Raw genomic sequence first — 287504 nt, forward strand, 5'->3', positions numbered from 1 at the left:
ACATGGTAAGTGTGAAGCATGGGTCTACAGTTTCTAAGTTTCTATTGCTCAGGTGAGGAAGTGAAGTTTCTAGGCAGGGCCTTTCCTTTTGTGCCTGATTCTAGCTACAGGAAGGCTGAATGACAGTCAAAGGCAAGATCTCAAACTTAATTGTGCCTATGTTGTGTGTGCTACAGATTAGAGACAGCCCTGGTGCTACCTTCCCAAACAAGCGTCTTCTTTACACAAATCCACTAAAACACAGTTGGTTCTCCTTCATCCCATCCTGGTCATCCAAGCAAAAGGGGAGGTGCATTTCTAGCACATACATTTAAAGTACCTATTTTGTGTTTTTTCTTGCATTGGATTTTATGGGAAAATGAAATTGTATTTATTTTAATACTATTTACCCATGGGTGGTATGAGTGCACAGTGGTGTTCTCTTGGCTCACAATGATATTGCAACATGTACAAATAATGTTATTTCTTTATACAGGCTTGCATGCTGTCTTGGAAACTCTCCACAATATTCCTAAAAACCCAGCATGAAGACTGACTTTGACTTAAAACTTCAAAATCTTGGCTCTCCTTTTTCTTTCAAATGACTTATTTCCTTCTTATCTGCATACCTCCACTCCTGAATACAGCCTACTAATCTCATGTATGTTTGCCTTAGTCCTCACTATTGTATCTCTGCAAATTGCCCACACCTTATTTCAAAGAACACAACCTTTCATTTAAAAGTCATACCCTGCAACATAGCAGTAACTAAGCTGTTCCCCATGGCGCAAATTATTTTAGGTCATTTCTGCCCCCCTATTTCTATTAGGCCCATCTGCCCCCAACGGGAGCAGAAACCACTTAGGCACCAGGGATTGTGTGTGTGTGTGTGTCTGTGTGTGTTGTTTGGGGGGGCAGTCCCTTGGGCAAGGGTCGCTCCCCATGGGGGCACGTTACTGTTGGCCATTTCTGTCCCCCTTGGGGGCAGATTGGCCTATTTTTGTAAGGCCAATCTTCCCCCAAGGAGGGCAGAAAGCCCAGTAGACACCAGGTAAGTATTTGTATTTATTTTTTAAAGAGGGTAGGGGTATGGCCATACCCCTACCCCAAATAAATGGGGACAAAGTTGCTCTGCCCACTAGTGGACATATGGGGCAATTACCCGCGATCCACTCACCAGGGTGTGAGGGGGTGGGAGAAAGCCTACTAGATGCCAGGGAATAAAAAAATAGTGGGGTGGTGGTTATGCCCAGTGGCGGCCGGTAATTTTAGGAGAAAGGGGGGCGGGCGGGATAGCACATTCACACTCACACTTATTCATTCACACATGCACGTACATCTATTCACAACACTCATTGACATTCTAACATACACGTACGCACCAAACATTAATTTAAAAAACACACACCCACACTTACCTTCAGCTTGGAGGTCCCAGGAGGGTTGGGACTGCTGCCATCCCTCACTGGCTGACCTTAGGTCAGCCAATGAGGGAAGGCAGCAGTCCCAACTTCGTCACAGAGTGGGATGGGGTCAGTGAGACTTCTGACCCCACCCCACTCTGTGACAGGTGTCACTGAGTGACTCTCGCCCTGGGCGCTTCAGGGCTTAAACCTGAAGCGCCCAGTCGAAGTCAATGAGTGATGCTTCCCCTCGTCACCGAGGGGAGGGGCCTCGAGGCACCTCTGCTGAGCTGAGGAGGTCACGCCCATCGGAGCTGTGACCTCTTCAGCCCAGCAAAGCTCAGCTCAGGCACCCAGGAGTTTGCGCAAATCGCGCATGCCTCCCTCCTGGTTGCCTGAGCTGAACATGAAGAGTGTCTGTCAAGCTGACCTCTGCTCAGCCTGACAGACACTTTTCATGAGGGGCAAAAGGTTGGGTGTGTGGCCCCTCTGCCCTAAAGGATGGGCCGCGGCTGGTTATGCCCACACCCCAACTGAAGGGAGTAACACTCTTTCAGCTCCCCCCGCACACTAAGATAAGATCTTATCTCAATGGCAAGCAAGAGGACATTTGATTATTTTGGGTTTTGATTTTACATTTGGGCCATGAGAGCTTGACTAACTCTCAAAATCGTCCCATTTGGAAGGGTGAGGGCTGCACTTTTTGGACTTTGGAATGCTGCATGTAGAAAAATCTGAGGCCTAGACACATCTGAAAATTGGACATCTGGCTGAGTCCAGGGTGGTGTGCTTCACATGCACCCGCACCATTTTGTTACTCACAATGACCTGCAAACCTCCAACTTTGCTTAAAATCACACATTTTCCCCACATTTTTGTGATGGAACCTTCCGGAATCAGCAGTAATCCACAAAATCCCTACCACCCAGCATTGTCGCAGCCATACCGATAACAATTCTGCCCCACTTGTCTGTTTAAAAATGTTTTTTTTTTTTTAAACTGCTCTTTTGGACCCGCGTTAGATCCGCTTTGGTTCCCCCTCAATTTCAACATGTTTTTGACAGTCACAGGCACTTGGCCCACCTACACAAGTGAGGTATAATTTTTATCGGGCGACTGAGGCGGACTTGAGTGGTAGGACATTTGTGCTGGTGCGGTGATCCCACATAAATGTGGGGGAAACGTGATTTTTATTTTATTTTTTAGCTAAATTTGAGGTTTGCTGAGGATTCTGGGTAAGAAAACACTGGGGGAGCTACGCAAGTCACACCTCCCTGGACTCCCTTGTGTGTCTAGTTTGCAGAAATATCAGGGTTTGGTAGGTTTCCGTAGACGGCTACTGCGCCCAGGACCAAAAACGCAGGTGCCGCCAGACGCCCCCCTCCGCCCCCCGCCCCACGGCAAAAACAGGTAGTTTTGCAATTGAAAATTTTGATGTGTCCACATAGTGTTTTGGGGTATTTCCTGTTGTGGGCAGTAGGCCTACCCACACAAGTGAGGTACTATTTTTATCGGGAGATGTGGGGGAATGCTAGGTAGAAGGAAGTTTGTGGCTCCCCTTAGAGTCCAGAACTTTGCAGCACTGAAATGTGAGGAAAAAGTGTTTTTTATGCCATATTTTGAGGTGTAAAAAGGATTCGGGGTAATAGAATCTGATGAGAGCACCACAAGTTACCCCATCCTGAGTTCCTCTAGGTGTCTAGTTTTCAGAAATGTCCAGGTTTACTAGGTTTTCCTATGTGCTGGAGGAGCTAGAGGCCAAAATCCACAGCTGGGTAATTTGCAAAAAACAGGTCAGTTTTCCTTAGAAAAATGTTATGTGTCCATGTTGTGTTTTGGGGAATTTCCTGTTGCGGGTACTAGGCCTACCCACACAAGTGAGGTTCCATTTTTATTGGGAGACTTGGGGGAATGCTGGGCGGAAGGAAATTTGTGGCTCCTCTCAGATTCCAGAACTTTCTATCACCGAAATGTGAGGAAAAAGTGTTTTTTGACACATTTTGAGGTTTGCAAAGGATTCTGGGTGAGAACCTGGGGAGAGCGCCACAAGTTACCCTGTCCTGGGTTCCCCTAGATGTCTAGTTTTAAAAAATGTACAGGTTTGGTAGGTTTTCTTAGGTGCTGGCTGAGCTAGAGACCAAAATCCACAGCTAGGCACTTTCCAAATAACATGTCAGATTTCAATGAAAAAATGTGATGTGTCCATGTTGCGTTTCCTGTAGGACGCATTAGGCCTATCCACACAAGTAAGGTACCATTTTTATCGTGAGACATGGGGAAATACAGAATAGAAGAACAAGTGTTATGGCCCTTTGCCTTTCTCTACATTTCTTCCTTCCAAATGTAAGACAGTGTGTAAAAAAGAAGTTGATTTGAGAAATGCCCTGTAATTCACATGCTAGCATAGGGACCCCCTGAATTCAGAGATGTGCAAATAACCACTGCTTCTCAACACCTTATCTTGTGCCCATTTTGGAAATATGAAGGTTTCCTTGGTACCTATTTTCAATCTTTATATTTCACCAAATGAATTGCTGTACACCCGGTATACAATGAAAACTTATTGCAGCTCATTTATTGGCTCTGAGTTACCCAAGTTTCTCGATGAACCTGCAAGCCCTATATATCCCCACTACCAGAAGAGTCCAGCAGTTGTAATGGTATATTGCTTTCAAGAATCTGCCATAGTTGGGAAAAGTTATAGAGGAAAATGTGGACAGAAATGGCTCTTTTTTTTCACCACAATTTCAATATTTTTTATTTTAGCTGTTACTTTCTGTAGGAAAAACCTACACAAATGACCCCTTGCTGAATTCGCAATTTTGTCTACTTTTCAGAAATGCTTAGCTGTACGGGATCCAGCATTTGTTTCACACCCATTTCTGTCACTAACTGGAAGGAGGCTGAACGCACGAAAAATAGTAAAAATGTGGTATGTCCCAGTAAAATGCCAAAAGTGTGTTGAAAAATGTGTTTTTCTGATTCAAGTCTCCCTGTTCCTGAAGGCTGGGAAAATGGTGATTTTAGCACCGCAAAGCCTTTGTTGATGCCATTTTCAGAAGAAAAAAAACATCCTTTCTTCTGCAGCACTTTTGTCCTATTTATTTATTTTTTTAACTACATTTTAGCTATATTTTGGCTAATTTCATGGTCTCCTCCATCAGAACCTCTAAACTCTGGGTACCTCTAGAATCCCTAGGATGTTGGGAAAAAAGGACACAAATTTGGCGTGGGTAGCTTATGTAGACCAAAAGGTATGAGGGTCTAAGCGCAAACTACCCCAAATAACCAAAAAACACGCTCGGCACCTGAGGGGGAAAATGCTTGGCAGCGATGGGGTTAATAATGACCTTTTACTGCTTGATACTCCATAAACAAGACTGATAAGGGTCTTATCCATCACCAAATACTATAACAGTGGACCACAATAAGCCACCCACAACCTACTGAACAGTCACAAAATAACTTGAGATCTGTCACATAACGCTAGCCAACAGAGGATTTTGGTTCAGTCTAGCCCTGCAAGTCCCGACTAGCAACATGCTACGGCTAGTTCTTGGCATCTCACAATGACAATCAGTTAAGTGGCTATGAACATACGAAATACTAGAAAGGAATCTTCAGATCTGCTCAACGCTGAAAGCTTGCTGTAACTGCGTGCCTGTTCCTCACACTTCTTCATCCATCACACTGCTAAGCTCTAGAACCCATAACACGAAAACCTCCAAGTCTGGCTATGCCACCAGCCTATAACTAGGCACACCAGCAGTCATACTCAAAATACAGCTCATCAAAAATGCCCCCTTTAGCTAAGAGAATGTGTGATCCCAGTCCTGTAATCACTACACTGGCTACCTATAGGTAGAAGGGCAATGTTCAAAGCATGCTGCTTTGACCACAGAACCACCCAAAGAAAATGAACACCATGCTTGCAAGTTAAATCCAAGCAATACAAACCAACCACAACACTGTCCTCCACGCTTGTACCACTTATCATACCACCTTACCATAAGAAATCCATAAGAGCTACTGCTTTCTCAGTATAATCTGTCAAGTTCTGGATCTCACTACCAGAAGTTATTGGAATCACCCATATACACTTATACACCCATGTACACTTCTGAAGACAGTTGAAAGCATTGCTATTTCCTAGGTAACTGCACCCCCACACCCAGTAATGGAGCCCAGAAACAGTCATACCCTCAAGCACAATCCTCCGCATACAACTGATGAATTGGAAACAACTCAACCAGCAAACTGATTTGATATGAAGGGCAGCTAAGAAGGTTGGCTTATGATTTGCATTGATTATATAGTTATGTACTTGCATAAATGGCAGTTATGGCCAACAATAATATTCAGGCTAAAATACACAGTGGTCGGAAGCAAATTGTAACTTATAAATTCATGTGACATAAATGCTATGAGGTTGTCCATCACCAGCACAGTAAAGTAAGTACAGTTAAAATAAAATAAAAAAAACACGAGATCATTGACATTGACAATTCGGAGTACTGTACTGCTCCACTGCAGCTTCCAAATATCTATACAATCCGATTGTTTCATTATATCGCACAAACTTACTTCGCTATCGGATGATAATAAAGTAGCCCATCACAACAGATCGCCCCTCTCACTCGCCAAACATGTCAGCTGAGGGCCACAACTATGCACAAAGACTGTGATTGGACAAACTAGTGCAGTAACCAGCTAAGCTTATTATGGGCCTGATATAGAGTTCGGCAATCTGGTTACTGCATCACAAGCATTACGGATATCTTGTCCACCATATTACAAGTGCAATATATCCAATGCACTTGTAATACGCAGATGGGATATCTGTTAAGTTTGTGATGGTGTGACCTGTTTGCTGAACTCTAAATCAGGCCCTATAACCATAAGAAATACTATAAAGGAACCTGCAGAGCTGTTCAAAGTTACCAGCATACTGAAAACCATAAACCTTCCTGCCTGTTTCTCACACTTCATCACCCACCACTCTGCTATGTGCTGCATCCTATAATATGATGCCCACAACTCTGTGGTCATCACGCACAAGATGGAAACAGGAACCACATAGGATAAAACCAAAGACATCCTTCCAACCCCACAGCCTAGATGGTGTAGCATGCTACCCATGCAGGCAAGCACTTCAGCGTCACATATAGGAGTAGTAAGCGCTACACAAAAAGCTGAAATACAATGGAGTACAATACCCTGAGCTCAAGTGCAAAGGACCTATACTTGAGGCTCAGTTTGTGACCAATTGGATGGTGATCTCAGAACACCGTAGGTAAAAGAATCCAATGGTAACCATTGGAGTCCAGGAGCCCCCGATTGCCCTGAGACAACCTGAACAGCTCCCACGTGAACTACAATAGGTAGCACTATTATTGTCTCCCACTCTAGATAAACCAGCCCTGCTATTGTCTATACCACCCAGCAGCCTGGGCAGTTGCATTTAGGCTCCAACAGGTGCAGTTCCAGTCACATATGTGCCAGGCAGCATGATGTGCTTTGGGTTCCTTACTCCTAAGATGGTCCCTGCACCCAAACCTAATGACATAACATCGTATTGAGTAGGCCGTTGAGTGGGGCGTGTTTCAGTAAACAAATGGCCAAGTCATGGTGGCGTGCTTGCTGCCTCTGTCCTGCGGAGATTGCTTTATGTATGTTTTTGGCCGCTGCCAGCCTTCTTCCAGATTTGCCACCTTTCCATCCCAGAAGACGGTGACATCAGTGGGTGGAACCTACACTGCACAACTTTGATTTATCCAGTGTACGAATATGTAGCCCATCAGTGCATCACGAGTTTGCGTTCTTCCGCACATGTGCAATAAAATGATCATGCCTGCTGATGAACCAGCTGCTCCCACGAAGCTCACTGTACCAAACACATGTCCTGCAAGTGAAAAGCACTTTCCTGTGCATCCGTACGATGGGTGTGCGCGTGCGCAAGGAAGCCAGAGTAGCTTTGAGGTTGATGCAGCAGTACCAGTTTCATTTAGAAAGAACATCTACGAGAACTCCGTGGAGCTGGTAAAGTGATTCCGGAGGTAGAATACTGGAGCAGAGGGTGAGTGCCTGTGATCACCAAGGTTTCTGCGGATGGGGGCTGACATTCTGTTCACTACTGTAACCTCTATATGGTGGCACCAGTAAGCATAGCCGGTTGTGCGCCTGATGTGGGGGTCAGAGATTCAGGGGTGGGGTGGTAGGTACAGATTGGCCTCTTAGGGGTAAATGGTCACGGTTTCATGAAAGTAAATAAGTGGATGGGCTGGATCATTAATGCACACGCTCAGTCTTTGAGCAGCCTCATTAGGAAAGCAGACATCAAGGCTTACAAGCGGAGGAAGGGGACTCCAATTAGGAATGATTGTTGTACCACTGTTTCGGTAAACAAATACCCGGCCTTTCTTTAGCCATGGCCTAAACGAAAATGCAAGGAGAACTATTAAAACCTTTATGTTTGAAAACAAAGCACACCAAATACCAGCAACAGTCTTGCACCCTCACGGGTAGTAGTCACCGAATACTGGAAGCACTTTTACAGCACTCAAGGTATGCAGGCATACACTACTGAAAGGATTCCTTTTGTTAAAAAAAAAAAATCTTATTAATTTTTGTTTCCACAGATACAAACCCAAAAATAAAAAAACATAGTAGTTGCTCATTGGCATCACTGATACACACTAGGATTGCACCACATATGGTAGGGGTTACTTCCAGACATTGGGGGGTCATTACTACTTCGGCGGACAGAAAAGCCCATCCGCTGAAGTCCCGATGGGTAGGCTGCCGCCAGTACAGCCGCCTCCGCGCCGGCCCCATTATGAGTTTCACGCTGGGTCAGCGGCAGAAACAGAGTTTCCGCCTGCTGGCCCAGTGGGAACTGGCCTACAACATTGTCTCCGGCTCGTAATAGAGCCGATGGCAATGCTATAGTGCGTAGGGTGCACCAGCACCTGTCGCAATGTTCACTGTCTGCAAACACGGGAAGCAGGGCTGGGCGGGGGGGGGGGTCCTGCACTTGCATAGGCAGTGCAGGGGCCCCCTGTCTCTTCCAGCTGTTTCATGGCGGTGCTACCGCCATGAAACTGCTGGTGGAGAAAGGAGTCATAATCCTGGCGGATTAGGACTACCAGACTGACATTAAATCATAATGTGGTGTTGCTGGTGGTCCGCCACACAAAAGGATGATGGACGGAGTGCTGACAATGCAAACACTCACCCCCCCAGTCACAGATCTGGGTTTAATCCATCGTTCTTTTGCTTTCCATGCCACTCCAGTTTGGACCCAGCCATATGCAAATCAGTCTTGACCCTGTTCCTCATGAGAACAGTCCAGCCCGAACTGCCAAGCCAGGTTCTCCCTGGACCGGAAACAAGCCTCCTAGGACCGGTTTCAGGGTATCACCCTTCATCAGCCAGGCTAGCTTGAATCCAGTGGCACAGTGAGCACGGGACCCATGTCTGGGCATACCCTTCCCACTTAGGGCAACTTTAGCAGCACAAAAGGATGATGGAAGGAGAGCTGACAATGCAAACACTCACCCCCAGTCACAGATCTGGGTTTAATCCATCGTTCTTTTGCTCACCATGCCACCCCAGTTTGGACCCAGCCATATGCGAAGCAGTCTTGACCCTGTTCCTCATGAGAACAGTCCAGCCCGAACTGCCAAGCCAGGTCCTCCCTGGACTGGAAACAAGCATCCTAGGACCGGTTTCAGGGTATCACACTTCATCAGCCAGACTAGCTTGAATCGAGTGGCACAGTGACGGTCCGACCACAGCATTACCGCCGAGGTTGTAATGTGGTGGTCGGACTGCTGCATTGGTGGTGGTCCGATCGCGACCTGGGGGTCATTGAACCGCCACGGTCGTAATAAGGCTGATAGTCCTTATTCTTGATTCAGGCCAGTCTAAGGTCCTTTGCCACCTGAGTAGGCACTTTACCGCCATTAGCTGGGTCCTCCCAGGCCTAGCCATCCCTTGTGTCAGTCCTTCATGCCCTTACCTCCTTATCTTTCTCCCACCATGGTCACATTGAATCTCCAAGATCCTTCCGTGGACCCCAGATCTTTTTGAACTTCAGCGGGCAGTCTCATGCCTAATAGAGTCATCTGCTTGTGTACACCAATCCATATTCTGGGCCCAGTGTGTCAGCGTTGATGTCTTGTTGCTTCCCCATAACCTTATGATAACGCTCCTGGATGCCTTCAAAGCAATATTACATATCAGAAGTGTGTATCTGGGCAATATTTGGTAATCCCAGATTCCCAAGCACACCTCCTGCTTAGTCGAGTCCCATTTAATTTTGTGGCTCTCCATCTGGAAGTAAAATCCTAACCAGAAATTGTTTAATTTTGGACATTCCCATAATGTGTATACTAACTTTCCCTGTTGATTGTAACCCTGCAGACAAATATAATTACTCGCCCAACTTACACAGTCTCGTTCTGGTGTAGTATTCTCAATGCAGTATTTTAAGCTGGATCACCTGAAACCAGCACAACTTGGAGCCTCACTAGGGTATACAGACACCATCTGTGGGCCCCTTATTCTGTTCCCTTCTGTCCTTAAGTCTATTCAAGGGTTGCTGGCACTTGGTTGATAATGTTTTATGGATCTGAGTGTTTATTTGGTAGGTTCGCTAAAACCCGATATTCGAGAGGTAATTCCTCATCTATACCCTGCATCCCAGGGGCATGTTTAGTTAACCCATGGCGGACCTGTAGACATTTATAATATTGGAAGTCTTCCCGATCAAATTACAATTGGACTTCACTAAACGGCCACACAACGTCCTATATGTGACCAATTTTAGAGATACCCAACGGGTTCCATTTCGGAAATCCCTCTAATCTTATCACGTCCGCTAAATTGGGTCAGTCCCCTAAGGCCATACGAGTTGCATTTCTCCATATTTTTACAAGTATATTCATTGAGGTTTGCTCAAGTTTGGGAGTTCCCTCTTCCATGCAGCTATCTCCTGTTCCCATATGGGGACAAGGCCTTCTGGTCGACCCTCAAATATGGTTCATTCGGCATAGCAAACACCCAGTTATTAATTACTAATAATTGAGCCACCAGTAATAGAGTTCCAAATCTGGCAACGCAATTCTTCCGTCACAGGAGCTATGCATCAACATATTTAAAGCTATCCTGTGGGGCCCACCATCTCATAATAGGAATTGCACTACATAATTAACCATATCCAAGAAACTGTCTGACACCTCATGGGCATTGTTCAGTAGCATATGCAAGAATTTTGGGAGAGCAGTCATCTTTTATAGTGCCACCCTACTCATGAAGGACTAAGCAAGCTTCCTCCATTTGGCCACATCTGTATTTTATTCTGAAAGTATTTGGCCCAGCTTATGTTGCATGAATTCTTTAGGATCTTTAGTAATAAATATCACCAAATATTTGAAGCCTCCTTCCAAACACTGCATCGGGCAACCCCAAACCTTTGGCGGTTTCTATTTTGTAAGTGGAAACACAACTGATTTATGCCACTTTATCTGTATACCTCTGAGTCTTACAAAAATAGTAAGTAGTTCAAGAACCCTGGTGGAGTTAGTACAGCAGATTTGCTATATATACCAACCTGTCATCCACATACAAAGAAATTATATCTGCCCAATCCGGAGTCTAACTAAGGCCCTGAATATGTGTGTCTCTCCTTATCCACTCTGCCAGTGGCTCAATCGCTAATGCAAGTAGTAGTGGGAAAAGTGGGTATCCCTGTTGTGTCCCTCTATTCAATTGAAACTACCTCAATAGCATTCTGTTGACCTTGAACTGAGCCACTGGATTGGTATACTGCAGCTGAACGCAAGCCCTAAATTTCAGGCCAAAGCCAATCTTAATCAGAGCCACAATCAAATATGGCCATTTGAGCAAATCAAATGCCTTTCAGGCATCCAGTGGTAACAGGATTACTGGCTCCTGTGGTCTCTTACCTCTATCCAGGGCTCTGTAGAGATGTCCCAAGTTACGACAAGTGGCCCTCAGTGGCATAAATTCTGCTTGCTCTTCCACAATCAACTTTTCTATTACACTGTATAGGCGGTTAGACAATACCTTTGCCAGCATTTTAGCTACAGTACAGAGCAGAGAAATGGGCCTCTTCATGTGTTTTTCCAATTTTATAGATGAGAACTATATTAGCTATCCTGATATCTCTTGGAAGGCTCCCCTCTTTAGTAGCCTCCTGATATATGTAAAGCAGAGGTTTGCACAGTTTTGATCACAGACCCCAGGGTTTTCCTGCACTTTGTTTATCCAGTCGCCTCAGCAATTTCCGTCTCTTCCAATTCCCTAACTGTTCTGGCTCTTCCTGGGCAGACTAGGAGCCAGGATATCCACTACAAATCTTGTAATCTCCTTGGTACAGTTATTTTTGGCCTGATACAGAAGCTCTAAGAATGAGGCAAACATCTGTGCACTTTCCGGTGCGGACATCACCATGTGTCCCTCTTTGGTTTGTAACCACCTGAACCCATCTTTGGCCTTGCGCTCTATGCACCAGCCATTTGCCTGCCTTGTTGCCTACCTTATATATTTTGTTGTTTTGCCCTCAATAGCAACCTTGCTGTTTCGTGCAGGATCAGCCTGTATTATTCTCTGAGTAGCTCAATCCGATATGCTAAATTAATATCTGGATCTTAGGCAAATCCTTTTCTTAATGGGTCAGTATGGTATCTAATTCATTGACAGTTGTGCTCTTCTCTTTTTGTTTCCAAGCTGTCTTGGAGATAAGATGTGCCTGTAGGAGTGATTTATATGCTTACCACACTGTCATCATGAATGGTACCGATTTACTAATTTCTACAAAATAATTTTTGTGGCCTGTATCAAGTCATTTGTTGTCTCCTACTCCCTTATGTCCCCTGGGTCCAGCTTCCACATTGCCCCACGCATCATAGTCTTGGTTGTTATTTTCCTACACAAAGGGGAGTGGCCAGAAGTACCCCTATGTGAGAAGCGTGTTGCCTCGTATCTAAACCCCTGCTTGCAGGGCACAAGGAAGTCACCCAGGCTCAATTAGGTCCACATATCGCCCAATACATAAGAATATTGTTTGCCTGTGGGATGTGACTCACATCATAGGTCTATCCAGCCAATGGCATGCACAAAATCCCTTAATCTAGTATAACCTCCCTGTGTGTACAGATGTCGTGATTCTCTCGATGTCTGCTTGCATTTTTAGGTTGAGGTCTCCCCCACGATCAGTAACACATCTGGCTCCTGCACCGTCTGCCTCCCCATCTTGAGTAGTGTCAGTGTTTGAAGGCCAGGAGGGACAAACCTGGACACAACTGTGATCTGTTCCCCTTCCCACAACCCTTGTATAGCCACCTAGTACCCCTGTGGTCTCCATGTTTGTGTAATCATCAGTAGGAATGACCTACAGGCTAAGATCCCTTATCCTCGCAAATCAGATTGAACAATGGGTGAACCAGCATTTTATATTTACTTTTTCACAAAATTCACAGTTGTTACCCGCTAAATGTGCTTATTGTAATGGGACCAAATTTGGATCTGGTCTATAAAGGAATTTCTAAACAATTGCCCTTTTGAGCTTGTTCCCCTACCTGTTATGATCTCACATTACCTAGTCAAGGCTCAACCCCTTGGCTTGATGAATGCCATGATAATGTAAATATCCCTTTGGTACCTTCAGTACCTTCAGTGCAGAAAGTCCCCTTTCACTGCCAGTACTCTCTGATGTATTCCATGATGTCAATCCAACACCAAACTTCCCCCTAAAATCCTCCCTCCTTGATGCCTCATGCTGTGGGTTTTGAACTACCCAACACTCCAATGCATGGGATGCATGTCCCCGGACCCCATATCAGCAAAACCAACATATAGGCCCTAATTATAACATTGGCGGTAGATGCCGCCTTCCGCCGCAGTGATGGCCGCCAACATACCTCCACGGTGGCTACCATCCGTCTGCCATATTATGAGCACTGCCAGACTTCCACCACAATAAGGGCGGAAATCCAGTAGTGTTCATAGTGGCGGAAGGTGGTAATATGGCGCTGCTAATACCAGCACCGACACGCCAGTAGAATGCCACCAGCCATATTATGACTAGTAATACGGCCTGGTGGTGTACTGCTGGCAGGGCATTGCTGGCGGTAGCAGTGCCCCTTCCCTGCCAGAAGACCTCCTCGCCCAAGGTAAGTCGGGCTTCAGACAGGGGTTGGGGGTAGGAAGGTGGGGGTGGTATTGTGCGTGTGTGTGTCTTAGTGTGTGCATGAATGTGTGTGTGTAAATGCGTCTGAGTCTTGTGTTTATGTGGTTGTATGCGTGTAACAATAGTGAAGTGAGTGTGTGTCTGCATGTCAGTAGTGTGATTGTGTGTAAGGATGTGTTCGAGTATGTCTGGAAGTATGTGTGAATGAATGCTAGTGTGTCAGTGTGTGAATGAATGCGTGTATGTCAGAGTAAGAGAATGGGTATATGCGTGGTGCATGTGGGTGTCTGTGTGTATGTGCGGGGGTGTGGGGAGCTGTGACTGTAGTGGGGGTGATGTGTGCGTGTATAGGGGGTGAGTGAGTGGATCAGGGGGGTTGGAGGTGTGTTTGGATGGATGGGGGCGTCAGGTGAGTGTTGGGGGAATTTCCTGTCACCGGTAGGGCCTACCACCATTTTTTTCAGGGCGTTGCTAACGCAATGAAAACCATGGTGGTATGCCTGCTCATAATGCCATGGGCGGTACTATGACGTCCGCCGGGCTGGAGATAGACATCTCTGACCCAGTGGCTCATACCGCCATGTTGGTATGAGTGGAGAAGTGGCGGGTTGGCTGCAGCCAACCCGCCAATCTCAAAATGTGGCGGTATGTACTGCCAGATTGTTGGCGGTCATACCACCACACATAATGAGAGCCATAATGTAAATCAACAGCATGCAACATTTCTCACTTTCACTTGTGGGAACAAAGGGCTTGAGGCCTAGTGCACATTATTGTAGAACCATGGTTGCAGCCTTGCTTATCATTGATCAGCCAGAATACACCGTAATTTCCCCCTCTACAGATTTTGTAGGGGTTGGCGTATGGTTGGGGGGGAGCAGGGCATGGTTTGGACGACGAGAAGAGGGGGAAACAAGAGGGAACTCCCTGAATCCCATATTCTGAAATCATACTACGCTGTACACATCAACCCATCCTCTGGCCAACCATGTCACAAGTGGGTCTATAGCAGACAGGTCCATTTCTCCATCTACTGCCTACCCATACAAATGAGCAGAGGTCTCCATTTCTCCAGGGGAGACACCACTATCCCCGACAATCTGATCTGACTGTGTCTCTAGATTCCAACCACCATCTGTCTTGTTGTCCACTCAGCATTCGCAAATTCCAACCTCCTCTTCCTTTAGAGGTCCATTTGTCCTGGCAAGAGTGGGGTTTTCCAAAGTTTCGGAGACCGGTCTTACCTCATCTCTCAAGCCAAGACCACTCAATGAATACACACAGAAATTACTCTTGCCCTTCTTAGTTACTTTCAGGCACGTTGGAAACTGGAAATATATATTAACGATCCACAGATTTATGTTTGTGCTTCACCTCCGCAAACATTTTCCTGTGAGTTTTAACCTTTCTTGTATAATCCTGGTCAACAGTAATATGATGGTTCTCAAATGTGAATTGCTCAGCCTCTCAGGCCAAACTCAGAATGCTGTCTATGTCCTTGTAATTAAACATCTGGACTATCAGGGCTTTAATTCTCATCAGATCCCCTTTTCCAAATATTTGTGTGTCAGCTCTTCTGCATGCTCTGGAAATCTAAGGAAATGCATTTTGTTATACCAAGAGCGGTCTTCTCTGTCTTCTGCCCTGCTTTCAAGGATTGTCATTGCCATTATCATTTTTGCCATCTGGTCTTTTAATATGTTGACCTACGACACCAGGTCTTCAACAGCACCCTCCATCTCATGCACCCTGTCAACCACCTTCTGCAGGTCAGCATGTATAAGGTTCACCTTTATTGACACTATTTTAATTTTCCCCATAAAAAAGGCAGTACGGGATCCATGAATGGCTGCCAGGCGTTTAGCTCTAGATGGTTCCTCCACGAGTAACTCTTGGCCCAGTGACTTATGTGCTTCATCTGATCTCATCACCCTTTGGAGGAGAGGCTCTGGTGTCATATACTGAGTTCTCGTATAGCCCCACTGGACCTTTGTAGACGCTGCTGTCTTTCCGTGGCACGCTGGGTGCACTGATGTTGCTTATATCATGCACCACTCAGAGGCCCCCACAGGCCGATCACCCATAACTCCAAAATATCTAGCTTCCCTACGAAACTATGAGCACATTTTCAGTGTCTCAGCCCTAGCTCAACACAATCTCCTGCAGGAACTAGTCTGACAGGCGTCTCAAATGCATGTATCAGGTAATCACCACAGGCACGTTACAGTCAGCAGCAGAGCAATAGTGAAGTCTACCCATTCAATGGGAACTTGCTGTATGCAGGGGCAGGAAGTCCCTGGGTCAACAGGGGGGAGGCGCTAGAGTTCGAAAGCCCCACACTGGGCTTTGCAGTCCCTCCGAAAGGCTGCTGCATCTTCAAGTGGGATTTCACCTGCATCAGCTTCTGGGAAGAAGTGTTTGGCGGCCCACCTCACCATCCCCCACTGGCAGCCGTAATTCTGAGCAGTAATCTGCAGGATAAAATATGGGGCTGACGGAGCTCACTCTCTCTTCCTCCTCTCAGCCATGTGTTCAAGCAGCGCTCCACTGGAATCATTCTCACATCCTTCACAAACTAGCAGCAAAGCCAAACAGCCTGGCTGAATATATTAAAGTGCTGCTTCACTGATTGGTAAGTTTTTCTGACGTGCTGGATGACCAAATTTGCAAGAACTAGTGAATAGGCAGATAAATATTTATAAGAATGCATGGTTGCAAGACTGAGTGCAGGGACGATGAGTGATTGTGTGCATACAATTTTTTTTTGCATGAATGGAAGTGGACAGATATTTTCAGGTACAGGCCAGAACTAATTTTTTTCCTAATGCTTGTGTTTTAAAGTTTTTTTGCAGGCACTACCAGAGTTAGGCTTCTTTCTGAGCACCCCAAGTGTTTATAGATAAAGAACTAAAGGATAACGTAGATTGTGAGGCCATTGTCTTAGTCCTGTCGCACTGGGTAGTTATTAGAGAGTATCTGTAGCAGATACTATTATTTATCATTAGTACCCTATAATATTTTTTTATTTCTATTCTGGGTATTCCCCTGCTTCACTTATATGTGCAAGTCAGTCAATCAAAAGGGAATACCTTATCCAAGCTTACTTTAATGTATTCTCAGTGTATTTAATGTAAATGCTGATTGCTATATTTACAGTGTTTTGTTACAGATTTCTAAGAGGTTCTGGTAGGTTGTGTCTTGCTTATTGTTGTTTTATTCTAAAGAACAAGTTCTGTTAATTGTTAATGCTAATAAGGTTATAAATCTGAACAATTAAATAAGGTTATAAATCTGATCACAAAGAGAAAGGCCATAGAGGAATCTTCACACTAGGCAACACTTAGACAGGCTGTACAGCATCCTATTTCCAGTTAAAATTGAAGGCTACCTGCACGAGAGGCACTTAGCTTTTGCTCGCTGACTTATCAGTTCAGATGGCCTCATGTGACAAGAATAGCATATTTTGCTATTGCAAGCTCTTTTCAAACAGGTATGGAGTAGGTTCCATCCGTGAAACTTAAACTAGGTTTTATTTTCTGGTGTGCTAGAATTAGATTATGGCTTAGCAAAATGAGGCTAATATTGTTATTAATTTATGACCACATTCATGCTTATTCACACTTTAGTAAATGTTGCTGCTGATGTTTTGTTTGTCTTCATTGTGGATACAATTTATATTGTGTGCACTAGAACAGGATTTTGATTTTAAAATAAAACTTTAAAATGTATCCCTTGTGTTCTAGTGTTGTTGAGTGTGTAATTCTTTAATGAAAATGTGTTTCAGGTTTTACAAACTAATTTTTGTATTCGAGTTGGCACATTGACTGAGTCCCTACTGCCGAGAGGTCTAAAAACTGACCCCTGAGTTTCTAGAAGAATTAAAAAAATGTATTGGTCTCATATCCTAGGATATTATTTAATTCGAGTTGAATATCCAAATTATCCCCTTTGCACACTTGGCCCTTCAAGGTTAGCAATAGCAAGGCATCAAGGTCCACTTACCTTTACATTTAAAGTATTTTGTTGCTAATGGCTCAGCATAATGGTGCTTTATTTGAGGATCTTTCTCCCTGCTGATTTTTGGTTCATCTTTGTGGAGTAGGACCCTATGAATTTGTTACATACAGGATTGTCTTTCACATGCGTTGGGTCACACCTTTAGTTACATAGGCCACACGTCATAGAGTATCCTTAGTTATACTTAGTATGTTCTGCCTCTTTTTTTTTAATGACCATCTCCCCTCAGTGTTTAGGGTCGAGGACATTACAGAAAATCTGGATATTTTAGAGATCACTGTAACTCCCTCTTTTTCATTCTTATGGGCAGGTGAGCTTCTGGATTCTTTAATCAAGTGACTGTATTTCATTGTTTCTCCGGCACCAATTCTGGTTTCTTGCAGCAGGATTACATCATATTTAGGTTTGTTGCTGGAATCTACAATTATTTTGCTCTTAACCAGATGGTTGAGACCTTTGGTGTTAAGGGGAGAATCTTAATGTTAAACTTTGTAGGAATAAAAATGTTGTACACTTGTGCTCTTTCAGGTATTTCACCCATCCACGAGACCCCTCTCCTTATCTGAGCTTCATGAGCTTCGATTTCTATGGCTAGGTGTCTGTGAGGTACCACATCAACCTGTTAGTTTAAATATTACAACCATAATGTAAGGTTGTAAAATGGAAGTGGGGAGGAACAAAGTAAGGTCTCAAACAGTACCAGAGACAGTAATCCTCCCCATGCACCCACCCACACACCCCCTGCATAGTATCGCAAGGCATTGGTGGCCTTGAGTTGAATCCTGTGGTGCAGTAGATTTGTAAACAAATAGTGAGCAAGCGTTAAAGAATGAATAGTCGTATAACAACGCTTTCATTTATAAAACCTTAACATTTTCATGTATTATTCACAGGATGTACCTGGAGCCCAGCCTTTCCGTAATATCTAACATAATCTATTTTCACCAAGGTGCGTATCCAAGTGTATTATTAATAGGTAACTTCTCAATGACGGTGACTCAACGAAACAAGGCTTACCCAATATTGGATATATAGCAGCCGCTGGTTAGTGTGGACACTAGCATAATCTTACTATGAGCTACGACTCATCTGCTTCATAGTATGCCCCTTTAGGAGACACTGAGGGCCATATTTATACTCCGTTTGCGCCGAAATTGCGTCGTTTTTTTTGACGCAATTTCGACGCAAAACTAACGCCAACTAACGCCATATTTATACTATGGCGTTAGAGGCGAATAGCGCCAAAGTTCCCGGAATGTGCGTCATTTTTTAGCGTGAACCCCTTCCTTGCGTTAATGATATGCAAGGGAGGCGTTCCCGTCTAAAAAATGACTCCCAGGCCTTTACGTGGTATTTATACTCCCGGGCAAAAGCGACGCCCGGGAGTGGGCGTGGCTAAAAACGGCGCATTTGCGCCGCTTTTTAACGCCTGGGTCAGGCATGGCGTTAAGGGACAAGTGGGCTCAAAATGAGCCCAGAGTGCCCTCCCCTGCCCCCAGGGACCCCCCCTGCCACCCTTGCCCACCCCAGGAGGACACCCAAGGCTGGAGGGACCCACCCCAGGGACATTCAGGTAAGTTCAGGTAAGTTTTTTTTTTTTTTTTTTTTAATAATATTTTGTGGCATAGGGGGGCCTGATTTGTGCCCCCCTACATGCCACTATGCCCAATGACCATGCCCAGGGGACAGAAGTCCCCTGGGCATGGCCATTGGGCAAGGGGGCATGACTCCTATCTTTACAATGATAGGAGTCATGTTGATGGGGGATGGGCGTCGTTAAAAAATGGCGCAAGTCGGGTTAAGACGATTTTTTCGACGTAACCTGACTTGCCCCATTTTAAGACGCCCATGCGCCATTTTCCCCCTACGCCGGCGCTGTCTGGTCTACGTGGTTTTTTCCCACGCAAACCAGGCAGCGCCGGTCTGATTGCGCCGTCTAACGCCATTCCATAAATACGGCGCCCGCATGGCGCTTCAGAATGGCGTTAGACGGCGCAAAACTTTTTGACGCTAAACTGCGTTAGCGCAGTTTAGCGTCAAAAAGTATAAATATGGGCCTGAGGCCCATATGTATACTTTTTTTGCACCACATGTGCATCACTTTTTGACACAAAAGCGGCGCAAACTTAGAAAATACAATTATATTTTGTAAGTTTGTGCCGCTTTTGCGTAAAAAAATGACGCAAATGCGGGGGGAAAAAATATAAATATGGGCCTGAGTTTGGGACTATACTGGTTCAATGTGATTACATCAAAAGCAATGAAATGTCCTCATCTAGTTTGGGCAGCTGTATCAAGTGATCAGAATCTGATGTTCACTTTCATAGTTCTGAAGGTTCTTGGAAGATACACAGTTTTCTTTTGGGCATGATTATGAGTCTGGATAGTCCTACGAACTAGAACAGGAAGTTTAGCTCTCTTAGCCTTTTGATCCTCGTTAAGAATTCCCTGTTGCAGGATATACTGTGTTGTTGGCATGGTATTAGGCAACGCCGAATTTTTGCCACCTAGGCCATATTCTAGCATCTTCATTTGAGGCAGAACTTGCTCCGTATATTGGTACCACTGGGATTTGAAGAGCATGGGTCTCAGAAATTTAGAGAGAGAGGCTCTGTATGCCCAAAGATGCTGGCCTCCAGACTCTGTGACCTCACTCCACTTCACTGGAAGTCTTTCTTATCTAGCTGCAAACCTGATGATTTAAATTCCGATCTGGAGGGGGAGGTTATCGGAACAGCCTGGTGGTCTAAAAATCCCAGAACAAAATGTACCCAAGTCTCTTCTGCTTGTGATAGCTGGGTCTGCTTTACAAACCGTCCCTGCGAACCCCCGGGTCAAGATGACAGTATTGGGTTAAAAAGTAACAGTCCATGATCCAGGTCTCTCACACAAAATGCACTGGACAATACCTCAATATGCCTTATGCTTTGAGGTATTAATAGTGTATCGTGAGGTGAAGGGGGGAGACATGAGAAAGCTACAGTACCCCTGAGACTCAATGCCATTAGCTTCACTGTGCACCACACACACCACAAGAGCCCTCACAAATGGCAGTGAAACCTGATTTGATTTGGCACTATTGAATATGCCAATAAACAAGAGACAAACAAATATTTATAAACAAGAAAACAGGCAAGTAAGCAAATTTTCCTTAATAACAGAAAAAAATCATATAGGTGTAATCTGCCAATCTTGCCCAAATGAAGCCTTGTTGGCCATCAACCTCAGGGAAAAACTGTAATCTGCTGCATATTGATGTCATCTGTGGTAATCGATTGTAATCTGTGTTAATACACTGAAATCCAGCATAATGTATTACAATTTAATAGACTATAATGTGGATGAAATTCTATGCAACATTACCAGATTCCACTTTACGCAAATCCAAGTATAGGCAAGAAAACCCACTAGCGCTCACATATGCTAATGCTTTGACTATTGTCCAAATGTGCTTATGCTGATTCTGCAATTTATGTGGTAACGGAGCAGTAACTGACTGAGTAACTAACTAACTGAGGTAACTAACTCTATGATTAACACAAATGAGTATAAGACTAGTGTGGAGAGATTACAATACTGGTGAACTATGTGTCATTGTGACCCCTCACCTGCGAAAGCCACCAACACAACAGGAGCCCACTCAGCGTTCTAATACAATAAGAAGCTACTGTTACAAGTAAGACAACTACAATACATCAAAACTATTACAAGTCATCAAGAAGACTACAAAAGTACTACAAGTCATCAGATAGGCAGGTTTCAATAGTGACACGCAAGCAAACCCCCTGAACATGGCCGACATCAAAGACAAAAGCTAAAAGGACAATAAAAGAATTAAATCAGGCCAGAAATGCAACAAATCTGACTCCATTATTCCTGATGCACTAATAAAAGACAAAACTGAATGCTACTTAGTTTATCCTACTAAGACTCGCAATTCACCAATACCTGGCTCAAAGCACAACAATTAACACTGCTCTCAAGTAATCCGATGACCTCTCCATCCAAAAAGACTTTTGTGAACAAACTAACAGAAACATGGACTCTCAAGTGAGATTTGGATGAAGACGAGAAAAACATCTTACAAAAGCAGGCAGGCCCATTACTGACCTTGACGATCACAATCACGAGTGGACCTTGAGGATATGTGACCTACCCCAAGGGTTCTGAAAATAGAGCAAAGTCTAATGTTGGATTGCTGAAAATCTGGATTCCACTGCTCTTAGAATAACGTGTGGAAGAGACTTTGAAATAAGCCAGGGCTCCTTTAGACTCCCACATCCAATATGTTGGAAATGGCCCTTTTTGCAGGATTATCAGGAAACTTTTTGCCTTTCTCCCCCTATTTTTCTGACCCTCTTTTTGTTGGTTTTAGGACACTGGGCACTTTACCACTGATAATCAGTGCATGTGCTCTCTCCCCTAAAGCTTGGTATAATTGGTTTACACCTGTTTGGCTGATTTAATTGTAAAGTGGAATACCATATACCCAGGGCCTGTAATGTAAATGCTACTAGTTGGCCTGCAGTGCAGTGCCTGTGTGTGCAGTTTCCTGCCAAATTGAAGTTGCCTGTCAAACTACTTGCCAGGGCCTAAACTACCTTTTTACTACACCTATGTCACCTGTAAGGTAGGGTAGGCCCTAGATAGCCCTATGGGCTGGTGCTGTGTATGTAAGAGGTATGAGATATATGTTTTTATGTGTTACATATCCTAGTAGTGACAAACATCCTATTTCATTTTTCACTACTGTTTGTGCTGTTCCTCTCATAGGTTTGCATTGGGAATTCCCTTATACATGTCTAAGTGGTCATTTCTGATTTGTGAGGAATACTGTTGGCATATTTGGAATTGTAGTGAAAAATCCAGTGGATTTTTCACCACTATTTAAGAAATGTCACTTTTACAAAGTAGGCATTTCTCTTTGCTTAGAACTCTAGTGCTTTGCAGCCTGACTCCAATCCATGTTTGGGGCAGATTGACAGCTCCCCCTGGTGCATACTTTCTAGACAGCCACAACACAGGAAGGGTTGGGTGTGACAGAAGAGGCATCTGCATAGTGATAGTCATCCTGGGCTGGGAGAGAGGGTGGTGGGGCGCACTTACATCTGTATAGGCTGTGTCCTCACACAAAGGGCTCATTTACTCCTTACTGATGTCTGTAGCCAGGGCTCGGGTTGAAAGGGGTTCTTTTGAAGTGCCCCCTAGATCAGAGACATTTTGAGTACAGGTACAGGGGCTGTAGCTCCATGTTTTTAAACACTGCTTGGACTTGTAACCAGATACTTCTGGCTCTGCACACTTGCAGAAGGAGCTGCTGTACTGCGAGGAGGAAGCAACGTTAGGACTGACCTGTGGTCTGCTGGGTCACAAGAATGACTGCCTCTTCACCCCAAGGTTCCTGATTGGCTAGCTTGCTGCTGGTACCTTGTTTTTGTGCATCCTCTGGGCTCTCCCAGGGGCCCGTGAAGGGTTTCTGCAGGCTCTGATTTCCAAGAGATCAATCAGACGCTGCCCATGAGCTGTGAGCCGGAGAGCGGAGGATTGCACATCGCTGCACTTAAACCACCACAGGCTTCCGGTGTGTCCAAGATGAAAGATAAGCGGTGTGGCGGGACAGTCAGGGAGCACGGTGTGGTGCGAGGGAAGGTACAGGGTTGAGCGACAGGGTTGTAGCCAGGGCTGTTGTGTGGGTCAGCAGACAAGAGGATTAGTGGGCTGAAGGGCTGTGGGGCTTGAGAGACTGTGGCTGGGTTGTGGAGGACCAGGCGACAGGTGATCGGGTTGGGCACAGGGCTGGGTGCGACTGTTCAGCTGCTCTTTGCTGATAGGCCCCCCTTGCCCTCTCGCTTCTTTCTCACCTTCTTGCCAGCTCTCACGCACTCTCCCCTGCTCTCCTTCCTGTTGCTATTTGCTCCCCTGATTTCTCCCTCTCTTCCTCCCTGTCCCCCTGCCTCTTCTGCCTATCTCTCTTCCTCTCCCTGCTTGTTTGTTTGTATGCTTGCTTGCCCACCCCGTTTCGTTCACTGCCTTACTGCCCTGCCCAGCTGCCGGCTTGGCCTCAGTTGGAGTCTGGATGGGGGAGGTGGGCAGGTGGGTAGACTGGTGGACGGGCAGGTGGGTAAGCGAGCGGGTAGGCAGGTGGTACCCAGAGCTTGGAGCAGTAGCAAGCCTTCTGAAGAATCTTGAAGAAATCTGCCTGCATCCAGTGTAGAAAAGGAGGTAGAGAAGAATGTTTCACGAGCGCGGCAGCCTTAGTAGGCTGCTGCTGAGAGTGTGCCATGGGATTCTCATGGAAGTGGCCCAGCTAGGTCTGGGTGCGGCTTGGGGGACCCCAGTGAGACCCACTCGTAGCCCATTCACACTAACCTCCTCCCCAACAGCCTGTCTGCACCACTCCAAGTCCTCCTCTGGATACTTCCCCAAAGACTGCTGATAACCGAGTTACCACATCACCTGCTTCTTGTTACTCATCACCAGTTGCCATTGTGCTACCCTGTGAACAGCGAACAGCATGGCCAGGGAGCAACAAGGCTATAATGTGCTCTGGTAGAACTAGGGCCCCCCCCACCTCTTGTTAGAGGAAGAAGCCAAGTCAGGGAAAGGGGACTGAAACATCTAAAGACCTAGTTAATGTCATCAACACTACCCATCCAGCAGGGTCCTTGCAGGTCAGCAGCTCAACTCCGACCGCCCAGGAGAGGTCCCACAACAGGATTAATCCAATGGGCCCCAGGTCTGTGCAAGACTTTCTCACAGGTACAAAGTGGCAGTCCAAAATTGACGCCAAATTTATTTTTCTTAAGGATTCAGTCTCAGCTATCTACGCAGCAAACTCAAGTATTGCAGGTCTGCTATCTTCCCTGGAAAGAGTAGCCTCTTTCGGTTTAGCTGCAAATACATCAGGCAGCCTTAAGCCTGTCAGACGTTTGCCAATCCCACTAACGCCCGCACCAGCGGAGCTATCTGCTCTTCAAATGACAACTAAAATCTTCACAGTGGCACAGGTGCACTCGCATGGCCTTGGAACAGAGCTTCTGTCCACAGGCCAAGCTGATAACTGTGACGGCTGCACAGACAAATCCAACATAGAAGAATCCACTCACTTCCTTTCCTCCTCTCCGGTATTGTCAGAACAAAGGCAGCCAACCCAGCTCACTAGCACAGACCAATCTCCCTCACCATGCCTAAATCCGAACTACCCATCGAGAATCTGTCCTAGTGATTCCACTCTCGGCACAGGCCAAGCAGATCCAGTGCCCGGTCATTACTCATCAAAGGATTCAACAGACAGGTCTTGTCTCAGCGTCCTCCCTTCTGACAGCTTTGCACCCCAGGAAAAACTAGTAAGCTGTACATAGCAGAATCCTTCTTCCCTCACCTCCCTGGAATAGGAGGCAATGATGGCAATATACAGAGGTGGGGCCTCGGGGCAGAACCAGACTTTCTCCACACCACGCTCACCTGTAGCATCCTGCCTCCACACCAGGCAAGGACCCATCACCACCACACCCCTTGATATTCCTGTAGATCCAGATATACCAACAGTTTTGAACATTATACAGAGTACCTTTCAGCTCACCACTGAAGCCTTAAACTCCCAATCTGCTAAAATGGACACTCAAATCAAATTGTTAAAGACGCTGGCAGTTTTCACTTCAGAGATTGACTCAAAAATTGCAGACCTAAATAATATGATAGTTAGAGCCCAGAATTCTGTTGACTCTTGGCTACCTATCTGTTCTTGCACCTGTTCTCCAATCTTGGATAAGTTAAGATCCCTACCAGAAACCCTAAGCAGCATCTTCGAGGATATGAAAAAAGCTCTGACCCAAAAAGGGATAGCCAGCTCCAACCCTGCTAACAACACTAGGAGTGACAACCCGCCGCAGCTCCAAACAACATGCTTACAGGGTGTGTCTCAAGAGTCCTCTAAGTTATACGACCAACAAGAACCTACATGAGGGCATTGAACTTTGGCAAACAAACAAACAAACAGTAGAGTCCCCAAAAATAGCCTTGCAAGACCCTGACCCATTGATTTGCCCCTCTGGGAGACAGAATCCAGGGCCACTCATCAGTTCTGAGGTCCCCTCACCTACCACAAGTGGCATTTTAGCCAAAAACTGTTCGCAACCTCGGCCCCGTAAGAAGTGCTGACGTAAAGAATGGAAGCACTGGGAAAAATGCCATGAGAAGATGATGATTGCCTCTTCCTTCAGCAACCAGGTAGGGAGATCCAAAACTCTGTCTAGCTCCACGCCAGGACCACAGACTCAAACACGCACTCCTCATGTAGGAATTAAGGACAAGTCAATTATAAAGTCCCATCAGGAAACACTGCCCAGTCCCACTAAACTGGCCACTCAGCCTAGCTCTACCTCTCTACCAAACCAACCTTGAGTAGGCATCTCTGATGGAGAGCTCAGGAACAATATCACTGCCAATTCTCTCAAGCTGGGGAGCAAGTCAGGCTTTTCCTGGATTCCCCCCGCCGATGCCGAAAATTGTGTTTCATCAAATGCACCCCTCATTGTCACAACAAACTTCGACAAAAGATCCCACCTGGTCAAACTGTTCCTGAACTTGTCAAATCAGGAAAAGCCCAAGTGATAGGGGCAGGGAAGCATTTACACATTGACAGCACCAGCAACTCATGAGCCCACTAAACCTAAAAAAAGGACTTGCAGCATGATGCCCGACTCAGGCTGCCTCTGTGGCCCCGGCATCGACCCCCCCACCAATAACTGTGGCCCAAGCTCTACGGCAACTCTGATGTACCCAGAAAACAAATCGAGGGACACATTTGACCTGTTGAATCAGGGGAACATCCTATGGCTGCTGAGACAGCTTCCTGAGACGGCAAGTCTCACCTCAGCAGTCAGTGGAATTTATTCCGCCTTTGGCACCCGAGAGGAATGAAGCAACCAAAGTGACCTGGACCCCTTCTAAGGTAGCAGAGCAAGTACTTGGAGTTGAAGGTTCTTTCAGGTATTGGGGCATCCACGTTACCCCCTGTAATAGACATTGCCTATCCACATCTTCTACTGATGCGACAGGGTGTTAGGGCAACTCAATCACTGCCCGCGCCCTAAACGACCTCTCAAAGAACTATCAAGGCAAGCTGCTCTCGCCCCTAAAGCATGGGCAAACATAGTGCCCCAAACCGGTTCAAAGGCCCCTTCCTTCCCTAATGACTGGAGCTGGCTACCCAGCACCTTGTGCACAGGTCCGAGACAACCATGAATGAGCAGGCCAACACCCAGCGACCAGGAAGATAAAACTAACCTTGAAATGTGGTCCTGGAATATCAAACAGCTGCTGGATAAACTGGAGGATAGAAGCCTACTGAAATATCTAACGTCATTTCAAATAATAATGCTGCAGGACACCTGGACGGAGTAGCCACTAGCAATCCCAGGATTCATGAGCTATCACGTCCCGGTAACGAGGAGGGCACGTTTTGAGCGCTTGAGTGGCGACCTCATTATATATCTCAGTTCAGCAATGAAGGGGCGCCATTACATGCTCCCAGCCACGTGCAAAAATCTGCTGACAGTTTTTCTTTCTATGACACAAGGGTCCTCCCCCTAGCCCTAATAAACATCTATGTCCCCCCGGAGAAAGCTTGCAAACTGGAGGCTAAAATAGAAGATCGAAGAGCTACTAATCAATGCTCCTTATTCTGAGCTGATCCTAAGTGGAGACTTGAACATGAATCTATTGGGAACTGAGCTGTCAGAAGAAGCTATTTCGGCGCAAAACAGCTTTTGGCAGATCCCGGATCAAATCCATCAGGAACTTACAAAGGAGACAAGTTAGGGAAATTGCTAATAAAAGACCTCGAAGCAATGGGCCTTCGATCCACTAATGGCCGTTACAGCATGTATCAGCCTTCTTAATTTACGTTCTTTAATGAAAAAGCAAGAACGCTAATAGACTTTACGATCCAATCATCGTCCTTGTTCTGTCGAATTTCGAAATTCCAGCTTGCAAGCAAAGGTGAGAGTGACTACTTACCACAAGAGCTGCATTCTACACATCCAATCGCCTATCATGATCCTGTAGATGTGCTACAGCGTAAGAGGTATACAAATAACTGGAGGCGAATCAAATGGACAACAGAGACCACCCCAGACCTGGTAGAAAAAGCAAAGTGAATGTGGTCCCTTAAACTGGACCTCATAGACCCTGAGCAAACCGCACATGCAGCACAGGTGGCTTGGGATGACTTTGTAGGGGAATTTCTGGCATCCTGTCAACAACAGTCTCAAGGCGTAAGACTTTACAGTCCTCAAGGACTTCCACTTGGATGGTGAACAAAGATACTCAGACACAACTGAAACATCGCCCTTCGCCTTCTTCAAAGAAAGCCTAGGAATGAGGCCTTGAAAGCAATGGTGTCCACTTCCAGATCTGCCTACAGCGACGATTTGTGGGTATACCAAAGAGACAAGGCAGCCGTGTTAGCGGGAAAGCTCTTGCATGCATTAAAGTTAAACAGGCATGTACTGTTCTGGAGACATATAAACAGCCTAAGTTCTGCAACATACACCCGCTCCACAATTAACATCTCTGAGTCTACCTGGTATCAATATCTCTCCTGCCATTTTGTTCCCCCAACTCCGGGGCCCGTAGGTGAGGGTCCCCGTGTCGATGGAAAAACACAAGTTCAAGCACAAAGTGTCACCTGCATTTCTTCTCAATCATGCAGCTGCCTTTGAATCTCCTCAGAAACAACGAGAAAGGGAATCATTAAGTGTGTGAGTGAGGGAGCCCCGGGATCCAATTTCATCCCTGCTGCCTTGTACAAAGAGGACTTAGACTTTTGGGCAAAACATCTTTCGGCACTCTGCAACTGCATACTCGCCACCAACATCATTTCGCAATCATGGAGAGGTTAATTCATCTCCCCAGTTTTCAAAGGAGGCTCGACCAACGACCCAGCAAACTATCGAGTAATTTCACTTCTAGGCGTCAAGTCCAAAACCTTTGCAGGGATCCTCTTGAGAGAACGTGAAACCTGGGCTGCTGACAACAACTTAATCCCATTTAACTAAACCAGGTTCTCTAAAGGGGTAGGCACAACTGTTAATCTTATGGCTGTATCACCACTATTCGCCCAATGTCCGCGCGCCCAAAAGATCTCTCTTCCTCTCCTTCATAGACTGTAAAGCAGCGTTTGATCGAATGGACAGAGGGAAATTATGGTCTAAACTTGCAAAATGGGGCATACCGGCCCACCTGTTAAAAGCAATAGCCCTTCGCCACACCAATACTTGGGTGAGGGTCAAACTAGGAAATGGAAGTCACCTTTCTAGGAAAATTTCAGCCTCCCAGGGTCTGCGGCAGGGATGTGTGCTCGCTCCTCTTCTTTTTAACTTTTTTTTGGCAGGCCTACTGGTGAGACTGAACAAGGCCAACTCACCTTCACCAAGACTGGGGAAAACTGGCATGGCATGCCTGATGTATGCTGATGATCTCATTCTATTCAGACACACGAGAATAGGACTCCAGAGGCTACTCAACACAACAGCTGAATTTTCAGAAGAAAATGCTCTTACTATTAACCTGGGAAAATACAAATCATGTCCCTCAGGGCGACCGTATGGCCGCAACACCAATGGTACTTGGGCAACAGCAAAATTGAATCAGTTGTGATTATAAATACCTAGCCGTTCTCCTTGACTGCAATGGCTCTTTCAAGTCCCACCTGGAAAGCCTCAGCCAGAAATCCATCTCCTATGCGCTTGCATTTAAGCATGTGAAAAACACCACTGGTTCTACAACTTACCTCCTGCTACTAAAGGTCAATCCAAGCCAAACTAATTCCAACAATTACATACAGCAGCAAAGCTTTGAGGGGTATGAGTGAAGAGCACTTCAACAAAATGATCGTTAAGCTCTTCTAGGGGCTATTCAACTTACCAAACCGTGCTTCACCAGCACGGTCCATCTTGAGTTTGGCCTGTTCCGACAGTCTCTTGCAAGAAAAGGGTAATTGTTAACTTAAGCTATAAACTCAAGACAGCAAGGTAAGGCTCCCTGAGCTCCCTCATCTGGGCTGAAATTACTGCGCAAACCAACTCCCCTTTTCGTCTTTACTTTGAGTACTCTCTGGCGGCACTGGGCCTGGTCAACCAGCTACCCAAATTTAGCTCATACCAGCTCGTCAAGTGTGTGACAAAAGAAAGCAGCTAATGGACAAAGAAGTTTTATCGAAATAAAGCCATGCCTGTCTCGTCTTGTCTTCAAACGTTAGCCTTGTCCCACAGCCTTGCCTGGGAGTAGCAGTCAACCCACATATTAAAGCTTTCATGAAATATCGAATGGGCTGTCTTCCGACATTCGGCCATCTCCCCAAGTGGATGCAAGTTAATATGACGGGCACTTGTTGGCTCTGCAGGCTGGCTCTGGAAATGCTGGTCCATCAGATATGACTCTGCAGAAGTGCACTGATGGACCGCAAAAGGCTCCTACCTCCAGTATGGCTTCAAAGAGGTCTGCGGAGGTGCAGGCCAGAGATTTTGGCTGGATTTAAAGGGGACGATGTGCAGCTTAGCTGCTGGCTGGTGAAATTGTTTGGACAAATCAGGGAGCCAGCTCCTGGTGGTTGAGAGCCAAGGGCATGCAGGCACAATTAGTCAGCAAGTAATTCTGTAATACTCCGTGGTCTAGTTGTATATTTTAACTTAAAATCGGCCTTTCAGTATTTTATGATTCATTAAGTTGTGTGTTGATTGTGTAATGGTTTTAATCAAACGAACGCTGGTAATGAACAAAACAAACAAACAGATTTCTGCTATTCATTTGCTGATCCTGGTCCTGCAACCTTACCACCTGGGAGGACGCTGTATTTGGTTCCTAAGCCTCCTGCGAACATCCTGTGGTGAGCGCTTATGACCTTACTCTGTTGGCGCTACTAGTGCGTGTGGGATGTTGACTCATTCAAGGTCCCAAGTGTGAGGAGCTTCTGATTGCTAGTGCATATGGACCGCTGTTGGTCTCCCCTGCAGCCATCACAAAGAGACTGGAGAGTCAGTCCAGCTATCAATTTTTATTTTGGATTTTAAACAAAACCCATAAAATAACAAAATAATACAATAACACCAATACATCAAAGATAAAAACTTATAATAGATCACAAATGTTTTATACTTCATAAAATAGTTGACAACACACTGGTTAACAAGTGTTTTTCCTATAAACGCATTGAATCACATAAATGAATGCCACATTTTAAAAAAAGACCGACTGAAGAACATGTCAAGGGAGTAGATAACAAGCAAAGTGCAGGTCTGTACTGATAGAAATCATTTATTTTTAAAATTGGGATTAAACATTTGCATCTAGGAAACATACTGGGGAGTCTCAGGACTACATACAGCTGAATTACTCACTAACTCGTGTGTGAGCAAAAGGCAACTTTATTGAGAGAGGTGCACTTGATAATGACCCACAGTATATGGCACACCAACTAATATTAAGTCCTTAAAAATACATAACTTAAACCTGCCAAATAACTTCCATCCTTCCCTAAGCAATCACCCTTGTTTTATTCTTAACCACGGTAGGCCCCACAACCAATCCACTCGAACCCTACTATTCAACATTTAAACTACTACTGGCCTAACAACTCTTAGAATATACTTTAAACAGTGGTAACTCCATTGCCCTGCCACAACCCCGAGCTAGTCCACCTGTTCAGCAGCAAAACCAACCTCGCTTCTTTCCAAACACAATCTCCAAAAGGCCTCGGTAGAGGAATTTTTCTGCCACCTCCCTTATCACAACTTCCCTAACAATTTCGCCAACATGTCCCACATCTTTAACAGATACAACTCCATCCCTGTCATTGAAAGGTAAACACCATCATCTTGAAACAACTGTTTCTACTCAGATTTGATCTCTGAATGAACAGCCCTAATAATTCCCTCTTCCCTGCAAAAAGGTCTCATCTCACGATTGCCTTTCCTCCTAGCTTTATCAATTGCCGCTGCCTTCCTTGCCTCTTGCCATAACCTCCTCACCTTCCTCAGATACTTTTTAATATCTTTCAACAGTGCTAAGCAGTTTTGCTAGTGTTGATATTAATTCACCCCATTTGATTCCCCCTTTCCTACATGATTTTTTCTTCTTTCTGAAGTCATCAAATCCGAACTACCTCTCAAAACGCCTTTCCTTTGCTTGATGGGCTCCCCATCTTATGAAGAATTGTCTGCATATCCTCACTGAAATGAAGACCCACTTTGGTCTTGCCACCAGTATTTAAATTGTAAAAGACTGAGGGCCTTATTACGACCTTGACTGAGCGGTTTCCTCCATCACAAACGTGGCAGATATCCCGTCCGCCGTATTATGATCCCATTATATTCAATGGAGATTGTAATATGGCGGACGAGAAATCCATCATATTTGTGATGGAGGAAACTCCACCGTCATGGTCCTAATAAGGCCCTGAGTGCTGGTGCATAAAGCTCAGCTCAAAAGCCCATGCCAGGGCTACTAAATGTTGGCACACTCAAGGTGACCTTGAATCCACAGCATGCCTTACGTCCACTACTAGACGCTACCTGCAACTTTAACTCAGCCTTCCAGATTCCCGCTTAACCCCTTTGTGATGATTTTTCTATCTTTTTCTGCCCATCTTACACTTTGTGTCTTTTTCCCTATATTACTATTATTGATAAATGTCTGATTGGTAAACATATGTGCATCCCAAAAATGAGTGCAGGTGGGTCTCACAGGCAACCACTGGCTCAAATTAAGTTCTGCTTGGCAAGCAAATTGGAAAACAACCAGTGACAAGAACATATTAAGCTAAATTGATATCTCTCAGGACCTATTCTGTGCACACATAACGTCTTAAATAGTCAGTTTTCTATCTCTTCAGCCTCTGTATCATTTCCTCTAACACCCTCTTGCTCTCACTTCCCTTGCCACCCCTGTTCTAAACAAATGAGTGCCAAATTCATATTCCGGCAGATTTAATCATTGCATCGCCTTCCTCAAAACCGCAGTCTACTCAATCATTTGGATTCATTCTTGTGCCTAAAAAACAACTTGCCTCTTATACCACCCACATTTTAGAACACTGCTAACACTGGACACATTTCTCCTACAAGATATTTCTTCAGCACCACTGACTTACATGTCTCCCTTTGATGTGTCTTAGATTATCTCACCCAAATCTCTAATTCATCACCCTTGTCTCAGACTTCAAACTTGTGCAAACCAGCATCTGGCCCTAACTTCAACATCTCTGACACCTGAAAGGCTTTGAAAACAATGCTAATTTTGCTTTGTCCACGTACACCACCTTCAATGCCAGAACTACCTGTCGCAACAACACCATATTTATTGGTTTCTTTATCCATGTAGACCTGTCCTTCACCCGCACCCAACCTTTTAAAATCCTCCCTCTCTAACCAATGGCTCACATCCCCAAAATAACTTACCATATAATGCTATTCCTGCCAATTTATCTGCAAACAGATATAGGTGATACACCTTTCTTAATCAACAGCATAACAAAGTTAACTATGTCTTCTCTGCATGGTTCACTGCCTCCACTTTCCAGCCTCTACCTCTTCACTACCAGTCCCAATAATTCCTTCCATGCCTGATAGTATGACGTCCTAGATGATGGATCCAATGATTTTTCAATCAACAGAATCATTCTGCGCTATCTTCCATAATTCCTCAGACACTGGTGTCTTCACCATTTCTGCTCCTGGGGCGAGACCACAGAATCCCCTCCATTGCGAACAAGACAACACGTCTGCAATATCATTGTCAATTCCTAGCACATGCCTTGCGCTAAACGTAATGCTACAGTTAAAGCAACCAAGCACAGAAACTCTCAGTAATTGCAAAACCTTAGCATCTCTTGAAGTTTGTCCATCCACAATGCTCACTACTTCCTTGTGCTCCACATAAAAATATATATATTTTTTTTACTAAAATTGCCTCCCCACGGTATCAAAGCTACTACCAATGGTAAAAATGTTAGAAAATCAATCCTCTGCCCTGCTTCCTTCCATGTAGCCGGCCATTCCTTCAGACACCACTTCAACTGCCAAAGCAAACCGAAGCCAATGCTGACAGTCGTGTCAGAGTAAATTTGAATGGCCATTTTGCTGAACTCTGTAGCGTGCCAAGCCATGACCGACAATGCCAATCACAGTCTTCTACCAAATGCCCTGCCTGTCCTTGACATGCCATTCAAAACTGAAGTGTCCCATCAGTCCCTGAATCTCCCATTCCTGTCCAGCCTCTATTCCAATATCCACAACAATTGCATTCTGTTCCCTTCTGGCAGCTTCGCTTCCATCGCCACTGAGGTAATCTCCATTTCAAGAAGTCCATACTCCCTGGGGCTCCCATAATTTCCTCTGGAGCTACAGGCGCCCCTATGTCTTGCATTAAGTCCAGGAAGCAATAAACCATCCTCTTGGGGACTTCAGGGTCTGCTGGACCTACTAACAAGAAATCATCCAAATAATGTGTAACTGATAAGATTCCAGAATCAAACTCAAATTGGCACTGGACAAACTAAACTTTTCATGCAGGGCACAATAAACCAAGCATCTTACTGAGACTGCCTTGTCCACAAAATATAAACTCTAAGCTGTATGCCCAACAACTCATAATCACCCAGATGGTCTGGCAGGAGCCTGAATACTGATTTTATATAGCACTTTGCTATGTATGGCTCCACTGTCACCTTGCTCACCAGTTTGAAAGCAATATCAACTGATGCATATTTCACTGATGTCAACTTCTCCTATTTAAAGTTGTTTATTGACCAGCCCCCTGCCCAAAATGGTGCTGAATCAGCCAAATATCATCCCTTTCTTTTTTGGGGTACCATTCCTATTGGTGATACAATAAAATTCTCTAATCCCCATATGTCAAATAGGCCCTCGATCCTTCTCACGCACACTCCTTTCATCAGCTTATTCCAAACCACTTTAGACTGTTATTTTGCTGATTGTAAGTTATCTGCTCAATTTGTTAACCGCAGGTCTTTGTAAACCAAGATGAATCCAAACTGAGAGCCTTCTAACAACAGAACTGCACCCCGTGGTTTATCGTACCAATGCAAACAATACCTCAGCTGCTTCAGCTTAACTGAGCCTTTTCCCATCTAGCCTTGACCACTTTGCTTATGTTGAGCCTGACGAAGAACCCTCATGTGCTCCCTGTCCTTAGACCACTGAGCTGGTGCAGTGCATAAGGATTTTTTTGGCCTTTGCTTTTTGAGCAATCATGCCAAAAACTGCAATATTTTCTGTTGAGGTACCCCTTGTTGTAACCTCACATGCATCTGACTGGCCTGCAAGGCCTTCTCCCTCTGTACCCCCCACCCTCCTTGGGTGGGTCACCCTGGAAAGGATAGATAAATCACTACCAGGCTGCTAGCTGTGCAAGTTGTGGGTGCTGGCCTAGCGTGTGCCATCCTCTTAAATTCTATATTCAGCTCCCATCACTTTCCTTCTACTGCCTTGCCCTGAACTCCTCATATTTGACCCATTCTAGCACTCCAAACGTTGTCTGGGCTTTTGTAATAACATCAATGTATTTGAAAGGATCAACAAAATGCTCTGAGTATGTTTTGCAATAAACGCCTACATATATCAATAAAGCAGCTCTCCAGTTCTTCATTGTAACTGGGATTTTAGCATGTCTAGCCCATTCAAATTCCTCCTCCTTCTTAGTTCTGACCTCCCTGTGAAGCAATTTGAACACTTAAATATATTCACGTTCCCATATCTTTTCTTTTTTTTGCTGTCATTAAGTGGGCCCCCAAGGTTATAGTCATTCCCATGTAAGGCATTTTTTATGCTTCCCCTCTTTACTGTTTTTCCCGTTGTTCCGAGTCTTCACTCCTGCCTTCTTTTCCTCACTCTGCAAAACATTGTTTCCTGTTCAACCCTAACTAACTTCACAACATCCACTCCCATACTTTGATATAAGACATACTTAACTTTCCTCATGCAACTTACCTTTAACTATTTCACCCCTTCACTAACCAACACCAACAGACCTCACTCCCAAAGGTACCTTCCTAATGTTTTCCTTAACACCATCTTTCTTACCTGGCCATAATGTTTGGCCCTCACTGAGGCCATCTGTTCATCCATGGACTTTTGACCCTCCTGATGTGTCTCCACAACAGGTGTTCTCCCCATTTTCTGCAATATACTAATCTCCCTTACAATGTGAGGCCTCTTCTGCCTCCCTGCATCTTCTGCCCACAATGTCCATATTTCCTCTTCTTTACCTTGTTCCACACCTGTTTCTACAACCACCCCTTCTTCCAACTTTCCCATCTCTTCCCCCAGTCCAGTTATTCTCCTACCCTTCTGGGATGAAGGCAAGCAAGGCCATTCTTTATTCTCAGACAGCAAAGCAGTCCTTCAAGCAGCAGGGCAGTCCCATTCCTGCAACTTCTACAGGTCCAGTAGTGTTCTGACGAATGGCTCTGGAGGTCCAATATGTATACATGGTGCCAGCATTTGTGTGAGGAACTCCCTGTCCTACCCTCACATCTGGTTCTGGAAATGTCTTCCCCCGTCAATGCTCCAGACTGTCTGAGGTGACAAAATGCAGGAAAGGCCTGGTGTCATAGTCCTTTGTGTGTGTAAGAGGGAATGCCCTTTGTAGTATAAGTAGGGCTGGTTACTGCTCATCCCCAGTAATCCTGCCAGGAAGGCCCACCCTGTCCATACCTAAATCCCTTTGTTTTAGAGTCTGAAAACAATACATAAGCATTTTCAGAATTGTGACTTAAAATGTGACTTTACCTTTAAAGGAACTTTAAGATTAGAATGTATTTGAGTGTAAACAGCATATCTCTACCTGTTCTCTATCCACAGTTAGCACTTATTAAAGGTAATAAGTTGACCATGTTAGTCGATTGGAGAGAGGCCTTACAACAGTGAAAAACAACTTAAGGAGTTTTTCACTATCAGGACATGTGAAACTTGAGTATTTTGTCCTAATTTTGTTTTTTTTAAATCTGTTTATTGTTTTTAAACACCAAATACATACAGATACAATTCAAAACTCAATTGACAAGTTGCACATTATTATATTTCCCTTATTGATATTCACTTACATATCAGTGTTCATGTGCAATAATAAAATGTTTGTCATTACACACAATTGAATATATATCTGAGAGTAGAGAGAAGCAAATTAAATATAAGAGAGAAGAAAAAGAAATAGGAAAACAAAGTAAATACTTTCTCAGAGGTTGTTGCTCCCCGGGGGAGGAAACCTTTCCCCAAGCGGGTAGCGACGTATATTATCAATCGTTCCAATGATTCGAACATGATTGATTGGAGGGTAAAAGAGAGATCGGAGATTGAGGGGACTCTCGTGGTGCTTGCAAAACATAGTATGGTCTCTGTGGTCAGACAGGCAGGGCATGTGGAGCGTGTGCATATGGTGTCTGTACTGATTCTCCCTGGAATGTCTGTTGCCTACTTCTCGTCGATAGTGGATAAGGTGTGTCTGTGTCTAGTTTCCCGCTATGACCCCATGCTGCGCGCAATTTACATGGGTTCAATTCGGTATGAGGTATTAGGCAATGCTAGTGCTCCAGAGCTGCACGGGTAGCACCCGCTCTTGGACCCGTCCCCAGTCATCCCCCTCGCATTGTATATACTTGTCTGCCAATGTCTCAGGGAGGTCGTGTCATCTTTAGTTTCCAGTTTGACAATGAAAGTGTTCCACGTATCTAACCCCTTTTTCTTGGAGGGACTGTAGCACCTGTGCTTCCGCTCGCGCCCAGCACAACAAATCCTTCTCCCACTGATGTTTGGTCGGTACACTTGGGCCCATATTTATACTTTTTGACGCACAACTGCGCCAACGCAGTTGTGCGTAAATTTTTTTTACGCCGGCTAACGCCATTCCAAAGCGCCATGCGGGCGCCTTATTTATCCTTGATTTATCTTGACGCACATTCGGCGCAAACAGAGTATAAATATGCCCCTAGGTGCCTTCCAGTGCATTGCTATAAGGCGCTTGAATAAGACGTACGCTAGATCAATACATCTATGTGTCTGTTTCCGTCCTCGAGGCCTTTGCCGGATCCCCAGCAAGCAAGATTCTGGTGTGGGAGATAAAGGTACGTCCAACCAGTCAGCAACTTGTGATGTTATGTCGTGCCATGTTCTCATCACAGGGGGGGCATTCCCATGTCATGTGAAAGAAGGTGCCGTCAGAGACGCCACATCCCAGATATTCCAATGACGCCTGAGGAATAGGATGCCGTATCCATTGCGTCACCCATTTCAATTGCGCGGCCGCGTAATACAGCTCGAGCCGGGGCACACCCATTCCGCCCAGCTCGAGCGGTTGATATATTTTCGTTAGTGCGACCCGTCTGCGGCCATTTCCCCACACCAAGTCGGACAACAAACTGGACAAAATCTTAAAGAAGGAGCTAGGAAGAATCAGTGGTAGTGCTGAGAAAAAGTACAGTAGTCGTGGTAGTATTATCATCTTTGCTATGGCTCTTCTGCCCAGTGGTGAGAGTGGAAGCGAGCACCAGAAGGGCAAGGAGCCCCTGATGGATCTAATCACACGACCCAGATTACCCTCTCTGAAGTCTGCAAGATCGTGGAACACATTCACCCCCAGATATTTAAAAGTGGTGTAACACCGTGGAAGATCCCAGGCCGAGGGTTCCAGGCGAAGGGGCTCCGGAACCGCTCGCATCAGGAATAGGCAAGACTTCGACCAGTTTACCTTTAACCCAGAGAGGTCACCAAACTGGTCTAATAATCTAAGTAGGTCCGGAAGGGACTCATCGTAATTTCGCAGGAATATTAGTGCATAATCAGCATATAGTGATACGATGTGATATGTACCACCATCTAATACGCCCCAGTCTACTGCTAAGTTTCTTAGCCATGCAGCTAGTGGCTCGATCACCAGAGCAAACAATATCGGGGACAACGGGCAGCCTTGTCTCGTGCCCCTTCCAATTTCAAACCTATCAGATATTGTTGCGCCTGTCTTAACCCTCGCTGACGGTTAAGAGTACAAGACCCCAACCCATCTTATGAACGTCCTCCCAAATCCCATTTGTTTCAGTGCTTCCATCAAGAAGGGCCATCCCAGGGTGTCAAATGCTTTTTCAATGTCTAACGACACTGCCACCCTTGTGTGCTCCCCTTCTGGGGTGTCTGACATCAGTCTCAGGAGGCTCCGTATATTAATGAAGGTGTTGCGGCCAGGTATGAAACCCGATTGATCCGAGTGCACTAAGGCCGGTATCAATGGGAGCAACCGGTTAGCCAGTACCTTCCCCAGTAATTTACAATCCGAATTCAATAGTGACAATGGACGATACGAACGGACATCCAGCGGGTCGCGGCCTGGTTTGGGTAGCACCGCTATAATTGCCTCCCGCTAGGACTCACATAATCGGCCTACTTCGAGGGCCTCCCTCAGCATTTCCAGGTATGGCCCTAAGGTTTGCTCCAGGAAGGTGGTGTAGTACTCCGCTGGCAAGCCATCGTTGCCAGGCGCTTTACCATGAGCCAGCTGCCGTAAGGCCTGTTGTATCTCCTCAAGGTCTATCGGGTCCTCCAGGGTTTGCACTTGCGTATTGTTGAGAAGTGGCAACTGTAGCCCCTTAAAGAAATCCCTGAACTGTTCTGGTGAGGGGGTAGGCTAAGCCCTATATAGGGCACTATAATAGTCCTTGAAGGCATCATTTATCTCCGTCTGAGTGTTAACTATGACCCCCGTTTCCAGTCGGATACCTCCTATGGGAGTGCGTCGCTGCTTGCTCTTCAGTAGCCATGCTAGCAATCTCCCCGAATGAGCCCCTTCTGCATGCATGCGAGCTATTTAATGCCGATAGTCGGATTGTCTCAAACTGTCTGCCTCATTCCACTGTGCCTGCACCCACCCAAGGTCTGCACTCGTTGCCGTGGCCTCCGTGATCCCACATTCAGTTGCATGCATTTCACATTCATATTTCTGGAGATCCAGCACCAGTGATCGCCTCACACCCTCTGCCATTGACAAACACACACCCCTTACCACCACCTTGTGTGCATCCCACTCGTTAGCGCGAGATGTTGAAGTGCCATCATTCAGTGTAAAGTAGGATGCTATCTGCTCTGCTAATTCCTTCCGGAACTGTGGGTCTAGCAGCACGCTGGGTTGGAGACGCCAGGATGAAATGCGTAAGTGTGGTCTACCCCATTGAATGTTTGCGGTTAATGGGCAGTGATTTGATATAACCCTTGCCATGTATGTGGTGCTTGTGAATCAGTGTGTCAATCCCTGGGAACTAAGTAGTAAGTCTATGCAGGTGTATAGACAGTGCACCGGGAAGTAAAAGGAGTACTCCCGATCCAGCGGGTGTAAGTGTTGTAGGAGGCTGGCCTGGCTTGTAGTGGGTACCAAAGGTACTTACACCTTGTGCCAGGTCCAGTTATCCCTTATTAGTGTAGAAGAGGTGTTTCTAGTAGCTTAGACTGATAGAAGGTAGCTATGGCAAAGCAGCTTAGGCTTGTCGCGTGGGCTCTCATTATCCTAAATGAGACTACTGGATTTCTAGGCAGCAGGATCGATAACGATGTGGGGGACTGAGTCTGACCCACTTGTAAAGAACTCTGTCACCCTAAATCCGTTTTTTGCTCCGGCTAACTAGCAGTGCCTCATTTCTCCCAGGGGGAAGAAATGATTAGGCAGCCGAGCGCATGACATCTTTGGAACTTCTCAGGGAAGTCGTGGTCACTCAGATCCAAACCAACTCTCTCATTTACAATATGGTCTCATATACAAATGACAAAGACAGTATAAGTTTTATATAATGTTTTAATAAAACGACTGTATTTTAGATAATAAGGCGTGAGCCGCAATAACCAGAACAATACAACATAGTAGGATTGAAATAGTCACCAGGATAGTAAAACATAAGAACAAAGCTATCATATTGCCTAACAGTTTCTACTCTCCCTCTGCTTGTTCTATTTAGAGCACAGCATGTTAAGCTTTTAGCTTGCCTTTCTGAATCACTGGGGAGACATAAGCCCTCATACCTGAGCAAAGGCCTGTGATCTGGTTCAGCATCTGCAACGAGGCAGTCAGCGTCTAGCTGTGGGTCTCTGGTCAGAATCTCCCTCTTGCATGTATTGGGACAAGGAAGTGATTTTATAACTAACATGTCATCGTGATCACAAAATGTCGCTACGCAGGAATGCCAAATCTGAACTCCTACCACGTCTAGCGGCAATGTACCAGACTGTATCCTTGACTGAAGCACAGAGTGAATATGTTATGAAGAACTCCAGTGCTGAAGTAGGCAAAACAGTGTGATATGAATAAAAAACAACACCGTAGAACTGGCTATTTGAAAAATAACAGTACGAAGCCTAATAAAAAGCATTTAGAGCAAAGTGCACAGAGGCTCTAAGCTGTCAGCAAATGAATAAAATACATTCAGGACAAAGTGCACAAAGGCCTAAAGCCTGAAGCTAATGCGCAAAATATACATAAAACTAACCACACTACACCCTCCCCTTGTCGGTAGCAAGTGGTTCCAATAATATAAAAGCGTGCCCCAAATATAAACAATATATATTTCGACAAGGTAAGAAGACAGCAAAGTCATAAATTTAGAAAACATGTGACGATAAAGCCAAATTCAATATAGTGTCAATTTTGCAGAAGAAAAAAATCCAATTGTCAGACAGAAGCAATAGAACGTAGGAGCTCCTCCACTTCGATATATGTTAATATCGGAAGATCCACGCCACAAAGTACCATGGAGTAGGTGTGTTCCAAAGCCCCAAAACCATTCAGGGCGGCACCCCGTGCAGGGCCTATGAAAGAGACAATACCATCTTCCTCCAGGAAGGGAATCTCATAAACCGCCTCACGAAGCAAACGCAACCGTAGTGCACAAGTCTGGGAATGAGCCCTAATCGGGAACATCAACAGATCAGGATCGACCACCAGAGGGCGCTGCAGTGAGAGACAGAAAGCCAGTGCATGTTCAAACGAGCACCAAAGGCACAGAAACACGGGTTGCACACAATCCAAAACCGGTCTGAATGACAGAGACCAGTCACACTCCAAATGGCCCAGGAGTGTAGCTCCAAAATGTTGCATCATGCGTTCACGACACAGCTGCGCTGATGGGAGCAGCAATATAGGATCTTGTCGTGGCGGGACAGCCATTGCGAAAAAATAGCAACAATAGCAAGACTCCAGCCAACAAAGCCAAAGTAATCGGGAAACCCCCAAAAATGCTTCCAAAAATAGAGTGTATAGCCGAAGGTATCAAACCGAATATGGAAGAGAAGGTGTGAGCGAAACCAACACCAACGGCTTTGAAAAAATGAGCAATACCAGCAGTGCTGGATGCATTACATATACGTCCCACAAGTTCACCGAAGTGATTTGGAAAGTTAGTATTCAAAAGGGACTGTATCTCCGCCGATGACCTTGCCACCTGAAGTGCGTAGGTCTCGCTAGCAGATGTAAGGGCCACATGCTTTTGAAACAATAAAGCTTTCAGCCGACTCAACTTGTCGAAATCAACCTTGGAAGTAGCAATATGAGGCCAGATGTCCGCTACCTCCCTCATTTGAGTGGGGGGAAACAACACATTCCCACAGCACGTAACGGCCTTGTTGACAACGACAACGTAAACTATTCCGGCAAGCATGCCACAGCAGCGTTCGCTGTTAAGAACAATGTAACTGCCGTTAGAAAGCACCTGGAAAGTGTTCTTAATAACCGGGACTGGAACACCCTTCAAATAAGAAGCTAAGTTAGCAATCGAAGCGTTACACGCTCCGTGCAAGGACAGCTGTTTACAAACCATGGAATGGCTGACAGAAGCTTCGCATTCGCTACCGCTAAGAAAAACCTCCCTAAAACCATTAACACATCTGTATTGAAAGGGAAGCTCCCACACCTCGTGTATGTAACTGTCTCCCAATAGTTCATATCTACCCACCGGAATGTGTTTCAAACAAGAAGTAAATTGCAGAGTGGAGATAGGCAAATTAATAACCCCATGAATCAACCACTCAGCTGACGGAATCTCAGCCACCGTAAAAGGCAGTTTCTCCAATTTCTCAATATTCAACATAACATATGTCGCTTCCTTTTTAGCCATCAACTGTTGTTGATGAGTCAAATTGAAGGTGATAAAGATCTCTCTGGCACGAATGTGCTGCCATGGAACGCGACCCGCCTTCAAGGTTTGAAGAGTCCAACCCAGCTGCATGATGGACCGCGTCTGACTCTGCCCATGATATAAAGAAGACATGTCCGATTTAATAATGTCAATAGCAGAGGAAACAATGCTGTCAATCGTGTAAACACGGTCAGAAAGGGTATGCATACCATTATCAACAACAGACAAAGTCTGCAGCAGATTTTCCTGATCAATCTGCCTCAACCGGGCTGCAGCCTCCTGTTGTGAAAGTTTCCAAATCTCATTATAAACTTCGTATAAAAACCTTTTTTTCCGTGGTACCTTGGGACCTGACAAAAAATCTTGTAAATCAGTACCATTAGACAGTAACTTGAGATGTGACTTAACTGCATCCAGCGTGGATGACTTCAACCATTGTTGACAAAGCTTCCCCATGCTGTACGTAGTTATAATATCAGCATGTTCTGGTGAAATGTAATGAGGGTCTGCCCTACTAGTCCTGAACCCCCCTGAAGAGGTGACAAAACGTTGATGACACTCACTAGTGTCTAAGGGCCATAATACCCACCCGCCCGGATGTAACGATGAAGTGTTAAGCGTACCATTGTGGACCCAATGCGTAAATTCACTAAAAGTAGCATTCACATAGTGCTGCCAGTTGTTTAATTTGGAAGGGACAGGTATACTAGGCAAATTCAACTCTCTAATTGTCGCCAAGCCCAAACAGCTAGTCTGTTGTACCGTGTCATTGAGGAAAATCATTTGCACAGGGATATGACATGCTCTAAATAATGTATCCCTGCCTTGCATCTGCCAATTTTTCATACCCCAAACACTTTTCAAGTTAACAGTCTTTAACCAGTATTCATACCCCTCGACCGAAAGTTTAGATACAAACAAATTTGAATACAGTAATTTAGTATCGGTCAATAAAATTTGCTTATTAGAATACGGTGCAACTTTAAAATAGTAAGACTTAGCATTCCGCTGATCATGCCCAGAAAAATAGGCAAATTTATCATAATACGTTTTCGAACTCCCTTGTGGAGGAGTCGAGCAATGTTCCCATTGCACATAATTAAATATGGACTTAGGGCTACTAGCTTTATGAATAAAGTGGTGTCCATAATAGTTGTAGCAAAACATGTCACCATGATTGTCTCTAAATTGGTAAGCATCTTCATTGTCATAGACAGTATAATATTGCAAATCTGTTAACATAGAATCTACTGTCTTCACATCCCAATCATCAGAAACAATGCCTGGTATAACAATATCATTCATTGATAACTTGAGGACATACGGTATTTGAATCAATTCAGTGGGACCATATATATCAAACATTACTTTATCCCACACAATCCCATCCGGAATCGGTATTGTAGAAATGTTCACATTGGACAAGTCTCTTCGAACCATATGAGACGAAAAATGTGGTCTCAACACAGTCTCAACGTGCTCAATGTCAGAGCGATCAGGAAGAAAATGACCATGTATTACTAGAAAAAAAGTAACTACAAATCCCAACCATAAAAAAAGAGTCATTACAGCCAAAAAAAGCCACAAATAGTTCCAAGGAAAAACAAAATATGTACGCTTAAGCCAACTCAGCAGCTTACGTGGACCTCTGACAGAAGACGTCGAGGACGAAGAGCTGGACACTGCTACATCAGTGTCGTTGAAGCAGCCAGAGGCAGTTCTTGCAAAAGGTGCAATTGTGAACAAAGAAGCAGATGGAGGCTCTCTCCTAGGCACGCTATAAACCACATGTTCAGAAACATCAGTAGAACGTACAGCAACTTGATCAAAAGATTCCATATTAATCGTTGTCTGTGGAACAATCGCAAGATCATCTTCCACCCTCCCCAAGCTCGGAGAGGAAACAGAATTGGTGTAAATCACCTGCAGCGGGACTTCTTCCCCAGTAGTGAGAGGGATGCCGGAACTACTGGGTGTCCCTCTTGGTCTGCTGTGCAGAATCGGCCACATGTTGTAACTTGACATTATCAATGGAAACAAAGCGATTTCCTTTGGCCCCTTGCAGCGGCGGTAAAATCACAGTTCTCGTGCCGCTCACCCCTAACACAGGGACAGGTGCTCGATAAGAAGGACCAAATTCTTTCTTTACTGCGACCCTTTCACGCACTAGATCCCCAATCCTGGGTATCCAACCAGTAGGTGTTACTGGCTCATCCTTAATTCCTGAGGAGGCAGCACTTGCAGAAGAGTTATCTTCACGGAATTGTTGTAAATCCTGCAAAACAGTGACACGATCATTTATGTCAAAGGGCGTAACTGCCGCCTCCACACCAGGACCATCTAGATCAGAAACATACATTTGTGTTCCAAACAGGCACTCATATGAAGTACGACCCCCCAGTGACCGTCTAGGCAAGTTATTAAGTGCTCTCTGTACTCCATATAGGTGGGCTAGCCAACCACGACCCGTACCTATAACTCTGGCCGTTAAGGATTGCTTTAAATTACGATTTAAACGCTCCACAACAGAATTTCCCTCGGGATGAAATGGAGACGAGAATTGGAATTGGACCCCCAACAAAGCCATGGTGTCCGTGAATGCCTTAGAGGCGAAAGCAGGGCCCTGGTCCGAATGAAAAGCCGCAACTGCAAATGTATCGACAAAGATGCGCAAATCTTTAATAACAGTCCGAGCGTCAGCCGAGCGTTGTGGCCATACCCACACAAATCTGGAGCACGAATCTACAGCAACCAATATATATTTGTATGCACTATCTGGTGTCAGCGGACCACAATGATCCAAGTACACACACTGTAAAGGTTTGTTTGAAATCAGAAGGGGCGTCTGCCGCGGGCGTCTAGCCGACGAAGCTTTAATTTGTTGACAGACGTTACAACAAAGGACATACTGCTTTGTCTCTTTATAGAGACCAGGCCACCAGTAACGAGCCTGTAAAACTGAAATCGTGGCAGCCACACCAGCATGTGCAGATGCCACCCTCTCATGTGCTGCAGAAATTAATCGAGGTCTCTCAATTCTATTGGGTAGTTCACGTACACCAATGCCTGGAATATTAACAACAGCATTTAGCGCACTACTTAAGCAGTAACCATATTTAGAAGGAAATCCTTTAGGAAACAGCGTGCCATTAGCCGTAGCTTTTATGGCAGCCGAAATCTCTGTGTCTGGTTTGGAACTCGAACGAGTCACTGCGGCCACAGTGGCGACAGCCACTGCCAACTTTGCGGCTTCATCAGCCAAAGTATTCCCAGCAACGTGTATTCCAACGCGCTGGTGTCCAAGTGTATGCACAACATGGACCTTAGGAAGCGTTTCTTTCAGATCTGCAACCTTACCCCACAACAATTTATGTTTAATGGTGTTGCCTTTAGAATCTCTGAACCCATTCAACTTCCAATAGTGCAGATATTCATTGAAAGACTGAACACAGTAGTAGGAGTCACAGACCAGCAAGGTCAAAATCGCCGGATCCGCGTGCTCCAACGCTAACAAAAGAGCTTTGAGCTCTGCCAGCTGCGCCGTTCAATCTCCCAAGGTTTTAGTATAAGTATGTCGGGGGCAGAACACCTCCCCCTCCATAGTGCCACTCACCACCGCACATGCAGCAGAATACTGTTGTTTAGTCCCAACCGCTGGTTGCGCAGAGCCATCGGTATACATGACCACTTGATATTGGTCAATAGGCAATGTGCCAGCAGGAACTGGGTACTCTATTTCATATTGAAGAAATTCTTGAGTCTGCAGTTTAGGGTCAAATATATAATCTACATCAGTGGCTGTCAAAGACGTAGCCCATTGTATCCATCGCGGGTGTAAAGCTTTCGAATTAGGAACACTCGCTTTTGTAACAGCCTCTAAGGCCGGAATCGGGGAAACGACAATGATGCGTTGGCCCTGGGCAAGCGGTCTTTCTTTAATCACAGCCATCTGTACTGCAGTCAGTATTTTCTCAGTCTGTGCAAATCGTTGTTCTGCAGCAGAATACAATTGGGACTTGTATGCAATCGGGACTGTCTCACCCTCATTAAAGGTGACATACGTAAACCCAACAGCCCCAGGTATCACCCTGATGACTAAATGTGTCTTATTGTCCCGTGTGTGTAAGTGTTTAACCGCTAAGAGATCAGTCTGTAACTCTCGCAGTATGTGTGTATGCTCAATCGTCCAAAATTGACTCGAAAAATTCGGGCAAATCAGTTCGTATAAGGGTTTTATACGCGTAGCATAATCAGGAATGTAAGTTCTGCCAAAATTCAGAAACCCCAACAATGACTGGAGCTTCCGAACCGTATTAGGAGGCTGCAATAAAGCACATTTCTCCAAAAAATGTGGCGCTAAGCTCTTGCCCTCACTCGATAACTCATATCCCAGGAAAATGACGCTGAGGAAGGCAATCTTTGGTTTCTTAAAATTAAACTTATAGCCAATATCAGCAAATCCCACAACAATGCGCGATACGCGCCTTAGATGTTGCAGAATCTCATCGTCTGTCAAATATATGTCATCAACATATGATAACGCTTCAGGGTCCAACTCGTGCAGCATTTCAGTCACACGAGCCGAAAACAGTCCTCGGCTATTTTCATACCCATGAGGCAAACAACAAAAAAAATTCTGAGAGCCAAACGCACTGAAACTGGTATAGTCCCGACTTTTGGGCGCTATATTTTGGCAGAAAAATCCATTCGAGATATCCAACGTGGTTTTGTATTTTTTACGCACAATATTGTTCATAAGCGCTGCGCTATGTGAATTCTGTATTGCATATGTGCGTGTGTGACTATTCAAATGTCTGTAATCCACCACTATCCTATATGAATGGTCCGGTTTAGCAACCGGAAATAAGGGATTATTCATCGGCGAGACACAGGGCTCAATTACACCCTGGTACTCCAATTGTGTAAGAATTTTCCGAACCGATGCCCTTGCCTCAAATTTAATAGGATACTGCGGCTGTGGCTGAGGTGTGCCCTTTATTGGAATTACATGATAGGGTGATTGTCTATCCCACCCCACATTATTTCTATATAGGGCGGGAGCCTGTGCTAGAGCCCATGTTTTACCATAGGACTCCGCTAGCTCCCTCGGAACAAGTGGTGAGAAGGAAGGTACTATAACATCCTCCCCAACCGGACAGTCGCGAACAAAGTCAGGTGACCAATCCTGTTCGGCCAACAGAACATCATATGATTTTACCACATGGTCCCAAAAGATGGCGTGTACAATGCGGTCAATGTCCCCTTCTAATCGTAGACTCACTAGATAAACTCTATCAGGATCAGAGACTCGCATATCCGCCGTTTCGACTTGTATGAAGTCATCACTTGCTTTCACCTCCAGATGCTCTAGAAGACTCCGGCGAACTATTGTGACCTCTGCCGTGCTGTCTAACAGTGCTAACGCCCATGTCTTGTTCATCAAGAGAACTCTCTTCTTGAGCGGCATGTCTAACTGAGACTGCTGCCACTTTTTTCTTTTTAAATTACTGTTTTTGTTGCAGCGGTTTCTCTTCTTGTTTAACAGAAACCTCCGCTGAGCGTTGTGAATCCTGTCTCGGTTTCACGTACTCCGTCCTCCGCTCTGACCGCCCACTTCTCTCACTTCTCTTCTCTGAGGAGTCCTGAAAGGAACGAGATTGGCGTGTATCAGAATATTGATATCTATCAGGTGTCTTCAAATTATCCCTATTCCTGAGATTATACCTATTTTGTGGGGTCTCCGGTTGCGGAGACTGTCCCCCATCTTTTTTAGGTGTTTGCTGTTTCTTTTCCCAGCGCTTTTTTGTACCCTCAGGTTGCTGTTGCTTAGCATTATCTTTATTATTTTTACCCTGCAATTGGGGTTTCTGCGGTCTAGCCCCTAGGCTATCGCGACCAATACTTGAATATGTCTCAGCTATTATTCTCGGAAGTTCCCGCTCTTGATTAATCTCCGGAACATCCCGAAGACGCATTCGCACGGCTAGTGCTACTGCCTCTCCCTTGAGATTACTCAAAATAATAGAAGAAACTGCAGCAAAATTGCCCATCAACTGCATGCCCAAATCTAAGGCAGGGGCAGCCCCATATTCATCTTGAATTTGTTTAAGCACTTCCGGTAAATTAGCCAAAGTCGGTGTACCATGTGCTGTAGTGTAGAGCGCGGCAAACACCGTGCCCCAAGTATTACAAAGGTCCACCGGAGGAACCATCCCATACGGCAAACACATCGTCAAAATTCTATGTTTATCCTGAGGTCCCGTATGGGGAAATACTGCTTCCAGCGTATTAATTTTTTGCGCCAGCCAAAATGGAGTCTCCTCACGTTTAGCCGGTACCTTGCCCATAACTGAGTGTACAGTGGCCGGATTGATTCCCGGAACCACTGCTTGTGGGTGCGCCGGAGCAGCACGCGCTGCATTAGTATTTAATGTCTGCATCACAAACTGAACCAGTCTTCTGTATGTTGTTGCTAAGTCTATATATAAACGACGCACATCAGCCACTGCCAAATTTGCAACCGCAGGATATGGTGTGTAAGTAGCCAATAAAGGCCAGGTCGGACCATCATTACTCAACGGACCTAACCTCACTTGTGCTACTGTATGTGGGAGGGCGCCATCAAGCCAATTATGGTGTTCTTGATAAGATAGAGGTATCTCTAAGTAAGCGTAAGCCCTGTATTGTCCAGGGACATTCGCAATAGTGTATTCGTGAAAAGTATTTGTACCCCCATCAGCTGCTGGAAATATGACCCAAGAATAAAAAAGTTCTGTTCTATAGGCTGCATGGGCGTCCACCACAAAAGTGACTGGACCCCCCTGGACTGTCAGTCCATGTGCTATCAGATGTCCTGTGAGCGGGTGACGCATATTGATTGCTATATTCACTACATTAGGATTAGCCATTTGTAAAAAATAGCTCTAGGTCAGAGAAGGCACACCAATATCGGGGTTTTTCCTTTCAAAGTTCAAGCTTGAACAACCAACCACTAAGCAATAGGACGTACCTATCCCGTGGTGGCGGAAACCCTCAGCCCCACGGACGTCTCCGCGTACGGAACCGAGGAGTCAAAATATAGTCGGACCTAAACATTAGAGCCAGATCAATCGTTGGCGGCGCCATGTGGCGTGGGCTCTCATTATCCTAAATGAGACTCCTGGATTTCTAGGCAGCAGGATCGATAACGATGTGGGGGACTGAGTCTGACCCACTTGTAAAGAACTCTGTCACCCTAAATCCGTTTTTTGCTCCGGCTAACTAGCAGTGCCTCATTTCTCCCAGGGGGAAGAAATGATTAGGCAGCCGAGCGCATGACATCTTTGGAACTTCTCAGGGAAGTTGTGGTCACTCAGATCCAAACCAACTCTCTCATTTACAATATGGTCTCATATACAAATGACAAAGACAGTATAAGTTTTATATCATGTTTTAATAAAACGACTGTATTTTAGATAATAAGGCGTGAGCCGCAATAACCAGAACAATACAAAATAGTAGGATTGAAATAGTCACCAGGAGAGTAAAACATAAGAACAAAGCTATCATATTGCCTAACAGTTTCTACTCTCCCTCTGCTTGTTCTAGTTAGAGCACAGCATGTTAAGCTTTTAGCTTGCCTTTCTGAATCACTGGGGAGACATAAGCCCTCATACCTGAGCAAAGGCCTGTGATCTGGTTCAGCATCTGCAACGAGGCTGTCAGCGTCTAGCTGTGGGTCTCTGGTCGGAATCTCCCTCTTGCATGTATTGGGACAAGGAAGTGATTTTATAACTAACATGTCATCGTGATCACAAAATGTCCCTACGCAGGAATGCCAAATCTAAACTCCTACCACGTCTATCGGCAATGTACCAGACTGTATCCTTGACTGAAGCACAGAGTGAATATGTTATGAAGAACTCCAGTGCTGAAGTAGGCAAAACAGTGTGATATGAATAAAAAACAACACCGTAGAACTGGCTATTTGAAAAATAACAGTACGAAGCCTAATAAAAAGCATTTAGAGCAAAGTGCACAGAGGCTCTAAGCTGTCAGCAAATGAATAAAATACATTCAGGACAAAGTGCACAAAGGCCTAAAGCCTGAAGCTAATGCGCAAAATATACGTAAAACTAACCACACTACAGGCTGAACTAGGAGATATGCAAAGCTCCTACTATACCACTATTATCATATGCACAGTATCATAAGAAAACACAATACACAGAGTTACTAAAAATAAAGGTACTTTATTTTTATGACAATATGCCAAAAGGTTCTCAGTGAGTACCCTCAGTAAGAAGGTAAGTAATATACACAAGTTATATGTACACAAACCAAAGTTAGGTAAGTAAGAGCAAGAAAAGTAATGCAAACAGTGTAGAATTACAACAGGTTGCAATAGGCAAGCATAGGTATAGGGGCAACACAAACCATATACTCCAAAAGTGGAATGCGAATCACGATTGGACCCCAGACCTAAGTGAGCTTGTAGAGGGTCGCTGGGACTGTAAGAAAACAGTGAGGGTTACCAAAATACCCCACCCCAAGACCCTGAAAAGTAGGAGTAAAGTGCCTACTACCCCCAGAGAGCACAATAGTCGTGATAGGGGGATTCTGCAGGAAGAACAAACACCAGCAGTGCACTGACAACGGATTTTCGGACCTGAGGACCTGCAAGGCAAGGGGACCAAGTCCAATAGCCGCAACAGTGTCCAGAGGAGGCAGGAGCCCAGATAACCCCGGATGAAGGTGCAAGGAAGCTGCCTCCGGATGGAAGAAGCTTGGAGTTCTGCAAGAAAGAAGAGGACTAGAAACTTCTCCTTTGGAAGACAGATGTCCCACGTCGCGATGAAGCTTGCAGAGGTGTTCCCACACAGAAATACTACAAACAAGCCTTGCTAGCTGCAAGGGTTGCGGTAGAGGTTTTTGGGTGCAACACTTAGAAAAATAGTGAACCGGAGTCCACGCAAAGTTACAAAAGGGGGTCCCACGACGTTGGAGGCCAACTCAGAGGGTTGTGCACTGCAGGACGGAGTGCTGGGGACCCAGGCTAGGCTGTGCACAAAGGAAATCCTGGAAGAGTGCACAGGAGCCTCAGCAGCTGCAAATCATGCGGTACACAGCTTTGCAGTCTAGCCTGGGGAGGCAAGGACTTATCTCCACCAAACTTGGACTGAAGAGTCACTGGACTGTGGGAGTCACTTGGACAGAGTTGTTGTGTTCCAGGGACCACGCTCGTCAGGATGAGAGGGGACCCAGAGGACCAGTGATGCAGTCATTTGTTGCCTGCGTTAGCAAGGGGAAGATTCCGTCGACCCACGGGAGATTTCTTCAGAGCTTCTGGTGCAGGGTGAAGGCAGGCTACCCCCAGAGCATGCACCACCTGGAAACAGTCGAGAAAGCTGGCAGGATTAGGCGCTACAATGTTGCTGGTAATAGTCTTGCTACTATGTTGCGGTTTTGCAGGCGTCCTGGAGCAGTCAGCGGTCGATCCTTGGTAGAAGGTGAAGAGGGAGATGCAGAGGAACTCTGGTGAGCTCTTACATTCGTTATCTGAAGAATTCCCCAAAGCAGAGACCCTAAATAGCCAGAAAAAGAGGTTTGGCTACGAAGAAAGGAGAATTGGCTACCAAGAAAGGTAAGAGCCTATCAGAGGGGGTCTCTGACGTCACCTGCTGGCACTGGCCATTCAGAGCAGTTCAGTGTGCCCCCAACACCTCTGTTTACAAGATGGCAGAGGTCTGGGACACACTGGAGGAGCTCTGGGCACCTCCCCTGGGAGGTACTGGTAAGGGGAGTGGTCACTCTCCTTTCCTTTGTCCAGTTTCGCGCCAGAGCAGGGCTGGGGGATCCCTGAACCGGTGTAGACTGGCTTATGCAGAGATGGGCACCATCTGTGCCCATCAAAGCATTTCCAGAGGCTGGGGGAGGCTACTCCTCCCCAGCCCTTCACACCTTTTTCCAAAGGGAGAGGGTGTAACACCCTCTCTCAGAGGAAATCCTTTGTTCTGCCTTCCTGGGCCAGGGCTGCCTGGACCCCAAGAGGGCAGAAACCTGTCTGAGGGGTTGGCAGCAGCAGCAGCATCCGCTGCAGTGGAGACCCCGGAAAGGCAGTTTGGCAGTACCCGGGTTCTGTGCAAGAGACCTGGGGGATCATGGAATTGTCCCCCCCAATACCAGAATGGTATTGGGGTGACAATTCCATGATCTTAGACATGTTATATGGCCATGTTCGGAGTTACCATTGTGACGCAGTACATAGGTAGTGACCTATGTATAGTGCACGCGTGTAATGGTGTCCCCACACTCACAAAGTCCGTGGAATTTGCCCTGAATGATGTGGGGGCACCTTGGTTAGTGCCAGGGTGCCCACACACTATGTAACTTTGCACCCAACCTTCACCAGGTGAAGATTAGACATACAGGTGACTTATAAGTTACTTATGTGCAGTGGTAAATGGCTGTGAAATAACGTGGACGTTATTTCACGCAGGCTGCAATGGCAGGCCTGTGTAAGAATTGTCAGAGATCCCTATGAGTGGCAAAAGAAATGCTGCAGCCCATAGGGATCTCCTGGAACCCCAATACCCTGGGTACCTCAGTACCATAGACAAGGGAATTATATGGGTGTACCAGTATGCCAATGTGAATTGTTAAATTTAGTCACTAGCCTGTTAGTGACAAATTTGGAAAGCAGAGAGAGCATAACCACTGAGGTTCTGGTTAGCAGAGCCTCAGTGAGACAGTTAGTCACCACACAGGGAACACTTACAGGGTGGTGAGGTGTGTCTCCTACTATGAGCACTGGGGCCCTGCCTGGCAGGGTCCCAGTGACACAAGGACTCAAACAACATACAGACAGTGAAATATGGGGGTAACATGCCAGGCAAGATGGTACTTTCCTACAAGTGTCTCCACACATACTCCAGCCAGTATTCTGACATTGCAGATTGCAATGTATGAGAGTTCTTCCTAACGGGAGCATCTGTTAACGGGGGTGGGATCTGTCCATTTCCACATGTGGTACACAGTTCATGTCTCCTCCCCATATACTTGGCAGAGTAGGATCCCTTGTCAAACATGAGGTAGTGGATAACAGAAATTCACCCTGCTTGACATTTGGGGCGTAAAGACTCACTATCACCAATGGTTTCCCGTCTAGCAGGTCCTCCAATTGAACAAATCTTCCCGCCTCGTCCACCAAACTATGCGTCACTGAGTAAGGAACCCCTGGGGCGATCCAGACCATGACTCCCTTTGCATATGTTGACTTCCCTGTGCCGTGTACCAGACCTGCCCATCTCGACTCGATAGCTTTGAGATACACCGAGGTGAGGTGCATCTCCTGCAATATGTGTATGCGGTGATGTTTCAGATATGCGTGTATCTTGCCTCATTTAGCCACTCCCGCCATGCCCTTGACATTCCAAGTTAAGACATTATAAGTAGTCATCATATATTATTAATTGTGAGGTATCTCCTTTCATACTCCAAGATGAGTCCGTCTGCCCCTGCCAAGCGGACAGAGGGTCTCCCTCTCCCTGCCCCCCGCTCCTCCCTCCCCTCCCCCTCCGAGCATCAGGAAAGAATACTGAAAGGGACAGATTATGCAAGTCATTACTAAAAAGATGATAGGAATAAACGGTGTATAACGAATGAAAGATCTTCCTGGGTGAAGCCTATGTTGAAACATTGCGGCACAACCGGTGCCTAATTGAGCGTCAATTCGAACTTGATCCATTTCAGGGACCCGTTTGGGTGGTGGGGGGCATAGGTGATAGGGTGTATGGGCCATTAGCTGTGGCCCACCTCAGCCGAATTACAGCCCTGCGCGGCCATAGGAGAACCAGTGCTGACAAAAGTTAGAACTGTCCCACCCCTCCTGCGGGGCGAGGCCTGTGATATCACCTGCGAAGCCCAATCATGTCCGCTGTTAGGCCGTCTTCCCCAGGCTACATCTTCTTCAGGCGGGAGCTTGTTGTTTCGACCCATCCTTTTCCTCTTTATACCGCTGCTAGGTATTTCAAACCAAGGGTAGCGAGGGGTGATCTCAGATGTCGTCAGCCGTGCGTGGGGTGAGATCCGGACCGCACTGCAGCGGAGAAGGGGGTGAACTAGATCCACTGCGGATTGAGCCAGAGTCTGTGAGTCCTGTTTCACGCCTAGTAGTTAGTTTCGGACATGCAAATAGGCTGATTTCCTTTAGGGTCTGCGCTTGGTCAATTGCTGCTTGCAATTTCGATGGGCCTGTCGCCGTTCCTTTCTTTTTCTTCCTGCGGAAGCGGGGTGTGACCCACTCTTCCTGTTCGGCATCCTCTTTAGAGGGGTCAACCAGACCCTTGGCATGTAGCCACATCCATGCGTCTTCGGGAGTTGGGAAAATAAGGGATTTTTCACCATTTACCACCCGGAGGCATGCCGGGAACAAGAGTGAATAACTAATATTATTTTCTCTGAGCAGCTGTTTAACTTTGAAGAACGAACGTTGTACCTCCCCTGTATAGTCCGGGTAAGCCGTGATATCACAGTTTTCCATTCTCACTGGGCCTGAAGATCTGAAATGTTGAAGGACCTGGTCTCTGTCTCGGTAATTAAGATATTGTGCGATCAGGGGTCGGGGCGGGGCCCTGGCCCTGGCCCACAGTGGTCTGCCCAGTACTCTGTGCGCTCTCTCCACCACAAATGCAGTGGATACGTCGTGTACCTTCATTATGTCTCTCAGCCAACGCTCCAGGAATGCCTCAGCTTTTGGTGTTTCAGCTCTCTCTGGGATTCCAAGGAATCTGATATTATTGCGCCTGGAGCGGCCTTCTGCATCTTTGGCCCTGCGTTGTAACTGAGTTATTTCCTCTTCCATCTGCTGGATTTTGTTTTTCACATTTGTAATATCTGGCTGTGCTGTATTGAGCGCCAACTCTGTGCTGTCGACCCTGTCTGCCAATTTGCGGTGATCAGCGCGAAGCAATGTGACCTCCAACGCGACAGAATCTATTTTCCCCTCAAGCGAAGGTTTAGTGTCCAGAACCGCTTACAGTAGTTTGTCAAACTGTTGGGAGTGAGCATGCAGAGTTTCCTCCACCTGAATTAGGGTGGTGACCTATGCTTCTGGTGTGCTTGCAGCAAACGAGGCCTCGTCCCCCACGGCATTAGCCGCCTTGACTTGTTTTGGTTTAACCAAGCCTCGTCTTAGAGGTGGTAGTCACTGAGGTGTACGTTGTCCCGAACTCCGGTCTGAGATCTATTCTTGGTCACCGTTCTCGGTTGACATCCCAAGGGTCTTGTGTTGCCTAGTGAGCTCAATTTTCCACCCCGTGGCTCATGCAGCGTTGCGTCCCTATGGATCTTCCTGCATCTTCGTGGCAAAGTCTTATGGTGGGCCAAGTACCGGCCCGTGCGCGCATTGAGGGTGCCTTATCGTTCATACGGGTCCGGAACCTGTCGAGAGGAGGAAAGGATAGAGCCGCCGGGAGCCCGGTGCGTTGTTTCTGTGCTAGCACAACTATTTCACTCGTGTTTCCCTTTGTTTGCATATTTGGGGGGTCTCCACTTTTCCATTTACTTCTGTGCGCCCCCAGGCCTCGGCCCCTCCCATCCGTTCCTGCGTTGCTGGAGTGTGGAGGGCCTCTGATTCCAGCGCCGCTCACCTGCTTGCAACACCACTGCCAATAATCAATAAGACCTCCTGTAGCGGCAGGCGCTTTGCTGTATTGGGGGGATGAGCCGCTCCCCCCCTTACCTGCCGGGTCTATTGGCGTCTTTGCACTCACCGATGATATCACCGTAGGTCTGCGTTAGTGCCACTTCTTGGCCCTCTCGACGTTGCACTGTGCCCGCTCAGGCCAGCGTCCTCCGGCGCTTCCGTTCCACATCCTGGTACAGTGCTCGGACGCCCGGTGCTCCGCACCTCTCCAGGCACACCCCAGGACCGCGTGGTCGCTGCGTCGGGGCGCTTGCGCTTATGTCACCTCAGGGATTCACCGCTATTCCGGCACTCGTTCGTTGAATAAGCGCGGCTGCATGGCCTCGCTCGCGGCAATGCTCTCCAGTGAAGGTTTCCGTCCACGCTAGAGCTCCCGATCCGCCCTCCGGTGCAGGCGGCCAGGTCGGCCTTAGTGTCTGACTTCTGCCCCCAGCATTAGGGTGGTCCACGCGTCGTCGTTGTTTCTGTGAGGCCGCGCAGGGACAGGATATTTGTTGTTTTGGCAGGCCGTGAGCAGAGCTCTCCTACTACGCGTCCGCTCTAGTCACCATCTTGGCCACGCCCCCATTTTGTCCTAATTTTTAAATACAGGGAGTGCAGAATTATTAGGCAAGTTGTATTTTTGAGGATTAATTTTATTATTGAACAACAACCATGTTCTCAATGAACCCAAAAAACTCATTAATATCAAAGCTGAATATTTTTGGAAGTAGTTTTTAGTTTGTTTTTAGTTTTAGCTATGTTAGGGGGATATCTGTGTGTGCAGGTGACTATTACTGTGCATAATTATTAGGCAACTTAACAAAAAAAAATATATACCCATTTCAATTATTTATTATTACCAGTGAAACCAATATAACATCTCAACATTCACAAATATACATTTCTGACATTCAAAAACAAAACAAAAACAAATCAGAGACCAATATAGCCACCTTTCTTTGCAAGGACACTCAAAAGCCTGCCATCCATGGATTCTGTCAGTGTTTTGATCTGTTCACCATCAACATTGCGTGCAGCAGCAACCACAGCCTCCCAGACACTGTTCAGAGAGGTGTACTGTTTTCCCTCCTTGTAAATCTCACATTTGATGATGGACCACAGGTTCTCAATGGGGTTCAGATCAGGTGAACAAGGAGGCCATGTCATTAGATTTCCTTCTTTTATACCCTTTCTTGCCAGCCATGCTGTGGAGTACTTGGACGCGTGTGATGGAGCATTGTCCTGCATGAAAACCATGTTTTTCTTGAAGGATGCAGACTTCTTCCTGTACCACTGCTTGAAGAAGGTGTCTTCCAGGAACTGGCAGTAGGACTGGGAGTTGAGCTTGACTCCATCCTCAACCCGAAAAGGCCCCACAAGCTCATCTTTGATGATACCAGCCCAAACCAGTACTCCACCTCCACCTTGCTGGCGTCTGAGTCGGACTGGAGCTCTCTGCCCTTTACCAATCCAGCCACGGGCCCATCCATCTGGCCCATCAAGACTCACTCTCATTTCATCAGTCCATAAAACCTTAGAAAAATCAGTCTTGAGATATTTCTTGGCCCAGTCTTGACGTTTCAGCGTGTGTGTCTTGTTCAGTGGTGGTCGTCTTTCAGCCTTTATTACCTTGGCCATGTCTCTGAGTATTGCACACCTTGTGCTTTTGGGCACTCCAGTGATGTTGCAGCTCTGAAATATGGCCAAACTGGTCGCAAGTGGCATCGTGGCAGCTGCACGCTTGACTTTTCTCAGTTCATGGGCAGTTGTTTTGCGCCTTGGTTTTTCCACACGTTTCTTGCGACCCTGTTGACTATTTTGAATGAAACGCTTGATTGTTCGATGATCACGCTTCAGAAGCTTTGCAATTTTAAGAGTGCTGCATCCCTCTGCAAGATATCTCACTATTTTTGACTTTTCTGAGACTGTCAAGTCCTTCTTTTGACCCATTTTGCCAAAGGAAAGGAAGTTGCCTAATAATTATGCACACCTGATATAGGGTGTTGATGTCATTAGACCACACCCCTTCTCATTACAGAGATGCACATCACCTAATATGCTTAATTGGTAGTAGGCTTTCGAGCCTATACAGCTTGGAGTAAGACAACATGCATAAAGAGGATGATGTGGTCAAAATACTAATTTGCCTAATAATTCTGCACTCCCTGTACACTGCACAATGCCTTATGAACCTTTAGGCCATACCTTAGTGGTACTTATAAGCAATAAAAAGAAAGGTTTACAGGTGGCAAAAAGTTTGTTTTGCCAGGTCGAAATTACAGTTTGAAAGTACACTACAAGTTGCAGTGGCAGGCTTGAGACATGTTTTTCATGTACTACTTTAGTGGGTGGCACAATGAGTGCTGCTGCCCCCTAGTAGCATTTACGTTACAGGCTCTGGGTACATATATAGTATTGGTTACTAGGGATGTACAAGTACATTAACTGTGCCAATCAGGTGTAGTCCAATTTTATGATGTTCTAGGTAGAGCACAAGCACAGTACCACTGTTTAGCAGGGAAAACGTGCACAGAGAAAGTAAGACATCAGACTGTACCTGGAAGCAGTTTTGTAATTGCCTATTAAATGGATGCACTCCAGAACTCAGCTCCTAACACCCTTACATTATATCTAAAGAAGAATAATTCTGTTATTGTGGAGTTCAAGTGACTTCATCAATTAACGTCTGCACTATCCCTAAGAATCCTCTATATTTGGTGATGACCTAATTGCACACATTAAATTTCTTTCAGGTAGAAGGTGCTGTGCTGAAAAGGCTTTTTTCTTCTTTGGCAGTGCAGCAGCACCAGGGCTTATTGGTATGAGGGGCCAACTAAACCTCAATTATGGTTGTTTTGCTATCCTTCCTTGTTAGCATTACGACCCAGTGAATACTTGCTGTGCCAGTGTTGCTTTGGGCCGCGTGGCAATGGCACAGAGGAGTGGTTAGTGATCAAAGCAGAGGCGACGCCTTAGTTTGGGAATTAGAGCAACAGCAGGGAGAAGAATGTGGTACAATGGGAGCCCGTTTTTAAGGAAGAGTTATAGGAGGCAGCCCACTCCTCAAAGCAGCTGCAATCATTAGTTAAACAGGTGCAGTGGCACTCGTGTCCACGGTCTGAGGGGCCCACAGTATCACAATTATGATACTTTCTTTAAAACCAGGGAGTGGTGAGGGTTCATTTTTTTTGCTACTATTAGGGTTCAGGGCACCTTTGCTGCAAAAAGGGGGGCAAAATGTGGGAGCCCATTTTGTCTTCTGAAAGGAACAAACAGCCTATTTGAAGACTGGAGCGCTGACCAGGCATGGTGGGGAAGGAGTTACTCAGGGCAGCAGCTATCAGTAGAGCTGCAGGTGCAGTTGCATTGGGGCCCAGGAGATACCCCAAATATGTGGATCAGAGTTTTTTTTAGTCGGTTTCTGTTTTTTTTAATGCATTTTCTCTTGTATAAATTTCAAATTTATCTGGTGAAAAGGTACAATAACCGGGCCAATAATGAGAGCAAAAGGCCGCTTTATTGGACAAGTTTGCAGACTCATTAACATAACAAAACATTTTAAACAACCCCAGCCTCACTAATACAATGTAAGAACATGGCACCCCCCACTCTTAAAACATCCCCCCCCACGATAACAAAAAATGCCTAAAAGCCATTCAACCATTCATTCTTCCTAATGACCTGCCTTCCTACTCTGCCTGTCAGACGTTCCCCCTAACCCTATGTCCCCTACATCCCTTGAATCCCACCTACCCAGCTAGTGCCCCAACCCTTCTGTCCTGCCTTGCTCTTTTTCCTTTTTCTGCAACCTGTCCAGTGACAACTGAGCCTGCTAACCTACCCAAAAGCTGACCCTACAATCTATTAACTTGAGGGAGGGGGACACTAGTTTTTGATGCTACCCAGGACCACCTGTCACAAAATGGGTGCCAATCCCTATGGACAGCGACCCAACTGCCAACCAAGCTCCGCCCTCGTACCTTAATAACCCAATCAGGGCCCGCATTGCATGGTCAGAACAACCTGCTCGAATCTTCCCGGGGGTGAACATCTACAATGCCACCTCAAAATCTCATTGGTTGGGGGGTGACAATAACCAGGCAACTAAAGAGAGCAAAAGGCGCTTTATTGGACAGGTTTGCAGACTCATTAACACAACAAAAGGTTCTTAAACAATCCCAGAGTCACTAATATGATGCAACAACCTGACACCCCCCACCCTTGAGACATTTCTCCCCCCACGATAACAAACAATTCTCCAAAGCCATTCAACCATTCATTCCTCCTAATGACCTTCCTTCTCTGCCCACCAGAAGCCCCCCCAACCCTCTGTCCCCTGCATCCCCTGAATCCCACCTACCCAGCCAGGGCCCCAATCCTTCCATCCTGCCTTTCTCTTGTTTTTTCTGACACCAAGAAAAAACACTGTACATGCATTTTTCTTGTACCCCCTTGGTCCCCCCACCCCCATTTACTAGTGCACTTTGCGAGACTGAGGAAAATTACCCCTCCTCTCAACCAATACTGTCGCTATAACAGTCCCCCTTCTGAGCTTGCCTGAAGAATGGGGAAAGAGAGGCTTTGTAAATGAGGGAAGTGAGGGGGGATGGCTGTCACACCAACAGCCTCTTAATTGTATGCATTATAGCCAGATTCGATCTTCGGCAGTGCCAGATCAACCTGGCTGTCGCAAAACAGCCTTAAAGGCATCCTTTTATCCTCAGTAATTGTGCCAGCTTGTCTCTGATCTCCAATAGGTACAATTGATTCCTCAGAAATGACAGATGAACCCCATCTTGTCTAAAAAATAAAAAAAAACTTCTAAATCATCCTGCCATTTTACAGAATCTTATTATGTCCCTATTGACTTTCCTTCTGGAGTTTTCTATCGTTGTATATTTCAAGGCACTCTTTCACACCCTCCTAGGAATGAAAGCTGTCTAAACCATGCTTGTACCTGACAATGACCTACTAATGATGTCTAAATTTATTCCCATAGCTTTTATTACCCCCAAACTGGATTATTTCACCCAATCATTTCTCCCCCCAAGTGTAACAACAATACATCTGGGCAGCTTCTGTTAATTATTAATTGTGATAAGCTAGGTAGCAGTTGTCCTCATCTTATGCCCCCTCATCTTCACCAGCTCAAAGCCACGTCTTGAAAGCAAAACCTAAAATGTTTGCCCCAGGGTCTCTTCTTGGCGTGTTTCGCTGCCCACTTCATGAAGGAATGCCCTATGATCCCTACTGAAAAAGCTGTCATAACAGTTCCTGCTATATAACCTAAGGGGAGAAACAAAAATTAGCTGCCCATTCACATCCCCTCCAATATCCTGATATAATGCAAACAACAATTTGAAGACCATCTCCCCAACCTTCTTACCTCATCTAAGGACAAGCCTAATTTAGCAGCCTCCGAAGCTGCACCAATTCCGAACGAATGTGTCCCAAACTTACATGGAGTTTCCCCCACAAGACCCAAACTTTCCTCAGGATAGCCAAAAACGGACCTGCTGTCAACTTACACCCATCCTGGTGGCGAAAGACAAATACTCCTTGGGCTCCACCGACTAGATTAAATCTGTACCACAGGCGCACAGGACATGTGTCCCCCAATTTTGTTAAAGAGAATGGTGGTACCCCTACCTTCTCGATTGGTCTTGGAACGAGTCAGAAAGATCCTTACTGACTTACCATCTGCCTGAACATATTGTACGGCCAGCCCATTCCCTTGTTTCCCTCCCAGTAATTCTGAAACACAGAAGGCAGCAAAAAACATCCATATCATGCAAAGCTTAAATAACTTTATCTCGATCATTCATCTACAAACTATTTGCAGAAGTGGGACTACAATAATTAACTTACAATTCGTGATAGGTTCTCTTATGAACTACCTTTTGCATGACTCTCTAGACCAGCCTGTGAGGATTCTCCTTCCTAACTCACCTGCTGTTGGTCATAAACCCCAAAACATTTTTCCATAAAAGGCAGTAGCTAACAGTTTCCCAATGATCGTATTAGTGGAAACTTTATTCTGTGTGTTGGTCATAATAAATGTAAGAACATCTTCTTGTCTCTGCTGCGGACCTTCTTGTGTACTAGACCTAAAACATGCTCCGGATCTTATAAATTCCTCCCAAGCTCTTCGTAAGTGACTCTTGTGTTTGGAGCGATAGATTTCTCGACTAAGTCCAGATCCTCATTGTGCCAGGTCCCAAACCTCTTGAGTTACGGCTATCTTCCGCAGATTTGTTCTGGGTGCCAAACCACAGAATCTCTGCCACTAAGAATGAGATAAAGCATCTGCAATGTCATTCTCCTTACCTGGCACATGCCTAGCCTTAAAATCAATGTTAAACATGAGGTATCCCAGCCTTTTGGAGCAACTTGAGCAATCTTTTATCTTTAACTTTCTGACCACTGACAAGTTCTATCACTGTTTTGTTGTCAATGTGAAAAAGGGCAGACTTGTTGGCTAGATGTTTGTCCCACACTGCTAAGGCCACTAACAGTGGAAATAATACGGAAAATGCTGTGCTCCTGCCTTCATCTTCCCAGTGATCAGGCCACTGCTCGGCACACCACTTACCATCTCAGAAGATCCCAAAACCTGATGCGCCTACTGCATCAGAGTATATTTGAACTTGCCATTGGAACTCGCATGCAAAAGACCACAGAGACATTCTATTAAAACTTTGTAGGAAAATCAATCAAACTTCAAGGTCCACCTTAATGTCCGAAGTCAGCCTAATCCTGTGATGCGGAAGAGAAGCTCTTGCCATTGCAAAGCCCAGTCTGCGGCAAAAAGCTCTACCTGGCCTCACTATGCGATACGCAAAATTCAACTGACTCAACAATTGTTGCAATTGCCCTAGTTGCATTTTAGTTACTGCAAGAGCTGTTCCCAATAAGATAACCAACTCTTTAACTTTAGAAGCCACTCTTCCATGCTTCTTGTATCCAGCTGTATGCCAAGAAAAGTCAATTTTGTACCTGGACCTTCAGTCTTCTCGGGCACCAAGGGAATGCCTAAGCCCTCTGTTATGACCTGAAACGTCTGCAGTGCCTGTGTGCATTCCTGTGTACCTGCTTTCACTACAAAAAAAGAAGTCATCCAAATAATGGGTAACGCCTTCATGCCCTGACCAGAAAGTGAAGCACCACTGTAAAAAGGAACTGAACAAATCAAATAACCTGCAAGAAACTGCACAAACCATTGGTAAGACTTTGTCAACATAAAACTGATCTTGGAATGAAATGCCCAACAATGGAAAATCCACAGGTTGAGCTGGTGATAACCTGAAGGTAGACTTAAGTCACATTTTGACAATTGTGTACCTGCACCCACTTTGCAAATTAAAGCTATGGCCACATCCAAGGAGGCAAAATGAACTGGAGAATCCTCTCTTGCAGTGAAATCATTGACCGAATTGCCTTCTGGCCACAATAGATGGTGAAATAGCTAAAACTCCCCCAGTGTCTTCTTGGGTACTACCACCAAGGAAGACACCATGAGATCTTGCAAAGGCCAACTATTAAAGGGACCTGCCCTCCTGTACTCCGAAACGTCTTTGTCCAATTGTGCTTTGGCCACTTGAGGATACTGCCAATCAGATAGCAAATTTTGAGCAAAATATCTACCTCTAGGGCTTTGATAACCAAATCTAAAAACAATTTCTAAACCCCAGCGTAGTAAAACAGCTGGTTCCCTTTCTGCATAAAACGATAGCCAATACTTCAACTTTTCAATCTTAAGTGGAGTAGAAGCCCTTGTTGCCAGGACCTCCAAAACCCCTGCCTCTTCCCTGGCCTGATGAACCTCTCTGGAATTGGAGGACTGCATGCCTTCCTCCGCACTTTGACCATTCATGTTTGTAATTCCACACTACTCTATTGCAAAAGCCTCTTTTGAAATTCCAGCATGTTCCAGTTGTGCTTGCCTGTTCTTTGTTCCATTGCCGCCTCCCCCGAACCCGTCTGAGTGGGCCTACCTTGGAAAGGCTGATAATGTACTGAAACTGTCTTTTTGTTCTGCTTTACCTCGTGTGCATTGCCATCTTTCTTGGCTTCTTCCTCTTTTCTTGAGGCCAACTTACCTTTCGCTTCTGTTGAAGCGCCTTTACTTTTTGCATTTTCTGGTTCTGATTGTGATTTAGTGACTGATATTGACTCACCTTCTCTCTTCTCACCGTCACCTACCTCATTCTTGGTACTGACCCCTTCATTCACTCCCCCAGGCCCAACTCCTATGTCCACCTTTGGCACTTGCAGCCTATGATCAAACCCCCATCCCCTCCACCATTCCAGCTCGCCTGTCCGTAACCGATGCAGATCGATCTTACCCTGTCAATCCCGTCCAACTTGCACTTGTGCATATTTTTTCTTCCTGGGTGCTTGCTCCTTGACCGATTTATCTTGCAACATGACACTAGCAGAAACAGCGTCAGTTTTCAGCCCCCAACCTCTTTTCATATTCAGGCACCTGCTCTTGCCAATGTGGAATTTCGCCCTCCTCCAAGTCTTCATAATCCAGCTCACACGAGATTTCTATCTCATCCATTCCACCACTCGCACCTGGTCTTTCCCCATCACCAACCCCACATCATATGTATGCCAATTAACCGCCTGTGTGTCTTGCTGATGCTACAAAGATGTTGCCTCCCTCACAGTCGGGAAGGTCGTCTGTGACCTCTCACTCCCTCCTTGCCGAGTTGACGAGGCCATTGCCCCAACTTGTGGGATGAGTGGTCCTGGTTACTTCCTGCCTCAACAAACTCTGCTCACTTACCCCTTCAAAAGGTTACATCCTCAACCCAAATCCATCTTCCACTCATGCCCTTTTGCTCTTTCCCAGTTAGCTCCCCCTGACTCTTTGGCTCACATGCTGGTGCCTCCCCAAGTGACATAACTTGTTTTATATTTTGTACTGGAGGTCAAACATTCTGCTGCTTAGAAGCTTATCTGGCCTCTTCCTGGCTAAATAGCTTGTACCAGCATTTCTTGTTTGCCCTTCAGCATTGCAAATTGCCCCACTTGCTGCCAAACCGCCGCCCACATATGTGAAAGCCCTGCTGCTTTGTTAACTAAGCGCGACAGGGGCTGACACAGTGCAATCGTCTCACTACTGTAGTCCTATTCTATGTCCATGGACCTTCCCTACAGTGTACTCGCGCTAGCCTCCCTGAGGGAGCACACTGCTGCCCCCCTGTGTGTCAGGCCCTGCCTCCGCGCGGGGCTGATTCCTCATACTAGAGGAGCGCTGCTCATGGGCCCATCTCCTCTTAGCTCTGCCTTGCCCACATATACCCATACCTCCCGGCGCCTCATTACTTATAAGGAAGGCCTCTTTGAAATCAAGCTTCAAAGACAGTTTATCTTCTGCGATGCCATCACCTGAAATGGATGTATCGCACACGCTTCCCAAGTACACACTTTTAGCTCTCACCTTGGCCCGCAGTGGTGAGCAAGCCAAGACTGCTGCGGCAACTCCGCTAGCCACCAAGCACTTAGGTCTTGACAAACCTACCCAGGCCTGTGATAAAGCTTCAGGCTGCAAAAGATCCTCCCTGCCAGCCTCAAAAAGTACTTTCAGCGCTTCACGTACTGCTTGATTTTTATCTGCTGTTCTAGCCAAAACTTCTAATGCCACTACCTACCCACATGCTAGAATAACGCTCCCCAGAAAAATTCTACTCTTGCAGGATGCTAGTTCTTGCCAGGACCACCTGTCACAAAATGGGTGCCAATCCCTATGAACAGCGACCCAACTGCCAACCAAGCTCCGCCTTCCTACCTAAATAACACAATCAGGACCTGCATTGCATGGTCAGTATCACCCGACCGAATCTTCCCAGGGATGGACATCTACGGTGCCACCCCCATAGCCCCATTGTGAATTATGACAACATAAAAAGTATTGCTGTACTCAGGACTGCCCATCCCAGGCCGTGCCATAAAGCTTTAGAGCAGTGATACTCAAAGTGTGGCCCGGGGGCCGCATGAGGCCCTCCTGACCTTTACATGCGGCCCCCTTGTCAACAGCAGCACTGCTGCTCCCTTGACTCAGCACTAACACTGAAAAAGAGGTTAAATAAACAGGCAAGCCCTTGTTTAAAGATTAATTGAAGTAAAAAAAAGGAGGTAACTAGGTTATCTTGCACTGCCTAACTTTACAAACACCTTTAATTTTAAAGACATCTTGCAGAAAAAGTGTAAAAACGTGACAAGGTCTGTTCAAAATTCAGAAAGTTTATTTCAGTAACATGCAGCACTGTTTAATCTTAATACAACACATTATATCAACTATCATATATCTAATAGCAATAGTTTTCAAACATGAATTTACAAACATTAATTCTTCCTCAACCCTGATGATAATGCCAATGGTGAACTAAGTTGCACGTCTGTTGCTAAGTGCACTCTTTGGGCTGGGTTCCTATTATACAAAAAACATTATACTTTATTAAATCAAACACAGGGGAAGGTTTTGTACAGTGCACACTCGGAATCGTGTATTTCGATGTCCTTTCAAATACGATAATGAAGAAAAAGGAGGGAAAGTGAAATTATACAATTGCCTAGTATTGCACAATTTGGTAAAGTGGGAAAACGGGACTAATCCCATGTTTTCTGGTTTCACATTGTGCAATGGATATATATTCTTTGTTTCCCCTACATCCAATTTTACCGCCATAGCCCCCCACCCCCCAAACCACATATCCCGACTCAGTGCTTAATTTGTAAATAAAAAGTACTGGTCCCCGAAGCCCTCCTCTTCAATAGGTGGCTATTGCAATTAGATGTGCAAACACGAAATACTGAGGCAGCTTAATCCTGAAACCATCTTGGGCGTCCTCAATTCTATGTCAGGACCGGAGGCTTCGGATTATGCTTCTCTTAACTTTACTGACAAACACAGCAGCCAATAAAAACAATGATTTTAAAACTACAAATCCCATGAGCCTTAGGCCACTAATCATGGCTCGATACTGTCCATAAATAGCATGAACGCTATAGTCCTTCCTCTTTCTTTGCTGCTCCAGCAGCCAGTTAAGTCACACGCGAAACGCTCTAATGCTTTGTTGTTTTTTGCTGTATACTAATTTTAAACGAACGCGCTTAGCAATAACAACTTGTTTTGTTTATAAACATTACGGAGCTTCGGCTCCGCTCTGATGCCTTGTGTTCGCTGTATATTTGTTTGCTGTATAACTAAGTCAAACGAGCGCGATTACCATTAATAAATTGTTCTTGGTTTTTCAAACCTTCCGGAGCTTCGGCTCCGCATAATTGATTGTTCATTTTTTTGTTTTGAAACCCTACCGGTGTGGAGCGGGACCAGGCCAAAAGAGCGAGCGCTCGCTCGTCTCAGAGGACGCAGTCCTCTTTCCATGCCCATGCGTGCGCACGCGCACTGAACCGATCAGAAGTTTTCCGGCCGGTTTTGCTGCGTGTGTGCACGGAGCGGCAATACCTCATCCTAAATCAGCCTCAAATCGCCCGCAGGGGCTGCAATAATACTTGTAGAGCTTTGCTCAGGGGGCATACTTGATTTTGCAACAAATATTAAAGAAATTAAAGATTTTGCAGGTGGCTCCCTCCACATTAAAGTTTTTTACCGGTAATATTTAAACTTTATACACCTGCTCAGGGTTTTTTTGCCCCCCTGCCAACTCCTCCTGCCAGAGACATACATATATATTAAGATGGCGTACTACGCCGATGTGGAGGAGCAGTATGGCGAACTGCAAGAGGTACCCTCAGAACATCAAATGTTGGAGAGACTGGTGGAAGCACTTGGTTATCACGTGCAAGATTCCGTGAACTGGGCACTAATTCAAGCCCTCAAACCCTTTACCCAACCTCTATCTAACTTCGCCAAAAGAGAATTTTTGGGCGAGAGTAGCCAACAACCTCGCTTACAGGCCGGGGATTCCGGTGATGTGTTGGGTCTAAAATTGCAACGCTCAAGTGGCACTTCTTCCGCAGAAATCTTGTCGCAAATGGCAACTTCTGTGTTGCGTGACCATGCATATGGAGGGTATCTACCTCCTCAAACTTCGTCTTCCAACCCTTTGCAATCTTCTTCGCATTCCAGTTATCACGACCCTTTCTCCTCAAAATCGGATTCGGATGATTTGCAAGCTGACCCTCACCCGCGCAAAAAGCAGCGCAAGATGAAGCATAGTACACCCGAGGGTGACACCCCAGAAGATATTATCCACCCTCGCTCTACTGAGTGGGTTCCTCACCAAGAGGTAGCTAATTACGTCCAGGACAGACTGCGCAGAAGCTTTGAAAAAGAAGTACGCAACACCCCTAGGTCAGAGTGCCCCCGCCCTTCCCTACTTGGCAAAGTGGCAGACACGCCAGAGTTGGATCCTAGCATGGCGACCTGTCTTCGGAAATTCGCCAAAGACCTAAAAAAGGGTCTAGACCGTGCCTGGCGAAGCTGCCAGGACAAATTATTGGACATGTCCGGTCCACTAACGAAAATACTGGATTTAGCCATAGAATCCAAAGAAACGGAAACCCCGTTGCATACGGAGGCAATACTTCAATGGGCTCCGAATGCAATCTGCCTCCTAGGCAACGCAAACTGCGCCATGTCAACGGAACGCAGATGATCTTTCCTCATTCATTTAGACCCAAAGCTCGCAGAGTTGGCCACTAACGAAGCTGGTTCATCAGCCAATGGTATGCTATTTGGAGCTAGATTTATTTCCAATTTGAGCAAATACGTAGCTACATTCACAGCCCTTGACAAGGCCCAGTCTAACATCAAGAAAGTATTCAACAACGCTCTTTTTATCCGGGCCGGATGTTTCAGGGGTCGAGCGCCAGGCCGAAGATACCAGGCTCCCAGATACGCCTCCCAGGGTAACTGTGGAAATTACCCAAACCAAGGCAACTTCTACCCGAATCGCTACAGGGGGCGAGGTAGAAACTCCAGAGGATATCGTGGAGGTAACTCCAATCAGGACAACACAAACTCAGGTGAGAATTATTCCTCCCTCAGAAGTTATATTGGGGGGCAGGATTCAACTCTTTCTCCCAGCTTGGGAATCTATTACCCAAGACCCTTGGGTTCTTCAATCGGTTCAGGGCTTTTTTAGCTAGAATTTTACGCCTCCCGAGGCAAACGAGCCCTCCTATGCCTCTCCATTTTTCCCTCGCAGATCGCAAATTCATAAAAGGGGAGATTCTCTCTCTCATTCAAAAAGGGGCAGTGGTGGAATCCTCACCTCACCCTCGAGGTTTCGCCAGCACTATCTTCTTAGTACAAAAGAAGGGCGGCGGATCCAGACTGGTCCTAAACCTAAAGCATTTCAATTCATTGATGGTGTATCGCCATTTCAAGATGGAGGGCATCCATCTCCTCAGAGATCTTTTAAGAGACAAAGACTGGATGGTACGGCTAGACCTCAAAGACGCCTACCTCTCAGTTCCAATCTTCGCACCTCACAGGCGTTTCCTACAATTCCGATGGGAATCCCAGTGGTTCGAATTCAAGGTGCTTCCCTTCGGCCTCTCCTCAGCGCCCTGGTGTTTCACCAAACTCCTTCGCCCAGTGGTGCAGTACTTAAGAGAACGAGGAGTGCGCCTAATTATTTACCTGGATGATATTCTCATCATGGCCCAGGACAGGGATCTTGTGCTGACTCATCTCAATTGGACAATAAAGTTACTCGAGGATCTCGGGTTCATCATAAACTCTGAGAAATCCAGCCTGACCCCTTCACGGAGTATAGATTTCCTGGGGTTCCAGATAGACTCTGTAACATCCTTATTAATTCTCCCGATCAGCAAACGGAACCTGATCAAGAAAGAATTGAGGAGGGCGCTTGCCTCTCCGACTATATCATTGAGGACATTAGCCCGCCTCGTCGGCCTATTAGCCTCATCCATTCAGGCGATTTTCCCGGGGCCCCTGCACTACAGGGCCCTTCAGAGATTGAAGATTCTTCACCTTCAAAAAGGTCTTCAATATTCAGAGTTAATTCCCCTTTCAGAAGAAGCCAAGACAGAGATACCATGATGGCTAGACCACATGGATGCATGGAATGGCAGAGCGATTTTTCCTTCCAATCCGGATGTGGTGATAGAGTCAGATGCCAGCCGTTGGGGCTGGGGGCACGTTGCGGCCAGGTGGAGACAGGGGGCCGTTGGTCCCCGGGGGAACTATCCTACCACATCAACTGCCTGGAACTCCTGGCAGGATTGTTTGCCATCAAATCTTTGGCTCCCCGCCGGGCTCATTGCTGCATTCTCCTGTGGATGGAAAATGTATCCGCAGTCAGATACATCAATCGCCTAGGAGGGACCAGATCTCGCCTCCTAGAGGAGATAGCGAAGGAATTCTGGCACTTTTGCCTCAACCAGAAGATTTCAGTGGTAGCGGAATACATTCCGGGTATTACCAATACGACAGCAGATTGGAACTTTCGTTTCTTTCGGGATGGCAGCGACTGGAGGCTCAAGCGGAACATTTTTCAAGCTCTCTAACTTCGTTGGGGCTCATGTCAGATGGATTTATTTGCCTCCCGATTGAACAGTCAGGCCCCTTGTTTCTTCAGTTGGAGGCCGGACCATAAAGCGATGGGGACGGACGCCTTCATGCAGTAGTGGCCGAAGGGTCTTCTCTATGCCTTCCCCCCTTTTGTGATGATTCCTCGCGTTCTGGCACAAGTGTGTTGCCAACGCTCGGAAATCATTCTAGTGACCCCCTTGTGGAGTGTTCAACCCTGGTTCCAGTCATGCGACCTTCCGGTGAAGATTCTGTGGTCTGTGGACCTTCTCTCGGATCCGTCGAACAGTTTTCACCCACTAGTTCTACAGGGACTGTTAACCCCGATAGCCTGGAGACTTTCAGGCGACGATGGCAAGTGCCTGGAGTTTCGGACTCAGCAATGTTTTTCTTATCCCAATCTTGGGCCCCCTCCACTCAGAGAAGATACGAACAGGCCTGGAGGAAGTGGATATGTTGGTGCAATACAAGGAGTGTGGATCCCCTGGGGTCAGAGATTCATGTCATAGCCAATTTTTTGTCAGAATTGGCCTCCCAGGGTTTGGCATATAGGACAATTAACAATTGTCGCTCAGCTCTTTCTGCAGGTCATCCCCACATCCAGGGGAAACCGGTAGGAGAACATCCCTTGATTTGCAAATTGCTTAGGGGTATCCGTATGGTAAAACCTCCACAACCGAAATATACTTCGTTATGGGATGTTAACATCATTTTTGCATTTCCTTAGAAACTGGCCGGATAATGATGGTTTATCTCGCAAACAATTATCCGCAAAATTGACTATGCTTTTATGTTTGCTCTCCTGCAGAAGAGTCTCAGATGTTAAAGCTCTGGATTTATCAGGTAGAGTACTCCGAATGGAGTATCTTTTTCCATTTCTAGACGTACGAAAACTTCATCCAAATGTATTTCATATCCTTTGTAAGGAAATGCCTCCTTGGCATGGTTGCCCCCTGACTTTTTGCCTTTGCTGATGCTATGTTTACAATTGAAAGTGTGCTGAGGCCTGCTAACCAGGCCCCAGCACCAGTGTTCTTTCCCTAACCTGTACTTTTGTATCCACAATTGGCAGACCCTGGCATCCAGATAAGTCCCTTGTAACTGGTACTTCTAGTACCAAGGGCCCTGATGCCAAGGAAGGTCTCTAAGGGCTGCAGCATGTCTTATGCCACCCTGGAGACCTCTCACTCAGCACAGACACACTGCTTGCCAGCTTGTGTGTGCTAGTGAGGACAAAACGAGTAAGTCGACATGGCACTCCCCTCAGGGTGCCATGCCAGCCTCTCACTGCCTATGCAGTATAGGTAAGACACCCCTCTAGCAGGCCTTACAGCCCTAAGGCAGGGTGCACTATACCATAGGTGAGGGTACCAGTGCATGAGCATGGTACCCCTACAGTGTCTAAACAAAACCTTAGACATTGTAAGTGCAGGGTAGCCATAAGAGTATATGGTCTGGGAGTCTGTCAAACACGAACTCCACAGCACCATAATGGCTACACTGAAAACTGGGAAGTTTGGTATCAAACTTCTCAGCACAATAAATGCACACTGATGCCAGTGTACATTTTATTGTAAAATACACCACAGAGGGCACCTTAGAGGTGCCCCCTGAAACTTAACCGACTGTCTGTGTAGGCTGACTAGTTCCAGCAGCCTGCCACACCAGAGACATGTTGCTGGCCCCATGGGGAGAGTGCCTTTGTCACTCTGAGGCCAGTAACAAAGCCTGCACTGGGTGGAGATGCTAACACCTCCCCCAGGCAGGAGCTGTAACACCTGGCGGTGAGCCTCAAAGGCTCACCCCTTTGTCACAGCCCAGCAGGGCACTCCAGCTTAGTGGAGTTGCCCGCCCCCTCCGGCCACGGCCCCCACTTTTGGCGGCAAGGCTGGAGGGAACAAAGAAAGCAACAAGGAGGAGTCACTGGCCAGTCAGGACAGCCCCTAAGGTGTCCTGAGCTGAGGTGACTCTGACTTTTAGAAATCCTCCATCTTGCAGATGGAGGATTCCCCCAATAGGGTTAGGATTGTGACCCCCTCCCCTTGGGAGGAGGCACAAAGAGGGTGTACCCACCCTCAGGGCTAGTAGCCATTGGCTACTAACCCCCCAGACCTAAACACGCCCTTAAATTTAGTATTTAAGGGCTACCCTGAACCCTAGAAAATTAGATTCCTGCAACTACAAGAAGAAGGACTGCCTAGCTGAAAAACCCCTGCAGAGGAAGACCAGAAGACGACAACTGCCTTGGCTCCAGAAACTCACCGGCCTGTCTCCTGCCTTCCAAAGATCCTGCTCCAGCGACGCCTTCCAAAGGGACCAGCGACCTCGACATCCTCTGAGGACTGCCCCTGCTTCGAAAAGACAAGAAACTCCCGAGGACAGCGGACCTGCTCCAAGAAAGGCTGCAACTTTGTTTCCAGCAGCTTTAAAGAACCCTGCAAGCTCCCCGCAAAAGGCGTGAGACTTGCAACACTGCACCCGGCGACCCCGACTCGGCTGGTGGCGATCCAACACCTCAGGAGGGACCCCAGGACTACTCTAAGACTGTGAGTACAAAAACCTGTCCCCCCTGAGCCCCCACAGCGCCGCCTGCAGAGGGAATCCCGAGGCTTCCCCTGACCGCGACTCTTTGAATCCTAAGTCCCGACACCTGGGAGAGACCCTGCACCCGCAGCCCCCAGGACCTGAAGGACCGGACTTTCACTGGAGGAGTGACCCCCAGGAGTCCCTCTCCCTTGCCCAAGTGGAGGTTTCCCCGAGGAACCCCCCCCTTTCCTGCCAGCAGCGCTGAAGAGATCCCTAGATCTCCCATTGACTTCCATTACAAACCCGACGCTTGTTTCTACACTGCACCCGGCCGCCCCCGCGCTGCTGAGGGTGAAATTTCTGTGTGGACTTGTGTCCCCCCCGGTGCCCTACAAAACCCCCCTGGTCTGCCCTCCGAAGACGCGGGTACTTACCTGCAAGCAGACCGGAACCGGGGCACCCCCTTCTCTCCATTCTAGCCTATGTGTTTTGGGCACCACTTTGAACTCTGCACCTGACCGGCCCTGAGCTGCTGGTGTGGTGACTTTGGGGTTGCTCTGAACCCCCAACGGTGGGCTACCTTGGACCAAGAACTGAACCCTGTAAGTGTCTTACTTACCTGGTAAAACTAACAAAAACTTACCTCCCCCAGGAACTGTGAAAATTGCACTAAGTGTCCACTTTTAAAACAGCTATTTGTGAATAACTTGAAAAGTATACATGCAATTTTGATGATTTGAAGTTCCTAAAGTACTTACCTGCAATACCTTTCGAATGAGATATTACATGTAGAATTTGAACCTGTGGTTCTTAAAATAAACTAAGAAAAGATATTTTTCTATATAAAAACCTATTGGCTGGATTTGTCTCTGAGTGTGTGTACCTCATTTATTGTCTATGTGTATGTACAACAAATGCTTAACACTACTCCTTGGATAAGCCTACTGCTCGACCACACTACCACAAAATAGAGCATTAGTATTATCTATTTTTACCACTATTTTACCTCTAAGGGGAACCCTTGGACTCTGTGCATGCTATTCCTTACTTTGAAATAGCACATACAGAGCCAACTTCCTACATTGGTGGATCAGCGGTGGGGTACAAGACTTTGCATTTGCTGGACTACTCAGCCAATACCTGATCACACGACAAATTCCAAAATTGTCATTAGAAATTGATTTTTGCAATTTGAAAAGTTTTCTAAATTCTTAAAAGACCTGCTAGGGCCTTGTGTTAGATCCTGTTTAGCATTTCTTTTAGAGTTTAAAAGTTTGTAAAAGTTTGAATTAGATTCTAGAACCAGCTTTAGTTTCTTAAAAAGTATTCCAACTTTTAGAAGCATAATGTCTAGCACAGATGTGAATGTGGTGGAACTCGACACCACACCTTACCTCCATCTACAGATGAGAGAGCTAAGGTCACTCTGTAAACTAAAGAAAATAGCAATGGGCCCCAAACCTACCAAAGTACAGCTCCAGGAGCTTTTGGCAGAGTTTGAAAAGGCCAACCCCTCTGAGGATGGCAACTCAGAGGATGAAGATAGTGACTTGGAGGGAAATTCCCCCCCTCCAGTCCTACTTAGGGAGAGCAGGGCTTCTCAAGCCCTGACTCCACAAATAATAGTCAGAGATGCTGGTTCCCTCACAGGAGGGACCAACAACTCTGAAATCACTGAGGATAACTCCAGTGAAGAGGACATCCAGTTAGCCAGGATGGCCAAAAGATTGGCTTTGGAAAGACAGATCCTAGCCATAGAGAGGGAAAGACAAGAGATGGGCCTAGGACCCATCAATGGTGGCAGCAACTTAAATAGGGTCAGAGATTCTCCTGACATGTTGAAAATCCCTAAAGGGATTGTAACTAAATATGAAGATGGTGATGACATCACCAAATGGTTCACAGCTTTTGAGAGGGCTTGTGTAACCAGAAAAGTGAACAGATCTCACTGGGGTGCTCTCCTTTGGGAAATGTTCACAGGAAAGTGTAGGGATAGACTCCTCACACTCTCTGGACAAGATGCAGAATCTTATGACCTCATGAAGGGTACCCTGATTGAGGGCTTTGGATTCTCCACTGAGGAGTACAGGATTAGGTTCAGGGGGGCTCAAAAATCCTCGAGCCAGACCTGGGTTGACTTTGTTGACTACTCAGTGAAAACACTAGATGGTTGGATTCAAGGCAGTGGTGTAAGTAATTATGATGGGCTGTACAATTTATTTGTGAAAGAACACCTGTTAAGTAATTGTTTCAATGATAAACTGCATCAGCATCTGGTAGACCTAGGACCAATTTCTCCCCAAGAATTGGGAAAGAAGGCGGACCATTGGGTCAAGACAAGGGTGTCCAAGACTTCAACAGGGGGTGACCAAAAGAAAGGGGTCACAAAGACTCCCCAGCAGAAGGGTGATGAGACAACCAAAACTAAAAATAGTAAAGAGTCTTCTACAGGCCCCCAAAAACCTGCACAGGAGGGTGGGCCCAGAGCCTCTTCACAAAACAATGGGTACAAGGGTAAAAACTTTGATCCCAAAAAGGCCTGGTGTCATAGCTGTAAACAGCATGGACACCAAACTGGAGACAAGGCCTGTCCCAAGAAAGGTTCCACTCCAAACTCCCATCCAGGTAACACTGGTATGGCTAGTCTCCAAGTGGGATCAACAGTGTGCCCAGAGCAAATCAGGGTCCACACTGAAGCTACTCTAGTTTCTGAGGGTGGGGTGGATTTCGCCACACTAGCTGTCTGGCCACCTAACATGCAAAAATACAGACAGCAACTCTTAATTAATGGGACTAGAATAGAGGGCCTGAGGGATACAGGTGCCAGTGTCACCATGGTGACAGAGAAACTGGTTTCCCCTGGCCAATACCTGACTGGAAAAACTTACACAGTCACCAACGCTGACAATCAGAGAAAAGTACATCCCATGGCAATGGTTACTTTAGAATGGGGAGGGGTCAATGGCCTGAAACAGGTGGTGGTCTCCTCAAATATCCCAGTGGACTGTCTGCTTGGAAATGACCTGGAGTCCTCAGCATGGGCTGAGGTAGAGCTAAAAACCCATGCAGCAATGCTGGGTATCCCTGAACTGGTGTGTGTGAAAACAAGAGCACAATGCAAGGCACAGGGTGAAAAAGTAGAGCTGGAGTCTGGAAAAATGGCCCAGCCTACCAAGAGAACAGGAAAGTCAGTTGGGAAACCAACTGCAACACAGCAAAAGAAAGGGAACCTCTCTTCTCAGGAAGAAGTTCTGCCCTCTGAGGGAACTGAGCCTTTGGAGCTTGAACCTTATCAGGTTGAGCTCTTAGGCCCAGGGGGACCCTCAAGGGAGGAGCTGTGTAAGGGACAAGAAACCTGTCCCTCTCTTGAAGGCCTTAGGCAGCAAGCTGCTGAAGAGTCCAAAGGCAAGAAAAATGGAACACATAGGGTCTATTGGGAAGATGGGCTCCTGTACACTGAGGCCAGAGACCCCAAACCTGGTACCACTAGGAGAGTGGTAGTGCCTCAGCTGTTCAGAGAGTTCATCCTAACATTGGCCCATGACATTCCCCTTGCTGGACATTTGGGACAAACCAAGACGTGGGAGAGGTTAGTCAACCACTTCTACTGGCCCAATATGTCCAACATGGTTAAGGAGTTTTGCCTCTCCTGCCCCACCTGTCAAGCCAGTGGTAAGACAGGTGGGCATCCAAAGGCCCCCCTCATTCCACTTCCTGTGGTGGGGGTGCCCTTTGAAAGAGTGGGTGTGGACATAGTTGGTCCACTGGAACCTCCCACAGCCTCAGGAAATATGTATATCCTGGTAGTAGTGGATCATGCTACCAGGTATCCTGAAGCTATTCCCCTTAGGTCGACTACTGCCCCTGCAGTAGCCAAGGCCCTCATTGGTATCTTTACCAGAGTGGGTTTCCCTAAGGAGGTGGTGTCTGACAGAGGTACCAACTTCATGTCAGCATACCTAAAGCACATGTGGAATGAGTGTGGAGTGACTTATAAATTCACTACACCTTACCATCCACAAACTAATGGCTTAGTTGAGAGATTCAACAAGACATTAAAGGGCATGATCATGGGGCTCCCAGAAAAACTCAAAAGGAGATGGGATGTCCTCCTGCCATGTCTGCTTTTCGCTTACAGGGAGGTACCACAGAAGGGAGTAGGGTTCTCACCCTTTGAACTTCTGTTTGGTCATCCTGTAAGGGGACCACTTGCCCTTGTTAAAGAAGGCTGGGAGAGACCTCTCCATGAGCCTAAACAGGACATAGTGGACTATGTACTTGGCCTTCGCTCTAGAATGGCAGAGTACATGGAAAAGGCAACCAAAAACCTTGAGGCCAGCCAACAACTCCAGAAGTTTTGGTATGACCAAAAGGCTGCACTGGTTGAGTTCCAACCAGGGCAGAAGGTCTGGGTTCTGGAGCCTGTGGCTCCCAGGGCACTCCAGGACAAATGGAGTGGCCCTTACCCAGTGCTAGAGAGGAAGAGTCAGGTCACCTACCTGGTGGACCTGGGCACAAGCAGGAGCCCCAAGAGGGTGATCCATGTGAACCGCCTTAAGCTCTTCCATGACAGGGCTGATGTGAATCTGTTAATGGTAACAGATGAGGATCAGGAGGCAGAGAGTGAACCTCTCCCTGATCTTCTGTCATCAGACCCAAAAGATGGCACAGTAGATGGAGTGATCTACTCAGACACCCTCTCTGGCCAACAGCAGGCTGATTGTAGGAGAGTCCTACAACAGTTTCCTGAGCTTTTCTCCCTAACCCCTGGTCAGACACACCTGTGTACCCATGATGTGGACACAGGAGACAGCATGCCTGTCAAGAACAAAATCTTCAGACAGTCTGACCATGTTAAGGAAAGCATCAAGATGGAAGTCCACAAGATGCTGGAATTGGGAGTGATTGAGCGCTCTGACAGCCCCTGGGCTAGCCCAGTGGTCTTAGTCCCCAAACCTCACACCAAAGATGGAAAGAAAGAGATGAGGTTTTGTGTGGACTACAGAGGGCTCAACTCTGTCACCAAGACAGATGCCCATCCAATTCCAAGAGCTGATGAGCTCATTGATAAATTAGGTGCTGCCAAATTTCTAAGTACCTTTGACTTAACAGCAGGGTACTGGCAAATAAAAATGGCACCTGGAGCAAAAGAAAAGACAGCATTCTCCACACCTGATGGGCATTATCAGTTTACTGTTATGCCCTTTGGTTTAAAGAATGCCCCTGCCACCTTCCAAAGGTTGGTGAATCAAGTCCTTGCTGGCTTGGAGTCCTTTAGCACAGCTTATCTTGATGATATTGCTGTCTTTAGCTCCACCTGGCAGGATCACCTGGTCCACCTGAGGAAGGTTTTGAAGGCTCTGCAATCTGCAGGCCTCTCTATCAAGGCATCCAAATGCCAGATAGGGCAGGGAACTGTGGTTTACTTGGGACACCTTGTAGGTGGAGGCCAAGTTCAGCCACTCCAACCCAAGATCCAGACCATTCTGGACTGGGTAGCTCCAAAAACCCAGACTCAAGTCAGGGCATTCCTTGGCTTGACTGGGTATTACAGGAGGTTTGTGAAGGGATATGGATCCATTGTGACAGCCCTCACTGAACTCACCTCCAAGAAAATGCCCAAGAAAGTAAACTGGACTGTGGAATGCCAACAGGCCTTTGACACCCTGAAACAGGCAATGTGCTCAGCACCAGTTCTCAAAGCTCCAGATTATTCTAAGCAGTTCATTGTGCAGACTGATGCCTCTGAACATGGGATAGGGGCAGTTTTGTCCCAAACAAATGATGATGGCCTTGACCAGCCTGTTGCTTTCATTAGCAGGAGGTTACTCCCCAGGGAGCAGCGTTGGAGTGCCATTGAGAGGGAGGCCTTTGCTGTGGTCTGGTCCCTGAAGAAGCTGAGACCATACCTCTTTGGGACTCACTTCCTAGTTCAAACTGACCACAGACCTCTCAAATGGCTGATGCAAATGAAAGGTGAAAATCCTAAACTGTTGAGGTGGTCCATCTCCCTACAGGGAATGGACTTTATAGTGGAACACAGACCTGGGACTGCCCATGCCAATGCAGATGGCCTTTCCAGGTTCTTCCACTTAGAAAATGAAGACTCTCTTGGGAAAGGTTAGTCTCATCCTCTTTCGTTTGGGGGGGGGTTGTGTAAGGAAATGCCTCCTTGGCATGGTTGCCCCCTGACTTTTTGCCTTTGCTGATGCTATGTTTACAATTGAAAGTGTGCTGAGGCCTGCTAACCAGGCCCCAGCACCAGTGTTCTTTCCCTAACCTGTACTTTTGTATCCACAATTGGCAGACCCTGGCATCCAGATAAGTCCCTTGTAACTGGTACTTCTAGTACCAAGGGCCCTGATGCCAAGGAAGGTCTCTAAGGGCTGCAGCATGTCTTATGCCACCCTGGAGACCTCTCACTCAGCACAGACACACTGCTTGCCAGCTTGTGTGTGCTAGTGAGGACAAAACGAGTAAGTCGACATGGCACTCCCCTCAGGGTGCCATGCCAGCCTCTCACTGCCTATGCAGTATAGGTAAGACACCCCTCTAGCAGGCCTTACAGCCCTAAGGCAGGGTGCACTATACCATAGGTGAGGGTACCAGTGCATGAGCATGGTACCCCTACAGTGTCTAAACAAAACCTTAGACATTGTAAGTGCAGGGTAGCCATAAGAGTATATGGTCTGGGAGTCTGTCAAACACGAACTCCACAGCACCATAATGGCTACACTGAAAACTGGGAAGTTTGGTATCAAACTTCTCAGCACAATAAATGCACACTGATGCCAGTGTACATTTTATTGTAAAATACACCACAGAGGGCACCTTAGAGGTGCCCCCTGAAACTTAACCGACTGTCTGTGTAGGCTGACTAGTTCCAGCAGCCTGCCACACCAGAGACATGTTGCTGGCCCCATGGGGAGAGTGCCTTTGTCACTCTGAGGCCAGTAACAAAGCCTGCACTGGGTGGAGATGCTAACACCTCCCCCAGGCAGGAGCTGTAACACCTGGCGGTGAGCCTCAAAGGCTCACCCCTTTGTCACAGCCCAGCAGGGCACTCCAGCTTAGTGGAGTTGCCCGCCCCCTCCGGCCACGGCCCCCACTTTTGGCGGCAAGGCTGGAGGGAACAAAGAAAGCAACAAGGAGGAGTCACTGGCCAGTCAGGACAGCCCCTAAGGTGTCCTGAGCTGAGGTGACTCTGACTTTTAGAAATCCTCCATCTTGCAGATGGAGGATTCCCCCAATAGGGTTAGGATTGTGACCCCCTCCCCTTGGGAGGAGGCACAAAGAGGGTGTACCCACCCTCAGGGCTAGTAGCCATTGGCTACTAACCCCCCAGACCTAAACACGCCCTTAAATTTAGTATTTAAGGGCTACCCTGAACCCTAGAAAATTAGATTCCTGCAACTACAAGAAGAAGGACTGCCTAGCTGAAAAACCCCTGCAGAGGAAGACCAGAAGACGACAACTGCCTTGGCTCCAGAAACTCACCGGCCTGTCTCCTGCCTTCCAAAGATCCTGCTCCAGCGACGCCTTCCAAAGGGACCAGCGACCTCGACATCCTCTGAGGACTGCCCCTGCTTCGAAAAGACAAGAAACTCCCGAGGACAGCGGACCTGCTCCAAGAAAGGCTGCAACTTTGTTTCCAGCAGCTTTAAAGAACCCTGCAAGCTCCCCGCAAAAGGCGTGAGACTTGCAACACTGCACCCGGCGACCCCGACTCGGCTGGTGGCGATCCAACACCTCAGGAGGGACCCCAGGACTACTCTAAGACTGTGAGTACAAAAACCTGTCCCCCCTGAGCCCCCACAGCGCCGCCTGCAGAGGGAATCCCGAGGCTTCCCCTGACCGCGACTCTTTGAATCCTAAGTCCCGACACCTGGGAGAGACCCTGCACCCGCAGCCCCCAGGACCTGAAGGACCGGACTTTCACTGGAGGAGTGACCCCCAGGAGTCCCTCTCCCTTGCCCAAGTGGAGGTTTCCCCGAGGAACCCCCCCCTTTCCTGCCAGCAGCGCTGAAGAGATCCCTAGATCTCCCATTGACTTCCATTACAAACCCGACGCTTGTTTCTACACTGCACCCGGCCGCCCCCGCGCTGCTGAGGGTGAAATTTCTGTGTGGACTTGTGTCCCCCCCGGTGCCCTACAAAACCCCCCTGGTCTGCCCTCCGAAGACGCGGGTACTTACCTGCAAGCAGACCGGAACCGGGGCACCCCCTTCTCTCCATTCTAGCCTATGTGTTTTGGGCACCACTTTGAACTCTGCACCTGACCGGCCCTGAGCTGCTGGTGTGGTGACTTTGGGGTTGCTCTGAACCCCCAACGGTGGGCTACCTTGGACCAAGAACTGAACCCTGTAAGTGTCTTACTTACCTGGTAAAACTAACAAAAACTTACCTCCCCCAGGAACTGTGAAAATTGCACTAAGTGTCCACTTTTAAAACAGCTATTTGTGAATAACTTGAAAAGTATACATGCAATTTTGATGATTTGAAGTTCCTAAAGTACTTACCTGCAATACCTTTCGAATGAGATATTACATGTAGAATTTGAACCTGTGGTTCTTAAAATAAACTAAGAAAAGATATTTTTCTATATAAAAACCTATTGGCTGGATTTGTCTCTGAGTGTGTGTACCTCATTTATTGTCTATGTGTATGTACAACAAATGCTTAACACTACTCCTTGGATAAGCCTACTGCTCGACCACACTACCACAAAATAGAGCATTAGTATTATCTATTTTTACCACTATTTTACCTCTAAGGGGAACCCTTGGACTCTGTGCATGCTATTCCTTACTTTGAAATAGCACATACAGAGCCAACTTCCTACATCCTTCTTTTCCGCATAATAAGAAACTGTGTGTTGTTCAGTGTTTGAAAAGTTATGAAGATGTCACACGAGAATTCAGACAGAATGTTTCTGGACAATTGTTGATTTCCTTACAAAAACCTTTCAACCCAGTCACTGCAGCAACCTTAGCCCGATGGGTCAAATGGTTATTAGCCGAAGCTGGTATTGACATAATTGTGTTTGGGGCTCATTCGGTTAGAGGAGCCATGGCCTCCAAAGCCTTTGCGACTGGAGCCAGACTGGAAGATATCATGGCTGCAGCTGACTGGTCAAATGACTCCACTTTCAAGGTTTTCTATCACAAACCCATTGTGGATGTAGTGTCAGAAGTAGTAAATAGACTTTGAACTAGCATAATCCAAAGCCTCCGGTCCTGACATAGAATAAAAAAAATTCTAGCTGTCGCGTCAAGAATTTTAGATTCTATTAAGGACACGGAGGCGAGGATTATCCCACCCAATATGTACATTTTATGTCAATAATGTGGTAGATGCTAAATTGTCATAATTTAAAACGTGATTTAAGTACCCTCCCATGGTATGCCCGATATTACTGGATTTTTTTGTCTCACTCAGGAACGTCCAACACGACTTCATGAATCTCCAACGAATCATCGCTAGTGCGGTTAATCTCCAACGTCTTGAGTTCGTTTCAGGGACCTGGAAAGAGTTTGTTACCAAGTTCTGCAAGTTAACGCATGTTTGAACTGTTTCGCAAAGAAAGAGGAAGGACTATAGCGTTCATGCTATTTATGGACAGTATCGAGCCATGATTGGTGGCCTAAGGCTCATGGGATTTATAGTTTTGAAATCATTGTTTTTATTGGCTGCTGTGTTTGTCAGTAAAGAGAAGCATAATCCTCGCCTCAGTGTCCTTAATAGAATCTAAAATTCTTGACGCGAAAGCTAGAAATTTTTTAATCCATTTACAGCCCCTCCCTACCCCTTCAGCTCACTCCTGCAGCTTTATGCTTTCTCCCATTGTGACGCATTTTCGTTTTTCTCTTCCTCCGTATTTCCCAAATGTGTCTTTCGCTCGCAATAAATGATTGAGGCAGAAAAATAAGTGCCAGTGGTTCGCACCGGAAACAACAAGCACAAATTAAGCACTGCCCCGACTGCCACCATTCTCGCATCAATGCGGCGCTCCGTCACACCACAGACAAAACCTTTTGGCCCTCGAGAAAATGTTTGCGAGTACCTATGTTTTAGAGGGTAGCCTTCCATACAAAACATTATGCTTGGGGGACGTTACTCAGAACCAAACTATTTGAAGAGCTCTGTTCTAGTCCAAGTGATAAACATGAGAAGGAACACAGTAATTGCACTTCCATTTTAAAACACAACTTCTTAGCGGGGACGTAGTATTTTTTACAGTACTAGCACTTCTCGGTAGTAAGCATGCCTTTGGGATAGTGAACCCCTGCACTTTTAACTGTACATTTCAGGCACATTGTAGACGTGCTCGTAAATCAAGCACCACCGCAACCCCCTTGTTTCTGGGCTGTCCCCCTCCTCCTGGCATGTTCCATTTTGTAGCGCTGTTCACAGCCCTTCCGATGCCTAAAGCGCATACTATGGCCCCTCTCTGATCACTTTAAATATACCTACACATGCCAGCCTTCATTCTGCCGACATCGACAAAAAGTACGAATTTTGATGAGTAATATCTGTTGTGCCTGTTCAAAGCCGACGCCAGGATATAAAGCACTGAATGAATAAAGACGATAATTTCCACAACGCAAGAATCTTCAGATATAACGGCCGAGTGGGAACTGATTTGCAGCAGGAGTTCCGGGGTTGGGAGGAGTTTCCAGCGGCAAAGCACACGAGGGCAAGAGCCTCCCGCACAGCTGGTTGCAGTTAGCCAGTGGGTGGGACGGATACTTCGCTTTTGATTGGCTGAACAGAAGGGGTGGAGTCAACTGTGTCACTTTCTTAAAAAAAAAAAAAAAAAGTGCTTTTTTAGTAGTTACAGAGGTCGGGTGCACCCCATTTTCCAGTAATAGAAGCCCCTGATAGGAGGTGTTCTTGGCACATTGAGAAGGGAGTGCTGCAGTACGAGATCTGCTTTCTATTCAGAGCAACTCCTGCGGAGAAAGATCTGCTTAAAGCACCCCTTCTGCTGCACTCACCCCTCTATATTACACTATGTCTTTCATTGATGTTGCAGAAAACTCAGATTTCCCCATCCAGAATCTACCATACGGGGTCTTTTCTACTAGAGATGAGGTGAGTGATCGCTCGATTGAGCTTCGGGATAACAGGTCTGGTAGGAATGTAAGGAGTATACGGGTAAAACATCTGTGCATTCCTGACATCCTATTGGCTGTCGAATGAGAGCGAAGACCGATATGGAGGGGGAGGCGCTTTTCTTGGATTGAGAATAAACTTTTAGCAGGGTGACGGGGGTTTGCAAAGCGGGGTGCTCTATTCAAGTCTGTGGAGGCGGACTCTATTTTTTGGATGATTAATAAATATCATTGAAAGGGGTTTGAATCCCTCAGAATAGTTATTTGAGTTTCAGTGCCTGCCTGGTTCCACAGATACCGGTTTCCGTGAGTTTTAACTGGCGCTTATCTGTGTTGCTAGATTTAAAATGCTGTGTAGAACAGGAGGAATACTTTTAGGGGGGAATTTTTCTAGAAAAGATTGTTTATTTATATTCGATCCCATCAGACTGGCTGGTGACACTGAACGTAGGGTGACCACCTGGCATTAAGGCAAATTCTGGACAGGACTGTAAAAAATTCCGGATAAAGGGTCAAAATTCAGGACAAAAATTCAGGACCAAGGGTCAAAATTCAGGACAAAAAATCATGAACGACAGTTTTACACACACACACACCCCTAAGAGAGGCCATACCCCATTACGTTATCAGTGCATTTATTTACTCTTTTTTAACATAGCACTATTTATTCGCTGTGGTCTTTTTGTGATTGCCTCCTGATATGCTACAGTCAGGTGCCACATTAGGTCCTTGTCCAGTAGTAAATAAATGCCCTTTAGCGCTGCCAAGGCCATCACCCCTACCCAAATCTACCCAATCTTTCTTAAAGAGAAAGTAACAACAACATTTTGATGAAGTTTCTGAACATTTTAAAACCCCTGGTTTGGGAAACATTAAGGTAATTAACCTTATACTAGTTTAAACAAATTGAACTAACTCATCTGGCTCACCCCAAGCGCCCATGTACTTTCAAACTAAAAAAGAAATGTAATGAGGCAGGGCAGATGGTGTGGGCGACAGTCTCACACCTAATGTCAGGGTGTGGGGTACCCACAACATGTCTGTAGCCTCACATTACTAGAGTGTATGTCTTGGACTTTACATTTATCTCAGAACTGGGAGGCCTGACTACCAATCAAAGAGAATAAAAGAGGAGGATTAAATCGAGATCAAATGGGAGGTTATTGCTAAGAACCGGATAAATAAGGAAGAGATGAACAAGGTGGGACAGTTCCTAAAATCAGACAAGATGGGTTCATCAAGACTATCTAAACGTATTGGGTACCTGGGGAGTTGTCTCTGCAGACAGGAGAGAAACAGAAGAGGTACTGTCAAGTAGTTGAACAAGCAGCACCCACCCACCTTGGCAAACTCTTCTGGTGCAATGGTCCTCTGTTCATGCTTGTGAAGGGTGAGCACGGGCCAGACCCCTTGCAAGGTTGTGCAAGGCAATTGCCCGCTTTGTCCATGTCTTAAAATGGTTTTGAAATTGAGTAAAAGCCAAACTAGTTGTCTAGGTTATCCCTAAGTGTCAAGTACACATAGACTCTTCAAAATATTTGGGATGTAAATTGCACAAACAAAATGTAAACATTTCAAAATGTAATTAGTGTTTCTTTAACAAATTGCACTGTTTTCCCCTTTATGTACAATTAGACCTCAGATTGAACTAGGAACCAGTTACCTTTCGATAACTAGTGCTTAGTATCTACCATTCTCCCGCTGATTTGCTGGATGGAAATCTCGGCAGAGTGTCACGGCCCCTCCAAGCCCAGTTTGCTTTTTCGTCTTCTCTTCTGCTTTCTGTAGTGGGCCACGTGGCACTAGTGAAGATGGTGTGCTACCCCAATGCTCGTATTATTTTGTAAACCTTCCCCCTGCTCTTCCTTCTTTCTTTCTTCAGACATGCCACACATCTGATTTGGTCGCTGGGTCGCCGTTGGGTTGCCCTTTCCACTCTAAAGCTACCAGTGACTGCGGATGGATTAGGCCTTCTGGACTTAAAACGCTATTATTCAGCTGCACAGGTCCAATTGGTGGCTCGCTGGCTTTCTGCCCGCCCCACGCTCCCTGCATGAGATGGGGTTTATCTGTAAAGACTTTTATGGAGGGTTTACTGAACTGCTCATTGTTTCCTACTAACCATTCTACAGATCACCATCTGGGGTTATCATGCACAGCTTTCTTTTGCCTTGCTAGAACCTGTAAACTCACTGACACAAAGAAACCCTGTGCTCCTGCACTACCTTTGCTAAGCCTTCCCACTCACACAGGATGGCTGTGCTCAGAGCAACTCCATCAGTGGAATGCTACAGGTGTCTTAAAATTGGGGGTTTTGTTTCCGGACGGCGACTTAATAAATTCCCAAACCCTTGGGGCAGACTACCATCTTCACCCCGGTCAACTCCTTACTTACAAGCAACTTAAACAATCATTAAATGCCCTATTTCATGTCTGCCACCTAGCACTAACCCTACATGAGGTGTGCCAGAAGCTCTACACCGTAGGGACTAGTGGCTAACTGATAGAATGGGTGTACAGGCCTTCCCTGCAACATTGAGACCACTCCAGGTCTTCTTGTCATAAAACTTGGGTGATTGATGTGGCCAATGCTCTGCAAGATACGGATTGGACTAAAATACTGGACTTTCCCCACAAAGTATCCCACGGCTGTCACTTTAAGCACTGCACCACTCTACAAAACTACACTCTATGCCACACGAGTCTACTCTGCACTCTATGCCACTGCACCACTCTGCACTACTGCACTCTTTGCCACTCTGTTGCATGCCACTCTACTCCACTGTACACTATGCCACTCTACTCTGCCCTATGCCACCCTATGGCACTGCACTCTAAACTGCACTGTATGCCATGCCCTCTACTCTGCAACACTGTACTCCATGCCACTGATCTCTGTGCCACTCTACACCACTGCACTGACACTCCACTCTGCAACATTGGACTCTCCGCCACTGTACTCTACACTGCTCTACTCTGTATCACTGCACTCTATGCCACTGCACTCTGCATCACTCCACTGCACTCTACATCACTATACTCTACTCTGCACTGCACCACTCTACACTACTTCACTCTCCACAAGGCTACGCCACTGCACTCTATGCTACACAAGTCTACTCTGTACTCTGTGCCACTGCACTCTGTCCCACGCCCCTCCATCCCACTGCACTCTATGCCAATGCACTCTAAACAATTGCACTGTACTCCACTGCACTCTATTCTGCACCACTGTGCTCCACGCCACTGCTCCTATGCCACTGTACTACACTCTACACCACTTTGCCAATAACTTTTAGCCATGCTGAACAGTAGCCACTCTGGTGTGTATAATATGGCTAAAACACACTGGCAAAGCTAATAACTCTTGCGTAGATGGGACCTATTGGCTTTCCAAATGTTTGTTAGTACTATGAGGTACCGAGGTCCTTGAAAGAACTATGAATGTGTAAGTCCTTTTTGTAAACATGCATTACACACATAATATAGGCTGCTCCAAAATGAGCAAATACGTCTTGGTTAGATAAAAAACAGTCCTTCTAAATTATAGATTTGAATAATATACAGTTTATACCTAGTACTATTTTTTATAATAGTCCAATAAAACCACACTCTCCACAGCTCACCTTGGGACACCCTTACAGTACCTCGCTAAAATAAAAAATCTGTGTCATCAGAAAGCTTCAAGTGACTCCTTTGAATAAAGTCAATGCAGGTTTTCAAGGCCCTTTACATTTGCAGATATACTAGTTGGCAACATTTGCATTTATTTAGGGAAAGAGACACCCTGGCAAGAAGGCCTTTTCTTATCTGTCTGCCCCTTCCTCCCCAGAGCACAGGAGACTCCTGCCCTTCAATCCAGCTGGGAGAACTGATGTGTCCTAATTACATTTTGTCCTTTAGGTGAAAGACTAAAATTACGGACAAATGCTGTCCGTTTAAGTTCATGGACAATGGACGGCAGGGCGAAATTATGCGCAGTCTATGAAAATTACAGACGGGTGGTCACCCTAACTGAACGTGTCCTTAAAATGTAGTGGTGGGACTAATTAAACTATCTAATGACATCACAAGTAGTGCCATCACAAGATGAGACAAAAAGGAAGTGATGCCACAACCCTGTAACAATTATCATGTGAAAAGGTTTAGCCTAGTTTATAGTCAAAGCTGAGCTAATATACCTATAAGCATGTAATATATGTATGTAATGTTTTTATTCATATCAAAACCAATGTAATCTATTCTGCTGCTTTTTGGCTAGGCCTACAATATAGATATACTATATACATACATACAACTTCTTGTATGAACGTAAACCTAAATGCTTTAGACCAGTGGTTCCCAACCTGTGGTCCGGGGACCTCTGGGAGTCTGCGAAGCCTCATGAAGGGGGTCCACGACTACTTAGAAAATTAACTATTAACAGATTAGATACCCATGTTTCAGTAATGACTCATTGGGGGTTCCCAGATTCCAATAATTTTTCAGTGGGGGGGTCCCTGTATTCCAGGAATGCTAAAGTGGGGGAGCACAGAAGTCAAAAGGTTGGGAACCACTGCTTTAGAGGATTAGCGATTTTGCATTTAAAGCATAATCCATGCATTTCTAAAGACTTACTCATTTGTTTAGTACGAAATAATTTACTTCTTTATACCCTTGAAGTACAAATAAAAGAAATGGATACAGATATTGAGAAGCTACATGCTCTCAGCGTTGTCACGTATAGCTGCAGCTAATGAAGTTGGTAAAAAGAATAATATATGACGTTAAGACCAATTATTTGGGACACGTTTGACAATGGGACGTGGGGTATGCAGATTGTGATCTGAAGTGGCCCGCTGAAAAGAACAGGTTTGATGTGAGTTTGTATACGATTTGTACATATAAATGTGCAACTGAGCTTAGAAGTGGCTAAAATTGACAAAATAGTTAGACATACTTTGTAATTACACTTTAAACTAGTTTTACTGAATAAAGAGTGCAGGGTATATATATATTTGTGTATGTTTTTTGTTTTTTTGTTGTTTTTACAGTTGAGGTACTATTCTCCCAAAAAGAGGGACCTCCCAGTGGGGTGAAAAAAAAACCGGGGACAACATTTCAAGGTTATGTGATATAATGCTTTAAAAAGAAGCTCAAGTGGTGCACAAGGTGACAGCGTACACGTCTCGGCTAAGGGGTGCAGACTCCAGTGCTAAACAGAGTCTCGGTGGTAGTCCGTCCACCCGGCCTGTGCCCTGGCTGGTGGTATCCATGCTTTCAGACTAACGTCTGTGTAAAGACTAAAATTGCCATGGTTTATACCCACTAATTATTCAGCCCCGTTCCGTTGTTCATCGTGGGCATATAACCACCTCGCTTTTGTTCTTCACATTTGGGCCCATATTTATACTTTTTTAGCGCCGTATTTGCGTCATTTTTGACGCAAAAGCAGCGCAAACTTACGAAATACAATTATATTTTGTTCGTTTGCGCCGATTTTGCGACAAAAAACGATGCCAATGCGGCGCTAAAAAGTATAAATATGGGCCTTGGTATATTGTCCGCCGGCCCCTCCAACGTGTCCTTCACTCTGGGTATGTATCTACCAGTTTCTCACTAGTATTCCTTATGCACTGTATGTCCCAAAGTGCATCACCTGGCGTCTTTACATAAGGTATATGATGTGCAGTTCGTTCCCTGTATCCTTTGCTTTCGGAATAGATCCTCTAGCTCCACTAGTGTTCTTGGCCTTCCGTATACACTCTCCAGCTTTCTCCCTGTGTTCTTTATGCAAATGCATTATATAGCTCCTGGCATTTGTTTTTAGGCTGGTTTGACAGAACTACTAATGCTTAGGTAGAGTCTGCTAGGCTCCATCCAGAGCAGTAGTACCCTCTCACCTCATGCTGGTGATTGTTCGGTTTATCATTCTATTTCCCAGCAAAGACTCTCATTGGAATGTATGAAGGACTACTTTAGATCTGAAAAGCAAACCCAGTCATCACCCTTTTATCATGTTCAATTATTTATCTCCTACATGCACTCTGTACAGAAAGCAATCCTTTTTTGCTACACTTTTCTCCAGCATTGGGTTGCCAGTCACGCAGGCTTCAGTGGGATAAAGAGCATTTGTGCGAGCAGCACATGTAAACATAATTTTACATGTGTCGGCACATTAAAACCAGACCTTTTGCTGTTGCCAATGCTTCTTTCTTCTGGATACATACATGAAAGCTTCATTCTTCGTTCCTTGTAGTAGTTATACTCGTAATTCTGTACAAAATGACTGGAACTATAAACTCACCCCTGGGGTGTTTTGGGCACGTCTGGTTTGAATTTTGGACTCTGTCATGGCTTCTCGAAAGCAACATAAAAGGTTTTAGATTAATGTTATTAATGAATGTTAGCCACCTGCTGTACTTCGTGATTGGGTACATTTTTGTTTGGCAGGTTCCAACACTAGGTATGCTCATATTTGCAAGTATTTGCACATCATGGGATTATTGTTAGTTTGTTGTGTCCTTTTGCACTGGAAAATACATCAATATAATTCCTCCTACTTTGTTTTTTTTAGGTATCTACCCATTACTGTATCCCTTGTGTTTTCTTTGACTGCCTTTCGTCCTAGACTTTTCATGCCCCTGTGATCAGGGGCAGAGGCAATGGGTATCATACAAGGCCCAAAGAGGTGGCATGATAGGCAGCACTAGTGGCACATGAGCCTTGGGGTGAGGGCTGGTGGCACTGTATGCCTCAGTGGGGTTGAACAAAAGTAGACGAAGGAAGCAATGGTCGTCATCGCTCCCTTTTAGTAGCCATGACATACAGGTTGTGTCAGAGTTACATTGACTGAAGTAATTGTTGCAGAGCATCCTCTAAATTAGTAAATTATTATTAGGATTTCCCCACCACCTCAGGAATGACACATCCCTGCAAGAAGTTCCCGGGTTACCAAGGGACTGATGTTAGTTCTAGGATACCTATAATGATCTGAGAAATCAAAGCGTCACTATTAGGACATTCTCAGAGCTGAGACTTATTGTTGCATTTTTGATGTCCTGCACTGTGTGTGGTCTCACAAAAGCGTCTCTGCTATTTCTCTAGAGATAGCACTCATTGCACCAATTTCCCTACCACCAAAAAATCAGTCCTTTTGCCACTCATGAGGAGTCCAAGAGGAGGAACAGCCTACGGATTGTGTGATCCTCATGTCACAACTTCATCCAAATCCACTAGTTGGCAGGTCTCACAGAAGGAGAGGGCATTAGTGGCATTATAGTTTCTCTCACTGCCTGGGACATCTGGGTAGGTCAGCAGTGGAAGCGGAAAGAGCTGCAAGCGTGGTGATGGTGTGTGCTTGTGTCGCAGTAGATGTTCCAAAGTTTAGAAAATGATATAAGCATAAGTAGAATAAATGGGAATGTTCAACACTCCTCCTGCATTTTTACTTATTTGTATAAAATGAGCCTTGACATTCTCGACTCAAATGATCTGAAAGTGTCAGTTGCTCTTTCTTTGGAAATAGTAACGTTTCTAAGTCTTACTGTTCAAGCCTGCTGCGGGCAGTTCTCTCTGTAAAGGAATGGATGTATCAGTGGTCCTCATTGACCCAGACACATGCAGCATAGGGGTTTGAATTGTGGGTCTTTGTCATCCTTAACTTGTAGAATCTCTGTCTAGTGACTTAAACATAGAATTGGGATTGATAGGGTCCACATGCTCCTGCTCTGGTGGACAGAGTGGATCTGTTGGATGTACAGAGGCAATTGGATGCATAATGGTCGTAGACATGGACTTCGAGCCTATTCTTGACGTGAAATGGTTTCTCAGTGATAGATGTCTCATAAATGCCCATATCTGCTACAAGGCCTTTGGTGAAAATGGAGATCTTTTAAAAAGCAAAGCACCTTCAAAGTGGAATCTACCATCAACAAAGGCCTTGGTGAAGGTTATTCAGCACAAAACAGGGCAGTAAGTGTGAGGCTGTAGAGCAGCAAAAACTTGCTTACTCAGGTGAATTCTGCATTGTATCTGTTGAAGCACTTTACTGGGTAAATAATTGTTGTTGATATTCCTTTTTTTATTTTAACAAGGCTTAAAAATGGCATATATGGAGACAGGTGACGGGGAGATAACCAGCGGCTTAATAAAATAAAAAACGTACCTTGTTGTGCAAAAAAACCCAGAAAAATGTTTGCCAAACAAAAAAAAATCCAAGTTAGAAAAGAATATGTTCAAGTGAAGAGTTTTTGTTTGGGTGATGGTCTTTGGTAACATTGATGCTATAACCTGAGGGGCTACGACGGAACATGGCATCGTGGGTGGTGGAGGATTGTTGGCTTTAAAGGGTCCGTGTCACAATTTCCTGTGGAGTCTCAATGTAGTCTTAATGAAAACAAGACTTAATTTTTTATTACACATGTTCTGGACCCATGGATATGGGTGTTTTGTTTAATTAAAAAATTCAGACCATTCAAAATAATGCATTCCAAATAATAGTTAAATAACAGGTTTATACTGATAAACCAAGAGTGTTTGGAATAATATAAATCTGACGTGTGTGTCTGGCATCTTTAAAAAAAAATATTTATACACATACCAGTTTTAATGAAGTGACTGCTACAGATACTCAAGTCCTCACTATTAAATTGAGATGTCCCTGGCCAGTTTTAAACTTGAGAAGCTTCTATTACCTCACTACTAATTAAAAAAACTCCTGGTGTCCTTCACGTCTGAAAAGTTCCTATCCAGTAGCAAATATCCCCTTTTCATTAGCAAATATTCCCTATCCATTGGAACTGGTCCTAAGGACAGTCCTGGGTAAACCTGAGCGAACATAACGCACTTGAACTGTCAAATTAGCATGAAATAAGTCAGGGTTTGTGGTGATGCCATATGCTTTGAGAATGGAAGGCAGTTTGTGGTGCTGATCTATTCCAACTGGAATTTGCAGTGTCAAGCATGCATTCCTGCTAACCGGTGAATCTAGCAAGAATGCATACGCAGTTCTGGATTCGATTATTTCTAGTTGGAAACAGCTAAGCAGCTTTTCCAGTATTTAAATTCCTAGTGCTAAATCTAGAGTGCAAAGTAGCCCAAGGCTCAGCTCTTCCTCTACAGCGACTTAAAGTACTATCTCTTTTTCTTAAATGAATGTGCTTTGTTGGACCAATGTTCTATAATTATACACTGGATCTCACATTTTAGTAACAGATTAATGGGTTCAGCCCCACAACATATCCTTATTGGGTTTCCTATAAAGCCTCACACAAACGTTCCAAGTTCTGCAGCAGTTCCTGAGGTGGCTGCAAGGACTAACATGGGATTACAACATTGCTGCATATACATGCAATAAATTGTCTTATGGATATGTGCAAATAGCAAAAACATAATCTATTGCAAAGGGGGCTGGGAAGTATAATGTGAAAAAATTAGAAAGGTAATTAGGAACTGTGACCAATGTATCAAATTTAAGGATTTCTTTGATAGGCAACCAGTGGAGTGATTTTAATGTGGGAGTGATGTGATAAAAAACTTTGAAGATGAGGATAGGGTTGCTTTGTGCTCTGTAATTTCCTTCTGGCATTTGCTGCTGTTGGCCGCGATCATATTTCTGCAATTGTGCATTAATAGTGACCTCTAAGATGAGTGATTCTGCAACAAGTTTGCAGGGAGAGAGTATCCCATGGATGCTGTGGAGATGGAAAATTGCATCCTCGGTCATAGAGCCACCATATGTTGAATCATATTTCTCTGTATATGTAGAAGATGATATAGGATTTCTAATTCAGTTTCAAATGTGGGATGAGCGTCCAGAGAATGAGACCAAATTATGGCGATAGCCTTAAGTTCCTCAGGACCAAGAAGTGGTATTCTATCATTGCCATTCAGGCAAAACAACCTGTGTTCAGCCATTTTTGTGCAATTTGGTGGCAGTCTCCAAGTGTTTTGGCATTCCTTTAGTGATCTCCATTTTCTGGAAACTGGGGTAACATTTGCAAGAGCTATAATTAGTGAATACATTGGCACCTCCAAAGTCACCATTATTAAGTTGTGAGAGCTGCAAAACGTCAATTTGCCTAACTCCCTATATATCTCCCGCTTTACGGAAACTGCACTAGCGCCTAGCTGCCTCTAGAATTTGGTTTAAGGCACTGGTTTCTTTACTCTTTTTTTATCTTTTAGGTTTGATCTTTTTTTTTTAATTGGATGCTATTCTGTGCCTGTTAGAATAAAGGTCATACTAGAAATCAAAAGTACTAAGCTGGGTCGCTTTTTGGTTCCGGGGTATGTTAAGATATGCTTAATATTTTAGGTTTCACCTTTTTTTTTTTTTTTTTTTTTTTTTTTTTTTTAATATATCGGGGCTATCCTCTGACTGTTAGGATAAAGGTCATACTGGAAAGTAAGATTACTATTCTGGATCGCTTTTGGGTTCCGGGATATGTTAAGCAGTGCGCAATACTGTGTCCTTATGGGTGGTAGTAGGCCGGAGGTGCGCCCTTGAGTTCCTCAGAGGGACCAGCTCCAAGAATCTCCCTGATACCGACTGGAGTGTGGTGATGGGGAGAGCCGGGGAGCATCCGATGCGAAGGAGTGAGGCGTTTCTGCAGTAACTAATTTCTGGACTGTTACTTTTTGCAGGTAGAGCTATTGGTCCTCCCACCTCTTTACCCAAGAAAACGGGCCTGGCCCGCTTCTGCAAAGAATCTCTTCCCCTGAGCACCAGCCGCAAGATGACGGTTAGCTCGTTCTCCTTATTGTACCATGAACCGTTAATCTCATGCTGTCAGTTGAAGAGCCTGGCCCCCGTTTACAGCGGGGTTCAGGTAATTAGGCCCAGTTGCACCCGTGTAGCATTGCTGTAAGCGGCGATGAGCGGGCCCTGCGCTTGGAGGTAGTTATAAATTAACCGAGCTTGTGTGGAAATATTTGCTAGAGTGCAGAATGAATTGGGAATTTGGGAGTAGGTTAGAGGCCGTGGAATGACAGTTCAGTCTTCAAAGAGCGTTTCATCAGGCAGAGGTTTGAGTGGGGGAGGGGGGTGTGCGTGAGAGCTGCAAGGATACTTGGAGGACGCAGCAGATGGTTATACAAAATAAGACCCTGGGCAGCAAAGCAAAAACAGATGCATGCTGGTCAACTTTTCAGGGCTAAAATGAGGGAGATAATTGCATAGTGCCGCGAAGATCAGCAGCAGGAGGCATACTGACCAGGATTTGGCATCAACAAAGGGAGGAGGGGATACTTGAAGCAAGAAGAAGCCACAATAACAATATTATGCCTTAAAAAAACCGGAGTCCTCAGCCTGAATGAGATTTTTTTTTTTCATCCCGCCTTCCCCCTCTCTATTCTTCACATAACCTTTCTCGCAGTTTCACATTCCCCTTTTAAACAGCCCTCATCCTCTGTCATCTCATCTCCCCTCTCCATTCTCTACCCCCAGCTTTTCTTTCTCTGCCGAACGTAAGCCCCTTTTCTTTCCTCCCTCCCCGGCGCTTTAGCCATAATCACTCCCATTCAGTGTTCACGCGCCTAATTCTTCCTTTTAGCGCTTTTCCTTCGTCTGGAGCCGTATTTTGCCCTTGGTCTCTCCCTCTTCGGCCCCAACTCGCACCCCCCTCTTTCTAACGGATACTTCTAATCACGGATTCCTCACATTAGAATATTCCCCAGGCGCCACACTATAGACACAGAGATTTTTCATGTGCGTCAGTGGGTGGTGCCGTGCAGCTCTGCGTTGATGCCATATTGCCCCACAAGAGAAGGAGTTGAGATATATAAAAAGTGTCACCCTTGTGCTTTGACGTCTGTTCCTTTCCATGCTACAAATTTGTCCGGTTTCTGACCACGTCCAAACTTCATATGGAGTGCAGGGGAATGTTACATTACTTACTGGTTTCCTCCTCGTCCCAGTCCTAACAAATGAGGCTTGCTCTCCACCGACAGGAGTAACACCGTTTTTTTTTAAAACTCACCCCACCCGCCTCGTCCTGTATGTTACCAGGCAGAGCCAAACACGGTGTAACAGGGAGGGAGGAAAGGAGGGATGGTCGAGGACTGGGACGAGGAGGACCCCCTATTCGGGGTAATGAGGATTACCGGTAAGTAACGGAACATTACCCCCTCATGGTGGTCCTGCTTGTCCCAGTCCTAACAAATGAGGAAGTAACCAAGTAGAAAGAAAATACAGTTGCACCAAAAGAAACATTCAAGCATGTTTTTTTTTAGGGAAACAGACCTACTTAGTAGCAGCAGACAAAACAGCAGACCCAAAATGACCTTCGGGATCCTCACATACAGAAAGACAGTAATGAGTGAGGAAAATAAGACGAGACGGCCAAGTTGCTGCCCTGCAAATCTATAAAAAGGGAAACTCCCCTCCGCCCAGGAAGTGGACACGGCCCAAGTGGACCTCCCTTGGATATCATCAGGAAGCGACTCCCCAGCAGCAATATAAGTGCAGGGTATAGCCTGCCTGACCCATCTACTCGGAGTCTGGGTGGAAACTTTGGAACCCTTGAAGACAGAACCACAAGCAACCAAAACGGATTGAGACAACCTTAATAGTTTCATACGATTTAAATAGATCAGAAGAGCCCTCCTGACATCCAGGGTAGAGGGAAGGGATGAAGAGAAGTCAGAACAGGCAAAACAACCTCCTGTAAAAAAGGAAACAAAGAAGAAACCTAAGGAATAAATCTAAGATCCAACCGGAGCACAATCCGATCAGGGGAGAATTTTAAGTAGGGGAAAAACAGCCATAAAAGCATCCAACCGTCTGGCCGAGGTAATGGTCACCAAGAAAATCACCTTAGCCGACAGCCAAAGTATATCAGCCTCTTCCAGAGGCTCAAATGGTGGCAATGGACGAATCCCACGAAGGAACCAACTGTCAGACAGGAGGCTGCTGCAACCTGAAGCTCCAAAGTAATCTCAACTCCAGGGGAGACCAGGCAGACAAGTCATCTGAAAAAAAAGTGACAAGCATGGATAGCAGCCCACTGAGCAGAAAGAGTGCGGGGGGCCAAACCCTACAAAAACCCATCTCACAAAAAAAAAATAGGATCTTAAAAGGAGCAACAGTAGCAGGAGCCACAGAACAGGCACTGCACTAAGAAGAAGACCCACCAATGCTTTTTTTATAAGACTTTAAGGTAGACTGCTTCCGGGAAGACTGACTGTCCAAAGCAACCTGCAAAGAACCACCTAATTGAACTAAACCTACCCGTTCAAGAGCTACCCGTTGGACACACCCGAAATGCCATCAAGCCTGACAGCAGAGGAAACTGAAGGGAAGAGGGCTTGTGAAGAAGAACCAGAGACCGCCCTTTGGTCAGAGACAGAAAGATGGAAAACCAGTGAAGGCAGGGCCAGTAAGGAGCAATGAGGATCACATGAGACTGTTTTGCCCTGATCTTCTGCAGGACCCGGGGCAGGAGAGGAATTGGAGGAAAAGCATATTAAGCAGCCCCTCCGGCCACAGGACAGAGACCGCATCCACTGCAGACGCCAGAGGATATGCAAGTTACATGCAAAAGCAAGGGCAGTGGGCATTGACGCAGGGAAGCAAACAGATCTAGCCAGGAAACTCCGAACCTCTGGCACACCAAGAGGAACAAGGGCCGAGCAAGGTGGTACAGCCCAGAGGACGGAAAATTCCTGCTGAGGCTGTCCGCCCAGTAATTCATCACTCCCCTGATGTACACTGTCTTCAGGAGCAGAACATGATCCCCAGACCAGGTAAATATCTGGGATGCAACCTGATTAAGTGACCTCAACCTCGTACCCCCTTGTCTGCTGAGGTAAACCCTGGCAACCTGGTTGTCTGTCCTGACCACCACATTCTGACCCTGCAGATGAGGCTGAAAAGCAAGCAAGGCCTGCATCACTGCCATGAGTTCCCTCCAATTCAAGGACTACTGACTCTCCCCCGGAGACCAAGGGCCCCCCTCTCTAGGTGAACCAGGACCGCACCCCAACCCCACTCGCTGTGATTGGTCATCAAGAGATCTTAGGCGGAAGTTGGAAAAGCAAACTGTTCAAAAGATTGTCCCTCACCAACCACCATGACAGAGCTCGAGTCATAGGATCAGAGAGAGGAATCAGGACCCTGTAGCCCCTGAAGCTGGGATCCCAGTGTTTGAGGATGTGATTCACAACAGGCTTCAAATGAAACCATGCCCAGATGACTATAGCAGTGGAGGCCGCCAACAGGCCTTGCACGCTCAACCAGCACCTTGCACAACTGTGTGAACAAGTCACACGTCTGATACTGCCAACTGAAGAGAGAGAATCCTGTCTTTCAGAAGAAAAGCAGCACCCAGCTGAGTATCCAGACGAGCGCTGATGAAAATTTTCAACTGGGACGAAACAAGGTGAGACTTCGGAAGATTCACCAGGAGACTTAAGTCGTTCAGGGCCCCGAGCACCAACTCCACATGTTGTTGAACCTTCAAAAAAGACGAAGCAGAAAGTAACCAATCATCCAAATAAGGATACAGGACAGCACCTTTCAAATGCAACAAAGCAATAAAAGGGGCCAATACCTTTCTGAACACTCTGGGAGACGTAGCCAAGGCAAAAGGGAGGACTTGAACCTGAAAGTGCTGGTAGACGACTGGTTGAAGACTGAAAACCGCAGGAAAGGCTGACTATCCACATGTATCGGCACGTTTAAGTAAGCATCCTGAAGACCCAGAGTGGCTAAGAAATCCCCTTTTATGAGAAGAGGAATGATCGATTGTAGGGACACCATCCTGAAATGTTCCACCAGAAGAAACTTGTTCAGAGACTGGAGGTTTAGGATGGGCCGAAAGGAACTGTCTGGTTTTGGGACCAGAAACAGGGTCATGTAGAACCCCCAAACCCTGCTGAACTTCCGGAACAATTGCCTTTTTCAGTAACAGCAACTCGGTGCCCAACTGGAGAATGCGCAACTGCTTGAGATTCTTTAGAGAAGGAGTAAGTCTGAATCGTGGAGGTGGAATGAGATCTTTGAATTGCACCTGATAACCATGTTCCACTACGGAAAGAACCCAGGCATCGGACACCACCTGTTTCCATTTAGGAAGAATAGCCTTGAGGTGTTACCCCCCGCCATATAGTCATTTCTGCTGATGGGCAGAAGAGGAACCGGAGGAAGAAGGTTGGGCTTTATTATAGAAGGTGGCTTCCCGACCCCGGGTCCATCCAGGTAAGGGCTAATGATCCATTGACTGAAATGCACCACATCTGAAAAACCCTTGCTTCTTATCCATTCCCAGTTTAAAAGGGCAAATCATTTTCTTCTCCTCAGCAGCCTTCTCAACCATGTCATTGAATTCCGGACCAAACAACTTCTGTTCCAATAAAGACAGCTTATAACTGAGGGAACGCTGGCCTGATTCAGGCCTCCAGGACTTCAACCACAAGTAATGTCTGCCCGCAATCAAAGAGCCAGCCGCAGTAGTGGAGGCCATGGGTAGAAAGTTGGGTTCTATGCTACTTGTGTTAAATGAACAATGCAATTTCCAATAGGTAGGACATGTTTGCTTTACGGGTTAGAGAGGCGTCCTTTAGGCAGGCCCCACAGCCACCATACATGTCAAAATTCTTTGTGTGGTCCTTGAACGTATCACCTGCTCAAATGTATATCTTTTCCTATCTTCTCCTTTCCATGATCAATAAGATATCTGCAGCTGTTATGAATAACACGTGTAAACCATGAAAAACATTAAAAAAAAGTTTAAGAACATTGTTGTGTGTACATGGAGACCATCAAACTCTGAATAGGGCTGATGGCTTCATTAGAGCAGTTTTAGGTAGCAAGTTGTGGGGTTGTGTGCTTATTATATTGTAGCAGATAGATATTTTTAGTTGGGGGCAAAAGCATTTAGCCATACTACACCATTTGGGGTGTGTGTTGTTGGAAGAGTGTTGTCTTTGTTTTGAACCTATGTGGGAAGTATTTTTGTGCCATGCGTGAGTGATGAGGAGCTCTTACCTTGTCTTGGGATGCAGTGCTTCGTGGGAAAGATGATTGAAGGGTGTGAGAGATAGACACCCATTTTAAATTTCACAGTGTGCTACACTATAAGATGCGAAAGACAGATGAGCTGGGTTACCTGCATCTTTCATATAGCTGTTATAATATGTTCTCTTAACATGTCAACTAATCATTGGAATATATAAATACACATATATTACCTACTGGCAGCAGCCAGTAGGTAGGTATAATTAGGATCTAGGTTCCATAGGAAGAACATTTTTGTTTTGCTTATGAGGTTGGCGCTGTTTGACGAAGCTTCAAGAAATTTTCAAAACTATTTTGCCAGCCACTTAAGCTGCTCTCTGGAAAGTTTCAGGGTGGTCTGTCAAGCAGGGGCTGGTGAAAAAACAGGAGGGCGTCCCAAAACATGTTTTCCCCATGCAATTTCCCTTAATGCCTTTAGACACAACTGTAGCCTAAATTGCTGAACAGAATTATACCAATTTTGGCAGATCTAGATCTTGGTCCAGAAACAGTGCTTTTTGTAACTGGATGAAAATCCGTTCAGTAGTTTTGGAGTTAATAAAGTAAAACGATTTATGTATTTCTGGAGACGGAGAGCCACTTACCAACAGCAATTCCGCAATTGGTTGGCTAAAGTTGTGGCCACTGTTTTGTTCATCAGGACGCGGTTCCTTGGGGCGGCACACACGCATACAGCCACCCATACACCTACTCAGACCCACAATAAAACTGCTCCCACTCCCACTCACAGACCTACACAGCCACTCACAACTCCACTCACAAACCCACAAAACCACTCACATACCCACTCTCAAAACCACACACCTACTGACACGCCCACAAAACCACTCACATACACACACCCACACAACCAGACACATATTCAACCACTCACACACCCACTCAGACCCACAAAACCACTCATACACCCATACAGCCACTCACACATCCACTCAAACAGTCACCCACACAGCCACACTCAGGCAGTAATACACTTAAAAGAAATTTCAATAGCATATGTTTGTGTTAAATGTGTTCTTTTAGTATTGAATGTGTGCTTTTGGTTGGGAATGGATCTTCTGCAGTATAACCGGCAGACCACTTATTTGTCCAAGGATTTGTGACGGATCCGTGGATTTGTCAAACTTGCAAAATAAATGTGTTGTGAAACACACATAGGCTTCCAAATATTAAGCTATGGACATGGTTTTCCTGGTGTAAATGTTCAGTTTTGTGGGGCCTTTATATCATGCTCATATTTTTTCAACATTCTATCTGCGGATTCGATGCAATTTCATCACAGGATCTAGTAACCATAGAGTACTTGTATGGGCTTCCTTGTCGAATTTGCAGCAGATTCGCAGATCCATAAAAATAATTATAAAAAAAAAGCAAGACTGGATGCCTTGCATTTATGGTAAGGCTACATAAGTTACCTTACCTTAATTTTTTTAATTTTTTAAAAAAAATATATAGTAAGAATGAATGTGTGAATAAAATATATTATAAAAAAAAACCAAAGGTTACAGGGATGTATTAGTTAGGAAACAGCATTAAAAACCTGCAGAAATTTGCTGAAAAAAAACAACAGTTACAGGGACTTAATAGTTAAGAAATAAAATTACAAACGCTTTACAAATTTCCTGAAAAAAAACAAAGGTTACAGTGAAGTTATGGTTAGGTTCAGATTTTACACGCACAAATCATAGAAATTCAGCAGTTATAGTTACCTGAGCTTTCTATAGCTTATGCTCCCCACAATACACTGCTTAATGACCACACATATTACATCACTCATGACATGCTTAGGGACATCACTGCTGACATAACTAACATCTCAAATGACATCACCGGTGACATCATCCAGCAAAGTAAACTTTAATATACTTCAAAAAAATACTGTTTTAATTTTTTAAAATAAAAAAAGGAGACGGGTGAAAGACGTACAGCATAGAGCTCAATGTAACCTTGTTAACTATTACACTCTCTCATCACCCTGAAGAGAGTTCTCTGTGTAAAGTCCTGTCTCTTCTAAACCACTATTCTAAACACTATTGACCAAAGTAAAAGGGGTTATGCTTTTAATGGCCCAGGAGACTTACTGTTTTTTTAATGGTGCTGAGGGATTCTGGCTTCCCTGCAGCTCCCAACAACATTTAGAAAAGGCCTGGTGGTGCCCCTCCCTATTCTAGGGGCACAACCAAGCAAAAAAAAGTATAAAAAATAAAGCCAATGCAGGGCGTCATGGGTCTCTCCTTCAAAGGAGCAGTGAATAATAAACGAACGGCTTCTGCTGCGCATTTATTATTCACTTTTTGAAAATAATTTATTGGTGGTGTCCCGTGCCAACGGAAGGGGGCCTGTTACCCCCTCTCCCCGAGCATTTCTGGGCCCTGGGGACCCCATCTCTGGAGTCTATGCTACCATTGATGCGTGCTCCAGCGCCCACACAGGACACACAAAACATTACGTTGGGGGCTGCAACGGGTGCCCCAGGACCCCCATGGCACCAGCCAGCTCTTTTGCCAGCACCGTATCAGGTGCTGGCGGAAGCTGGCACTTTGTCTTTGTTCCCACTCAGTGGGAGCAGCTGTATTCAGCTGCTCCTTCTGAGCGGGAGCAAGTAGTATTCCCCGCCTGGGAAAGTACAGTTAAGGGTATTCCTGCATGCTCCCGAGCAGGGATTCACAGTGTCGTGGGGTGGGGTGGGCTTCCCAGTACACTGTAGTTTATCATGAGTTGGGGGTGAGGTCCCAGGGGCAGATAAACACATATTGAGGGGGTGTGCGGCCCCCTCCCCTTTATTTAGTAACTTGGCTCCATGGGATAGGGTCCCTGGGGTCCAAAAGAGGCTCTGAAAAGTGGGGTGCATACCCCCCTCCCATTGTATTAGTACATCAGCCCCAGCGGAACGGGATTCCCAAGGCTCAATGGTGGCACAAGGATGGGGGCTGCATGCCCCGTTCTCTTTATTTTTAAATTAGCCCCAGGGGATGGTGTTACAGCGCAAGGTCTGGCTTGGAGAGGAGGTCCCACCTATGCCTCCTTTCCCCACAAATTTAAATGAGACGACTCCTGGCTTACCCTGGGGATATATTTAATATGAATTAAAACTCCAGCTGGCATTTAAAAAAAAATATTAGCTGTGATTCCGCAGGAGTTCTGTAGGACTCTAATGGGTTCATGGCTTTTTTGTTTTTAAATAATTTGGCCCAGGGGAGACCCTTACACAAGGCCTAGGAGGGTAGAGTATTCCTACTCTGCCCTCTTGTATCTTTTTAACTTTTTTATAAATTCAGGATAGTGGACTAAGCCCCTGAGTCATGTAATGGCTGTCTGCAAAATTTTTCTTCATGTTGCAGGCAGCCATTCGGAGAGCTAGCTCCAGCTGGAGTCCCCCCACCCCATGTAGAAATGAATTGGCCATGGATAAAAAAAAGTCTCATGGCCCAATCAGAATGCTTTATTTTTCAAAATTGGGCTCAAAGGACTCTTGCAAGACTGACTCAAACCCAAATATTTTTGATAATTACTATCTCAAAAACTACGGAACTGTTTTATACCAAATCACGAAAGCACACTTTCTGGACAAAGATTTAGGTTCCTGCCAAATTTGGTGTAATTCCGTTCAGCAGTTTTTGCGATTTCGCTTTACAAAAGTCTATGGAAAATGCATGGGGATTTTGTGTTTAGGGGCCCCTGCTTTTTTCTCGGCCCCCGCTTGACGGCTCACCGAGAAACTTTCCATGCCCAATTGCCAATCTGCTATCAGCTCGTCAGCCAGTGTTGATTGTTGTAAGCCATGCATATGGTAGCAGTAAACAGAATGTCATACTGTTTGCCAGGGCCAGCAACATAGGGGATTATCTTGGAAATAGCCACATTTTCAACTCTTCTCTGAATTTGATGCACCCCTGAATACTTGGTCTTTTGCTAGGCAAGAAATTCCACAGTTTTGCTGTTTAGATGGGAAAAGTGGTGTTTTCTATGGATTACTTTCTGTGAGGGTGAGTCATGGTATTGTTCTCATGATCTGTGGTGCTAATCTTCAGCACACTGCCCTGTTCTGTGACTACTGTTTAATGTTCCACTGAACTTATAATGGTTGTTTTCCCTGGTAGGCTTTGTGAGCTATGCAGTGCTTGAAAATTGATCGCTTAGCTGTAGGTAGTCACTGAGGACCCTGTAAGACTGGCGTCATATGTTCCCTTGGTTGTATACACAGGAGTAGTCTTGTGTGGCGCTGTTGGTTCTTTGTAGTTTGGTCTTCAAATGGAGGTCCAACACGGATGAAATCGCATATTTCACCAGAATTCTTGATAGTACCCCAAGACTATTTTTTACTATGGAATCTGGGTAGATGTCTTCATTTCAACATGAAAAAACAAAGTCCAAAGAAAGAGTATAAAACCCTGCCAATACAGCTCTTTTTCAAGGCATAACCATTGCTTGTACTTTGGCTTAATCTTTATGGCTAAGTTGGTTAAAGCTCATTCTCCCCTATAATATGTTATCAGGGGTGTGAAAACCTAATCCTTCCCTTCAGACTTGGCAATCCCATTAGTTGACGCCGGGTATGGATCCTCTTCGCTCTGGGGTGTTGTTTGTTGTAGTTTGTATGTCAGGAAGTAACGGGTCCCTAGGTGTACGTTGTTGACATAGTTGACCTTGGAGATCACAAGGGTGAGGCTAGCTTGTCGCCTGTAGGTTTTGTTGGTATCCGAGGTACAGGAACATGCTTCTCAGTGTTTTCATGGGATGGAAAGTTCCGAAAGGTAGATATTGAATATAAGAGGAGAGAAAATGTATCCCTGCAAGATGCCGCAGAGTGTGAGGGGCTATTTTTAAAGGTGGCAGACTTTGTCTGTCTTTGAGGTAGGATGAAGTTCATTTTAGTTTGTTGTCATGTACACTGAAATGTTGCAGTCTGAGTAGTAGCATGTGGTTATGGACAGTGCCGAAGATTAAGTCCAGTACTACTTGTGCAGCCACCCCATTCTTGCTAACAGTCAGATTTAGGAAATTCCCATAAACATTTGATAGCTGATTTTGTGCTTCGGCATGGTCTTAAGCAACACTGTCGATCCAACAATAGGTTGTTTTTATCAGTGAGAATTGAGAGTAGAAGAAAAGACTGCTTTTTCAATCAGTTTTACCAGGAATAAGCTTGAGGTTTCCTTGATTTAGTAGTGTCTTCTTTTTCAAAAATTGTCTAATGTAGAAGGTTTTTAACTCAGATGAGAAGGATCCTTGTTCTAAGGATTTATTTATCAAGCTTCTAATTACTTCCCCAGCACAGGCTCTCAGAAGGATAGTTTTAAAGGTTTTCAAGAGAATAGTGTTTGATGGCGAATCTGCCTTTATAAGGCTACAGATTGTCCCCTCGGAGAGAGGGTTAAACATGGCAAAAGATGGTTGAGTGACTGTGTCTGTCTTTCGGGATGTCTCATTTGGCAGAGGCTTGTTTGCTCTATTTTTGCTAAAGGAGGTCTTCTAGTTTTTCAGTTTTAAGATGAACTTTTCAGAGATTTCATTGCAGAAGGCTTTAGAATGTGGGGTCTCTGCGATGTACTAGTTGAGGGTGGGGAATTCCACCAGGAACTTGTGTAGTCCTTCGATGGGCATTCTGCATCCATTACGCATCACAGTGTTATTGTCTTATTATAGATGTGATTGCTAGACTGTAGGCTCTGTGATGGCGCAGTAGAGTTTTACCTTTTCCGTCTCATGACTGCCTCTATCTGTGTTGTACAATTCTGAGTTTTGTTTTCTTATTTTCTTGACATTATCATTGTCCCATGTCACAACTGTCTTGAGTCTGGACTTGTTTGAGTTCTTCAATTGCATTTTGTTATCCCAACTAGAGGAAGGTCAGTTGTAGAAAGCAGCTGTGTTTTGTAGTTGGTTGCTTGTTGGAGCCTTTGAGGTTATCTTTCAATATAGGGAACCAGTGTATTCCAGTATCTGTATGTTTGCTATTGTAGATTGTCTTTGAGATATTACTTTTAGCTGGAAGATTGATCTTGAAGGCAGCAGCATGGAAGTGCTCTTGGGAGTTACTAATCCATTTAGGAATGGGAGAAGATAGCATCCATAGTGTGTCTGGCAAAATGATTAGGTCACAATACAGTTTGCTGGAAGATAAGGGCCTCAGTAATTGATGTGGTGAAGGTAGTGCCTGTTTAATACTGGATGTCTAACCAGGTGTTAAGGTCCACTAGGATATACAGCTCCTGGGTTCTCACTCGTGTGTGCTAGATGCTTCTCATACATTATCGTGCCTTAGGCCTTCGCCATGTTCTAAAAGATAGTTTCCATTCTCTGACTTGTATGTGAACTCCTCTGTGTCACCCAATGTTTCCTTCTGTCTTGCAGCTTTTGTGTTTTCAACTTTGCAAATCTCTCTCTCTCTCTCTCTCTCTCTCTCTCTCTCTCTCTCTCTCTCTCTCTCTCTCTCTCTCTCTCTCTCTCTCTCTCTCTCTTTCTCTTTCTCTTTCTCTTTCTCTTTCTCTTTCTCTTTCTCTCTCTTATGCACATGGCTCATATACCCCAGGGGTTTATTCACACTCTCAAAAAGAAAGCCTATCTATTTTGAATGTGTAATAAGAAAGTGACTGGGAAAATAAATAGATGGTCTGTATGTTAATATAATCTCTATATTACTGTCTTGTTCCTCTGTGTTCATAATAATATTTGTTACTCACTGTATTGTGTCCTCTCTTCTATATTATTATAGATAATGGTTTTGCCCTTCTATATTAAGTCTTTCTGTTTGTCTCTTTCTTGTAGCCTCGCCGGAGGATTGGTGTTGCTATTGGCCAGTTCATATTGGACTTGAGCTTAGTGAAGCACCTGTTCCAAGGACCATTCCTCTCCAAGCATCAGGATGTCTTTGATCAGGTGGGTTTTATCTGTGTGTCAAATGTTAGTGCATAGTTGTGGAAGTGAACTGGCCTATAATTAGCTCAGGAATGTTTATGATTGTGCAGTCTCTCTGAAAAGGATGGGCCAGAGACCACCACCTCTCAAGCTCAGTTCTTAAATGGAAGCAGGAATTGGATAGAGTCACTCTCTCATCAGTAAGTTAGATCCGAACAGCCCTCTGACTAGGGCTAGTTGCCTGCGGCCAAGCAGGTGTCGATGAAAGGTTGATCAAGCTGGAATGGAGTCATTCACATGATGAGTACAGATGATAATATTTCTTCTTTCTGCCTGACCATGTCCTAGTTCATGCACATTGATCTGAAAGTTTGTGCTGTTTACTTGGGGGTGAAGAAGCCACATAAATATTTGTAGTTAGCAAAAAGACACTATCCCTAAGGCAAATTTGAAAGTATTATTGCATTATCCACAAAAACATTGCATCTATCCATACCCACGTCCCCTAAATAAACTCTCCCTTATTGGTTGCAAGTCCCCCTTGTTAGAAATGGGGTCTCCAGTTGGCAGTGGTTTTCACCCTGTCCAAGTAAGTACCCTCACTCCAGTCAGGATAAGGGAGTCACACAGCTAAAATAACCCCTGGTCACCCCCTTGGTAGATTAGGTTTAACACACACACACACACACACGTACTCCCCACCAGTTTAGGAAAATAGCTACTATTTATCTGAGTAAAGCAAGACTAAAATGACAAAAATCCAACATACACAAGCAAAGATATCAATTTTGAAAAAATTAAATCTTAGAAAAGCACTTAGAAACACAGTAGCTCCACCTGTGGCTATTACGACTTCTTGACAGAGTCTACCCCAACAGTCCTGCACCACTTGTTAGGGACTGCGGGCCGGTGACGGAGTGGCACGTACCCTGGTTACAGTACTGTGAAAAACAATGAGGAAACCAAGAAGTTGCACGGAGTCGTGGAGGCGAGGCGTCACTGGAGCCAATGCGGCGTTGGTTTCTTATTGCCACCTTGCAGTTGAGGAATCAGTACCTTACTGCTAGGCTGGGGAGGTGAGGCGTCAGTTCCTTACGGTTGCAGGGAAGGTGATGTGCTGCTGGAGGTGCGGCGTTGGTTCCATACAGCAAGGCGGTTCGATGAATCCAGCAGTTCAAGATGCAAGGCTTTGACTTCGCAGTGTCACAGTCACACCACGTGGCCACTGTGGCAGGAATATGGAGGCGCTGCGGCAGCATCAGGCCTGTCGCGTTGGTTGTGGTCATTGCACTCAGCGGAGACCAGGTTGGAGAGCAATGGCAGTTCCAAAGTTGTTCTGGGCGTCAGAGAACCCTACCTTTCCCTACCTTGGCCCCAGACACACTCCAGGGGGTTAGAGACTGCTTTGTGAGGACAGATACATCCCTATTTAGGTGCAAGTGTCAGCTCCTCCCACCATTCTAGCTCAGGAAGGCCCATCAGCCTGGTGATGGGTCATCAGCATATGGAGAGCACACCTTAGCACCCTTTGCGTGACTGTCTAGAGCAGAGGTCTCCAAACCTTTTAATGCCGCGCCCCCCCAGTTGAAAAATAAAAATAATTGGGCCCCCCTCAGAATTGTTCACAATTATTTTATAAACATGGCAGTGTTTAAATATCTCTAAACCTATTCAAACATTGCAGTTAAGTACTGTTACCGTTTTAAAACTGCAATAACATGCTTCTGCTTAAAACAGAGGCCTGTTACCTGTATAATATTTATTTTGGCCAGAGTCTGGGGGCCCCCCCTGGGATCACTTCAGGCTCCCCTAGGGGGGCCCGCCCCCCAGTTTGAAGACCTCTGGTCTAGAGTGAATCATCATGTTATCCTATGGGAGAGATAGCCCGTGCAATAGTGAAAAATGAATTTAGCAGTATTTCACTATCAGGACATTTAAAACACACCAGACATGCCCTACCTTTTAAATGCACTGCACCCTGCCCATGGTGCTGCTTTGGCCTACTTAGGGGTGACTTACATGTAGTGAAAGGGAAGGGTTGGGCCTGGCAAGTGGGTGCACTTGCCAGGTCAAAATGCAGTTTAAAACTGCACACATAGACATTGCAATGGCAGACCTGAGACATGTTTGCAGGGCTACTCATGTGGGTGGCACAATCAGTGCTGCAGGCCCACTACTAGCATTTGATTTACAGGCCCTGGGCACAGCTGATGCTCTACACTAGGGACTTTCTAGTAAATCAAATATGCCAATCATGGATAGACCAATCACCAGTACAATGTAGACAGAGAGCATTATGCACTTTAGCATTGGGTAGCAGTGGTACAGTGCCCAGAGTCTTAAAGCCAACCGAAACAAGTCAGAACAAATAGGAGGAAGAAGGCACACATTTTGGGGATAACACTGCAAAAAGGGCCAGTTCCAACACCCCTGAAGTCAATTTTGTAATTTCCCTTCATTAATCTATTGTCCTCATTCATCATTCAGACCTCATGGGCCCTGCTGGCATCTTTGCCACCTTATATTCTGAAAGACCTTATGTTTTTCTTTTGTGGCCCTGCCAGTCTTCTGGAAAGTCTGTCTACTCATTGACCAAAACTACCCTAATTTATGACACTTGGTGTTTACCCTAACTCTGAGTGGTGTTGGAAATTGGAGGGCATGATTTCATTGGAAGCAGTGTGAAGAACAGGCTGGAATGAAGGGTGGGCAGAGGCCTACTCTAGTGAATTTCCTGAGCAGAATGCAAATGATTATCTATACTTGAAATCTATTAAGGTTCAAGGAAGTTAAACAGAACTGCAGGGGTAGTATATCTTTTTTTAATGAGAAAAAGTGGCTTCTTGGGTAGAGATTCATAAAGGGGACATTAGGGATTGCCAGATTCTGATAGGAATTCCAAAGTGGGAGTCCTACATCCACCCAACCCCTGTGATGCTGTTCTTTGAATTGGATCAGTGTTTTATACTCTCTGATTACTCTAATTTTGGACTGAGGAGCAGCATCCCTTGGTTTAGATTTGCTGGTTTGGTGATTTGTTGTATTTTATTTTTGTATGGAGGCTGTGCTTTCTGAAGTTTCCTCTATGAAGAGTTATAGTGCCTGAAAATCAGTGCATCTGTTTTTGAATGGTCAGAACAAATTCCTTTGCTTCCCCTACCTACCTTAAGAACCTAAGAACCTCCATTTGCTGGCCCTATCTAGGCTTGGGGTGAAGGTGGCTTCATACCTGCTCTAAAATTCTATACTGCAATCCCCTTAAATATTCCCTGTTTCTTACCTGATTTTTTATTATCCATTTTTCAGTTCCTAGAGATTCCCCATCCACCATCCCTCCGCAAGGGCTCCCTGATTTATAATGCCTAAACTACTATAGCCTTAGAACCCACCGTAGCGGGCTCTACCGGCTATTAGAACATTGGAATGCTGGGGGCTCCATTGAAAACAATGGAGTGCTGCGGGCTTTTACTGGCCGGTAAAAGCCCGCAGCGCCAACATTCCAATGTTCGCTTTGTTCCCAGCAACAGCTGTGAACAAAGCCTCACAGAGCCCGAGGGGATTTTAATCCCCTCGGGCTCCGTGAACATTTTTTTTTTAATAGAACATTCTGCCCTGAGTGGCAGAATGTTCTAATAGCCTTAGAACCCGCCGTAGCGGGCTCTACCGGCTATTAAAGGCCCTTTCCCTTGTTAAATGCCCGAGCCGAACGGGGAGCGGGCCTTTAATAGCCGGTAGAGCCCGCTACGGCGGGTTCGAAGGCTATATTAAAGGCCTGCTCCTGCGTTAAATGCCCGAGCCGAAGGCGAGGGCATTTAACAAGGGAAAGGGCCTTTAATAGCCCGTAGAGCCCACTACGGCGGGTTCTAAGGCTATTAGAACATTCTGCCACTCAGGGCAGAATGTTCTATTAAATAAAACAAATTGCTCTCAGAGCCCGAGGAGATTAAAATCCCCTAGGGCTCCGTGAGGCTTTGTTCACAGCTGTTGCTGTGAACAAAGCGAACAGTGGAATGTTGGCGTTGCGGGCTTTTACCGGCCAGTAAAAGCCCACAGCACTCCATTGTTTTCAATGGAGCTGCCAACGTTCCAATGTTCTAATACCCATTGTTCTCAGTTTTTGAGCTTCTGTCTCGGTATTTTAGTTGTCCTCATGCACTCCTTGATTTTCTGTCAGTCTCATTGCTCTTGCTTTACACTTTCGTTTCCTCTTTCCCATGTGCACATTGATTTACTGTCTCTAACCCTTCCGCACGTCTCCTGCTTCATTTTCTATCTCTCCAGGTAACATAAGAGCAGTGCTCAAACTGAAACTGTAAAACTGACAGATGCCGTGGTTCTCTCAACTTTGATCCTTGTATTTATACTTGCGTCAAGGGAGCTGCCTGTCTTGCCATAGTAGAAATTCTCCTCTACCTGTCTCGCCTTCCTAAGATCCTTCACTAGTATGCTGATCTCAAAGGCCCCAAGTATTACATGCTCCAGAAGTCTAAGAAATATCTTGTCCTACTTCAGGGCAGCTTTGCTTGTGCCGCACATGTGGCTACTTACTTCTTGTAGAAGGGTGAACATTTGTCTTAAGCCTATATGTTTTGCAGCCATCGCTCAATAATTTCATGGGGCTTGGCCATGGTGCCTGGAAAGAAGCAAGAGCAGTCCTGCAGAGACTTCTGTCTGCCACAGAACCCACCCTGCGAGATGATGCAGCATTAAGACAACGGTGAGTATAGAGCTATGCTTGAAAGGCAGGGAACCAGGAGGAGAACACAGCCTTGCAGCAAACAGAGTTCAGAGAGAAATTAAAGAGTAGGGACACAGCTGAGATACGATGCAATATGTATGTATATGGTATTTCTACAGCACAAACCTAGCCTTAAGCTAGCGGATCACTGTACATGGTAAAACATAAGCATAAAGCTGAATAAATCATGGGATGGGGACCACGAGCCACAAGAACCTTGGTGGCATTAGGACTTCCCCCTCACCAAACGTGATACAGCTCATCATTGTCATTCACCTACACCCCCCCCTTACAAAAGTGGACACATGGAATGGACAGGAGCGATAGGGCAGAAGAAACTGTATATAAATCTAGGGGCTCTCCCTAGAAACCCAATTAGATATGGGGCATATGACTGAACTTCTTCTTGACAGTAGGGACACAGGTAGCAGCTACTTTCCATATATCTATATTGCCGGGGTGCTTTTCCCTTTCCTACCACATTTTCTTTCATGTAGTGCTGTGATAGCAGATCTTGCTTTGTTTTTGCCATGCTGTTGTATCACCTGAAAATTAATAACCTGAAAATGAATAAACAATGTTGTAAAAAAAATAAAGATAAGTCAAGGGTATGGACTCTTAATGCTATGTGATGTTCTGAGGCGAGTCTTCTACAGTTTCCTAAATTGGAGCAGTGTTGGGGCTCCAGAGATGGTGAACTTGTCTGCAAGATAAGCAAGGGTGTTGGTCATGATGACTCTGTAGAGGATGTAACTGGTTTTGAAGATAGTGCTGGCCAGCAGGGGGTGCCAGTGGAGCTCTGGCAGGATAGGGCGTTGTAATCATATTCCTTCGGGCTTCGATAAGACTTGCTGTGGTTTGTAGGATGACCATAGTTGGGTGCCATTGTCTAGATGAGGAAGTTATGGAGTAGGGCATTACTACCATCTAGATGCTAGAGTAAAAGGACTTGAACAGGAGTTCTGAAGTCACTTTCTGGGAAAAAAAGGTTTGACTTTCTTTAGTCGAGAGAGCTGGCACCAGGCTGTCCTATTTTTTTTCTCTCTCTGATGTTCCTTGAGGTGAGGTTGTTGTCTGGGGTAAATCCAGATGACTTGGCATTCAGTGAGAGTTGGGGTTCAAAGCTGTCAAGGTTCATGTCATGGAGTGAGGTTCACTCTGTTTCTATTTTTTTGTTTTTAGTAAATAACAGGAATTCTGTGTTGGTTGGGGTGAGCTTCAGGTAGGCGCTGGCCATCTGGATCATGTGCTGGCAGTGTTTGGGCCATTGTATGTCTGAAGCAGAAGAGTCTTTCAAGTAGAGTTGTGTACACAGTACATTACAAAACCACAATTGGCAAGGAACTTCACTTGCATAACATGAGGTATGGCGCTGTTCGTGGAGACCACAGTAACACCTCATTATTCTGGCGATAACCACTTGGCATGTTTGGGAAGGTGGGGATGGGACAACTGGGTGAACCCTGATGCCATATCACAAGTGTCAGTCATGCAGTACATTTACATTTATAGAGCATAATATATTCCTGGGTTGTGCTGGCTCATTGCAGGACACAGAATTAGGATTGTAGCAACCCTTTACCGCGAACCCCCAGGTAACTATATTAGTCAAACTATCACTTTCAGTAACTAGCCTAAACTACACAGTGAGGCCCTCCCACACCACACACAATGCTTTACTGTTGGCAACAGTTTCCTGCAGCACTGGCATACCATAGATTCTCTTCAGTGTCGGAAAATTAATTCTTAGTGTATTTCTGTAGTGGTTAGGATGCCCAGTTATATGTACGTCCCCCCGTCCTAATTCTCCACAGTATCTTTCCCTGTTCATACGTTTATGGTTCGAGGCAATCTCCGGGTGTTAATTCACCATCTGTTATCGAAATACTTTCTACTGCGACCCGCGGCTAGCAGTGGTGTCTGCATACTCCAAGAGGCCAGGCAGTGCACTTTGAAGATACCCCCGTACCACGATGGCTCAGAGCTCTTCTCTGTGTCTGTCTATCCTCCTAGTCTAGCTACCCCCATACCACGATGGCTCAGAGCTCTGTCTATCCCCCTAGTCTAGCTACTTCTGGGTCCTCTTTCTCCAAGGCTCGAGTACTCTCCCTAGACCGGGGAAAAGCTATGTTTCCCACTTGCACAAACCCATAATGCTTCTTCCTGCTGGCTGTCTTCCTTGTTTGCCTCTTTCTTTTAATTTAGACAGGTTTGCCCTGCTCCCATGTTTGCCCGCCACTCCTAATCCCTGTAGTTTAAATAATTCAAGTTGTGCCCCACAGAAATGGGTCCCCGTGATCTGGGTCTGCTGTATGTAACTGCTGTAGAACTAATGCGAGGAACAGCATTTATGGTCACTCTGTTTTAAACTGGGCGCACAAGGGGTTAACAGTGAAGTTTGGCGCACTGGTTTAGGCAGGAGAGGGACAGTATTTGTGGTCTTTCAGTTATAAACAGGAGACGAACAAGGGAGGAACAGCACATATGGGTCCTCTGGTACTTGGAGGGAACGGATGGGAGAGTGGCATTATAAATGTACATTTGAGTTTGTGCAGGGGATGGACAGAGAGGGTCCTGGTGTAAATCACAGTGAGGCTTGAAAGCGAAAGGGGCCGCACCCCTTGTACACAAGAAGGAAGCTTGAGAAGCATGCCCAAGGTCATGTGCAGAGGCGAGGAGCATTTCAGGTCAAATTGTCCTAGTGCAGTGACAGAAAAAAGCAAAATTACATAGCCAGGGAGAGGTGGGATGCCTATTGAATTTTTCATAGTTGTGCGTCGATCTCTCAATTGCGTGTTTTCTCATTGCAGAGCCTTTGTTCCTCAGACCTCAGCCACCATGCACCTGCCAGCAGATATTGGTAGGTATTTGTTATATTGTCATGTTTATCAATTGGCCTTACCCTGATATAATGTGGAATAGAGTTTTTAGCTTGAAATATTGTTCATCCTCTCCAGACTGTTTTATTTAATTGGCCGTGATAATGCAAACCTTTCATGTAGAATAACACAATATGCTTCTGTCGTATTGGTGGGTGGAGAGGCTCTTCCTCTAGTAAGAGGTCGGGTTATGCAACCGAAAGTGAGCACATGAGGTTCTACCTGTTTGTCAGCGGATAGATGTTGGGGTTAGTTCTCTGGTTAAGGGGGTGATGCACTTTGAGATAGTCGGTGCTGTGCTGTTTCATTATGCTTTCCAATAAATTACTAGGCCATCTGAGGGGCACCTGATCTCCAGTCTATTATGGTCCCATGCCTGACATCACTCTTCCCTGCAGTTCTCTGTAATGTTATAGATATGATTGGATGTTCTGGGCCGAGCACACTCTGTCATGTCCCCTCTCCACATTTGGTGCATTTTTTGTGCTAGAAAAGGTAATATATTTAGGATCTCATATATGCCACCCTCAAAGGTTATAGAGTTAAATCATGATTTTAACAAGGTACAACTGTTTTAATCAGTTACACCACCTGTACGAACAATAATCGTACATTGCCACACACTACTGAATGCATTGTTAGTTTACCAATGCAACCAGGTTGCTTTACATCATCACAGTTCCTGACCACGAAAGATTGCATGGGTCAAATAGTCATTCATCAGACTTTTCTTAATCCGTAGGGTAAGCAAGTGATTGTGCTTGGTGAACATAGAATGGTGAGTGCAATTGAGAAGCATGAAGGTTGAAAAGTCGTATACACAAAATTGGTTTGTTTGCTAATTCTGACACCAGTTTGTGCACTAATTTAAAATTTAGAGGCTATTGTATTCATTGGTTTAAATGTCTCTTTATTTGGCATAAATGTAGTCTAAGGACATGCACTCCAGCACGTGATTGTCACTTAAACAAGTTCCACAACTGCTTCTCTGTTGTTTTTGCGTGTCCCGGTAATGCTTGTTTACGTGTTTCGACCTGTTTTGGGGGCGCCTCAGGACTACGGCAGTAATAGCTCATAATTTAGACCTGCTGGAGACAGTGATGAATTCAAAAGGAATGTAATTGTTTCAAGAATACAGACCTACAAACTCCAGTTCTGTATCAGCGTCCAAAAGGCCAGAAACATAAAGAGAACCTAATAGGAAGACCCTCGGTTTCTGGATGTGGTTCCTTATTTGACTACATCTCAGAGTATGTTGATATGTTCTTAAAACTTTTGTGCAGTGTACTTTATCATACCTATAAGTCAAGATGGATTTCAACAAGAAGATTATTGTAATATCGTTACCCACTTCACATCTTTGTCACACTGGATGTAATTTCTCCATATACAAACCAACCACAGGAAGAAGAAAGACCTTGAACGCTATTTAAAAGGAAGAGGGTAGGCCTCAAAGAATCTGTATGAAAATCATTCGGTCATTGGCAAGGATAGCGTTAAAACTGAACTTCTTCCTATTCAATATAATTTTTTTCCTCCAGTTAAAAGGGACTGTCATAAGATGCTCCTCTCCTCTGGGACTAGCCTTATATCATCAGACCACCAATGCATTTGATTGCATTTTAAATAAAGACATCTTTTTTTAATGCAGGCCAGTTTCCTTCAAGTTAACGAGGCTGAATTTGAAAAAAAAGTTTTTTTAGTTTGTTGGTTTGAGAGTTGGCAGTACTTCTGTGGACCACTTCCTTCTCCTCAGCAAAGATTTTTTTGTAATAATCACAAAGAGGAAGTGGTCCTGAGGGGAATTTGTGAATGGGCTAGTACTTCTTGTGATGTGTTGATAACATTTCAGTGTTTGACTAACAAAATACAGTCGTACCTTATGAAATTGCTGTTTGGAAATGATGCCTCAAATATGTCTCTTCCAAATAGCGATTTGTTATAGGTTTCTAAAGCTATATTGCAATTCAGAAATGTATTATCGAATAGCAAAATGGATTTAGTTCCTTTTCTGCATGGTCATGCTAGATTTTTGGTCTTTCTGGACAGCACTTGAATAAAGCCAAAACAAATGTCTGCGACAGGGGAGGAGGCAGGAGGAATGGAATGCTGCAAACATGAAAGGGGACCACCAAAAAATGTAAAAAAAATAGTCCATCACAGCAACAGATAAAGAAACCAAAGTGGAACAATACTGTAGTAGTAAGAAACCAAAAAATGAATGAGAAAAAGGCAGAACTGACCACTAGCGAGCAAGAATTTTTAAAGGACACTGCAACCAACAAATGAAATTGCTTTAACCCACAATATATGTATACTCAAGTATACACCAGGTCAAACGCCTACGCTCGATATAAAAATTAAATATATGAAAATAAGAAAAATTGGCAGAAATGTAAAATAAAAATGTAAATGAACTTTCAGGGTCAGTCTACTTTGGATTAATTCCATTGATGCATGTGGATATATTAAGTAGGAAGTATTAATATTAATTGATGTTCTGTTTTTCACCCTTTCATGAACTTTATATTACATATTTGTGGGTATCTTTCTTTTGATATAGACCTCTGTCAGTCACCCTGAGACTCTCTCAGCGCCTTCCCCTGAGGTCCTGGGGACGTTCGAAATGCACTCATTAGGTTGTGTGGGCACTATAAGAAAGTTGAAAAACTTTTGAAACCTTTTCCTCCAAAGCTTCAGTAGGACCACCTTAAAAAGTACCCGAACGCAGTTCCACAGCATAATATTGATAGGGTCCCTGCGTGCCCAAAAACATCAAATTCTGTGTTCGATTTAGAAAATTGTCAGCTTCTCCTAGGCTCCAGAGGGACAACACTGCTTCAGGTATCTGGCCTTTGATTCCACAGCAGCGATACAATTTCAGCAGTGACACGCACAGTGTCAAATGTTTCTTTGCAAAAAGTGACAAAGTCCTTTTCTGAAGTGGGACTTGGAAACATTTTCAAACTTTTGAACTTCCAGTTTTTGACCGGAAATTATCCACTCGGTGTATCCGACTAGTGGCTTAACCAGTGTTTCACGGGCCCTAGTGCAAGTAAGGAAATTGGCCCCCTGGCTGTGGTCTGAATTAAATAATACAGTAATAATCAGGGTCCAGTGGGCCTTTGTCCTCTTGGCCCAGTGGTACTTGTACCCGTGGAAGCCCCTGTGTCCTAAATTTCTATCGCGGTTGGGTTGAAATTGCATCTAGTTCCCGGTCTACTGCTTCTACAGACTTATCATTGGTGCTTAGTGCTTTCTGGTGCTATTTTTAATTAATCTTTAAAACTCATATCTCCTGTGCTCTTATTGGATTTTTGTTCTTTTGGTGTCATTTTGTTTATTAAATTTTACTGTATTTTTATTTTGGAATTGTTATTGTTTTATACTTTGGCTTTATTACTGTTTTGGTACTGCATACTTTATTCATGCCCTAAGTTAAGCCTGTCTGCTCCGTGTCATAACTTTCAGGGAGTGCAGCTCAGGTAAATTTGGTGACTTTGAGGGTTCACCCTGACAAGGAGTGCTATAATGTCTTGATATAGGAAGTCACCCACCCCAATATAAATAAGAAATAATGATTCTCCTTCCTACAGTGCATAACAAAAAACAATTTTGCATTTGTAAACCATGTGATTTTTGCTAACCGCAGACTTTTCAGCTGCAAAATGACTTTCTACATCAGGCCCTAAAAGTATAGACATCAGACTTCACTTATAACGTAAAGTTCTTGCCAGCATGTCACTAACGGGTATCATACACTACTTTTATAAAAAGCACTCAATGTCAGTAACATCAACAGACTTTGAAATATTTATCCTGGACACCTAAAAGCAGACACATCAGGACTAATGGCACCCTGAGACAGTTACTAAATACACAGCAAAGATTATTGCCAAGAAATATTATAAATTCTGACCAAAACACCGAAGCTAGTCACAATCCCTAAAAGGCTGCCCACCATGTAAGGTACCTGATGATTTAATGCAGTTTGACTTGTAATGCATTGATTATTCAAATTTGTGCAACACTTTGTGCCATTATGTGATTGCTCTTTGTATAGGTGGTGCCACTGCCAAACATTTGTACTGTGTGAAAACTCCATCATTTAAATCATTGTCTGTTTATTTTTCCTTCTTTAGTCATTTCTTTCTTAGTGATCTTGAAGATTACATTTCAGTGGCTGCTTGTTGAGTTTATTTTTTGCTAGACCCTGTGCGCTTATCTTCCTTTACAGGCTTTCTCTGGGTCAATGTAATCTTGTCAATGAGGTGTATGATGATGTGCTGTTATTTGGCCTATTACTGCTGCTTCTCTGGGCCATGTTCTTCTCTGGGCTAGTGCCTTCTAATTCTCATGTCTGCAGCTAGTGCATTTGGTATTTGACTGGAGGCTAGATTTGCTCCTTTTTATTTCTCTTGTATGGGCTCCATCTGGGCTAGGTTCTTCTCTGTGTTGCAGCTGAGTCTGTTTTCATCTCTTCTTCTAAGCAACAGACAGGCCTGTATCCTCCTCTTGAGGGAAACCAATGTGGATTGTCTTCTTTTTCCCGGACCACATCAGGACCCATTTCTTTATCTCTGGTCTGCTTTTGGGCCTGACACCACTTTTCCTGCCAGCAGTATTTGGGATTTCATTGTCATGCTCCAGCGTACTCTTTGTAGAATACCTCAGTTGTCAACATGGTGTTAGATTTGACCTGATAAACTTCAACGGCGTTGACCATAAAATTTGTACTGGTACCTTATGAGGTTCTCATTGTACTTTGGGTTGTCAGTATTGGAGTTCATCCACTTCCCTTTGTCATCAGAGTTGTCACATTATTGGATTTTCATTCACTGTTGTACTCGTGGTTCTGCAGTGGGGCCCCGAGTAACCATCAGTCTCCTTCTTTCTGTATTCTGGTTTAATTTTTTTAGACCTGAAAATGTACCTGGAAATATATTCTCACTTTTCCCAGTCCTCTGGGTTTCTGTTTTCAGTCATCCGTTTTTGGGTATTGATTCCAGACCACAAGTTTCTTGGTCTTTGTGTGCTTTAATTAACTGGTGTTAGAAGGAAGACTAATCTTCTTCAAAACTGTTTGATTTGTCCTTCCGGTTCTTAGTCTTCGCTTATAGGTGTGCTAGCTGAATGACTTCAACCTCCAGGACTCTATATAGAGGGCCCTTTCTTAATTGGTCTGGAGTTTAATTCACTGCTTCCCTTTATCCATCACTTTATCCTCCTGTTTTTTGCTGGAAACCATTATTGTAATGTATTCTTTGCTCAGCTGAGGACTGCCATCGACACACAGTCAGACTGCTGTTTACTTGTCTGTGGAATGTCTATGCACTTTCACCCATTGCAGGGCAGAATTACCTTTTCCTTTAAAAAAAGAAAAAGGAATAGGTCCTGTGTTGGAGGATGGGGAGGCAGAAGAATGTTAATTGCTGGAGGCAATGATGTTGAAGTGGACCTGTGTGTGTGTCAGTCTGCGAATGGGGAGGGTCCAGGCTCCATCTTACCCATTTCCATTTCCTTTTCCTTTTTTCTCTATTATCCAGGTGTTAAATCGATTTCTGACAGGACTCATGCGCTTTGCAAGCATGTCATGGGGGATGGTGTGCCCCATAAGCACGTCTGGAGGATGGTTGGACTTTATGAGCAGTTGTCAAGTGCAGCCAGGCCACGGAGAAGGCAATGCTGGGTCTGTGGTCTGGAACCCTTAGAACAGTGGTCTCCAAACTTTTTAATGCCTTTCCCCCCCCCCCCCTCAGAATTTTTCACAATTATTGTATAAAGATGGCAATGTTTAAATATGTCTAGACCTATTTAAACATTGCAGTTAAGTATGTTACCTTTTTAAAAATGCCATAACATGCTTCTGTTTAAAACAAAGGCCTGTTATCTGTATAGCGCTTCTTTTGGCTACAGTCTGTCCCCTCCTCCCCCCATCCCCCTCGAGTCACTTGAGGCCCCTCTAGAGGGGCCCACCCCCCAGTTTGAAGACCTCCGCCTTAGAACCTGTGCTGCTTCAGGGGGCGTGGCCTGAGCCCGAGCATGATGGCCGCTTGATCTGAATGCTCCAGGCTCGATCCTGTGGCTCTAGGGAATTGGAGCGCACCTTCCTACATCCAACAGCTGATGCACACCCATTGAGGCTAACAAACCCCAGAAGGATGCCATGCAACTGGATTTCAGCCCATTAACGACAGATTAAGACTGATAATCTGGCAAAAGCATCCCGTGCAAGGAAAAAAAAGATGGGGTTCTCCATTGGCTCCACGTCTAGCAGAACGACCTATAGCAGAGAGCCATAAATGGAATAGGAGGTAGTATACAATACCCCCAACAGTGCACAATGACCTCCCGGGGAGCCCAGTGAGAACATTCACCCTACGTTGCTCAAATCAGCACACAAACACGCTGCTCAAATCCTCGCCAATGTACCCAAAGCCATAACTGCAACCCGCAACTGCATCTACACATGGAGATCCCCACGCACTAATCCCTTGGAGCGTGCCTCCCATCCGTAACTTACCTACCAACAGCAATCAAGCTACGCAGTACAGGGGAGGTGTAGTGCAACCGGGATACATGCCACGACCTACACTCCCTCAATGATTTCGGGCAGGGTGTAAAAAAGGACGATCCTCTTATGAGGAAACAAAATGGCAGCTGCATTCAGATCGGTGTTCCATGGACTGAGCCGTGCTCGGGACAATCGAGGTTCGCTGCCATAAAAAGAGAGGGGAAGCAGTAGACCAACCCCAAGCTCCCAGGCTGGCACTGCACTGGTCAAGGTGACCCATGAAATAAAGGCAGGAACCCATGCTCCCGATCAAGTCCTTGAAAGTGCGCCTTACCCACATTTTTGTGCGAGTCCTCCACAACTTCGATTCCACACCAGATGCTCCCCAAACATTTCACGAAATCACCGTCCAAATAAGTTGATATATCAGCATCAAGTATTGCAGTTCCTATTTGGGAAGGATTTGGGGAGCCCAGGGATCCCTGATCGTTGTGATCATTTGCACGGACATTAATACTGGCAGCAAAGCAAAGAAATTACAGGTATGCCCTCGATATCACAAAGCCCAGCTGGAGTTATCCTAATAACACCTTAAGGATCTCAATCACTCTGTTGTGCTCTCTCAAAGTAGTGTGCCTTCAAACACCAGGATACCAAGGCTCTACACTATGTCTGAAGTACACTAATAACACTATGAGTGACACCTCAACAGGCAAATCTCTGCTCTCCTAGTACAAGGGGAAATAAATCAAACATCATCACACCATTACGAAGATATATCAACATGGTGGTCACCATAAAACAAACTTAGGAGGCTACTGTGGCACTATTCAGGAAGATCTACATTACACCTTGTCTAACCTAGATCTCTAGAATCAACATGTTCTCACAGGATGGCAGATCATAGAGGCAAAGACTTCAAAGGTTATAGGGATTCCAAAGAAAACAAATCAACCTTACAACGTGCTAAGGCAATGCCTCCTCTGCCAGACTCCCCGATCAAATAGAAATCAGACCTGGGGACAAGCCTGGAAATAATAATGCAACACCTTCATGCCCTACATGATCCTGCCCAAGAAACAAAGACAAACACAGAGGCCATGTATTATGATCTGCAGGCCTTACAGACTGATTTTCAATGTATAGCGAGCAGACTAACAGAAGCAGAGACAATAATTGGCACACTAGAGGATTCAGCATAGTCTGAAAAGAAAATAGTTAATGCAACTACCAATAGCATCAAATCTATGATTTTGGAGAAGACCGCAAACGCAGAGGTATCTTGTGTATATTTGGGCTCCTAGAAAAGGTGGAAGATGACGCAAACTCTTGTGTTTCGTTTCTGGAGGCTTGGATCTTAAGCACCCTTGGAATCCAATTTGACATGGACTTTGAGATAGAAAGGACTTGGAGAGTCCCTGTGGGCAAACCTTGCTCTAACTCTTCATCCTTGCCTCCAAGAGCAATGATAGTTAGACCTCTATGATACCGCCATGCAGAAGCTATACTCGCACGTATAAGGAAAGCTCAACACATCCTCTGGAACGTATCCAGAATCAACATTGCACAACATTGTTCAAAAGAGACAGTATCCATCAGTAAAGGATTTCTGGCCCTCTACCAATCCCTCAAGGATCATAACATTCCATTTGGTTTTACTGGGCCTTTTAACTGGGCCTTCTAGATTCTCTATCGTATTCCAAGGGAAGGCACTGTTCTCCACCGACCCTGCTCACCTACAGAAATTCTTGGAATCCTCTGTACCTGCTGCTATGGTAACCTAATGTTTCTCAGGATCCTCTTGCGCTGATGATCTGGTCAAAAACTAACCCAATCTGAACCCACATGTCTGGGTGGATAATGCTCATTGCCGAAATCTCATGTAAGCAAACAAGAATATCACTGTTCTGCTTGGCCCTCTAAAACCCTCATTATCATACATACCTTTGTCTTCCTTTATCCTAGCTGTTATGGTAACTCAACTCTCTTCAGGACCACCTGAAGATGGTTAGTAGGACTCATACTACTCAGAGTATGATAAGAGGCGAACTACCAGACCTCAGTGCCCCTATGTTGAAGTCACTCCAAATTACCCCAAGTTAAACTGCTTATAAGCTATCCTCAACATGAGTCACTTGAAGATCGACAAGTGAGCGGGATAGGTGTCAAACATAATGTGTTCCCACTTAAATCCTACTACGACTGCTACCTGCATTAGCTACTGATGCTGAGTATTACCCTTCAGTTTATTTGTTGACACATTATGTTGCTTCCACTGATCTAAAGTTGTGATTTATTATGTTCTCTCTTTAGAAATATACCCTCTGTATTTCTCATAGACTACCTGCATCACGTCATAGAGCACTATTCACAGCATACTTTCGTTGTATCCCATGTCTACCCCCGAGATCTCAACTTCTTTTTCACAGCATCTCAACAATAGGGAAGGTTTGGTCTCCAGGCGCTTTGCCAGTCTGTTTAAGAAACCTGACCCTATCAATTGTAAGATAACAAGCAAGGCATTTTGCTCCATTGCTCCTCTATTATGCCTGCACGTCCAGGCACTATATGACGTTGACTTGGAGCTCCTCATCCCACTAGGACAACTGGGGGAGTTAGGGGCCTAACGATTTCCCTACAAGCTGATCACTGTTGATAAACATGTGTAAATGATTTGTGCCCAATGGGGCTTTTCAGTTCTCCTACCCTATGATTTTTGTTTTGTAACAAAATAACCTGTGGGTTTCGACTGCTGACCGGTTGGGTTGGGACTCGCCTGCTTGTGGCACAGTGAGTCACAGTTAGATTAGGGATGGGGGAATTTGCCTTATACGCATTCCGAAAGAGGGGTGGAGGGTGGGTACAGGTTGGGGTTGTTTAATTTTTTCTAGCTTGATTGCATGTCTTATTAATCTGGCTTTTTTCTTTCTACATTCTATTTCTTGTACCTCTTACTGGCTCCCTCGCTCTTTCTTCCGGCTTTCTGGGTGATACTCTGACTTAAACTACCACAATATAAACAACATTCTCCACCAGAACATAATATACATCTACAGATCCAGATCTTCCAGCCCTAAATCTTTCCCCTTAAGACATCCTTTCATTGCTCTAAGAGACCCCACAAACCCAATATGGCACTCCCTTTAACAATACTTTCCCTAAACACAAAAGGGCTTAATCAGCCAGTAAAACTCGTGGTGGCTACGGACACAAGAGGCCGGCCTCCCTACTTGGCTTGCCATTGCATCCAAGCTAACCTATCCCATACCTCCACCCTCATGGTACACATTTCAAAATTTTCTCTGGAACATTCTAAATTCATAATAATGGACACGGTTGCGTCCCATTTACTGCTCAACAAGCACCTAGAGCATCAAGTTCACGGTTCTTCCTTGACCTCCCCCTGGTTCAACCACACAATTAAACTTGACAGGAAGACAATATTCTGGGAAGCATGGGTCAAACGGGGCATAAACTCTATAAATGACCTGGGTTCATGGATAAACCCTATCCCTTTCTCGGTCTTAGCAACTGAAATCTGATTTACCCAACATAGACTTCTATAGGTTTCTGAGACTGAAAAGTATCCTAAATAGATTGAGACCTTCACATTCCCTGGACCTCCCCGGATTCCCCTAGAACATTTTAAAAGGGTGGGTCATACTGCCTCATGTATTTACAAATTTCTAGACACACCCAATGGGTACACACTGAGATTATTTAACCAGAAATGGGAACCCATATACAATCCTCATGCTCTACAGAACTCAGACACAATGTGGAAAAATCACTCCAGCCCTAGCACAATCTAGATTCTGGTCCCTTCACAGTACATACTGGACTCCATCCAAACTACTTAAACTCGGCCTAAAGGAACCGGACACATGGCGGCGATGCGGGGAGGGGGCAGGGGACCTTCCGCGTATGTTTTTCAACTGCAACATCGCACACTCGCTTTGGCCGAGGATGCAGAGATTTTGGGAGTAACAATAGAAACAAATTTGACCGTCAAAACTAGTCAGTAGCCCTTATTTCTTACAGTGTTGGACCTCTCTGCCTTTCAATATGCTTATCACCATGGATGATCAAGACAAGAGGGTTGGCATCAGCACTTACTATGACATGCATTTGACGTCAGTGCTTTTCTCCCACATATTGTAAAAGGAGTGTACTGCACACCCTTGTAATGACTGCTCTTTTTGTTTCCTTTACCGTTATATGAAAATAAAAATTAGCTGAAGTAAAATAAAATTAAAATTAGGCAGGCCTGAATTGGGGAAAAAAGAACCTGATGAGCTTCTCTTCTTTGCTGCCACCTTGTAGGAGCGACACGCACTATTCCTTTTTTTCAAAGCTTTCTTCAATTTTTCTTTTAATAACACACAAAAGTTCACAAACAATATACAGAAGTGGGTAACAACGCCATCATTTCATTATTTTGGGTACTTGGTCGCATAACAAAATAAAACAAGTAAAATGCCAGGTCATTTAAACTGTTTTCCATATATGTAAAGTTGCAGGCAGTGAGGTATAAATCAACATAGGAGCAAGGGTGTTTCACTAGGAAAATGTGCATTAGCCGACTGGCATGATTTTAGGGATCTTAGGAAATAGTGTCCAAGAGATAGGTGCACAAGAGGCATCAGGGGTCCTTCGGTGGTGACATAATGCGCAGCACTGATGTGGAGACATCTACTGTTTCTTTACAGTATATCGCGTCTTTGATCCAGTGTTATTAGCCGAAGGTACTCATCCTCGGCATGTTGCAACTCGTCTCTTGGCGCCGAGGAGTGCAATGAGGCACATTTTGGTGTTGCTTTGGGAATATGTTTTGTGTGGTTCAGTATATTCTGTTGGCAGCTTGTGTTCGCGATGTACCCAGTTCTGTGGGTATTTTCCTGCGATGAGCAAATCACAGTCACTGTTTTTTTTTTTTTTTAAGATACTAATTAAAGGTTCAGTCGCCACCGCGAATAGAAGCAGTGACCGTGGGCTCCCCTGCTGAGTACCTTCGCTGTTAGTATAGCTGGGGAGAGCGCACCATTAATATGCAGCCTAGCTGCGGGCTGGGTATATAATAAGTGAATAAACACGTAAGAGAGTATTTCAAACATATGGAGCCATGCTAGGGAAGCACATGACCTTTGGGCATTTGGTATTACGGCTGTGACTGGGATCTCGGGGTCACTCTGTTGCATCAGCACGAAGAACAGCCGGGGGTTACCTGAGGATGATCTACCAGGCACAAAACCAGATCGCTCAGGTGAAACTATATCCCTCATTTGGGGGTGCAATCTATTAGCTACTATCTGGGTTAGTATTTTGGTGTTGAGAATAAGCAATGATAGGGGTTTGAACGAGAAATGGTCTTCATGGGGATTACCAGGCTTAAGTATAATTTAGATGACCACCTCAGACATGGTTGGGGTGGGGGGTACACGCCAGGAGTTCGGGCATCAGACAGGTGCTGTTCTTGGCTGGGTTGTAGGTGAGTTTCTTAATTGCAGTGACAGTTCGTGTGGTGGGAATCTTCTTGCACCCAGCACTTTTCTCTTTTGCCTGTTCTCGCTCTTTGCCTTGGGCCAGGTAGTGTGTTTTCGTCCATTGCTGTAGTTGCAGGCTTCCTAGCCATGAGCAGGGGAGTGATGGTGGACTTCATATGGCAAGCGTGGATAGGCACTGAAGTTTTCATCTTTGTAGTTTTTTTTTCTTTTTTTTCTGGGGTTTCTGGAGACAGCACCTTGTTATGTATGCCACCTCACACTTCTTTTCTGAGAAGGTTCATGGGTTTAAGCAGCAATGAGGGGCTAGATGCATGCAATATTGTGTCTGGGACAGATCTGTTTGGTGGCCTCTCTATGATGAGAGTATTTGAGAGGCAGAACAGTCTAGCAAAAGTGCTGGGAGGGCAGGTGTGAACAAACATTATTATAGCCTACTCTTTAGCTTATTCTTATGATGCTCACTTGCCCAAGATCTGTTAAAAAAAAAAAAAAAAAAAAAAAAAGTGGTGCTCGAAATCACCGTGTGTGTGGTTGGAATACTACAGTGACTACAACAGAAAAATTTAATTTTAGCACTGTCTGTGGCCTTCATCACGAGTTTCATCACTCCCCCATGTAGCGTTATCTTCGTGTGACATACTTCCCTGGACCATTACGAGTAGCACTGGAGTCTTCATGTCCAATAATACTGTGTGTGAAGACACACGGCCCAGTTGCCCTGGATATGGGTGTGTATCCAGATTAGCTGCTGCAGGAAGAAACCAAGCCCAGCCCTACCTGAGGCCTGGAGCAGCATAAGTGGAGGATGCAGTGCTTCTCTCGCTTGAACTCTCGCCTTTCCTGGACAGCTCTGACCCTCCCACCCTTACCAGCCCTCCAGCTGACATCTGCTGTCTCAGAGGAGGTGGAAAAATAGTGGCTTTTCCTGAGAATTGGGGAGAATTATTGGAAAAGGACTCCGTATTCCCGGGTCCATGTGGCTATTCCCCACTTTGAGAACTAAACACATAATTTCCAGATTTTGGTGTGGAGATACCAGCGAGAATCAAAGATTCGACATCCTAGTATCCCTGTACTAAAAGCCATTAAACATGTGATGAGTACTACCCAGAATCTGGGAATATCCTTGGGTACCATTGTTTGGCTTTTCCAGAATGTGGTCACTTGGGCCACATATTCCTCATTTCTTCAGGACATTTTGGCCAAGAAGGTCACTGCGATAGGTAAGCAAATTATCGCAGAACTGCAGCATCCCCTCTTCCCAACAAGCAGAACCTTCGTCTGACCTACTGCAGGGTGGATGACTCAGGCCCACCCTTGGTTTCTCAGTAGTGCCACAGAGCAATGGCTTTGCTGCATATTCTCTGAGGATTCCTCTTTATGTGTGGTGCTATGACCACCTGTATTATTGTGAAAAAACGACATCTTGTTGCTCTCATTGTATGCCATGGTTTTGTGTAATATTTTCTTTTGCTGCTTTGTTCTCAGGTGACTACACAGACTTCTATTCCTCCCGGGACCACGCAACCAATGTTGGCATCATGTTCAGGGGGAAGGAAAATGCTCTAATGCCCAATTGGTGAGTGAGAGATCACCCCTGCCACCCTGACAAGAGATCCACTGAAACCTACTACTCTTTTTCACCAAGCTAGATTGTCTTATACACAAGAACCTCTGAACATTGTGTAACACATTTCTTTGGTACAGCCGACCCCATTGCTTGGTGCCAGTGTTAACTATTGTAACAGATCTCCATGTTATGCCGCCCCTCCGTGTGATACAACAACATTTCATATCACATACCTCATAATAAACTGTGATACATGATTCTGCTGTCCACCGCCACCAACCTGTGAGACACAAGACTTCAGAACCAATAAAGCATTTTCCAGCACTCTAACCCTGGGGCTCCTGAAGTGACTCAACGTGCAGCAATTCGCCTTTTTGCTATGACTGTACCTAGCGCCTACATTAGTAACCTCATTTTACAATGTTTTCTCTTTGCTGTATGCTTAAGCATGTTTTAATTAATTTAATCATATTCCCACACGTTATTTCGTTCAAAGTCATTGCCAGCTTGTTGGGGGAATTATAGATTTAATGTAGAGGCACAGTTAGATTTATTACTTAAGGTTAAGGGAACCTTCTGACCAGATCTTTAATGTACTTGAAAGATGTAGAATGAATCAATGTGATTGATTATATACAAAGGGAGAAGAAGCAGTGGTAGATTCCCTGTAGGAGTTTAAGGTAACTTCCTTAATAACATTAGTTAATGTTCTCCCTGATACTTTTACCTACCTGTGCCAAGCTTGTTCAACTCAAGCTATCAGTGTTTCTCTGCTAACCCAGTCACCTCCCAGGAAGATCAGTAGTTGTTTGAGAACTACATTGAATTAGCAGACACTTTATCCTTCAATTCTGGTCAATTGATCCTCACTGTAGAGTTTAGCTTCCATGCAGATGACCCTGCAAGTATATACATGTTAACTGAGCCTGAAGATCGTGATTTGCCCTAAATGGTGCACTCTGCTACTTGTTCTTCAGATACCTCAATATATTATTCACAAAATGACAAATGAGCCAGTTGTGTTGACTGGGCACTGTCTTGTTCAATTTGTCATTAAGGGAATTGTTCTGTCTGAAAACGTCAGTCCCTATAGTGCGAGTTAACAAAAGGTATGGCACAGATGTGACTTGCAAGTAGCCATTCTTACCGTCAAAACCTTGAGTCCCCCCCTTGTAATTTTAAAGTCTAATCCTTGTCTGGAATATTTTAACAATAATCTTCTAACTGTACACACACCAGTTTTTAAGAAAATATGAAAAGGTAATTACAAGCAGAATGTCTGGTTTAATATCAAAAACAATTGGAAAAACCTCTTGATACGTTAGGCTAAAAAATGTTGTGGAGGAGTCATTCTCCTAAAGAGCTCATATTACTTAAACTTGAAATACAACAGTAAGATGAGTCGAATTGGAGCAAAATCTACTTTTCTGGGTGCTAAGATTCTCAAAGATCTAATTTGACTTGGGACGTTTTTACAGCAGTGAAGGACTTTACTAATACGGTGAGGGTTATCTCAAACATTAAGGCCCATATTTATACTTTTTGACGCTAAACTGCGCTAACGCAGTTTAGCGTCAAAAATTTTTGCGCCGTCTAACGCCATTCTGAAGCGCCATGCGGGCGCCGTATTTATGGAATGGCGTTAGCCGGCGCAAGCAGACCGGCGCTGCCTGGTTTGCGTGGAAAAAAACCACGTACACCAGACAGCGCCGGCGTAGGGGGAAAATGGCGTATGGGCGTCTTAAAATGGGGCAAGTCAGGTTACGTCGAAAAAATCGTCGTAACCCGACTTGCGCCATTTTTTTACGACGCCCATCCCCCATCAACATGACTCCTATCATTGTAAAGATAGGAGTCATGCCCCCTTGCCCAATGGCCATGCCCAGGGGACTTATGTCCCCTGGGCATGGTCATTGGGCATAGTGGCATGTAGGGGGGCACAAATCAGGCCCCCCTATGCCACAAAAAAATTTGAAAAATAACAAAAATTATACTTACCTGAACTTACCTGTACTTCACTGGGATGGGTCCCTCCATCCTTGGGTGTCCTCCTGGGGTGGGCAGGGGTGGCAGGGGGGGTCCCTGGGGGCAGGGGAGGGCACTGTGGGCTCATTTTGAGCCCACTTGTCCCTTAACGCCATCCCTGACCCAGGCGTTAAAAAGCGGCGCAAATGCGCCGTTTTTGGCCACGCCCACTCCCGGGCGTCATTTTTGCCCAGGAGTATAAATACCACGTAAAGGCCTGGGAGTCATTTTTTAAGACGGGAACGCCTCCCTTGCATCTCATTAACGCAAGGAAGGGGTTCACGCTAAAAAATGACACTCACTCCGGGCACTTTGGCGCCCGAAGCGTCTAACGCCATAGTATAAATATGGCGTTAGTTGGCGTTAGTTTAGCGTCGAATTTGCGTCGAAAAAAACGACGCAAATTCGGCGCAACCAGAGTATAAATACGGCCCTAAACTCTCACAGGAAGTATGTGACACTCTTTAGATGTTCTTCTTTGGCTATATTACTGTTACTCATAAAGCTATTCATGCAGTACAAACTCCTGACACATTTCCTCTTGATGTAATTAAGCTTACTGTTCGCAGGACTGACATTCCCTTTTTGTCCTTCAGCTCCGAAAGTTAGTTAGCTTTTAATTCCAATCAAGTTAGAATCCCTGGAAAAGCCTTGTTTTATTTCGCTCCTTCCTCTGTGAGACTTGCACTAGTTTATTTGGTCATGAAAATTATTAATCTTTCCTTGGACTCAGAATGTCTCTTTGATTAGCAGAGGAAAGGCATAGTTAAAATCCATCTTGCAAGATTATTGTAGATTTTTTTTCAATGTAACAAATTATTGACCTACCACTCTTTTGCCTTCCTTAGTTAAAATTACTGAACGATTTATGGTAAAATCACTTTTAAACCTTGTGGAAGAAATGAGCCTCTTAGAATGGCATTGTTCCTGCCTTCGCTAAAATGACTGAAATATGTTGTGTAAAATGGCTTTTAAGAATTCTAGAACGTAATTCCCTACTGGATTAGTATATGGGATTTTTAGCAGGCCCTGGGGCAGACACAGCCCGTATTGTTATGAATGGGTTAAGAACGATATAGGATACAGGAAGTACTATTGCACTCATCCCGCTGGATCTCGCTCTTGCATTCATCACAGTCAACCATAAAATGTCAGTCAGTCATCTTACTGCGGCTTGGCTGAAGAGTTCCGCCCACAACTCATTCTACTCAGGTCTATGGAGCAGAAACCATATGGTGAGTCTCAAGCCTTTCACATCAGCTACTTGAAGTCTCCTGTCAAGCTCCCCAAGCCCATTAATTGTCTCCTGTCCTATTTAAATACATTTTCTGACTTTCAGTCTCGCTCACGTGCCAATGACACACATTTGCTGATTAGATTAAACCAGCAAATTGACACATTGGAGGATCAGCTTAAAAATGTTCTGAAGTTTAGAAGTAGATATCGCCCCATTTTCTTAAGGTGTGTGCCCTTTAAACAGAAGTGTTAATTGTCAGCCATGCACATCTGCATGGACCTAAAGCATGTGGCCTTCATGTCTGCATACTTGGTCTAAGCCAGTGGATAAGGTACGGAGCTAAGAAGACTTGATTTATTAAATAAGGACCTCCTCTTGAAGAAACTAATGAGTACAGTGGCGATTAGTGGCATATTCTCAGTTTCCTGTGCTCAAACGCACCTCCTTCTGCTAGGAGCCACTGAAAAGCAAGGGTAAAGATAAGATAATTTATAAAATACCAGTGCATTGTGGAATTCTGCGTGGCATATTTGTTTTATTGACTGAGATCTATAAACCAAGGAATTATGTACGGTGAAATAAGACCCAAGTGCCTTTTTCACAGCCTCCGATGTTGTTTTGAGTATGACATCGTATTGCAAGATTGCTCAAACTTTGTTTGGGCCATATATTTGCAATAAATGTCTTTTTTTTTTTTTAAACACTAGAGTGCTGTTTGATATTGATATTTATTGCAAGTGAATACTGTGTTAAATAATATGTTATCATCAAAGTTGCAAGCATGCTACTACCTACTAGAGTAAATCTGTACTGCTTGAACTACCTACGTAGTGTCAAGTGTACAGAGGATACGGAGCTAGTTATACCAACCGCACTGAAATACCACCTGAGGCTCCTGTAAGCGATGACATTACCCACCACAGATACTGCACGGATATCACTGACTACCTGCCCTAGGAGCCAGAGAAGAAGCCTCCTATCTGTGTTGCACGAGACATCCCCACTCTGATGCTTGCCATGTGACTCTAGAGCCTGATGATCAATACCTGGTAAAAAAGGAAACCCTGGAGCTTTGTGCCCAGTAACCGATTGTACACAAAATTCCATTGATTCCTTTAGTGGACTAAGAGCCACAAGACCAAGATCCTGGTGTCCTACATTAGTCTGGATGCCTGCAGTAACCTCAGGCAAGACTCCAGCGCCTGGTGGCCTTTTTAACCTGAAATGGATGAGACTCACATCAGGCTTGATGCCTTAATATAGCCTTAGAACCCGCCGTAGTGGGCTCTACCGGCTATTAAAGGCCCACTCCGGCGTTAAATGGAGCTGCCAACGTTCTAATTAATCTTAGATACATGAGACCCAGACCACAATGCTTCCATAACAGTCGATACACTAGACCTAGAGAATGAAGCCCCTTTAACTTGTAATTAATAGGAACATTACATTTCAGTGTTTCTCATTTGTGTGACGCAGACATGAAACATATCTCAAATCCTGCAGCCAGCAGTTTCATTCAAAACTTCAAGATCATCTTTGTCATGCAATTGAAGCGTCTGTTTTACTCCTTGTGGTTAATGTTCTACTAAGAACATAAAGTAAATAACTCATTACTTCTGCAGGCTACACTTACCAGTTGGTTACCATGGCCGCGCCTCTTCCGTGGTTGTTTCGGATACACCCATCCGAAGGCCTATGGGACAGATGCGCCCCGATGATGGTGAGTTATGGACAATTTTAAAAATGTATTGTGTGCTTTTTATTCTTATCTTAGTTTAATGTTGCTTGTGACAGAGGCCTAATAAGCATTGTGTATATCATCTTGGAGCAGAGTTTTTCAGTAGCTCGTCTTTCCAGGTTCGAGACTGAGTCAGCAACCCTTGTTTCAGATGCCTCTCTTGCCAAATTGAGGTCATGCACAGCTAGCTCGTGGCTATTTTGTATCTTACTTTGGGTCCACTAACTCCCAGTTACCTCCCGGGCAACTAATTTATTGCTAACTCACAGATTTTCTTAGGTAAAACTCCTTTCTAATGATTGCGAAATCCAGTGATATAAAAAGGACATTCTCTACGTTTGCAGGATGAAAGCATTTTAAGATTAGTATACATGTGGAGGGATACGGTTTAGGTTAAAAACTAAAACAGTGATTATCAAGTGGAGTTTTTATTTTCTGGAACACAATTTTGATACAAACGAATGTGAGAACTATCTTGTAATCCAAGCTGGACTATTCAAATGTGTCTCTCATATCTCAAGAGCCCTTTTGTGAACTCCCACATCAATCTTCAAAAGTCTTTAAGTCACTGCATCAATAAGGGACATTGTCCTATTTTCTTATTCTCAGGTAGATTTTGCAGTTTGAATGCATTCTACATTCACAAGCCTTGCATCATTTACGTGAGCACCAAATAGTGAATGGGCTCTAAAAAACACTTTCCTTACTTAAATCCAATATTTTGGTTGTCATCCATATGACCCATGATGAAGTTGACTAAAAACCAAAAATTTACCTTTTTGTAGATGCCATTGTGTGATTGTTTTCCCCGCCATTAGGTCTGCAGGGAAGCTTATGTTCTGGCAGAAGCGGAGGATCATAAAAACAGCTCATTGCTGGCTGACATTCCTCATGCTATGGGTAGTTTTAGATCGTGAATTTAAAATTGCTTTGAGTTCAAAGGAAAACATTTCTTACCTCTAACAATAGTTTTAATACTTACAGTTGTCCTAGATTCACGAGCTCCTCCAAACTCCTTGGTGTAGGGAATTGTTATCACATTAAAATTTGCCATATTTGTGTAACCTCGTACATTACACATTGATACCCTTACTACCTAATTGAAGTTAACAAGATGCTGTTTTGGAAGCCTACCATCAGATGATACGATTATACGCAGTTTTTGAAACTAGAATAGCCTACTGCTGCACGGCATGCAGTATCCTTCCCTTCTGCCAACTTTTTACATAAAAAGTTGGATTGAATTCGAAGCTTTTCATGATCCAAATTCAAGTGGCTCCACTCTGAACAGTTTTGTCCCTGAAGCAGTGGATGCTGCAGCGAACGGCCTAACTAGGTTTGATTCCATCTTATGAAGCCCCCAGGAGGTGTGCTACCATAAAATGCAAAAGGCCAACTCACTAAACATACATGAGTTTTGAGCTAAATTCGTGCATTGCTCTGCATCAACCCTGGATCGGCTCTCAGGACTGAGGCTGTGTCACACCTAGTCACATCTCTACATCATAGCCTTTGATTAAATAAGGGGTCAGACTGAACTATGGATATAAAGAGAGGATAAACTTGGTCATGATAGGGTAGGCTCTGCCAAGCTGTATATAGGCTGATCAATGGCTTGGAAAGAGGATAGATTGAACGACAGCTTAGAAAAAGAAGAGACTCAACAGTGGCATTGCTGGTAAGATTACGGACACAGTGAACAGAAAGGAGAAGAGCCACAGACGCGTGTTACGAAGAGATCAGGAAACGAAATACTGTTGCATCGATCAGGGCCTCCCATTACACCTCCACTATCCATAATGTCTTCCAGCCACTGGGTTATACTGCCTCTTTAATCACTTTATTTTTAGAGGAATTAAAGTCCTCAACATCTCTGCAAAGTTTCCATAATTACTCAGCTCTTAATAGGGTCCATAGTTTCTCACATGTGTCGTTCCCATTTGACCCTTCCATATTCCTCCTCTTCCAATGTAGTAGAAAGGGTTAGTGGACATTGACATGCTTGATCAGTATGTCATTTCCATTGGAACTGAAGGCTATTTTGGATGGTGAGCTTTGACTAAAAATGAGGGTAAATGTGAGCAACTGAGTCAGACAGTTGTCAGACCTGTGTCCTTCCAGTCACTGTCCTTATCTATCCTTCTAGAAATTGTTTTTGTTGCCTGCTCGCCAGTCTTTGTCTAGTTAAGAGCCCTGTTGAAAGGGTACACTTTTGTGGATTCTTACTTGGATTCGCTGTGTTTCTGGTTGTAGCCAAGCCCCCGGTGTTTGGAGTCTGCAAGCTGCTCGACATCGAGTTGGAGATGGTGAGTGCGTTAAATATTTTAATCTACTTGGAAAATTGCTCTTGCAGAGTGTTGTCTAGCTTTCTGGAGAATGAGATTCGTGGGTGCTTCCCTGGATGCACTCTGTGTCCACCAGACAGCATGCTTCTGTCCTTGTCGTGTGTTCGTACCTGCATATGGTCATCTGTGTAAACCTGCCTAACAGTGATGTGTTGAACTATCCCCCTGCTCCTTGTTGGTTCTTAATTCCCAGCATTGCTTGCAGATTTAAAAAACATATTTGCCTGGAATCTGTAGGGCTGCTCTGTTCATCACTGATAATGTGCATGCCCGTGTCCTCAGTTTGTGTTTTGTTTCTGGTGAAAAATTCTGGAAAAGGGGGACGTACATTACAATGTGGGATAGTTCATGTTTACTGCATGGTGTATGCCTGCTTCACCATTTTGAGGGATTATAATTTGAATATTTATAATCCAAGCGAGCCTTTGCTACCTCACTCGTGGATATGCTGGGATCGCAGCTTCTGTCTTTGCAATACCGGCTCTAAGCACACCGCAGGGCACACAACTGATCTGATTTTCTCAAGTGTTTCGCTAGTGATAGAAATTCGTAAGGTGGTTACCTGATCCAGTCATTGCCTGATTAAATTCTCCTGCATTGCTAAAATTAAATCCACTTTAGAGAATGTTGAAGCTGTATTCTTTGTGTGGGCTTGGCATAAAATAAAGGCCTCTGAGTTGACCATTTTTTCTCTACCTCTACGCCCAGTTTGGTAGGTGATGTGAACACCAATATTCAGGTAGTTAATCAGTGGATGCAGTCGGCTGTAAATACGCTCACTCTGTAAAAAGTAGTCACCCATAAGAAAAGGGTTTTTTCTGCCCTAACTTTCACTATCCAATGAGCTGAAGAGAAAAAAATACAAGAAATTGGAAAGAAACTGGCGGAACCAGTTTTTGGGGATAAAACCTTTGAGGCTGCTAATAAGCCTCAAGAGATTTTTAAAATTGTATTTACCTTCCTACAACCACATGCGGTCAATTTCCCTATTAAGGCATGCCCTGATTTATGCATCAAACTAGCTGATGTTTTAAAAGTAAAATCATTAAAACTCAACACAACCTACAAGCCTTACCAGGATTGGATACCATTGATATTATTGTGGAAGGTCGATTCGCATCCCCTGCTATTATTGTGTCTCAGTTCAGGCCTGTTACTTTGGAGGCGTCTAAGAAGCCCATTCTGAGCTGTAAGTCAGGCTGTCCGTCTGACCCTTGTCCTCCTACTATGTAAGCTCATGCTTCGGTACCCAGTATATAATCAGCTTTTTAACATTTCTTTACAAGCTGTCAAGTTCCCTGTACTTGTTATCAGGCTACAATGATTCTTCTCCTAAAGAAATCCTTGGCAGATAGGTCCAAATTGTCCAAATTTAGACCCATCTCTCTTCTACCAAGTGCGGCTAAAATGTTTGAAACAATTCTTAGTAGCCAACTCTCTAAGGACTTGGATAAATATGTGGACTCCGGCATCCTTGCCAGTCAGGCTTTCGGTCTCAGCACAGTACAGATTTAGCACTTTTGGAAATCGTTGATTCTATTAGATGCTAGATAAAGGCCACTGTGCCGCACTGATTTTAATATATCTGTTTGCGGCCTTTGATACGGTTTTGAAAGCCGTTCTCCTACAACATCTCAGTGATATTGAAGTGAGTGCTTTGGTTTGGGGCTGGATTTTTTTATTTTCTTGACAACTGAGGACAAGCTGTCTGGCTAGCCCCTTATTCTTTCGCTACTGAATCGCTTAGCCTAGGAGTGCATACTCGAGTCCAACACTATTTAATATCTATATGTCCCCCTTAGCTGCCTTAGTTTAGTTTTATGGCGTTAAGATAATCTCTTACACTACTCAGCTTCTCCTTGGAGGTGAGAATGGCTCCCTGGCTGCTCAGGAGTCTCCCAAGGTATGTGTAGGAGTGTTTTTAATTCGATTCAGGCCAATAACCTACAGTGCAATCCGGATAAAAACAAAGTTTTGTTGTTTGGTTGTAATTCTATTGATTGGTGGTACAACTGTTGGTCGTCAGCACTTCCTCCTTCTCTTCCTCCTGCACAGGTGGCTCAAAATCTGGGAGTAAAGTTTGACTGCTAACTTTATTTTCAATCCCAAATTTCGGTGTTGGTAGGGTCATGCTTTTATATCTTGAAAATATATTTGTGGTCATTTGAGGCCCAATGCATTTTGATCCATGCTTTAATTAAATATAGACTTGATTATGTGTATGTTCTTTATTTGGGCCTACCAGACTTTCTTATTAAGCATTTATGATGCAGCAGCACAGATCTTATTGAAATTCCCCTGCCATACCTCGATGTGTACTAAATTGACTGAGCTTTCTTGGCTCCCTATTGGAAAGAGGATTCTGTTTAAATCCTTGGTGCTGGTGCATCAGGCTTTTAACAAGTCAGGCCCACAGAATATGTCAGAGAGAATTAGACCTCATAGACCCGGGAGAACTCTTCTTTCCTCCGAGGTTCTCCAATCTGTGGTCCCTCAACGTATACGCTGCAGGAGAGGCGGCTCTTAATTTTCTGTCCTAGCCATCCGGGCTTGGAACAATCTTCCTGTAAGGCTCTGGGCTGTTCATGACTCCATTTTCCAGAAAGCTCCGAAAACGTTTCTGTTTACTTCTCAGTAAGGTCTCAGTGTCAGAATATCTGGCTTCCTAGCACTAGGACACTCCTTGAGTAGCTGTGCGCTTCACAAATCCGGTCATCCATTCATTCATCTATTCACATTCTATTCAATGTTCTCCTCCATTTTCTCTTTTGCACATTGAAATAGTTGTATATGTTGATTGTTGTTTAGGGGTCAGAATATACTTCAGAGAGAGGAAGAGAGCAGAATCAGCACACACTATGTATATACATCTCTATATGTTTATGCCACTGCCCCACTGGTCTTAACCAGAGAAGGTAGTCCATGGCTCTAGAATCTCTGCCAGTAGTCCAGTGTTCTTTAATATCATGTGGACAATACAAATCTGATGTTCCTTTCTGAGGATGCTGTGCTTCGTAGCGGCATGCTGTAAGAGAAAGCACTGAACCAGATACAATCTCAGATAAAGGAACAAACATTTTTATCCACTGAAGGGTTCTCAAGCCACGCTACAGATTTTGTCATCAGTTTGGGAGGCCTTGAACTACTTGATTTTTCCATCAGGATCCTGAACAATGGTGTTTTGCTATGTGGTGCATCCTGTGAAAATTGAAACACTGATCATCATGCATAGATATAAACTAACCGGATTACCAGACAACACGCACTATACACTCCCTTCAGGCACATTACTATTTATGGTCTATCTGAAAAATTCGCTCCCAGATGCAGTATATGATTGCAAAGATGAAAAATGTGACCAACCGTATTCCCAGAGTTATTCTGCAATTGTCAAGGTCAGCAGCTGAGGTGTATGTGATATGTTCTTTTTCATTCCCAAATTAAAATTGATGCAGTTTATATGATGAATTACAGGAGTCCAATCGATTGTGGTGTGGGCCAAACTAGGACAGTTAATCATGGTTCAAAAATAAGAGGTTCATGATTATATACACAAGCTGCACAGCTGCAGAGAAGATCTGTATATTTGATTTAGTTGTTGTCTGGCTACAGCATATAGTGCCTCTATGCCAGAGGCATTTCTGACTAAGGCCTTTTCATTCACTAAAGAAGGGCGTGAGGGTATAGTGCGAATTAAGCACAAATTTTAGATCTGGTCTTGTGGACTTAGAATAAAAGAGAGGGACAAGGTGTTTATAAAGCAATGTGCAGGGGAAATCGTTGCCACTAGTCAGAACGACACCCCAATCTGGTTAGCAGCACCATGGCACTGTTTACTGGTGTATGGTGGCCTAACATATTGATTCTGCTTGTGATGTATAACTTGAGATTTAGGAACTAACTGGGCTGGGCTAGTAGTTCTCCAACAAATCACCAGTGAGGATGTAGTGATCTTCAAGAATCCCTGTTCTCCACAAGGGATCGGTCTTTGAAGGTCGGTACTAGTAGCTAATGGTACACCTCAAGATCCCTTCCTCCGCTCCTCCAGCTTGTGTGTCTATAGCTGTTCAGAACCTGGTTCCGAATTGTAGCATTATCACATGAGACCTTACTCATGCTAAGTAGGGGATTGCATACACTTTCAGTTGTTCTAGTTTGATGCAGTTGCCGTGTGGACATCAAACAGACCCATGTGTGCAGTGTATCAGGATATGTTGGAATGAAAGCCTTCACAGAAGAAGGGCAAAGAAGATTATAACCCTGCATTTGGGAACATTGATAGGCGTTAGGGGCCCAGTATAACAACAGAAGCAGCTCTCACATGAATGCTCTGGGAAACTTGATGCCCAATGTAATACTGTGGTTAAAGAAAGGAAATTACATTTGGATTTGGTGGCGTGAGTGCTTACACCTGTTCATCAGAAGTGAGGTGAAGGCAAAGCTGCTGAAAACGCAGATAACTGATGTGGTGAAAATACATCAGTGCCAGAACACCCAAGAACCATGTGAATGAGGCAAAACCCAATGTGAGTGAAATAATTCAGCACTTGTAGTCCGTTCTTACTGTGCCCAACAGTGACCATACTTGGTAGTAGAATTGCTATATGAGAGAAATAAATAGCATGTTGTGTTTAATTTCTTAGTATTTGTATATGGCACCCCCCCATGCCTTCGATAAATTGACTTTTAGTGCTTGCCTGGGAATGTGGGTTTGCTTGCGGGGTGGAAATGCCTGGGGATGTGTGGGGATATGCTTTATTGACTTAAGTGGTATGAGAGGAGTTTCAGGTGTTCCCAGTTTTTGCAACCCACATGAGAGAAGGGTCTTGCGACCTGCCACCCAGACCTGTGTGGGACTGGCATAGGTCTGCCTCATCTGGGTAGAGTGTATTGCAGTGGTGCAGTAGGTCAGCAGAGCCTTGAGCTGGCCTGATCTTTCCTTAGCATAGCAATAACTCCATTGTCAAACTGGGTTACATTATATAATTGGTTCTGTGACTCTGAGCAGTATTCTAGCTTGTTCTGGGTCCTCCATTCCTGTGTTTCCTCTGTGTCCCCCATAGGACTGGTTCTGCTGCAAATCCAAACTCACAAGCTCAGTATTTTGTAAAAGCTCAAGTTACGTTGCAGGACCAAGCAATTTGCAAAGTGATTTTGTCTATTCTTGTTCTAACCTCGGTACAGGAATAAGCCTCTGGTGTTAAACTCACTGTAGTTTTAGGGTTCTTCATTATAGAATGCCTTCCCTGGACACCAGCGACAGGAAGGAGGCTTTCTCAAGGTGTGCAAAGGACTGGTGATATACCTTTTCTGACAGGCCTATGAGTAAGAATCTATTTTTAGGCGCGCACGTAATTGCGTTGACCTGTTGTATTGGGGCTTTTAACCACAGCCATCTCACGCCCATCACTTTCATTCATTCCTGGGTTTGTCTTTCAAAATTCATTTGATGTAATTGGTAAATGCTTTACGTTTGTCCCACCTTGAGGCTGTTTTTATCATGGCTTGCAGACTGCCCCTGTTACATGGATTATTTCACATTTACCAATATACTTCAGCATGGGTGAACTGTTTTTTCTCTTGTCCTTCCACTTCATGCTGCATGGTGGCCATAGCGCTCACAGCGTGAAAATGCACAACAACATTAACTCTATCGGCGGCATTGGAGCGCGGGTCACATTGTTCACAATTACCTAATCAGAGTAATTTCTTGTGGCTCTCCACTTAAAAAACTTGAAATTGGTAAATGCTTTATGTAAAACAGAAATCGTCAAAGCAAAAGAACTCTCCTGGCACAGCACAGCCGATACTACAATATTCACTGCACTTGGGAAGTTAACCCCATATTGCTTTGCAGGGCATTACTTTTATAAAACATGTTTGCTCATAACTCAGCCTGTGGTGGTCCTAGGACAATGGGACCACCACCAAAACGTTCAACATGACACACTCTTTCTGTCTAGGTCATCTCTAGGCCCCCAGTCTAGGTTAGTGAGAACCCCAAAACAATAACCTCTCCCACCATTCAGTGTCTTTTTAAGCACTCTCATGGCTGGAACATTTGTTTTACAGCTGGAAATTACTTGTGTTTTAAGGTCCTTGTTTGTAATATCATTGCTATAGGCCTGCTACCTTTGAAAATGTGTAATGCATTACGCCTTATAGGGGGCTAAATATATGGATACACTGCATTACTTTCTACCATTTTCTTTTTGTGAGGGTAACTATATAGCTACATGACCATGTTTCTTACAAATGCCATTTTCATTGTGGTGTCCTCCATGGCTTGTTTTAAGCATTACAGTCATATCAACATACTAAAATATTTGTGGCACAGACACTTGCCCCATAATGCTTTGCAGGGCATTACTTTTCCAAACATGTTTGATTATAACTCAGCCTGTGGTAGCCCAAGGACAATGGGACCACCTTCAAAACAATGACCACAATGTGTTCTATCTGTCTACATCATCTGTGGGTCCCCACACTGTTAGTGGGGACTCCAAAATAATAACTCCTACCACCATTCATTATCTTTTTAAGCTCTCTCATGGCTGGAACTTTTGTTGTACAGCTGAGAGAAGTTATGTTTTATGGGACTTGTTTGTAATATTATTGCAATAGGCCTGCTAGCCTTGAAAATGTGTAATGCACTATGATTCTCTAGGAACTACATATATGTTTACACTGCATTACTTTTTTCCCATTGTTTTTTATGTGGTTATGCTTTCTAAGGGCTGACAGTATGGTTACATGACATGTTTCTTCCAAAGGCTATTTTAGTTGTGGTGTTCTCTAGGGGTTGTTCTGAGCATTGCATTAATGTTCATGGCACACAAACCCATAATACGTTGCAGGGCATTACTTTTTCAAAACATTTTTAACTCAGCCTGTGGTGGTCCTAGGACAATAGGACCACCTTAAAAACGCTCTTTGTGTCTACATCTTCTCTGGGTTCGCACACTAGGTTAGTGGGGACCCTAAAATAATAACCCCTTCCACCATTCAGTTTCTTTTAAGCTTTCTCATGGCTAAAACGTTTGTTTAACAGCTGGGAGGAGTTTTGTTTTAAAGGCCTTGTTTGTAATATCATTACAGTAGGCCTGCTAGCCTGAAAATGCTCTCTAGGGGATAAGTGTATTGTTACACTTCATTACTTTCTCCTGTTTTTTCATGGGGTTATGCCCTCTAGGGGCTAACAATACAGGGAGTGCAGAATTATTAGGCAAGTTGTATTTTTGAGGATTAATTTTATTATTGAACAACAACCATGTTCTCAATGAACCCAAAAAACTCATTAATATCAACACTGAATATTTTTGGAAGTAGTTTTTAGTTTGTTTTTAGTTTTAGCTATGTTAGGGGGATATCTGTGTATGCAGGTGACTATCACTGTGCATAATTATTAGGCAACTTAACATAAAAAAATATATACCCATTTCAATTATTTATCATTACCAGTGAAACCAATATAACATCTCAACATTCACAAATATACATTTCTGACATTCAAAAACAAAACAAAAACAAATCAGTGACCAATATAGCCACCTTTCTTTGCAGGGACACTCAAAAGCCTGCCATCCATGGATTCTGTCAGTGTTTTGATCTGTTCACCATCAACATTGCGTGCAGCAGCAACCACAGCCTCCCAGACACTGTTCAGAGAGGTGTACTGTTTTCCCTCCTTGTAAATCTCACATTTGATGATGGACCACAGGTTCTCAATGGGGTTCAGATCAGGTGAACAAGGAGGCCATGTCATTAGATTTCCTTCTTTTATACCCTTTCTTGCCAGCCACGCTGTGGAGTACTTGGACGCGTGTGATGGAGCATTGTCCTGCATGAAAATCATGTTTTTCTTGAAGGATGCAGACTTCTTCCTGTACCACTGCTTGAAGAAGGTGTCTTCCAGGAACTGGCAGTAGGACTGGGAGTTGAGCTTGACTCCATCCTCAACCCGAAAAGGCCCCACAAGCTCATCTTTGATGATACCAGCCCAAACCAGTACTCCACCTCCACCTTGCTGGCGTCTGAGTCGGACTGGAGCTCTCTGCCCTTTACCAATCCAGCCACGGGCCCATCCATCTGGCCCATCAAGACTCACTCTCATTTCATCAGTCCATAAAACCTTAGAAAAATCAGTCTTGAGATATTTCTTGGCCCAGTCTTGACGTTTCAGCTTGTGTGTCTTGTTCAGTGGTGGTCGTCTTTCAGCCTTTCATACCTTGGCCATGTCTCTGAGTATTGCACACCTTGTGCTTTTGGGCACTCCAGTGATGTTGCAGCTCTGAAATATGGCCAAACTGGTGGCAAGTGGCATCGTGGCAGCTGAACGCTTGACTTTTCTCAGTTCATGGGCAGTTATTTTGCGCCTTGGTTTTTCCACACGCTTCTTGCGACCCTGTTGACTATTTTGAATGAAACGCTTGATTGTTCGATGAACACGCTTCAGAAGCTTTGCCATTTTAAGAGTGCTGCATCCCTCTGCAAGATATCTCACTATTTTTGACTTTTCTGAGCCTGTCAAGTCCTTCTTTTGACCCATTTTGCCAAAGGAAAGGAAGTTGCCTAATAATTATGCACACCTGATATAGGGTGTTGATGTCATTAGACCACACCCCTTCTCATTACAGAGATGCACATCACCTAATATGCTTAATTGGTAGTAGGCTTTCGAACCTATACAGCTTGGAGTAAGACAACATGCATAAAGAGGATGATGTGGTCAAAATACTAATTTGCCTAATAATTCTGCACTCCCTGTATGGTTACATAACCATGATTCTTAAAATTATATTTTTGTTTTGATGCCCGCAGGGGCTGTTTTGAGCATTACAGTCTAATGCCAAAAGTATATATCTATAAAGGGTTATACAATAATTGAAAATGTTTTAACAATTTCTCCTTATTACAATTATGAACAGGAGTCAGGCCAACTTAAGATCCTTAGTACTCTATGACTGTTTGACACTCTTGATATGTTTGGGTGTCCTTTCTAGTTTATTTCTCCTCTGTGGCTGTCATGTGTCTTTTTTGGGGGGGGAATTGTGTTAGCCAGCCAGCAACTCTGATGGTGGGGTGGTGAAAGTGGCATTCCATTGGAATTAGCATGGCACTTTTGAATTGCTGCAGATAGAGGAAGAAGGTAAACGGAAGTACTTTACTTATATGCAGAGCCACTGAAATTATATGGCAGGAAAGACAAAATTATGAGGCAGGGTTGACCAATTTATGTGGCAAGAAAAGTCCAGTTATGAATTTACATTGCCAGTAGCTCTAACTCTAGCAAATGCAAGAGTTATTGCATTGCAAATGCTTGTTATCCTAGTTGACTGAAACAGTCATGCAAAGACTATTCCTTGTGATACATTGATGTAGCACCCCAATGCTGCATTATTTATCCTTGGAACAATTCTGCATGTTAATTCACGGGGTAACCCTGTATTCCTCAAAACCTTGGCTGATTTACAGTATGTAAAACACTGTTTCTGTCAGGCTTCCTTAGAAAAACATTTGTATGCTAACTCAGAGGCTAATTATAAAGACCTCGTGCTGTAATTAATCATGCAAGAAAAGTCCCACATACTGATACTGATATTTACCACTAAATGTTCCTAATCATGGTGCTCTATAAGAGGTGAAATGGTCTAAGGGCTTGTGCAGCATAAAATAAGTGCAATCAAGAAAAACAATACATACACATCCAAACGGCACAATCTAGCAACATGGATACAATAATTCTGGAATGGATATGTATATCAGATGTTTGCCCAATTGTGATATTACCGTCCAGACAAATGAACATAAAGTGTTGATGTTTTGACCCTTTCATATAATCGGGTTCTTCATCAGAACATACCATTAATGCACCCTTAAATAGTGGTGAATTTAAATTTGCAAAAGGGTGCAGATAGTCGCAACCTCGAGATCTCCACACAAGGGACACTTAAGATCCCTCAATATCTGTTTTAAAATAGGGTCAATAAATCACCACAGTATGCCTGCGCTCGCATTTCAGCTGCATTCCGCGCCAGGATACAACATTTGAAGATGCATCCATGTTTACTCCTGACGAAGACCTGTGCACATGAAAATATATATTTACGGGTCGAAATGTCAACAGCAGAAGTTAATGCTATTGTGCCTGGTCTGTAATATCGAAGTTGGCAAAAAATGTGATAAACATATCCCTGTCCATAACAGAATTAATCTGTCTATGTCACCAGCCTAATTGCAATTATTTCACACCTCACGAACACTGTGCCTTTTTCACCTATTATAGAGCATGGTGAGAAGGTATATATATTAAAATCAACTGTCTGCTTGGAGAATCTCCATTATCAGTAGGTGCGTGTTTTCGAGTCGGCAATCACAGCCACCCTTGGGTGGCATTTCCAATGTTTTATTAATCTTCCATAGGATTTAGAATTTAAGAATTCACCATCCGCCTCAAAGCACCGCGATCTGGAGATGCTCCAGCCACACTCCGGCTCAAGTGACTATAGGGCACCTCTCGGCGTTTGACTGACCAACCGAATAGAGCTAGCCCCTTTTCTTCTCCGTGTCCCTCACGTTTGGGACTGACACCTCTGAACTTAGTCACTGTTTTGTTTCTGTGCTATTTGTTCCCTGTTAAACTCTACCTTGAGCGTTACAATAAACTCATAAATAAAACACACATCGTTTTTTGTAGGTGTGCCTCATACAAGGGCAAAATGGACATTGATTGCCTTTAAAACAATGTTATTTTACATGTCTCTATTTCCAGTGTGACCCAATGGTCACGCGTCCCCTTAAATATCTTTTGAAATGCCAAAGGCAAAACAACTCCAAAACAGATACAATATTAGTTATATGTATTCAGTATATCTTCTATTTCATTGTTCCTTCCAGTGTGGCACAGCATCCTGAACTTTCCTCCCGGTCCTTATTTCAAGGAGATGGTCTCAGGACTTGGAGGCGGGCAGTCCTGCTGCTCCTGGGCAAGGGACCTCTTGTGAATCTATGGGTGAATGTGTCATTGCTGTGCTGTGTTAGTCTCAAGGTGGGAAATCTGTAAATTAAAATTGAGTGCAGCTGCTGGTGGTGGTTTGGGCGTGGCTTCAGCACCGGATAGTAATTTTAGGACGGAGGCATAGGCCCTGGAAGTAGGGGTGCTGGAGAATTAACTATCCTGGAGTTCAGAAGGTGACTGAGCAGTAAGGATACTTTACATTTTGTCTTTATCTTGCCACATTTGCTGTGGTCAAATGTTTTTAGACAAAGTGCTGTTGTTTTCATTAACGTGGTAAAGGCTGTTTACGTTTGGTTCACTGAATACAAAGTGAGAGCAACATTTAAATGCTTTCAAAAGGGTTGTATAAATATTTTAAAAAATGTCAGCAGAAGAAGGCATAAAGTAAGCATTTTTGAATTTTAAGTTTTGATAGAAACACATTTTATTAGACTCGAAACAAATCAGGTCACTTTACACGGGATGTGCAAATGAAAACGTTTTGCTGAAACCCGATTTCCACACATTGTCCTTGGTGCGCTAATTTGGTGGCCATTTCAATGAAAACTGTGTCGTCTGTAAATGACTATCGACTACCACACCATGCTTTGGTAACATATTTGTGACCGTATGCTCCAAAATTCACGTCAGCGGGCTACATACCACACCGTTACCACGCTCTTGCTTAGCTGACTTGGGTGACGGGATATTTCTGGCAGCACCCCGACTTTCAAAATTGTTCCAGCACCACTGGACGGAGTTGAAGTGGCTCCAATGTCCTCAGCCTTGGAGTGCATAGAACACACGGACACACACACTTTACAAGTTACTCTAAAATGACCTTGCTGCAGTTCTGGTAGGGTCGTATAAATGCGGCACCTTGAATTCACACCAGCTGCTGCCTTTCATTTAATCGCTCGTGGCAACGTGATTTGTTCTGCTGAAAGTCGCACATTATTCACAGTGCAGTAGACGATACTTGAAATGAGGAGAAACAGCACTGGATGAAAAAATGCGTTTGAAATTTCTGTTAAGCGTTAAATCGCTTTATACACAATAAACCATCAGCTTATCTAGTCTCTCTGCTCCCATTATGTGGGAACACCGCCACACGGCGGACACTACTAGAAACAACACCACAGCTAATGTATTTCCTTTATTAGCGTCGAGCCTGCGATTGCATGAGCTAAGGAGAAGCCGTTGTCATTCATCATTTCCATTCCTGTCCGTACTACAGGGACCAGATACTGATTGATGTAACTTAATCAGTGCCCGTTCGCTGCACCCAACCAGATTGACGTACTATTGTATTCTTTTTAACTTCTCGTGCCCTGCAAACAGAAGGTGCGTGACTTGCAAAAACATGTTCATGTGTAATTTTCAAAAGTATGCTTCAACACATAATCGTGCAGTACATTCCAGTCCACCCACTCCAAATTAACCATACTCCAATGCTCCCAACCCCCCCAATCCAATCTGCCCCCCTCCAAACTACAACAATCTGCCCCACTCAAGCACAGAGATGCAAAAAAACCTTCTTCGCTTCATTCCACAACAATCTGCCCCACCCCAGTCCAAAATAATATGCTGCAATCCAAAACAATCTGCCCACTCCAATCCAAAACAATCTAGTCCATTCCAATCTACCCCATTCCAATCCAAAATAATCTACCTACTTAGATCCAAAACAATCTGCCCTACTACGGTCTGTCCCAATACAATCCAAAACAATCTGCCCCACTCCAGTCAAAAACAATCTGCCCACACCAGTCCAATCTGGAACACTCAATCCAATGCACCTTAGTCCATCCCAATCCACCACACTCCAATCCTCCCAACCCACCAACTCCAATCTGCCCTACTTCAACCCAAACCAATCTGCCACACTCCAATACAGCAATCTTAAACAATCTGCCCCACTTCCAGTCCTAACTGCCCCACTCCACTCCAAAGCAATCTGCCCCACTCCAATCCCAAATGATTCATCCCACTCCAATACAGCCCATCCCACTCTGATCTGCCCCACTCTGATCTGCCCCACTCTGATCTGCCCCACTCTGATCTGCCCCACTCTTATCCGACCCACTCTTATCCGACCCACTCTGATCTGGCTCATTCCAATTTAAAACAATCTTCCCCGCTACAGTCTGTCCCAGTACACTCCAAACCAATCTGCCTCACTCCAATGCAACACAATCTGCCACACTCCAATCCAAAGAATCTGCCACAATCCAGTCCAAAATAATCAGCCCCTTTCTAATCCAAAAACATCTGCCCCACTCCAATTTGCCACACTCCAATCCCAAAAAATCTGCCCCTCTCTAATCCAAAACAATCTGCCCCACTCCAGTCCATGACAATCTTCCCCGCTCCAGTCTCCACCGCTCCAAGCAAATACTCTCTGGCCCACTCCAATCAAAAACAATATACCCCACTGCTAACCAAAAAAAGTACCCCACTCCATTTAAAAACAATCTGCCCCACTCCATTCTGCCCCACTCCAATCCAAAACAATCTACCCTGCAACAATCCAAAATAATCCGCCCCACTCCAATCCAAAACAGTCCACCTCACTCCGGTCTTCTCCCCTACAATCCAAGAAATTTGCCCCACTATAATCCAAAACGATCTGCCCCGCTCCAATCCAAAACAATCTGCCCGCTCCAATCCAGATCCATCTGCCCCACTCCATTCCAAAACCATCTGCCCTACTACAATCCACCCCACTTTAATCCAGTTTGCCGCACTCCAATCAAATTCACCCACTCCAATCCAGTCCACCTCACCCGATCCGGCCCACCCCACCCCAACCCACCCCACTCCAGTCTTCCCCAGTCTAATGTGACTGACTCCAATCCAGAACAATCGGCCTAACTACAATCCAAAATAATATACCACAGTCCAATTCAAAACAATCTGCCCCACTCAAATCCAAAACAGTCTACCTTACTCCAATCCAAAACAGTCTGCCCACATCCAATCCTCCAAAATAGTCTGCCCCACTTCAATCCAAAACAATCTGCCCCACTCAAATCCAAAACAATCCGTCCTACTCCAGTCTACCGCACTACAGTCCAAAACATCTGCCCCACTACAATCCAAAACAATCTGCTCCACTGCAATTCAAAACAATCTTCCCCACTACAATCTGTCCCAGTACAATCCAAAGCAATCTACCCCACTCCAATCCAAAACAATCTGCCCCACTCCAATCTGCCACAGTCCAATCCAAAACCATTTGCCCCACTCCAATCCAAAACAATCTGCCCCATTCTAATCCAAAACAATCTACCCCACTACAATCCATGATAACCTACCCCACCCCAGTCTGCCCGCTCCAATCCAAAACAATCTTCCACACTCCAGTCCAAAACAATCTGCCCCACTCCAGACCGCACCACTCCAATCCAGTCCACCTCACCCCAATCCAATCCACCCCACTCCATCCCAATTCACCCACTCCATTGCACCACAACCCAGTCCAGACCAATCCAATTCAATCTACCCCACTCCAGTCCACCACTTTCCAAACCACCCCACACCTTTCCAGCCCACCCCAATCCAGCCCATCCTTCTCCAATACACCACATTCTAATACAACCCACCACACTCAGATCCATCCCACCCCAATCCAATCTAAACTAATCCACCCCATTCCAATCCACCCACCTCATCCCACGCCAATCAAATCCACCTTACTCCTCAGCCCACACCAATTCACTCTCATCGACCCCATCAAATCCACTACACCCCCACACCACCTTCATGCACCCCACTTCAATCCAGTCCTCCCCACTCCATACCAGTTCAATCCACTGCACTCCACACCGCTCCAATCCACCTTACTCCACACCAATATAATCCAACCCACACCAGTCCAATTCATCCCACTCCACTCCAATCCACCTCACTCAGCCCAGTCCACCTCACCCCAATCCATCCCTTTCCATCCCAATGGACCCCACTACAGTGCACCACAACCCAGACCAATTCAATCTACCTCACTTCAATCTAATTTACCCCACTCCAGTCCACCATTATCCAACCCACCCCACTCCAATTCAGCCCATCCCACTCCAGTACACCACATTCCAATACAATCCACCCCACTCCTATCCAACCCACCCCAATCCATACTAAACCAATCCACCCCATTCCAATCCACCCACCTCATTCCAGTCCACCCCACTCCAATCAAATCCATCTTAATCCTCCTCAGCCCAAACCAGTTCTCCTTCATCCACCCTATCAAACCCAATACATCCCACACCACCTTAATGCATCCCACCCCATTCCAAACCAATCCACCCCACTCCATACCAGTCCAATCCTCCGCACTCCACACCAGTCTAATCCACCCCACTCAAATCAAATTCATTCCACTACAGTCCAATCCACCCCACTCAATCCAGTCCACCTCACTCCATTCCTGTCCACACTAGACCTCCAGGCTGCATTCCCATTCACATCATTCAATATAGCTCGCACCACTCCAATCCACCCCACCTCAGTGCATTCCACCCACTTCAATCCACCCTACCACACCCCAATCCAACCCATCCCACTCCAGTCCACCCCATCCAATCCACTGTACCCCATTTCAGTCCACTGCACTCAAATCCAACCCATTCCACGCCATCCCACTCCAATCCACCCACTCCAGTCCAATCCACACCACTCTACTCCAGTCCACCCCATTCAAATCCAGTCCTACCCACTCTACTTCAATCCACCCTACTCTACTGTAACCCACCCCACTTCACTCTTCTCCATTCTACCCCAATCCAGTCCGCACCACCCCACTTAAGTCCACCCCACCCCAGTCCATTCCACTCCAATTCAATTCACCTTAATCCACCCACTCCTGTCCAATCCACTCCACTTCAAACCACTTTAATTTAACCTACTCCAATATAATCCACTCCACACCAATCCAATCCACCCACACCAATCAAATCTATCCAGTCTACCCCAGTCCAATCCACTCTACTCACTTCCAGTTCACTCCAATCCAAAACAGTCTGCCCTATTCCAGTCAAAAGCAGTCTGTTCCACTCCAGTCTGTCCGACTTCAATCCCAAAAATCTGCCCCACTCCAATCCAAAACACTCTCCCCCACTACAATTCAAAACTATCTGCCCCACTCCAATCCAAAACAAGCTTCCTCACTCCAATCCAGAACCATCTACCCCATTCCAATCCAAAACAATCTGCCCCACTTGCTCCAATCAAATTCACCCACTCCTATCCACTCCACTACACTCGATCCGCCCCGCCCCAACCCACCCCATTCCAATCTTCCCCACTCCTATCTGCCCAGCTCCAATCCAATCTACCTTATTCCAATCCACCACTATCCAGCCCACCCCACTCCTTTCCAACCACTCCAATCCAGCCCTTCCCACTCCATTACACCACATTCTAAAACAACTCACCTCACTCCTATCCAACCCACCCCAATCCTATCTAAACCTATCCACCCCATTCTAATCCACCCGCCTCACTGCAGTCCATCCCACTCCATTCAAATCCACCTTAATCCTCCTCAGCCCAAACCAGTTCTCCTTCATCCATCCCATCAAAACCAATACACCCCACTCCACCTTAACATACCCCACTCCAAACCAATCCACCCCACTCCATACCAACCCAATCCACTACACTCCACAGCAATCTAATCCACCCAACTCCACTCCAGTGAAATCCCTCCCACCCAATCCAATCCACCTCATTCCTTTCCTGTCCCCTCCAGTCCTCCCCACTCCGATCCAATTCACCTACAGCTCACCCCACTCCAATCCACCCCACCTCAGTGCATTCCACCCTAATCCAATCCAACCCATCCTACTCCAATCCACCCCTTTGTCCATGTTACCATATTTCAGTCCACCCCACTCAAATCCAATCCAGTCCACCCACTCCAATCCACCTCACCCCACTATATTCCAACCCACCCCACTCTAATTCATTCCTACCCACTCTACTTCAGTCCACCCCACTCTACTCCAACCCCCTCCACACTTCTCCATTCTACCCCAATCCAATCCGCACTAACCCCGTTCAGTCCACCACAGCCCAATCCTTCCCACTCCAATACAATTTAAACCCACCCCACACAAGTCCAATAAAGCTCACCTTAAATCACCCCACTCCTGTCTAATCCACCCCAGCTCACTCCACTCCAAATCACCTTAATCCAACCCACTCCAGTCTGATCCACCGCACACCAATCAAATCTACACACACACACACCAATCAAATCCACCCAATCCAATCCACTCTACTCACTTCCAGTTCACTACAATCCAGTCCAGTCCACTACAAAACATCCATTGAACTCCAACCCATCCCACCCCAGTCCACTCCACCTCATTCCAATTCACCACACCAAGTCCCATCCAGTCCACCCCAATCAAATCTACCCCAATCCATTCCACCCCACTCAATTCCATTCCAGTTCACTTCAGTCCAAACACCCTACTCCAGTCCAATTCACCCCACTCCAGTACACTCCACCTCAGTGCAATCCACACCCATCCAGTCCCCCCAAACTCAGTGCAATCCATCCCACCTCAATCCAATCCACCTCACTGCAATCCAGTCCAGCCAACCCCACTCCAATCCATTCAGCCCAGCCCACCCCACTCCAATCCAGCCTAATCCACCACAGTCCCATTCACCCCACTAAAAACCACTCCTTTCCAATCCACCCCACCCTAGTCCCATCACTTCAGTCAAATCCACCTACCCCAATCCAGTCTAATCACCCCACTCCAATCCACGTCACCCCATTTCAATCCACCCCACTCTACTCCAGTCCACCCCACTCTACTCCAGTCCACCCACTACCTCAATCCACTCCAAGCCACTACACCATATTCCACCCCATGCCACTCCACGACACTCTCTGCCACTGAACCATTGAACTCTACTCTCCTCCCCTCAACTCTACAACATTTTACTCTCCCTACTCCAATCTACAGCACTTCCCCTACTTCACTCTACAACATTCCACGCCACTAACTTTTAGCCATGCTGAACAGCACCCACACTGATGTACAGCATGACTAATACACATTGCCAAAACCAATAGCTCCTGTATGGGCGAGACCCATTGGCTTTGCCAATGCTTGTTACACTTGCAAGCACTTTGATGTCGGTTGTAGAAAGCGGTAGATCGATTTTGTCAGAGTATTTAAGTTGTACTTCTGTGTCACTTGTCCGCTGTGTTTAACTCGGTTTCATTGTCAGCATACCTAGAACCCTTCCATTTTTGGCGAATAGGCTTCTTTCCTAGCCTTCGGGATCCAGGATTTTGTTAAACGGTTCGGCGGAGAATTCTTGGACACATCACTGTGAACTTTTCTTCATTCCCCACAACTTAATTCAGACAGCAAATTTCCAGTAATTCACTTCTAGAGACGTCCAGACTGAAGTGGTGATTTGTTGGGACAAACAAATGTTCCAAAAACTGTGCTGTCAAGAAACTTACTGTGCTGCACCTCGTCTTTACTAGTCACTCTGTAAATCATGAAAATAAAAAGGTAATTTCTTAAGCACGCGTTTACTCCAAATAACAGAACAAAAGAAAGATTGCATTCTTACACCCATTAAAAACAGTCTATCAATCATTCGATTTCGTACACGATATATGCAGCTTTAGGCAGGAAGGCATATGTGCACCATTGAGCTCCCTGCAGCCATCTCTGTGTAACTGCAGCAGTTTTGAATCCAATCAGGGTTATCTCATCAATTTCATCAGTCTTGTGGAAAGAAGCCTGTCAACAAATATATGACTCTGACCACACTGTTTGATCTGTTTTTCTATTCTTTATTTCCTTCTTTCTTTTGTCTTTCTTTTTTCTTTTATTTCTATTTTATTTCTCATGCTTTTTTTTGTTTCTATCTTTCTCGTTCTTTTCTGTCTATACCTCTCCTTTCCTTATTTGTTTGTTTATTTCATTCTGTCCTTCGGTCTCTTTTCTTTCTCTCCTTTGCACTTTTTTTGCTTCCTTTGCTTCATTATTTTTTTCTCTTTTTTGTTGCTTCCTTCTTTTTCTTTCCCTTTATTTCTTTCATTCCTTTTCCTTTCCTTCTCACCTTCATACCTTTGTTCTGTTTCTTCACTTCCATTCTTCCTTCTTTCATTACTTGGTTGATATCTTTCATTACTTTTTACCCTTTCTTCTTTTTTTCCTTTCACATTCCTCCCTCTTCTTACATCCTTGCTATCCACACACCCTTCCTTTACCTCATTTCTTATTTCTATCATCACTATCAATCTTTCCTTCCTCTTTTTCTTCTGCTCTCCTTTCCTTCCATCTTCCCTTTCTATGCTTTATTTCTGTTTTTCTTTCTGTTCTCTCTCCTCTCGCGTTCTTTCTTCCTTTCTCCTTTCGCGTTCTTTCTTCCTTTCATTTCCTCCTTTTCTCCTTTCCTTATCCTTTATTTCTTTCCTGTTCTGCTTCTTTTTTTATCCTTTTTATCCTCCCTTCTTTCCTTCTTCTGCCTCTCTACTTCTTTCTTGAAAAGTACTAAACTTTTTCTAAATTAATCAAACATTATTTTTGTCCTTCATCATTGGCTCATGGGTTTTCCCTTGGGCATGAGGATGAGGGCAGATGTATGTAGATATGTTTTCTTGCAGAGCACTAAGAAGCCTTTGTGCACCTTTCAGAATCCCCTGGGGTCTACTAAACCCTTTCCTATGAAACCTATACCGTTCCTGCCACTAGTAATTCTTAATCTTGAGTCATTAAAGTTGGGCTTGTTTCTGGTCAACAACCAATGCACTCCAGTGCAGTTTGCTAGATGAGTGTTGTATTCTGGGTCGTAGCATATATAACAAAAGCACTGTCATTCAATGTATTGCATGACAGAAACCACAAACACCAGTGAAACACTCACCTCTGAGAGGCAGTTCATAAGTAAGAACGAAGCAACAAAACTGTTTTTCTGGGGACCCCACAAGTAAACTTTCCACATAAAGCTTTTCTTGCATTGACGCTCTGTGCCAACTGCATCGGGGCTGAGTGCTCTAAAGGGGCAGAGGTTAAATTAATTGTCATTTATGTACCCTTGTCTAATTCATAGTAGCTCAAAATACTTTCCATTGATCAGACGTAGCTCTGACGATAGGAAAGGTTGAAGACATCTATTCTAATCTATCTCCCAATTGGTTGAAGAAACTCTGCTAAAGGCGTCATGGCTTGGTGGTGGTGTCATGCAATGTACAGGTGATGTCCTAACAAGTACCAGACTCATGAGCCCAAATCTCAGCAGTACTGCTGCACCATGCATCTTCAACATCGATGGCGGAGGCACCTGCTTTTCCATCTGTGGCAATTCATTCTTTGGTGCCTACTCGGGGATCCCAGGGCAGCAATGTAGCAGCCTGTGTACCATCTTTTGTGGGGTACGCGTGCCACCCTGATTGCCAATAAGAAATTGCCATCATCTTGATTTCATTTTCTTCCTGCTGTAGTCTTTCTGTTGCTTCTGTAAATGTGGTTGGGACACTGCTGAGTCTTTGAGTTCACCATGGTGGATTGGCCATGTGCGACTGCATAGTGCAGGATTTTGCTGGAGTTTGTGAGCTGCAGTCACTTCTGAGTCTTTTTATATTTTTCCACTCCTTGTGCAAATTGTAGAACACTTACTATCTGCTATCACCAGATGGTCCTGCTCCTATCTTGTTGATCAACATTAAATTAAGTTATTTGTGATAAATATGTCCTATTAAAGAAGCAACAACACCAAACTTTAAGGAACCTCACATGTAATGGGCAAAAATGCAGGGATTTAGTAACAAATTCTCACCTGTATTCTCCTTGTCCTTGTGTTTTGTTACCAAGGTAATGTATTTTGAAAGTAGTATCACATAATGTTAGTTTAGTGATAATAATGCTAGCATAGTTGTATTCCTTGGTTTAAATTCGTAATTTAGAATAGACAACAGTGTGTTTGCAACTCAGTCTTCTTCTCACACTAGGATTTAGTGCGTTTTATCCAAAGCTTTTTTTCATTGTTTCCGTTTTAGGCCCATATAATCCGCTAAGAATCACTTTGATATATTTAACATTCTTTCTGAAAGTGTTTTGCTGAACTACTACTGAACCCCCCTCGCCCCCCCCCCCCCCCCCAGAAGTCTTAATTCATGATTCGTTTGCCTCATACAAGGACTCTACTGCCTATGTAAATATTTTACAGTTTTAAGTTGCGGCAGTTACTTTCCATGCACAAAAGTCAAATATTGTTAAAGTTATTACTGTTTAATATTCTTCTGTTACTAGTGTTCAGGAATATCGTGCAATTTGGGTATTGCTCTGTGATGTACTTCAATAAAATGCCGACAAGAGCATAAGTCACAGCACATCACTTGACAGAAAGTGACATCACATACAATCTGACCACCAATCACATCATATGGTTGACGCCTTGATCCACCCTTAATAATTCCAGAATCTCTTGTGTACTACTCACAGGCTTGCCAGAGGCAAAAAAGTGTAAAGAAAGAAAGAAAACTGGACTTTTATAGCTGTTTACTTTCCTATCCTGAGAGTGTTTTTGTGAACCATGAGACCAGTGGTAGCAGTGGCAGTGCCAGGGGTATGAAATGCCAAGCCAGTTATAGTAGCTTCCACTACTGATTACATCTGATTGATGTCAATGTGCGCTGTGAGGGCACCATGGATAATCACACCCGGCCAAATTCCTGTGATTCTTGTGACACTAGTACCGGAATCGTTTCAAATGTGTTGCCTTTCAGGCTGTAGTAGTGGCCAAACAAATGGAAACCTTGCCTATTTAATGGAAGATTGAACTAAGGGTTGTCATGTAGTAGTATGCAATACAGTTTCAACAGTCGGTGGTACAGAGCGTGGACATGAAGCATCCTTCCTCCTGGCAGCAATAGAGTTGCCTTCTGTACTAAGACTGTATCCTGCAAACAATGCAAAAGATAAAGGTATTCTCTGCTACAAAATGCAGCATGAGCAAAAGAATACTTAAAGGAACGTGCCTATGCAGTCCTCATTTGTTATCATTTTTCTAAAGTGTTCTTATATGCCTAAATGTCTTATAGGTTTGTGTTTTTGAAGGGTAAGACCTATTTGACACAAAAACCTGGAATTTCTAATCCTGCTCGGTCTGCTGGCACAAAGTGTATAAAATGAAGCATTTTTCATCCGTCCGTTTGCAACTCCTTCAGGAAAACCCTTAACCCAAATAAAGAATGTAGAGCTCACACCAATGTTAGTGGTCCTTGGAGCATCTTTGAGCAAGTATTGCCCAGAAAGTGACCTCCCGAATTGTGAAGTATGCCCCAAGATTTAAAGGAGCCTCACAAGTCACTTTCACTCTGGTACTGAAGATGGCTCTGCCGCCCCAGTTTGAAGTGGCGCTCATGGTGTGTGCAAAGGTTTTATCAACGTGAGCAGAGTTTTACGAAGTCCCCATTCCTGGGCCCTGTGTAGTTTGAAGTCTCACTATTTCCCTTTGTCTATGTTCCAGTGTACTTTTTCTCTACACTTAGTGCTGAAGCAGAACTGGCACGTGATTGTACGTTTTTAAATATTTATTGGCATTTCATTGTAACCCATATACTTTATAGCAACAATATCAAGATGTGATTACCATGACAATAGCATAGGTGATTTTTGTCAGCAACTCATTATTTGCATTATGTTACAATGTATACGATTAACTTTCTGCATATCTATTCCTTATTTTATGTCATTGTTCCTGTCCCTGTTTTGCATGCCATATGAATAAAGGGTGTAAGAGATGAAGTCCCTTTGTCTTTTAAACAATATCTTTGAATTTGTGCAAAACATTAATCAAACAGTCAAACAAGCCTTTAATAGCTAGGGCAGGTAAGAAACCAGAAATCGGTATTGTGCACAGTTTGTTATTAAGTTTTGTGTGGGGAGGATGCTTTTAAAATGAGCCATGAACCATCTTTGAAACGCAAATGAGATGAACCAGTAACACTGAAGAGGGGGAGATTTCATATGTAGGTATGTATCTCATGGCCTGTTACCTCTGCAGTTCAGTGGCAGCTGTTAACAAAAGAATAGGGACTTCCTGTGGGGATCTGTATCCTCTTTTCTAGTCTCTTAAAGGGCTAGACATAACTCGTCCCATTTCCTGGTAACAAGGTAATTTCAAAGACCCGGTGCTTCCTCCTTCTTTAATACAGCACTATCACTGGTGTAAATGTCTTTATTGCTGTTTTCCCATTGTCAGATATGTGAGCCGTTTATGGATTTCCACTGCCTCATTATGGCTCTCTGAGCCTGAATCAGCAGTAAACAACAAATTGTGTCCCTGCTTTCCTCATTCAAGGTAGGGGGGAGCAAGACCTAGGAGACAAGCATCTGATGTTATGTAATGTTTCCTACCCACTACTCTCACCATGGCATCTCCAACCTCGTATCTAAACTGGGTGATAATGACACAAACCAATATCATATCAACGAAATCTGCCTTTTCAGCAGTAGCAAAGACAATTTGCCAGCCCTTTTTACTGTAATTTACTAATTGTGTATGGGGACATGCATGTTCTGTGTGATTGATAGTACTGGATTTGTTGGAGCCATATATCTCAAGAGACCTTCGCGGGGTACTCAGTTTCTACCAGTCTTTTTTTCAAATGGGGGAGGGCTAAGTCTTTTTCCCAGCTTGATTTTAGCTTGAGCAAAAGTGAGTTACACATATTCAATAGTGACTTATGTAGTCAGGGGTGATGCTTTATATTGTACTCATGGTGAAAAGTGTCTGTAAGTAGCTATGCGGCTGAGGTTCTGTGGTGGATATTCCATATTCCACATTTCTGCTAATATGGTCCTGAGTCTCGAAATAAACTGGGGGAAGCTCAGTCGTGTTTACCAGTAAGTCGAACCAGCTATAAGCACCATTTTAATTTCTGATAACGAATCAGATTTCTCCATGCTAACTAGTTACATGACCCCCAGCTGGCTGTTCGGTATGAATAACATGCAAAAAACTTGGAAATGAATAAAAGAAGTTTGGGATACTTGTTCATCAGTTGAATTCTTTTTGATGCATCTGGGACATAAAAAAGCAAACAAGAAACTAACATTTGGGGATTTAGTACCCTTCAACTTTCGGAAAACCTGATACCCAACATAAATACCATATTAAAAGAAGTCTTCTTTAGCGAGTGAATTTGTTCCCATCCCTCCGCACAATTACTATTACAAAGTCCAATGTAGGCAAGCAGCAAAGCAAGCGTAATGGCACGTGCATATGGCGTTGTGTCTCAGTGCTCGCCAGTGACAGTGTTATGCTATTCACTCAAGGCAAGACTGGGTTGTGCTGCCTAGATGGACACATAATCCACTGCCCTAGCTTTGTTGTTTCTATCCCCTTTGTGTTGGTGTTTAACTCTGAAGTATAACATCCTGCAAGTCACTGCATTTGCAATTGGGTTAGGGCTGCTAAATAGTGCAATTCGAAGTAGGGAACCCCCAGTCTCCCTTGACGCAGTGCTTTTCAAAGTGTCCAAAGGCCAGCTGCTGATGACCTTCATTCCATATCAATTCCAACGTTGGTCTGTCCAGGTCTTTGAAATGCAGTCTGGGGACAACAATCAGCAAGTTTGTGTAATAGTAAAGTGTCATCTTGGAGAGGGCTATTCGGCCAGCTGTTGTACTTCTAAGGTCCATCCAAAAGGTCACCTGTGGCCTAAGCAAACATACCTGTTGCCCAAAGTTACTGTCCAGGGTGTCAATCTGGGTATGATTGACTTGCAACCGTAAATATGTAAATATGGAGGTCTCCCACCTGGGGAGGGCCTCCACACGACTCTTCCAAGTTAGGGCGGATCTGGGATTCATCTACTAACAGGCTGGATTTACCCTAGTTCACCTTCAGCACAAACAAACTTCTGAAGATGTCAAGCTCTCTGATAATGGAACCAAGGCATGCTTTGCGTCCCAGGTACACAGCACCAGATCGTCTACATAGTGATAAATAATATCATACGACTCCCTGTTTGGGATCCCCAAATCCCTCCCAACCTTTTGGAGCTACGTAGAATGGTTCAGTTGCTAAAGTGAATAAGAGAGGGCAGAAGGGGCAGCTCTGTGTAGCACCATGGCAAGCCCAGTGTTGCTATGCGTTCTCCCGACCTGTTTGCAGTCGTGGGTCAGACATGGTGTAAAGGACCTTGATTCATCTATGAAAGGTTCATCCAAGACCAAAGCGAGTCAGAACCTTGTATCACCAACTCAGGGTGTTGCATGTTTTTTCTCTGCCAACCGTTAGTACTGCCGACCTGGGCCATGCTCTAAGGACCACCTTTTAAGCTTTTGAATAGCTGTCCTAACTTCTGCAATGTACTCCACAAAGGTTACATAGAATTCCAGGGGGATGCAGTCTGCACCTGGAAACTTACCATGTACAAGCAGAGAGATGGTGTCCTTTACCTCTTGTGGACTGCATGTCATCACCTTGTTGTATGAGCTGAAGAAGCAAAATATTCTTATCAATGTCCGTGTCTTTATTATTGTCGTCATTCTCATATAGTAGTTTGTAACACTCAAGGAAAGTCTGGTGTACCCATGCAGGTCCATGATACTAGTCAGGGGCATACCTTTTTTATGGGAGCTAGCTAGCCAAGCTTGAATTCTGAAGGACTTATCACCTTCTGTGTGTTGACGGGCTGTATATGCCACAAAATCTAGACAGCATTGTCTTGTGACTAGAGTGGCATAGTTTCTCTTCCTTTTGTGTCAGGCATCAGTCTGTGATTTCTCTGAGATCACACTACTCTCAAGATCCCGAATACTCACATTAAGCTCCAATAGTTGCTTGTTTGTCTCCTAATTCCCACTGATGTGCGGATGCAGGGGTTCCGCTGTACCATGTTAGTCTTCCCATTCTGTTAAGTCCGAATGAGCTGACACTTCGTTCGCCTTAAAGCAGTGTCCTATATGTTCTCTCAATGACATGCATAATACTGGATCATCTAAGGTGTCGCACTGACGTTGCCATGTAGGGATGGGTGATACCCCCTCCCTCAGGAAATGTGCATCAGCATTGGATTGTGGTCAGAAGGTCCAGCTTAGATTCTCAGTCGAACTGATCTCCGGTAACAGGGTTGAGGGTCAAATTATTTGATTTAGTTGAACTTGTACATCATAAACTGGTGAGTAATAATAATATTCTTTCAATTGGATCACCAAACATCACTATAGGACCATTGTGGAAGATCATGATATTTCTGGAGCTGACCGCAAAATGTCCTACTTGTCTGGTGCTTCACAGTATTACATATTGATCCCTGGAATTTGAAGATCTTGACCACCATGGATGTGGGAAGAGCCCCAATGGGGAGGTTTTGCCGGGAAAGAAGCTGATATCCGCCGAAGAGGGACCATTTCACACAACCAGGACACAATGTAGTGCGTGGAGTTATTACTTTCTCTCCCTCCTGTCATCCTGAGGATATGTGCATTGATCTTTTTGGCCCAACCCCCAGAATCCTCTGCTGTGCCGTCTAGGAAGCTTACTCTGTCTGTGAGCTCTTTCATTTGTTTTTGTAAGTCTCAGATGTCTGAGGTTGGAACTCTTAGAGTGCCAGCTATGAGTGGTGAACTCTATTGGAGAGTTTGCACTGATCATCTTCACCATCAATGCTTTCTTCCAATGGGTTTCTGGTTTCAGCAATGGCCTCTGAAATTCTGTCCAATTTCATCTGAGAAGTCTCTGCAGAGTCCATTGTTCTAGAGGATCCATGTCCATTCACTGACATGATGTCTTTGTGTTCAGAACCCTCAGTCCTAACGGCTGCCATGGATTTGTGGTTGATCTAGACCTGCCTATTGTAATGTGATGCACTAACCCACCTCGCCTAGTGATGCCACATGGCCGCTGTCTACAATTGATAAGGTGCACGGGGAACACAAGCAGCTGGTGATTGTTACAGGGACCCTTCTTGATTGAGATAAGATGTTGTCATTAAATACACCTGGGGGAGAATAATTGAGTTATGGAAGCTGGCCCTAATCATGAACCTCCATCCTGGACCAAGCCGGTAGTGGTGCAAGTGTAGACGGTAGGAACCTCACTGCGGCTTAGTCTGGGAGAGGGGGGCCACGCATTTGACCTCTTCAAGAGCAGCAGCGGGTGAACGCAACCCCCAGAAGAGGTCGCCAGTGTTTACTATGTGATTCCCCTCCTTTTTTATACAAACTGCCATGTGATTAGAGCAGCCTTTTGAAGGGAGCTAGACTAGTTGCATAGGCACTGGAACTGATCTCTCCAACAGTTCTAGATGGGAAAGGGGACCGACCCAGGTACCCACCCATCTGCTCATAAGTGTCTGAAGTGACACGGTGCTTAACGGCAGGGCCCCTGACCATGGACGGTCCACCCTGTTAGTAGATTGCAGTTGTGGTGTTGAACATAGTCTTCAAGGAGCTACCATTTAGTTCATGTGCTTCCTCCTCGTGGGTAGGATAGGAGGTTGTGAGCAGCTCTCCACTGTTAGTGTTTCTGTACTTTCGTGTCAAGGTCTTCTCTTCTGGGTGTTAGTGGAGCCCGGGGGCCACAGCTTTCTGGCTCAGATACTCTACCAAGATGGCGCTGGTAGCCTGTCCTCCTCAAGATCTGTCAACAGGACTGTAGTCAGCAGTTACAGGGTTCAGGTCACTCTGTGTCCATCCTCCCCAATCCAATCTTTGCCACTGAGATCTCATCTCCTTCTGGTAGACCATATTCCCTAGCAGACTCAAATTACTTCCCCCAATATGGCCAGGTGCAACTACAAAATGGGGAAGTCATTAAACACACAGCCTGCAATAGCAAACAAACCACAAGAAAACAGCACAAATAATTAATCCCATCTCTCCTTTTCCCCCCCAGAGGGAGGGTGGGGGGGAAACCCAGAACTATATCGGGGAGGACTTGGACCTGGAGTAATGAAGATTACAGGTAAGTAACCCGAGCAGCCCAAACCAGAATGCAAGAAGCAGGTCTCAAGGTCTCCACCACTCAGGCCATTCATATGGGTGTGGTCACCATCCTGCTCAAGTGCCCCAATTCCACATTGGAACTGAAGATCTGGAGGCCACCTCCCTGGTCAAGGGGAATGTGCATGAGCGCCAGGTGAAGATCCAGGGAGTGTTGGTGGCCTGTCCTGGAGCAGGCACCAGTTGATGGTTTTAGGCTTTAGGGAGCTCCTGTAACACAGAACTAATGTCACAAGCACGCTCAAGTGTACATGAGTTCAGGCAGATGGTCCAGGTTGGAGCTTTTTAGGTATCCTAAACGTGCACATTCACCATCTTAAGAAGGTGTCGGGGAGCATTACCCGGCCCCCAAGTCTCCTTTGCCAAGGTGTGTGCAGCAGAGCGGCCACATAGCGCAAATTGCACTCAGAAACTTCTTCACAGAAAGCATGCGAGCTCCGATCTGTTAGCTGCCTCACTCAGGTCAGAGATGCAGCCAGAGGATTCCGGCTGCCTCCCCAAAGACACTCATCAGGACTGTGGTCGCCACCTCAGGTAGATGCCTGGGAGGGCAACCCGGTCTCCATTGCTCCTCAGGTGAGGCTTCTGGACCAGGGACGCCTCGGGGCACAAACCAGATGCAAGTGTATCTGGCTGGAGGCTCTCACTCTGGTGTTTGGTCTGCCTGGGAATGCAGGCGGGAGGCCTGGCCATCACCCCCTTAGGCCTCTACTAAGCATACACCCACCATTTCTGATTGTTTTCAGAGAACGAGATGCAGCTGGCAGTACTCCTTGGAGTACATGCTGGATCCAAAACTGGCTCACTTTTGTAGCGGGGGTGTCTCTGCAGCTTGAGGGTCCCCGGTCCAATGTTCGCGAGGCCCACAGAGTATATCGGGAGGCCATAGCTAGCTGGGCCGACACCGGAGCTCACTTCAGTCCATCTCCCATGCCAGGCCACGAGTGCATGATTTATGTACCTTTTCCTCAACAGTGACTCAACACTCACAAGGGAAATCTACCATTGGTTAATATGGGGGTATGCAATAATAAATGCATTACAAAAGTTCCAATTATCATTTGAAACCTTAGTCGCAAAAGCCCACTCATATATAACGTTACTACTAGTGTGAAAGTTTCAGAATTATCAAAAAAAATACATGAAGGTAATAAAAAAAAATCTTTGTTTAGCAAAATGCTGCCCTCTCTTTGGTATTTCTGCACAGCTCATGTTTACAATGTGTAGGAAAAAATGCAGCTGTTCTAGGCTTCCTATCTTGTTCCTGGTGGTAGGAATGCAAGGATGAAGAGCAGAGAGTGGGACAGTAAATGTGGTACATGCCATATATAGAAGTTTCCTCTGGGATTATGGTGACATTAATGCTGTACTTCTGAAACAAAAAGCAAATTATATTTTCAGGCTTCGTTTTACCTTTGACACTCTGCCTTTGTCCTACTGTTCAGTTCCTCTTTACTTGGCTAAAAAGGACTGGTGATCTATTTTGTTTTAGCAGAAATACAGAATGAGTGCTTATTGGTTAAAGAATTACAGATGGGTAGCAAATGTTTTTCACTAAGGGGCTCTGAGTGACCTCAAATAGACAACAAAAATTAAGCATGAGTTGTCACTCTGAACCCGAGGCGAAAACACATCCCCAATAATCACATTGCAACCACCTAAAACTTTATGTTCTAAATGGCGCTCCCGATTTATCTGTCCCTACTTCCAACATATACAAAGGAGCAGAGTAATGATAGGAGAGCCATTGTAACATGGAAAAAAAAATAAACAAAAACCTGGCCTCCTGCCACCCACCCCTCACCACCCTGCAATCCCCCCACTTAAAAAAATAAACATTGCTTCTGCCACCCACCTACACACCCTTTGCTTATAGTCTCCCACACACAAACAAAACAATACCTGGCCTCCTGCCACCCACCCTTACTACTCTTTTCCAACCCAAAACCACATTCCTCACTCACTTTGCGAGTGGAGAGCCAGCACTGTACTTACCGCACCTTCATATATTTTGTGTTTGGGAATCCCCTTTTGAAATATACATGTATGTTTATTTAGGTGTATGTTTCAAATAGAAATGCATAACTTATTAATGTGTTTAAACATTTCAATTTGATAATTCATCTTGACAGATGTATTTGTGTTTATTTTTTCATGGTTTGAATTGCTTTCATTGTTTTTAAATAATACAGCTTCATAGATATTGACAACTTGATTTCTCAGTTATTATTTTTAAGCAATAAGCAATGTTTCACAGAATGAGTAAGTGAAATACTAGAGGTGGCTTTACTAATAGTTGTTTATTATGAAAATGTTTAGGCACAGTATATAAACTGGAAAGGGTGTCATTAGATAGATAAGAACTTTGCTTTACTTCAGGGATTTGAGATTGAGAGGCAACTCCTAGCCATAAAAACATTTCCTTGCTGAAGGCTGTGGAGATGGAACATTGAGCCCTCCCATGTGCTTATCTACCGACTTGAGGGCATAGCCTCTGAGATGCAGAACGTAACCATGGGGGATGGTGCTTTACAGAACACTGCTTCTATTGTTCAGAAAAGGTAGGCAAGTGTGGTCCATCCATGAAACTCAAGTAGGCCCCTTTTGGTGCTAAATTTAGTTAGACTAGGGAAAAGGGGTTTGGGTTATTGATGTAAAGAAGCCCTATAATAACATCATAATGTTTAATTATTTTCTATTGTTTTGCCTACTGACAAGTATCATCGCCACTATCTTGTTTATTTTGATAGTAGTTACTTTTCATATTGTGTGCACTAGATTATATTTCTGAGTTCCTAGTGTTCTTAAATGTGTCTATTCGTGATGAATGAGGGTCTGGGTTCCACTAAATATGCCTGTGAAGTTTTCTAGGACTGATTGTTACATAAAACATGTCCTACTCAAGTAATTCACAGTGGTCTGTGAGGTGCTTGCAGGCCACAGAGTTCTTTGTCTCATGTTGTTACATTGAGTACGGCCTTCGTGCCAGAGAGTCTAGAAAACCCATTTTCGGGCCGGTGTTCTGGAGAGAAATCCAGAAAACATATCACTGCGCTGACAAGGGAGAAGACTGTTGGCCCAGTCACAGCGCCACCCACATTCATTGGTCTCCCTTGGCTCTATGGAGACCTGGGAGTAGGCAGGTGGGAGTGCCAGCCTCCATTCTGCCATCACACTCTGGTCTCTGGCGATCTGGGTGAGGCAATGGAACAAAGGGAAAGCAAGCACATCCTCTGTGTGACGTCAAAACAGTGATTAACTAGATTTTTATCAACTTGTTCATGGTAAAGACTTCCTATGGAAGCAATATACAGCAAAAGTTTTAAGCACTGGAATGTTTGTTGTAAATTCCTTTCTTTGGTGTCTTGCTCTTGCTGTATTTGTTTATTGTGCCCAAACTTTAAGGTACAAAGTGCATCGGCCCATAATGACAGCGATAGGAGATATCCATGATGGTAAATTCTCATCTTGCCCAAATTCTATTTCTACTGCCTCAGACACTAGCATCAGGAGTGAACAGGAGCTTCCTACTTGCGCATCTCTGGAGATGTCCAAGCACACCCTGGCTAGGCCCCTAAGACTGAAGACTTTGGGCTCGATGAGCCAATCTACATCTCACCATCCAGGGCAATGTGTAATGAATTCTTCTTTCTCCGTTTGTGCTGACACTTCATCCGTACTAATTCACCTCTTTCCTTGTATGACTTGCACTGACATGTTCCCTTGTGATTGCGCTGATACAGTTGACTATATTATTTATGCTGATACATATCCGATGTGCGTGCGCGGACACATGCTAAGGCATGTACTTGTGATGATGCTTACTTTTTGAAGCTATTCATGCACCACCATATAGTTGCGCTAACGCTCTCATTTCGGTGTGGCAGGCATTCTTTGCAGGCCCTGGAAATGCCCTGGGAGAGCCAATCCCAATTTCGAAGGCCGAGGAGCACATTTTCGGAATGGTCCTCATGAACGACTGGAGCGGTAAGGAATGAGTACTGATGTTTTACAGATGCTGATAGGGGTCTATATTATTAGAGAGAATACAAATGCAGATAACATTTTTCAGAGAATCCCTACAACCAACAATGTGCAGCATATATTTTTATTAACATTCCTTTGTCTGCCGCAATATACACATAAATATAAATTCCTCTGCAAAAATAATGTTGTTGCTTGCCCTATCACTTCCTTATCTGTTACCTTTTACCCAACAGCTAATCACACTCTAAACCTTATACTCACCGAAAGCATAACAGTGATGCAACCTATAATCCTACCCACCGTTGCTTAACTTATCTTACATGTAGTGTCCACTCTAACCATTAACCTAGTTTAAAACCGAATGCAAACCCTAAACCAAGCCCCTCATACAAGCCTTACTTCAACCATATGCATAATAAAACCTTTTACCTGACTTGAACAGCATGGACTCGTTGACCCTTATGCCAAGTCATTTTAATGATTCACTTCAGCCTTTCTTTATAATGCCTTTTCATTGTGTGTGACCATGGATGGTGAGGGAGGGCTCATGCATAGGTGACCTCCTGCTACAAAAAAACAGTGTACAGTACTTGCATACTCCCAGTAAATTTCCAGTGATGCTGCTAAGGGAAGATGTATTGGCGGTGGTTTGGGCTGTCTGTGAAGTTCTACACCAGCATTGGAGACTTCAGTTAATGTGCATCCCGCCTTCCCCCGAAAGCAGAAGTTTTTATTGCTATGATACGCCGGGAGGGTCTTTCTGTCAGAACTGTAGACCTCAGCTGACAAATCTATTAAAAAAAAAAAACGAAACTGAAAATGTGTTGAGAGGCAAAAACAATGATCTTTGGTTTAGTTTGGGTCCATAACTTTGATCTGCAAAAAATATGTAAGCAGTGAAATGAGAGGTGTAGCTGAAGAGTGCCTGCCGAAGCCTGACACATAGAAGTAAACCCTAGGATGCAGGAACAGGCTGGGTCAGGAAACCGTGTTAGGTCGCTGCCAACTTTGCTTTCTTGCTGCTGCATCTTGCGTCTTTGGTTCCCTCGGTATGTCTTTTGGACATGCAGACTACTGCGTCCAAAGTCTTCTGGCTCCTCGGTGTGCTCTGCCCTCCAGAACCCCGTTTCCAACAAGGCAAGTCATCAGCAATCCAGGGACAGACCTAGATTCAGAGGCATCGCTCATTTCCAATTAGTGCATTAGAATATGTGGTGCTATGGGTCGGCGGTGAATGATCTTGTAGAGAGAGGCCCGTCTGGATTGGAGTCGGGATTTGATTTCCTTTGAATGGGTGCATGGGTTTAATTTCAGCATCTTAATTTAACCCGGAGATCCTGCTCAATACCCTGAGGTGAAACCTACAAATGTCCGTTTTCCGGCAAGTTCCTTTAGATGGGTCAGCTTGGTGGAGCGGGAGTCCTAGGACATGGCAACCTCGTTTATTCCTTCCCGGCAGTGAATGCATACGGACAAGTGCACTGCTCCTTGGTCCTTCCACTAGGAGGCATTGTGAGCGTCACTTCTGTACTTTTCTAGGAATGGCCTTAAGTCTTTATTGCTTCTTCCAATCAGGTGATAACTGAAGTCTGCATTGCAGTTTCCTGCACGTCCTTCCTCAGTTTTGAAAGTGGCATCACGTGTTCTCTTGTGTATCTGATCTGATCAGATATTAACTTGCTGTGTTTTTCTGCCTTTTCTGTGCAGCTGTCTTTTTTCCTGGTTGGTAACAAGGCAAGTTTTTTTTATGTTTGTGTTTCTCTGCATGGGGATGTCATTTGTTTAATGGGTCTTTCGTGTGTTTGCTATACAGATTGATCTAAGTACCTTTATTAAATGAAAATTGATTTATGTTGCTGCCTCGGAGTTCTCTTCTTGCCTCTCTTCGTGGAAATAGCCTATCCTGTATCAGACATAGAAGCTACTTCTTTGCACTTATAAGCAATATGAGCATGTTGTATATTTTATAATGCTTTTTAGAATTGTGGTTTCCATTCTCGGGACTGTGCTGCAGTTTGGATGCTGGACCTTATGGCACCTACTTCATTGCTACAGGTGCTTCCTGTCTCCTCCGTCTTTTTTCATGCCTCTAGGGAGACTCTAATTGTGCTCCAAGATAGGTGGTGAGGCGCAGCATCATAACATCCAGGAAACATTAGGAAATTCAAAAATACTCTACAGTCAGCCAAGGAAAGGCAGATGTTTTTGGGCACACACTGGAAACTGGACAAGCCTTCATGGCCAGTCTAGGTATGAGACCATTTGTGGCCATTAAGGGAATGGCCCTGGCTAAACTTTGAGATCTGAGAACAGTCCAGGAATAACAAAGGTCCTGTGTGGCGAGGGGGGACAATCAGTAAATGACACAGGCTATGACAGGCGTTTTTTCCTGGATCCAATGAAGTAGTTAGAAGCCATCTGTGCGAGTCAGAGAATGCCCCAGGCTTTCTAGAAGCAACCTCGAAATGTGATCAGAATATTAATGAACCCAAGTTCTCATATCAAGAAGAAAGATTAATCTTTGAGTTCTAGAGATGTCACTAGTCGCACAACCTCATTGGTGGATCACAGACCTTCAGACTGATAAAAGGACTGTTCTGTTATGTAAAACTTTGCGGCTCTGGAAAATGAAAAGCAAAAACTAAGCACACTTCTCAAAAATAATCTTGACGCATAATCCTTCCCTCACCATCACTTTGTCACATTGTCAGTCGTGGATGCCTGGTCATCACTTTCGCTGTCTATGCCTCATCTGCTGTCTCGAAAAGGCTGGGAGGACGGCTTGGGACTAGAGAATAGCACTAGAAAGGCTGGAATGATAGAAGACACCGGAGGTGGCAGGTCAAAGCCGTGAAGAAGGAAGTGGAAAGACCGGGGAAAAGCTGAGGAAATGTTTAAAGCAGGTTAAAAAAAAGGTGAAGAGGTGCGTTCGGAAGAGGAGGAAGGGATACGGGAAAGAATGGGACTGGCCTGAGGACAGGAGAGAGTCTGGGATTGACCATAAGAGAACAATTAAAGCATTGGAAAATGTAACAGGGCATGGATGTATATTGGGGAATTCGGGAATATGATGCAAGGAGGCGTGGAGAAGGGTTGCAGTAGGGCAGTATAAATTGGCAAGGATTAGGTGAGAGCAGGATACATTAAAAGCTGGAGCACAAGAAGTGGACAGAGGAAGGGATAGGATGACATTGAGGAAAACTAGTAGAGATATTCAGAGATTAGGATGGGAAGAGGGCTGGATCCAGAGGGAGGATGAAGAAATAGCTTGGCTGAGGTTAGGAGGGTGACTGGGCCTGAACGAGGGAGGAGAATATGGAAAGTGGGTTGACAGAAATAAAAAGAACATGAGCTAGAACAAGGGCAGTAGTAGTGAATAAGAAGAAAGAAAGCCGGAATTGGCTTAAAAGCTGGGAGCAGGAATGTATTGGGGTTACAGTAAGGGAAAGCAGTATTGCTGGAGCTGGGATCGATGGGGAACAACAAGTAAAAGGCCAATAGAAGAGATCAGGATGCTGAATAATCCAGGAGGGATAGGAGCACAGGTTTTTAGCTAGGGGTCTAGGAAGAAGAGTAAGTCAGAGGGAATAAACCATATTATGGAACGGGAGAAGAAACGATTCTTGGAATTCAGTGTCTTTTCTGTTCTCTATTCCTCAGCTCGTGATATTCAGAAGTGGGAGTACGTTCCACTGGGCCCTTTTCTGGGGAAAAGCTTTGGGACAACCATCTCTCCTTGGGTTGTGCCAATGGAGGCTCTCATGCCCTTTGTGCTACCAAACGCAGTGCAGGTAAGACGGCCACACTGACTACAGTTGAAAGAAATATGCATGCCTGCGAGATGTACTACAGGTAAGATGCCTGCTTCTACAGTAAAGACAGCGTGCTGCCCCTTGAAGATAAAGCAGGGAAGATGGCTTTAAGTGAAATGCAATTTTGAAAATTGACTCATTTGTTACTGTTTAAAGTAACTTCAAACAATTGTGGAAGAAATTAATATGAACGTGCTGAAGAAAGTCGGCGTGTTTTTAATGCGTTATTAATTTACGGTAGTTAGGGGTAATTGCTGCTGTTTGGGTCATGATCCTATGGTCAGTCATGAAAAAGGCCCACCATACGGTGCAGCTAAGGTTCCTACTATAGACTACAGTAACTAAACGATGCCCACTACTGGCATCTAGGAAACATGGCAGAGACTGAATACAGTGCAGATAAGATGGCTACCAGTCAATAAGTGCATGTATGACGGATAAGATGACTACCACTAAGTGCCCAAGGGTAAGATTGTCTCCTCTGATTATGGGGAAGGTACGATACACCCTTTTGAATAAAGTGCAGGTCAGACCCCGCTACAGAGTTAAGTGGAGGCCACATGTCCAGATGAGGTCATATTACATACGCCAAGTACACTGCAGGTAAGACAGCCACCTAGAAAAGCACTGCAGCTAAGGTGGTCGCTTCCAGATATTTTTCAGGTACATCGTGGATCTCCAAATACAGTGCAAGTAAGATGAATCCCTCTGATTACAGTGCAGGTAAAGCGCCTGAAACCATGTAGCGAACAAGTACAATGTTCTCCAAAATCAGTGCTGTTAAGGTCTTTTCCCTCTATTATGGTAAATGTAAGGTGCCCATCAGCATATAAATTGCAGGTGAGGTGCATATCACAGAATACTGTGCATCAAGGTGGGCTACACCAAAAACAGTCCTGGTGTGGTGCCAGCCAGCAAACAGAAAGCAGGTAAGAAACCCACCACCATAAACACATCCTGTAAGCTACACACAACCATATACTCTGGGGTGAATGTATGATCGCCGGCATTACTAGGATGTTGCAATCGTGATCTTCTCCAGTGCAGGTGAGACGACCCTAGTTGAATAGTCTGGCTAAAATGCTTGTTACTAAATGCATGTCAGGTGCCCTATGCCATGCATAGTACAGTACATGATGCTTACCACTAAAAACAGCATCTGTAAGGTGTCTGCCGTTTGTGTTACCTGTGTTGTCTTTTGAAGAGAAGCTGGAGCAATCAGACACCAGAGCTGTGCAATAAAACAAAAAAGACTACACTTGTATCCCATCACTCCATCCCAGCATTCATATTTTTCCAAGTTCAGCATTCCTCAAACCCTTCCAACATCTAAATGTTCTACTTGGGCCCAGCACATAAAAGTAGGTGCATTCTCCAGTGAAGTCCCTGAAGTTCGCATCCTCTCTGACTCTAAGCCCGACCTTTTCTCACAGTATCCCCACACTATTGCCGTTTTAAAAAGTCCAGGATGTGCCCCTTCCCTTCTTAATAAACAAAGTGTACCCAAGGCCTTTACTTCCACTTTGCCCACAATGTGATTTCTACAAAACGGGCATGAACCATACCAAACCAGAACACAAACCTACCCACATTTAACACAAACAAAACCCACCCTATCTAAACACAAAAACCATTTGAATATCAACTCCAACTATTTAAAAAGCTGTAGTTTTGTGAGCCCAGCTAACTACAGTGTTAACTTAAAATAACACTCCATCCTCGTCCTCTCAATAAAGAAGGTTTTGAAATAAATAAAAAATAACACTTCCCCATTTCCAATGACAAATTAATCTGATCCCACACAGTTATTGGTTTAATAATTTATTACACTCTGCTGGTTATTTAGAAAGTCTGACAAACTCTAAATAACGCCATATGCATATGATTTTGCACAACAAATAGAACGTTCAGAAACGGCCATACTGAGGCTGATTTTCAGAAATGTTCAATTTTTGCAGAAAATAGAGTAACTCCATATTGTTCTGTTTTGCTGCTCAATGGAGTAAATACAGTTGGCCCTTTTCGTGTTACCGAACAATTTTTGTACTGGGACAGAAACAGATTGTGGTACTATTTAGAAGTTGTAGGAAGCTGGCCTGGTGTGTGGTGGGTACCTAGGGTACTTACACCTTATACCAGGCCCAGGTATCCCCTCTAGTGAAGTGTGGGCAGTGTCTAGAAACCAGACTCTCTAGAGGTAGCTGTGGATGAGTATCCAAGGTGTATCTAGACGACATGCAAAGCTCATGAAGTACCACTCTAGACACACAGTAATTACACACATGAAAGACAACACTCATTTGTACAAAAATGAAGGTACTTTATTTTTGGCACAAATCACCACAAAATACTAGACAGGTAACCCACCCTTAGGAGGCAAGTAATACACTAAATATATACACTATCAATCAGAAATAGGCATAGAAAAGGTTAGAAAACATTGCAAATAATGATAACCAATAGTGACCCTAGCGGGAGCATAAACCATATACTAAAAAATGGAATGCGAACAAGGTACCTCCACCTAGGTAAGTAAACTGTGAAGAGGGGAGCTGGAAGTATTAGAAAACCACAGAGGTAAGTAACACAGTACTCCTATCAACCAGAAATGCAGGAGTAAAACACTGGATTTTCCCCAAACCACTCAAAATGAGGCAAAGGAAAAAAGAAGACACCCAGAGAAGACTGCAAGTAAACTAGGGTGGATTCCTGAAGAAAGAAGACCTGTGAAGAGAGGGGACCAAGTCCAGAAGGCACTACAGAGTCCAGTGGGGGCAGGTGCCCCTTACCCTCCACACTGAAGATGCAGGAGTTGGTCGACGGTGAAGAAAAACAGGTCAGTACTGCAGCCCAGAAGCCAGAGAAGAGTTCCTGATGGATGCAGATGGAGTCCCACGCTGGATGGAAGATTGCAGATGGGTGTCGGTGCAGGAATTCCACCAACAAGCCTTGGCAAAGGCAACTTCGCAGTTGGAGAAAAAGAGGTGCTGCCAGGGTCCAGCAAGGCCCAGGAGGACTCAACCCAGGAGGGGGAGTCTAGGGGAGCCTTAGAGTTGCAGAGAGTCCACAGGAGCAGAGGCAGCACCCACAGGAGTCCCACAGGACGAGTACACAGAAGATGCAAGAAGGAGCCCACGCAGCACTACAGAAGAGGATCTCACACCGCAGATACCATGTGGGAGGCTGGGATTTGCAGGAAGGAGTGCTGGGGACTGGAGCTGCACGATGCCTGAAGATCCCTTGGAGGAGACACAAACAAGCCTTGGCAGCTGCAAGAGACGCAGTGCACCGAGGGGGGGTGGGGTGGTGGTACTGTCCTGCCTGGGAGGGTAAAGGCTTGCCTCCACCCAAGTTGGACAGCTGGCAGAGAGGACAAAGAGGACTACTCCGGACCACCACCCGTGATGCAGGATCCACGCAGCTCAGCAGGAGAGGGGATCCACGCAGCCACTCGCCGCTTGTTGTAGGTGCCTGCGGTTGCAGGGGAGTGACCCCTTCACTCCAAGGGAGATTCCTTCTTCTTGTGCAGACTGAAGAGTTGCAGTCTTCTGAGGATGCACGGCGAGGGAACTGTTGCAAAGCTGGGAGGGACTCTGGATACAGTGTTGCACAAGAGTCGTCCTCGTGCATCTGCAGCTTGTAGGTTCCTGGAGGGTCCAGTCGTGGTTCCAGTGGCCAGAAGTCAAAGCAGAGGTTGCAGAGGAGTCCTACTGGAATCTTACAAGCCGGATCTGACGACCCACCCCAGCGGAAGACCCTAAATAGCCCTGAAAGGGGTACTGGTCCTCTAACCAACTAAGCACCTATCAGGAGGGTGCTTTGACATCACCTGCCTGGCCTGGCCACTCAGATGTTCCCAGAGTTCCCTGCCCATCTTAGAAACAAGATGGCAGAATCCAGGGACCCTCTGGATGAGCACTGAGCACCACCCTGGGGTGGTGATGGACAGGGGAGTGGCCACTCCCCTTTCCATTGTCCAGTTTCGCACCATAGCGGGGACTGGGGGTCCCTGAACCAGTGTGGACTGGTTTATGCACGGACGGCACCAAATGTGCCCTTCAAAGGAAAACCAGTGGCTTGGGGAGGCTACCCCTCCCAAGCCAGTCGCACCTATTTCCAAAGGGTGATGGTGTAACACCCCTCTCCCAAAGGAAATCCTTTGTTCTGCCTTCCTGGGCTTGAGCAGCTCAAGCAGCAGGATGGCAGAAACCTGTCTGAGGGGTGGCAGCAGCTCGGGCTGCCCGGAAAACCCTGGAAGACTGGTGGTAGCAATGCTGGGGTTCCTCTAAGGAGCCCACAGAGTGCATGGAATCATACAACCAAAACTTGCAAAAGTATTGGGGTATGATTCCGACATATTTGATACCAAACATGCCTAGGTTCGGAGTTACCATTTTGTAGCTGGACATAGGTAGTGACCTATGTCCAGTACATGCATAAAATGGCATCCCTGCACTCACGAAGTCCAGGAGAATGCAGCTGGAGTTCACAGGGGCACCTCTGCTAGTGCTAGGTACTTGTACCCTGCCCTCTGGGCTCAGAGGGCCTGCCATAGGGGTGACTTACAGTGACCTGGTAATGAAAAGGGTGCATGCATCCTTTTCACGCGGGCTGCAATGGCAGGCCTGCAGAACACTTTGCATGGGCTCCCTATGGGTGGAATAATACTTGCTGCAGCCCATAGGGATCACCTGGTACCAATATGCCCTGGGTACCTATGTACCATATACTAGGGACTTACATGGGGATACCAGTATGCCAAATGTGGGGTGAAAAAAAGGTACATATTAGAGGAGAGAGCAAAACTACTGGGGTCCTGGTTAGCAGGAACCCAGTAGACACAATACTGACAACAGACAGAAAATGGGGGTAACCATGCCAAGAAAGAAGTCACTTTCCTCCAGAAGTGTATATTTATATGTGTATGTTTGTGTGAGTGTATGTACATGCGTGTGTGCGTGTAAATAAATATATATATATATATATATATATATATATATATATATATATGTTCGATGGCATCTGTAGCTGCAAATACACATGCTTATATATATATATATATATATATATATATATATATACATACATACACATATACACACTGGGAAAAAAACGAAGGTTGCAGGGACGTCATAGTTAGGTTCTGAATTCACTCGTACAAAATCATATATTTCAAGTAACTATAACTCACGCTCTTGCCATGCACTGCTAATTTCCCCAGATATTACAGCAGTCATGACAACTTATATAATGTTTTTAAAAGTATAAATGAAACATTAGCAGTCACATTTTTGAAGAAAAAGCTGTGCACGACGGGGGCCCGAGTTATAGTCATGTTAAACCCCTAATTTGACTCTAAAACACCCTTATATGTCACCCCTGGGGTCATGGTACCTCCACCCTGACCCCTTATACCACTTATCATTTCTATTTTCAGCCCCGGGGACCCTCTCCCATAACATAAAATTGCAGTCATAACTTTCTAGTCCGGTTGTGGCCAGCCAATTAAAGCGCTTCTATTCTTGTGCGCATTCGTGAAAATTCATGAATAGAGATATACAAATTTGGATTTTCCTTGATTTCTCATAAACTACTGAACGGATTTACGCCAAATAACCAAAAATTTAATCTGCGAACCGACAGCTAGCTTTTTGCCAAATTTGGTGTAATTCCATCCACCAGTTCAGGTTGTAGTCTTGTCTAAAGGTCTTATGGAATTATGGAATTAACATGGCAAACATTACTTTTTTTTCACCCCTCCCTTTTTTTTCAGCCCTCGGTTGATGGATCACTCAGAAACTTTCCATGCTCAACAAGAATCACCTGGGCACTTTTTTGGGGAAAATTTTGTGAAGATTCGTCAAACGGTGCCAAACAAGTTAAAAATGCTTTTTCTATGGAAACCTGGTCCTAACTATAACTACCTAGTCGCGACTGCAGTGGGCATTCCGGGACATAGCAGGAGCCGGCCCTGGGAGGTGGCGGTCCCCAGGGCCATCAGTGGCTCCACGAGGAAGGGCTGCGTGGTCCCCCTCCAATGAAAAGACCCCAGGGAGATGGTGTTCCCCAGGGTTGTGAGGTTCCGAAACAGACCCTCTTTCTATTTTTTAGTGTTTGCCCTGGGGAGGTGGAGTTCCTTGGGGCTGTGGGGGGGAGAGGGCACGCAGCCCCCGCACAGAATTAGATTGAAGCCCCAGGCCGGTGGTGGTTCCCAGGGCTGGGGGGGGGGCAGTGCAGCCGCCCTGCATAGAACTAAATTGAAGCCCCAGGGAGTTGGTGGTCCCCGGGGCTGCGCAGCACCCCTGCTTTATTTGCATTAAAGCCTAGGGGAAGTGGCGGTCCCAGGGGCCTGTGAGGGGGGCAGAGCGCCCCCCACCCTACAATTCATGAAAGCCCTTGGGAGTTGGTGGTCCACAGGGCTCCTGGGAGGCCGGGCGGCCCCCCCCACATTAAAATTAACATTGCCCTTGGCAAAAAAAATTTTTTAAATGCTTTTTAGCCCTGGGGGGTCCCTTTGAGACCCCAGAACAAGACCTAAGGGGACATGGTGTCCGTACCCTGGCTCCTTTTCTTTATTTTTAACATTTTTTGTGAGACTCAGCTGAAGCAGAATCCCAACATGGCTGCCAACATTTCCTTGTTGAAGTGTTGTCAGTCAATCAGATCTAAGCACAATATTTGGAGGGTTTGTGAATCCTTCGCATCCCTTTATATATACACATTTGGATTTTTTTTATTTCTCAAAAACTACTGAATGGATTTACACCAAATAGCAAAAGGCCTCTTTCTGGACCAGGAGCTACCTTTCTGCCAAATTTGGTGTAATTCCATCCAGTTATTCGGGCGCTTTCTCTGTTAAAAACTCTATAGAAAAATTAATGGAGAAAACACGTTTTGGGACCCCTCCCTTTTTTCTTGCCCCCGCTTGACGTAGCACGCTAAAATTTCCAGACAGCAACTGAAGTGACCACCTTTGTTTTTTGGGAAAATTTCATGAAGATTCATCAAACAGCGCCAAAGTTATTAGCAAAACAAAAAATGCTTTTTCTATAGACACTAGGTCCTAATTACAACTACCTAGAGGCGACCGCCACTAGGTGTGGGTGTGAGTGTGTGTGTGTGTGTGTGTGTATGTATATGTGTGTGTATATATATATATATATATATATATATTTTTTTTTTTCCACTTAAAAAAAAATAACAAAGCTTACAGGGACGTTATAGTTAGGCTCACATTTTAAATGTACAATACCATAGAAATTCACCTGTTTTAGTTAGTTATCCCAAGTAACTATAACTCGTGCCCTAAGGTAACCATAACTCGCGCCACAAGCATGCACAGTTTTTCATCAAAACTTTTACTGCAAATATTACGTTGACATTATCAATGATGTTATCAAAGATGTCTTGAGTGCCGTAATTTGTGGGTAATTAGCAATCAAGGCGAGGGCGCAAGTTTTAGTTACCTTAGGGTACAAATTAAAGTTACTTGAGATAACTTTAACTAGAACAGGTGAATTTTTAAGGTTCAGTATGTTTAAATGTGAACCTAAATATAACTCCCCTTTAACCTTTGATTTTTTTTTAAAGTGAATTTCAATTGTTTTATTTCTATTTCCTAACTATAACACCCCATTGACCTTTGTTTTTTTCAGTGAATTTATTTTTGTTTATTTTTTTAACATAAAGTAATTTTCAAGACTATATATTAATTGAACTGCCGCCGTGCACAGCGTTTGGCTGTGCGCGCTGGCAGTTGGCTATAGGGCTTGGCCTGCAGCCATTCCCTGTGGCCATCCCCCCTAACCACCCAACCTTCTGCCACGCACGGCCATTGGCCATGTGCAGCAGGAGTTGGCTGCAGGTCTGCGTGGTCCCCTCCCACAGCCAATTTCGGCCCTGGGGACCCCATTTCCAGGGGCCCGGCCTTCTAAAATATTTTGGGGGGGGGAGGGTGTCACGTGGCCTGCCTCCCCAGGCTGATCTTGGCCCCAGAGAACCCATCCCCGGGGCCAGGCATTTATATATTATTTTGGGGGTGGGTGCCACGTGCCCCCCCTGTGCCGGCCAATATCAGCCCCTGGGACCCCATCCCCCAGGGCCCGGCCTTCATATATTATTTTTTGTGGGGAATGTGGGCCGCATGGCCACCCTCGCCTATCTCTGCCCTGGGAACCCCATCCCACGGGGTCCAGCATAAACATTAAATATTTTGGCGGGGATGGGGGTCATGGGTCACCCAGTCAAAATGGTTGGGGAATGCAGGGGAGCCTGTAGCCCTCACGGTCCCAGCTCCCCACCTCCTGTGGGAGCCAGCATTGCTGTCACAGAGAGGGAGCTGCAAAACATGTAGCTCCCACTCTGTGAAGCAGTAGTTTCCATGCAGGCAGGAAATCTCTGCTTCCTTCAAGTGAGAGCTGTTTAACAGCTCTCACTTGCTGGAACCAGAGTTTTTGCTATGACTTGGTAGGAGTTGTCAAAGCTCCTGCCAAGTCAGAGCAAACAGCTATGTCCTGTGTTGGGCACCCCGGGACATAGCAGGAGCTGGCCCTGGGGGGGGGGTGGCAGTCCTCAGGACTATGATTGGCTCCACAAGGGGGGCTGCGCGGCCCCCTCTCCAATGTTAAGTTGCCCTGGGGAGGTGGTGGCCCCTGGGGCTGATGGGGGAGGGTGTGCTCCCCTGCTTTCAAAATTGAATTGCCTCTGGGTCCTGGCCCACCCTGGGGCTGCATTTAAACAAGTGTGGGAGCCTGCGCCTCTTTCTTCTTTTTTTTTTTTATTTAACTTTTGGCTGGTTTCCCACTGAAAATATATTTTTTGTTCTAGGGTGGTCACTTTGTGACCCCAGCACCAGAGTTAAGGGATAGGGGTGTCCCTACTCTGGGCTCTTTTCTTTTTTTTAAATCTTTCTCTGGGACTCTGCTGAAGCCGAGTCCCAACATGGCTGCCAACACTTCCTTGTTGTAGTGTAGGCACCCAATCAGATCTCAGTATGAGATTTGGAGGGTTCGCGTAGCCTTCGCGTCCCTATATATACAAATTTGTTTTATCTTTAATTACTCAAAAACTACTGAACGGATTTACACCAAATAACAAAAAGGTCGCTTTATGGACCAAGAACTACCTTTCTGCCAAATTTGGTGTAATTCCGTCGAGTGGTTCAGGCGCTATTCCTGTTCAAAATGTCTATGGAAAAATGCATGGGGGAAAAAGCGTTTTGGGACCCCTGCTTTTTCTCAGCACCTGCTTGATGGATCACCCCAAAACTTTCCATGCAGACGCTGAAGTGGGCATTGTAATTTTTGGTAAAATTTTGTGAAGATTCATCAAACTGCGCCAAAGTTATTAGCAAAACAAAAAAATGCTTTTTCTATAGAAACTAAGTCCCAACTATAACTACCTAGTGGCGACCGCCACTATGTTTTTACATACATAATATATATATTTTTTTAAACAGTCTGTTTTTTTTAACATATCTGTTTATTATTTAAATGTTGTTGTTTATTGCCATCCAAATATTTAGGTTTAACTTTGTTATCAAATATAGCGATCAGGAGTTACCCCGGATATACAAAGTGTTGCAACCACATTACCAACATTATGACCTTTGATACAGCATTTCAAATCAAGCAGTTCCAGTGTCTTCGTGTCTAGACGTTCAAGGACCCCATACCCTCGTGTGTTTGTGTTAGCACACCTACTCCATTGCAGATCTGCTTCGGCACCATACTGTCAAGGGCCTTGGCTCAGCGGATCTCCATTGTCAAGCAATGTCTTGCTTGGCCACGAGGAAACCAATAACTGCAAATGTTCTCTGACCTTGGGAATCAGCCCAGCACTGTATGAAAGTCACTGCAGTATGTTCTTTTTATGCACATCTGTTAGTTGAATATTTTGCAAAACGTATATACAAACATCATTGTATATGCAGAGGTTATTTGTGTGGCCCATATCTACCACTCTCACGGTCAGTATGTCCGGGGTGATGATGTCCTGTACAGGAGTCGGCTTCCATCTTGATCCAGCGCGTGAAAGCTTATTTACATGAATGCATCATCTTTTGGGCTCCCTATAAACGCTCTTGTATCATTTTTATATACTTTTGGCCGCACCTGTTTATTGGGCTGCAGGAACCCTGTCATAAGTACTCTTTAACAATAACCACACAGCGAGCAGTATATATACACTATACATTGAGGTTATTTTTTCACAGTTTATTCCAATCTGAAACCTTTTCAGAGTTATCAAGAATAGCCTGGTTTTTAAGCAATTAGTAGCTCAGTCGGGAACACAGAAACATAGACACTGATTCTTATTGTAGCCATAGAAGCTGTTACGCAGTGCCAAAAAGTAGTGTGTAGGACCTTCATCATCCTCACCTGTGCTGTGGCACTTCAGCCCTCCCTAGAAAGGACCCTGACCTCTGCTACACCTTCGCTTGATCAGCAGCTAGGTAGCACAGAAAGCCTGAACTAGTGTGATGTCCATTCCGTGTATAACAGGTGACCAGTTTTGTTTAATCACATGCTAGGAATGTAGCAAGTTCCACAGGACAGGGTTAAATCTGAGGTGGGCCCACCTATTGGTAATGGAATGCCGGAATCCTACAGAACCTAACTCACTCACTGGGTTTAGTAACCATATTAGCAGTGACCCTCAGCCCGTTGCACACTTGCAACCAAAGGGGAATGAGCAGTCTGTGTTTCTCTGACTCCTTTCAAACCCTTGCACCAGTAGCCTCATAAACATGGGCTGGTTTTGAGGATGGGCCTACCAAATCTTCCTAGAACATCTGGTCTGGTGCCAAAACTTCCAGCCATTGGGTCCCCGAGGACTCACTCAGCTCTCCTAGAGGAACTCCTCGAGACTTATAGAGTCCCCTTAAAGAAAGGTTGTCTTTTGGTTGCCATCATTTCTGAGGGTGTAGGGTCAAGACCCATCCGGAATGCCCATAGACATTTCACAGCCAATCTTGTTGCTTGCAGACTGTCCATGTATCATCCAGAACACTCATAATTACAAAATTCAGATACTCTCCTTCGGCTACTCACCCACTCAGCTCCTTGCAGGGACAGTCTTTCTGGACTCAGCATAGACATAAGCCATTTACCTCATACTTTCATGCTTGACTCCCACTTTTTGTTCCTGGCTTGTTTGGCTCACTCTTAGATCCTGGCATGCTTGACTCCCTTCCTAGTTCCTGGCATGCTTGGCTACCTTCCTTGGTTCATGGCGTGCTTGGCGTCCTACCTGGTTTTTGGTATGATTGGCCTCCTCCCTGGTTCCTAGAATGCTTGGCTTGCTTTCTGGTACCCTGCAAGCCTGGCTCTGTTGCTGGTTCATTGCATGCTAACCTCCTTCCCTGTGTTCTGGCATGCTTAGAGGCTCCTGCAATGCTTGCCTCCCTCCCTGGTCCTTGGTGTGCTTGGCTCCCTCCCTGGGGTTCATGCCTAGCTCCCTCCTTTGGTTCATGGCAAGCCTGACTCCCTCCCTGGTTCCTGGCATGCATAGCTACCTCCATTGGTTCGTTTGCTTAGCTCCCTCCATGCTTTCTACCAAGCTTGGCTCCCTCCATGGTTCCTAACATGCTCAGCTCCCTCCCTGTTTTCTGGCATGCTTGCCTCCTTACCAGGTTCCTGCTATCCTTGGCTCCCTACCTGGCATGCTTAGCTCCCTCCCCGTTTCCGTGTTTGTCGGTCGGCGTGATTCATGGTCACTCATCCCTGTCTGCTTCCTGATCTCTTATTGTTCTCTCTTTGCAGGATCCACGACCTCTGCCCTACCTCTGTGATGATCGTCCTTATACGTTTGACATTAACCTTGTTGTGTCCATACAAGGTATTGTTGGATTGAATTCATCTGTGTCTTGAGTTGGGGGAATTGTGGTCTACATGCGCTGGGAGTGTGTGAGTGGTTCTAGAGGAGACCCTGTGATAGACCGTGCTGCAGCAGTGGAATAAAGCACAGGCGGCTCCCGTGGACCAGGCTCTGCAGAGTATGCAAACAAGTCCTAGTGTTGTTTCGATCACACACCCTTCATGAGAGAATATAGTAATGAAAAAGTGATCAGTTTAGTCTCATAAAATAAGTCACAGACAACTAGTTCTCACCTGCTGCTGTTATCTTTATTAGTTGAATGTTTGACAAGTAGAAGCAGCCATCCAGTTCCTTCTGTGCTCTGAGAATCCGGAAGGACGCCCCAAGTGCTTCTACTGACCCCTTCATGCATCAATTCTGGCTTGCACTGTAAACCCACCATTTCAGCAGGCTCTGTAAGTCAACAAACTGGCTTTACTCCGGCCTCGGCAAACCAGCCCCTCTTATTTCACTACGCCGAACCTTTCAGACCACCCTTCCAATTTAATGCCCGTGTAGTCCGAGGCAGAAGGGTATGGTGGTGTTAGAAAATTCCACCCACCGAGGGTTTTAATTTTCTAAATTAAACAGGGGGAAAACATAAAAATAAGCATTTAAGTATCGGAGCAGAAGGCCAAGCCACTATTTTTCTCTGCACCTGCCCTCTGGCTGAGGGTGAGTTGCAAGTGGTGGGGGAGGCTCAAGGGTGCAGCTCACAAGGACACCAGCGAACCGGAGGACAGGGAGCTGACCGCTACAGAATGATCCTTGACCAGGCCTACAGCGGCACTTAAGGCCTGCAAAGAAAGGGAGCATTCTGATTGGCTGCCCACCTCCTAAAGTTCCACCCAGTGTACTAATAGTACTGACAACCCCTTAAGTTTGTATAGCTCCTTCCGTACATTGTATAACCAGCAAAGCTGTAATGTAACTATTATTTTCTGGGAAGTGCTAAGCTACTCGCCAGTTCGGCGCCTCTGCTGTATGAATGTCGCCAACAAAATAAAAGTAAATCCAATATATCCTTCATTGCTACAGTTCGACTTGCAGGAGAAATTCCTGTCTCTTGCGTGTTTACATGTAAACGTGTTTGCTGCCACTCTCCCATTGTGAGGAGCGTAGGGCTCCGGATTTCAAAATCCAAAAACGCCAAGAAAATAGCAGCTTAGTGGTTGGTTATGGGTCTTGCAAATAGCTGTTTTATGGATCAAATCTGTTTATTAGTTTTCAAGTAATAGAACATCGCATATGCAATACATCACAATATTGCTGAAAGGCTCGTTATTAGCTTACTTCATGCGAAACAATAAAAAAAAAGAGGTTAAAGATTTAATACAACTATGTTTCCCCACTTCTGGCTAACAATACAGTGATCAAACAATCTCAGGCTCTTATACCATATAAGTCTAGTCCTATATATACATCTCCTTGCAGGTGCAATCCCCTGCACTCAATTCAAATTCAGAACCCTCAGATAAGTTGGGCATGTAAGCTCTGAAAACTCCCTGGATAGGATACATAAGAATGGTTGCCAAAGTTCTTTAAAGTCCCCGCTCCTCTGCTGAAAAGTCAAGGAGAGCTTTTCCATATCGAGGATAAACCAGAGCTTGTGCAGCCACGAGACTGTTGTCGGGATCCGCTCTGTCCCCCACACAGATAGCAACAACTGTACTGCAGCATTCAAGGCTAAAGCCATCTGCCGTCCCTTCAATGATCTCAGGGGAAAAGTGAGAGGATTGGGAAGGCCCAGTAAGACATAGGCAGGAAATCTAAGGATCTGAGTGTCAAAAGCTCTGTTCACAGTATCTATTATGTCTTTCCAGTATCGGTGTAGTTTGGGACAATGCCATAGTAAGTGCACAAGGGAGCCCCCTCCCCAACAGCCCCTCCAGCAAAGACTAGATTTGTCATGATCCCAGGCATGGATCCTATTTGGGGTGTAATACCAGGAGGAGGCTACTTTATAGGCTGTCTCTGTACCTGCTGAGTTATAAGCTGTGTGATGCGCCCTATAAAAGACACTCTCCCACTCATCGTCCGATAACTCCCTCTCCAGTTCCTTCTCACATCTCAATTGACCCTTAGTCTTGGTTGAATGGACCTCCCCCGTAAGAGGACAGAAAGCTCAGAAACCACACGCTTATCGCCCTTTTTCATTAGAATCCATTTTTCAAACGGTGTTAACGGTCTATCTATCAATATCCTATTGGCTGGAAGCAGAGCCCAGTGTCTTATTTGATAGTACATCATCCTGTCTGCCTCGGTTAGGCCATATAGCTCCCTCAGCTGGTCAAAGGGGATAACCCCCTGCTCATCGAATAAATATCCCACCCTTTTGCAACCTCCTTCATACCACCGACGCAATGCTTCAGACTGTAGGCCCGGGCCAAAATCGGGGTTCGCGCCCAGTGGAGTCATTGGGGACGGGAAGGTCGTCAAACCCACCCTGCCGGCCACCCAATCCCATACTCTCATCGAAACCTCCGTGACCGGGGATATATACAATCCCTGCGCCCTGTGACGACGCTTAAGCCAGGGTTCCTTCCGTATGTGAGAGCCAGCCACTGCCTGGTCCATAAAACACCAATGCTTCTCAGAAGACAGTCGGCTCCATTCCAAGAGGAAACGCAGCTGTGCTGCTTGGAAGTATCGAAGGAGACAGGGGACCGCCAGCCCCCCCTCCCTCTTGGGGCGATACAGGACCTACCGCGATAACCGCGCCGCCTTCCCTTCCCATATAAATCTTAGAACCGCTGTTTGGAGGATCGCTATCGTCCGCGGAGGAGGCTCCAGCGGAGCGCCTGAAACAGATAGAGTATACGTGGTAGGATGGTCATCTTCACTGCCACGACCCTACCCAACCACGACAATTTAGGCTTCCCCCATGTCTCTAAGTCGCGCTGCACCTCCCGGGTTAGTTTCGCATAGTTCAACGTTTCTGTGCGGGAGACTGTGGAGCCCAGCTCGATCCAAGTATGGGAGCCCCGAGGAGGACCATGTGAAGTGGAATCAGGCCTTCGGGTCCCGTTCATGCTCCGCACTGATAAACTTGCCCATAGCCTGCGATTTAAGCATGTTCATTCGAAACCCCTAGACCCGTCCAAATTCCTCTAAAACACCCATTAGCGTCAGTAGTGAGGTCATAGGCTCCGCCAGAGTAAGGATGACGTTGTCCGCATATAGCGATATGAGATGTTCATCCCCCCCCCAAACTTCACACCCATGATCTGAGTGTTGTCCCGGAGCCTCTGCGCAATAGGCTCCATGTAGAGCGCAAACAGGAGGGGCGAAAGCGGACACCCCTGCCTGGTCCCTCTTTGGACGTCGAACGGCAAAGAAAGTGTCCCATTAACTCGAACCGCCGCCCAAGGCGCTTGATAGATGCAGCGGATCCATGCCATGAAGCCCGATCTCAGTCCGAAGCGTTCAAGCACCTTGAACAGGTATGGCCAGTAAACCCTATCGACCGCCTTTTCAGCGTCGATAGATAGGAAGAGCGCCACCCTACGAGAGCGTTCGGTTTTATCCAAGAGGTGAAGCAGTCGCTTGGTATTATCGCTACACTGTCTATGCGGTATAAATCCTGCTTGGTCGGAATCCACCAACCCCGGCATATAATAGTTGAGGCGATGTGCCAAAATGCCAGTGAATAATTTCAGGAGGGAGATCGGCCTATACGAGGCGCATTCCTCAGGATCCTCCCCCGGTTTTGGGATACCCACGATGGTAGCGTCTAACATACTAGGCGTAAGAGCGCCCGTTTGACGAAAAGAGTTAAAGAGTCGCACCAGAACGGGAACAAGTTCCACACAGAAGGATTTATAAAAAAGCGCAGAGAAACCATCGGGCCTGGTGACTTCCTGGTCTGCAGCCGGGCGATCACTGATATAACCTCCTCTGCCCTTATAGGTAGATCTAACGCGGTTGCCTCTCTAAGACAAGGCGGTGATTGCTATGTCCTCTAAGAAGGATTCTGGAGTTAAGGTACCGGGCTCCTCAGCCCTGTATAGACTTCGATAGAATTCCGCAAAAGCCTGCGCTATTTGATCACTCGTGTGCGCTTCTGTTCCAGAAGGGGAGCGCACCATTTTTATAATTGATGCTGCACGCTGCGCTCTCAACCTATGTGCCAGTAACTTCCCGCACTTGTTGCTTCCTACATAGTACTTTTGTTTGAGGTGGACTACCGCATACTCTGCCCTGTCCCAGTCCAACCTCCTCAGCTGCTTTTGCATCTTCTCGAGCTTTTGCCATATTCTAGGAGCACCGGTGTGTTTATGGGAGCGCTCTAAAACCCTCACTCGCTGCTCTAGGTCCCCCCTAAGTCGACTCCTTGCCTTATTGTCCCTAGAAGAATGGGACATCACCTCACCCCTCAAGACAGTTTTCAGTACCTCCCACAGTGTTGCAATGCTTATTGTCCCATCATCGTTAAAGCTAAGGTAGTCTGTTATTGCCCTTCGGATCGCCTCTACCGTTGCAGCGTTCTGAAGCATTGAATGCCTAAATCGCCATCCCGATGCACTAACCCTCTCCATGTCCATGTGAATCTCAACTGTAATTGGAGCGTGATCTGACAGGGCCCGCGGCTCAATCGCTGAGCTCCTGGGATGCCAGAAAAGGGTCCAACCTAGCGTATGTTTTGGTTGCTGATGAGTAAAAGGAGTAATCCCTCAATGAGGGATGCGCACTCCTCCACACATCCACCAGACCACACTCACTCAACCACTGCCGCCCTGCATCCGACAAAGACCCTGTCTGCCCATACCAATGACCTGAGCGATCCAGGTCCCCGTCCATCACCAAATTAAAGTCCCCCCCCCCCCCCCAGCAATACAGCACCATCAGGGGATTGGAGCAGCGGAGTCAAAGACTGTCGCAGGAAGGTTTCTTGCTGGGAATTAGGTGCATAAAGGGAAGCGATCGTGAAGGAAAAAAAAAACCAGTCTAAGCCTCATGGCCAAAAGCCTCCCTGGGACCTCGTGCAATTTTGATATCGCTTCCCCCGGAAATGAACGTGATAGAAGAATCGCCACCCCTGCATGCTTTGATGGTAGTGAGGACCAGAACTGCCTGGGGAACCACTTAGAGTGCATACGGTAGGTATCTTTAAAGACGAGGTGCGTCTCCTGCAAAAGACATATATGACTCCCCGATCTCTCTAAAGCTGATAGGATGGCTAGCCTCTTAGTAGGGTTACTGATCCCCCTAACATTTAAACTTAAACATTTAATGGTCATAGCCTATACTGAGGGGAGCAAGCAGAGGAGGCAGGGGCACAGCAGGGGACTACCCCCTACATTAGTATCTAGACCACCTAGAGCCCTCAGGCCTGAAGGTATCTCCACTAAAAGCCAGCATCGCAGGGAAACCCAACAACAGACAACTAATAAGCACAACAGGTGCATAGAACACAGAAGTCCTCAGTCGTCCATCCTCGCGAGGTGCAGTTTCCACGGGGCTGTATATCCAGCCAGGTCAGGTAGTCAGGTCCATTGCCCCCGCCACCTCGACCCTCTACGACGATCAGCATATTGTTAGCAATGCGGCCAATAGCAATCCCGGGCACCCCCAGGTGTCCACACTAGGCTGAAGTTCCGGCGGCCACATTGTTCAAAGCGGCCTCTCTTTCCAACCTCAGCTCCGACGCCGTCGGGCGCTGCAGCTTCCTTTTCTTCTCTTTTCTCCGCCGACGAGGAGGGCCCCCCCACCGGCAGAACCACCCCCCTCACTCGCCTCCGGCCCTATATCCTCTAGATCCAGAACGCGGGTAGCCTCCAAGACGGATTTCACCTGCCGGAGCTGCTCCTCCCAGCGGAAGACCAAGCGGAACGGGTGGCCCAGGAATAGGACACATTGTGCTCTCTCAAGTGATCCGTGATCGGTCTGAACTCTCTCCGCCTCTGCAAAGTCCGCAAAGATAGGTCATGGAATAGCTGGAGTTCATGCCCTCGAAAGAGTACACTCTGGAGGTTGTGGGTCTGCTGTAGAATCTTTTCTTTAAGGACAAAATTGTGGAGACAGGCTAAAATGTCAGGGGGGCGGTCTCCAGGGACTCCGGCGCGCCCAACTCGATGTACACCGTCAAGGACTACCTCCCGGGTCTCGTCTGTGCCAAGCAAGGAGCGAAACAGGCCCACCACGTAGCCCCCAATGTCCTCTTTTTCAGCACCAACCGTGCCCCCCTAATACGAATATTTTGTCACCTCGAGCGATTTTCCAGGTCTTCAACCGCCATCTGGAGGAGGTCCTGCTGCTCTCGGAGGCGGACTACCTCCTGTTGCAGGCCTGCCACCTCTTCACCGCGAGGGATCTCATTGTCCTCTAGCTGCGATACACGTTCACCCAAGGAGGTAACCTCTCCTCGTAATTCCTTCACCTCCTGTGAGATGTCCCTACGCAGCTCTTGGATATCTCCACGGAGCGACTCAAACAGGGAGGTCAGAAAGCCCTTCGTAACGGGAGAACTCTCCTCTGGATCTGTATCCATCCGATTCTCCAAGGCCCTCGTCTCAGGTAGGTCCTCCGCCACAGTCCCAGATGTCAGGCGCATCCCTGCCAGCATGTCCCTAACCGAGCGCTCGCGCTTTGATTTTGATGTCGCCATGGCGCGCCGGCCTGGTCACGCCTCGCCGGTTCAATCCCACAGGGCCTCCAGGGTTTCCGTCTGGGGCCGGTCAGTATATGCCGCCCTGTCCAGGACCGTGCCCAGGTCCGACCCTCAGCAGCCACCACTTGCAGCAGTCCGCCCCTGGCGCCTTTCCAAAAGATTGCAGGACCCCGCTCATCAAAAGTTCAAATGGTGGAGTGAAATAGCCCGGAGGCCGAGCTTCTGAGCCCTTACCTTCTGCTGGGGCCCCACTCCAAGGCGCCAGGGTGAGGAGGCCCCGTCTGTCGCTCCCGGTTCGGCCGAGCATGAGGTAGCGCCCCTCTCCCTCAGGACGCTCAGTTCTCCAGGCGCCGGGTCCTGCGGCGCAATCCAGCTGCTGTGGGGCCCAGGGTGAGCCCCCAGGCCCTCAGTCCCTTGGCGCCACGCTTGGAAGGGCCGCCGGGGCGAGGCCCGTCCTGCGGCCCAGGCCGCCTCCCGCGCCGTTCCGTGGCCCCGCCCCGACTCCGGGGCCGAGCCCAGCTCTCCTCGCAGGAGCGGCACAGCCCGGACCCGGCCGCAGCCGAGCGGCACAAAACACCTGGGGGAGCCTCACAATGTGGGGGGAGCCTCCAGGCTTCCCCCCCACGGGGCGCGTGGCACTTTTCTGGATCGAGGCGGCGGAGCGCTAGCGGGCACGTCCTAGCGCTCCGCCATCTTGGACACGCCCCCCAAATAGCTGTTTTAATCTCAGCTTCACCAACTAAAAAAAAAAAGTGTGACTGGTCGAGTCCATTTTCTTCCCAGTCTAAAGCACTGCTTATAAAGTGGACTTTAACATTCCAACTGTTACCACATCCTAGAGAATTTAAAATATCACTATGACGAACTACGGGGATGGGGCGAGAAGGTAAAGTGACCAGAGTTAAACCAAGATGAATGATAGTTTGATGATAGTTTCCTCTTAAATGGTCAGATGTTCAATGCCAAGAGAGGAGTTACAAGGGTGTGTTTGCTGCATCTGAAAATGTTAAATGTTGACTTCTCATTGATCGGTTTTATTTTAGTTCCTGTCGAAAGCAAAAAGATGTATATCACCAAATAGGGGGTAGTGAGAAGCTATGCCAATGTGAATCCCTCAGGCTCCCAGACTATTATAAGTAACTACACTCAGGAGGGTTGACCTGTATTTCTTTCATCTCGTCAGATTGAGACATCAGTTCCTTGGTCCTTTAGTATATCTCTGGAGATTGTGGGATCCACACCCAGGTGAATTAGTGCAGTCCTGGCATCTCCTAGATATTTTTGTAGGATCTTCACCCACAAGTACCACCTCTGTCATGCTTTATCGTCGGATCCTCACCCACTGCACATAGTGTGAGTGGGTGGGTTCAAAGCAATTTGTAAGCAGAGGTTTTAAACTTAGAACTAGTGATTATGAGTGAGTTAAAATTGCCTTATATGCAAGGTGTGTGGGGAGCCAAGTAGGTAATTCCATGGATGATGTCCCTTGATGAATGTGTGACTACAGGGATCTCTAGAGATACACTAAGGAACACTCAACATATCTCTCAATCTGACAAGATCAAATAAATATATGTCAACTCCCCCCCCCCCCCCCCCCCCCCCCCCAAGTGTAGTGACTTGAAAGCAAAGGATGACCAAGGGTTGGTTAAGGGTACCTTGAGTGAGTGGCTGGGCTGAGGTTGGTTGTGGGATGTTCTGCTGGTTTCTTGGTTCCACTTCTGATTGATTTGTTTCTTTATTGCCCTACCTGCTCTCAGTTATGGAAGGTAACTTATGAAGATCTTTGCTTTCTTCTGTAGGAAAGGAGATGTCCACACCTGCAACTCTCTGCAAATCCAATTTCAAGGTAGAGTTATCCTCCAGCTACATTTTATCTTTGTGATTGGAGGGCTGGGCTGTAGCCAACTGTGTTTTGGTCAAAGGGAGAATTTATTTCAACTGCTCTCCCTACTTGCCTCAAAGAGCACCAGAAGCCTGCTTGTTAGATGTGGTTGTACATTCCTATTTTGTCTCCAGTTATTGCTTTGTTTTTGTAGAGAAGTGAGTTGCACAGTGACCATTTCACATTGAATCACATCTTGCACCTTTGTGGTAGCCCAGGGGATTGAGGGGCAGGGTGCTCTGTTGATTTGCAAGACTTTTGACTATGCTCCAGTCTGCCGCTTGCCCTTCGACCATGAAGGAGGATGTGGCAAGTATGTCCTTGAAGAAGGAGATTCTTAAGTTGGGTACCTCGGATGACGCGTGTGAGCCGAAGTCAGCTAGCATGCCCTGGTTACTTACAGTGCTTGTGACCTGAAGCCAAAGTAGGTAGGAGAGTTTAAAGTAACCTCAAATTAGTAAAGTGTTCCTTTGGCCCTAGAAGTAGTATCTCAGTTTTGTCACCAACAGGAAAAGGGCTCATGCAGTTCCCTCAGAGTTCTAAAGTTATCAGTGCAGTCTATGTTGTCTGTTGCCCACTGCCCACACAGTACCTTCAATTGGGTGGCTGCAACTGCTCCTCAGATCACAGCGTGTCAAAGGCAGTCTTCCTGAGATCAAGAGGCTTCTTGTGCCATAAACCACCATTCAGCAATCTCTCATCACAACACTGAATACTGAGTAGGGCAGTTCATCCTAGGGAGACAGCAGTAACAACTGTCATTACCACACAAAACCTTTACCACACATCCATTACCACACACATGCCTTTACCATGCACATTTTTTACCACGCATATACCTTTACAATAAAAATGTGAGTGTAAAAGTGTGTGTATATATATATATATATATATATATATATATATGTGTGTGTGTGTAAAAAACGTTTAAAAAACAATATATATATATATATATATATATATATATATATATATATATATTTTGCATTTAGGACTGACTAGTCCTTGATCACAGGCTGCAGGGCAGGATCGCAGCAACACTCCCATGGAACCCAGTGAACATGCTGCTCATTTAACAATATCGCCCTCCAGTGGGCCTCCTATATGAGTTTGTAATTCAGATGCACACTGGGATCAGTAGTTACATTAGTAGAAAGAGATGAAAAGATTGCTCTTGCAAGCAGGGAGCTGCATTTTCAGCAACTCCCTGCGTGCAAGTGGCAAGGAGCGGGCTAGAAGCGACTGGGCCTTGAGGCTCCCTCTGTCGCCATGTCACTTTGGTTCTCTCGTCCATCCCACAAGGGGATGGAAGATAAAGAGCGAGAGATTGTAATTGCAATGGTCTCTACATACAGTGACTTCAAAGTGTCACACTTGCATAATGTTTGGTACGAATGTTATAATTATGTTTTGATGCAGAACAGAGTCATCTCTGGCCTACTGGTAAAGCATTTGGACTGTCACTCAGATGGTTAGTTTCAAATCCTAGTATCTTATGGCAGTGTGTCTGTTTATTTACTAGTGTTTTAAATGTTGAACATTCCTAGTGATGGAACATTTACGCATTTTTCCCATCACCATCTTTAGATTGAATGTCATAGAAATGTCTGGACACTGTGTAATAAAAATTCATCTGTGGCCTAGTGGTTAAGTTCTAATACCCTCACAAAGAAGGTCAAGGCGTCCAGTCTAGGTGTGTCAGTTGTCATTTCTCAACTTTGAATACTTTTCAACTTCAAATATTTAAGGTACATACATAAAGGTGATCTTACTCTTTTTACTTCTCAAATACTTTTTTCCAGTTTGTCAGAACTGTTCTCATTCTAAATGGTGTGGGGGTGGCTGGTTATAGGGGGTTGGCCGCAGGGTCTGGCCGTGCGTGGCGGTGGTTGGATTAATGTAGTAATTAAAATTACTTCATGTTAAAAAAAAAAAAACATAGAAATTCATTGAAAAAAAGCAAAGGTTAGGGGGATGTTATAGTTAGGAAATTGAATTTAAAAAAAACATACAAATTCACGTAAAAAACAAGGGGGATATGGACGTTATAGTCAGTCTCACATTTTAAGCGTATAAAACCATAGAAATTCAGATGTTGCAGTTAGAACTATTTCGATTAGTTATAACTCGTGCCCTTCGGTAACTGTAACTCGCTCCCTCGCCATGCAGTGCTAATTACTCCAGATATTACAGCACTCATGACATCTTTTATAACACCATTTATAATGTCACTGTAACATTTGCAGTAAAATTATTGATGAGATAACTGTGCATGGTGGCGATACAGTTGGTTTGCAGCTGCAAGTGTGGCACATTTTCTCCTTGCCTTCGGCATGGCTGGTTTTTGCAGTGTTGTTAACTCTTCCTCCCCTCAGCCTCTCCTCTCCCCTTCATCCTCCTCCTAACAGCTGTCTGCCACTCATTCTTCTCGCTACACTACCTTAACTTCTCATTCACCACCACTCAGATATTGCTCTGTCCTTCATCCTGCTTACCATAGTTTGTCCTCTCGTCCTCATACAGCATGATAAAATCATTGCTGCACCAACCTTTTTCTCTCATTCTCTGTTGCTGCAGGCTTCTTTCTCTTCTCTTTCTTTCCTCTGCCTTTCTTGTTCCATCCTTCCATCTTGTTCCATCCTTCTGTTCTTAATTCTTTATTCCTCCGTAGTCTTCTTTTTCGCTTGTTGGACCTTCTCTGCAGTACTTCTCCAAACCCTACACTACAAAGCCAGTTGTCCCATTGGCCATCACACAATCCTTCCTCCACCCCCAGCCTCTCCCACCTTCGCCTTTCCGCTGCCCTCCTCCGGCTTCTCTCATCTCTTCTTCCTCTACCTCAGTTTATAAGCTAACCCTGCGAGTTAACTCATCTGGGAGTTACCTGAATCTCATAATTCTGAAGCTAGGCATGGCTGTCTTAGCCCCTCACCCTTCCAGTGTTGATATTCTGAGTACTGTTAGACTCCCTAGAAGAAACCCATATTACAGCATGGTAAAACAGTGGTAGCAAATGTTATATCAAACAAAACAATTTAAGGTTACCACCATGTTCCCTCAGACCTTCTTCCTATTTGTTTCAGCTTTTCCTCTACACATAATTTGTTTCACCCTGTCCATTTTTCTGCCAGCAGCTATCATTATTTATCTCCTCATTGCACACTTTCATAAACTCTTATTCAACTCTATCTCTTCTCCAAGTGCCAGATGTATAAAGCATGTTTATGTTTGCAAATGGCCTGATTTGCAGAATTGGGCTGTTTATGAATGCAAAATTGATTTTTTGTATGTACCAAGCCCAAATTGCAATTTGGCAACCTGTTACCGAAGTGCAATTTGGGTTTGCGTTTCTATATTAGGATGGGGCGTGTTTATGGCATGCCTTCTTAATACCGAATCAGAGTGGTTTGTATGAATGTTTTGAGACTGAAATAGGGTTGCTAAACATTTGCATTTTACCACAGACTTCAAGTTGGTGGTAATCCATTTGCAAATGGGAAGGAGTCCCCAAGGGATCCCTTCCCCGTTGAGAACGATTGCCATCATATTTTGTAAGAGCATGCAGTAGTCCCACGGACCACTGCCTGCTCTTAAGAAATGAAAAGAAAACTTTTCATTTTGTCTTTTTGAAACTCATCCTGTTTTCCTTTAAGGAAAAAAAGCTGCAGTCCCAAAAAAAGATTGCTCTGTTGAAAAGCAGTCACAGACATGATGGTCATTTGGCCGCAATACCTGTGATTTGTGCGATTCCCAATGGGTCGCAAACCGAGACCTACCTCATTAATGAGGTAGGTTTATTTGCGACCCACTGGGAAATGCAAAATGTGTAAAACACTCATTTTTACATTGCTGTTTGCGATTATCAAGTAGCAAACTGCAAAAATGTGCTATTTGATCATCGCAAACACTTAGCTACGTAGATCTGATCATAAGTTCTTTCTCTTTTTGCACCTACTGTTTACCCCTCTCAATCCTTTTCACTCTGGCGGATGGAGGACCATCTCAGCTGTCAACTGTTTTTGTATTCTACACCAGTGGTTCCCAACCGTTGTCCGGGGACCCCTAGGGGTCCGCGACTGCTTAGAAAACTAAATAATATTAACAGATTAGGTCCCCAGCTTTCAGTAATGACTCAGTGGGGAGGTCCCCATATTACAATAATTATTCATTGGGAGTCTTTGAGTTCCAGTAATAATAAAGTGGGGATCTACAGAAGTCAAAAGGTTGGGAACCACTACTCTACACCACCTGATCTTGTTTACTTGTTCCTCACTTCTCTACAGTGTAGTAGTTAAAAAAAAAACAAAAAAAAAACACTGGCTTTCATTACGAGTTGGCCGGATTTAAATATGTGGTGACCGGGGGAAGAAGAGAGGAGACAAAGGGTTTGAATCACATCTCGTCCAGTATTCTGTGCCTAAATCCGGCCAGCATGAATTTTAGTCCCTGGAATGTGGAATAACTATGTGGCCTTGAGAATACTGTCTGAAAAACTGCGTGTCTTTCTGATTCATGGGACCTTATGGCGACATTTACCACCCATTCTGAGCAAGTAATAAATAGCATCAGGGGCGGCAGGAAGAGCGTCTCCGGCCATAGCAAGTTCTGGCCTACCAGGGGAAGCTTTGCCTGATCCCCTGGTGTGTGGCGGCGGCTGGGTTGTGTATGTGCCCACAGTCCGGCCTTTAGGACCGGAAGTTGTAACTGGTGCAGATTGGCATCGGGGTAACCCAGGTGTACTCGGCCCACTGCTACCCCTAGGCGTGTGTCATGTGCCCTGAGGCAATTAGTCCCTGTGATGGTGGAAGTAGTTGTTTAATTTGACACAGACCCTGAGGCCACTGCTTATCAGAGTTGTTCGGGAAATATCCCACAGAAAGACCAAAGGGAGCTTTTAAACTATTTAACAGCTTCCTTTTCCAGATCCCCTCAGCCCCCCAAAAAATGTGCCCTGTTCATCTAAAGTTCGAATGCTGAGAATACTAGAGCTTCCGACAGGATGTACTAGGGCAGTGATACTCAAAGTACGGCCCGGGGGCGCATGGGGCCCTCCTGACATTTACATGCGGCCCCCAGGTCAACAGCAGCACTGTGCTGCTGTTTATTCGACTTGGTGCCAGCACTAAAAAGTGTTAAATAAACAGGCAAGTATTTAATTGGAGGCTAAATGAAAAGGGAGTAACTAGGGTGTTCTGGAACTCCACTTTATGTGCAGCAAAAATATAAACGTATGATCTGTTTGAAATTCAAAAAAGTGCATTTCATTAGCCTGCAGAACCATTTCACCTTAGTACACACAATTATATCACTGCATTGAGAAGTATTTTTAGAGTGATAGTTTTCAAACATAAATTTAGAAACTTTAATCCCCCTTCCCTACCACACCCTGACAACAATGTGAACTATGAACTAAGAGGCAAGCTGATTGTTATGTGAACTCTTTGGGAGGGCTGGGTTTCTATTATACATGAACAACATTATATTTTATTAAATCAGACACAGAAGGTATTATGCAGCATACATCATGAAGAGGTATTTCAAGGTTCTTATTTGTGACGATAAATACAAAGCAGGTAAAGTGAAGTCAAACATTTCCCTAGGATCACACAATTTGGTTAAGTGGAGAAGCTGGGAATTATACCCAAGTTTCTGGTTTCACATTGCGCAATCCAGAGACTATATGTATACGCTTCACTTAACTTACAACCACTTTACCACTACACCTCCCCACCCCCAGCCCACCGACCGCTGCCCTGCTGGCATCAGTGCGGCCCTCGGTCACATCACAGACCAAACAGTGTGGCCCCTGGGAAAATGTTTGTGAGCACCCATGCACTAGGGAGATAAAATTAATGACTTTATTCGATGTGAGGCTCCCTTGAAAGCCATCCCTTTATAAGTTTGACAGGTATTTAGGGAACCAACCTGAGGGCTAGTGGGGTCGCCTGCAAAGGAGCTCCTTGGGAAGCCTAGTGGAGTGAGAGTCCCCCTGAAAGTAGTCTTGGAGAAGAGAGCGGAACGGGAGAGTCATGGACCCTGATATTTCCCTACGTAATCAAATCAAATCATTAACATTTATAAAGCGCGCTACTCACCCGTGCGGGTCTCAAGGCGCTAGGGGGCAGGGGGAGTTACTGCTGCTCGAAAAGCCAGGTCTTGAGGAGTCTCCGGAATGCGAAGTGGTCCTGGGTGGTCCTGAGGCTGGTGGGGAGGGTGTTCCAGGTCTTGGCTGCCAGGAAGGAGAAGGACCTCCCACCCGCCGTGGAGCGGCAGATGCGAGGGACGGCAGCGAGCGCGAGGCCAGAGGAACGGAGGAGACGGGTGGGGGCGTAGAAGCTGAGGCGACGGTTGAGGTATTCCGGTCCCCTGTTGTGGAGGGCTTTGTGTGCGTGGGTGAGAAGTCGGAAGGTGATCCTTTTGCTGACTGGGAACCAATGCAGGTGTCTCAGGTGTGCGGAGATGTGGCTGTTGCGGGGTACGTCGAGGATGAGGCGGGCCGAGGCGTTTTGAATACGTTGCAGGCGTTTTTGGAGTTTAGCGGTGGTCCCAGCATAGAGGGTGTTGCCGTAGTCCTGGGCAAAACAACGAGACGTCAGGAACTGAACGTGGTTAAAAAGGAACCACTTCTGCTGTATGTTGAGGCCTCTGGGGCAGCCACCCCAGTGTGAGTTCCATGCCATCAAAAACTCCTGTTTTCCAAGTTGATGTAGTCCGAGGTATCCCTGCGACAGCCCGACGAGGCATCATGGCTTTAAGTGGGATGAGAAAACTAGGAGTCTCAAAGAGGGGTGGGGCAAGGCAAACCTAGTAAAGGTGCGTGGCTTACACAGTTAAGGGGCATGGCCTAAATCCGAATGTGTGCTTTACAAAAATCTATTTTGTGTTTGTTTTTAAACGCGTATGATGCTGCTGCTGCATGTGTATTAACTAATGCCAAAAATCGGGTACTAATATGCCTCTTAGTACACTAATAGCATTATCATCAGGGCAGGGCAGGAATATTTGTCAGTGCATCTTTAAAAAGTCTCACTTTTAATAAACGTCTCCTAATGCAGCGCATAATGTGATGCACTAAGGTAAAACACTACTACGTTAATGAAGTACACGCCTTCAGTTTTGGAGACAGCCTATCAAATTCAAACATGTTTGTTGCACAGTTTACATGTACATTCCGATTTTGAACAAGCAGGTACCGAGCACACGTCGTCCTTGGAAGAGGCAAACGGATGCCTTCAGATGATAAGGGGTGGTCCCAGGGCAATCTTATCCCGGTGTAGTGCTTTAAATCCTGATATTTCCTTTAAATCTTGTGAAACTGCTTAAAAAGCACACGTGCGTTAGTGTGCTGAAGGCAAGGCTCCGTCTCATGTTAAGTGTGCGCTAGGGCACATAACATACTCCAAGCTTACCTGCCTGCCTCTGAGCAACGGCAGAGCCAGTCAAGGAGTGAACAGGACATATTGACGATGAATGCCCACATACATGTCTCTCCTCCATGTGACGTAGATTAATACATGACATAAGTGAAAGGAGAAGTGCACGGTCTTGAAATCATTCCTTAAAACGAGGCCAGTTCCAGCCAAGTGCCAATCATGACTCGTTATTCTGATGTGGTGTTTGTCCATGGATGATTAGGTTTTGCCAAGACCACACCAGCAACAAAGGCCAGGACATCGAGCTGTGCAGCTGCAGGAGGCTCCAAAATTATTCTACGCGCGTTGCTCAAATCGAACACAGAAAGGAGGAGTGGCGTGTACTGGATGCCTTTAAAAAGAAAACAAACATGCGGGGACTTCCTTCTTGTAGTTCCATTTCATTTGCCCATTTTGTGCTGGGGATGGAGGTAGAACTCTGTCTTACCCGAGATTCAGGTAACATGAGCCAAGGTTGCAAGGCCTGTCCACCAATTGGTATTGCGAGGCTAGGGCATAAAAAAGTCAGGGTATATAAACAGAACCCGATAGGGACCTGTTTCGATGCCCCTTTTTAGGTCGCGCAGAGCAGCGCACAAGCAAGTGTTATCTATGTGGCTTTTAACCACTCCTACCTCATGCCCATCACGTTCACTCATTTGTGGACTTGCCTTTTAAAAATCCTTTGTTATCATTGGTAAATGCTTTACGTTTGTCCCTCCTTGAGGCAGTTTTGTTACCGTATTGGCCATCGACCCTGTTACATGAATAATTGCACGTTTGCCGATATGGTGGACTGAGAGCGAGCTTCTTTTTTTCGCGCTCATGGCAGCCGTGGTGTTTTGAATCAGCTCGCTTATGTCAACTGTTTTACTTTATATTTTCAATTTTTTCAGCAAGAAAAGTCCAATTAGGGATTTACAACGCTAATAGCTCTGACTCGAGCAAACGCGAGTCCCATTGCATTGCAAATGCTTGTTAAAACTGCCAGAGCTCAGCACCGGAAGGACCCGGCCCACTTAAAGCCCTTTAGAGCACCATGGTTTCCAGTGCTGGATCTTCGCCTGAACCTTTCCTGCTTTATTGAATCCGAGTTTATTCTGGTGTTTGTGTTTAGTATGGTGGGATCCTTCTAAACGTAGGATCGAAGGACCAGTGAGCCTTGATACTCTTTGAAGCACCGATTCCCCACCCATCTGACTCACTTCTCTGATATGCTCTCCCTCTCTCCATCACCCTTGCACGCCTCCATAATACTCCCTCCTTTTTGGTATGCTTCAGTCTGTTTCATGCCCACTCATGTCTCATCCCTCAGTCTGATTTGCTCCCTCCTCTCCTTCATGTGCTTCCTACTTGGAAGTTTTGGCGGTTGCTTTCTTCGTCTCTGTCACACTCCCTGTATCTCCCTCTCACGCTTACTCCCCTCTCTCCTCTCTGTCGCTGCCCTCTCACACTCCCTCTTTCTGGGTCTCGTCTAGAGCCTTAGCTGTCTACAAGTAGGCCTGTTCTTTCTAGCATACTTATTGGGCTTTGGGGCACCCCTTGCTCCTGATTGGACTGCCTTATTGTCTGTCTCAGTGATGTGCTCCTTATTCGATGGCTCCCCAGACCCTATGGCCCTTCTTGTTTTTGTCCTGCCCAGGAGCAGTTACGTCTTGGCGTGATAGGATGAATTGTATCCTTTCACTGCTTATTGAGACTACTAAAAGCACTCCACTGCAATTACAGTGCATCTTCTTTTCTTCTCCCCATGTTCACGTTTTTCTGGCCTCTCTCCCCCCCCCCCCCGCCCCCCCTCCCCCCTCAATCTCTCTTCGCCACTCAGCTGAGCAGAGATCTGTTGCTTTGCCAATGCTTGTTTTGTTTTTTTAGGTCCGTCCTGTTTCTGTCACGCAACCCTCGTTGCTGTCACACACACCCTTTAGCAGGTATACCCTCTTTCTGCCACAGACATCCTATTTCACATGCACCGCGTTCCCTTTGACAGCCCCGCCATCATGTTCCCTCCTTTGCATCAAGCTTCCTTTTTGGTTATCACTCGTCCTGTTTGCCTGTCACGCTTTCTCTCTGTTATGCTTCCTCCTCTGTCACGGTTTCCCCGCTTTCCGTCACATTCCTTTCTTCTCACCGTCACTCCCTACGTCTCTCGTCTAGCCCCTCCCTCTGTCACACTCTTGTCGCGATTCTCTCCGTTGTGATCCCTCCTTGCTGGCCCCTCTCCTTCCTTGGCTGCTGGTGCTCAGTTTACCTATGCACGTTCCCTCCTTCTCTCACCCGCCTTCTCTCGTCCCTCCTGAGACCTTTCCACCTTATTTGTCACACGTCCTCCTGCTGTCCGTCACGCTCCTTTATTCGATGTGCTAAGGTCACTGTTTAAAAAAGTATAAATAAATTCCACCTTTGCATATTTTAGTGCTGCTCGCATGTACTTTGTATGTGGGTGCCGCTTTGTATCGAGAGGTGTGGCTAGGAGTGCGGCTGTCTGTGTTATTGGGGGGGTCATATTTGCAGTTCTGGTTGTCCTCTGCCGGGGATCATGCTGGCACGGTGTGATGTGCCCGCTCGATAAGAGACTAGAATCAATTGTGATGCGCTTTTTTAAATAATTAAAGGCATTGAATGTGGAGGGCTGCAGATAGCATCGGCGCTGCCCCGACAGCTAATCTGACAGGAGCATCTGTGACTGACACTGAGGAGCGTCGCGTGCCCTTCAGCCGCTCCTGCGAAGGAATCTCGTGTTTGCTTCCCTTCTCCTATCTACATCCCCCGCCCCGCACAAACCAAAAACTGCCTCTGCACATTTTACGGCACTTTTAGTCTCTTTCCACCACTTTCAAACCATTCTCAGCTCCCATTTATCTTCTTTTCTCGCCTCTTTCTGTCCCTGTTTCTTTGTCCGGATGTCTGACCATTTCCTCTCCACACGCGTCGGCTGTTCAGTTACCCCAGGACAAGTCAACTATATTTCTTTATACTATGCTTTGCTCTATTTTCTTATTTCTACTTATGTTGTTTGGGCAGCTCTACGTTTTTGGTGTGTCGGGAGTTTGGTGTTTGGGCTCGGTTGAGAGGTTGGGCCGAGTGTGCTTTATATTGGTACTCCAGCAGGAAAGCAGACTTGACATGGATGTTACCTTTACACATCTGAATTCTTGTGAATCTACCTAACACATTGACACTTCTGACATGGAATAGAGGGGGTATGGGCTCTCCTAGCAAACTAAGTACCCTACACTCCTTGCTCCTTAGGTGCAATGCACACATCACATTTTTACAGGAAGTCAAACTGAACGAGATTAAGTTAATTAGAGAGCAGCATAAGTGGGGATGGCAATGTTTTCTACTGCTTATTCAGCCTATGCTAGAGTGGTCGCCATGGGGGTCGTCCAAGAGTCTCTTTGTAGCTGAGATCACTCTCACTGACTCAAATGGCAGGTTCATCGTGTAAAGGGTAAGTTAGAGGGGCTCCCTCTTCTGGCGGCCTGGGTGGGACTCCCATGGATTCTGGGTCGACATTATAATAGCATATTCGATGTTGACTTACCCACCTATACCACAGTCTCTAATTATACAAAATGGCAACGCCTTAGCAAGTTGGCTCCAGCACTGGTCCATACTTGATACCCAGAGAGACTTACACCCTTCTCTGCTACTCTGTTCTTTGACCCTACGACCCTCCCTCACCTTATATTCATAAGTGCCTCTCCAGACACCAATCACAAGGCTGTCCCTTGAATCAAAGCACTCCCACCGCTCCTCCTGTTAGTTTCTGTCTCACTAAGGTAGCAGTGGCCATCCAGGAGGGCCATGAGTGTTTGGATTTGCTGGCATGCATGGGTCAACAGACGTTGTGAGGTCAGCAGCTATGTCTTCGGTATTTCTCATTGTGTGTATGAGACACCTACGGATGAGGGAATGGGGAGTGGACGGGGAGAGAAATCTGCACAATTCTCTTTCAAAGCCAGATATTATTTGGGAATCGTTTGGACCCTTTGATATCGGAAGCTTTCAAAGATCGAAATTCTGTGGTTTCTCTTTAAAGTCTTCTCCAAAGAAGGACGATAAATCAGCATCTTTCAGGACGAAGAAATATCAGCTAAGGAAATAATCTCCAAATAGAGATACCACTAAATAGATTGGCTCATCCAAGAAGAAATCCTGACACCAAACCGTTTCAGAGTGTGGACTGGTTGGGAGGGAGAATTCAAGACTTTTTACAGGTGTGAAAAAAAGATATCACATCAGTGGGTCTTGAGCATAGTGAAGAACAGCTGTGCTATAGACTTTTTAGAATGGCTGCTAGAAACTGGTGTCATCCATACACAACTCCCACAGGAAAGAAAGAAGCATATGGCTCTGTTAACAGGAGTACAATCAATGCTCGATAAAAGAGCCATCATACCAGTACCATAGGAAGAGAGAGGCACAGAAGCCTATTCTATCCTGTTCTTAGCTCAGAAGGTATCTGGTTCATTCAGGCCTGTTCTTAATCTCAATTGGGTAAATTCATGGATCAGGACTTTACATTTTCGAATGGTGACATTACAGTCAATAATTCCCATGATCTGTCCAGGGGACATTTGAGTGGCTTACTTGCATGTTCCAGTTCACCAATCAAATCAAAGGTTTCTGAGGTTTTCGGTGGGAAGATCCCACTTTTAGTTCAGAGTCCTCTCATTGGGTTGAGATACTCCCTGAGGGTATTCATCAAGGTTTTAGCTCCCCTGATTGCTGTGCTGCATCTGGAGGGGGTATTTCTACACCCTTATTTATGTGATCTACTGATACATCTATACAATTAGAACTAAAGTGCGTATCACTCAACTTATTGGGACTGGATGTGTTGAATATGTATCCCTTTCCATATTGTCTGTCTGTTTAATGGGAAATGGTGATAGATTTCCCACTATCTTATCTGCAATGTTGAGAACAAAATTGTTTTGCAGGTCACAAGACACTCTCATTACTAACTCAGGTGCAAAGTAATAAACAAGTATAACCGTATATTCCTGTATATTTTAAAACTCAAAACAGTTTTATTTAGAGAATGAAGGACTATAGCAAAACAGGTCCTGATCTCTGGCTTTGAAAATTCCTGCACAGTTGATGAAATGTGTCTTTCTGGTGCTATGGTGAGGGTAGAAATCTGGCAGTAGGTTGATAGAGATGAAGTTACGATCCCAATGTATTGCCTGTTTTTATAACACAAGTATTTAAATGATCTTAGCCGATAGAAGCTAGAATTTGCCGGAATGTTTGCTAGTACTAAAGGGGCTGCCGCAGGTTTCTTCAGAAGCTTTGTGTTCAAGCAATGATTAAGATCCTATGCAATCACCCTGTAGAAGAGAGAGGAATTGACTTTTCTGGTGATGAGGTGTCCAGAATGGGAAGGGTTATTTTTTGATATTTGGATTACAGATTTCAGTTTAGAAGGTTGAAAGTTTAATCAAGTTGAAAGTTTTGGCAATGATGGCTTCAGAGTCAATTTCAAACTCACAAAATGAGGATCGAAGAAGGACTCCTCCCCTTTAATGTCAGGTTGGATGTTGTCCTAAGTGGATGAACTGTCGCAAAGCATTTTGGTTTTATCAGAAGAACTTGTCATAGAGCTGTTGTGAGAGAGCAGAGGATTCAATTACCTGGAGAGCCACAGATTTTTGTGATCCTTCAGGTTCAGAAGACCACTGTGTTAGGGCAATCGTGGTCTCAGAATTTATCCAGGAGCTCATTTGGTTGGCTATTACTGGAAATAATAAACTCTTAAAAAGCTTAAAGTACGATATCAAACTGCAAGTTGCTGATATGTCTTCACCAAATGACTTCACAAATCTTTTCTCAGGTGGCAGCATTAGAGCAAAACTCTTTTATATTACAAAGTGGATCAAAGCATGGTTCGACTGAGATTGGCAGTCTGTGATGTTGAGGTTTGATAACCGAGAAACGTAATATCGGTATTTGACATCCTTTGTGGCTAGGGAAATCCACCAGTTGAGTGAGCCCAAGAATATCCCTTTTTTCTGCCAGGTGTTGGGTGTAGCAGTTCTTGCAGTCATCCCCATATGTTGAAGCCATCTCAGGTTAATGTAATGCTTCAACGCTTCAAGGTGGACCTTACAATTTGGGGAGTGAAGGCATCATGCTAATGAAGGACGATACAGGCACTATTGTGCTTTTGAAAATAAGGTGCTCCAAGGAATTGTGGTTGGAGCCTTTGAGGTTTTTTGGCCAAGTTTGAAAGTACCACAGCTGTCCTGGCAACTCAGCCAGAACACATTTTTTCTTTTCAGATGTTATGACTGACTGGATAATGTCGCTGAGAAGTGTTTTCAAAGAGTTATAACGGTAGGTTGGAAGAGTAGTTGTATGCAGCAGTCTTCAAAAGATCATGCATGTTAGTAAGACATTTTACAGCTGGTTTGCCATTGAAGAGGGCTCCACAAAACTTAAATGAATCTCAAGGGTAGCGGGACAGTGCTCTGGTAATGTGAGAGTAACAAGATGAACTGGAAGAGTTTTCTTATACTTGTAGTGATTATGGGTACTAGGCAGGTATGGTAGAAGGTACCATAAACAGGCTTATACAGCGACAATTGATGTTTAAAGCAGTAGATGGAGGGCTTCAAAGGGACTGTCCCCATTATGTGGGTTTATGATGGAGGAACTGAAATGCTTCCTAATCTGTAGGTTAGGGCTGATTAATGGATTGGGGTACAATAGGCAAGGAAAATTGACAGGTGGTAAATGGCTGTGTGGTATGAGGAGAGACGGATGTGAAGTCCCTGGTGAAAGTTGGGGGACCACAACTGTCTCTTAGTGAAGGATCAGCACCATGTATCAAAGAATGTAATTGCTGTGCTTTAATCGTTATTGTGCTGTTTTTGATAATTGTAGCCATAAAGAAGTGGTCTCTTCCTTGCTGAGTACTGAATTAAAAAGAAATATCTCTGCATCACACCAGTCCTTTCTTCACTTAGGTAGCTTCCTATGGAATGTCACGCTGATGTTAAAACTGAATTCATCACCTACAGCCCGATTTATTTGAAGAAACCTAATACAGGAAGTGGCATCTCTATATTTCCCATTGTCGATCTGCATAGGAAATGGCATGATTTCTTCCCTAATCTCTACTTGACTAAACTCTTAAAGGCGTCCCATCACCCAGGTGTCCCCAGCAAAGTCTGGGCACACACAAAATACTCACATAGCACTCACGCAACACTCAGATTCAGTCATGCACACATCCCACTAACTACCAGACACCAACTACAGAACTAATTTTCCAACTTATGTTCATAAACGCTGGCACTGCAGTATTCCATGCACCACACATCACAGATCTCATCACCTATCCCAGGCTTGATGCCCTCTTCAGCATAGAAACATGGTTCACACCCATATCCTTGAACATCCTAGATGTCCTTCTATCCACAGCATCCATCATGCACACATAAGGAGAGAGGAGGCCTCATTGTTTATCCATAAGTGCTCCTGGTCTTGCATTTTAGGCAAGCAAGTAACCCTCCAATCCATGGAGCTGCTGACAAGACATTTCCCTCGCTGCAACTCCGATCATCACTTTTCAACTCATTCACAAAGCCTCGCATTCTGAGATCTCCTTACCACCTCATCCATCTGACTTGCCCACACCACCCTCATCAGTGACTTCAACCTCCCAAAGAACACAAGCTAAAAAAAAAAAAACAAGAAACACCCTCTTCATACTCATCGACACTCAACATAATACAGCCAGTCACTTAACCAACATACTCCAAAGCCCACATCGTCAAACGTGACTTCTCAAAATCACTAATAATTCAGTGCAAGCACTTTGCCATCTGTCGCCATGCTCAGCATGCTTCCAAAAAACCAAGGTCAAGACATAAGATAAATTCAGATCCTTCAAAGACTTCTCCATAGACAACCTAATGCTGGAACCCCTCTCTCATGTTATCAACTCCGCACTAAAACCTAAGACTGCGTGAACATCCACACTTCAACTAAAACACACAAGTGCACGCCAAAGCGTTCAGCACCTGGTACTCTACAGAACTTGCTCACAATAAATGATCCATGAGCAGCCAGGAAAGAAAATGAAAGAAAAACAGAAATCCTGATAACCTTGTGATATACTGACGTTTCTTCTCACAACACACAGGCAGCTCATCACATTAGCCAAAGAAAAGTACTATGCCAACACCATCAATGTAGCAATCAATAGAAGCAAAATAGTTTTCAAGACAAGCAAACTTCAACCTCCTGCCATTCCCACTGATTCCTCACTCAACAGAAACGTGCAATGCCATCAACCTCTTCAGTGGAAAAAATACAGATCAGACAGCGTTTCAACAAAACCAAGCCTGCTTCATCTCTTACTCCCATCCTATCCTGTAGAATTCCAAAGTGATCAACTTTCAAAGCCCTATCTGTTGCAGATCTCACTGACATACTCAATTTTTCAAAAGCCACTTTGTATGAAGATTATGTTTAACTCTTGTCCTTCTGCAAAGCTTTCTGGGGACACTCTCAGCCCCTACTCACCATTGTGAATGCTTCCCTAACTCAAGGCATCTTTCCTGAAGCTCCCAAGACAGGACATATTCTCCCACTCCTTAAAGACAAAAAAAAACTTATACTAGACCCTGATGACCTTCTAAGCTATCGACCCATCACTCACCATTCCTCGCAAGATCATTGAAAAAGCATTCTATGTTAAACTCCAAGATCGTTGCCTGGCTCCAGATCACACTATAGCATGGAGACTGTTATCTTGTAAATTGTATACAATGCCTTCTTGACTACAGATGAACGCGGCCTCCTAATATTGATGGAATTCTCAGCTTCCTTCAACACAGTCAACCATCTAACCCCCATACACACCCAGTAGTATTGAATGAGAACCAGCAATGTAGTTCACTGGTGCTCCTTCTACCTTCCAACCAGGACCTCCAGGTCCCAAAAGATTCCCATTGTCTACAGTAGCCACCAGGGTTCCATACTGTTGTCTGTCATCTTCACCCTCTGCATGGAGCTGCTTAGTGCTCTAATCACAGATAACAACATCAAGATTCACCAATATGTTGATGATTCACAAATCTACTTGAGACTTTTCTCTGTTTCAGACAATCAACACCTCAAACACTATACACATCATCCAGATCTGGATGTCTAGTGTCTGCCTAAAGCTCAGCCTAACCGAAACAGAATTCCTGTTATTGACCAAGAACAACAAATAAGGAGTACAAACCTGGTTCAATGAAATGAAGCTTGATGACTTTGAACCCCAGCTTTTAACGAATGCCAAGCCACTTTAATTGACCTTGGACTCTAACCTCACTCTTACTGAGCACATTGCCAAAAAAGGAAGACTACCTGCTGTAGGACTTGGCCCTTTCTGCAGGGTTATCCACAGACTTTTTGTCTTTGCCCTCCTGTTTTCTGAACCAGTTTTTATTGGCTTTTAGGACTCTACACACTTTACCACTGCTAACCAGTGCTAAAGAGCTTGTGCTCCCTCCTTTAAACATGGTAAAAATTGGCTTATACCCAGTTGGCACATTTAATTTACTTGTAAGTCCTTAGTAAAGTGGTACTACAGGTACCCAGGGCTCGGAAGTAAATGCCACTAGTGGGCCTGCAGCACCCATTGTGCCACCCACTTGATTACCCTCGTCTCAGGCCTGCCATTGAAGCCTGTGAGTGCAGTTTTAAGCTGCCATGTCGACCTGCTAAAATAAACCTGTTGCCAGGCCTAAACTTTCCTTTTTAATACACATAATTCACCCTTAGGGTAGAACCTGCACAGCCCAAATGGAAGGGTGTGGTGTATTTGAAAAATTGGACATGTACTTTTTAGGTTTACTTGTCCTGGTAGTGAAAAACACCTAAAATTGTTTTCTAGTACCGAGATGCCTACATCTCCCATGGGATAACATTGGGTTAACGTATTACATTTAATTAGTGATAACTTTCAATTGGGAGCAGATAGGAATGTTGAGTTTTTTGTTTAAAGAATTGTAATTTTAAACCCTCATTAATGGTAAACTCAGATTTTAAATCACAATTCCGAAAACGCCACTTTTAGAAAGTTGGCATTTTCTTGTCCTAACCATTTGGTGCCTGCAGCCTAAATCCTGGGTCACTTGACTAGGTGTAGCTTGCAGTTGGTCTTTGTGCATTGCTCCCAGACAGTGAGACAGAGAGGAAATAGATGTTGGCAGGATTGGCCATCTCCGATTTGATGAGGGGGAGGAGTTGTCACCAGCCACACTTGCACATCACAAAGCCTTTGCCAAGGCGCGCTCACAAAGGGTGTGCCACTAATTCTTTGTGTCCTCCAGGCATGTTGGGGCCAGGGCAGGGAGGCAGGAAATTCCAAACACCTCTGGTGGTGGGAACCTGCCCAACCTTCTCCTATTTATTGTTGGCCTATTAATATCATAATTTATTTTCTTTTTAATTTATTTGTTATTTATTTTTTAGGCGCTATTTCGCCTCTCAGCTCACTTGGCCCGTATTTAGTGGCCAGTCAGCTGTTATCCGGGGCTTCTAGATACTTTTTGAGGCTCCCCCTTCCCTCTTCTCTCCCCTCGCACTTGCTGTTCCCTTCCCACTCACCGAGCTAGGAGTGGTCGGTCCTGCCTTGGGAGGATTTTCTGATCGTCAGTAGCACGGCCGCCATTTTTCCTTGGGGCCTCTGTGCTTCCGACGACCGCTATTTTGTAGGGTCAGCGGTCTAGTTGCAAACATTGCTTTGCCTAGACCCTGATAAAACGTGCGATGTTGCGGTCGCGCAGCAGATGCGTGCTTTCGACGTGCCTAAGGCAAGCCCGTCTGCGCGAGGCCGGGCGCAGGGGCCAGCCCCTCTGGTCCGATCAGGACCATGGGCTTAGTTTACTCCTCTGAGGCTCTTTTGAACCTCAAACCATCTTCATCCGATCTTTGTCAGATCTGCCATGACCTGAATAATAACACATGGTCATGTTCTGCGTGTCATTGGCCCCTCATCAAGAGGGACCAATTGTATCCTCGGACGATAACCTCCACATGACTCTGCTGTTGGCCAATTGTAGATCGCTGTCAGCACACAAATTAGATATAAATCTCCTGTTAAGCGAGGCCGCTCCTGCGGCCCTGTTGCTTACTGAGACATGGCTGCACGAGGGGTCATGGCCTGATACATCCCTGGCATTGCCTCTAGGCTATCAAATAGTGAGAATGGATAGAATTACCTCAAGGGGGGGGAGGAGTGGCCATTATTTATAAAGACCTTAAGCTTACTTCTCGCCCTATTCAGCTAACAGATTGCGAAAGTATGTCCTTTTCGGTGACCGTTAATCCTCACTTTACTTTCAAAGGAGTATTGTTTTACCGGCCTCATGGATCTCCAGATAACGTCTAAATTCTCTTCCTGACCAACTTACCGTTTTAATATGTAATAGACCAAATTTGACTATCCTAGACGTTTTTAATATTCAGGTAGACAATGTTGATCAGATTCCGGCCAGACGTCTTCTGGCGAATATGGAAGCTCTGGGTTTAAGACAGTTGAACAAGACCTGACACATGAAAAGGGGCATACCATTGACCTTGTTTTTAGTAAGTTAGCTGTTCTTTCCTCTAGCCCTTCCCTCCCTCTGGCATGGTCTGACCATTACTTAATTCCACTAAAATTAGCCATTTCTAACGCAAGAATCCTCCCCCAAACCACAGTTTGGTCCTGCAGACCTTGGCATAACCTCAATCCAGAGGAATGGATTAGGCTTCTGGAAAGCTGGAAGGCTTGTTTTTTTAAGGAAAATGAGATAAACACTGATCCTTTTAATGATTGGATTACCGACTGTTTAGATACCCTTCTCCCATACAGGACTACTACCGGCGCCCGTCAGAAAACTGTCGGTCAGTGGTTTACCCCCGACTTGCTATCATTTAAAAGAAAGTGCAGGGCTCTAGAAAGAAAGTGGAGGAAACATCTAGACCCAATGACCAGGGAGGAATATAGGAAATCAGTCAGACTTTATCATGCAGAAATAAGATCTACACAAGGGGCTTACTACTCTAGTAGAATTATACAGACCTCCGGTGCCCCTAAAGAGGTCTTCCAGGTGCTTAAAGAAATTCTTCATCCCCGTTCAGAGGGTAATCTAGTTGCAGCAACTTATCTAGGTTCTTTTAACAAAAAATTAGTACCATTCATTCGAATCTCTCGAAGGAGAAGGCTAGCAGGTGGTACATGCAAAACAACTCTTGAATAGTACAGTTACGATATCGCATTCCCCCCCTCTTTCTCAAGACCAGACTGTCTCTCTCCTGGCGGCACATAAGTCAGGCTCTCCCCTTGATCCTTCTCCCCCTTTCGTACTATCTCTCGGGGCTCCGGTCATTGTTCCAGTTCTAACGGAATTACTGAACTCTTCACTTGTCAAGGGTATTGTCCCTGAACAGTGGAAACACGCTATAGTTAAGCCTTTATTGAAGAAATCCAACCTGGACGCCATTGATCTTAACAACTATAGGCCCATATCACTACTTCCTATAATGGCGAAATTATTGGATAAGTATATCAACTCCTCATTATCCACGTTTTTGGAAAGTAATAATATCCTTCACCCTACTCAGATGGGTTTCAGGCCGCTTCACAGTACCGAGTCAGCTCTGATAGCCGTTATAGAAGATGCAAAGATGCGGATGGATCAGGGCCAGATGACAGCCGTGATTCTCCTGGACTTGAGTGCGGCGTTTGACACAGTGGCCCCCCTCACCCTCGCCCATAGAATGAGGGATGTAGGAATTAATGGTTTAGCTTTCAGCTGGCTTACCTCATTCCTTGACGATAGGTCCTTTCAGGTGCTGGACTGATCATATTTGTCCGATAGGTTCAACTGGAGCTGTGGGGTGCCACAGGGATCTTCTCTTAGCCCTACGCTATTTAATATTTACTTGGCCCCCTTGGCGGAGCTGGTGGAATCCTTTGGTCTCTCATTGGTTTCCTATGCAGATGACACCCAGTTAGTGGTTTCTTTCTCCACTAATGGAGGGGCAATAGGATCGTCCCTGTCTCCCTGTCTCCATGTCTACGTGCAGTTGCAGGTTGGATGACAAACAGTATGCTCCAACTGAATGGGAACAAAACAGAAATAATGATTTCAGGCCACTACTCCGATCCAGTCGACATTCCTCTACTTCCTTCCCTTCTGGAGGACTTGCCTCCTCCCAAGAAGTACCTTAAAAGTCTAGGAATCTGGTTAGATCCCATTTTCACTCTAGAACATCACGCCAAGAAAATTTCTGGCGCTTGCTTTGGATCACTAAGACTTCTAAGAAAGGTTTTTTGGAATACTTCCTCCTCTCGCAAAAAGGCTTATTGTTCAAGCAATTATTTAAACTTGACTATGGCAATAGTTTTTTCCTTGGTTCCCCAAAATTTGTGATTAAGAAATTACAGGTAGTCCAGAATGCTGCAGCACGTCTCTTATTAGACATTCCAAGGCATACCTCAGTTAAAGCGGCCTTGGCCTCCCTCCACTGGCTCCCTGTGGAGCAACGTATAAAATTTAAAACCTTATGCTTCATACATAGATCACTTCACAACAGGGGTCCTCACCTATTAAAAAATCTTGCCACCTTCTATAAGCCCAACAGAGTCCTTAGATCTGCCAAATTAGCCTTGCCCACTCTGCCTAAAATCAAAAAAGCTAGATGGGGCGGCACCACGATGGGATATTTAGGGGCAAAACTGTGGAATTCTCTCCCTCTTAGCATTCGGCTACTTAGCCATGAACTTGACTTCTGAAAGGCCATTAAAACCTGGCTCCTTTAGGCATTACTGTCCCTGCTCTCGGCTTATGTTGTTGTCCCTTAAGCGCTGCGAAGCCTTTTGGGTAGATGGCACTATACAAGTCAATTAACATAACATAACATACTTAAAAGCTGACACCATGTATAAACACTGGACCCTCAGACCCAACTCCTCAGTAAACATCTGGACCTGTGGAAGACTCAGCAGGACTGCTATGCTGCTTCGCAAGAAGGACTGCTACTCTGCTACCTGAGTGTGAAGGACTGTACCTGCATCTTGAACTCAGCACCGCCCAAGTGACTGCAAGGCACTGGTTGGCTTGTCACCTGATCAGAGCCTCATGGACAGAAAAGGCTCCACCCAACTTGACCCCAAAACCTGGCCTCTTCCTGCTGTGAGCCTTGCCCACTAAGTGGTGCCAACCAAGTCCTGGACCCTTGGAAGTGGGCTAAAAGTGATCTGCCAGCCCAGCTGTGGTCTCTTGGGCAGAACCAATGCATCACCTTGTATCGGAACCGCTGCAGTGAGATTCATCCCTGATGCAGGACATAGCTCCCTGGAATCCCTGCTGTGCAACGCAGGGCCTCGCATTGCAGCCCTGCCACTCCTTAGAACCACTGCTGCGCAACACATCCTTGATGCAGGACCTTGTATCGCAGCTCCACGCAACAGCCGTGTTACACATCCGCAACCTGGATTTAAGCTACTTTGTTCAGCCGCTTAACTTAGTCCCTGTATCTGGATCGCATTCCATCACAGTCAGCCTGAATTTGTGACTTTGTTCCAGTCCAGCGGGACCAAATAACCACAGTTAATTTTGTGCTTCTAAGCAGTGTTTTCCCTTAAATTTTTAAAATTACATATTTCGGTTCTACTGATTAGATTTTTGTAGTTTTTATCTGAAATAATTTATTAAATTCTACTGTATATTTCCGAATTGAGGTGGGATTTCTAGTATTCTATTTTCACTTTATTTTTGTTTGTGTGTTACAAAAATACTTTACATATTGCCACTAAGTTAAGCCTCACTGCTTTTGTGCCAAGCAAAAAGAGGGTTAAGCACAGGTTAATTTGGGATTGCTTGTGTTTCACCCTGGCAAAAATTGTGGCTGCTGCTTGAGTAGGGTTTTACCCCCCTCAACTAGTAACCCCATTTCCTAAACTTGGTACCAGCTCTCTTTTCCGAAGAAAGTGACTTTTTCTTGGATAAAGCAACTTCAGAACTGCTATTCAAGCTCTCCTACTCCTGCATTTCAAGGGTAGTAACGCCTGATCCATGGCCCCCCACACTCCACACTAAAATGTCTTGAGGGCATCCTGCATGCCGCAGCACGTCTCATTCAGGGCCTGGAGCAATATGATGACATCATCGTAACCGGATTGAACTCCATTGGCTTTCCTTGCTGGCCCACACCATCTTCAGAACAAGTTCCATCATTTACAAAACCATCACCACCAGCACACTTGCTTATCTTGCAGGCATGATCACCATGTTTGTTGGTTCTCTGCAATTCAGCAGCCAAGACACCATCCGACTGCAGACTAATAAGTGTAAAAAAGAAAAATAACAAGGCAGTATGCCTTTTACATCTTTGCACCCAGGATCTGGCATAACATCCTTGTATTCATCAGGACTGCCCTAACACTACTCCAATTTAGAAAAGAGATGAAGAGTCAATTCTTTAGAAAAGAGTACATCACAATGCATTAAGCATGTACCACCCAGCTACCCTTCCTGTCACTCACTGACTTTGTCTTTGACCTTATACAGCACTCTGCTGCCTCTTGGCTAGGTTCATGCTATAGAAATACCAAATACATAGTTATCTCAAAAACTTTATTTTTTTGATAGAAAAAGAACTTTAAGAAGCCACGCTCTGATCAAGCATAACAACCACAGATTATGTTGAATGTGTGTTGGTACAGCTTGAAAATCCTTGAAGCATTTCCTTTTTAAGAGGGCCCTCAAGTAGTATTTCCTAAAATACCTTTTGTAAACTCTACCCATCTATTATACATGGCCTTCAACAATCCTGTATGACAAAGATACCACCATCTTTTTGATGTCCAGGATTTCATATTTTCTGACATGTTCTTTGCCTATCTCAGGTTTATTCTGTGCCTTGTCTCTGCAAAACGCTCTGCCACCCTCTGTCCAGGGTCTTGATGTGCTAGATCAAGAACCTTAGTCAAAGAAATGCTAATATAAAGTTTAAAAAAAACCTCTAGAATCTCTTGAGCCTAGTAGTTGAGACATACTGATGAAAGTATTTGGTGGTATAATTTACCAGGCAAGCAGCTCTGGCATGTAGCAAAAGATAATATTAGTAGTTTTGCTACCTATTGTGTTGTAGTAGAGTTTCTAGGTTTCTTATCTGAGTTTCTTTTTGGGTTTGTATGAAGAAAGGGAGCCAGGGTAAATTGTCTAGTAAATTGCACACTATATCTGATTTGAGAAGACTACCTAAAAATAGAGGTTAGGTGCGATAAAGAGGAAGGAACTGCTGGTGACTGTTTATGGCCTATTAATTGGGACCAGCTGAAGACAACATGGCAGCCACTGGGGTGACGGCTGCCTTAAAATTCAATTTTCGCACTACTCGCAAATAGAAAAGAAGATTGGCAGCAAGATGAAAGCCCAAGCCAGGAGCTTCTTTGTCCAGCTGTGGCACCAGCAATTGCTGGACTGAAACATAGGAAGAGGTTATCATTTAGATTCATGTGTTACTAAGACATTGTAAATAGTCCAGATTCAGTTTCTTATACCCAAAGAAAATGCACTTTTTAGGGCTTTAAAAGGATAAAGAGTGGTTTCACTCCTGATGAGTGGATTTGCACCTGTGGCCCCAGTAAAATTATTATCTGCATACTCTCCTCCCAGCCGGTAAGGGCTAGAGGTGCCTGGCGCAAGATCCTGACCGAGGAGCGGGCCGTGTCTTGGATATGGTCATAACTAGCATTTGTGGGACTCACAAGGGGCATTTAAGGGCTGTGCAAGATATGTTAAGTAGATTCATTAAGTAAATCCCAGCATGTGAAATAATAACAAACCTTAAACACAGAAGATGAAATTAAAGGAGAGGTAGGAGAAATGATAGAACAAGAAGAGTTTTTTCATTCATGCTGCACATTTGGCTCCTTCATCCCCACTCACAATCAATTCTGCTTTGGGAGTGCTTTATTTAATGCTGTCAGTGTTGTCATCCTCTTTGGATTTTGCAAGAGATACTGTAGTTCCTGTAATGTTACTAACAGTGGCACCATATTGGGAAGCCCTTTGATCTCTGATATTGTATATATGAATCAATAAAAACTCTTTGTGCTTGTGGTAATTATATGTGATGCTCGAAGGCTTTTAATGGGGCTACTGGGAAAGCTTGTAGGAGACCTTTGTGTAAATGAGATTAATTACCGACTTTACACAGGCAGCTAAAACACAGAATCAGATTTCCAAACACCATGTTTTGGTAAATGGCATTCGTTTTTGAGAATTTAAGATCTCACAGGCACATAGAATAAGTCTTTATGATCTCAACCTCTTTTATGCATCCATTGAGCCTACGTATGAAAGGCAAAAAAGTGATGGGTCGAATGCAAGAATTAATCTCAACCACTGGTAAATACTCACGTGGCCATTCCAGTCTGTCATTTTAGTCACTGTACAACACTAGACAGAGTGCATTTCAATACAAAATCGCACTTGGCCTCATACCAATAAGAACAGTCCAGCCCAAAAGCCAGGCCAGGGCCCATGCAGATGGGAATACAAGCAACGTCAGACTGGTTTAGGTCTTGATGGACTTCATCACCGAGCTAGTGCAGAACCCATGTCTTTATGTACCTGGTGCATGTAAGGCACTTGACACTTTGGGCTCCATTGACCATATTGGAATTGTATAAGTTTGCTTCCTGTCTTGAGTGGCACACTGGGCAAAAAAATGGACTGAAATGTAACCCAGACTATTACTACGGGCTGAGAGTAATCTGTCTTTCACCCATCACTAGGCTGTATTTCTTTGAGCGATGTCATAAGTGCTACAGGTAAGCCCAGAAGTGTCTCCCTTGTGCACTGTGTCCCTAGGAATCAAACTACATATCACTGAGGCTCAGACATGCTGAAACCATTCAGAGGTTGCTTTTGTTTCCATTGAGAGGGAACATGATGTGGCAGTTTGGGCTTGACTGTTCTACTGGAGCAAGACCAAGGCTGATTTGTATAAAGTTGCTTCCTGCATAGAAGGTGACTGTGGGCAAAAAACACATACTGGAATGTGGCCCAGTGGCAAAAAGATGGAATGAAATGTGGCCTAATGAATGAGAATAATTAAGGCATGTACACATAACTATTTAGTTTGTCTAAGTGAGATATTCTGAGTGCTACAGGGTTGTCCAGATTGCGTGTCACCAATTCCAGTTCTCTGCATTTCTGAGATACCTACCATATTTCAGATGTTACATGGCTGGCAGAGTCTGGCCTTTTGTAGCAACCAGTGTCTGAGACTTTTTATCATTAGCCTGTCACGCCAACTATATTAATTGAATGTTACTCTAAAGGCCACTGAATGTATGTGTAGGACTTCACGTCGATCTTGGTTAGTGGACAAGACATGGGTGGTTCCTGACTAATCATACAATTTCTCTCTTCACCCTTATTACTCTTCACTTGTCCGACCCTGTCAACATACCTGTTCCTCAATCTCACTTAATCCTAGCAGTCCCTGCTCCTCTCCTTCTCTCTGCCCTCTCCTTACTCACCCAGCCTGTTTCTGTCTCCTCAGTACATGTACTGGACCATGAAGCAGCAGCTGGCCCATCACACCAGCAACGGGTGTAACATTCGACCTGGAGATCTCCTAGCATCAGGAACCATCAGCGGTCCGGTAAGTGTGGGGTAGTGTCGAGGTGGGATGCAGCCGGGTGCCGTGAAGCTGGGATGGAGTTGGGAAAGACCTTGTGCTGACCACTGACTAATTGTGAATACCCCACAGAAGTAAAAAAAATCTACATAATACTGCTTACACGTCGACATACATCAGTACTATTTCACTCAAGCATGCATATACAGCTACACACGAACACTGCTGGTGTGCCGTCAGCCTACACGCTCCATATTTTGAGAATGTTCACTTTGGATTTGTGGTACTCGACACATTGAGTACCGCGTTTTGAGTGTTTGGTGTTACAAGTGGTTCCCACATTGTGAGCATGTTATTTTACACTGGGTGGTGACTGATCTTGAGGCTGCCAACCCCACGAGCTGAGTGTTGTGGTGCTTGTGTCCTTATTGGAAGTGTGGACAAGAAGGTCATCTAGAACAAAATGAGGTGATAACTCAGAAACAACAAATACCAAAGAAGAACAGACTTCTCGGATGGTTTGAGTGAATAGCACAGTAGAAATAACCCTACACAGACCTGTAAAATAGAGATCAGGCGATACTTTGATATTCAAATAAAAACAAATTTTACACATGTATACCAATAATCTTTCATGGAATGAGATGTTACACAATAATATAAACATTGAATCCGATCAGTCAATATAAAACCTGTTTGCAGCGTGCACAAAAAGAATTTGAAATAACAAAAGACAAAATGTCAAGTTACATGAGACTTGTAACCACTACTGTTCCAGCACTAAAATATTGTTCATAAAGTACAAATGCTAGAAGATGAAACAACTCATAATGATATTAAATCACACTGAACCTAACTCCACAAGTGTAAATATGTCACAAGCCACAGCCTCTGACAAGAAATTACAGATGCTTTGTTAAAGGTCATTAGCCAGAAGGATGCAAACTGCAAGAAGGAGTAACGTTGATTTAAAAAAAAAAAAAAGTATAGGCTGCTGAGCTTTGGAGATTTGGGCATTTGTGGTAAACTGGGGACCATCCTAACACTGACCGGAAATGCAGATGTCAAACTCTGTTCTAATACGCATCATGAGTTTCCCCAGTCATCTCCACCGTGCATGTCACATTAGTAACTAAACTGCTCTACATTTGTGAATATGTACCCTTGTGCGCAGACACAACCAATTGTTGATACATCTCGATTTATAGGCTTGGCCATAAAAGGATACATTTCGATTCATAAGCTTGTTCATAAAAGTAAAAACTCTAAAGTATTTCCTTTACCTAAGGAAAAATATTGGTTAAATAAACATCAACGGAAAGCAGCATTGTCACACTGTATACTGAATGGCCCAGTTTGCCTTAAGTTAGGATGTCTCTTTGGGGTGCACCCCCTTTAGTTGCCTAGGTTTGGTGGGGGTCGCTTTTGTTTTGGTGATTGAAGGTTTGATGACTAGTTCTTGGATGATTGAGATCCCAATAGATATATTTTAATAGGGGTGCAGCTCATCGTCAATGGATTAACAGTTGGAGTACACATTACTTTAGAGAGCTGTGGAGTAGGTGTAGTGTCAGAGAAATGCAATCCTCTCGAGTGATCTTTGTTTGGGCATGTTGCTTGGGAGCCAATCCATTCTTCGACCAGGTTGGGGCAGGGAATCTTCTTGCCCTACCCTAGTGTTGACAGGATGCATCAACATAGTTCTTACTGATTGCCACAGTCACTTTGCGCTGGTCATGATGGTTTTAGAGGAACTCGGCAGGGTGCTTATTCTGTTAGTGAAGTGGCGAACATTCGGCACCGCCTGTACCCCTAAAAATGATGTTGTCACATGGCACCCTCAAGTGTTGATGAGCTGCAGGATGTTTCATGCTTGTGGTCTTTCTGATAAATGCTAGCTCAGGCACCCCCTGTTGCACTCTAGCATGTCCTCTGCGTCTTGCTGGCTGCGTACAAAAAGTTTGTACTCTCTTTTTTAATTTTTTTTTATTTATTTAACTTTTATTAAGAACAACAACAAACATACAAATCCTTAAGGTCATCTGTGTGCTCAACCAGTACAATACAAACAGAAGGAGCAGTAAGGTCCAATACCCAAAAGACATAAAATTCAGCACCGATGCAAATAGTCTTTATTAACCACATCCAATTCGCATCATTAGGACCTCCGAGCAGTCAATACTTGTGAGCTAAAATGACCTGCACATATAATTGACAGGAAACAGAGAGGAAGAATAGTGCAGAACAAAAGCGAGAAAAGAGTAGAGAGAAACAGGGCAGCCGTCTGGACGTATACATAAATACAACCAATAATACGATAGCATACAGTAAAATATCAGGGGAGCATGAAGATAGCGCAATCGCTCGGGGTGCAAATTACTGTACATTGGTCAATAAGCAGGTCTCCAAAAAAGGAGCGCAGGGGGCCCCAAATATCCTGCGTTTGGGATCCCTCCGGCATGAGGTCCTAGTATATCTGTAGCTGGTCCTGGCAATACGAGGCATCACTTAACCACTCAGAACAGCGGGGAATCCGACGTCTTACCCAACACATCACGACTCTGCGCTTAGCCAACAGCAGTAGCAGTCCTATCAAGTGTCTATGGGCAACCGGGAGGTCCTCAACGTATCCCAGAAGGGCAAGCTTAGGGGAGTGCGACAGACGGGTCTCAGTCATCTCCTCAATCGCCCGCAACACCTCCGCCCAATACATGCCCAGCGCCGGGCAGCTCCATGCCAGATGCAAAAAATCCGCATCAGGGGCCCTACATCTCACACAATGCGCTTCAGCCCAAAGGCCCATATCCTTCAGCCTACGAGGAGTATAATATAGGCGATGTAAAAAATGGAAATGTATAAGGCGCAATCTGTAGTTAGGGGACAGAGCTCGCATATGCACACAGCAGCTTCGCCATTCTACACCACAAATGGTTTCCCCTAAATCCATCTCCCGTAGGGCTTTAGCCTCTGTTCCCTCCATCTCACGCTGCATACAGACATATAGCCTAGTAATAAGCCTACGCAGTGATTGCGCGTGATACAGAAGCTCCAGCGCCCCGCATTCCACAGGCACTTCAGGAAAGCAGGGTTAACGTGCATGCAGCATAGCACGAATCCTAAGGAAATACAGTCGGTGCAGCGCAGTATCGGGAACACTGCCAAGCGAGGTCTCCAAGGAGATAAATCTCCCGTCCGGAAACCAAGATCCCAAGGTGGACAAACCAGCCTCACGAAGGAACTCACAAATACGAACATCCTTTGACATCCGTGTATCGCCCATGTCCAGTATTGGCACTGAAGGGGCAAAAGCCTCTCCCACAGCCGCTCGTCGCAGGAGCGCCATCCATACGTTGGCTGTGCATGCCACTGTGTCAACCCCCTGTGGTCTGGGCCTAGGCCCTCCCACCAGCACCCTCGACAGTCTGTCCGTCCACACAGCATCACTTTCAGGCGCCAAGTGGGGTAAGTATCTGATAGGGTGTATCCAAAAATGTGCGAAATGAGCCTGAGCACAATGGTAGTAGAGGGCCAGGCCAGGGGCCGCCAACCCACCCCGCTCAAACGGAAGCGTTGGTTTTTCCCAGGATATTCTGGGGTGTCGACCAGCCCGGGCCAAAGTTACTAGAGCAGATCGAAGCCGTTTAAAAAAACTAGCAGTAAGAACCAAAGGTATGTTGATAAAGAGATACAAGAACCTGGCCAGCGACTGGCCAGCAAAAGTGGCAGAGAGCGCCACCTCTCAGTCTTCTCCTCCAACTACATAATGGCCCGACCATAGTTAGCCGACCAGAGTGTGTCTGTGTCCCTGCTCAGCCATATACGCAGGTATCTCACAGGCCCCTCAGTCCAACAGAGGAGGTATCGAGAGGTGAACTGCACTATAGCCGCAGATAAGGGCATCGCTACCGATTTGGACCAATTAATGGTGATCCCAGATATCTGCCAGAATTCAACTATCTCGTCAAGCAAAGCCACGGATCACGAACATACAGAGCAACATCATCCGCGTACATGGATATTAACACCGGACGCTGTTGAAAGGCCAAGCCCCTGTGATTATGATGTTGGCGCAAGCGGCTCCATCGCTACAGCAAAGAGCAGCGAAGAGAGTGGACACCCCTGACGAGTGCCTCTGGCTATTGGAAAAGGATCAGATATGGTGCCATTAACTCTCAGCCACGCGAGTGGCTGCGTATACAACAAACAAATCAGCTGTATATATTTTGAGCACCGCCCCACCCGAGCCAGCAATGCTAACATATAATGCCCTGCCAAAGAGTCTAAGGCCTTAGCGGCATCCAGAAACAACACCGCCGCACACTCATCAGGGTCAATCATACGGGAGATCGCAAAATATGTCCAGAGGTTATATAAGGTATATCGGTCCGGTACAAAACCCGAGTGGTCCGGCAACACTAGAGTGGGAAGCAAGGGCTGCAATAGTGCCGCAATAAGTTTCGCCAGGATCTTATTATCAATATTTATTAACGAAAGAGGCCTATAGGAATCGCAAGAGCACGGCCCTTGCCAGGATTAAAAATGGTCACAATAAGAGCTTTGCGCAGCGAGGCTGGAAGGATCCCAGTCTCAGCAGCCTCCGCAAACACCTCCAGGAGATGAGGAGCCAATATATCAGCATACTCCTTATAAAAGGCCAGCGGCAGACCGTCCAATCCAGGGGCTTTATCCCCACGCAAACTACGGATTGCCTGAACAACGTCTAATATCTTCGAAATAGTGAGCAATTGATGCCATGTTCATCCCAGGGGGCTCAGCATAGAGGTTTGAGTAAAAGACAGTAAGGATATTCTTGATCTCGTCACTACCAGTACGATGCTCACTAGACGAGTCAGTCAGCTCGACAATATAGTTACTGGCCCACTGCTTGCGAAGCATTGCAGCTAGCGTACGGCCAGCTCTATCCCCTTTGCCATACCTCCTCGCCATCGCGTTTTTCCCCCAAAAACAGACCTCACGAAGAGCAGCCTCCTCAAACTGTGTAATCTTCCTCCGCAAGGCCGCCAACAGGTCCGCTGACCAGTTTGAAATCAAGCGCCTTTCAAGATCAGAAATCTGGGCCTCCAACTCCGCTAGCTCCCATCGCAGCGCCCTCAGCACACCATGCTGTTTAGAAAGGAAAACCCCAGGGATCACCACCTTAAAGGCCTCCCACACTATACCGGCAGAGGCCACAGACCCCCAGTTCTCTGCAAAGTAGTGTACAATAACGTTACGGACCTCTCTAAATACCTGATCTTTCAGCACCCTAGGAGGCAGCTTCCACATAAAGGCGCGACCCGGGCCACCCGGAACAATCAATTCCAACAGGACTGGAGAGTGATCTGGCAGAGTGCGGGCCATATGCCCAATGGAGCACACCCAGAGCATCACGTCCCTAGTGCCAATCCAGCGGTCTAAACGCGACCAACTGCCGTGCACATAATTAATGAAAGTGCCCTCCCCATCAGTACCATGTTTTTCTCTCCGTAAATCCACCATGGCCCCATCCTCCATGACCTGGGACAGCGCCTGGGCAGCCACCACATGCTGTGGTCGGGCCCGGCTCTCGCGATCCCCCTCATAATCCAGCACCACGTTGAAATCGCCCCCCCTCCCCCACAGCAAGGACCCAACAAATCAATTAATCTCACCACTTTTCCAAAGAATTCAGGATCATCAGAATTTGGGCCATATAGCGATACCAGTCTTCACGGCCTTTCCATCAGTGTTCCCCGCAGCATGACATAGCGACCATTTGGATCTACAAGCACCTTCTCAGTGCGCCACTGCAACCCCTTCCGGATCAAAATCGCCACACCACGTGCGTAACGCGAGTACATCGCAGCACGCCATTCGCCAATCCACCCAGCCTTCAGCCGATGCTTGGTGGCATCCACCAGATGGGTCTCCTGTAGCATGCAAACATTCACCGCATGTCGCTGAACATACGCAGATATCAACGCATCTTACGCCCATCATTCAACCTGCGGACATTCCAAGTGAGGCAGCGCACGTGCGTCACACTATCTTGCGCCATAACGTCATCCCATCAACTATGTAGCTCCCCCTGACATCACAGAAAAAGCGTCCAAGGCATGCAAGGAAGAAGACAGGTGCAAAGGAAAGAAAAGAGAGGGTACAAACCAAACACAGGTCATTCCTGCCCCCCACCCACTCAGACCCCCCCAACCGGGTCAATACTAAAAAAAAAACACCCATCCCCAAATACAAGTCCCACAACATGATGACAAACATTCGAAGTGGACTTATCCGGTGGTGCGTCAATGAGGCCAACCAAACACCCATCCCAGACGGGACGTAGGGGCAGAGGGACCAACAATAAAGGGGAGTATTGCAAGCGGCCCACCCGAACACCAAATCAGCCACTAAGGCACAGGCTACTTGTTCCCGAGAAGGGCCCAGTTCATCATTATCACTCAGAGAACATCCATCGTCGTCAGCAGAACGCAGGCCGTCTGACTGCTTCCTCCTGGGGACAGATTTAGCATACTTCACAGCCAGTTTCAGGCCTGTAAAAAAATGCAGCTTGCCCATATGTTGAAAACGCAGCGTAGCGGGTAAATAAGGGAATATTTTGCGTCTGACTGGCTTAAGACACGTTTAACTGGCAGGAAGGCCCTGCGGGCAGCCTGCACCCCAGGAGTGTAATCAGGGAAAAAATTCAGCTCTGCGTTGTTGTATACCACTGGCCGGCGCTCCTTAGCTAGGTGCAATATACTATCTCTGTCTCTGTAGTTAAGTAACCGTACAATAATGGGGCGTGCGGGAGCCCCTTCGCGGAGGCTGCGGCCCCAGAGATCTGTGGGCCCTCTCCACCACCAACATCAGAGAAAGCTCCCCAGGAAACAACGTAGATAACATAGTCTCAACAAAGTCCTCCATACGTCCCATGTCTGTCGACTCCGGGGGGGGCCTAGAATGCAGACATTATTTCGGCAACACCGAGCTTCCAGGTCCTCATTTTTATTCCTGATGATTTCTAACACACGCTTCACGTGCAGCAGCTTTTCCCCGTCTCTGCGACGTACATCCTCCAGATCTGAGGTGCGGGACTCCAACTGTTCAAAGCGTGTGTCATAACCATCCACCCTTTCCTTTAAGCGATCCATCTGTTCGGTGAGATGGTCTAGCTTGGCATCAATACTAGCCAGGCTACGCTTAAGATCGACAAACATAGTCTTCACGGATGCTGCAGGCGGCTCCTCCTCATGTGGCAAATCCTCAGCCATCCGGCTAGATGAGCCACTTTTCTTTCGCCCACTCTCAAAAGTTAACTTCGTCTGCTTCTGATCAGCCTTCCCCATGCCTCCCCCAAACAGGCAGGCCGGCGGCGCACGCCCACCCGCGTAGTGCACCAGCAGACGTCTGGCCGGCAGCGGGGCCACCCGAAGACAAGCCCTTGTGAGGAAACCACCGGCCGGCAGCTGACCTCGTAACAAGGCAGGAGCGGGCAGAGGGGGAGCAAGTGTCAAGGCCAGACCTGCAGGAGGAGCCGCGTGGCAAATACTGACTCAAAATCCAGCCAGAGGGGCCCAAACCCTGCAAGGCCGCCAAGCACAGGGCCACACAAAAAAGAAGTTGCCGACAATGATCTACGCGGCCCGGCAGGAATAAAGTCTTAGCAAGAAAAGGCGGATCTTCGACGGGGAGAGAGCGCACCAATGGAGGCATGCAAGAGGCTACTCAACCAAGGGCCTCAGCAAGCCAAGCTGGCAATCAACGTACCAAAAAGGCCTCTATTCAGGGGGCCAGGCAGACTCGCGCATCTGCAGGGGCCCGCGGCCCGACCCAGCCGCCGACAGGGCCCCTCCTAGATGTAGGGCGGCACCTCAGACCGGCCCGCCGCCGGCACCAAAAACAACCTGATCGGCGGCGCACGGGCCGCCAGCAGCAGAGGGGGTCCCTTTCCTCAGCCCCAGCGACTTCCGGTGCACCCACGGTGGCCCGTGGCCCCATATGGCCGCTGAGAGGGCCCCACAGGGGCAGCAGCGCAGCACTCACCTCGCAAGACGCGATGGCAGCCCCCAGACCAAGACATCAATCGCGGGGGCAGGAAGGATTAGGCCCAGCGAGAGAAGCCTCTCCCCACGGCGCTGGCCCCGGCAGTCCAAGCCCCTATGCGGGAAACGCGTCCAAGGCCCTCGTGCCTCACTTGACCACGCCAGCCCCGCCTCCAGGCTGGGCCGCGGCGGCAGGCACAGCGCTAATACAGCGCCAACCTGGTGCTGACAGCCTCCACAGGTCCCCCGCCACCGGCACAGACAAGGAAGAAGGGCGAGGTGCTGCAGAAACAGGAGAAATGCAGCAGGTAGGTCCCCTGCCGAGCAGAGCCTCACTGTGTGGGGGCCATCTTGCTGATCTGCCAAGCCACTCACCCCCAAAAGTTTGTACTCTTGACAGACACTCCCATGATCCTCCCTTCTGATGGGTGATCCCAGTATGACAGTCACCTCACAACCCTAGGTCTCAGAATGCCTCACCTCAGAGGAAAGCATAGGCTGGAATCAAAAGAGGAGCCTCCGGCACACTTCTACCCAAGCTCTCAGTCGCTCTCTGGCATCTGCTGACCACTGATCTTTTTGTTTTTAAATCGATAGTTTATGTGGATTTCGCGTGTCCTTACTCTTTCCACTGCCTTGGCTGTGCTGTTTTCCCTGATTGTGAGCAAGGCTCATCTCAATATACTGCCGGCCAAAAACAATATATGGGGGCATGCATTTCCCTGGTCAGTGCCCATCTTTCTTTCATTGTCGGCACAGTTTTGCTCTTGCACTCTTGTGGTCAGCTTCCTGCTTAGCTACTTTTCATGTCCAGGTTTGCCTGGTGGCTTTTTTAGCATCATTATGTTTTTAATGACAGCCTGCGTTTTGCTTGGTTACCTAGACAACACTTTTTTGGCTGCCAAAGATGCCATTTTTGATTATTATATTCCAGTTGTTTCTGTTTTCCTGTTAATGTTTCCTATTGTATCAAACTGTTTTCTTTTTTTTATGTCCTCATTTACCATCACGATCTGACTCAAAGGGGAAGTCCTTAGAAAGCATGGAGACCACCTTCCACTCCACACCACTCTCCTGCGAGAGGGTCCTGTCTCGGATCAAACTGTTTTCTTAACCAGAGCAGACCGGGAAGAACTGGGAAGCGAATGGTCGAAGATTTGGGTAGAACTGAGAGTGTACGAAGCTCGATTTTCATGTCAACAGTCTAGATGTTCCACAAATTGTCGTTCTTGACAGCCATTCTTGTGGCATTCCTTTAACATGCATGGCCATCCAGCCTGACTGGCTTTGTTTATTGATGATGCCATCAATATATTTGCAGATTACAAGGGCAGACGTGGTTGACATTGATGAAGTCTCATATTGCACATTGAGTGACACCTAAATTTATATTAACCTTTGTTAACGCCATATTCACGCAGTATACAGTGACCAAATTGAGCGAAATCCGCTGGTTTAAGGAGAGAGCCAAGAGATGTTTTTCATTTAGATTAAAAACATCTGTGATTTGATGTTTTATAAGTAATGGAATGTCTGCTCAGGAATATATATTACAGTTCATTGTATTCCTGTAACAAGTAACCATGTTTATTTTAAGTTTGTCTGACCTTGTTTCCTAGTTGTCATACTGTATAATATGCCCAATTTAGTGTGGCTCTGGTCTGCGGGGCACGTTCCTCAATATGAAATGAATGCTAATATTACTCATTTTCTCTTTAGCCCTACTAACAACTGTATTGATATCTATTTAAAAAAAAAATGTTTTATCTCCTAATCTGTGCCAGCTTTATTAGAGCAGCCCCGTTTGCCCTGTTAAATTCTCTTTAGATGGTGCTTTTAAATAAATTAGGAAGGTGAGCACCTTTAGTGTGTAAGACGCAGGGTGTTTTTTTCTTTCTCTTCATCTCATGCTGGTCTTCAGTCTTCGGTCAGCAGCATTAATGATTAAATCATGGCATTCAATGATGGCTTCCGAAATAAACCTAGGAAGCCCTTGTGTTCTTCTTGGCACATCTTGAGTTTCTGGTGCAGAGGATACAGATTGGATTTACAGGAAAGGAAGAAATTCAAGTAGACATATTTTCTGTAAACGATCCAGTAGAACTGATGGCACATTACAAATTGGGTGCACTGCTCCGGTTGCACCGCGGCACACAGGTGTTTCCGGTTCCTGAAAATATTGCCTCGTTTCCAGCGTAGACCTGAACCCTGCTGGGGCCATTGCATCTCCCTCTTTCACTGGAAGCAGACCCAAACTCTTTAGCTTTTTTTTTTTGCAGGAGGGGGTATCCCCCCTCAGGCGGGTGCAGTGTATGACTTTTTTTTCGCCTGCTTAGGTGAAAAAAGTGGGAGAAACTGCCATTTGCGCCCCTAGGGTACCATGTGTAATATCTCAACCTGGTGTGTTATTTGGGTAACCGTCTACCTTTTTAGTGTATTCATGTAACTTACTTGCTCCAGTGCAGAAATCTGATCTTTTGATATTGTTGTGATGTGATCGGGGATGTGATTGTGAAGAGATCGGCAGCGCGAGTATGTTGTACTCCACACTGAGTGTGTGGTGCTTGACAATCTTGAGTGTGGGCAAATAAAATGTTGTGTATTGGGGTTCATCATTGCCACTGTCTAGAAACAGACCTCTAGTGCGTAGAGTGTAATACTGTGAGTGTGTAGATCTTGGCATTGGGACTCTGTAAATTCACATTGTGGATATTCGAAGTTAGTGTGCAGGACGTTGTTTACTGTGTTTGTGAGCAAAATATTGAGTGTGGAAGTTAAGATTGAAAACATGTACTAAGAGCAGTATTCTTTTCAAGTGAAGACTTTGACACAGTTTTGGAAGTAAATGATAACAGAAATGATGAGAGATGGCGGAAGATATATTGGTGGAAGATATATTGTGGAGAGAGTGGGTTCATTTGGAGAATGATTGATATTAAATGTCAGTAAAGGGCTGCTTTGCTTTCTGTGTGCATGAAGCTCGATTACCTTAGATGTTGTTGTGATCTGATACATACCTTATTCTTACAGGATGAAGGTAATTTTGGTTCCATGCTGGAGCTGTCTTGGAAAGGAACCAAAGTGATTGACCTAGGAAATGGTCACACACGTAAATTTCTACAAGATGGCGATGAAGTGGTCATTACAGGTGTCTGACACTTGATTATCTTTTATGTAGAATGCTAGTACATGCCTTACTTATCAGAATGAGAGTCAAGTATATACACACATCCATTGTGAGACTTTATTCAGGTCATACCTGCCATGTGCTTGTCTTCATTAATGTTTCCTGTGAAGGCAGCACATCTCATCTTACCTTTCCTCCACTGTTACTGCCTGTACTGATCTCCACTCCTAATGTCTGTACTGATCCGCATCCTGTACTCTGCTACACCCTCTCCCCACTTCCTCCCTTCCTATTACCACAAGACCTGGGATTTCCGCTGTCAACCACAGACTCTGAGATCTCTCCTCTTCACATTAACCCATTGATCCACTCGTTATCTCCTTTAAGCTGGAATCTCGGAGGGCCTTGGGGATGGCCTCTCGATGCTTCATCCCTGAAAATCCCTGTCGCCGTTTGTTATTGGATGTCTGTTTTGGCTCTCAGCAGCCTCCTCTTGCACTTGCTTGGGGTATGTCCTACACATCCCCACTCCTAGGATTTGCTCTTTCTCCTTTGACCCAGGATATTATATCTCCATTAACTCTTTGACTTACTCTTTTTCCAACGACTTTGGTATGTTATCTCATTCCATGATCGCTCCCTGTAGTTTTGTGATGTCTTCTCTGCCCTCAGCCATGCTATGTCCCTTTAGTCCCATGATATGCCAGTAGGCTCCAAGTTGATGATGAAATTTCCTTGCTTCCTGATGAACACTTAAATATCATTTCAGCACAGGGGTACCTCCCACCCATCTGAAATGTCCCAGATGTCTTTATACCCACATCAGCTAATGTAACATCAGCATATTTGTGCAGCGAGATTTATCTGACTGCACATATATAACCTCATCTTCCCAATTTTTACTGTCAACTGCCTGTTCATCAGCACTGGGTTTGACTTATTTTTTATGCTATGGATGTTGCGTGCCTCCTATGCACTGGCACCACCAAACTTAGGACGTTCTCTGCAACCTTCATAACTTCTTAGCTCAGGTCCTGCGTGGCCTCCACCAGTGTCACCCAAGCGCCAAACCACGGTTGCTCTGCTCTCTCACCCCTCACCCCCTGTGTATATGGGATGCACGTAACCAGGGCTGTTTCATTTATCTAGCCTCTCATTTAATGTAGTCCATGTTGTGTCTTTCTTTTTTTGTTGTTTTTTGTGTATTTAATTCTAAGTGTGCTATTGTCTCTCTTGTTCCAAGGCTTCTGTCAGGGCGATGGTTACCGGGTGGGGTTCGGCCGCTGTGCTGGTAAAGTGCTTCCTGCCATCTCCTCCTGAAGGAACGGCTGCTGTATAGGTGCATCCGCACTGCTCAAGAAAAATGTCAACGTGGAAGGAGGACTCAAAGCTTTTACTTCCGTTTGCCTGTGAAGTTATTTCCAGTAAATCCACAATTATTTTCTCCACGTCTTCATTTGAATCAATAACATCCTGGAGTATTTGCATTTTTTTCTCTCCAAGAATAGCACTGTCTTACCCTCAGGGCTGCCTACATTTGAATTAGAAAGAAACAGGAGAAACCTCATGCTCCTCTTACCTGAGCGCATTGACCAGCCTGTCGGGATCACATTTATGAAAAAAGTGACACTCCCCCTTTGAAATGGTGTTTTCCATACACAATGGAAACATACATACATAGGTGAGTTTACATTGAGAATTGTGTTGTTTACCACAGAATTGGCAGATTCATAGCACTGGATTTGGGGGTTACTTTTACCCAGATCACTGATACCCATATACCATAAAAGGATGAGAAGTAAAGTTGCCATTGGCAACAATCTTTCAGTAGGAACAATAGCCCACTGAAGAATCTTACCAGATGTATTGGGTGCCTGAGAGCAAGATGTTCAAAGGCATTTTACGATACCAAACCCTGCGATTTACCCAACTAAAGACGACGTGACTGCGTAATGGCTTTTGGGTCTGTAGAAAACCCATTTTATGAGTGGGAAACAAGTGACCCATACTGAACCACAATTAGGAAGGGGCATGAAACGGGTGTCCTCTCCAAATGGCTGTTCCCTATGGCGAAATATCAATGGTTTGCAACCACAAATGCAGTCGCAAACCACTGATCAGTTTCCAGCTCCTTAAATGAGGAGGCATCTGATTTGCAAATGGGAATGTGTTCCCTTCGGACACCTCCCCCTTTGTGAATAGTGCTGGTGTGAGCAGGTAGTGGTTCAAGAGACTACTTCCCGCTCATCTCCACCCCCAAAGTTTTGTCAAATGGAAACGTTTTTTTGTTTTCTTAAAGCAACACCAATTTCTTCAAGGAATAACTTTCCAAATTGGGAATGCAAACTCATACAAAGTGCTTTGATGTTTCTTGCAGGCCTGCTTTTTAGACATTCACAGGATGTCGGAAATAGCGACCTGCAATATTATTTTTAAGGCTGGTCTTTCTGGGTCCCCCTGCAATTGGAGATTTTGCAGTCGCAAAATGCAAGCGTTCCAAAGTTGATGCACAATTTGCAACCACTTAGAGAGCTCTGTGTTTGTACATCTAGTCCTAAATGTTCCCGTTGAGAAGACTGCGCAGCGGGTTGAGACTTGTGCTGCAAACATTCAGGTATAATCTGCAAGTCACTTGTTTTAATGAGTTGTAGGTTGTGATATTGTCCTCAAAAATGTGTTCTTCCGAAACAATGAAGTTCGTTATCCTAGGGCAAATGTGTTAATGTGAATAACAACAATACCAGATTAAAAATCTCTGTTTCCTTCCTCATTCACTGCTAATCTGTATTGGTTATCAATTGTTGTTGCTGCTTTGTTAATTTACTCTTTATCATAGAGTGGGGAAGCATCCTGCAGCCCCATCTGAGGACCCCCCCCCTTAATATGCTGTTCCCTTTCCCCTCACCACTTTTGCTTTCTATGGCAGGAGTGGAGGCTCTCAATATGCATACACATTTCACTGGAAAAAGTGAACAAAAGCAAACTTGAGCTCAATCCTCTGCGAGCTATGGCACAGAGCAAAGGGGCTTAACTTAGAACAATGTAAAGTATGCATGCAGTACCCAAACAGTAATAAAGTCCAAACACAAAACAGTAAAAATCCCACTCCAATTTGGAAAAAATATAGTAAAAGTTAATAAAGAATATGACACCAAAATTGCAAATACCCAATTAAGTGAAACAGAGATATGAGTTTTGAAAGTTTTAAGTAAAAAAAATGCCAAAAAGCACTAAGCGCCAAAGATAGCCTTGCGTCACCTTAGTTTGAGAAATTCATCCTGATATTTACTTTTCTGGACAAAGCGCAGTCTTCCCTTAAAGTTTTTCCTTTAAGGTTTTCAGTGGTGGCATAGGCTCTGCTAACATTGCAGTTGAGATTTCTTTGTTTGACTGGTGTGAAGAATTGCACAACTTCTAGCTGTAATAAATGTTATTATAATTTGGGGTGGGTGACTGCTAACCTCAAGGAATAATCACAACCGTTGTCAGTGTGAACCCTCAAAGTCACTAAATTAACCTAAGCTTAACTCCCTGGTTGTTATGGCTCAGAGCAGAGAGGCTTACCTTAGGGCAATGTGTAAAGTATTTATGCAGTACCCAAGTTGAAATGAAAAAAATAAACAAAAATCCCAAACAAATTTCGAGAAAATAGAGTAAAATTAACAAACAAGATGATACCAAATAACAGAAGTCCACTTACAGGAACCAAAGATATGAATGTTTAAAGTTCTAAGTAGAAACAGTGCCAAAAAGCACAAAGTGCAAATGATAGTCACTGATTACGGTATACTGGGATGTTGGAGTAGTTTGAGGCTGACTGCGATAGAGCATGGGTTGGATACACCAGCCAAATTCGTGTTGGTCAAAGATTTTAAGTCCTAACCCACCACAGAATTACACTTGTAAAGCACACTTGGACCTCAAGGTGGGCACTTAGAGACTCACAAAGTGTCCGGTAGAGGCCAACAGTAGGTCTAGTCCAGTTCTAGTTGTCTTTGATCAGCTGCAGTAAAGACCTCTTGTCACTGGTATCCTTGTGGCTTCAACAGGAAGTCAACCTTATGGCCCTTGGAGCCCACTTTTGTGTCCTGGGTTCAAGAAGAAGGAGCAGGCCTGGTCCTTCATGGCCCCTCTCAGGTCACAGACAGCAGATTCGGTCCTCTTCTGTTTCTCCTCAGGTCCAAAAGTGTTCTGAAGTGGGTTCCTGGAGATGTGCTATTTATGCCTGGCACTAGCTAGTGGGTGGGAATAACGCATGGGCACACCCTAACCAATAGAATAGAAATTCCTGGGGCCAACCCTACCCACCTTAGGCATTTTCAAGATGGCAAAAGTCTTCAGCTATACTAAACAAGGTCTCTGAAGGCTGGGTATGTGGAGGGAGACGGGAGTGTACTATGGTAGTCCATTGTCCTACCACATGTAAGACTAAAATCAGATTTGAACCAGCCACTGTACACATACTAAACCCAGAGGTAGACGTCTGGTAGGACAAAAGGAGCAACCAGACAGTGGATATACAAGAACTGTCTTGGCATCATGATCCCTTGCTTTCAAGTGTGCCCTAAATGATATGAACCCAGCAGACCTGCCAAGTATGATTTGACACTCAAGCAGGATTTGACAGTGCAGTGTCAAAAAGGATGCCCCGGGGGGGCGTGGCCACCCAACATGGCTGACCGGGCGTGATTGCCGGAGGCTCCACTCGAACCCGTCACAGAAATGCTGATCTCAGTGTCTAAATGTGAACCGGCCAACAGAACTGCACCTGGGAAGGTGCGAGGAGTGCGGGACACTGTGGCACAGGTGCAAAACTGAGGGATTTGTTGACCTTAGAACCCACATCGACGGGACGCGGTGAGCCAACATGGCGGCGGGCGCGAACCTCTGAGCCCATCCCCGCTATCCCTGGAGCGGACCGATAAAACAACAGAGGTACTGAGCGGCCTAAACCCACAAAAAGTCACAAATTTCCACCAGGCAGGAGAATCAATGTAGAGGGAAGCAGGTGCGCAACAATCGACCGTGGCGGACCGGGCCAGACCTACCATTAGCTACAGACGAAAGCAGCTAGCGGTGGTCAGAGGACCACCGGTTGAACACCAGGGGGAAGAAAGGTGGACTATCCCCTTCACCCCAATAGTGAGGTTGGACAAGATATAATGAGACCCCAAATCAGCTGAAAGGAGGCCCACGATTTCAGTTGCCTGATTCTAAGATGGTGCCCATCAGTGGAATGCAGGGGAAAATTAAGATGCTCTGGGGACTCGCCGTAGCCCAATGCCGCATAGCTCAACCTCCCTCCTCATCAAACAAGCACAACCCATCACATGATAGGGGCACAACATGAATGACAGCAGATGCTCCTTTACAAAGCCCTTTAATGAGAGCGTAGTGAACAGGGCCTACTAGGCGAGACTAACAAGGAGTAAGCAGCCTGGGCTGAATGCCCAGAATAAAGTACCACTACTAAAGGTAACAAGGGGAGAAAGAAGTCTGTAATGAGCTGGGGGTAGGACCTGTGTCACAACGGAAGCCACAGTCTAATAGGGTTGTTAACTACTTTAGACCTGCCACATCCAGACCAGACGGACCCACGCAACCACAGGCAGAAGATATGACGCTGACAAAGGAAGATCTCCTAACATCGCTCTACGAATTCAAAATGGAACTCGTGAAGAACTGATGGTTGATATCAAGGCCACACTCGAAACCTTCAGATCCAAAATCAATACCTGTCTGACCTCCCTTCAGTCCGATGTAGACTCAGTGGGGACACCCACATTGGATCTCGGGGCGAAGATACAAGAGATGAAATAACAAATAGACCCTTTGGAGGGCGAGCTTACCCAGCTAAAGATGCAACTTCAACTTACACTCCTGAAATGTGAAGACTTGGAAAATCGCTCCAGTAGGGACAACACCAAGTGAGGGGAAGAAGGTAGGTAGCAAAGGCCCGGATCTTAAGGACATTGTGGTTGGTCTGCTCTCCACTATCTTAGGCAACGACCACCCAGAGGTCCAACTGGAACGAGTGCACAAGGTAGGGATCCGCACCGCAAGTGAAGGGAAGGAAGGGAAGAGGTCTAAAAACATCCTTGCAAACGTGAGTTCATTCAAGGTAAAGGAACTAATCCTCCAGAAGGCGAGAAAGCAAGATACCATCTCTTTTCAGGGTGCGGAAAGCTCATTATACCAAAATATTGCTCCAGCAACGTTAACCCAAAAACTGCAATTCTGACCAACCATGGACACATTGCGAAAGAAAAATGTCAGGTACAAATGGACCTATCCCTTTGGCATAGCTTTCAATATCAATAACAAACAGCATCACTTCACGAACGTCAAGGAGGCGGCAGTCTCACTGGACTTGCAGGAGCAGAGTACAAAGGAGACAGTTGGTAACTTAGACGAGACACAAAGACGGGTGTAGACATCCACCTCCACAGAGCCTTGGAAGCAACCAAAAAGGGGGAAAAGGAGCTACAAGAAATAGAGCTTTCCAGCAGATGCGAGAAAAGGGTCAGAGTGCTGGATACTTGATCTGCCCGGTTATGGACCACATGAGAACTGTCATCAGATCCCAGGGAGTGGAGGGAGCCCTACAGAAGAATACCAAATGAGCGCGATCAGAGATCTATGAGTACCCAAGGAAAATGGACAGTTAGATCCCACGAGCAATGAGGCGTAAGCAATGTTAACAGTTGACACTCATAAGGTTTCATCAAGTGGTCTCCGTGAGGGATGAGGTTGGATATGTATTCACTTCCCAATATGAAGATCTCAAAATGGTTTGAGATCCAGCAACAACATGTTTACAAGTTAATAGTTGTTACAATGTTTTTATGTGTTTCTTTTTATTTGTTAGTGTCCTTACCTAGCATAGGTAGGCATAGCTGAGGATATGTGACAATGAAAGAGAATTGGAGAGGGAGGCAAGGGTCGGAGGAGGCTACTGACCACCCAGGGAGAGTGGCAAAGCCTACTATAGCAACAACTGCTAGAATAGCAAGATGCTTGAATTGTTATTGTGGAATGTCAAGGGACTGAACTCCCCTAATAAGAGGTCACAGCTTGGGAAATACTTTGATGGCCATCATTTTAATATAACAGCTCTGCAGGAAAATCACCTTAAAAAGGGGGATGGACATCGGTTGCACACAAACACTACTCGCAGGTATACATGGCCCCAGCGACAACAAAGCATTATGGGGTTGCCTTGATGTTCTACAACTCCATCCACTTCCAGTTGCAGGGTACAAAACCGGACAAAGAGGGTAGTTACTTAAAGCCAAGGGCAATATTGAAGGGAGGGCATGTACAGTGGCCACATTATACGTACCCAACAGGGGACAAACTCAATTTCTCTAAGCTGGAGGGATAAGCAGAGGGGGATATTCTTTTACTGGGCGACTTCAATTAGATATAGATAGACACAACCCACCCACAAAGAGCACAAACGAGCACCGTTGCGAAGTCTGTCAAGATGGTCCCTAAGAAGATGGGCCTTATTGAGGCATGGCGCATGCTTAACCCTATGGTGAAAGATTATACTTTGTTTTCTCACGCACACATATCCCACTCAAGGTTCAATTATATTTTCATGAGCCAACCCCTTTGACAAACAATCAGATCGGCAACTATTTGCCCAATTATCATCTCCTACCATGCCCCGCTGGAGATTGGACTTGACTGGCCCTTTAAACGCTCTAAATTTCATAGATGGTACTTCCCTAACAATTTAACTCGTGACCCAATGCTTCGAGACGAATTGCGGAAGGCAATTAGGGACTTTTTTCAGCATAATGATCCCACTGACACCTCCTACCTCACTAATTGGGATGCATTCAGTGCAGTCATAAGGGGTAAATGCATTTCTTTAGCAACTTCCCTACACCAATTAAAGGCCAATGAAAGACGGTAGCTAGAAAACGAATTGACAGTAGCAGAACAGGTCCACAAACAGTTCCCCACCTGGCTCTCGCAAAAGGTTACCTCAGTCAAAGGTAAACTGCAATCCATATATACGAATAGAGCAGACATCGCAATGCTACGACTCAGGAAAACCTTCTATGAAAAGAGGAACATAATAGGCCCGATGTTAGCAAGACAGTGTTGCACCAAACAGGCTAAGGAATACATACGTCAAATACGGGATGAGGCAGGGGAACACTACTCAGAAGAAGAAAAGGCACGAGCCTTTCGATACTTTTACACCTGATAGTACACGTCGGAACGTCCCGAAACCCTAGCATAAGGAACCTACCTCCAAGAATCGAACCTCCTGTAGGTTTCCCAAGAAACTAATGACACCTTAATAGCTCCCATTACTACACAGGAAATACAGGCGGCCATTGACTCCCTCCCTCTACACAAAGCACCGGGCCCCTATGGGTTTAACGCCAAGTTCTACAAAACCTTTGGCGCAGAGTTAACTCTGCGCCTCACTGAACTGTTCAATCCGGTCAGAACGGAACATGCCATGTCCCCACCATGGGAGAAGCTCTAATTACACTTATCCCCAAACCCAGAAAAGAACCTCAATCTTGTGCATCTTATAGATCTATTGTCCTATTAAATCTGGACGCAAAGCTGTATTCTAAAATCCTGGTTAAAAGACATGAAGATGTGATGCCAGACCTGATATACCCCGACCAATCCAGATTCATCAAAGGTCGCCAAACGCATGATAACTTGCGACGAGTAATCTACCTGATGGAAAGGCGACTAAGAAAAAGATTCCCGCTATGCTGCTGACACTGAACCCCGAAAAGTCATTCGACCGGGTAGAATGGTCCTTCATGGTGGCTACCTTAAGGCGATTCGGGTCCAGTGACCAGTTCATAGCAATGGTGATGAGCAACTATTCTTGTCCCCGCTCACGAATCATGGTAAACAGGGTGGCATCCACCTTCTTTGACCTGAGAAGGGGGAATAAGGCAGGGTTGCCCTCTCTCCCCACTGCTGTTCGCACTCAGTGTGGAATCCGTAGAGGCAAGAATGCAGGCACAACCGAGAATCCAAGGTATCCAGTTTGGTATCGATCAGCACAAACTCTCATTGTTTGTGGGCGACATTTTACTTTTTGTCACTGACCCCCGGAAAACTCTACCGGCAATCCAGGAGGAACTCTCTCTATACAAGCAAGTAGCGGGTTTCAAAGTGAATAAGGGGAAATCATATATGCTCAGTCTCACAGTACCCACATCCGAGATGGCTGAGATAGCTTCTGAAACACCCTTTTTATGGGCTAAAAAGGAGATCACATGCTTAGGCATTAAACTTAACCTCTAAGTTACCGACCTATTTAAAGCCAATTTCCCACCCGTTCTCAGAAGCCTGCAAATGGACTGTAAGAGACAGTCATCTCTTTGGTTTACTTGGCTGGGACGTATCAAACACCATCGAGATGACGGTACTCCCCCGAATTTGTTCTAAAGTCTGCCCATCGACGTCCCCAAAGACTTCTTTACGGAGACCCGTCCAATGATTACCTGATTCATATAGCAGGGAAACAGGGCCAGACTAATAAACTGCTCACAAGGTCAAAAGAGAAGGGAGGCTTGGCACTCCCGGACCTTCTACTTTATTACAAAGCGGCTCAGCTCCGGATCATTGCCGAATGGTCCGTCCGTGAGTCGGATAAACTGTGGCTACCCATGGACTGGGCAATGGCGGGCGGACTATATGGGACATTGTGGAAACCTAGAGAGGAGCGGCCAAGGAACGCTTATCTAAGTACCCCTACAGCCAACACACTTAAAGTCTGGGACACAGTAACAAGGGCCTACAAGGTGATGACCTCTCCCTCACCGTACACCCCCATCCACCACAATGTGGCTTTCCCCCCAGGAATGGCGCCAGGACCCTTTGATAGGTGGATGGAGGGAGGATGCCTGCGGATCTCAGACTTCATGGTGACAACATACTCATGTTTGAGAGCTGCTGCAGTAATTTTCAAATACCCCCATCAGAACATTTCAATTACACTCAACTGAAACACTGGGTTACACAGCCTCACATGTCTTGCGGGCCACCAGGGAACTTCTCCCGATTGAACAATTTGTACAACAAGGTGGGGTAGCAAGGGGAAGCATTTCTACGCTGTATAAGCTACTGACATCTGCCCATCGCACTTACACCCCTCATTATATTACATTCTGGGAGCAGGTCCTGGGCTCAACAATAGAGGAAAAACGGAACTTACTCTTCTGCGATATCACCAAATACAATTACTCTCTGGGGGCAAGAAAAGCACACTATAAACTACTTTACTACTGGTACCTATACCAAGAAAAACTTTAGTAAATATACCCTCACACGTCCGATAGCTGCTGGAGCGGCTGTGGCATCCTGGGAGACTTAAGACATATCTGGTGGAACTGCCCAACTATTCGTCCCTATTGGGAGGAAATCCCATCACAAATAAAGGAAATTCTGGGTTACCCCATTCCAACCTCCCCGGCACACGTTTTGCTTGGTATACGGGCCCCAGCAATGGAATACCAAACAGTGGGAGACCGCTCCGTTATATGGCTAGCTCTAGGAGCTGCCAAGATGGCTTTGGCGTCATTGGAAGAAACCAGAGCCTCCCCCTATAGCACAGTGGCACACTAGAATATGACACAGCCTCTCCATGGAACGCCTAACGGACAAATTGGCAGACTCGAGAAGGAACTTTGAGTATATATGGGACCCCTTGGTGCAGTTCCTATCCAAGGGCATACCACTTGCAACCTGTAGCCCACGTCTCAGGGCATTGCACCTCTTCCATGTATAGAGAGCTGCTTCCTCTGGAAGGAAGGGCCTGGTGGCACCTGGAACTCCTGAGGGGACGAAGTTCGACTCCACTGACTATGCCTCCTCGGGCACATTGGCTATGTTGATTCAGTTTAGAAACATTGTGTTGTTATGTTTTTTCTTTTCTTTTCTGCATCAGTTATTTGGTACCTATGTCAACATGATACAATATGGATTGATTAGGAGGGGTCCCCCCACTACTTTTGGATATAACCCCACTGTAAGCCATGTTCTGTTGAAGATGTATTCCTATATAGCACATGGCGGGATATGGCAATCCATAAATTATTTTGAAATGTTGTTTGCATTGTACCATAAAAACACCAATAAAGAAAGTTTAACAAAAAAAGAGAGGATGCCCTCAGTCCCCCACCCTGCATATTCTGTGCGGTTCAGAGGAATAATCTCTATCCTGTCAGGTAAGCCTGTTTAGTCCTGGGGCACATTTTATACCTATTGAAATGCTAACCACTGCCTCTTAGAAGTTGGAGAGCAAATGCAAATTAGAACTTTAGGCTGGGAAAAGGTAACTTTCTGAAAGTTATTTTTCCTTAATATTGATTAAAAATCTCACTTCAGTTAATTGTATTTTTTATAATTATTAAAATTGATGCTAGATTATTTTTCTAGCTAGTCCTGTTCCCTAGATACAGTATGTATTAGAAGTGTGTCCTTTAATCTGGTTTTGTACATGGGACAGCTAGGCATTCCACCATTCCACAGTGAAAAATAGTTTTGGGGTGCTAGTCTCTGTAAGGACACGTTAACATCAAAGTTCTACATATATTGCTTTTAAATACCATGCTCCCTGCCTCGTTGTCTGTGGGGCCTACATAGGGATGCCTTATTAATATTTAAAAGGCAGGTTTTGATCTATCAGAAGGGTGTATTTTGACATTTTGAATTGCAGGTTTTACACTACTACAGTCCAGCTACACAGGCTGAAGCCATGTTTGTGCCATCCACTACTGTGACAGTGCAATAGATGATGCAGTCCATTGGTAGCATTTAACTTCCATTCCCTGGTACATTTGTTCCAAATGCTAGGAACTTATAGATATATTAAATATACTAATTAGGAATGTGTCAGTTGAATCATGTTTAAAGGGGAACACAGGAACTTTACTAATGGTTAGCAGGGATAAAGTGCATAGAGCTCTAGAGGCCGCAAAAATATAGGGGTTAGCAAAAGGGGAAACATATTGTCGATTTCCTACACTAGCCAAGTGGCAGTAGATTACCTTGGGTTCTTCAGATGATTAAGGGCTTTGGAATAGAGAAGGCAAGAGAACACCCCCTATTATTTTTTACTCACGACTTGGGGACCTTGGTATACCAGGAAGTATGGAACCTACAGGGCAATTCAGAGGTCTTTTTAAACTGAAGGGATTGCTTTAGAAGCCCGTTCCCATTGGAAAAGAAAGGAAAAACTGTCAGGCCTTTCGCAGATTTGAAGGTGGCTGATCTACAGACCCTTCAAAATGGCAGGCATCTATTTCTGATGGTCCTCTTGAGATCGAGGAATTGAATGGTATAGCTGGACCTAAAAGATGATTACCTCTCTGCTCCCATGGTTTGGCCCCACAGACAATTCCTTAGGTGACAGCAGGTGTGGGAATTTGGTGTGTTCCAATTCAGGCTGCCTTCCACCCCTTGATATTTTTCCAAATTCCTGAGGCCTATGATGGCTTGGCTGGTGGCTCCCAGGACCTGGCTAATCATTTAACTGAATTACTTATATTTTATGGTCCAGGACTGAGACACTGTCTTGTCCGTGGTGCAGTAGGCCATTTGACTTCTGTAGTACCTGGGATTCCTGATAAACCAATTGAAATCTGATCTGGTTTGATTTATGCTAGACTTGGAGAATGCACAGGTTTTAAAGGAGTTGAGCCTTAGTTGGGGTCTCCGACAGAGGACCTGTTTGTTTCCAGACTGAATGCTCAGCTCCAACTTTTTTTCTACTGGCACTCAGATTCGAAGGCAGTACAGTGGATGCATTTCTTCAAGACTGAAGCAAAGGTTTGAGCTATATGCCTTCCCCATTTCTGCTGATGTCTTGTGTTGCAGAGCAAACCAGGGGACAAGCAGAGGTGAATTTGTGACTCTAACATTGAAAACACAGGCTTGGTTCCGAGTACTTATTGCCTGATCCTGTTACTTCACTCCCAGGATCACCTTATAGGCCATAGAGGGAGAGATTAACCCCCTGATTTGGGATAACCCATCACTCAGGTTTTGGTGAATTTGGGGGACCAATGTACATTGCTAGGATCTTGGAAAGGGCTTCCTTCTTTATTGAACAACAATAGTCTTCAGGTATCCACATACAACATTGATTGGCCAGGAACATCTGGTGTGGTTGGTGTTTGGAGAGGGATCCTCCCCAGTCTTTTTGCCTCCTTCGTCCTATTTTTTCTGACCTGTTTTTGTTGGCTTAAGGACTCTGGCCACTTTACCACTGCCAACCAGTGCTAAAGTGCATATGCTCTCTGTGTAAAGTGTACTGTTGATTAGTTTATCCATGATTGGCATATTTGATTTACTGGTAAGTCCCTAGTAAAGTGCACTAGAGGTGCCCAGGGTCTGTACATCAAATGCTACTAGTGGGCCTGCAGCACTGGTTGTGCCACCCACATTTGTAGCCCTGTAAACATGGCTCAGACCTGCCACTGTAGTGTCTGTGTGTGCAGTTTTAAACTGCCTATTCGACTTGGCAAGTGTACCCACTTGCCAGGCCTAAACCTCCCCTTCTACTACATGTCAGGCACCCCTAAGATAGGCCCTAGGTAGCCCCGGGGGCAGGGGGCAGTGTATGTTTAAGGTAGGACATATACTAATGTGTTTTAAATGTACTAAGAGTGAAATACTGCCAAATTAGGTTTTCACCGTGTAAGGTCTATCTCTCTCATAGGTTAACATGGGGGCTGCCTTTAAACATCCTTAAAGCGCAGATTCCCTTTGAGAGCAGATACAAATATGGAGTTTAGGGTCTCTGAACTCACAATTTAAAAATACATCTTTTAGTGAAGTTGTTTTTTTAATTGTTTGAAAATGCCAGTTTTAGAAAGTAGCCATTTTCTTGCTTATACCAATCTGTGACTCTGCCTATTTGTGGATTGTCTGTCTGGGTCAGTTTGACAGTTGGGCTGTTTTGCACCTCTTCAGACAGTGACACAAAAGGGGGCGGGGTGTAGCCTGTATACCCTGATGAGCCATCTGAGCTAGAGAGGAGGGAGGAGTGGTCGTTCACACCTGAAAGGACTGTGCCTGCCCTCACACAATGCAGTCTCCAACCCCCTGGTGTGCATCTAGGGCCTGGCCTGGACAAGGAAGGATCTTGCAAACACTTGAGACTTTGCTTTGAAGTTTGCCAACTTCAAAGGCAGAACTGGGTATAAGAAGACCCAAAACTCCAGACTTTTAGGATCTTTCTGGAATCAAGAAGAACCTCTGCCCAGAAGAGCTGAAGGAGGAGTACTGTCCCTTTGCTGTGTTGCTTTGCTGGACTGGCCTGCAGTTGCTGCTTCTGCCTGAAACGAGTGCAAATGGTGAACTTTACTGTGTGTCCTGCTTGAGAAGGTTCTCCACAGGCTTGGAGTAGAGCTTGCCTCCTGTTGGAAGTCTCATGGACACCAAAGACTTCCGTTTTCTTGACCTGCAGCACTGGGAACTGTGTCTTTTGTGCTGCTCAAGAGGAGAAACCACTGCGACGCCGCCAACGACGGCATTGGCCTGCACCATGACCTGCTGATGCCGCACAGAGTCGCATTGCCCCACTTTGCATAGCGACCCTGGTCTCACCGACGCCATCATCAGACGACTTCCCGAGCCGCTGCTCGCACCGCAACCTGTGGGCCCCGCACTCTGGCATCATCTGCTCACACCGCAGCCTGGACATCCCCGATGACGCTGCTCCTGCTGACACCGGCGCCGCTGCCTGCACCGTGGCCTGTGGACACCGCTCGTGAGGTACGCGAAGCACCGTCCTGTCCCACACCGCTGGCCTTGGCCTACCGACGACAGTGCTTCAGCAAGAACGACGGCGCTGCCTGCACCGTGACCTGTGGACACCGCACGTCGCACTGCCCCGCTTCACATCGCAGCCCTGGTCTCACTGACACCGCTGGACGCCGTCACCAAGCCGCTGCCTGCACTGTGACTTGTGGGCACCACACATCGCTTCGTCCCGCTTCGCACGCAGCCCCGATGCCATCCACACCGGCGCACCTGACTTTATCAGCCTGGAGTTCGATCTACAACGTTTGTGATCTCAAGGCCCCGACGACTCCTGCACCGACTCGGGAATCGACATGGCGACGTCAGCGATGCCGCTCTCCGGAGATCACCGCGAGGATCACGATGCCCTGCAAATCCAAGTACTCTTTGTGGCCCTTCCCGACACCGTAGCTGGCCCGCAACGCCGCGGCCGGCCTGAACTGTTGGTTTTGCTGATCACGACGCGGTGATAGCCCCAGGTGGAGCTATCGACTTCAAGGAACTGTATTTTCGAGTACATCTTGCAGAATTCATATTTTTATTACTGTATGTTGGATTTTTATTGTATTTGGTCTTGTTTTATATAGATAAATATTGGCTATTTTTCTAAAATTGGTGTGGTAACCGTTTGTAGTGTTTCCACTTATTACTGTGTGTTATGTGCAAATGCTTTGCACATGGCTTCTGAGATAAGCCTGACTGCTCGTGCCAAGCTACCAAGGGGGTGAGCAGGGGTTATCTGAGCGGGTATCTTCCTTATCCTGACTAGAGTGAGGGTCCCTACTTGGACAGGGTGCAAACCGACTGCAAACTAGAGACCCCATTTCTAACACTGGTGAAATCCTCCAGTGGGCCATTTCAGCTAGCCATGTCTTTGTGATGAAGCCATCCTTTGATTGGAAGCTGCTGAAGGGATTTTAACCTGTTTTCCATTTGGCCAGAGAGTGATGGTTGTCCAGGAAACAATTGTTCACAAAGCTTCCTGAGCTAATATGACTTATCTTATGTGAATGAGTTTCTAATGTCAGTAGGTTGGACTGAGTTTCTGAGTGTTCTTTTGCACAGGACAGGTTAGTGTTTACGGTTGGCAGACAGACCAAGTCCGACAGGTAGGTTCCTACTCATCTTTACCAGGCAACCCCAAATTGTGTGAGGTTAAATTCTTACAGGAGAATGAAAATGTGTCAAATGGTCTAAGACATAGAGGCATTAAACTATTGCTAATCTTGTTCAGGAAACTGCTCATTGCTTTCTCCGCCCGCAGCTTAGCTAGGTGGACCAAATGTGTCATGCAGGAGATGAGCCTTGATTTGTCTAGATTTGGAGCACACACATTCTGCCTATGGTCTCTAACTGCCAAAACCTTTTACATAGAAGTAAGGCTGAAGGATATTTTAGGAGCCAGCAATTGGGTGTCAGGTTCATCCCTTAAGGTGTTTTATTTCACACCAGTGTCACCAGCGTTGGTTTTAAGTAAGCTTTAAACATGCATAATTAGAATCTCTGATCCTGACATAGAATGTAAACTTCCTTGGAAATTTTACTTCTCTCTCCTTATTCGTTCAGTCACTTCTTCCTCCATATCTCCGTCCTAATCTCTGCTTCTGCGCTGCTTGTTGTTTTTACTCCCTGCCATCCTTGTCTTGCCATCCAGGCACGCCATGCTGACACATAGTGTGGCGCACATATTTAGCAGCTCTTTCTTTGATTTTCATTAACCTAAGTGCGTTACAATCTCGTCTCCAGGACCTGTAACTAGTCTTTCAGTTATATATTTTAAGTGTTTTTTGATGTTTTTCAGACCTTTTTTCCATGTAATCCTTTCAGACCTAAGACTGCTAACTGCGGAGCGCTGTTTAGCCAGCAGGTAACAGGAATGAATCCTTCTTAGGTAACGCAGGAGTCGCGCACCCGCTGCAGAGGCCCGCTTGTATGCTGCAGAACAGACTGTATGGCTAGCTCACCTGTATATTCTTCTGAGGTTGATACAAATGAGTGTCCTTGAGTTTGGTAGTAATTGCCATCTGGTATTGAGAGCTAAAGCATAATTTTCTTTATATTCTGTACTAAATACACATTCCACATAATTTGCATAAAATAATCACATTATCTTTTTTGCCCAACTGTAAACACACCTTTCAGCTATCTCTGCTTTTTCCTTGGGAGAGATATTTGTCTCCTTTTCATGTCGAACTATTTTTCCTTTTTAGAGAGCTTGAGAAAGAAAACGCTTTGGTATTTTAGCATATTCCATTTCATTGCCACTCTGTGAACCGCAAGACTGCGGCGTTCGAAGTCTTAGAGGAAATGTTGGCCTCGCTCGCTCTCAGAACTCAAAAAACATCATGTAATCTCCCGGAAATCTGGTGCACAAAATCCCCGAGAGTTCAGGAAAACTCCAGAAGTGAGCAGGTCTGTCTAGTGTCCTGAACTGCAGCAGTCAGTGCGCTTCGGTACTGAGAGCGCTACACTGCTTTGCCAGTGAGTGTCAGTACTCACAAGGGCACCCCTTCCATGTCAGTACTGCAGCACCCACGCGACGCTTCCAATGCACCCGATTCTGACCCACAGCACACGTTTCTTACTTTTCTTATGACGACCCTCACATGCGGCTCTTCAGTTTTTGTTTTAAACCAATTCTATTCGTTTTTATCGTCAGTATTACATACTGCATGGGAGATACAAACCTTGGTGTAGGTTCCTTTTTAGCATCACTAAGGTCAGCAGTTTAGTAGTAAGAATTGGTCCTTTACATTTTTTATACGAACAAGAACAAACATTGGTCATGACAGTGTAAGAACGTCCGAGCTCTCACAAACCCTCTAAAGTACATAACATATTATATCGCTTTCCAGCCCCATCCCACCCATCCACAAGAATCTGTCTCAGGGAAATTACCAGTCTCCTCGTCCCTCGCTGGGTATACCTCGACAACACGGGCAAGCATTAGGAGGCTGTGAGTATTATATAGCAAGTAGTACAAGGTGGCGGTCAGTAATATGATGGGGGCTGTTGTATTTGCAGAGTCTGGGGTTTCTTGAAAGGTTTGAAGGTCTTGTAACAAGGTGTCCCAAGAGGCTGCTATAGGGATCCTGTGCAAACCACGCACCTTTTCTCACCTGAGCGCAATAGCTTCAGCCTTACCCCACTTTAATGTTGCAGCGCACCAGTGCCATAACCCTGGTAATGTAGCTGCCTTCCAGTGCATGGCTATGGAGCGGTGGGTGATGAGTCGTGCTAGATTAGTGAGTCGGTTAGTAACTGCTTGGGTCTTCTTCCGTTTGAGCAGGCCTAATGTCACCCCCCTTCGCAACCTGTTATTTCTTGCAGTGCATCCGTAACCTCCCGCCACAAAGTGTCGACAACCGGACAGTTTGTCGACACTTTGTGTCGTAACACATCAGCCTTTGACGCCTGGCACCTAGGGCACAGGGAGGTGAATCCGAACATTTTGTGTAAGTTTACCGGTGTGAAGTATGCCCTGTGAAGAATGTTTAGTTGGATATATTGAAACTTGGCATTTCGTGATATTTCCGTGGGCAGGAGAGTGCTCTATCCCATTCTTTAGGCACACCGCCATATTGGCACTAAGGGATCATGGGTGGTGTATGACAAGGTTCTAGTGAACCAAGTAATACGTCTGCGATACATTTCCCCATGATGTAGAGTGTATGTACTAGCAAGTGCTGGTCCAGTTTGAATTGGTTATATGCCATAGGCGACCCAGCTCAGCCACCAGCACGCCATGGGGTAGAAAGTGGCCCAATGGCAGTTCATCCATCATTTGCAGCCGATCAAAGGGAAGCAGTACACCCTCCCTAAATAACATACCCAGTGTTGTCCCTCCGGCATCCTCCCAAATCTCCAGTCCTCCTCTCCCTATTAGGTCACAGAAGAAAGTGATCATGTTTACGGTATCTCAGGACAATACGGCATAAGGGCCGGCATGAATCACAGGATCCTGCGTTAGCTGTCATATGCAACGTGCAGTAGATTGTTAGCTCCTTTAGGGAGTTTCGCAGTGGGTAGTAGTACTTACCAGATCACATTTTGTGCACTCGCTGCTGCCATTAGCCCCAGCTCTTCTGTCAGTCTGCCCACCAGCCACTAAGCAGGCCATGGCAATTGTGTTGCTAAGTAGTAATATTCAAAGTTAGGGATAGTCAAGCCCCCTTTGTCAACATCCAATTGAAGTCTGTGGAGCGCAACTCATTGTCTGCCTTTATTCCAAATAAGGCTACCCAGTGTAGCATGGAGCGTATGGAAAATTGATAGTGATATGCACACTGGTAAATTAGGAAAGAAATACAGAAGATTAGGGGGCATCACCATCTTGGCCAGTGATACTCTTCCCTCAACAGTGAAGGGAAGGGTGCTCCAGAAGGACATCAGGGAACGTAAGTTTGCATGTGTCATGGAATTTACAAATGCCTAAGTAGCAGACAACACGAGGTTTCCAGCATATGGGGTGGGCGTGTACTGTTAACTGCTGTGGTGAACAGTGGGCATGAAGTGGGAATACACAAGATTTAGCCCAGCTAACTCTCAATCCCCAGGTCAGTTGGAACTCTGATAGGATTTTCACCATTTCCCCTATGCCATCCCCGATGACTCTGACATAAATAAGGACATCGTCTGTGCGTAGGGATACTACATGAACCCATTCATGCATGTGTGTGCCCCAAGCATGACCCCTCTGACGGAGCCTTGTGCCAACAGCTCCATCTCCAGTGTGAATAGCAATGAGGATAGGGGACACACCTGCCGGGTCCCTCTGCTCACAGGGAATGGGGGGATACATTGGCCTATCTTGACAAGCGCCTCGGGCTCCGTGTATAATAATTTGGTGAAATTATGCAGATTATCAGTAATCGTCAAAACAGAAAAAATTTAAGGCTAGTCTATGGTTTTGAATGCATTTTCTAGGTCTAGTACTACCCAGGCTCCATATGGCCACCCGGTTGGGGCAAATTCAATTATTCTGTGCATCCTACGAATGTTAAGGGTAGTAGATCTGCCTGGGATGAGCCCATTTTGATCTGGGTGCACCAGTCGGTCATATGTTCTGAGAAGCAGGTTGCAATGATCTTATTCAGGATTTTGTAGCCATTCTAAGAATTGACAGTGGACGGTATGAGGACAGTTCTAAGAGGGCCCTGTATAGCTTGGGAAGGGACACCAGTAGCGATTGGCAAAGAAATAGCAGAAGGGGCCCTCTGTTAAGGCAACCTGATAGAGTTCCAGGAGCTTGGGGGCTAGTAAGGGTTTGTATGCTTTGTAGAATACAACAGGCAGGCCATCAGGGCCAGGTGTTTTGTACATGGTTGCGCCTCTGATGACCCACATATTTCCAGGATTGTGATTGAGGCATTAATCTCCTCCCTGGCTAGAGGATCTAAGGCGGGCGGAGCAGGTTCCATCAAGGAACTCCAGAATGTGCGTTTGCAGTCTATGGTGGGGGGGGGGAAATCATACAACGCCTGAGAATATGTAATGAGTGCTGAGTGTATGTCTGTTTGGCTGGTGATGATCTGCCCCCGGGATGTTCTGAGCATTTGTGTTTGGGACTTGTGGTTGTCACAGTGCATAGTAGCCAGGCCAGCAGCCGGCCTGATTTTTCCCCTTCAGCATGTATTTTCTCCTGGTACATGCAGAAGTCTGGGCAGTGCCATTGCTCAATTAGTTGTGCATGCTGGTCTAAAGCTGCTGTTGGCACAGGTTGTTCCACTGGAGCTGCCCTGGCCCCTTCCTCCAGACCCTGCAACAGTGTCTCGATTTGTATTAAATGACTGTGGTGGCCTGCTCTGGCACCCACCACCGCTCAAATACAGTGACCCCTGATTACTACTTTGAGTACCTCCCACTCCACTTGTCTAGAGGTGATGGAGTTGTCTGTGAAAAAATGGACTGTGGCCTTGCAGGTTTCTTCCCTGAAAGCCGAGTCTTCTAGCATGGTAGACTGCAACTGCCACGTTGGGATCAGCAGCCACGGTGTAGTTGGAGGGGGTTATGGTCGGAAAAGGTTTTCCCCAAGTACTCTGTACACATACTTAGAAAACGGCACAGCCACACGTGTAGTTCATGTGGGGAAGAGTAATAGGAATAGTCCCTGACCCCGGAGTGAAGTGCTTGCCACCTGTCCTGTAGGGACCAGTGAGTCATCCATTGCGAGAGGCAGGTGGCGGCTGCTGTAACTGGAGAGGCAGGTAGAGGGGGATTTGATCTATCTATATTGGGGCCGAGGACACAATTAAAGACTCCTCCTATAACCCAGGCTATATGTTCCCACTGGGTAAGCATGATCGATAGGAGTGCTAGGAAAACTGGATGAGACACATTTGGTGCATATGGGAACTGTGCCTTTTGTGCTGCTCAAGCAATATTGGCTTGCCATCTAGCTGCCCCTCCTCCAAAACATAATGTGCTTCTGGATCTACTTACTCAGCCAGCGATCGGAACTGAACCCTGGGCTTAATCCAAGTGAGTGCCCCTTGTGCAAACCCCAAATATGTGGTGCAATAACATTGGCCAAGTGGGCATCCTCCGCTTTCTCAGTGTTTGTTTTTGTAGGGACCCACTTAACCCCTCGTCTTCGCGGTGGATATCACAGTGGGAGGCCTGAGCAGTCTAGACCGCTTCAGAGGTCCACTCCAGTGCTGTAGGGCATACAGTGTAGGAAAGGCAGTTAAGGCGTGATTTCACAAGCGCTACTGTGCCAGTGCTAGCAGGCGTAAATTAAATCACACCCCCTTTACTGTCTGCTACATACTGGGTCCTGTGGTGATTTCAGCCCTCACCCCCTCCTATTGAAGAGGCGCGTCATTCCTACCTTTACGGAGGCAGTTTGCTGAAGTTGATTGAATAATGGGGGGAAAGGGGTTTGGGTGCAGGGCCAGGTTGTCGGTAGACACTAATAATTAGGGCTACATCCTTTCCCTGCCAGGCCAATGTAATTGTAATAGTATTTATATAGTGCTTACTACCCCTCACGAGGCGTCTAAGTGCTTTTCGGCGAGTAGCACGCTGTTCCGGAACCCAACCAGAATTAGTGATGGATTAGTATCAGGAAATATGAGTACAGTTTTAGTATTATTATGAGTAAATTTGAGCCGCGGATATGAGAGTTTGTTAGTTAGATTGACTGGAGTAATGGAGGGGTGGAGGAGGAAAGAAATCCAGAAGTGTTAATTGGGAGTATATCCCTCATTTACTCATCCCAACGGCTTGGGATGAGTCAGAGTGGGAATGGAGGATAGATCGATAGAGACATGACATATGAGTTCTGAATACGTTGACGTTTTTTCATCACAGATAGAGATGATCCATAGTAGAGGCCATTGGCATAATCCAGTTTGGATAGTACAAGCGAGATAGTAGCTTGCACCTTGTGTGGAAATCCGAGGTGGGGGAAGATGCGTTTTAGAGTCTTCAAGGTGATGAAGCTTGTTTGTGCTAATTTGTCCACTTGGGCATTCATAGTTAACTTGGAATCCATGGTGATTCCAAGGTTTTTAACTTCCTTGGATAATTGAGGAGGTGGTCCCAGATCGTCAGGCCAGAAACACAGAGGGTCATAACTTTTCCAGTCACCACATATCAGTATTTCTGTTTTGGAGGTATTTAGTTTGAGATGGCTCCAGGTCATCCACTGATCAACGGCTCTGAGGCAACTGAAGATTTCTGAGTTTTCAATGGTTTTGGGGCATTCTGATTTAAGTTGTATTTGTGTGTCATCTGCATAGTTGTAGCATGTGAGATGAAAATCATTGATCAGTTCTGGTAATGATATCATGTAGATGTTGAAAAGCAAAGGTGAGTTGATTGATCCTTGGTGGACCCCTGCTTTTGTGAGGTAGGGTTTGGACGAGAAGGGGGCAAGTAGATGATATTAGATCTTTTTTTAAGATAGGAGGTAATCCAGTCGAGAGCAGACCCTTGTATGCCGGCTTTGTGGAGTCTTTGGATTAGGGTGTCACGGTCAACCGTATCAAAGGCAGCTGAGAGGTCCAAGAGAAGTAGTGCAGAAACTCCATTGCGGCCGACTGTGTTTTTAAGATCATCCTAGATTGCTATGAGTGCTGATTCAGTTCCTCCTCCTGGGCGGAATCCAGATTGGAAGTCTGAAAGTATAGAATTGTCTTCAATGAATTGTGACATCTGGGTGAATGCTGCTCTTTCTATCAATTTGCCCAGGAAAGGTCCATTTGTGATTGGTCTGTAGTTTTTGGGGTCCTGCGGGTCTAGGTTTGTTTTCTTTAATAACGGTCATATGTATGCCTTTTTCAGGTCTACAGGAAAAGTTCCTGTAGTTAAAGAGTTGATGATTCTTATGCACACAGTACTTTGATTACTGAGTGCATTATTACTCAAGTTTGTGATAAATCAAAATTTTAAGGAGAAACACATTCATGAAAAACAACATGAATGATAACAAAGCCCACTGAAGATGTAAAAATGCATTACAGAGTAACTACAGACTGTAATTCACATGTGTCTCTCAGTGGTGTCAGGGGAAGCTCCCGTCACTTCCATCCTGTGTAATTCTCCTGGGACCCAGCTTGTCACTGTATACTCACTGCAGGAGCAATTTTCCATGTCGCCAACTCATGTGCTCCGCTCCCTGCCTCGGAGCCGTGCTGTTGGTGTCCAGCAGTTATTTGGCCGTTTGGTCCAGATCCAGGTGTCTGCTCCGATGTGATAGGGGGATGGCCGGTCACTGATCGCAAGCCTGCGCCTGCCTTAGAAGTTCATGCTGCAAACCTCGTGGTCCCACTCTGGGTGCTAGCCACTGTCCACATTTAAGCGCTCTCAACCCACTCTGGTGTCCGCACCAATGTAGTCGAAGAGTGGGTTGCTACTGATCGAGAACCTGCACCCGCCTCAGGAGGCCGTGCTTCAGGGCGCTTGTCCGAGCGGCTCATCTCAGGTCCGGATAACCAGTTCATAGGGTGCTGCTTAGCCTCCTCATAACATTCCTGCTCAGATTAGGCTCCGGCGGGAGTGGATGGCGGCGAGTGTTGCCGGATTGTGGGTCCGTATCGGGAGGGGTCTTAAAGCCCGACTGCTATCTTGTGGCTGTTGGCCACGTCCCCACCTGCAGCTCTTCAATGCATATCATTCCTGACCTGCAGCACCCCACACCAGTTTTTCACTTATTAGTAGCACTCTAGTGTTACTAATGTTGATTGTCAATGGAAGTGTAAAGCAACAGCTATAGCTCTTCCAGTACACCTCTACCTTCATCTTCAACACTTTACACGATTCCAGTATCGAGATGCATATTATGTTGTGCCGTTACAGCTCAGATCAGATTTGCATCACATCAAATAAGTCCATCACTGGGACTCAATCAAAGCACCTCAGTCCTGAACTTCACTGCCTCATGCCTTCTGTGACTGAGCACCGAGGGCCTTCCACAGTTATGCCATGTACCTAAATCTTGCCCTCTAACACCCCTCCTCTTCTAATATTGAGATCACAAATAGCTCTTTGCTTACACTGTTCAGTCTAGACCTATGGCGATCGCTGCCATATCAGTACTTTAATGCATGCCCAAGTCTTCACCACTCTGTAACCTCGCGCCATTCGGACTTGTCGTCACTCTGACTCACACTGATGGGTTCACAGTGAGGGTGACCACTATTCAGGAGAAGCTCAGTGGCAGTGCCTTATAGAAATATGAAATAAAGGGAACCGTTGTAGAAGCTTCACTCTCTTGTGTTGGACAACAAGATGAAGGAGAACAACGGTGTTTTATGATACCTAGCCACCACTTACTTCTGGATGCTTATGCCCCTTGTGTGTGAACAGCAGTGTTGGGCATTTGACCATATGGTCTGTATTTAAGTGACACACAAGTTGATATTCAGCGTGCACTTATTGTCAAGACATTGGGTTGGGAACAATATCCACTGCTTTCATGGGACATAATTCGTTTGATAGTTGTTTTTATCAGGGTGTCCCAAGTTTTCTAGCTGTGTTAAACACATTCTTTGACAAGGCTAATTTCACGGTGGAGAGGCATTGATGACGTTGAGGCCTGTACTAGCGAAAAGCTGCTAAAATAATGGTTTTAAGTACATTCCACATTTGTGGGCCTTGTGCTAGGATTAATGTGTCTCTGTGAACAAAGGAGGTCATACCCTACTACATGGAAAGGTTGCCCACTCCCTTCTAACAGGGCTCATTCCCCTGAAAACACCTGCAACTTATGGCAAGTCCCAGAAAACATAATTGTTATGATTCTTGATTCCCCACAGTACCCTGGGCAAAATACCAGTTGCAGTGAACTCAGTGCTTGGAAATAACCTGATAGGTAATTCCTCTCATGCTGGGTCAATCAAATTATCCCAGATTGTACAACAGTTAGCACAACATCCTTCATTTCAGCATGTTTTGCATAGTTCACAAGGCCTTCATTATTGATTGAATAGTCACATCACCATGTACTGTATGACAATAGGAGCCACTAAGTAAATTACCACACATGTCAACAGGTTTGTAATCTGAAGGAGTTTACACCTCTGCTGGCCAGCTCTGTTTCAAGGATTTTCAGAGCATAGTCAATTAATGGGGTAAATCATCAACTTACCAGATGAGCCAGGAGGAACAATGCCATGTTTGAGGTACTTTTTAGGTCGAGCTTTCGAGGCCCGTTGTGTATACTTTGTAGATACGTCTTTGTGGGCTTACAGACTGCCCTCCGCTTTTCATTTGTTTGTTTGTGTCCTTTACAAATCCTTGCTTCCAAGTGGTTAATCTTTCCTGTTTGTCCCTCCTTTTCATCAGTTGTTCACTACTACAGAGCAGCTCCCCAGTCCCTTTACCCTTCCACATGTCCCGTTGTAGCATCTGCTTAGGGACTACTTTTCCCCTTCTTTAATAGTATTTGACCCAAGCGCTAGATGTTTTCCGTCACTCTGAGGTTCGTTTCAGTAAACAGGGCTGTAAATCATGTTCTTATCTCCTTACATTTGCTGTGCATTCAAAGACAGAGGTCAAATATTAGGGGCTGTTTTCCCAATAATCTGTTTCCGTCCCCGCTGCCGCTTTCAAGCACTGGAGCTGTCCCTGCCGCTCTGTTTAGTGCTGTGTGCACTGTCTACTGGAAAATACAGTTGCTCATGTATTTTCATAGGGTGTCTCAGTGGGCACAGGGCTGTCTCCCTGTTCTGATTATACAGAGGAGGTGGCCTGTTCACCCTCTGCCTGGCAGAGGAAGTGGCGCCATGTCACAATATGAGCCCTAGCCGGTTACTGGCTGTTCCTGGTCTCTGACATCAGCCTCTCTGATAGCTGAACAGGTGTCCGCTCCTATCGGCACTGTCATGCACATCTAGTGTGATCGGTGTGCTCACTCTCTGCATCATGCACGGGCACCTAGGTGCACACATACCGGGATCCATGCATGTGAACTCCAGGACACAGAAGTGGACACTCAAGGGCACAGGTGTGCACATCCAGGGTCACGGGCGCTGGCTTTTGAGGTACGCACATGCCTGTCTTTGCAGACAACCATGCACAAGTAAGTCATGGGCACCTAGAAGTTCATGCAGGGACAAAGGCATGTGCAGAAAGGGTAAAACAGTGTAAGTATTCTTGAGTACCAGTGGCAGACTCATGGCCATGCAGTGGAAAGGTCAAAGGCATGCACAGGTAGGGTCACTTACATGTACAACTAACTAGAGAGAGTTTCTCACTTGCAGCATTGACATCTAGTGACATTCTTAGATTGGTCGGGCGTTTAGCAACATGGGTGGACCAAGGCAGTGAGGCACACATACTAGGAGACCATGCAGAATGAAGAAACATATACTTGTTAAACTATGGCCACCACAGGACCAGAAGCGTAGCATGGATAACTGGGTAATGGAGGGACAAGTACTGTTAATTGAAATGCCCTTGCGAGGGCTAGGCCTGGATGGGGGTCCTTAGTAGAAGTTTTATTAAAAGTGAAGCCATGAGATAAGAACGCTGTTTTTGTGTAACCAAGACACATGAGAAAATGATTTAGTTTAATTGCAGCTGGATAATGTGCTGCATGGCTAAACACTTATACGGTCCCAAAAGCGAGATGTATTGGCTATGCCAATGCTTGTTTGCAGTGTGACACCCTTTTTTGGTCGCCCTGTAAGGTAGCCGCTGACAGTGGCCTTAATCCATACGTGCAATACAGTAAAAAGAGCTGAAAAAAACAACTACACAGTGTGAGTTGTCCTGTAAAGAAATCAAACATCTCACCTCTTACAAAAAAACAATCAGTGACACCAACTGCAAGGAGCCATCAATGTCCAACGCCACAGTTTATTATTTCTCTCTCTATCCACTTGAGGCTTCACTGTCCTCAATCCAATCATTCAGCCTACCACCTGTATTGGAATTTGCAGGTAAGATCAAAGCCACACACATACTGTTTCGTATAGCCTAATTCCTGAACAACTCTATAAACACTCATTCCAGATATCACATGGCTTTTGACTGCGTCCAACACCATATGGAATACTATCTCCATATTTGCTGTCTTGCCCCATCCTGATCTTGGCAAGCCAGGTTATTAGTCGAAATGTAAAACACTGAAGTCCACTTCTTTTTGCATGATTCCCTGAGCCTCCATAACAAGATAGACCAAGTTGATCTAGATCAGATGAACTAGGATCTGTGGCCTTGCAGGTAACTAACTGGGTGCAGAATTCTCCTCCGGTTCCTGGAAAATTTAATAGAATTATCTGATAAGACCTTGCACTGGATCTTAATCATACTCTCAAAGCATCAGATCAGATGTGGGTCTATGGGTTATTTGCTTAAAAGGCATCCATAGCACCTACCCCTACCCTTGTGAATCTTCTTATTGCTGCTTTTCTGTGAAATTTACATGAAGATGTCAGCTCATGCGATCCTACACCTCCAATTTCAGTTGCACATTGGCGACACTCAGAGCCTCTTTTAATGAAGTCTGGAGTTGAAGGTAGGGGCAACATCAGGATATTTCAATCAAGCTAGATTGCTAGATGAAGGGGACTTGACAGTACCCGACTGAGAGAAGGTGATGTAGGTGCTTCGGGCCTTAAAAACCTACAGTTCAGAAAGCAAAGTAAAGGTTTTTTAATTTGGCAACACTCTTTGTTATTTCCCATTATCTTTTTTCCTGACTTTTTTTTTGCTTTTGCTTTCTGTTTTACCCTTCCACCCTGTTCTTTTTAGGTGTTGCGTACCAGAGAGCGCAACCTGTATGTAGGCGACAAGACCTACTGTCGGCTTACAGTGAACTTAGAGCTTGCTGATTACTTACCATTAGCTGTCTTTATTGTCAATCTCATTTGTTTTCTTCCTATTTGTTACCCTGTGTGGGCTTTGCTTCCTCTTTTCATGTTTGTCCCTCCCCTGGTGTATGGACACATTATTTGAGTCCTTCCACTGCTCATTTTTCAGGAGATCCTTTTTTTTTCTATTTGCTTAAGCATTCCACAAGAGTCCATTTATTTTCCAGCTGCCTCTCTCATGTACTTCTCCCCTCTGCTGTGCTTGTGGTGCTCTTTCTCACCCTTATGCTTCTCCCCTGGCCTTTTCTGTGATGCAGTTGCCCTTGTGTGCACTTCTACCTTTGCTCCATGTTGCTCTGTCCCCATTTGCTGTCCTCCCCAAAGCCTCTGTGTTGCTTGCTTCCACAGCTCTGCTTAAACACAGCCCTGCTGGTACTTTCACCTACCATCTGTGATTCTAGGCTCCCACTCGCCACCCCTCTGTGTTGGTTCCTCCCCACCTGCAGTACTTTTTTCTTTTTATTTACTGACCCAACTCTGATCTTTTGAAAAAAATGCTTGCATCATCTTGTAGATCCTTGTATAGGTAGATCCTTTATGCACGTACCTACAAATTGATGTGGATGGCTGCATTTTAGACTTTTTTCTCCCTTATCTTTTAGCCACGGCTCAAATGGCCAAAGGCCTTGAGAGCAATCTACCTTCAGCACAGACAGTAGCAAACCAGGGCATGCCAATAGATTTAGATCTATGGCACTCCATAGATTTCCATCGAAACTCTACTTACCTGTCAATATTTCAGTTTTGATATTTTGTCCTCGATATTGTGTGGCATCGATATTCTGGTTTCAATCATCACGGTGCTCATTGTCATGTTGCCAGTCTCTTTCCTGGGTACACACCCTTTCTGTGCATGTGTAGATGTTCCATGTCGCCCAAGTAAACTCCAACTTACAGAAAGCCCATCGTGATAGTGCTTAAAGAGTTTTCTATCTACTGCTAGACTCGCCTTGTCTGTTTTTTTAAATTAAACTTTAGCTCTGGATTATTTTTCACGTTGTTACTGTTAGCACCCCACAGTTCAGCCTTTGGCCTGCTGTTTAGACTGTCTTGCAGATTACTGTTCAGCATAATTTACCTGATATTATTGCCCCATTCTGGACCTGGAGTTTTTCTTCCCTGCCCCTTCCGATTACCACGGTTAGGTTTGTTCACCTTCTGCAGTGCACCATCTTTTATTTCCAGGCTCATTGTCTTCGAGTCATAACGAATTCAGAGGACGATTTCCCTGGTGGCCTACGTGGATCATCCCTTCTTACCGTGAAAGAGATTTCCACACGGTCACTTACCTGATCACCGCTCAGTGCCGGTGGACCAGGCACAACATCACTTACAATCACAACATCCACTGACTCCAACTCCCACTCTTAGCACACATCAAATGAAAATCAATATAATCTACATAGTTATCCAGATAATATACCGGACATCTCGCCCTTTTTGGTTGCACCCATCCTAGTTACTATCACCACAGAAACTACACTCTCCAAGATGAGCCCTTCATTTTTACACCTCTGACTATGGCACGATTTACCTTCATTTGAGTCTGGTTTCAGACCTTTAATCTTCCACATGCATCCTGCTCTTATCCCCACTCCACGTCTATTTAATCATCTACTCGTGAATTACTTTTCTCCGTGAACTCTGTTACTCTCCCTCTATAGTTTTATAGGTCTGGACCAAAATATAAACTGCAGATTGTGCATCGGATGATGGATAATGTGGCAAATTCATAATTATGCAGAAAATGCCACAGCCGCTGCATAATTCTATTGACCCGTCTATAACTCCTGCCTGTGCAATCCTAACACACCCATCTCTTTATATCAAACAGCTTCTGTGAACCCCTCTTTGTGCATCTGTGTGGAGGGCACTGAACTTTTTGGGGTTGAGGTCGAACAATACAAATATCACATTAATGAATACTTCCCCTCTGCATCTGTAAATCACGTATTAGTATGTAAACCCAGCCAAATATATATATAACAAGCATTTGCCATACAATAGGTTTCACATTTGCTTGAGTCAGAGGTATTGGCATTGTAAATTCATAACTGGACTTTTCTTGCCACATAAACTGGTCAACCCTGCCTCATAATTTCGTCTTTTGCTGCCATTTAATTCCAGTGGCCCTGCATTTAAAGAAGCACTTACATCTACCTTCTTCTTATATCTACAGCAAAAAATTAAAAAGTTGCCATTTGTGATGTCTTACAATAAATGCTTATAATGATTTATTAGATACATTTAAGATTTTTTTAAATATTTGTATACATTTATGTCCACATTGTCTTTATGTTGCTTTGCTAATACAAATGAGTGTGGACTGTCATTATAATTTCCAATTACAAGTTCGGTGAGATGATTATGACTTAATATAAAGTGATTGTTGAGTAAACATGACATGGAATTCAAGAAGTCAGATTTTAGAAACTATCTGGAACGTGCAGAGTAAAAGTGATACGCATATTATTAAACGTATGTACGTTTGTTTTCTACTGAAGCAACATGTACCTGAATAAAAAATAATTTACTTTTGAATACCAAACAGACCGTATTAATAAAATGCTGTTCCTGCGATTTTGTCCAAATGACTAGCATCCCAGCTGTATGGTGACAAAAAATCCTGTGATTTCTGCACAAATAAATCTGAGGGACATTCCATCGGTGGAATTCCCTCCTATGCATTCCTGTATGGAGGAAAGTGCAGTGGTTGTCATGGTCCTCTGTATTTAGCGCTTCCTCAAGAAAACGGTTGATCTTCGATTTCCGCCCAACTTTTAACTTTTTATACCTGAGCTGTGCCCTTGTCTAAAAAGACTCTTTGAGACCGAGGATTGGTGCTTAGAGTATTTTTCCATGGATAATGGTACCAGACATTCATATAATTTATTCTTAGTTCTCACCTTTGCACACCAAGGCCCATATTTATACTTTTTGACGCTAAACTGCGCTAACGCAGTTTAGCGTCAAAAAATTTCGCGCCGTCTAACGCCATTCTGAAGCGCCATGCGGGCACCGTATTTATGGAATGGCGTTAGCCGGCGCTAGCAGACCGGCGCTGCCTGGTGTGCGTGGAAAAAAACCACGTAGACCAGGCAGCGCCGGCGTAGGGGGAAAATGGCGTTAGGGCGTCTTAAAATGGGGCAAGTCAGGTTGAGGCAAAAAAATCGCCTCAACCCGATTTGCGCCATTTTTTTCGACGCCCAGACGCCATTTAAATGACTCCTGTCTTAGTAAAGACAGGAGTCATGCCCCCTTGCCCAATGGCCATGCCCAGGGGACTTATGTCCCCTGGGCATGGTCATTGGGCATAGTGGCATGTAGGGGGGCACAAATAAGGCCCCCCTATGCCACCAAAAAAAATTAAAAAATATAAAAAATTATACTTACCTGAACTTACCTGAATGTCCCTGGGGTGGGTCCCTCCATCCTTGGGTGTCCTCCTGGGGTGGGCAGGGGTTGCAGGGGGGGTCCCTGGGGGCAGGGGAGGGCACCTGTGGGCTCATTTTGAGCCCACAGGCCCCTTAACGCCTACCCTGACCCAGGCGTTAAATAGTGGCGCAAATGCAGGGTTTTTTGACCCGCCAACTCCCGGGCGTGATTTTTGCCCGGGAGTATAAATACGACGCATTTGCGTCGCCGTCATTTTTTTAGACGGGAACACCTTCCTTGCATCTCATTAACGCAAGGAAGGCGTTCACGCAAAAAAATTACGCTATTTGACCATACTTTGGCGCTAGACGCGTCTAACGCCAAAGTATAAATATGGCGTTCGTTTTGCGCCGAATTTGCGTCGAAAAAAACGATGCTAATTCGGCGCAAACGGAGTATAAATACGGGCCCAAGTGTCATCACACATACACATACTACCAGGTATTTTCATTCTCACCAACAGCAGCACCAGTCCATGAAGAAAACGCAGATATCGAGGCAGATTCTCGCCTTTATTGCTGCTCACAATAAGGATCCTGTACAAAGGTGTGTAAGTGCCGCTCGGGAGATGTCCCTTTTCTCGCAAAGTGCTTTTTACTAGAGGTTGCAAGGGAAGTGCCCTATGTGTCTGTTATGACTGCTGATACCTTGGCTATGTAGCTTTGTGCAGAAAAGTTGCAAATGTCCATTTCGTTTTTAGTAAAGCATATTTGTTTGTTGTCTGTTTGGGGCGAGGGGCACCCTGCAATTCTTGCCTCTCCCCCTCCTTTTTGCCCTTTGTGCCTAAAGAGGAGTCCAAGACGAAAGGATGAGCGTTTGCAAGGCGTCTGCACTTTCCCACACGCCATTTGCAGAATATAGAGAAGGTATTTAGGAATCCCCAGAAGGACACCCACGCTGGTTCCATGGGTCATCCTCCCCCTCCTTTACCTTCCCTTACAAATCCGAGAAACTCACACAGCCTTTAGACTCCCACTCTGGTGACCTTTGAACTAGATGGTGACAATGGGCCTCAGGAATTGCTGACTAACCAATTACTGACATGGAAGAAAGCCCATATTTTACAATTAACTAAGATAAGTACTGGAGGCAGGCTGGGACACAGCAAACAACGGAGAGCCCCTGCAGTAACGAATTAAACCCTTCTGAGGGAACGTGTCCTAACTGTTGGAGTACTCCCTCTGGCTTTTTATGACACCACGATCTCACTGACTGCAGTTGGTACAAATAAAATGAAAGAGCTGTGGCATGACACTTTCCCTTCGTTGCTGTGATGCTTAAGTGGGCATCTACCTAACTCGTTTTCATAACAGGTCAAAGGTGCTCTGGATCTGGGGGTGGAACATCCAGGAGTTCCCAGTGTAAGGTGCCCTGGCTTGCTCGTTTCCCCACCAAATAGCGGGGGCAGATAAATTGAATCGTGCTAAAGGGTTTGAAGTGGACGCAGGCTTCGGTGGGTCTGGTGGGCCAGCCAGAATTAGTCGTCCAAATGCTGCTCCTCCCAGGTGGAGGTGGGTATAGCGCTGTAAGGATCCATAATCACCTTAGCGCAACGAATAATCATCATCACCAGAAAAAGGCAGAGGAAGGCAAAGCAGGCCAGAGTGAGTCCCTTGTCCACATCAATGAAGGCAGGCTCTGGGGATGGCTCCTCCATGGCAAGTGTCTCTCGGCTCCAGCTCGTGTTTGCACTGTTCTCATCATCCTCCTCCTGTAAGGCGATCAAAGGGACAAGTTTTAGCGAGATGATGCACATACCAATGGAGTAGTAGAGCAGAGATAAGTTGGAAAGATAAAGAGATGAAGGATGTCAGGAAAGAAGGGTGAAATAGAAAATGGTCAAAGGTAGAGGGTTTGCACATCCAATAGAATTTGAAACTGGAAGAGGAGCCAATACAGAAGAATATTGGACTCACACAGCTGTGGTGTGAGTGGGAGGAATTCAACGTAATCTTCAGCCGGCCAACTGCATTTTAAAAAACATGCATACTTCCAAGTGCTTGTTGTTCATTGGCTGTTTTACGGGTCACAGATTTGGAATGCACAGTACAGGGTCCCTGATAAATGTTGGCATCAGTTGAGGATGTTTGGGGTTTTCTAGAGTGCAGTCAGGCGATGAGTACTTTGTCCATCCTCATGGAAATTTGAGTTTTTTTAACAGGAATTTAGAGTAATTGGAGAAATATTGGAATAGTGAGAGCTGAGGGATACCTGATCAAGACTTTGAGCATACAATGATGTCGTGAAGTTCACAGTAAAGATTGGGGTCACATGTTGGGAGGATCAGGGTTTCTTAAATAACAATACTTTCAGATCTCCTGTTAAAAACTGAAATCAGTCTGCAGTGCTATAACCCTCTCTTGCCCATTATATCCAGCACTTTATACCACATGTTTAGAACAATGACCCGTTCTTCCCAACTTCTTTTTATGGTCTGGGACTAACAGGATTAATCTGTGGCGATATGATGCTGACACCTGTAAAACCTGTAGATGGGCCTCACTTCCCCACTGGTAAGAACAGCCGGAGCTCGGGTGTCCCTGTAACACTGACAAACCAATGTAGTTACCCCATTTCCTCACTGTCCACCCAACAAAGGCAATTTAGAACAAGCATTTGCAATACAATAGGTCTAGCATTTGCTTGAGTAAGGGCTATAAGCATTGTCAATTCATAACTGGACTTTCATTGCCACATAAATTGGTCAACCCTGCCTCATAATTTCATCTTTTCCTGCTATATAATTCCAGTGGCCCTGTATATAACCAAAGCACTTCCATTTACCTTCTTCCTTTATCTGCAGCAAAAAAGGAGAATGTTGCCATTTAGCATCCTTATTTAAATCTGCCATGCAAATTCCAATAGAATACCACTTTTAACACCCCACCATCAGAGTTGCTGGCTGGCTAGCACAATTCCCCCCAAAAGGACACAAGACAGCCACAAAAGGGAAATAAACTAGAAGGGTCACCCAAACATATCAAGAGTTTTCAAACAGTCATAGTGTAATAAGGATGTTAAGTTGGCCTGAATCATGGTCATAATTGTAATAAGATGAGCTTATTAAAACATATAGAATTATCATATAAACATTAATCAGAAATACAATTTTGGCATTAGACTTTAATGCTTAAAATAGCCCCTAGAGGGCACCATGACAAAATATCATTTGTAAGAAACATGGTCCTATAACCATATTGCTAACCCCTAGAGAGCATAACACCATGGAAGAAACAGGAGAAAATAATGCAGTGTTACCATATACTTAGGGCTAGCAGGTCTACTGCAGTGATATTACAAACATGGCCTTTAAAACAAAACTTCTCCCAGCTGTAAAACAAAAGTTTTAGCCGTGAGAAAGCTTAAAAGACAATGAATGGTGGGATGGGTTATTATTTTGGGGTCCCTACTAACAAAGTGTGGGGACCCAGAGATGATGTAGACAGAGAGCATTTTGAAGGTGGTCCCATTGTCCTACGACAACCACAGGCTGAGTTATGAGGAAAAATGTTTTGTAAAAGTAATGCCCTGCAAAGAATTATGGGGCGAGTTTCTGTGCTGGGAATATTATAGTATGTTGACTGCAATGCTCAGAACAGCCCCTAGGGAACACCACAATAAAAATAGCATTTGGAAGAAACATGGTAATGTAACTATACAATTAACCCTTGGAAAGCATAACGACATGAAAAAAGAATGGAAGAAAGTAATGCAGTATAACCATGTATTGAGCTCCTAGAGAACATAGCGCATTACACATTTTCAATGCTAGCAGACCTATTACAATGATATTACAAACAAGGCCCAAACATAACTTCTCCCTGCTGTAAAACAAAAGTTCCAAGCTTAGAAAGATAATGAATGGTGGTATGGATAATTCTTTTTGAGTCCCCACTAACATAGTGTGTGGACCCAGAGATGATGTAGACAGAAAGAGCACATTGTGGTTAATGTTTTGAAGGTGGTCCCATTATCCTAGGACCACCACAGGCTGAGTTATGAGGGAAAATGTTTTGTAAAAGTAATGCCCTGCAAAACATTATGGGGCAAGTTTCCATGCCACGAATATTTTAGTATGCTGATATGACTGTAAAGCTTAGAACAGCCCCTAGAGGACACCACAATGAAAATAGCACCTGTAAGAAACATGGTCATGTAACTATATAGTTAGCCCCTAGAAGGCATAACCACACAAAACAAAAATAGCAACAAATAATGCAGTATACCCATGACAGCATAGTACCTTACACATTTTTAGAAGTAGCAGACCTATATCAATGATATTACAAACCAGGCCCCTAAAACACAAGCTATTCCTAGCTATAAAACAAATGTTCCAGCCATACAAAGGCTTTAAAAAACAGTGAATGGTGGGGGGGTTATTATTTTGGGATCCTCACTAACCTAGTGTAGGGACCCAGAGATGAAGTAGACAGAAAGAGCACATTGCTATGAATGTTTTGGTGGTGGTCCCATAGTCCTAGGACCACCGCTGCCCGAGTTATGAGCAAAATGTTTTGTAAAAGTAATGCCCTGCAAAGCATTATGGGGATAATTTCCTTAGTGCAGTGAATATTGTAGTATCTGCTCTCCCTCTGCGCCGGGAGAGCCGCTTTCACTTTGAGGATTTCTGTTTTACGTAAAGCATTTACCAATTTCAAGTGTTTTAAGGGGAGGGACACAAGAAATTACTCTGATTAGGTAACTGTGAACAATGTGACCAGTGCTCCAATACCGCTGATTGAGTTCATGCTGTATGTAGTGCCTGTTGCTCTGTGAGCGCCATGGCTGCCATGCAGCTTGAAGGGGAGAGACAAAAGAAAAGAAATAGTTCGTCCACGCTGAAATACATCGGCAATCGTGCAATAATCCATGTAACAGAGGCAGTCTGCAAGACGGGACAAAAACGGCCTCAAGGTGGGACAAACGTAAAGCATTTACAAATGACATTAAGTAATTTTTGAAAGGCAAGCCCAGGAACGAATAAAAGTGATGGGCGTGAGATGAGTGTGGTTAAAAGCCCACAATACTTTCAACAGGTCAAAGCGCTTGCACACTCGACCTAAAAATGTAAGCATCAGACCTAAGGATTAGTATATTATAAACATAGTTCTTCAACCCCTACATACACACACTGAAAAAACACAGCCAAAGCAATGTCATGGTTGTGAATTTCTGTTGGAAAAAACACAGACCACTGTCCAGTTATGGTTAACTCTAACTTGCCCCGAATGCACTGTCCATGGCTGATCATGGGCATGTCATTGATGACATGACAATATATGCAATCATTTGATGGGGTGCAGGCCTGGCCAGGGTTCATGCACTGTGCTGACCAGTTAGAAATGGGGTTTCTAGTTGGCAGTGTTTTGCACCCTTTCCAGGAAGGGACCATTACCCTAGTCAGGGTAAGAGAGCCACACAGCTAAGATAACCTCTGCTCACCCCCTTGATACCTTGGCACGTGCAGTCAAGCTTATCTTTGAGGCAATGTGTAAAGTATGTGTACGCATGCACAGTAACACAGTGAAAACACCACAAAAGCCAATATTATCTGAGTAAAACAAGACCAAAACAACAGAAAAACAACTTATACAAGTAAAGATACAAATGTTCAAAGACTAACTATTAGGATAGCGCTTAGAAACACAATATCTTTAACTGGGGCTATCACAACGTCTTGACGGAATCGTTTCCAACAGCCTGATGCCACCTGTGAGGGAGTGCGGGCCAGTCACGGAGTCGCACAGATCCTGGGTACAGTACCTTGGAAGACAATGAGGAAGCAAAGACATTGCATGGAGTCGGGGAGGTGAGGCCTTGCTGAAGCCAGTCGGTTCCTTACTGCCACTGGGAGGTGAATCGTTCCTTACTGCTAGATGGGGGAGGTGAGGCATTGGTTCCTTAAGGTTGCAGGGGAGGTGATAGGGCACTAGTGGTGAGGCATCTGTTCTTTACGACAAAGCAGGGTTGATGAATCCAGCAGGTCAAGACGTAAGGCATCAACTTCGCAGGGTCACGCTCACATCACAAGGCCACAGGTACTATGATGAGTCAGGTGTCACAGATGTCGCTGACACAGCACTCGGAACTCACACTGTGGCCGGACTTTGGAGGTACTGAGGCTGCATCAGGCCCGCAGCGTTGGTTGCGATCATTGCTTACTGCGGGAACCACGGCTCCAAGAGAGGAGGCAGCGGCACAGAGTTAGACAGTGCCGTCGGTTCCGAAGTTGCTCTGGAGTCGATGTGCTTAGTTTCTTTTTGGTTGCACGAGAACTCACTCCCAAGGGCCCAGGTACTGGGTTTGGCACCACTTGGCAAGTCAGGATTGTCAGCAAGAGAGCCCAGGTGCTGGCAGATGAAGTATTTGATGTTCATGAGACTTCTTAACAGAGGGCAAGCCCTTGGAGAACCTTTGGAAGCAGGATTTAGAAAGAAAAATGCAGTGCTTTCACTCCCAGTACAGACACAGTAAGCAGCAAGCCAGCACAGCAAAGCAACAGGTAGAGTAGCTGTCCCTCCTACAGCATCCAGCTCTTCTTCCTGGCAGAATGTCCCCAGTCCAGAAGGATTCTAGCTATGTGGTGTCAGAGGTTCAGTACTTGTACCAATTTCTGGCTTTGAAGTAGGCAAACTTCAATGAGAAGTCTTTAAAGTGCGCAAGACCCTGCCTCTCTCTGCCCTGGCCCCAGACACACTCTAGTGGGTTGGAGACCTCTTTATGTGAGGACAGGCACAGCCCTATTTAGATGCAAATGTCAGCTACCCCTACCACTCTAGCTCAGGAAGACCCATCAGGAAATGCAGAGCTTACCTCAGCTCCTTTTGTGTGACAGTCTAGAGTGAATTCACTAACAGCCCAACTATCATCCTGACCCAGACGTGTATTCCACAGACAGGCAGAGGCACAGAATGGTTAAGCAAGAAAATGCCCACTTTCTAAAATGGCATTTTCAAACCAATTAAAAAACCAACTGCAACAAAAGATGTGTTTTTAAATTTGTTAGTTCAGAGACCCCAAACTACCAATCTTTATCTGCTCCCAATGGGAAATTACACTTAAAAGGTATTTTAAGGCAATCCCCATGTTACCTTATGGAGAGACATGTCTTGCAATAGTGAAAACTGAATTTAGCAGTATTTCACTGCCAGACCACCTGCCCATGAGCATACCTTTGGGGAAACCTACCTGTAGTAAAAGGGAAGGTTTGGGTCTGACAAGTGGGTGCACTTGCCAGGTCGAAATGACAGTTTAAAACTGCCCACACAGACACTGCAGTGGCAGGTCTGAGATATATTTACATGGCTACTTCTGTGGGTGGCACAATTCGTGCGTCAGGCCCACTACTAGCATTTTGATTTACGGTCCTTGCCTCCACAAGGTGCACTATACTAGAGACTTACTAGTAAATCAAGTTTGACAACCATGGAAGAACCAACACAATTTAGTCATAGAGCACTTGCACTTTAGCACTGGTCAGCAGTCATAAAGTGTCCTGAGTCCTAAAGCTAGCAAAAACACATTTCAGCACAGGATCCAGGAGGTCAGAAGCAAAAAGATACAGGAAAAAAGAGAAGGAAATGACACGTCTAACACGAGCCCTCTACAGACAAGTCATAACCCACTGTAGGGTCTGCAGAGTGGGGTTTGAGCAAGTACAGACTTGCACGCTGTGATTTAGTGCACCCACCACCCGTGTGGGCCCAGGACCCATTCCCACTGACCAAAATAGGCTCTTGCATCCTTATCACTCCTCACTCTAATAGGGCAGTAGGATTAAGGGCAAACTCTATGCAGCAGTAATGATGACTTGTTTCATTACTATGTTAGTTTCACTGTAGACATGGATAGTTTTGATTTGCTCTCCCTAGTCATCTTACATTTGTATCAGAGTTTTCTTTTGGTGATTCAAAGCTACACTATCTAGTTCATCCATAATGAAGTAATTGATGATGTCAGTGATAAGGTGATATGTGGTGTAACCAATTAAGGGCCAGATGTAGGAAACGTTTAGCGAGTCGCAAACGGCAAAATTTACAGTTTGCGACTCGCTAAACGCGTTTCCCAATGCAGAAATGCATATTGCGAGTCGTTACCGACTCGCAATATGCATTTCCGACTCGCAAATAGGAAGGGGTGTTCCCTTCCTATTTGCGAGTCGCAGTGGAATGCAATACCATTTGCGACCGCGTACGCGGTCGCAAATGGCATCGCAGTTACCATCCACTTCAAGTGGACGGTAATCCACTCGCAAATTGGAAGGGGTCCCCATGGGACCCCTTACCGTTTGTGACTGGACCCGAAAATATTTTTTCAGGGAAGGGAGTGGTCCAAGGGACCACTCCCTGCCCTGAAAAAATACCGAAACTAAAGGTTTCGTTTTTTTTTTAAGTGCAGCTCGTTTTCCTGTAAGGAAAACGGGCTACACTTAAAAAAAAAAAAATGCTTTATTAGCAAGCAGTCACGAACATGGAGGTCTGCTGACGACAGCAGGCCTCCATGTTTGCGAGTGCCTCTACTCGCTATGGGGCTGCAATTTGCGACCTACCTCATGAATATTGATGAGGTGGGTCATTGCGACCCCATAGCGAGTCGCAGTCGGTGTCTGAGACACCGTACTGCATTGCAAATTGCGACTTGCAATTTGCGAGTCGGATGGACTCGCAAATTGCAAGTCGCAATTTGCAGACTTGCTACATCTGGCCCTAAATCCTTAATATCATTCGCGATGTCCTCTGTGATATCATGTGTGAGTTATTGAGCAGTACACTGATGGGGAGTCATGGTTAACCCTAACTTCTAAATGGCAGTGTTTTGGCTGCTGAAAATCATAACCAAATTCAATTATCAATACCTACAGCAATGGATGTAATACATATATTAAAAACCATAGCCCCTAAAATATATTCACAGGTGAATAGGTATATAAACTAGCACTGTCACATCCAATAAGCCTGGGCTTTGCAGACTGTCGTTTTTTTATTTTTATGGCAATCATTCCACAGAAATAACAAAGAAAACATGCAATGCTTTCTCCTGGCATATGCTTGCAAAACAATATATTAAAAAATGAAGTCATTATTGCAGCTGTTTTATTAGTGATTATTTTAAATAGCAAACCATCTGTTTTAGCTATGCATTTTATTATTGTTGTTTGTGAATTAAACAAGAATAAATCACCACATATTCAAGGATTCAGATCTCAATGATCTACAGTTTTACAATGTCACTTAAATAAATTATAACAACTTTGAAAAAGGGAGAAAGTAAACTGCCTTCTAATTGTGCACCTAAATTGAAGGCACCTTGACCCCTTAGCTCTGGTGCTGTGGTCCGAGAGGGACCCCCAGGACAAAAAAACCTTACAAAAATGATTTTGCCAGGAATTCATTACACTGACCTCCCATGGTTGTTTTTAATAAGCCCCCGGGTGGGCCAGGTCTCAGGGGCATGGAAAATATTAGGAGGGGGCACACGGGCCCCCCCTCCAGGGCTTTTTTTTTGCCCTAGGGACCTCAGCCTCCCCCGGCTTTATTCATAATGCATGCGGGGGGCTCTGGGGACCACCACCTCACTGGGGCAAAATGCCTTAACTAATAAAGGGGGGAGTCTTGCGGAACCCAGGGGACTGCTACCTCCCCGGGGCTTTTTTGAGTATATGCGAGGGGAGCGCAGCCCCACGGAACGCTGCCTCCCTGGGGCTAGATTATAATTCAGTGCAGGAGGGCTGCGTGGCCCGCCACCTCCCAAGAGACTTAATTTAAAGTAATACAGGGGCTGTGGTGCTCCCCCGCAGCCCCAGAAACCGCCAGCTCCCCGGGGCTTCAATAAAAGAATCAAGGGGGTCAGTTTCGGACCCCCAAGCTCCAGGAACCACCACATACCCAGGGCTAGGTTACACTGGAGGGGGGCTGCGTGGCCCTCCTCGAGGAGACATTGATGGCCCTGATGACCACCACCCCCGAGGACCGGCTCTGCTATGTCCTGTGGTGCCCAACCCAGGACAAATATGTGTGCAAGGAAATAGATAACATCATTGCTCAAACAAGCAGGGAGCTGCTTTCTAAAGCAGCTCCCTGCTTGTGAAAGCAATGCCAGCTCCTGCAGGACTTGGGGAGCTGGCTAGGACCACGAGGGCCTTGAGGCTTCCCCCGCGATCCTGTCACTCTCTCTCTCTCTCTTCCATCCCATTATGGGAGCGATTGATTGTCATTGCAATGGTCTCTCCATGCAATGACTTTAAAGAGTTAGCCTAGCAAAATGTTTGACACAAATGTTATTGTTACCTTTGGATGCACAGCAGAACATAGTCACTTACGACCTAATGGTCAAGGTCCTGTGCTGTCACTCAGTAGGCTCAATGTTCAAATACTCGTATCACTTGGCAGTGTGTTTGTTTATTTACTAGTGTTTTGACTGTCAACCCTTCCTAGTGATGGAACATTCATGTTTCTTTCCAATTACATGCATGGGTTGACTGTTGTAGGTATGTCTGAAAGCATCACAGTAAGGAGTCACCTATGGCCTAAAGGTTAAGGTCACAGACCCTCACACTGAAATTTGAGGGTTCCACTCCAGGTGTGCCCGTGGTCATTTTCCTTCTTTAATTTATTTAAAACTTTGAAAGTTTAAGGTTCATACTAAACGTGATCTCACTCTTTTTGAATTGACAAATAAATTTTTCTTTTCAATTTGTCCAGAAATATCTCATTCTAAGTATATTATCCATGGAAGCCTAAAAAACTCTCTAACTCTCTCACTCTTTCTCACGCTCTCTTTCAATCTCTTTCTCCCACTCACACACCCACTCAGATCCTCGTGCACACACTCACAAAGGCCGTGCGCATCATGAGGTTGGGTGGTTAGGGAAGTTGGCTGTAGTATCTGGCCACATGCCAGGCCCTGCGGCCAATCCCCGCTGCGCATGGCCAAAGGCTGTGTGCAGCACGGGTTTCGGTGGTTATAGGAACTGGTTGCAGCCCAGGCCATGTGGCCAACCCCCGACGCAGCACGGGTTTGAGTGGTTATAGGGGTTGGCTGCACAGGCATGGCCCTAGGCAAGGCCTTGCGGCTAACTCCTACTGTGAACAGCCAAAGGCCATGAGCAGTGTGAGGTTGGGTTGTTATAGGTGTTGGGCCTGCGGCCAGCTGCAGCCACACAGGGCCAAAGGCCATGCGAAGCGTGGTGGCATTAATGCATAGTAATTAAAATTACTTTATGTAAAAAAACATAGAAATTCACTGAAAAAAAGGGTTACAGGCCACCAAGACAGGCCATGGCCAACTCCCACTGCGAGCAGCGTGGGGTTGGGTGGTTAGGGAGGTCAGCCGTAGTGTCTGGCTGCGGCCACCTCCAGCTGCGCATGGCCAAAGACCGTGCGCAGCGTGGGGTTGGGTTGTTATAGGGGTTGGGCCTGCGGCCAACTGCAGCTGCGCTGTGCCAAAGGCCTTGCGAAGCAAGGATTGGATTAATGTATAGTAATTAAAATTACTTTATGTTAAAAAAAACATAGAAATTCACTAAAAAAAGAAAAGTTACAGGCCACCCAAACAGACAGTACATGGCCAACTCCCCCTGTGCAAGGCCAAAGACCATGCGAGCATGGGGTTGGGTGGTTAGGCAGGTTGGCCGCAGCATCTGGCTGCAGGTCAGGTCCTGCGACCAACTCCTACTGTGCCATTGCTATAGGCTGTGAGCAGTGTGGGGTTGGATTGTTACAGGGGTTGGCCTGAGGCCAGGCCCTGTGGCCAACGCACGCGGCCGAAGGCTGTGTGCGGCGGTGGTTGGATTAACGTCTAATAATGAAAGTTACTTTACGTGACAAAAAGTTAGAAATTCTCTGGAAAAAAACAGAAGTTACAGAGAAATTATAGTTAGGAAATAGAATTAAAAAACATAGAAATTCACTTAAAAATTCACAGGTTACAAGGACGTTATAGTTACTTGAGATAACGTTAACAGGTGAATTTCTATGGCATTGTACCTTTAAATGTGTGCCTAACTATAACGTCCTTATAACCTTTGGTAAATATATATATATCCATATATATATATATATATATATATATATATATGGTTTCCGGTGGGTATGGGTTTTTGGGTGGCAAGGATTTTTTAGGGTGGGTATGGGTGGTAAAGATTTTTTTAGGATTTAGGGTGGGTATGGGTTTTTGAGCTATAAGGTTTTTTTTAGGGTTTAGGGTGGGTATGGGTTTTTGGGTGGTAAAGATTTTTTTAGGATTTAGGGTGAGTATGGGTTTTTGAGCTGTAAGGGTTTTTTTAGGGTTTAGGAATGGTATGGGTTTTTGAGTGCTATGGGGTTTTTAGGGTTTAGGTTGGGTATGGGTTTTTGAGTTCTAAGGTGTTTTTAGGGTTTAGATTGGGTATGGGTTTTTGGGTGGTAAGGGTTTTTTTAGGGTGGGTATGGGTTTTTGGGTGGTAAGGATTTGTTTAGGATTTAGGGTGGGTATGGGTTTTGGAGCTCTAAGGGTTTTTTTAGGGTTTAGGGTTGGTATGGGTTTTTGGGTGGTAAAGATTTTTTTAGGATTTAGTGTGGGTATGGGTTTTTGAGCTGTAAGGGTTTTTTTTTAGGGTTTAGGGTGGGTATGGGTTTTTGAGTTCTATGGGGTTTTTAGGGTTTAGGCTGGGTATGGGTTTTTGAGTTCTAAGGTGTTTTTAGGGTTTAGATTAGGAATGGGTTTTTGGGTTGTAAGGTTTTTTTAGGGTTTAGGGTGGGAATGGTTTTTTGGGAGGTAAGTTTTTTTTTGAGGATTTAGGGTGGCTATGGGTTTTTGGACAGTAAGGGATTTTATAGGGTTTTGGGTGAGCATGGGTTTTGGGTAGTAAGGGTTTTTTGGGGATTTAGGGTGGGTTTGGGTGTTTGGATGGTAAGGGATTTTTTTAGGGTTTACGGTGGGTATGGGTTTTTGGGTGGTAAGGGATTTTTTAGGGTGTGTATGGAGTTTTGCGTGGTAAGGGATTTTTTAGGTTTTAGGATGGATATGGATTTTTGGATGGTAAGGGCTTTTTGGGGATTTATGGTGGGTATGGATTTTTGGCCGGTAAGGTTTTTGGGGGATACAGGGTGGGTATGGGTTTTTGGGAGGTAAGGAATTTTTTATGATTTAGGTTTTTGGGTGGTAAAGGTTTTTTAGGGTTTAGGGTGGGTATGGGTTTTTGGGTGGTGAGGGTTTTTTAGGGTTTGGGGGTATGGTGTTTGGGGTTGTGGATTATGAGGATATATTTATATGTGTGTGTGTGTGTGTGTACTTAATATATTTATATACACATATATATATATAACAATATACATATTTATGTGTGTATATATACATGTTTTACCTACCTGAACATTTTTGCCAAGCATATGCCTTTACAATGCATACATTTATCATGAAAATGTAAGTATTTCACAGAAAAGTATAAACACTTTATATATATATATATATATATATATATATATATATATATATATATATATATACAAATATATATGCAAAAACACAGGTTTATACTTACCTGTAAAATACTGACATTTACAAACAAAAGCTTTACCATGCATATGCCTTTACTGTTCATGCCTTTGAAACGAAATTCATTGTAAAGGCATGCTTGGTAATAGTATAGTCGTTGTAAAAGCATGCGTGGTAGAGGTTATGCTTGGTAACGGTACCTGCATTGTACCATCAGCATTGTAAAAGCATGCATGGTAATGGCATGCATGGTTCCATCATACAACCGCCTGGGCCAATTGGATATGTACTAGTAAAAATCATTGTGAGTGTGAAGCTCTTAAATGTTGGGTCGTAGGCAGTTTTTTCCTGTGGTGAGGGGGCATTCATTGATTCATAAGTGCCCACTGGTCTGGATGGCTTTAGCTGGCAACAATGGACCTTGAGGTTCAAATGATGATAACTTGGGGATTGTAAGTCATAGAAGGCTGAATCCATGACCTTCAAGTTCATCACAACCACATTTACTTAGCAGATCACACCCCAAAATCTAAGAGGAAAGGAAGGAAGCCCTAAAGGTCAGTGACGTAATGAAACGTGAGGAAGCCTCCCTGCAAAGTACATGGAGGGGATGCCCTTCGGACTCACTGAGGAGCTCTCAAGCCAAGGTACTGTGCTGAAGGAGCCCCCTAGAGCTCAGCCTCCCCACCAAACCTCCTGCGCCATGGAGCTGCAGGGGCCTTTGTTACGCCGTTGCTAAAGGTCATGGCAATATAGCCTTCAACAAAGCCAAAGGTATTTCTGCGACCTTCTTTAGGTCAAGCTTCTGAATGCCAAGGGGCACTGGATCCTTGTGATCTGGGAGATATTTGTTATGCTCAAGTTCAGCCTCGCTTTGCTGGGCTTCAGGTGTTTGTAGTGGCTGGGCTGGGTATTTATCCAATCGTTCTCAAGCTAGGTCTCAATCACCTCATCATTGCCTCTGCCTATTGGTTAGAGCAACTCCTGCCCATAGTATACAGCCTGAGCACGTACAGCATGTCCAACCTTCTTACTTGGTTACAGCTTCTGGAGAAGAAGCAGTGGGGAGACTTGCCTTTGGCATGACACCATGTAAGCTGGTGCTCTATAGCTACTTCCAGAGTCAAAACACATACAATTTACTTTGCCCAAGGGTCCCACATGTGTCCAGAACTGGGAAACCAGGGTCCAATTCAAAAGTAGCTACATTTTTGTCAAAGATGTGAGAAGTTAAAGAGTTACTAAAGATGAGTCATAAGGTGTGGCTTCTCCTTAACCCTAGGGTCATTCGCAGTAGAACCAGAGGAAGAACTGCAAACATACGAAATCCGATGGGGAGACCGGGTGGTTAGAAAAGAGCAGATGAAAATGACAGCTGTCCTCCAGCCACATTCCTAAATCATTCATCAAGATACCAGAAAGATGTCACTTGCGACTGTGAAACCATCCAAAAGGAGCTATCTCTGATCCAAGTCATAGGTCAACACAAAATATTTGTACCATCACAGCTGGACTCCTGCTGTACAATCGGTTGATAAAAGAGGTTGGGAAAATGCTTGTTTTTGTAATTTGTCATCCTGAGAGGGGAATTGTTCTAGAAACCACATTCTTTGTTTGCTGCCACCACATTGCGCATTCAAGCAGTTTCAGTTTGAAGCTTCCATATGGCTTGTAGGAAAATGCGTCTTTTTGCATGCTCCCCACCATCCTTTGAACTGCCCTGATGCTGCTGTTTTTTTTACTGTGTGCACTGGAACTCTGCTAGCCAGGCCCCAGTGCATATGCTTTGACCTCCTAAACATGTTGAAGTTGGCCTAATTGGCATATTTAACTTAGCTATCAGTCCCTAGTATATGGTACAAATTTACCCAGGGCTTATAAGTTAAATGCCATTACTGGACACCAAAAGTGACAATGCAAAACATTACTGCAAGCCTGCCACCAGTAACCTAGCTGTGCAGGTTTAAGTTACAAATTTAACTGTTGAAAATAACCCCTTTTTACAGTTCTAGGTCCTCCTAAGTCACACCTAAATATGCCTTACATGCCCACAAGGCAGGATACATGGCATTTAAAAGAAGGACATGTAAAAGTTTATTGTTAAATGTGTCCTTAAAGTGATGAGACCGTAACAGCTCAAAAAGCTGTTTTCACTGTAGCAAGGTTAACTGTTCCATAAGAAAGCATTGGGATACTTTATGATGCTTAGTACAGTTATCTCCACCTAGAAATGAGATACAAAGATCATTCTTGGACTTTTCTGAAGTATTTTTTACAAATGCACTTAATTGGTAAAGTCTCATTTGTAACAAATATTTTTCAAAAGGTATTTTTAAAAGTTACCTTTAGCCTGCCTAAAGCCCCTAGAAGCCCATTTGCCTACAGTTCCAGCTGTCACCTAGGAGCTGAATAGCTATTTGATTAGGTGTGGATCGGCTCCCAGAACTGAGACAAAGGCCTTAGGTGTGGAGCGAAGTTGGCCTCCCCTCTACAGGATGGCCTGGTGTCTATATCCAGACCCTTGCATATCTTCAAAGGATGCCTACCCTGTCATTAGCAGATGTAGTTCACACCTGGGCCGCCCCCTTTTGTCTTACTAGCCAGCCAGACACCAATCCCAGTGGGAGAGGGACTGCCCCCAGAATTGCTTTTGAGTGACGGCAGAGGAAGCGCTGCTAATTCCCTAGCCACACCTCTAAGGTGGGCACAGGACCTCTGAACAGAGGAACAAAGATTCTGCTATGCTGGATGTAGGTAGAGAGGGTCACTCTGGGGTTCTCTGCAGTAGAGCACAAAGGAACTGCTGCAAAAGTGAGTAGGGTTACGCCTGGAAACTTATTCCCTATTAGTTAGGGAGGGTCTAGTAGTAACCCTTACCCACAGGCTAGTACTGGGCCTAAATGTGGCATGCTTGGGTACCCTCTTCAGGACACTATTGGACCTGTTGTGACCTGTGAGGACACCGGAAAGGTCGGACCTACTCCCACTTATACCCAGGACAAAGAAGGACTCCAGGGACCAGTTGGTTGACTTTCTATCAAGATACAGGGGCACAAAAGCTGCACAAAGACTACTTTCCTGAAAGTTTCAACTGGACTAGCCCTGAACCCTGCTTGTGGCTTCTATCTGCATGTTTCCTGACCTCCAAGTGCTGTTCTTGAGGTCCTTGAATCCTTGACTAGAGTTCAGGTTTACTTCTCCTGCCCAAACTGCAAAGCCTGGGACTTAAAAACGTTTAGCAAACTTTCTGCCTGGAGAAAAGACGGAGACCGGGGTCGCCATCAAAGCTGCAGCTATCTAATCGCTGGTCGGCCTCAATTTGAAAGCTTGCCCCGCTGTAGGAAATCCAACTTCCATATACATTTAAACGTCTGAACGTAGATGGCTTTGCCGGGGCTGATGTCAAGCAGTATTTGTTCGACATTGAGGCCTTCTTAGGGCTGAACTTCGTATTTTGCCTGCTCAGAGATGTCCTGCTTTCGTCGATGACGGTGCTGGGGCCCCATGCTTCAGCAAATTGCTGTTGTCAAGTCCAGCTTCAGATCCAGCTTGCAGCCTACCCTGCCAACGTCTCGTCAATGAGGGCTTTTTCTCCATAAAAGTCTGAAAGTATCTCCTTGACCGAGACCAACAAGGCCTTGTGTCCGACCCATGCTACATTGCTATCAGCCTCAAACCTTACATTTGCCCCAGTCTCGGACAACCAGTTGCCCACGGTTAGATAGATTAATATCTATAGTTCCCCTTATTGGATTTTCTTCATTTTAGGGTAATTTGGTTAAATAAACCACATAGGGGTTGTGGTGGGTGTTCCCACGCAACACCCATGGATTTTGACACTGCCCCAGATTTACAAAATCACATAAACTGGAGCGGTGCTAAAACCTTACCCCTCCCCAGAGCAGGCGTAATGAGGACAAATGCTTTCATTTCTCCAAGTTTTTTCCTGTTTCCATGTGGGTTGCATTCTGTAGTACATATAGAAAGAGGAAAATGCCTTTCTGGATTGTTTTTGTGCAGGAAGATTCCTCGTCATGTACAAAAACAATCCTGCCTATGTTGGCGCTAGGCAGCAATTTGTGCGCCAGCGCAGGGGAGAAGGACAGGAATGCATTATATTGCTGTCCATCCCTGCCCTTTTACATTGGTGTAGGACAGTGTAGCAAGAAGGCTTGCGGCACTGCCCTATGCCAATTCCTCATAAATTAAGACTTTTGTTTTTATCCACACCTTTAACTACGCCCCCACATTCAATGACCTTTGGTTTGCTAAACACAGTTTAATATTATTTCCTCACTGTAAAAATGATTTGCCATGGGAATTGGGGACGTTTATGATTGTCGATGATGAAGCGTACCAGGTTGTAGGATTTTTTGTTAGGAGGGGCTCCTTACACCTAAAAAAATGTTAGGGGGTCCCAGCATCAAAAAGTTTGAAGACCTCTGCCTTCCAGCCCCACCTGTACTGCTTCACGGCTCCTTTTGCACTGTATTTCAAATCTGCTTGCACAGCATTATGCCTCAATCTGAACGGCTTTACTTTTGCATTGTATTATTCATTAATATTTCATACGGACAACGTTGTTGTACACATGTAACTACACAGTTAGCTCCTATATAAAGCTCTGCCCATGAGAGAGTGCTGGGTCTGGTTTCTGCCATCAAACCTGGTAGCTGCGTCAAAGCCGATGACAAACTGCGGTGTCATTTCCACTGTCACGACAAGTACGGCTGGTCTGAAACTGACGGCACCCTGAGGCAGGGCGCACTGTCTCAAATGTCCCCAGAATATATTTCACCTGAAAGGTGAGAAAGGCTGTGCGCCCAGAAGTCTCTGATTACATCTCATCTCAGGTAGACTTCACTTCCCAGGTGACCTGACCGATCAGTCGCGTCACTCTGGCAATGCCAGTGTTCGGTTTGCCTTCTCTCGGGTGAATATAACGTGCTTGAGGAGTGACTATCGCTGGACTTTATGAAACAGTTGAAAGATGCCTGCTCCCTTTACAAAGTTCTCGTTGGGCAAGTTTGACCATTGCCGGTGCAAGCCGGAGTTGCACAGTGCCACAAAGAAAGTTGGAACATCAGAGGGACTGTTACTTACATATTCTGAGCACAGCACAATTTATTTTTCGTGAGATGTAATGTGCAGATTATTAGATTTGATGCCATGTGTTCGGGAACATATCGTATTCCCACGGGATACTTTTGTCCTCTATTCAAGGAGTTTACATGCTTCGTGTCCTTCAGAAGGAAGAGGCTGCTCAGATCATACTGTTCTCTGATAGTACCAGTATCGTATCTTCGATAAACAAACACATTATCTGTATCTGCGAGGTAAGGTGGAAAAAACTGCTCTCACATACAAAACTGCCTTAAATGCAAAAACATTTAAAAACAAGGATTGGCAAAACCAACAGGTCTGCAAATTTGTTTTGTCGTGATTTTCGCAAAACGTTATTGCTGTGGAAAAATCATACATTGTCATTGTAGTCACTGGTATTTATTTAGATACGCTCCTTGTGAAAGAGCAGAATGCCATCACTCAAAGTAAAGTTAGCTAATGGGTGAACTGGGCTGACCCATTACCCCTTGCTGTTGAAGTCAGAAGAAACGTGAATTACACGATAATAGACTACTGAAGGAAGAGCGTAGGTTAAAAACCCCTATAGAAAGGTATCTTACACGTATACTTTTTGAAAAACCAAAAGACCTGGGCTAACGTCAGACCTAAAAGTAAGCATGTTGTTATGGACTATCGCCCGCAGGCAGCGGGTGCAGGCTGAGTGCCACTCTTAAAGTACTCCCCACTGCTGCACAGGTCCAACCTTCATAAAATAAAATATTCTGTATGGAGGTGGCACCAGCATTGCTGAGAGGAAGGGAAGGGCCACACCTAGCGTCAACTAAGAGAGTGTACAATCTGTACAATTAAAAAATCAACAGTTTCAACCTTATTCAGAGCAGACCCCTTTGTGAATCAGTCAGTATTCCAGATGGGGGTGCGGAATGGAGGCTTCAAGGGGAGGCTCGTGGTACTGTGACACGGATGTTTGTAGTTATGGGGTGCCAGTGGTAATAATCATTGGGCAAGCTGCTCTATGCACATATTAATGAAGGGGGGAATGTAGGGACGCAGGTGGGTATCCAGTGCCTGGAAACCCTCACGGGTGACGAGAAGTGCTTTACCAATCCACCTTACATTTTCTCACCCGTACTGAGAGCGTATGGGAGGATAGGTCCCTCACATGTTTCAGCTTTTACAGCATCGCTGATTCATTGCGTTTCGTACCAGTAATGGGGGTGGAAGGTCGGCCGAAGCAGTACTTCCAGATGTGCCATAGTATCTTATGTATCCTGTAGTAACTGGTCGATATTCCATCAGGAAAGTGTCGATGAGTGTATCGTAAAAGTCGGGTGATTGGTGAATTATATCTTGAAGGGGCTGCCATTTGGGTCAGAATTTTCAAAAAGGGAATCCAAATCTGATCAAATCCTGTTACCTGATCACTGGTTTGTTTGTCGCTTGCTTGCAGGGCACCACTGGTGAGTCATTTGCCCGCTGCAGGGACAGTGTGCTGCCACCAGTAGTAGAGAATGCAGAGTTTGGCTGTAGGCAGTGGCCAGGGAACCCACTGCTGTAGGAGTAAATCAATCATAGCATTTGTAAAGTGCACTAGTCACCGTGAGGGTCTCAAGGCGCTGGGTGGGGTGTGTGTGCTGCTGTTACTCGAACAGTTAGGGCTTGAGGTGTCTCCTTAAGGTTAGCAGGTCCTGTGTCTATCGCAGGTAGATAGGAAGTGTGTTCCACGTCTTGATGGCAAGGAACAGGGAGCTGCTACCAGTAGTAGAGAATGCAGAGTTTGGCAGTAGGCAGTGGCCGTGGAACCCATTGCTGTAGAGCCAGTGAGCTGCTACCAGTAGTAAAGAATGCAGAGTTTGGCAGTAGGCAGTGGCCAGGGAACCCACCGCTGTAGGGAAAGTATGACTGCCACCAGTAGTAGAGAATGCAGAGTTTGGCAGTAGGCAGTGGCCGTGGCTGTGGAACCCATCATTGTAGGGACAGTGAGCTGCCACCAGAAGAAGCAGAGAATGCAGAGTTTGCCAGTAGGCAGTAGCCAGGGAACCCATCGGCATCTGTGTGTCGAAGGAGATCAGACCTGTCTTGGAGTACTCCTGGGCATGATAAGTGTAACAGATTGAATTTTCTACTTTATTTTTCCACATATGTAATCATTCTTATATTTCAATATATTAATCATTATGTATTAATTTTTAGATTAACTCGAGAAATTGTTATCAACTTAATGGCGCCATCAAACGAAAAGGCCTGCATCTGTTTCCTAATGCTAATACTAAGTGTGATGAAATTATTCTGTCTCTTTAAAAGCGTGTTTCTGTGCTAAAATAAATGTCAGAATTAAACCTGTATTTAATGCCCTCTGCTGGGCTGAAGCAGATGCAAGGTCACTATGCAATGTTATTGGTATAAAATGTTTCTAGTGTGTTCTGTTTCCTAGCTGCATTTCCACAGCCTAGCAGACTTCATTCATTGTATTCGTATATTTTGCTTGTAGTTATGTTTCTAACCTATGTTTTTTTCCTCGAGGAAAGAAATGGCGTGATGAGAATGTTTCCATAATTTTTAATCACTATCCGGTGACAACATAGTTGAAAGGGTTGAACAAACACTCCATAGATACAGCGGAAGAAGAGAATTTAGTAGTTACAAATGTATTAGTTTGAATTTCGTCAATGGAATAACAGAAAATGGAAAAGCTTAGACCTAACATTTTATATAATTTTGATATGTGTTAGTGTTCTGATTGGATATAATTCTCTCACCTTACTTTCTAAACCAATTAGTGTGTTTAACAAGTTTAATTTAATGTTTAGTCACCATTTATTTGGGGTCATTATTGTCATTCCTGAGTTCCAGAGATCTTACTTTCTTATGATCTGTCACTTTGACAGTTCGTACTTTGCCAGTTAGTCTACTGACAATGCTGGTGTTTATTACTTTTTGAGTTAACTTTGTCTGTTCATTACTGAACAAATGCTTTGATGGTTTAGTAATCTTAAAGTCCAAATTCTAAGCCATACCCCTCAATTTATTCCTGTTTTGATCCTGAGGTCTGATGTTGCTGTCCCCCTGATGAAGCAGACTTTGTTGCTGAATACCTTAGTGATTGGGTAAATGTATGAAATGTGTATTGTTATTTGTCTTTTGTTTTTCAGGTAACAACTGCTAATATCATAATACTGCTGCTAATTTTGATAGCACCTTAGCTAGATGTTTTATACATTCTTGTTACTAAATTCTTTTACATGAAGCCCACCATGGTGATGATAATTTGGGGTTATTTAGGAGTTACTCTCATATGCATGAATGGTCATTGATTTTCCTTTCTTTGTTATTTCAATGTATTAAATTTCTCTTGTTCAGATCTATTGTTATGGTTTTGTGAAATAACCATTGAGATATTGTGTTTATTTTCATTGATTAAGCTCAGATTCATGTGCCGATTAAATCAGCCATTATTGTTTCTAGACACGTATCATTTGAGTTGAGAATGATTTTCGTGACACTAGCATTGTTAATACAGGGAAATAAAACTTTAACTTCTTAATGAAGTGGTCTGGTTATTGACGAACAAATTGATAATTATATGCTTAATTTATATAGTCTATGGCGTACTACTGGTGATGTTTTCCTCAATGCGGATTCGGTTCGGTTCATCAGCCTATAGTAAGAAATCCGCAATCTGGTCTGATATGACTAAATAGTTAGGATTTTCTGATTTAGAATAAGGGAGGTATAGGAATCTAGCCAGCGTACATTATCATGTTCAAATGTCCATTCATTAGTGGCTCAGCGTAGGACAGTGCCTTAAGGCATGCATTAAATCACATCCCTCTTGCATGCATCTCCAACAGCTAGAGTGAGGAAGTTGATTAGCTCTGAAAAGCTTTGTGGGGTTCCAGTAACAGTGGAGGTGTTTCTGGTGTGTTTCTTGGAGGAGAAACTTCCCTACAGTAGAGTATTCCCCCTTCAGTGCTATTTGCCAGTACTGTAGCACTTTCTGTGAGTTGTGCTTGAGTATAAGTTTTCCACTATAAGGCACTGTAAAGGTCTGAGTCCACCCGCTTTATGGGTACCCCATGTTGTGATGTTTTTTCAGACTAGAGAGTACATGCCGAGGCATCCCCATATGAAGTGTATACATTAACAGTGTTGCCATATGCACAAACTGTCTAACATGAGCCTCTCCTTTAGTGTTTCAAAGGTTTTGAGTGTTCCTTTGTGAAACTGTTGCTCTACCAGTAGTATACCTTGGCAAATCCTTTTTGGCCAATGTATCAACGTTGTGCCTATCTCAATTCCCTTATTGTGAGAGACAAGTGCTCCTGTGTGTAAATAGCCAATCCCTCTATTTGTGAGTCAATTTTCAAATGCTTAGCATGCAATTCATAACCAGCTTGCTGAACAGCGATGTCTCAAGGGTGATGCATAAAGCCACATTTATGCCTTGTGCGTTTCCTAGAGGGGTGCATTCAAGGTGTGTCCAAAGAGGAGCGGAATTCCAAGTCGTGAGAGCAGGAATGTTTGTAAAAGTTTTGGTCTTACCTTCTGATACAGTTCCATTCTAACAGAGCCATTATGGGTAACCTGCAAAGCCAGCAGACCCTTTCCCAATGCTTCAGATAATAGACCACAAGACTAGGAAGACACAAACAAGTACATCCTGTGGTGTCCAGAGCCGGTTCTGACGCACTCCTTTCTTCAAGAGGGAAGGCTCCTTTTCGTTCAAGCTTAGGCTCATGTGTCCATCCACCATGGGTGGAAACCTGAGTATTGTTGTGTACCTTCTCCTTCTCTTTGCGTCGGTAGACCCCAGCCGACGGGGTTAAGAGCGTTATCCCATAAAGCGATTCAATAAGGTGAAGGGTTTAGAGCACACACTAGACCCTTTACATTCCTCTGTCTGATAAAGGATGTAGGGGCAGGAACCTCAGATTGTAGTGCCACAAAATGCAATACAGAGGATGTACTTGCATATATTGGGAATCCAGGGTTCAAACCACATTGTGATGATCTCTTGAAGAACACCCTTGATGAAGGCCTTAAAATGTCAAATAAGGCCTGAAATTGAGGTAAACAAGTGAGTGAAACAGAGTCAAGAATACAGATATATCTGGTTAGCCAGTGACTGGGCCAAAGGTGACGTCCCCAGGGACTTAGAGGCTCTTTTCTTAGTGCTCCAGCTATTCTACCACTGGAGAGACCTTGGAATCCCTGATGGATCCAGAGGTTGACAGCATCATGAAGTAATCCGGATTTCATGGTCTGATCCAGGAAAATTTAACCCAGAGTGGAATGTTCCCAATAGTTTCTGATATGCTCACCAGGCAGACTCTAGTCACAGTGGCAAGCTACAGCCTTCTTACTTAAATGTGAGTCAGTCTGAAGGGGAGAGATTGATCAACATACCATACAAAGCCAGACTTCTCTAAGCTGACTTAGCTGTCCCAACCTGCGAACATTTGATTTTCTCTGTTTTTGTTCTTCAAAAGATCAACCAGATGTTAAGTGTACATGCTTGCCAATCGAACTCTAGTCTGAGTAGCCGAGGAGCACCCGAGGTGCCTCTCGTTTAATTTTAAGGGAGTACTCTTCCTCGTCTGCTTGGGGGGTAGCTGTTTGTTCATTAGCAATCTATCACAGTTGGAGAAAAACCTTTTATCTGCAGTCCACTGTTGCTTGCCAGATATAATTTCCCCATAACACGCACGTCTCTGTGACGCAGTGAAGACATGTGGTACCTCACTTACAGGCCGTGGTCAGATCGGCGGACTGCGTTTCGGACGGCTGTTTCTGCCGCAGTATGCTTTTTGTCTAAACTTTCCCTTTAGGCACTGTTTCGCTGCCCTTGCTCTTTACCCTCTTTAGTTGCTTACGTGTTCTTGCTATTTTCCTCTTTCATTATTTTTTCTTTTCCTTGCCTTAGCCATGTTTCTTCTTCCCAAGAGTCTGTGTTCCTTTCCCTGCATGCTTTGCTCACTGCCTTTCTATATTATGGCTATTCTTCCATTCACCTGAATGTGGTCTTTCCCAATCCAAGATGGTGTCATCAATACTTCCTGCATGTCACTTACTGCTTGTCAGTATATAAGCACAGTTGGTCTTCTGTTCCTTGCGTTGCAAACACTTCCTTTGTGGTTGTGCTTCTCGCTCCCATATCCTGTGATTTTGGATTTCTCCTGTTCTTTTTCCACCTGCAGCTTGTTCCAGTTCTTTTTTGTGCTTTTGTTCTTTTTTCAGGAGTCCTTGATAATGAGGTTTTTCCCACGTTGGGTTCTTTCCTCTAGGACTCCTTCTGGAAGTTACGGCCTGCTTGGTGTTTTATTATCAGCCGAACCGTGCCTATTGGAAAGGATCGCCGCTACCTTGGTCAATCCAGAACAAGCAAGAAACTAAGTGGTGCCCAGAGACTGGCTGATAATTGCAGTAACAAGCACTCAAGTCGTGACAGATTGCAATGTCCAAAATTTCTGCGTTGCTCTGGAGCCATGGAAGGTCCACCAGAAGGTGTCGTGGAAACTGCACAGTCGATGCTTCATACCGTACAGCAACAGGCACAAGAATTACAACAACTATGTACAGAAATACTGCTCTAAGACAGGCCCTGGTGACTCGATCCATTTATATACCTACTATCTCTGCCTTAACACCACATTATTCGGGAGACCCAAACAAGTTAAAAGAATTTCTCAATTCCTTAACAGTATATTTTGCTTTTTGACCCTCTCAGTGTACCGAGGATAAGACCAAGGTTGGTTATCTGATAAGCTCCCTGTCTGGTCCAGCCCTAGCCTGGGCAACCCCCTTGGTAGCCACCAATGACTCCTTATTATCTAACTTTTCCGATTTTCTTCAAGCCTTTAAACAAATGTTCGAATGACTTGGACTGGAAGCTGCTGCTGAAGAGACGTTATGCAAGATACAACAAGGGAATTAGGATGTCCTGACTTACGTAACTTGTTTCAAACAACTAGCAGCTGAAACTACGTGTTAAACGTACTTTGGTGACACTCTTTCATTGAGGGTTATGAGATGAAATAAAAGATGAACTGGTGCATTCTATCCAGGCATCATCATTGAAGGAACTGATGGATCTGGCACTTAATATCGAGTAACGTTTAGGAGAGCGCAGATTGGAGAAATGAAGGTCCAGGTTTCCGTCTCAGCCTATGTCTATACGCCCTTCTGCGCGTCGTCCTGAAGAGGATCGATCTGAAAAAACTGTTTCTACAGATGAAGAACCTATGCAAATAGATGTTGCTCGTGGACCGTTATCTGAAGCAGAGCGGGAAAACAGGTGACGCAAAGGCTTGTGCCTTTATTGTGGCAGTGCAGGTCATTTAATTCGAATGTGTCCTGTCCGTCCCATTAGACCTTCAGGAAATGCCAACTCCTGTCTCCTCTGAGAAGGAAGGGGACGGGAGGCATTGAGATGCCTTCCATCTGCTCTTCAAGAGAAAGTACAACAGCTCTCTTTATATTCTCAGTAACTCTACTGTGTCCTAAGCAGGAAGAACAAATATTTGCTTTATTGGATTGTGGAGCCAGTGGAATGTTCCTAGATGAGAATTGGGCTAAGGAAAAAGGAATACCGCAGGTTCCTAAAGAGGTTCCCGAGCATGTTCAAACAGTTGATGGCTCTCCCTTAACTTCCGGACCAGTGGGGGATACCACTCCAACTCTTTGCCTGCAATTCAGAAAACATAAGGAATATGTTGCTTTTGACTTGATATCTTCCCCTAACCATACAATGATTCTGGGTATTCCTTGGCTAACACAACATAATCCATATATCAATTGGGAAAGAAGGACCATATCACTTTCATCCCACTTTTTTCAAGTACATTCCTATCCGACAGATTCCTATTGGTCGCAGAGAGGGCCCATTTTTTCTTCCACTGATGCAAGCAATACTATTAATCTGATTCAAGAAGTACCCAGTTGTTACCAGGATTACTCCAACATGTTCCAGAAACCTCAGAGATCCATTTTGCCTCCTCGT

At 45.2% G+C, this 287504-nt stretch overlaps 2 protein-coding genes across 2 annotated transcripts; one reads left to right on the plus strand and one right to left on the minus strand.

Moving 5' to 3' along the window:
• Nucleotides 1-84372: 84372 nt before the first annotated feature.
• FAH (fumarylacetoacetate hydrolase) lies at nucleotides 84373-232159 on the plus strand. Its single transcript, XM_069222992.1, has 14 exons — nucleotides 84373-84612; nucleotides 107398-107508; nucleotides 112083-112204; nucleotides 115036-115085; nucleotides 128611-128701; nucleotides 133577-133674; nucleotides 135946-135998; nucleotides 167918-168017; nucleotides 171678-171808; nucleotides 183592-183667; nucleotides 192098-192144; nucleotides 218166-218267; nucleotides 229295-229412; nucleotides 230635-232159. The coding sequence occupies exons 1-14, from the start codon at nucleotides 84532-84534 to the stop codon at nucleotides 230709-230711; spliced, it is 1257 nt and encodes a 418-aa protein (XP_069079093.1). The 5' UTR covers nucleotides 84373-84531; the 3' UTR covers nucleotides 230712-232159.
• A 29129-nt stretch (nucleotides 232160-261288) lies between these two features.
• On the minus strand, nucleotides 261289-262643 carry CTXND1 (cortexin domain containing 1). The gene has a single exon (XM_069221269.1). It carries the CDS (start codon nucleotides 262599-262601, stop codon nucleotides 262422-262424), a length of 180 nt encoding a protein of 59 aa, XP_069077370.1. The 5' UTR covers nucleotides 262602-262643; the 3' UTR covers nucleotides 261289-262421.
• Between the last annotated feature and the right edge of the window lie 24861 nt (nucleotides 262644-287504).

This window comes from Pleurodeles waltl, chromosome 3_1 (genome assembly GCF_031143425.1).
Source record: "Pleurodeles waltl isolate 20211129_DDA chromosome 3_1, aPleWal1.hap1.20221129, whole genome shotgun sequence".
Lineage (NCBI taxonomy): Eukaryota > Metazoa > Chordata > Amphibia > Caudata > Salamandridae > Pleurodeles > Pleurodeles waltl.

Coding starts and splice junctions, on each gene's coding strand:
- CTXND1 (XM_069221269.1), bottom strand. CDS start 262,601: ATGGAGGAGCCATCCCCAGAGCCTGCCTTCATTGATGTGGACAAGGGA.
- FAH (XM_069222992.1), top strand. CDS start 84,532: ATGTCTTTCATTGATGTTGCAGAAAACTCAGATTTCCCCATCCAGAAT. Junction 135,999..167,917: donor TCGACATCGAGTTGGAGATG/GTGAGTGCGTTA, acceptor TCGGTGTGGCAG/GCATTCTTTGCAGGCCCTGG. Junction 192,145..218,165: donor TCTGCAAATCCAATTTCAAG/GTAGAGTTATCC, acceptor CTGTCTCCTCAG/TACATGTACTGGACCATGAA.